Below are 282,891 nucleotides of genomic sequence, written 5' to 3'. Positions count from 1 at the left end.
GCTAGGATTCGGCGCTCTCACCGCCGCGGCCCGGGGTTGATTCCCGGGCAGGGAAGGACTCCTTACTTAATGAATAGTACAGGTCATTTATAAAAGCGAATATCATGAAGGTAGGTGCCAAAATGTATTACAATGAGAAGTTTTGTTTGATTATTGGTTAGGATTCGGCACTATCACCGTCACGGCTTAGATTTGATTCCCAATCAGGCGCAAAAGTTATTGTCTTCAGACTTTGAACATTCGTCAGAATATCTATTCAGTCAGTCTTTGTAGTAGGTTTGGTCTAAAACCATTTTCATGTTAACACAAAATTAATGCTTCTTTCTCTATAGTTACATTTCTATGTAAGTTCAAATCATTGTATTGGAATGGTCAGTAGTAAAATAACTGTATGTCCTTTTTGGCTAATTAACTTAAACCCATCAAAGCGTATATAAGGACTCCCATAGGAGTTCATCCAAGTACAGCTCTACACTGGTCTTACTAGATACATGATAACCAGCTCCCTGATGGTCTAGTGGCTAGGATTCGGCGCTCTCACCACCGCGGCCCGGGTTCGATTCCCGGTCAGGGAAGGACTCTTTAGTTACTGAATAGTACAGGTCATTAATAAAAGCCAATATCATGAAGGTAGGTGCCAAAATATGCTGAAATTGAGTGTGTCTTGATTCAAACAAAAGACAAAACTCAAAAAATGTCCCAAGCATCACTAAAAAGCCGATCCTGGCCATATTTACAATGAGAAGTTTTGTTTGATTATTGGTTAGGATTTGGCGGTATCACCACCGTGGCTTATGTTTGATTCCCAATCAGGCGGAAAATTTCATTGTGTCCATACTTTTAACATTCGTCAGAATATCTATTCAGTCAGTCTTTGTAGGAGGTTTTGTCTGTAACCATTTTCGTATGAACACAAAATGAATGCTTTTTCTCTATAGTTACATTTCTATGTAAGTTCAAATCATTGTATTGGAATGGTCAGCAGTAACATAACTGTATGTCCTTTTTTGTTAATTAACTTTTAACCCATCAAAGCGTATATAAGGACTCCCATAGGAGTTCATCCAAGTACAGCTCTACACTGTTCTTACTAGATATCAGCTCCCTGATGGTCTAGTGGCTAGGATTCGGCGCTCTCACCGCCGCGGCCCGGGTTCGATTCCCGGTCAGGGAAGGACCCTTTAGTTACTGAATAGTACAGGTCATTTATAAAAGCGAATATCATGAAGGTAGGTGCCAAAATATGCTGAAAGTGAGTGTCTTGATTTATGCAAAAGTCGAAATTCAACAAATGATCCTAGCATTACCAAAAAATCTATCCTGACCAAGTTTTGTTTGATTATTGGTTAGGATTTGGCGGTATCACCACCGTGGCTTATGTTTGATTCCCAATCAGGCGGAAAATTTCATTGTGTCCATACTTTTAACATTTGTCAGAATATCTATCCAGTCAGTCTTTGTAGGAGGTTTTGTCTGTAACCATTTTCGTATGAACACAAAATGAATGCTTTTTCTCTATAGTTACATTTCTACGTAAGTTCAAATCACTGTATTGGACTTGTCAGCAGTAACATAACTGTATGTCCTTTTTGTTAATTAACTTAAACCTAACAAAGTGTATATAAGGACTCCCATAGGAGTTCATCCAACTACAGTTCTACACTGGTCTAACTAGATATCAGCTCCCTGATGGTCTAGTGGCTAGGATTCGGCGCTCTCACCGCCGCGGCCCGGGTTCGATTCCCGGTCAGGGAACATCCCTTTACTTACTGAATAATATAAACCATGAATAAAAGCTTATTACATGCAGGTAGGTGCCAAAATATGCTGTAAGTGAGTTTTAATTTAAACAAAAGGCTAAATCCAAATAAAAGGTCACTAGCCTTACCAAAAAAATCTGTCCTGACCACATCTGCAATGACAAGTAAGGAATTTGTGAGAATGTTGGTTAGGATTTGGCACTCCCAGCACCATGGCCTGGTTCGATTTCCGGTCAATGAATATCTGCTTACTTACTGAATAATACAGGCCATGACTAAAAGCCTGTAATATATAACAAAAACTGTTCATAAATATTTATTATCAACTCCCTGGTGGTCTAGTGGTTAGGATTCGGCGCTCTCACCGCCACGGCCGGGGTTTGATTCTCCGTCAGGGAATCTCTTTTAGTAACCATAAACCCATGTTTTCTCAAATTCCCAAGAGATCATGCCATAGTCTTTGGCTAAAGCTCACAAACTGAGTGTGTGAATGTGTGTGTCCTGCCTCACCAAGACTGCAAGGGGCTCTTGTGCTCTCCCTCGGCAGCAAGCGCTCGTTTGTTCAGTCTGCAATGACCACCAATCTCACCCTTCTGAATGAAGTCCTCCATGTATCTGCAGAATAAAAATGGGTAGGTTCCAAGGCACATTCTCATCAGAATCAGGGTCATGCTTTTTTGAAGGATATTTGAATTGTATTGTAATTTGAATTGTACTGACCTCTCATGACTTCTGCGTGTCTTCCGCAAGTCCAGATAAAGGTTAGTTGCCTTACAGAATCTAGTGTGGCTACTGCATTTTAATGATGAGTCCCCCTGAAAAATATAAAAAATTTGAACTATTCAGTATTCAAGTACTATTAATAAACTAATAAACTAAAAAAACGGATCTTGGAGTTTGTGAGAGTGGTGTCTATATTATACGCTCTGTATACTACTGCTTTGAACTGAAAATCATGTCCTAAGAAAATCAGGCCTATTGTCTCCTTAACATTGTGTCTCTTTCTACCTGTTGTTTCTTCCTGTTGACTCAGTAGGCCGTGGGAACTAAGGAAATGAGCAGACTTACTGGCTTGCTGGCCTTGCAGAGTGTTTTGAGCTCAGAGAGACGCTCTTTGACATAGCCAAAATCAGCCTGCTTCCAGAAAAGCTCCTGGGCTGCCTCCAGTGAACGAGTCCTAACAGATCAGAGATTTACTGTAGGCAAATCAGCAAAGCCAAAACCAGAATGGCTCATCAATGATGCATGCTGTAAATGAGCACACTTTTAGTCTGGAAAGACAGTTGGAGACAGTGGTACAGTAAATTCAATACCCATGCATAAAAGAGCACTTTTATTTGTGATACTTAAGATTGCTGAGCATCTGACACATCACAGATGGCTGCAGTAAGAATGTGGGAAGTAAATTATGTAAACTGTATTGCATTATACCACTTAGGACAAAAGAGTGAGAACATGAAGTGTGTTAGAATGTGATATGAGGAGCAGTACCATCCAGAGTCAGCTTTGGTACACACTGGATAGCTAAAGCGCTTCCCTGGATCACAGTTCTTCTCGTAACCCCAACAGGCAAACAAATCCAGTGCATCCTGTTGTAAAAACAAGTGTGAAAATGTGTGTGTGTGTGGTGTGAGAGGGAGAGAGAGTGAGAGAGAACAAGCGAGACAAGAAGCTTTATATAGTGGTGTAACACAATCATAATCTAAATCTTATGGCACTTGACAGTAAAGTTTTTGGAGCTTTCCTTCACAACACAGCGAAACTCAAAGAAACTACTGTAACTAACATGCTGCCATTCTGCACTGAAAAAACATCTAAACAGTGAAAAGTTGACAGAGTGCATATCTTACTTTAAAAGGGCAGAGTGGGTCCAGACTACATTGCTTGGCGACCCTCTTGTTGTTGTAGAGGAAGTAGGGTATGTGCTCCGGCGGCAGGGAGATCCTGCTGAAGTTGAGGAGCGGTGCTGGTGGTTTGTGGTTGGTGTTTGCAGCCTTCTCAGTGGTGACCACAGTGGAAGAAAAAACTATGCCCAGTGCTACCAAGAGCAGCATAGTCAGAATTACATAGACATGTGAGATAGCTGCCTCTCTTCACAGCCCTCTGTGAGAAGGGGAGAGACAGAGATTCAGACTCAGACTAGCACTCTGTAATCTTGGTTAAAAGTCTAACACCACAGTATACAAGCATGTGGGCACAAGCAAGTGTGTGGGAGCATAGCTCCAAGCGGATCTGAGCTCCACATAAGGAGAGGTCCTGTTGCAGGAAGTATTACTGGCCCTTTTTCCGACTGTTGTCTGAGTAATCACAAATGAGATTGGAGGGGCACATGAAAAGTCCTGGGCTGTTAATAATGTGACCAACACAGCTCCAGGTGGCTAACTTGTTAAAGTCTCAAGCATGAATGTGCTTACAAAGCCTTTAGCCAAAGGCATTTTTCACTCACAAAAATCGATGACTGATGAACAGTGTGACTTTTGCTGATGCTCTAACCACAATGTGCTGTTTAATAATGGCTCCTGAACAGTTTCACATCTGAAGGAGCTGAGATTGATGTTTCTGGATTTACCAAAATTAGTAAACTGTCTATTTTGCAGATTTTGGTGACCAAAGCTGGCAAATGTATGGCCAGTCACTAATTACGCATTCTCGCGGAATTAACTTAAAGGGAGTTAAGTATCAGTGAAATTAGTCTAACAGTCGGCTGTGGACGTAAAAACTACCGTGCTGCATTAAACTGTCAAATCTCACGAATGTCTCCGAGGGAAAAGCTACGTGTGAATTTACGGCGCTGGCGATGTTCACAAAACTTTATGATGGCATTTGTTGGAACAGGTTTAATTTAAGTGTTAATATAAGACAGATGGTTGTTTCTGATTTTTTAAAAGCTCTAGAAAATGTGATTTTATATCCATGTCTTTCATCGCTAATGAGATCTCAAACAAGCAAACTTCATTTTAGCCAGCTAATTAGCTTAACTGTGTTATGAGACTATCAAACTTTTAGCTAGCTTAACATTATTTAGTTTAAGATAACGTTAACGTTGCAACCGACCAGAAACTCAGTGACTGCACAGGCACGTTAGATAAATGTTAAGACTGAGGAGCTGCAAAAGTAATGACGCATTACTTACTATTTTTTAACGGTATAAAGTATATGAAAATCAAATTATTGGAGGCTAATGTGTGAAATATTTACGTATTGGCTAACATGTAGCGTTAGTTCTTGACAAAGCCAAGACCCCTTAACAGTAATTTATGCAGTGGCGATGTGGAGCAGAAGAACTGGACAGGAAACAATATTCAACACTTTTGTGGTACTAAAATTTGCACTGGCAATAGTCGTCTATAAAAGACTCGTACGAGTTTGTGTGAGAGACGGGTTACCTGTACGCACAGCCTGCTACTCTCCAAACTGAAGCGATGATGTTACCGGTGGTCGCCATAACACCGGAAACCTTATACCGGCATGTCGTGTGCATTAACAGGCACAGGGTGGCGCTGTGTACCACACTCTAGCCTAAATACTGTGAACTAAAGGTTAACATCAAAACAAGAAACAGTAACTATTAATTAGATAATAGGCTGGAGTCTGAAAATGGAAGAAAAACTTACCATTAAATGGTAAAATCCAGTATCAAAAAGTTTTACATTTTTACAGATCTAAATGTGATTAAATGTCTCTCCTCAAAAGCACACCTGTTCTTCACAAGAGAGAGACAATAGGTTATGTAGTGTATGTTTCACAAACAGTATAAAATGTCAGTTTTAATAAAATGTATGTCTGGCTGACTGTGGGTCAAATATAAGATAAAGATTGGACAACTGTATGGAATTGTTCAGAACATGGAAATTCATTTGAGAAAGTATGTGTATGTAGCACTGAGATAATGTAGTATTTTGTGTGAATGCCATGAAGACGCTGACCTTCAATATGGGATTCCAAACAATTTAAAGTACGAATGACAGTAGTTTCACCACCCAAATAAATGTTTATTCATTTACATATTTATATAATTTAAAATCCCATTTTTGGGATTCCAATCACAGACTACTCTCAGGTCTACACCAAATTTTGTGATTTATAAGGAGTTAAGAATACATACATTTCTCTGTACAATTTTTTATATATTTCTTAAACCATTCTGAATATGCCTCAAGAAATAAACAAGGATGACTTTGTATAGTGCAAAAACCTTCAACCTCTCCTACAGTTATAAACTGTCTATACAATACTATGTCAAAGGTTCAATCATGAGAAATTTTGTCTAAAGCAAAGTTTGTACTAACGCCCAAAGATTTCAAATGGACACCTGAATCACAAACTGTGGCTATCCTTCATACTGATTCTGTAATAATGCAGTGTATGTTATGTGTAATCCCACCACCCCACTTAAATAGAGTATATTATAATTCATTAAAATAAAATAATAGATAAAGATAAATGAATTTTATTTTGACAAAGTGATTAAACTTAAATCTTATGTCCTATCTTTTCTGTGAATGTGTTTCTGGCTAAGATGTCCAAATGATTTGCTTGTGAGTGTCCCAGATGTAACACAGTGCAGTAAAAACGGTTTATTTCTGGTTCTGCAGCAGTTCATCAATCTGGGTTTTGTACATGTTCTTCACATCTTCAAGGTCCAATCTCAGCTCCTCCGCCTCTTCAGCCTTTTCTCCATACATCTGCAGGATGGTGTTGTGCCTTTGCTCCAGATCCTGATATGCACAATCACACATGTAAGTGGAAGAAACCTCTGCTGACACAGTGCTTCTGAAGAGTTTAATAGTTAGAATAAAACATCTTCTCTGATCTCTGAGACTACACCCAAGATTTATAGCTCTCACCTTGAGCTGAATTTTCAACTTGGGGATCTCCTTCACCTTCTCCTCCATCTCGTCATTTTGATTAGTCAGTCGAACCAGCTCCTCCGCCATCACAGAGCGACTCCTCTCCAGACTAGAGATTTCAAGCTGCAACAGCAGAAGGAAAGAAAAAGGGTTTTAAAAACCACCAGTACATACCATTACTGGCTTTGAGTACAGGAGATGACAATTTTTTTTCTATCATGTTTTAGAGTTGACACTTTTTTCACTTTTAAATTCTTTTTTTTTTTTTTTTTTTTTTTAATTGTGAGAAAACATAGTATATTTGTGCAGCTTTCTATCCGCAGGCAGATGTGGCTGACATGCAGCAGAACCATCAAACTTGTGAATACAGTTTTCAGTAGCTTTGTGCAACATTGTTCTGAATTGCTACCTGCAGCTGAGCTATCTCTCCTTCTCTTAGTTTGAGCTGAGACTGGAGGTTCTCTATGATGCTCGACCCCCCAGACAGCCTGGCAGCCTCGTACAGGTTGGTCCCACTCATCGACACAGACATGGTCATGGTGCCTAGTGAGTGGTCTAAAGAGTCATCCTGGGGAAGAATAAAACATGGAATAAAACCAAATAACCTACACAAATCCAAGTATGTACAAACTCAACTTCATTTCTCGAGTTTAACATTTCCAGAGTGTGTACCTGGGAAAGAATAGGGGTGTGCAGACCAGCATTGTCCACACCACTGATGGAGCTGGAGCGGGACAGGGAGGGTGTGGAAGACGCTGCGGGCTCTCCTACAGAGTGGGTCATAGCCTTCCGCTCCTGATAGGGAATCATTTCACAACTATTAGAAAACAAAATTAAAACATCTTCCCTGTTTAAATTGAGAACTGCTGACTAAATGAAATAGACTAAAGATAATAGTTGATGAGAATAATTTCTAAAGTCCTCCTAAACCTTTTCCTTGAGTGCCTCTTGTGCCAAGTAGCTTTTCTTCTTCTCTTGCTCCACCTTCATCTTCTCCATTTCTAGCTGATTGGTCAACAGCAGCTGGTAGAAGAAACAAAAATGTGCACATAAAGAAGATGTTTCATAGGGGATAACAACAACAGAAGGAGAGAGCATTATGATACCTTTTCCTTCTTGGCCTCGTCCAGCATTCGACTGTGTTCTCCTCGCAGATTTTCCAATTCAACATGCTCCCTACATTGAGATAAAAAGCAAGACATCACTGAAAACAATCAACAGCATTAAAGATTCAAAACTAACATAATACCTCTCTGACAGGCTTAATCAAATAAAAGCATAACAGTGTAAAATATAGAGCTAATTCTCTATTTTTTCCTCTGTGTCGCATGATGTCTGCACAGTGCACTATATGCAGACACCTATCATAATGAGATAAAAGTGCTCCGAGCCAGCCAGGAGTCGAACCTAGAATCTTCTGATCCGTAGTCAGACGCGTTATCCATTGCGCCACTGGCCCCATGACAACAGCTCACCTTCTCACAAAAGATACCGCTGTCACATACAGCCATGTGCGCATGCATGAGTAGTTCCCCTTGGAGGGGGGAGGGTGGCTCCACCAACCTCTGCTTCATACTCTGACTCACAAATGGCTTTGTTGTTAAACAAAAACACTCTCGAGGAGGCATTAGCATTACAAGAGGAGATGTAGTGAGTAGATGTTTCAGAGAACTTCCACAGTCTGAAAAACTCTGCCAGTGTTTTCTTCACGTGTCTAAAAACCCCCAGCCATAGCTGGTTGGTACAGGTCTAATGCAGTATTCTTTTGGGCCACAAGTCTTCTCTCACCCTTTCTCTTAACAAAGTAGTGGGACAACAATTGTGACTTTTAAATCCAGGATCACACATAATCAACAGACTGGTTTTGTGATCTAGATATGTTACTTTTTTACCACCAAAATTGAATCACTTCATCCTTGAGTCCAAGTAAATGTTTGTGCCAAATTTGAAGAAATTCCCTCAAGGCTTTACTGAGATGAGGCAGACAACGCAGAAACTGCAGGTGGTGGCATTAAAATTACACCAACTGCAGACAAGAACACCACTGTTTTAGAGAAAAACTTGAGAAGACGTCAATTCTTCTATTTTCATCATACAGCACTTACTCATACAGCATCCATCTCATCTACAATGCACTCTCAGTGGTATTGTGGTAAGGATTCAGCACTCTCACCACTGCAGTCTGAGTTCAATTCCCAGTCAGGGAAATGTGCTACTTGAAGCTTCTCTGATGCAGTTTGGGAAAACCTGTATTTATTAACCATCCAATGATGCTCTCATTCATCCATACATTGTACAAAATGACTGCAAAGCAAAAAAGGTCCTGACAGCAAAATTAAATGAATCTCTTGGCTTAAGCTGCTAAACAAGCAACACAACCCATCTATCCCACATTCCACAGTTGTACACATAAATACATAGAGAACAGAGAGTATATGTATTGGTGACTGGTTGATGGACGGATGTACACCATCACTAAACTCTGTAGGGCTGAGTTTTAAATTGTAATTCATTACCTGCTGCTCTCATCCTCCAGTTTCTCTCTCTTGTTCTTCTCAGCCTCCAGTTGTGCCAGGTGGCGGGCTTTCTCCTGGCGGAGCAAGGAATTCTGGGACTCCAGAGAAGCCAGCTGGGACTTGATGGACAACAGTTCCTCCGTTGCTGAACGCTCCTTCTCCACAGCAACAGCCAGCTGTGCCTGGGCATCAGCTGTTGAAAAGTAAAGGGGATTGAAGGGAGAATAAAAAGAGGTTAGGATTTTTACCTGCTTTGTACGGTACTGTCATGGCGATTGTTTTACACATACAGTTAAACTCCTGCCTCTTACCGAGCCTATCAGAGATGTTCTTCTCCAGTTTTTCCCAGGATGCTGTTTGTCCGCCCAATGAGGCCTGTAAGTTCTCGATCTGTCGCAGAAGGGGCCGTGTTGCCGAGGTAACACTCTGACTGAGCTCTTGGTTCCTTGTCTCTGCCTCCTGGAGCCTCTGTAGAAAATAAAAAATAAGTACATCAAACAATTCCTGCCCTGTCACAATTAGCTTGGCTGGACACAATAGATCAAGCATATGAAGTTACCTGCTGAAGTTCACTGATCTCCTCCCTCAAATAATCTTCTTTCCTTGCCTGCTGTTGCTCAGCCCTCTGCAGAGCCAGCCTCAGGTCAGCCACCTGTGGACAACATTAGAAAGAGTTGATGAGGTAATGTACAGTTAAACTTGGCAGTGAGGAGGTACTTGGCAAGTGCACAAAATTGAGAAATGGCAGAACAATTAATCCAGGTAGTACCAGCTTTGTTTCATTTATGTGTAAATGAAATAATTTATTAATATAAAATATTATTGAGAAATTAGTGTGCAAAAATAAAAAGAAACTTATGCATATGCTGTAAAAAATTCAACTAAGGATCCCTGAGGATGCAGTACCTTCAGCCTCACAGCAAGAAATCAGTTATAAATCATAGCTGCAGTAGTGACTCACATTGGGGATTGAGGTTTACTGACTCTAAACCAAAGCCTGCTGTACATGTTGCATGAACTTGTTCAGTATACAGTTTGCTGTGTCCCTCACACAGCACTAATCCAGCAAACAAACTGTTCCATGTTATGTTTCTACATCTTGAGCATGTCTTACCTGGTTGGCCAGGACCTCCTGTTGCATCCTGGCCTCCTCCTGGGCTTTCTCCAGAGCCAGACTCAGCTGCTCCTTGGCCTGCGTTTCCCTGCTCAGAGCTGCTTCTTCAGCCACGCTGGCTCTGCTGGCATTCGCCTTGTGGAGTTCTGCCAGCTCCCTGGCAACAGATGTTGAAGAAGACCATTAACATCATGACCCTATTACAGTGTAGTCAGCGAGTATATGAACTGTGAAGCATTCTTTACTGATTTGGCTCTGTACTCCAGCACACTGGATTTGAAATGAAACAATGACTACGGGGTATTTATATACAATATTATTTAAGAACATGTTAATTTATCCAACTACTTTCTGTTCCCTTATAACTGGGGAACTATGTATAACAATGTTAACAATTCCCACACTTCCTACACTACACCCAATGAACCCTCAAAATAAAGGTGGAAGCTAACAATTTAACTTCAGTTTCATTGTTTCCTTTCAAATCCAATAAACTGGAGTGCCACACAATGAATGTGTCACTTTCCAAACACTGTGCTGTATGTATACTCAACCATAGAAGAACATAATAGCCAGCTGGAGGGAATATATTTACAGTAAGAGCTGTAGTTCTCAGTATTCAGTATTAACAGCAGGGTGTGGCAGTGTTTACTTGTAAGAGTTGTCCAGAGCGGCCTGTAGGCTTCTGTTTTTCTCCTGCAGCTCCTCAGAGTCTGACTGCAGCCTGCTCAGCTCTTTCTCCTGCCGCTCCACCACAGCGTTCAGCTTCTTGATGTTTTCCCTGTGCTGTTTCTCCACCTCCTCCTTCCCATCCAGAACCTAAACATATAAAAAATGGGCAGAATGGTTGCCATAATTATACTAATTGCAGTCAATTACAATAATATTTTATCTAATCATAACAGTAATTGAGTCCAACTCTTTGAGGAAAAACAAGTCATGTTTTACACTGGTTCATATGATGAAAGAAAAAGAGAACACGGTAACAAACAGAGGTAAACAAATAATAAATATGTAGATATACAACATTTAAAGGCCATATATTCTTCAGCTTTCCTGTACTATATCTTTACTAACAAGTTGAGTATTATCAAGAGATGTTGTTTTTTGACACAGCTTGTGATACACTAAAAACCTTAACTAAATATGACATGATCCAGCCCACTACAGCCATCATTATGTTAAACCTGTAAGTCTGCCATAATTCTTCAAATGACCATCACTAGCAGCAATAACATGGTTCTGAGGTGTGTTAATGAGTGTGGTTCAAGTGGCCTATTCATTTCAAAGAGTGTAGCATAGGTGGCACTTTCAGATAGGCTTGCTCAAGGGAAAAGCTAGAAACAAGTCAAACAATGGAAATAAAACTTAAAAGCCAATTCAGTCTGAATTGAGAGTTCAAAAGAATAACCCTTTTACACTGGACTGAATTCTGACCTGCTGCAGGTGCCTGAGCTCTTCCTCCTGTTCCTTGATTTTCTTCTGCTGCTTGATGATTTTTGTGTCGCTTTCCTTCTCCTTCACACGCAGCTTCTTGATGATGTTGCTGTGCTGCAGCTGCTGCTTGGACAACTTTTCACCTTAAAGTGAGAGAAATAAACACCTACTTAGGTAAAGTTATAAACAGATGCTGAGACAAAACCCACCACGTCTGAGCAGTATTTCAGTGGTATAAAGGCTCCAGATATTATTTTAAACATCCACACTCTTCTACATCAAGACTGATGTATGCAGGATTTTTTGAGCCCAAGTAAATCATCTGCCATAACTTTGAAATTATGGTTTCCATCCATTAACTCCATTAATCACACATTTCCAGACAAATCTTCTAGGGCTGTCCCCCCATAAAATATACAGAAAACTGCAACCTTTTTGTGAAACAAAGCTATAAAATGCAAATTGTCCCGCATTTACCAAATAAAAAATAATAACCGAGGTATGCTAGGACACAGTTAATGTGGGCAAGCTTACATTTTGACAGGTTTATATCCAGGTGGTAAATGCATTTATATTTTTTTGGCAAGCACACTCTTCATTCAACACCTCTTGTGCTACTTGAGCAACTTTTTGTGAAGTTGGAGACAGTATAAGCAGCTGCAGTATTATTCAAGGTCGAGTCAACACCTGCCTCTATGTTCACATACTTTTTTTTGACTGTGCAGCCTTTTTAGACTGAACAGGTGGCGAGTGGGTTGGTGAGTAATAGTTTGCTCTGTGAATGTGTCTTACCCTCTTCCAGTAGACCCCTGATCTGCTCCTCTTTCTCTTTGATGATCTCCATTGTGTCACTGGAGTTCAGCCTTGTAGAGAGCTCTTCTCGCAAGCCCTTTATCTCCTGTAGCACAGAAAAATGTCTTTGACACAGAAACTTTGGACATGTTTGATTTTGGATTTGAATGTCAAAATATATGGATTTGGGTTTGGTGTATAGGAAAAATCTAAAACTGCTTTTGTAGCTCTTGGTTTATCAACTTGTCTAATATGAGAGTTACCTTCTTGGCTATATCTCTCTCTTTGCAGGCCAACTGAGCCTTTCTCTCTGCATCTGCTATGCGCTGGGTGAACTCATCCTTCAGGGACTGAACAGTGGAGCTCTCCTCCTTGAGGCTTATCACTTCACTGGAGGATGAACAGACTAATTAGTGAAAGAGCTCATAGTCAAAATATATACAGCCTCTAGGCCAAGACGACCTACACAAGTAGATTATTTTAAGCATTCAACAAGCAGAGCTACTTCAAGAAAACACCACAACATTTTGCCAGTATATCTATATTGTAGTTTTAATAATTACATAAGTACATAAAAGGTATTTAATATGACCATTTAAAGCTTTATAGTAGCTTAGCTGTTTGTTTTTCACATAAAACAAGAACAATAATCATTTTGAAAATGTTTAATCCACAGTGATCTTATGTTGGCAAAGCCTTGTCTGAAGTAAATATCAGCAAGAACATTGGTCAAAACGACTTCCTTATCAAGATCATTTAAAGTGCCTTTGTAAAGCAGCTGCGTGTGGCATATACTCACTCTTTGAGATTGTCACACTCCTCCTCCAGCCCGGCCTTGTCTTTGCTGACTGCTAGCAGCTGAGACTCTCTCTTCTCCAGGCGGCCTGACAGCTCATCAATCACCTGCAACATGTCCACAACATTCCTCATGTTTACAACAGCAGTTGCACAGAAAAGCCTGAAAATATTAAATTTACCCATGAGGAAAGCAGTGAACCAGTGTTTAAATACACTGTGTGATTTTTTACAATTGCCTTGTTCACATAGCCAAACAAATTCTGGGACTTTGCAGGGAATATTTGAGCAAACAAAAGTTCTGAATACACTATTTACTAGCAGATATTTTGAAATACATGCCTGTTGAATGGTCTTGGACAACATGGGAAAATTCAGATTAAAGACAATCTCCCTCTGCACAAGGCAAAATACTGAGTTGAGTTTGAAAGTATTTGTTGTTACATTTTAAATGTTTCTTTGTGATTACTACAGAGCTACAAATTATTAAGTCAATTATCAAGTAATTACTCTTGATCAGATAAACAGCTTTTCTTCAATCCCTCATATTTATTTACCAAAGTGCTGCAACGATATGTTCTGGAGGTAGGATGTTTTAGAGTTGAACAAAAAGCCTAGTGTATTCACTGTGATCCACACAGATACATAGAATTTGTAAACTTAAATTTTGCAGAATGTCACATCCCTATGACCAACTACTGCCCGTACTGAAAACACATAAAATGCATACAATATTTGCATAAAACAAATCTTTACAACTGATTAAACCAGATACATAGGAATTCAATGCAAGTTGTTACCTTTTGAAGCTCCAGTATCTGAACTGTTGAGACACTTTTCATCTCTTCTGTGATTGGAGGAGTGATCTGTTCTTCAGTGTTGGAGGAGGGATCAGATAATGTGACATTAGCCTCAGATTCCTGTTCCTGCTCTGTCAACTCTTCAGGCTGCTCACTATTCACAGGTGTCGCACTCCGCCCACTCTCCTCCATCTCATCCAGTGACTGCTCCCTCATTGTTTCAGTGAATGCCTCTTCTTCCTCCTCTTCCTCCTCTCCTACCTTCTCCACCACACTATCTTCCTGCTTCTGACATACAGCTGACGACACCGTTAGAGGAGCCGGACCTGCAGTGACAGACGCTAGTGTCCGACTGCCAGGGATCTCATCATCTGAGTTAACCTCACTGACACTCCGGCTATCCAGTGATTGCACACTGAATGAATCAATGCGTTCAAATGCATCTGAGGAGGAACCGCAGCTCTCCGTGAGTTTGGGGTAGTCCTCCAGGCGGGGGAAATCTCCACAGGTGGAGGCAGTGAGAAGCTGGAAAGAGCCCTGCATTAAGTGAAGGCCAGCCTTACCCTCACCTGTTTCTTGTCTGGAACTGGCTGAGCTCTCACTCAACACACTCTCATGGTCAAGCACTTCAATGTCACTGGTGGTAGAGGTTCCTGAGGAGAAAGCGCTTACTGGAGGGGAGGGGGTGTCATTTTGACGGTCCTCCACCTTTGAGTCTTTATGTTCTAGGAGTACTTCTTTAGAGGATGGTGAGGGTGCAGAATCAGAAGCGGTAGAGCTCTTCGGTTCAGATGTGACAGCAGAAGGTTCAGAGGAGTCAGTGGTATCCTGCTCAACCTGGTGTTCTGATGATGTCTGTGATTGCTCTGTTTTTGATTCTGAATTAACTGTTGAGCCAACATTTTTTTTTACGCTACTCAATTTGCTGTCAGGGTTACAATTCAGATCATTGGAAGAAGAAACAGGAGACACAGGATGCAAGAGGATAGTGTCTTGATAAGGTGCTGCCGGTGAAGGCTCAGACTCCACTGGCTGGCTCTCAGCAACTGTTTGATTCTCATGAATGTTATCAGCAGGTGCTGACTTTTGAGTCTCCACGTCTTTTAGGATCACAGCCTCTTTGTTTTTCTTCTCCTTCTCCTGAGGCCGCCTTTGGGACTTAGCAGGGGGTACAGACACTACCTGGCTTTGGGTGACACCTTGAACATCTACAGGTGACAGAAAGGCACTAAAAAAGTTTTCTGATTCATCCACAACAGTGCGGGTGACAGGGGTAGTGATGGCCTCTGAGGAGGGAGGAGGAGTGGTGGTCTTTTCCTCGGGGGGTGCTTCCCACTGCGTCATCCCCCATCCTCCACTTAATGACAGCTTTCCAGGTAATGTAACATCTGACAACAACAGACATTATTTTTAATCTATGAAGTGGTTGTAGCAGTGATCCAAAATAAGATTTATAACAGTGTACCACCCCATTACTTACCATCGTAGGGCATCACAGTTGTGTCACCCCATTGGTCCTCTTCTTTGATGTCCAGAACACGGTCGATTGACTTCTGAGCTGTCGTTAACGCTTGTTTAGCGAAGCTGGACAGGTGAGATGCGTTGAACCAACTCATTTTGACTAATAATTTAGCTAGCAACCACCAAATTCAGAAATCGTTACACGGTTCTTGCAAGGAAATTGGCGTTGTCACACAAAGCCCAGTCACTTTATCTGTCCTCTGACATTTTTCGTTGTCAACTTTAACCTGGTGTGAACAATATTTAGCTATTTCAAGTTTTGTTCTGTCCAGAAAAGCTCTGTTGACAGCTAGCGACCACCTACCTAGCTAGCAAAGCTGTAAGTTAGCCAACGCATAACGCTGGTGTACAGAGACAGCACCAATCCAGATACAGTTACAGTTCGCAAAACCATTTGGCACGTAAAAATCATATAATCTACGCAAGTCAGTCATATAGAAACAGAGACATCTCTTATTCCGCATCAAAAACGCTGCCAGTACTACCAAGGAAAATCCATTCCAAGCCTTTTTCGGCTCACTCGCTCGGCCGTCATCGTTTGTTTTGGTCGCGCTCAACTTGTAGCCCAGCTAGCATTAGCCTGCTCGCCACTTCCTTTCCACGTAGCACCATGACGTCATGATCCAGTATGACTGAGCCTGGAATGCTGGGGAAGTCTGGTCAGCGGAGGGAGATCCTCCAGAACCCCATACGCCTACGTTTTTAAGAGTTTAATTAAATAATAATAATAATAATAATGATAATAATAATAATAATAATAATAATATAAAACTATTCTTCACAACTGCAGTGCGTACATATTCAATATGTTATGCTTGAGGCTTTGCTTTTGTAAGTTAGCCCACACCTTGCAAATTAAATGCTCAGTCTGTGTTGATACATGTAACGGTTTCTAAGTGTATCTCATATAGAAAGGCCTCTCAGTCCATTTATACTGAATATTATTTCACTCTCACAATCACATGGCAGATAAAGAGAACAGAAACAGTGCTATGTAAGAAAAAAAAACATTTTATTCCAGTTCACACATCATTATCATTGTCTCTTCATTGCCACTTCAGTGGTTACTGCAACTAAAAAATGTGTTGGAATAAATAAATATTGAAAATATTGAAAACCAGAACAGAAGTACAGAATAATATTTTCCAAAGTAACCACTGGTTGTCTCTTTGTTTGCACAGAGCACACTTTAAGTTGTAGTGCAGATAACACATTAATGCAGAAATCCCTAACACCTGCAGATGCTGTACCACCAAAATATGACAAGGTGTGAACTATGATTTGGCTTTTCAGTGCAAAACATTAACTTTAGTCAATAAGTACATTAAAACAATAAAATTAGCTAATGTATTATCATTTATACTGTGACTGAATCCACTGTAAACTGCTCCAGTTTTTAGGCCATTTTCAACATTCTGCATCCAGTCATAGTTGGCCAAGAAACACGAATGACATCAGCTGGTCGTGGGAGTGCTTGAGTTCGTCCTATGAGGTAAAGCAAAGTCTGAACAACATGGTCTGTGGTGTGGTGACATCAGCTACAGCCAGCTCTTGTCCATCAGTCAGCCCCAGCTCTGGAAAAAAAATCTTCATTACATAACGGAGTCAGAATAGTCACAATGCATTCATTCATACATTCATTGTATTCTGACAACTTCAAAGTCTATGCTGTGCCATTTCTAGGAAACATTCAGTATAAATAAAGTACCTCACCTTTCAGAGTTTTGGAGAGATTTGGTCGAGTCCTCTGTTCAATAGAAGCGACAGACTGTAAAACAAAATACCAAATGAACTTAAGCTCAAACTAAAACTTGTAAGATTGTCTAATTTCATCAGGACACACTAATATTGTTCAATATTAATCGCTTAACCGTTAACCTACAATAAGAATGTTGACCTATCAGTCAAACAGTTAAAATATCCTGGGACATCAGTACCATCTGAGTGGGTTTTCACTGCTGAGGGTCTTGCAGTTAACAGACTGAGCACCAGACTAACTCCACAGCATGTTGACATGTTGCTATTGCTGAATAAAAAACAGCATACAGCTGTTCTCTATCCTCAAGAATGAGGTAGGCCTGGCCTGTTTATTTTATTTTGAGGTCTGAAAAATGCAACAGCAAGTTTTCGCTTTGTTAACCTGTTGGTTATTTCTAATTAATAATCAGAAGCAACAGACTGACACAGTAAGAGAGCGGAGAGGAGGAGGAGGTTTTCGTTACAGTGCTCTCGGCGCTGGAAGATTCAACATTCGTTTGTTATTCTGTTCATACATTAGAGAGTCTGCCTACTATTTGCCATTCGTCCTAAAAAGTTATTTAATATTTTCCTACACCGGAGAAGCTATTATGCTGGTTATACAGTGCATTCGGTGACGGAGGATTCAACATCTGTTTTGTTTACAAACACTCGTCACAGTTAACAGTTAATGGTCGGTTAATGAGCGTCAGCTATCTGTCAGGAAAAATAAATAAATTCAAAACGAGCATCCCTTGGACACACCTCACATTACCACGAGAACCTCAGATTTACACTTCAATGAGACTGAACTGAAAACACAAAACAGTGTGAAACCAGAGATTTATTACCTGTAAATATAATGTTTTGTTCTTTCCTTCCACTGTTGCTGTTATAGCAGGTGATTTCATTTGTCTGAAAAAAAATTATAATTGGTTGTGGAAGGCAATGTATAATACATACCTACAAATCAAACAGCAAGATAACACAGTATGACCGTAAGCAGAACTTGAGTATGTTAGTTATTCTGTAGTAATTGGTAATAAATTCTAATGAGGTAGGCAAACTTACAGGGAAGCCCTCTCAGTCAGGTAGTCAAGCACTTCCTGGAGTTTGGAAGATGGAGCAAAGTGCAAGTCCAGAGGTACTTGGCTGCAGGCTGAACAGTTTTCCTGCAACAAGAGTGAACATAAACATACTTTATCTAAATGCTGACGTGATCACTGCAGCAAACATGAACTGCCAAATGCATTTCAGGGGCAAACCTTCCGTTCTGCCTCAAAAGTGTACGTGTACAGGCCGTCAACATCATTGAAGACCATGTAGTTATTGAGAGGCATATAGGCACTGCAGATGGAAAAGGTAACATCATGAGAAATGGTGCAAGGCATGCGCAGTTCATACAAAAATTTGTTTTGAGCATATGGCTGCCAAGCAAAGCCAGCAAACTCACCTTGATGCTATTTTGAAAACCTCGGTTGCGCAAGCAGCTGGGTCAAATAAAGCAGAACCAAGTTTTAAAAGTTTTAAACAAAGTTTCTGTTAACAAGAAGTCAGTATGCTCAGTACTGTGTGGAAATAATTAACTCTTATATGGTAGGGCATGAAAATCTTTCACAAAGGTCCAGTCTCTACTAAAATACTAAAATAGTTTTTACTTTTAGTTACTTACCAGCAATAACAGCATTTGTAGAAGCTACAGCAGGGATTATCCTTTTAACAACACCTGCAACATTCAAACAGGATATAGAAAATATGCTTTACTTACTCAACTCTGCTGATTAGAGTGAACATCCATAAGAAATGTTGGTTGTAATTTTCTCCAACTTTTTTGCACAAAAAGAAAGAATGTTTTACAGACACAGACTAAAATATCAAGTTTCAAAAATAATTTAGACAGAAACAGCTTGCTGTGTTTTATGCAATGTACTCACCCTGGGTTAGTCTGTATGTGACTCCTGTTATGTTGAATTCTGCTGCCCTCTCAAGAGATCTCTGATACACCCACTGAATGTGTTCTGGGTCATCTCCATCCAGGGCCACACCGTCTAATGCACGCACGCACACACACACACACACACACACACACACACACACACACACACACACACACAAACAAAACTAATGACTTTTTTGTTCATAGGTCTTACAAGTCAGGGGGTACTTAATGTTGATTCTTGATATAACAAAGACCATTTAACAGAAATTATTGGAACCACAGGCTGATTTCATACCTCCAAAGGGTGTCTCTTTGGGCCACAGCAGCATCCGGACATACTCAATGCAATGTTCTGGCAAACGAGGCATGGAGGCTATTGTACACATGGGGAAGTTGATCTACAAAGACAGGTTTATTTTAGAAAACTGACCAGGGACTGTTTCTGTAAGGTGATTAAGCTGTGGTTGTAAACATTATTTTACAAAAAAATGTAATCTTACCTGAGGAGGATAAAGCTCAAGGGTGCAGTCGATGCAGGCAGTCATGCCAGGAAGGATGACTCTGGCATTGCCTTTAAAGCCTTCAGTCCCTCCATCAATTAAAGGAATGATGGAACCTGGATCCAAGACACCATCCTCATACACCAGTAAAGAAAGCTGCACAGAAAGACAAAGGGGTTGCACAAAACTTCCTTTTTTTGCACAACAACCAACAGCTTTACCATTGATTAATTACAAGCATTACTACATAAAATTCGGCAAATGTAACAAGAAAATTAGGACTGTAACAAAGATTGCAATGAAGAGGAATAGCTTACCAGCATACCATTCATCCACCTCCTGGCAACTACGGAGTCCAGTCCACAGACAATTATGTGGAATTCTAGATGAAAACAGAGAGGGGAATACATTCAAATCTAATGTCTGATAATGATGCAGTCCAACCGGAACGGGTTACACTGCATCACAAAAATCGTGTGGAACAATATTTCACAATATAAAATCATCAGCATCACAGACCTGAAAAAGGATTCCAATATAATTTAACACATATTGTCTAGCCAGGTGAGCAGTGCTGAGTGGGAATGTATCAGTCACTGTTCTTAAATATAACAGGCAAGTGAAGTCTCGTTAAATGCTGAAATGGCTTTTCAGTCTGTCTTTTAGTCTCAGGTTGTTTATTATAGTGAAAAGTATTGTCAGTGAATCAAACCTAGAGCCCTTTATTATGAACTGAACCAAAACATAAACTGTCTGTACTGTTACACCCCCACCAACCATTTCCAACAAGTAGGAAATTAAAAGTCATAAAAATACTTACGTCTGTAGAATGTTTCATCCAGGTCTTGGATTTTGTTAAAATGTCTGAACAAAGCATCAAGGAGAAGTTCACTCAGCAATTTTTTAAATAAAAGTTTAGGAATTTTCATAATGCTTCACATACTATGGCAGGGCTACATTGTTCTTTCCATTTGGACTATGAATTATTGATTTGGCATTTTGAACAACTCAATTTTTATCTAGCCTTTACAATCTTCATTGAACAACTGACACACAATGCATCAGTGTCAAAAGGATACGGTACAACACAGCATCCAGGTATTCGGCTGTTAATAAAATCAGCTGCAACATCCGCCTTGGGTCGACCTACATCTTTTGGTCTGGTCAAAATTACACAATAAAAGAAAAATAATTACTTGATTCAAACATGACATTACTTAATAATGCAGGTCATAAATTTTACACAGAATGCATAACAGTACTGACCTGAAAAGGAACTGGCGATTCAGATTGGAAACATCAATGGTGTCCATGTCGACAACATGGATGTTGCGAATGCCTGATAAAGCCTGTAACACAAGAGAAATGAAAACAAGAAAAGTACAGGTTGACCATTCATTAAAACTTACATAAAATTTTTTAAATATTTAAAATAATAGTGAGTATACCAGGTCTTTCAGCAGCTCACATCCAAGACCACCAGCACCAATCACCAGGATTCTGCAGGTTTCTAACATAAACTGCAGTGACTGTGGTGAGAGATGATGGACATTACATATTAGAGTAATACAAGATGTCACATGACAGATCAAATGATAAATACTAGAGCCCAACCAATTTATCAGCCAGCCGATTTTATCTGCCAATATCAGCCTATCACAGATATATCAGTATCGGCACATATATTCGCTAATATGAATACTTCTATTAAGAAGCAATAATGCAGTGGAAATGCACATGTTAAGTCAAGTTATATAGGCAGCAATTGATGTATATTTCATCCTTTGTTTTCATTCATGTTAAACAGAGATAAATATATATCATATATACATATTTGTTCTTATGTTTTTTATTCATGGCTATTTATTTTTATATTTATTTAATTCCCAGTGAAGTTTACCGTTTGAGTGCACTGATGTCATTTAGGTCATTAAAGTTTATTTTTAAACTGTAAAATATCCTGCTTTCATTACATATCTTTTTCACAAGTGTTTATCTTTATGTATATATATATATATATATATATAACAGTACTGATATATCGAATATTTTTACTCCCTAGTATTGGCATCAGCCCCAAAAATCCAATATCGGTCACACTCTAATAAATACACAATTTGCATCATGGAAGAAGTGTGAATGTAATTATTACCTCTGTGCTTGCTTCAAAGTCAGGATGCGTGAAAGGCCCTGATCTTTCCAGAAACTTTTTGATATGGTTCCATCGCCCATCCCACTCACAGCTGCCTCCATTGCCTCCATCCACCACCATCCTGAAGACAACAATATGTACATTTATGATGTGTCATCAGCAGCATCTCTGACAATCTCAGAGTATTTAATGGTAGATGGCATGCATAATACTGTATGGTTTGATGTTACACAAAGTCTACAGATAGCATGCAAAAAATTAAATCAGTCAAGACCTAAACTCAGTACTCTGATTAATGATTAATTTTCACATAGTAACGGTATTTACGGTTTACAGCAGAGCATGCAATAATTTATGAGGTTCAAGAATCTTGTGCTTTCATGCCTGCCCCGTGTAAGCGTCTGCTCTCTAACATATGTGACCCATATGATATAATACGTTTAATCTTTCAATGAAAATGTAGTAAAATTGCATATCTGACAAGTGGGCGTTTGGGACCCTATGACATTTAGGTTTCCAACTCTCTTGCCTGGACAGCTCCCAGTTGGTAGGCTAGGTGAATAGCTAACATGTCAACAGTGAGAACGTACAGTAAATACCTCTAACTTTGAATAGAGGTGAATGATACTATAAAACAATCACTGTACGGACGTGTTAGCAACTCACGCTCAACTAGCCAATAGTTTTGTCCGTAGACTAGCTACTTTAATGTTTTGTTTACAACCAGTATTAGGTTAGCTTCCTCAGCTAGCTAACGTTAACCTTCCTCCTGTCTAGTAACCTCAAACCTTCCGGCAGTTCTACCAATTCATCACTAACTTCTCAGTCAGCTCCACTACTCTCCTTCTTTTCTTCTCCCTAAAAAGAGAGAATAAAAGAAGGTTCATTCATGCTGTGCTTTCGTAGGTTAATGAGATTTGAAAGCATCTTTCGGGCAGTTAATGACTGTGTTTCTTGCTTGTTTCTTCAGCAGCTACTTACGGCTCATCCGTGTCCGCCATGTTTGGCTACTTATCTGCTTTCATTGTCGGAGTTAGCAGTAGTAAATTCAAATTCTCTTGGCCAGTAAAATCAAAATAGTACCCAGGACAAAGGTAGATTTGGGCACTGTTTTAACAACGGACCACCAGAGCTATTGCACCATACAGTCCCAGGTTACAGGGGATAAGGGGCATATAAACTACTTTAGCTAGCGCCTATACAGTTTAAATGGAGTTACAATATTTCCGAAAGTCATGAACGCAGCATTGTGAACAGTCCACTAAATAAACGGCGATTACACCAAAGATCCAACAGGTGGCAGCATTTAACTTTTGAGTGCTACGGCCCATGCGATGTAAAGTAGGCCATATACAGTATATCGCTCTGTTTACGTACTTTAGAGTATAACCTGTCAAACTGTATTTCTGACTCAAATATTCATGGTCAAACAGTGTCTTGGCATATTTGTCCAAATGTTGGTACTTTTTCATGCAAAATTAATCTGGCCTTTGTAAAAAATTTAGGAGGAGTTGATTCACCAATGGCAAATTTAAATAATTGATTCTGCAAGTAATTAGTCAATAATTGCTTTGCTCTGTATGGCTCAGTCCTATAACTTTAGCAATTATCTATAAAAGCAGTTAACAGTCAAGGAGAGACAGCAGGAGAGGAAATGGTCCATTTGAGTCGAATAAACTTTTTACAAGGACTGGATGAAATTGGCCTGATTGGCCTAGAAAAGAAAACAAACTTTGATTGGATCAATAATTCAATCTATCGATATATTTAGAGCTTTTATCTATGTGTTATTGTTATGGCCTTAATGACTTTACTGGTGAGGACTTCTCCCTCAAGTATCTGATTTACTGTGTCCAACGTGCAAATGAATCTCACTGTTTAATCTCTCATTATAGAATGATTAATAAAACTTGGACGGGCTTCTATGCATTTTAAGAGACATGCCTGTGGGCCCAAGATGTAATTAATCCATCTGTCCACACCCCCTCCAGTACAAAAGGAAATATGGAGGAGATGCCTTTTGCAGAGGTCACCAAAAAATCTGGCTAATGTATGTAGTGATAGCCTAGTGCAATCAAATTATTTGATGTCAATGTAATGTGTGTGTGTGTATGTGTGTGTGTGTGTGTGTGTGTGTGTGTGTGTGTGTGTGTGTGTGTCTGTGTGTGTGTGTGTGTGTGTGTGTGTGTGCAGCAGGACAAAGACACTTTTTTTTCTCAGAGTTTCTGTGATTTGAATGGGTTGATGGCGCAAGATTTTTTTTTCTGATTTTTAATGAGATGTTCCGAATGACAGCCTCTGAAAACTGATAACTAAAAATAACTGCTGCGACTATGTCCTTCATAGCTGACTGCCTGCCATCTCAGCCTTCCTCTCCCTCACTCTTTATTTGTTCTGTCTGTCCTGACCACTTTCATTTAACCTCAGCTATGTTCTCATGTTAAATAGCAGAATGACACTTGAAAATGGTTTGCATTATGAATGAGATACATTGCTGTGACAGTATTGCTCATGGGCATTTTAGTACATGACTGTACCCAGATCTTCAGGTTGATCCAATGCCTCCCCTATTAGTTTTACCTCCAGTATTATTTTGAGGGTCTTCACTTGATGTTGAATGTACTCTGGATCTAAAGTAGGGCAGCGTCGGACTAGAAGTCAAAACATCTTCCAGTGCTGACACATTTTTATAGATTCCATTAAAATGCCATCTGTCATTTTTCCACCTTAAGCAGGGACATTCTGAATGTCACTACCGTGCCTTTGAGGTGACCCAGCTCTCTGCCATCCATCACAGCCAAACACAGTTAACGTGTCCATGCAGAGATCGAAGAGTCCAGAGCTGAAAAGAATGTTACTTGAAATACTTGATCATAGCAGGCTATCAAAAGACTGACACCTTGCCTGGAAGAGGAACCTCAGAGGACCTGCTGATATTCTTCTCCTGACCACATCTCACTCTCCAGTTTTTCAGAAAACAGAGAAGAAAATCTAATTTTCTCCTTGTGCATTTCCTCTACAAACATTGACATGGGAATCAGGGTTTTTTCAGATTTATGGCCCCATATATCTCCATATCCATTTGCCATTTGATGGCTTTCTGTCAGTACATCCAAAGTGGTGTTGATTGTGCTAATGATAATGTGTCACAGCGATATGTCCCATGTTGGGTGCAGAGTGGGGCTGCCAGCCACAAGACAAGGAGACGCGATGAGCTGATGTTGTGTTGTGCTGTAGTAAGTGATTGATGACTCTCTCTGTTGTAGTGCTTTGATTAAGACTCCAGTGATTTATCACCACTGCTCACAATGTAATTAGACTCTATATATACACTCAACAAAACAGTGTTGTCTTGCTATCTGTGTGTGTGTGTGTGTGTGTGTGTGTGTGTGTGTGTGTGTGTGTGTGTATGTGTGTGTTCATACATTTTATATTGCAATAGTGCACATCTAAATCCTTCCTAAAGTCTGTCTGAATAGATTTCCAGGGAAACACAGCTCCATTCACTTTTTTTGTATTAAAGCAGGAAATGTGTTGCACGTGAGGTATTTTCCAATTATTTAAAATGTGATGGATGTGTTTACCTTTGACTGAAATTGCCTGGAGTGTATTCAATTCACAATTACCAAGAAGCTCTATAAAGAGATATTTGCTATGAAAATGCATCCATGCTGTGTTTGATGGTTCAGAGCTGTGGGTTTTGGTTTGGATTGGTCTCTGTAGTTTGACAGGAGATGAGGAAAGATAGATAATGGATGCCACAAGGGCAACAGATTCAATCTAAAACATTTCGTTACCCTGATAATGAGTGGAAAATCAGGACTTATTTGGCATTTTCCCAACTGAACACAATTAAAACCCCATTAAATATATATTTTTTACACTGTTACTTCCAGTGTATATCCAAATGAATGATTTTTGAAACTGGACTATCATGGCACTTACACCTGATGCTGGGTTACCGTTATCATTGTCAGAGGTTGTTGCAACATCACCAAGGTGTTCAGCAACATAATCCATCTTCCTAGTGTGAGGGGTGTGGCGTCATTGCTGGTTTGCACTTTGTTCTTCCTGTTTCTGATGGGCAGAGCCGCACAGACGATTTGTGCTCGGCACTTCCTGCCTACAGGGGTGGAGGACTTGCCGTGACCTTGTTGCACATGTTTTTTTCCCCAATGTTTGGTCCCTAAGAGCTTTTTTCTAAGAAGGAGGGAAAGCAGAAGATTTGGACCAAAAAATGTTGATCACATGGTGACTTTGAAGAACCTGTCCCACTACTCTATGAATGACATGTAGGCTAACTCCAATTGACAGATTAGTCTCACATGTTCACATCTAACCCAAACCCGATCATTGTATTTTAAATAAATACATTTTCATAACTCACTGACTCTTAACTTTAATGGCAATATATTTGACCATATATGTTCTCTAATTAACATTTACAAATGAGAAAACAATAGACTTTGGCATGTTTTCAGTTCATATTTGAACTCATGTTAGTTACAGTTTGTGACTTAAAATGAGCTAAGAGCAACTTTGGCAAATAATTTTAAAAAAACAATGATCAAAGGAGGGGACTAGCTCTTAAGAGACAGAAAGAAAGATATGGATGCATGCAGGGCTGAGTAAGAAAATATGATAAACTACAGTCAGATGCCACAACTGAGTTATAATCCCAACAAAGACTAATGGAAATACATATCTGATTTTAATTTCCATCATCTGTTGTCAAGATTAAAGTAATACTTCAATATTTTGTGAAATCCACTTATTCGCTGTCTTGGTTGAAGGAGTATCTGTATGGTAAGCAAGGAGCCACAGCCAGCAGGTAATTAGCTTAGCCTTGCATAAAGACTAATGCAGAGGGAAACATCTCACAAACATGACACACCATGCGAATTTGTGAGTTTTAAAGATTCTGATTTGCTGACATTTTTACATTTGGACACAGCCAGGCGAGTAAGTAAGTGAGAGAGTAAAGTTTATTTACATGGCACTTTTCACAGATATGAGTCACAAAGTGCTTTACAGAGCCAAAAAACCTTTAAGATCAGTGAAAATGTAAAAACATTGAACATAAGAACACATAAGAAAGAACTATAAGTCATATAAGGGCTTTGCAGAGTCATAAACAAAACTGCCAGCTGTTTCCACCTGCTGACAGTCTTTGGGCTAAGCTAAGCTAACTAAAGCTACTGGCTCCAGTGTATAGACATGAGAGTGATCTACCTTGCCATCTAACTATTTCTTGAAGTTTCATCACAGTTCATGACAGTTTGAGTTCTTGACAGCTACACCACTATAAGACTGTGACAGCTCTTAGTCACAGTCTCATACAGTGGCTCACAGTATGATAAGTGCTGATTTCCAATGGTTTTGGCACTAAGACTTGTTTACACATATTGCTCAGGTCAGTCAAATGCCACCAAACAAATAACTGCACATCCTCATGGGCCCATGTCTCCATTGAGCTGTGGTGTGTATCAGTGTAGTATTAATATCAACACTGATATATTCCTTCTATCAGCCTCATCTTTGAGAGAGGCGGGCTTTATGTGTCTCTCAAAGACGGCAGAGGAATGACTTGTGGGAGAACCTCAAGACAGTGGCACAGCAATTTCCCTCCGACTATTTCAACAGCGTTTATTCCTGCTTTGCGCTTCCTATTTCCTGTCCTCCTCAGCATACTTCCTGCTCTGCCATTTCTTCTGTTCCTCCATCACTATTGTCCCCTCCTTGCTGAGAAGAGACATTGTGCATTGTGAAGACAACATCCAGTCTGTCAGCAGTCACCCAAGAATTTCCTCACAAGAGTGACACACACCTAAGAATCGAGTGGCAAACAACAGAGATTTAGATTTTCCCATTTAAGTAGGATGAAGAATCTGACAGAGAAGGTGTATAAAAGAATAATAAGTGGGCTCCCTTTTTCCTAAAATGTATTGTGGTGTGTTTTATTAAGGGGCATCTGTTGACTTAAACAGTGTGCACAGTAGAAGTACAATGTCGAACAACCATAACTATAACCCTGTTAGTGTTCCTCTCTCATTCCTGCGCCTGCGTATGATAAAGTCTGTGGCACAGGGAGCGTGATTCCCCCCTTATTGATCTGGTAAATTTTTGGTGTGACAAAGCCAAGTAGTGACTCACTGCTGATCTCATTCAGTCAATGAAGGAATATTTCTTCAGGAATTTCCTGTTGCACCAGGTTTCATTTGCGCTTAATCAAATCAAATGCTGTAAATCCAACGATCGACACTGCAAAATCGAAGTCAAGCTCACCTGGGTTAAGGTGTGACACATTCCACACATCGCCATAGCATATAAACAGCCATGATTTATGATAGAGAAGCTACTGTGTTTTGTCTGTACTGTTCCCACCCTAAGATTTAACCCCCGGGGAGTTTCTTAGCCCTGCATTTTTATGTTCTCCTCTTTCCTCTGCAGAGCATGGGGCAGGGTGGAGCTCAAGGAAGTGGGGTATATCCTTCCTCTCCACTGAGAATGAGGGTTAGGTAAGAGATCGAGACTTGGATGACTGGCGACCTGATGCCACTAGCAACTTACAGCTTATCTCCTCTGTCATTACGCTGATTTTTTTTATGTCTACAAGTAATATTCATTTGAAACAGTCACAGGAGATAAGGTATCCTGAAATCTTTCACTTTGAAATGACACAGCAGAGCACCTAGCAGCATGGCAGCCCTTAAAGTTAAATTGCCTGTGAGATTAGCACTATTAAAGTGGCACCTAAAAGAAAAGATGCTCTTCTGTCAGCGTTGTGTATTAAAATGTGTTTTAATATTGTAGTTTTCTCTGGCTGGATTCATGTGATTTAGATTCCATCCACTGAAAGAATAAGTCATTTTTACATGCATTCATAATGGTATTTAAGATCTATTACGTTACATAATGGAAAGATTAGTTACATTCTCATTCATATTTCACTTAGATTTATACAAAGTGGCTTCTCATAATCATAACTGCAGAGACTGTGCACAATATTACTCATGTTGACATATCACACATTAATGAACGTGTGATAATACGTTTGTGTCTTTTTTTCTGGACTTTTAATCTTTATGACTGCGACACATCTGCTTGCAATCTGCCTCAGTCTTGATTCATAGTTTAATCCATGAATACAATTTATCACCACATTAATCAAGAACAATGACGATGTGATGTGATTGTATGCTTGTTAAACATCTCTGAGTGGTGGAGACACAGTGGTGTAGTCTGTTTGAACTCCCCCTCTCAAATGATTTGGCAAGAATAATACAGAATGCTCCTCTCTGTAAAAGATAATTCCATTATCACTGTTAATTTATCTCAAATAAAGTGGTTGAGATAATTTGGCTAAACAGTTGTCTTTTCTACAAAATATCTGATTATCTGACTCCTCGTGTTTCTGATTATGTATGACTTCATTGTACCGATGTCACCGTGTTCCCACACTCAGCGAGCACTTTTGTGATGTCAATGGGTGCCTAGAGGTCGGCACAAGGAAAGAAGTACAAGAAAAAGAAAGAAATTTCTGTAAAGGAATGACCTAGAAATAAATTACATCAAAAGTGCTTCTTTCTTAAACTCCTACCCTTGTGTTTGAAAAGAGAAGACTTTACTGCAGAGCTTCCAAATGTTACCATATGGCTGACATGTTATCCACATTTATTTAGCCTTATTCAGAGGCATCCAAGTTTATATCCAAGAAAATAAACAAAATATTAGATGTTTTACAGTCTGTTTTCTGTTGACACTTTGACATCTGTTTAACATTATGTTGGACATATTTCATTTTCTGTTACTGGAATAATGAATGCTACATCTTACGGTCTGCATACACAATATTTACTTTGTAATTGCATTGAAAAAAGGGGTGAACCAGGGACTGAACCAGGACCTGTTATTATTTTACTGCCCGCATACCTTGTAACTAGACAGTAAACAGAGTGAAAAAGGGTCAACCAGCCTGTATACCCAGAAATAGCACCCATTTTACCTGTAACCACAAACTTTAAATACAGTGAAAAAGGGGTGAACAGGCTGTATACACTGGACTTATATTGTAATAAGGGAGCTTTCGCTCAGATTTTAAATGCTTTGTCCTAATGTCACTAAAAAGTACTGGCCATTATCTCAGTCAGACTCATTCATGTATGAAAACGTGAGTAAGAACTTCCTTTTTACTTTGTACTGTAACTTACTTCCCTTGTCTCTGATTCAGCTCAGTTTGATGACATAACAGTGGATCCCCTAGTGCGGACGCAAGCAGCTTGCCAACTAGCATTAAGCTTCTCCCCAGTCCCCCATCATGAATTCATTAGAGCGCAACAAAAATTAGATCTTCATTAAAAACAACTTGGGTGCCAACTTATTTATGAAAGAGGTGGCCAAGTGGTGTTTATCAGCTCCCATGGGCCACTCAATGAAAGAATAGCTGTCACATGACTCAGTATGCAGCAATATATTTCAAACAGAAACCCAGGGACACCCACACATTCATATTTAATACTTGAGAGTGTATGTTGAACGCATCCCAACCAATTCTCAACCAAGGCCATGCAACTGGGGCCTCATCATCCCAAACAAAAGATTATTCTGTCTCTCTCTCTCTCGCTTCTGCCTGAAGTGATGACTCTGTCGTATGTCAGTGTCTCCCAGCATCACCCTGAGTGATTGCCAGTCCTGACTCCCGCCTGCTTGTACCACTAACCCACCCAAATGCCCAGGAAATGAAAAGCTCCGCCGAGGTAATAAAGAGAGTAAATCCTAGTTGTGTCCTCAGCCGACAGCCGGGGTGTTGTGGGGGCAGGTATTACCATATTAAGTCCAGACAGAGGGGATCACGGCCCAGCGCTCCCTCATTACACCTCATCTAGTGGGGATTTACTGCTTTTCCAAAAACAGGTTGCCCACAGCCGCAGTCCTAGCATGTGGTGTGTGGAGGGGCCGGGGGGGTGGGGGGTCATGTGCAGTTCATGTTGGGGTGCAAATATTCAGAGTCATAGTTTAGGGAAATACTTTCATGCATTTTATTGCAATTTGTTGAATTTGATGAAAGTCCTGCTACACATGGCATGTTTATCTGTAAGTGGATTTTGTGTGCATGGACAGAGAGTGTGGTCAAATCAAATGCATATTTACATAATTGAAGCTCAGCTGAAGTAGTATATGATGTGTCAAACAATTGTTTCTGTAGGATTTTGTATCTTTGACCAAAAGATCCAAAAATAGTTTCAGAACAGGCATCATACCTCTGTCTGTTCAGTAGTAGCGAGTGGGGGGAGCATGAACAGCTTGCACAGCGTCTGCAACAAACATGATAAAACCATCCATTTTGAACAGATTTTCCCTCCTGATTACAGCTGCGGAGGATCAGATTAATAATGAAGTAGAAAATGAGATTATGCTGAGTCATTAAGTTTATAACTCTCTGTAGAAGTAGATAATGGTTCTGCTAGTGATCATAAGTGTTGGCACAAAGTCACCAGAATGCTTGATTATAAATGAAGTCCTTGAAAATCTTCCACCACTGGGGGCTGGATAACTTTTTTTAGTGAAGTCTATTAAAAGGAAAGTAGTAAACAACACGAATAAAACTCAGGCAGAATCAGATATCTCAACTCTACCTTTAAAACAAGATGAGAACGAACTGATTTTATCATGAAAGCTGCTAAATGATTTGGAATCTATGATATCTTTTAAGTCCATCCTCTGAAAATTGAAACTGAAAATGAGACCCTGGCTCTGATTTTTTTTTTGTTGCCTACACACCCTGTCATGTACATTTCATGTGCACCCTACACATGAAATTGCCACTCTACAAAATGCTTTTTCAGCTCACTGAGTCTAAGACTGTTAAAGTCTCTACTCCATTTCCACTGCAAACTCTTTGTGTGCACAGGTATGTAGAACAGAACTGGCACTTTTTTTCACACACAAACACTTAGCAAACAGCCTGGGGCGGGCCCTCCGCTGGTTTGTGACAGTGTATCTATTTGCATTTTACACCTTCTTAAGTCGATCGACGTGGCTGTTTTCAGAGTGAAGCAATCTATTGCCACAGCAGGGGACAAATGGTTATCATTAGCATCAAGCTATATTATGGACAAATTAATTTACCTTGGAAGATGGGATTTCAGTTTAGGTCCTAACTGTCTGAAGAAATAATGAAAATGCACCATACGGCATACAACATATGATAGTATTGCAGGGCAGCAGCGACTAACAACAAACATCAGGGCAGGGATCCTTCCTCTAGGATGGAAACACCTGCAGCAGAAGTCATATGCACAGAGTAGACAGAGACAAACCACAAGAGTATATACAGTATATTTACACTGTGGAGAATCAGAATGACAATATATAGAGAACTGGGTAATAGAGTGCTGACTTCAAGGAGCTGCCAAACGCAGGTGGGAACCAGGCCATACAACCTCCTCTAGGACAGATTAGAGGGCAGACTACACAAGAGGAAAAAACACATGGATACCAGAGGAATTGCTGACAATTTGTACTTTATCACTGATTTCTCCATGAGCGGTTACACACAACCCACAGGCAAAAAAAACTGTTCAGTCACAGTTGTCAAGAAGGGGATTTAGCATGGGGGATGCTGATGGAGGATCAATACAGCTCCATCATGGCTAAGCCACCCTCTCCCCACTAATAAACACAAACAATTCACCACTTTATGATGTTCATGGACAAATCAAATCCAGCACAGCTGACAATCCATAAAGGGGTAAGAAGGGGTAAGGGGGGGGGGGCTTCTTGTGAATTTTTTTTCTGCTCAGTTTGCCAAAACATATCTCACCTGATACCTTGACTATAGATATTATTAACACCATATCAACGCCTTGAATTCAGTGAGTGTTGAACTAAAGCAACCACTGCTTCCATATGCCTCCAAGTTCCTATATTTCTATATATTTGTCATAATGTGATAATATAGGGTGGATATCTGCGAGCACAGACTATTGCTGAAACAACCTTAAGCTACTGTTTGATAAGAGCCCTATATTCGTCTAGGTTATGTACTTCCCATGGTGGTACTGCGGATGGAAAATCATACCATGTGTCACAGGGAAAGTGATAAAAATATAAATGGGGCAAAAATGAAAAGATCATTGTTTATTGTGGTTTTGGATTTTTCATATTACCTGGAACCAGAAACATAAACACAGAAATCCCTCAAGATTCCCGGGATAGTAAGTATATATGAAACATATATAAAGTCTGCTCTGATGGAGGCCGGTCCTGCGTGTTGGTCCAGTCTCAAGACAGGCTTTATGTAGTCGTCTGCTGATTCAAAGCCTACAGCAATATACTGCAGCTCCACTGCAACCCCACAAAAAAGCAGCAAAGCCTTTGTGTGCCGAGAGGAAACGGTGAGAGACAGAAAAAACTGTGGCAATTAAAAGAAGAGAAGAGGAGTAAAAGAGATAGTTGCCTATGGGGGCAGAACATAAATCAAACCCATGTATTTTTGAGAAAAAGGGGAAGTGAAAAGTGGTGTTGGAGGGAGGGGGCGCCATCTGTCTCTGTGGATAAAGTAGTAGTCAACACTTGCATTTAACCACACACTCGACTGATCACACATGCATTAGATCAGAAAGGCTGGTGGCTCACAGGAGGTGCTGGGATTTACACCCTGTGTGGGTGACTGCTGCTCTCCTCGCCGGTGGAAGATCCAATCAACAGGCTGTCAGGCAGATAGAGAACTGCTGTAATATGCTTTAAAACCTCACACTGACTCTGATTAGCTCAGAAATTATCATAGACCTGTTGTGAACCACATATGATTCCAATCCAACCATGAAATACAGGTTGTCCTGTGATCAGTGAATATATTCACATGACATTAATGTGATCAGACATAAAGGTAAGGAAACATATTCATCACTTATCATTTCATCATTTTGCTGCTAGTTAAACAGAATGTCATTTATACCATTTTTTTTGTTTTAGCCATGCTAGTGCCGTGGCTCTTGGTTTATGAGTAGGTTGATCCACCACTTTGGTCCAGACTGAAACATCTCAACAACTACTGGTTGATGCCACAAAATCTGGTTCAGGACTTCTGAGATGAATCTGGCTCTGGTAAATCCATGACCATGACGTTCACATCTGTGGTTTTAACTGAAATGTCTTGAAAACCAATGTATGGATTGTGATTAGATTTAGTACAGACATTCATGTTCCCTCCTCAGGATGGCTTGTTATAACTTTGGTGATCCCCTGACTTTTCATTTAGCTGCATCATCAGGTTACAATTTAAATTATTCCAATACTTAATACCAAAATAAAGTGGCTGCGAAACAGATGACGTTCCCCTCGGCCTTACCTGTACTACTTTGTACAAAAAGTGACAGTGAACATTAAACCTGTCAAGCACATGCCACTGTGCACTGTGAGCATGTTAGCATTTAGCTCAAAGCTCTGCTGCTGTGTCTCAGTAGAGCCTCACAGAGCTGCTTGCATAGCTGTAAACTCTTTGCCTTGTTTAGTTGCAGTTCTTCATGATTGGACTCCTCACAGCACATCCTTTCACATCTCATTATTCAAAGCACTGTTTTCACTATAGCATACAGTAGTTTGTCATCACAGTTGGGATCCCTGGGGTTTGTTTAATCTGAAATACAACTGGCCACTTTAAAGATTTCTGTACTCTGGTGAGATGGGTGTTATATGTGCTTCAGGTATCTAACATGTAAAATTGTGATTCTGGCTAATTACATTTGCTGACAAAGTGTAAACTAAACGTTGACATGATGTATTGTAGCCTGCCAAATTCCCCCACCTCCAACCCCATGCATCACAGTGATTGAATAGCTTTAGAGGTATCAACAACATTCACCAATCGCTTGTCTGCCAGGAGTGAAAGTCAATGACATTATGTCTATTTATGTGTTTTGATTAATTGTTGGGAATTGCCTTTTCAGTGCGCATCTCCCTGGCGCTTCGAGGGATAGCTGTTGGCAGTCATTACCATAATCATGTTAGTGTTTGGCTCTGCCCTTGTAGTGGCTGTGTCCCATTATAATTCCACACAGTAATGGATGCACATCGGAGATGAGATTGTGACAGCCTTGTCCTCTGCAGGTTAGGACGCTGGTCACAGCTGCACAAAACAAATACTGTTTTATAAATTTGCTTTAATCTTGTCAAATTTGATACCTCACATCTGAAAACCTCGCTGATGAAAACTTTTGTTTATGCACTCCCATTTGGCACAAAGTTTCTCAGGAATACAGCCCACAACTGAAAATGTGTCTGTCTTATAATCTACGTTGTGCTCCGCTGACGGTCTCTGCAGGGAGCTCAGTGGCTTGCTGTTAGCTTGCTGCTATCTATCTGACTGAGACATCTCCTGTTCCATCTCAGCGGCCACCACTAAAGCTTCATTTCCCTGCCTGTCACCGTCCGCCCCGCTCACTGTCTGCCGCAAGGACGCACAGTTTGATAAAAGCCACTCCGCCACATATTACATCTCATTTCACCAACACTGTGGTTGTGCACCTACGCTGTAAGACCTGTGCACACCTCACCCCTTGACCTCACCTTATGAGAGTAATGAAAAGTGCAGCTGTGGTTAAATGTAGGCCACCTCCCAGCACGCACACACACGTTCACACCTCCCAAAGGCAGGATGGGAAAAAATGCTGAAAGGTGTTGTTGCTAAAGGGAGCAGGGGTTTGTTTAGCACAATAAGCATGTGTCCATCCTGAGGAGAAGAGGAATCCAATAGTGAAGTTTACCCCGAGGATGATATCTCCCATTTTATGGCCTGTTTATGTCTATGTTAGCACAAACTTTGTAATGGAGCTCATAAAATGTGCATACTGCTAGAAGGTACAGATTTTCTCACAGTGGGGACCTATGGCTGCTACAATGGAAAGAGCACTGATGCTTGTACTTTGTGAATGTTACTTTTATTTCTTTCATCTTCATATACTCTGCAACACAACTGACAAAAATACAATCATTAGCTTTTACAGCTACACTTGGAAACAACATAATAAAAAACTGTCTATCGTTCTCTGCCTCGCAACATCGACACCCACACAACGTATGTCAAGGTTAAATCCCGTTAATGCAGGATACAGTCTGATGATGATAATGACAGTTGTGCTTCATGACAGTCTGCTGTCTAACTCAGTCCATTGACAGCGATGCCATTTGAATACATCCATTTAATCCAATCAGCCACATTTCATTAGTTTAGTCTGAATTGTTGCTTCTGCTGCAACATGTATTTCTCAATAACAGTCAGATATGTTTTGCCATGACTTTGGGTTGGATTTGGCTTCACTACAGGGGAGCGAAATTCAATTGAATAAAACATGACAAAAAAATGAATGCTCCAAATTATTTTGTCTGGTGGTCTGACTATGACCCCAGCTGTGTTTCACCTGCAGGTGCCATTTAACCACATTAGAGCTAAATGAAAAAAAAAAAACACACAAAATATATATCTGTGACCTATACACACACATAAACACACTCACATAAAATCTAAACAGATATTTCAACCTGTACACACATGACACTTAAAAAGACACTTTTTCTGCTGCAATATTTCTTTATTACAGACTTCAGCTTAAAGTGGCTCCATCACCTGACATTTAAATCTCAGTTATTGCACTGGCGCCACAGTGCTGAATTCATAAACCAATACGACACAGCAGAGCCAAGACCCCGCTCTAGAAAACGAGCGTGGGCATTACAGACAATGGCCGCTGGGTCAATGAGGGGTGAGTAAAGAAAGTGACTCCCAAGGGATGGAGCAAGAGGGATTTTCACTGCGCCAAATAATGACAACTCAGGCAATATCACCCTGCCAATGTGTTGTGACGACAGTAACGATCGGCTGTGGCGCATTGTATCAAATCTGACCCTTTTGACCTCCAGGTTGCCATGGAAACACATCTCGACGGGAGTGATAACTGCTGATTGACACCAGCTGACACAGTGTTGAGATTGACACCCATCACCTGGGGCAGATATTACTTATAGGTAATGTTATTTTAAGTGTCTTCTCCTTCATCTGTTTCCCACTGAAAAACAGATGAACGCACAAAAAGGTCACTACAGGTCAACGGCTTTTTCATTATCACCAGTCTAACCACACCACCAGACTGTAGCAATGTTGTGACCTATGCATTGTTGTCAAGATAAATCATGCGATCAAATATACGCACTGAGGCATATTCCACACTTTGATGGTTTTGCAGCTTCCTTAAATGAAAATTGACCGTGCTGTTTGTGCTGATGTTGGTAGAAAACCCTCCAGTTTGTATATGAAGCACCCCCACCCCCCCCAGCCCTCACCACACCCATCATCCCCTGAGGCTCAGTGTGCATGAGAATACACAAGAGCCCCGGCTAAAACCACCTCAGCAAAATATCGGACCAGAGACAGGACAGCTAGACCACTCATGTCCCTTGAGTGTGAAGCCATGAGAGAGAGATAAAAAGAGAAACAAAGGAAAAGAAAACACGAGTGTGAAAGAGGATGCCACTGATAATGAAAGAGAAAGATCGAGAAAATAAGGGAGAACAGATATTAGCAAAGTCAAATATATTTGAATAAGCCTCTATATCCTGACATAATAGCTTTCTATAACCTTGTGCTCACAGGACGGACATCAATGTTCTCCAGGGGAAAAAATTGTCCTGCCAACCGAAAATTCACCATGACCTGAAGTGATGTTGGCACAGCAGACATTCAGAAAGGACACAGTCACACAGAGCCCATGCATGTGGACAACAACATGAGTTGACGAGACTGACGTTGCAAATGGGAGGAGCTGAAATAAGATAGTATTTGTAATTGTTCAAGGATAGGTCTGATGATGTATATTTTTCTTACTGTCAGCAAATCCCATAAAAACTAAAAAAAAATCAATGAGTGTGTCCTACTAATAAGTATTGTCTTTATAGCATATGTGTGTTAATACACAGATGAAAATAGTCCTCGTACAAATGCCCTGTTTAAGTAACATTTGCAAAAAACAACATCGTTGAGCTTCATAGGAACAAACGGGCTGAGAGTCACAGACAGGTTGGGGAACTCGGACTAAAGTTTATCAGAGGATTTGGTGATATTACAAATAACAAAAATATAGAATATTTCTTGCCTTATCTTTTAAATATCTATTTGGATGGTTTTATCTCCAAAGTGTGAAAACACATGGATTGCATCTATATGGTCAAATGCACAGAAAAATAATTATCAGTATTTGCTGTGGCAAACTTCACGTACAGAACAGAGACACACAGTGTGAGTAAAATAAAAAAAAAAACAGAAGTACACAAAAATAGCACAATGATCGAGAATAGAAACCTATGGTTTGTGTCATTTTGAAAATATTCATTTAATGACTTTTAATGAGTCATTTTTTCTGATTTAAATTTCAAACGATTCTCAAATTTATGGTTCGACTGTCACTATGACAGCACATGTCTTGCATGACATGAACTGTAAGTCTCATCTGAGTACTAAACAAACACGACCAGTGAGTTAGAAGGACTGTTAGTGTACAAAGACTAATACAAACTTAATCTTATTTCAATGCAGATCTCTCATTTCCTGTCTGTCAGGGACCTGTCTTGATTAGAAAGGACTTAATTATTCCAAAACAAAAGCTTAGTGGAGACACAAAAGGGAGGTTGTGGCGCTGGCTGTTGATATTGTTCTATCAGACAGCTCGAAGGGAGGAAGTCCTCTGTCTGAGCTGCCAGGCCTGGCTGTTTTTTGGATGGGGGGGGTGAGGGGGTCCTGGGGATAAGAGCCCGCCCTGTTATCTTTGTGTAAAAGGTCACACAGGTCTGGCGGAAGAAGCAAAAGCAACAACCATCTGTGTTTTCCACACGGCTATCTAGCTCAATGAGAGCCAGGCTGAGTGAACACACACATGCACACAGACATCACATCGCTCACTCATATCTGTGCACACGGGCAGTATGATGAAAGATGCATTGTCAGAAGAAGTTGGAAAGCCCCCAGATATGTTTTCCTTGTTTGATGTTTAAGTTTGATTATCATTGTTTATGTAGCACAAACAATTTATGCACATACTGTTTCTCTGAATGAATAGCACTGATTTATCAAAGGTTTGACTTATGGCGCTGATGTTGTGCAGAATGCCATGTGTTTTTTATTCATGTTGCAAACCTTCAAAGACAAGGACACTGACATATCACAAAGCAATAAAAAGCAATAAATGCTTTAGCTCTACAGTCAATTCCCCACTAACTATTGACAGACACATTTAAGCCTCTCATACGGGCTCAAATGACACAGTTTTGTTGCATGCTGTTACATAAGTCATACAATGTGCTCACACCTTCACTTAGACTTGCGTGAGACTGTATAAAAGCTCTGCCAAAGACGTGTGTTTCACTAGCAGGAGTACCTGCATCCGCCCAGTCTCCTTTGGCTTAGAAATGTGAAAACACTCACAGGAAGAGTAAATTCTGGCTCGGGGTTTTTTTCATGATCCTATTGTTTTCCTTCTAGATCCTTTAGCGCCATACACAGTCAGAATGGAGCTTGTGGATAGCACACATACTTGTTTTACGGTGGCTCATATGTGGGCATGTACAGCACACACTCGCGTGAACACATGTAACACACACCTAACACGCTTGGAGCAGATCCCATGCAGAGAATTTGTTATATTGCCACATGGGACCTGAGTGTCCAGAGCTATTAAAATGATAAACAAAAACATACTGCAGAGATTGAGGAAATATACAATATAATGCAGCAACAGAGACTGCACAATCTCAACAGCTTCTCACAATGAAAAGCCTCTATAGTGCTCATTAATGTGACACCAGAAGCCAGCACATAATGTTTTGACTGAGCTATTGTGCTTTATTTGGAAAGGACATAAATGCTTCTTTCTTTTTTTTTTTACAGGGCTCCATGAGAATTTTATTTTGAACCAGTAAATCATTGTTTTTACAGTAGAGCTTGGAGGGTTGTCTGTGCAGCAATAGAGAAAAAGAATAACAAATTCATCTGTTATCAGAGTCTGACCTGCTCTCTGGGCTTCAGGCTAATTAACGGCAGTGTGACAGCTATTGTGCCGTAGCCATGGCCTTTTACTACTGAGGAATAAGACTTTGTTTTTTGGTAATGGAGTAGTGCTGCCACTTTATCTTAGAGTAGGCTAGACTTAATATAAACAGCACTGCTGAAATTACAACTTAAATGTGACCTAATGAGCCAGTGACACACCACCCAGCCACTATTTGGATAAGTTGAGTGTTATTTTTTATTTGTGCTTACACGTGGGAGAAACCCACATTGTGATGACTACAGCATAATAACAATAACATACTTCAAATATTTTTGAATGTAATATAATGTCTCTTTGTTATTCAAATGACAAAAATGATACAGGCCGGTTTCATTGATTTGCTGTGGAGCTCTGGCCCTGTGGGGAATTAAGCCCGTATTTGCTGCTTTTTTTGATGAAGTGCTGATTTCCATGGTGCACCTGTTTACTGTAAAGCTCTGCAGTGTGTGTGTGTGTGTGTGTGTGCGTGTGTGTGTGTGTGTGTGTGTGTGTGTGTGTGTGTGTGTGTGTGTGTGTGTGTGTGTGCGTGCAAAGGCAGTCACTTGGGAGTGGGGGTTGGGGGACCTGACTTTATATTGTTGGGAGAGTGGAGTACACACTGCTGACAATGGAGTTTTCTTATTTCACTCAGGTTACACAAAACTATTTTTATGCCAAAAGACACCTGAGTTTCTTGGGTACTAACGGATGATGCGGTTTTTGTTTAATAATGCATCATCTCTCTTGTCACAGTTCTTTGTCCCAAACAACCAAACTCCATTAATCCTAGAATAATCTCTGCACTCTTCAGGTTTTCTGACATTTTAATAAAGTGCATATCCTCGCTGCTCCAAAGTCTTTTAATCAGGATCTAAAGCTCAGGGCAAATATACATGTCTCAGAGGAGCGCTCCTTATTGGTTGTGCACAGCTGGCAATCAATACATCATGCCAATAATGATTCGATCCATTACAGCAGTCAAATGCTTTGCCATCCAATTACAAAGGTGTTTGGGTCACTTTAAAGAGTGAAAGACCTCTGCCTGATTGTACTTGAGTATTACATAAATCAATACCTGAACTTAATACACTACCGCTCATTTGCATACCGGTGTGATTAAGTGCCTTCTTTTCCTAGAAATGAATCCTGTAGCAAACCTGCCACTTGCATACAGTAATGTATCACACTGTGCCATAATGGGGCAAAAATCAAAACATGTGCTTTCCAGTAATCAGCTGCATGAAAGTGTGATGTCACATGGCTTTTAGTCTCAGAGGGGAATAAAAACACTCAGCACATCCATTCAGTTCAGTGTCCACTCTCTGGCAAAGCAGGTGTTATGGATTGTCTCAGCTCTGGGAACAAGTTGCTGACCCCTTCCCCTGATCCTTTTCCTGTTTGGCGTTCTGTGTGTGCAGTCGAGTGGAGGGGAGATGGAGTCAGTTTGTTCCCTGCTACTACGACATGTTTTTCCTAACATCTCCACCCCCACCCCCACCCGCCCTTTTTTTTTCGTCCAGTCAAGTCATGTTCCAGGTGGGGTGACAGAGCGCAGCACACAGCCAGAAGCGGTCCAGGAAATTTGTGTCCTCCGTCCAAAAACATGTTTTGACCGTCTGTGCCACATCTGGAGGGATATTTATTCCTAAAGCCATTCTTCTCTGCACTCACATGACACAATACTCTTGACAGGTTCTATTTGCACACCCTGCAAAGGCAAAACATATTTTTACTGAAATGAAAGCAAAAAAAAAAAAAGGTCATATGTTGCAATTGTGAGTGGAATACTCTTGAGAGAGGCACATTTGGCGCTGCCAAAAGACCAGAGCAGGGCTATCTTTAGTCATCCAATTCAAAAACAAAAGGTTGGGTTAATGGCAGCTATAAATGTGCTGTACTGACACATTAAAAAACTGTCTTGGCTTCAACACTTCATAATAGTCATTATAGTATCACATTGTAACATGTGGAAACAAAACAACTGAGTCACAGTGATCTAATTGTTTTGGTGGTGGTGTAGCATACTGCAAAATACATTACTCAGCATCCTATCTACACAAATAAACAGCTTAATTGCTGCAGCAAGCACAATAGTTGCGTCTTCAACAGAAATTATTGCATAATTAATACCCTCTTTAGTGACACCCTTAATAATTCATAAATGTATCATTCCATACACCAAAATGTTTTGTCTTTAATGAGATTAGCTTCATGCAAATGCAAAGACAACATAAGGTGATTTTGAAATGCACTCTCTAAGAGCTTTGCACCTGCAGCAGAGCCTAATCCTTCCTGCACCAAACCATCTGGAATGGGAGTTTTGCTGTGTGTGTAATGTATGGTTCTGTATGCCGCTGCAGCAGTCAGGACAAGAGCCCCGCGGCGATACAGCACAGCTGATTCTTTTATTGCGCTTCTCTACTCGATCACTATCCACTGCATCTCTCCTGTAAATATCCCTGAGGTCTGCTGCGGTGTTTGACCTTCAAGTGTGTAGAAGAGAGGGGGGGTGGGGGGGGGGGTATTCCCCTCCCAATGTGTGGGCGTTTAACCAGCACTGGAAGCTGTCAAATCAAAGACCCCAAGTGGGCGACGATCCCAGCCTCCCAGTGTGTTGTACAAGGTGTCTCTGTCCTTGAAAGCCCACCACGAGTCCCATGACTGGAGCTGGTCAAAGTTTGTCTGTTCCTCGAACCATCAGGCTGTGCACGGCACCAGTCACTCAGCTCTGATAGAGGTTACCGAAAGGGTTAACACCGCCAACCTTTCCCATCTGTTGCTAGGGAAGTGTTGCCTGTTGTGCAGGAAACAGGGAGAGCGGTTTCCTGTTATGAAGAAAGGTTTTTAAAGGGTTGCATTCATTCAGTCATGCAACAGATGCCGCGCCAGGAAGCCCGGCCAATAGCAAGAGCTTTGGTGTCCTAGAGAAACTGTTTTGGAAACTGCTTTTAGGAACCTTTCTATGCACTGTTCTGCTCCAGGAAAGAATCCATGAGCAAAACATGTCGGAGAGAAAACAGTGAGAAGAATCTCTGCTTGACTTCTGACTATAATCCTCTCCGCTCCAAGCATGAAAAGTATGTCATGACACAGTTCAAACGCTCATGTAATGATGAGGGTCTTAACTTTGCAACTGTTGTCATCTGTAGCTATGTCAGTGATGGGACATGTGTCATATACAGCAAAACATAGGCAGATATAATTTAAGACAATAAAAGCCTATTATTTGTACAGAAACATCAATGTGTTATATTGACACATCAGATGTAAGGCGCTGAAGAATGACTGAAGCATGGTTTATATTTGTAGTCCAAATGTCCCATACTGAGTGGGTTTGATCTAATTCAATTGTAGCCTAGCCCGCTGCCTGTAGAAGAGTCTGTGGCGCCGTTGCACATCTGTGGAGCAGTGCCCTGAAACAAAACACGACCAGATGTGAATGAAGAAGATGAAATGACCCACTAATGTTTTTTGTGCAAAACCGTCTTCAATAACTAAGATATAATGGTGTGCGCATTGCAATGATGAAACGAATAGAGAGTGAGTTCGTTTCCCGCTCCGTGTCCGCGCCGCGCTGTGTAGTCCTGCCTCAGGAAGCGCCAAGCAGCACCTCCCGTTTCCACACAGGAGCGCACCAGTTTACTGTAGCATCAGCACTGGAGATGCACGCCGGCTGAACGCTCAGCTGCTCACTCTGCCAACACGGGCGTCCACAAGTAGAATTCAGCTGGAGAAGAACCCAGATGAAGATGCTCCTCAACTCTTCCTCTGCGACTTGATTTTTCCCGCAATGTGTTTGTATTTGGATGAAGTTTCCACGTCATTTGGAGGGACGCCGTCGGTGCGGGGAAACATGAGGATAACGGTCGGATCCCGTGGATGATGATGTCCCACAATGAACGCAGGTTGTTTGTCTCTAATGTTTTTCATTTTTACGTTAAGAGTCCAGAAACCAAACTTTCAATGTGTTTTATAGTAAACAAAGTGGCACAAAGCGTGCGTGTGTGCTCGTCTGCGTTTATATTAGAGGTTGAGGGGGGTGGTGGTGCTGATCTATGAAATTGGTTCATTATGTCTGAAAACATTTCATCTGTTTATTTCCATCATGTTTAAAATGCAAATTCATATCTAATGCAACTTGATGCAGCCTGTTGTAGTGGTGGAAATTAGTTTGTGATAAAATCAAATATCAACACAACTGTAGCTGCTATTTCCCCTAACAACAATTGAATGAATAGATTAATAAAATGTACACAATTTTGAACTGGTTTAAATCCACAGCTCTGGATTAGCATGAGTCTCCGTAAAGTTGCTTTCAATGAAGGTCTCTACTGGAAAAATGTTCTGTTCTGGTATTGGGGTTAGATAGGATTATAATCTGTGACAGTAGACAGAGCCATTGTTCTATACAGTCCTGTATAGTGTCCAGTATATTAATTATTCTTCAAAAGTAAGGAGTTGAGAAATGGTTCTCTTATATGTGGTTTGTGTGTGATCAAACATTTTTTTTTAAAAAGTCGTTCTACAAATTAAATCTTGTTTTATTCTACAACCTTGTCACTTCAGATTTTGAGTAGGTTTAGACATATCCTGTAGATTTGGCACAGCCAAGGTCCCAGTGTCTATCTCTTCCTCTGTTTCAGAAACATTTGTTTTAATTGAATTCTTGTTGCATAATTCATATCCTGTTGTTTGCAGTTGGGTGCTTTGTCAGACCGGGACCCTTGTTTTCTCTCCCAGTTTTATTGTTCTTTGACGCACTCAAAAGACCTTTCCCCCCCAAAAAAAGTGTGTGTGTGTGTGTGTGTGTATCTATATATGCGCGCGTGTGTGTGTGTGCATCTGTGTGAGGCAGCGTGTGTATGTTTCGTGAGAATCGAGGAAGAATGACGAGAAGGAAGTCCATTTGTGTTGTGAAAATGTGTACTCCTGGAGAGGTTCATGGAGGAGTGATGAGGGGCCATGCTGTTAATGTCCTTCCCCCCATGGACATCCGGTGTGGAGTCCTGTGTGCAGGCTCTGCTGGAGTAAGAACCTGGAATTCTTAAAAGCAAGAGCATGGTGACATTCAAAATATATGTACACTTGCCAGAAAAAAAATCACATTCAGACTACTGGTCTTGAAAGAGAGAGAGAGTGAGAGAGAGAGAGAGAGAGAGAGGCAGACACATTGGCAGAAAGAAAGAGAGAAACACTCAGAGATAGCCAGAGTGCATACAGGGTTTAATAGGATGTGCGTCAGGGCAGGTACTAAATAACAGGATAAGACAAGGGGTGTACACACTTTGTTAAGTACGGGTGTGTTTCATGACAAAACTAAATTTCACAAGCAGTACTCTTTAATGACTTAACAGTTTTTAACATTTACCTAAACATGAAGTCTAAATTGAAAAGCAAGATGCAGTGTCAAAAAACTGTAACCATCCCTTATGTTGCCATTTCAATGTGCACAAGGGCATTTGTAGAATGAGTATGAAATCACTGGACAAATTATTTCTCAAATAATTGTTTATCCAATCCTGCTGTAAGCCACCAACCTGCATGTGTCATTTCCCAGACAGGGAGATGTTATTGTTCCTCCTGTAAGTACCCTGTGGCTCTGTTGTTTTTCCTGCTGATAATGTCCCTGCAGCATTCTGCATGTCACTGACTACTGCACAGGTCTGGGCTTCCCCTTGGCTCTCCTTACAGAAACAGGGTCTGGCACATGTTTACCCTTAGGTATTAAGTAAACAGTAAAAAGTAGTGAAGAATTGAAAATGTTCTTTGTGTTGTTTTAACAGCTTTTTAATTATCTTCCACTTTCGTTGTACAGATTTTCAAAATCCGCTGCAAGTCCCTCAGCCAAAGGTCCGCAGTCATCTGACCATAAAAGTACAGTCCAAGCTGATGTCCAGGCCGTGTCCCCGTGTCCGTGGTCCAAAACCTCCTGTTGCCCCCAAGCCAAGACCCCTGTATGAGTCTCACCCACAGGGGGAGCCCTGTCCCCAACAAAGCCTCAGTAACGGAGACCTGGCTCACTCTGATGGGGAGATTGAAGATCTCCATGAGATGGCTGAGGAGAATCAGGACCAAGAGGAGAAACAACATGAGGCTAATGACAATGGCACGGGAGACAATGACAAAGGGGACACAGTAGATGAAGAAACTGAGGAAGAAACAGATAAAGAAGTAGACATATTAGATAATGAGGGCGACATAGACAGCATTGGCTCTGAGGACACACTCAAAGGAGATGATGGTTCTGCTGTTGACACTACTGAAGATGAAAACACTGACAATGACTTGAACCAGCCTGAAGGTTGCAGTCACACTGATGATGAGAATACATCAACACCTTCTGTTCTTCTGACTGAAACAGAGGATGAAGCAGGAGACGAGGAAGAAGAGGAGCAACAGAGTTCTAGTAAAAAGACTGAAATACTCTGTGATTCTACAGGAATCTCTGAGGATCAAACAGAGTCACTCAGTCAGGGTGAAAAGGAGAATGATGTTGGACTTAATGAAGCAGACAGTGACCAGGCTGAGGACTGTTTGCACTCTGACTCTCTCACAGACAAGACTGAGCTGGAAGCTGGAGGATTTGCATTTGGATTCAGCGTGCTTCCAACTGTAACTGAGGAGTATCCCTACGATGTGATTGGCCCCACTGATGAATCTAGTGATACATGTGAGTCATGTGACCCAGCTGAAACAGAGGTATGGCAACCGGAACGGGCCACCAAGGACCTCTCCGGCTGTTTTCGATTCACATCCAGCACTGAGGATGTGTTTGGGCCTTACTCAGTCATAGAAGCTGTTCCGGGAGATATGAGCGGCACCGCTGACCCCGAGTGGAGTCAGGATGACACTGATGACAAACCTTCAAATGAACTGCAAACACCAGGTGCTTCTAATCAGGAACCTTACTATGTGTCATCAGATGATGTGGACAAGCTCGATGATAAGCAAGCCCTCTCAGACCAGGGTGAGACTGAGGAGGGCACCGAGCAGTCAGATCAGCACAAAGACAAAGCAAAGGACAGCGAGTCAGCAGATGAGTATGCAGATATTGATGATTCACTCTGTCCTAAAGATGACTTCGAGCAGTTGGAGTGTGTCTCATCAGAGGATTATGTCGAGATAGGTGATGAGGATGAAGAGGAAGAAACGGAAAAGAGACATATAAAAGGAAAAAGTGCAAAAGAGAGAACGGCGAAACGAGACCAGGCCTTCCACAGCCAGAGAAAAAGCTGTCAGCCTCGCCTCAGGCTGTGCAACATCACAGTGCCAACAGACCTAGACCTGGGTCGCACCCCGGAGCTCACCAACAGAGTGGTGTTCGCTCACACCACTGAGGCCTTTGAAGAAGACATCGAGGAACTGGACTGCCATATTGTGCCTTACTATGAGGACACAGACTCAGACAGTGAAGAGCATATTTACGAAGAGGCGGGGTTTGACTCGGAAGGGGAAAACTTTGTAACTCTTGATAGGAAGACTATTGTCACACGGTCACGCTCTTATTCTGGGAAAGTTCCAGGTTATGTCCCAGAAACTGTCCCAGAAGAGACAGGGACAGAGTACCAGACTCATGACTACTGTACAGTGGCCTTGGATAAGAACAGTGAACCACTCAGCCATTCACAGCAGCCTGGGGTCAACTGTTTGATCCCGTCTATGAAGTCTCGCCGCTTCTTATTGTACTCCCGGTCTGCAGAGAGTCCAGAATTGTCCTTGACCACTCCAACAGAGATCAGCCGATCTCTGAAGGATGAGATCAGGATGAAGAGGAAAGATGATAGCCTTTCCCTCCCATGTGTCATAACCTCTTCTGGAAGCTTCTCCCAGCGTAGCCATCAATCGTCCAGTGGTGTTTCCACGCCAACCTCTCTAGTGGACATCCCACCGCCCTTTGAGCTGGCATACATCACTAAAAGACCAGTCACCAAGAGTTCCCCATCCCTCCTGATCCAGCATGAACCCAGTGACATTCCGAAGAAGAAGAAGTCCTCGTTTAAACGCTTCCTGGCACTCAAGTTCAAGAGGAAGACTGATTGCAAGGGTTTCAGTGATGGAAGCGTCCGCTCTTCACGTTCTTCTTCCGAGTCCAGCCACCATGGCCCAGTAAGAGTCATAGAGCTTGATCGTAGGAGCACTGGCAGCTCTCCTCAGCCTCAGTCCCGCATGGTGAACCCCCAGCAGCGTCTTTCAGACTTGCCATCCACCTTTCTCCTCTACAATGACCACCAGAGGAGGAAAGGTGACCTCAAAGCTTACGGCAGGGGCGTCTCGAGAGGGGAGTCCTTTGAGGAGCGTCCTCGCCGCTCTGCCATGCCGCTGCCTTTGACCAAACCCCGCTCCATCTCCTTCCCCAGTGCAGACACCTCAGACTATGAAAACATCCCAGCCATGAGCTCAGACTATGAGAACATCCAGATCCCTGGCAGGCCCACCAGATCCCACACTGTGACTGAGTTTTTCGAGGATCCAAACCGCACAACAGTTGCCTGCAATGAGAATGATGGCTATGTGGATATGAACAGTTTCCCCGGGATTGACAGCAAACCCCAGACCTCAAAAGCAGACACTGAAAGGTATAGTAATCATTCATCTAAGTTGAAATGGTTTTGTATCATCGCAAACAAATGTTAAAGGGTTGATTCAGCCAAGTTACAAAGACACATTCAGTGTGTTGCCATACCAGTTGTATATAGCCATAATGACTGGTTTGGATCTATTTAACCAGAGATACCTGTGTCTGAAATATCTGCTTCCAACTCACAATGGGTGACTGAATATAAACATATAACTAGTGGTGGAGTTGAATGGCATTTTGTTTGTGGTGTTCAAAGCATTGAACATCACAGCATCTACTCTTGTTAAACTGCAGAGCTCATTTTGAATAGTTTTCACTAGAACTACTTTACACTGAAGAAATAGTCCCTGAGAACTGTGGACAGTGTTGTTGCAAAATTTTGATAAATATCTTTTTTTTCCAATACTACGACCACCCCATATGTAATTCCATCCACCTACGTTGTATTGTACTAGCCTTTCTTGCAAAAATACAAAGTATTCACCCATGATTAATAATAAGACATTCGTTAATTTCATTATTAATCAATTAATCAATTAGGTAGTCGTCAGATTTATATTTTGACAGTGGAACAATCACTGAAACCACTTTTTAAGTGAATGTACCAGATGTTCACTGGCACTGGCTCAGACTCATCAAATGCAAATATTTGCTGTTTTTTATTACTTGAAGAATTTGACTTTTTCACAATTTTCTGACATTTTATAAACAATTAATCAATAAAATAATTGGCTGATTAATAAATAATTAGACAGTTGTCAGTTGCAGGATAAGAGGTATAAAAAGTGTTTCTATTTATGATTACACAGTGTTTCAGAGAGTCTTCTCATACATGTCAGTGCTCAGTTCTGGAAACTAATCACAACCTGTAATTTCACCTTTCTAGTCCACAGAATAGGTGAGACTTTTTACCACTACATTTAAAGTATTCAGTTGAGCAGTTAGGCGTGGATCTGTATCTTCTATCTTTACCCCTGAACAGCTGACAGTGTATCACAGATGAGCAGGGGGCACCTGGCTGAGCAGAATTAGATCTCCCTCTTGTAGCTATGTGTTCAGTGAGAGATGAGCAGCCTGCTGTGTCAGGCACCGCTGGCTTTGGGAAGATGGACAATGCATGTGGGAGAGCTTACCCCTGTTTTTCATTTGGTAGATTTAGAGGTCGCATCTGGTGCCACTGCTGAGGTGATGGAACAGGTATGGGCAACGGAGTGTCTCACTAAGCGCAGGTTATTCACATTATAGAAAGTAATTATGGGCTGCAATTAAAGGTGAAAAAATGTGGGGGAGTTCTTTTAACACAAGGAAGCGAAGGAGGAGGAGGGAAAAGGTGAGAGAGCAAGGGGAGGGGATGTGTTAATAGAAGGAGCAGAAGAGTAAGAAAACAAAGAGTATGGCGATAAAGTACGGTAGAAGAGGGGGAGGGGGGAAACAGGAGAAAGGGAGCAAGAGCAGTTCTGGTGTAATTGCTCTCCTGTACCTGACACTTATGGTTAAGTTTAGGAGGGCTTTTATTAAAGTGGCTTTCTCTCAAGTGCTTCTCTTTCATTGGACCCTTGAGGGGCCGCAGGATTTACTGCAGGGTGTGATAGAGTGAGGAATCACTGTGGTCAGACTGTACCAAATTACCCTGTCCTGTGCCACAGCGTCAGCGACTGTGGGCCACAGTCTTCCCCCTGTCTTAATAAAATAGTTGTGTTTGATGACCTGTGTGAAGTCAAAGAGATGGGCCATTACCAAGAGCTCGCTTAAAGGCTCAAGATAATCTTGGGACAGAATGCTTTTGTCTCAGTTTGTTTTTATTTCCTTCGGTGTCCTTTGTTAATAATGTTTCATTCTGCAGATTCTCTCTTTTATAACAATTTAACCCATATAGAAACAGGCTCAGTTTGCAGGTTATATAAATTATATAAGTTTTCAAACACTTAAAGCTCCTAGTTACCTCTCCTCCAGACGTTCTGTGCAGCAGACGCTTTACCATGATGTCCCCTCTGTTTAGGTCCAGTGCACTTTAAAATTTATACTTTAAATCTCAACATTTGAAACCCTTCCATTTCCCAGACAATGGTCCCTCAGTGAGGGCTCTTTTTCTCCCAGTGATGTTATCGATGTGGCTCATTGTGTGGTGGATGCTCTCACACCGCTCACAGTGATGCAAAGAAGCTATCTGTCCTGTCACCTCGCCTTCACCGCATTCCCCCCGGAGATGCTTCTGTTGCCAGGGCCGCTCTTTGGAGTGTCTGTGTGAGCCTGGTTTATGTTTATTTGAGTGTCAGTGCATATTTGGGTGTGGGTGTGTGCCCACAGTACAACTCAATTGTTGTTAGCGTAGGTGCTTGTCCCCGTCTTTGTGTGTACATCTTGCACCTCATTGCCACCGTCCCAGGCCGCCTAGCTGATGATGGCAGTGATTTATTGAGAATGCATTCAACAGTCGACGTGTTTGTAGACCCACAGTGGATTTTTGTGGTGAGGAAAATGACTGAATGGCCCCAGAGCACTGCAAACAAAAGGACCATGCCTACAGTAGCAGACACGCATTTTAAAGAGAACTTACAAAGCTGCTGTGCCACAGGCTTGGATTAGTTCCACATGCGTGATTAATGTATAGCACCATTCAGACTCTACTTCAGCACAAGTATTCAGCCTAAGCAAAGATACATGTTCATTAGCAAGCTTCCATAGTGTAGAGTGGAAAAAGAAAAATCACACTAATGATTCATCCCAAGTCTAACCAAGGTGTTTGTTTGTAGGTGTGGGTGTGCATATACAGTACGTGCATGCACACTAAGTTACGACTCTCTGCTGCTTTATCAACAATGAAGCTCCTGCTAAGCATGCTGTCTCAGCACAACTGCCCTTGCCACGAGGCCGTGTAGCAACAAATGAGTGTTGAAAAAGGCGTTTTAGCAAAGAAAGCCCACGATTTGTGTTTGTGCCCAACCTAGAGACCATTAAGTGTTCCTTATGTCAACTTGAAGCAGCTCCAGGTAGACTTACAACCTTAATGCAGATGTGTTGTTTTCCCTATGCACATAGTAAACAGTTACTGTAGCGGTATGTTCAGTAAGGAACTGCTAATGTGTGCAAAATTGTGCATCTCTAGCTTACCCTTTGGCATCATTTTCACTTCAAACTGTTCAACATGAACCGCTACAGAGTGATGACAAAGCCCTGCCACTGCCTTTAAAACAGCTACACCACCCACTGTTATGTTAGTGTGAGTAGTGATGAGGGAGCCATCTTAAGTACATTGTTGTACTGGGTGTTGGCTGTGTGGCGAGGTGGTGGACAGGGCGTGTCGTTGGCTTGCCAGGCCTGGTGCCAGGCGCTCTGAGGTCATTGCCAGGTCATCCCCGGGGAGGAAGTGTCCAGCCTAGGAGCTTCCCACTAGCCTGTTTACAGGAAATGCAGGACGAGGGCGGGGCTCTGGTGGGAGGCAGGGAGGTGGAGACAGGGGAGGATAGATAGGATGAAGGTGGGAGAAGGGGGTCAGAGCGGCGGGGTGGAGGTTTTCCCAGACTCTCCCTTGAACAACAAGATGAGGTGTGGTCCCTTCAGGAATGCCAGGTCTGCTCTTTTTGTTGCTCAAGTTTGTCAGGAATGTCTCCTCTCGCTTCACGTCTGACTCTGTTGGTGCAGTGGCGCACAGGATAGATCAACTGAAAACAAGAGAGCAGAGGTTGTAAAACTGTTGCATAGGTGGCCCTGAATCACAGCCTGTCACATGATGGGGTTACCATTGTTATCCGAAGCCATCTCCTATCACATCACAGGTCAGGCAGCAGCAGCAGCAGTCAGAGCACCAGCGTCTTCACAAATCACCTCATCACACTCTGTCACAGCAGCAGCAGCAGCACGACAGCCATCGGCTACATGTAATCACCTTCATTAAAAGCAGCAGACAATTTAAAACTGCTCCCATTGTCTTAATCCCCCCTCCCCTCCCTCATTAGTATCCACATATAGTTAGCCAGCCGCTGAACATATTCATCTGCTCCTATTTGCCATAATAGTGCCATTACAATTGTAAAAAGGCCTGTCTGATTGCTCCTTATATTTTAATAGTCAATGTTTAGCTCAATTGAATTACATATTACAAGCATCATCAAATTCACAGGAGATTGGTGGTGTATAGGTCTTTTCACAGAGAGTCATTGTGTCCTCCGCTGAATTTGACACGGTAGATTTAACTCCACCATGTTATAAAAGACATTGCATTCAGCTGGTATAACGGCATTGCCTTAATGGTTTTGTGAAAGGGTTTCACGTATTCGCATGTTATAAAAACACTTACTCTCAGGTTTAATATGGTAATGTATATAAGCTGAATGAAGCTGTATAACAATCAATGTATATGGGATATGACTGTGAGCTATATTAGTAAAGAAATTATTCAAAATAATCAACAGAATCAGCTTTAAAAATGTATATGAGATGTAATTTAAAAAAGAAATGATTGCAGTTTAACCATTTAGAGCAATTGCTTTTTTAGTATGAAGTTCATTTATTAATTTCTGGGAGGTGTTATTATTAATTGGACACAACACTCCATTACAGCAGAAAACGTATGTTTTCAACGTAGTGCTGTTGGGTTGAAGGTGAAGGTGAGGCTCCTCGGCTCAGAGTTTCTCTTGGACAGAAAGAATACTCCTCATTCAGAAAATAAATCAGAGCCTACAGTTTATTAATCGTTTTCACACTTGTCTCAATACCATGGCCGCTTTTTCAAAACACTTCACACAGTGTGCTTTTGAAACACACACCTCAGCACACCAGTTAACCTTTGGTGCAAAATGCACTTCAACCACCCAAAAGTGACTCATGCTGCTGTAACTGTAACATATTCTCTCTCTCCCACTTTGTCACTCAGTGTACAATGAACTAAAAAACACAAACATTTACTGCAGAATACAGATATTATGTGTTTCCCTCTCCTCATTTTTTGCACCAACAAATATTTTAAGCCAAGCAGCTGAAGAAACTTTTCATCTGTTGGTTTGCCTCTCACAAGAGATGTGATGGCTGAGTGTGATAAATGTACAGTAAACAGTAAATGAATGAATGTTTCAATGTATCAGAAATGTCAAGCAATATATGACAAAGAAACAAATGACAAAAGTAACAGTATTCTTCAGTGGGCTTCACTGTACTCTCCCATTTGTTTTCACAGTGCAACAAGAATACATTACAATCAGTACCAATACCAAATAGCAATCCTTTCACTATATACAGTCATTTGCACATATATTGTCTGCCTATCAGTATCAGAGGTCTAGATTTTCATCAACATCACACCGAATGCTATTTCCTGCCATACACTGAGGAAAAATCTCTTCAGTGACAGCTACACCTATATTTCCCCTATACACATTTCAATGCACGTACGATCACTTTTGTATAGATGGCAATAAGGCTGCAAACATAAAAACTGAATAAACTTCCTGCTAAAATCTGAGTAATCAAGCATATAGTTACATTTGTCTGTCAAACTGCAGCATGTTTCCATCTGCAGTTATCTGAATTTTGGTTATTTTACTGTTTTGAACACAGTATCTAAATGTCTTCAACATTAGCTGTATATTTGTTCAGAATCTTGGAGGTGGTGAGCACTGACTGAGAGAGGTGTTCATGAATTATGGAAGAAGTGGTGATTGAACGCCTACTGTATCCAAGCAATGTAAAAGTATTCACAGTTTAGTTCCCACAGTCTACCGATACGGCGAATGTGTGAAGTGTTTTGAAAAAGTCGACATGAGACAAGTGTGAAAACGAATGTAAAAAAAAAAAACTGTGAGAATGAGTTCAAAGAAGAAACAGCCCTCCAGCTTTCTTTACTTCCCAACATCACCGAGGGGAGCCCACAGCAGGTTGACCTGTCTTCTCTGAGGTCAACCGTGAGTAATGAGCTGTAGGCGCTTTCTGCAGCCCACCCAATGGGGCTGACAGTACAGGTATGTCTGAATGGAGATGAAGTCCACACTCTAACTCTGTTAACCTTTGGTCTTCTAATAGCTGTCTACTGTCTGCACACACAGGGGGCTATTTACTGTAAGACATCAGGACAAACATTCATAATTAGGCGGATGTGTGTGTGTGTGTGTGTGTGTGTGTGTGTGTGTGTGTAAATGAATGTTTGTCTCTGTAAGTTCGCATTTGTTTTATCTTATTTTCATTTGCATTATTTGCATTTATCCCATTGTCTTCTTTGTAGATTTTAACGTTTCTTCAAAACAGAAAGTGACAGGAGTAGGGTTGCAATTTATACATGTCATTATCAATTAATCTGCCAATTACTTTATTGATTAGTTGAATTGTTGTTTAGACTGTAAAATGCCAGGAAAAAAAGGAAAACATCCTAAAGTTCAATGTAAGATTTGACCAAACCCCAAGGAAATTCAGTTTACTTTCACATATTATAAAGAAAAATAGCAAATCCTCACAACTGAAGAGCGGGAACCAGCATATGTTGGGCCAATCCCTGCTCGAAACAGGAACATCTGTGAGGTTGTTTGGCATCATAATTTAAAGTGAAAAAATGTGATTTTATTGTTTGGTGTATTCTTTGTATTCCTGTTGATAATCAGTCAAACATCAATGAAATGAGACATTATTTCACAGCATATATAACATAAGTACACAATGAAGTCTTTCCATTTGTGGTGACAACAGTCTCAGTGTTGTCCTATAGCAGCCTTATGTCTGCTTTTACAATACTTGGTGTCATCCAGTCATGGCAGTGTTGAACGCAGTCAAACATATTGAAGGGGTCTTAATGGGCCAGAGGATTAATAATTACTGCAGGTAACATTTAAAGGGATTACATGTGAAATGACCTACAGCGTGGCCCCCTCAGGTACAGCAGAGCACAAAAGGATTAGGAGTGTCCGTACACAACTGTGTCATCTGTGAGAGGAACGACTCATGAAAGGGATTACATTGTGCCACTGGAGGACTCCATGTGAGGACTGGAAATGTTCAGAGACACACACAGGAAAAGGGAAAACATATATTTACAGGGGACTTGGAATATTGCTCAGTGTTTTGAGAATATGCTACTGCAAAGATAATATAGGCTGCAATCACTGGCTTTTAACTGTGAATGTGCTATTTGTAGTATGAGTCCTCTGTGCTGCCTTACATTCCCAGTTGAAGATATTCTGTGTCTTTTTTTCTATGGTTAAACCAAAGCTATAGTGTATGTGTATGTACGTTGGTATATTATTAAGTATTCATATTCCAGTACCAGTGCTGTTTTGCTGTGTTCATTCAGTCTTTTCTCACCTTGGCAGTGCCTACACCGAGCCTTTCCCCATGAACCCCGTCTCTGCTGGGCTGTCAGGGGACGAGGACCACGGCCGCACCTCAGAGGAAGAGGAGGGGGTGGCAGACCAGAGTTATGACCGACAGGTGAGATATGGGATATGGAGACAAGTAATTAGTTAAAAGTAGTTCTCTGAGCTATAAACTGATCCAGCAAATTAACATGGTGAGCAAAAAAACCCTACAAGGCTCCTCTTAAATGTTTTATTGTATTGAAAGGCCTCGGGTTGGGATTTTAAGACCTGACAAACATGAACAAAAATGACATGACGCCATAAAATAAAAGGCTTGTACTGTGGGACACATACAGGTCCAGAGTGATCCATTCGACGCATATACACATGAACTTTTCCTTCCGATTCACTGTTGTGCTAGTTGTAATGTGTCACCTCAACACTTCTGAATAAAACGCAGCCATTTTGCAGTAGCTCAGATGTGGACCCCACCCGTCCTGGTGCTGCCACAATAATATCAGGCCCCTGCTTCCATCATGTGACACGCGTTTCCTTGTTTAATTCTTCTTCAAAGAAAAAAACACAATAAATTGAAGAAAACGCAGAGAGGAAGAGGACCAGAGAGACTTGAGCTGGCCTCAGGAACAGTTTCATTTAATGGAAGTGTGTTTTGGTTTTATTTCAAGGAAATGAGGATCAGTGTGCCTTTCATGGGGTATTTGTGAAATGCCCCACATAGGAAAAAATAACACTGACAAAGCACAGGAGCCTTGCCGGTAAACCCCCTAAATGGCTTCAATGTTATGTTTTGGCTCGGATGTTTTGAGACCCTGTGATTAGCCTCTAAATCAATGGGCAGCGTTGTTGTCACCACACACACAGCATCTCATACATAATGTATCTGAATTTAAAAGTCCCGTATTTGAGAGAGGCTTCATGTCTATGCTGACCTGTAATGAAATAATCTGTCTTATTTTGACAGCAGAAATCCAAAAAAAAAAAAAAGTGAATTTGCTTTTTCGCCAGTCTCCTTGGCTGCTGGCTGCTGCGTAGCTGTTCCTATTAATGTCTGAGAGGAGTAAGTGCCCACAGAGAGCCTTAGCATTAGCTGTGTTCATTCATCTCCCGCTGTTCTCCCTCCTTGTCACGCAGATTGATGGCCGATCCCGAGCGTTCTACGTCGCCAAAGAGCTCGTCGACTCTGAGAGACTGTGAGCATCTGCACTGGGGGAGTTCCCCCCATTTGCACTGTTGTCCTTGCATGTCATCACACACAATCACGCTGCATCCAGATCTGATGTTTTGCACTTTTGCGGCCATATTTCTGCTCTCCTGTTCCTTCCGGCTGTATCTCTACTGCTCCTAAGCTAATTCATCGAACTACCTCCAGACTGACTGACAGCCAATTACACAAGTGTCTGTTGTAACTTATTAAATACACCAGCCTTGTCCTTGCCCCTGCTACACACTTAGCCATTTTTCTGATGTAGTTTTCCTCATCATGCATAATTAAAATAATTTAATGAGTCTTGTAAGATTAATGTAGTTGTGTAGAAGATTGTAAATTCCTTTTAGCAGTTTCAGTAAATCAAACGTTTCTCTCTCCTTGTTTTGCAGACATGTCAGCGCCATCAAGTACCTTGAAGAGGTAAGAAAACCTTTTCTGCCACACCGTGTCACATTAGCTCTAAATGTCTCTCGCCTCAATGCCTATTAAAGCTTCTTGAAAAACCCACTGATAACATCGTATCCTGTGTGTCTGCTCCCCAGTCTCTGTCTCCTTCTTCTCCTCCTCGCCCCTGTTGTAAGGCTCTGCGCAGGTTTATCAATGTTGTTGCAGCGAGGTCTACTTCCTGGTCTTGACAAAGTTGACATGTACTCTGGTGTGGTCAGTTGTAAGATGACGCAGCGTCCGTACACCAGGCCCTCTCACTGATGCTTTCCTTGTGTCCTTGCTCGAGTGATACTGTATGTGTAGATACACGAGCAACTCGTCTGGCAATCTGCTACCTAAAGGTCATGAAAAGTCTGCTGGGGCCTTTTATATTGTTTATATTGGATGCACGATATGAGCTCCTTATGAGGAGGCTGGCCATAAAAGGGGAGAATTTCCCTCTCAATAGAGTAACGAATATAGTTCAGTCTTCAGTCAGGACAGAGGCTTTAAAGGTGAGCTGTGGTAAGCCTCTGGAGGTCAGTTATGCATCACAGCCAACTGTCGTCATCTATTTCCATCATTTCTCACTCCCTGCCTGTCAAAACAAGACCTCATCCCTGTGGAGTTAGGAACAAACAAGGACACTGAAACTGTTGAAACAACAATTTTACTTCGATCAGAAAGGAAAGTCTTGAAGGAGGAACGAGGTGGACGTCACCTTTTTAAAGAATAGTGTGTGAGAGTTGCTATTATGGCGATGGTTGCCAGTACAAATCTGACAGGTAGAGCCATTGAACCGAGAGAAGCCCATCAGTCAGCCTGTACCTTATAACCTTGAATAAGGTCATAACCTGAATTTCTTATGGGTGCCCTCTCGCCGTGATTTATGAAAGCGCGCTCTGAGTGCAAAAGCAGCTGCTTTGTGTAATGTGCAATTTGAGGCCATTAAACAGCAACTAATGCAAATATTATGCAACGGACTCCTCTAATAATAATAAATCTCCAATCTCATCGTGATGCTCAATTATACTAATTAGTATAGACAGAAACATATGCTGCAACTTGATGTGGGCATCAGTGCTTCAGAAGTGACAGTGTTTTGTAGCTTGAACTGTTTTTCAGTAGAATGTCTTGTTTTCACAAACGTCTCACTTTAACCATCCCTGAGTAGCCTTGGCTTGTGCTCCTCTTCAGTGTAACCATACCACCTGATTGAATCTCTTTGCCACCTCTCAGAGGTGACATTGAAGGCTTTTTCATCATACTGTTGCATAATGCATAGGTACAGTGTAAGACTCTTCTGATCTGTGGAGGTATTAGTTTCTGTTTGATGCAGACTGATGTCATAATTAGCATGAAACTGAGTAATTCAGCTGGGAAACACTCCAGCGGCACAACATGCACAAACACACAGTTTGGGGGGAAAAAAACAGGAGCAGTGTTAAGTGAGAGGCACACATGAGCTATTGTTCCATTGTTTGATAAGGAATAACAAGAATACAAAGAATTTCCAGACCCTGTCTCCACATAGGAAGGGAGGCCGTGCTCCTCTTCTAAAGGACTTTCCCTGTAACAGCTTCAACATGTGAGGCTCAGACTTTTTTTTTTTTTTTTTTCTTGTTTGTAACCCGTGACCTCTGAACAGATTCTCTGAGCTGAGTTATAACCGAACATGACTGGCTGTTCAGCCAACTGCTTAACGCTGCTTCTTGACCCGCCTTACGTGAGGAAAATAGGGATAAGGTGCAGAGTGGACCAGTGAAATGGAGAGTAAAACCCTTCTCATTCATGGGTCTGAGTGTGTGTGTGTGTGGGGGGGGGGGGTTTATGTAACCTGGGAGACAGAGTCAACCAGAGTCGTTAAAGTAGCTGTTCTTCTCCTCCAGCAGACGTGATGAATGTTAACTCATACTCGATCAATTGTGCATGATGTACGTCATGTTCTGAAGAGCCTGGTGTCACCACATTATTTGACGTCCAGCTGGGACGTCTCTATTTGTTTTATGTCTGTGCTTTTCTCAGAACAGGAAGAGATGGGCTCCAGACACTTATCCCTCACAGAGTCATCAAGGCTTTATATATGATGCTAGTTCCTTTGCCCACAGAGAGAACTGAGATTTTTTTCAGCATGTCGACACCTCCTCACATTTATTTTTTTGTCTTCATTTGCTGAGTAGATAAATAACCTCTCCTGTGGTTTTCCACTCCCGTGCGCCATAACTCCTCATATTAGTCTTAGTCACTGACACTGCTGCTATTAAGGCCGGTTGCACATGTTTTATGTCTGCTGAGTGGACTTCAATGGACTTATATTCACTGTATATTAGTGAATATCAGGTCCTTGTCTTCAAAGAGATGAAAAGTGGGGGGGGGGGTTATTGAGCACCAAGGTCATTATGCAACAACACCTGGTGTGAAGCTCTAGTGCAAGCAGTGCCGCCTTTCCTGAATGCCTGGACAGAGCCCAAAGTACTGAGGTGATATGAAGGGAGGGTGGCAGGAAGGATGTTTAGGAGGATCTGACCTTCCTTCCTTCCTTCCATTTTTCCCCCCTGTTCATTCCTCATTCCTCTATGCCTTTAATTCCTCCTGTTCGCCCTCCCTTCCTCCGTCCTTCCATCCTCACAACCATTTCCTCCATTCCTCTCTCTTTTTCTTCTGCCCCCACAACTTTATCTTCTAAAAAAAATCTGTCCTCATAAATCCTGTTTTCCCACTCTTGTGCAGGACTTCAGGTCAGCGGTGGCTGACGCGGTGGGTGAGAATGGGGAGCCGGTGCTGGAGGAGCAAAGGCTGGGAGAGATACTGGGCGTGCTCCCCCAGGTCTACACCCTCCACAGCAGCATCCTCACCGAGCTGGAGGAGCGCATAAGTCAGTGGTAAGAAACACCACATGCAATACTGATTATGGTGCCCTGGCCTATTCTGCTCTATTCTTCTCATATAATTTAATATAGAGGTGTATTTTCACTCATGAAATATTGAAACAAACAAATTAATTTACCACTGTGGTCACAATAATTACTCCACACTGTCCAAAATCTATCTGCTTTGAAATGCACAGCAGGATAGTTTAATCATTTTAAAGGGCCTTCTTCATCCAAAGGCATTGCATGGCAGCAAGCGCAACCACAGCTTAGATCGTAAGATCGTAGCAGATTGTGCAAAAACAAACTAATGGAGGTTTTAATCTAATTCAGCACCTAAAAACAATCCACTCTAGAGCATAGGTAATGTATTTTTCTCATTTTTTAAATTGGTCTCAATATTTTAAAGGAATAGTTCAACTGTTTTTCAACACCTTTTCATTTTCAGTAGATGAATACCACTCTCTTTAGGAAATATAAACTGGTTATTTTGTTTTAGCATAAAGACTGGGAACAGGGAAACAACTAGCCTGTCTCTGACCAAATGTAATAAAAAAATCTGCCTGCCAGCAAAAGCTCACTTGTTAAGACATTATATCTTATTTGCTTAATCCACACAAAACAAAAGAATAAAAATAAGGAGTTGTGGTTTTACAGAGAGTCATGTGCCAAACTATTTTTTAGCCAGCACAGTGAGTACCTTGTCACAGCTGGGTGCTTTGCAACCTCACATTGATGATACAACTCTGTGTTATTTAGTGAGCTTTAGAGAGACTTTGTTGCTTTTGAACAGAGCCAGGCTAGCAGTTTCCGAGCTGTTGTGACCCTCAACAACAGCTTCTTACTAGACTCAACATTTTGTATCAGTGTTCCACAATCATAATGGGATAAATGATAATCCCGTAGAATCCATAATGCAGTGCAGCCACAATGAATAAACAGCTTTCTAACAATTCAAATGGCTTATAGCTAAAAGCGAAATGTCCCCATCTGTTTGTTGAAGGTTGTCAAACATTATTCTAAGTAAATTTATAACTATACACAGGCAAGACAGGTCGGGGAAAAAGTGGTTACAACTAAAAAGTATTTTTCCTTTTAAATCACAAATATTAACTGTACTTCATCTTTTGATTTTCTTCCCTGTGAAGGGAGGAGAGCCAAAGGGTGGTAGATGTGATTCTGTCTCGTCGAGAGGACTTCGGTGTGTTTGACACCTACATCTCAGAGTATGATCGCAGCATGTCCTTACTGGAGGAGAGCTGCAGGAACAACCCAACCTTCGCCAGCATCGTCAAGAAATTTGAGGTAAAATGTTGGAAAGGTCTAGGACCTGTTGAATTGTGTCATTGTTGCTGTGTCTTCTTGCTAACAGACTTATATCGCTGTTTTCATTTGTTTACTTATTGTGTCAACTAAGTGCTGGTTTGGAGCTCTGCTTGTGAGGCCTTGTGATTGTTTTCACAGAGCAGAGATCGAACATGGTATTTCCCCTGATACTCTCAACTTATTTTTTTTGTCACCCAGCTTCCATGGGGAGATAATGACCTTTCTAAACCCTCTCTATCCCACTCCTCTCCATGGGACTGACCTTTCCACTGTCATGCTCGCATATTTTATATCCACTCAACACCAAATTCTTTGTCAAGCATGAATTTCTTCATCCTTGATACTCCCCAGAGAGCAGGGAAGTGGGATTTGGGCAAAAGGATCAAAATTCAGCCAAGGCTTTGTCTAATATCATCACAGTGGTCCATGAAATGTGTTCCTGGGTTACCTGATCAACACTTCATCTGTGTGTTTGAATAGGAATGTGTACAGTCTCTCTGTGGGTAACAATACAACTGGCTGTTTTTAACTGAAAGACAGGATATTAAGAGAGCCTATAGATAAGACCACCGAGATTCAGCAATAGATTTCTCATTTCCATGCAGCTCTGTGTCAATTGATTCATCACTTACAGGGTTAAAACTGCTGTGTAACAGCTCACAGGTCACCCTGAAAACAAATGAAAATTATTTACTTACCAGTCACAGCTGCTAACTAACTAACTGGCTGGTATTGCTTTCACTTAATGAGTCGTGGTTGTTAATGCAAACAAGTTTATATGCAAATTCTGTGGATTCATTTTTATGCTACAGATCATTTAAAGGCACAGCCCAGACTGCTGTGCTGTTTATGGTAAAGTTTGGGTTTCACAAAGTTGCATATTGAGCTCAGCACCTTTCTACCCAAATTTACGCTTTACCAGTCGCATGCTGTGCTGTGATTCGCTGTGAGTGGCTGACACAATGGTTCCAGGCGTTTTCTGGTTTGATAAGAAAAGTGAACGGACAAGGCACCAACTGTCTCCGCTCATGAATATTCAGCAGCAGCTGCTGGTCCTTCCCAGAAAGACTTTGGTTCTGCCAGACTTCAGTGGAACTAATGTAAATAGAAGGGAGTGGAGGTGAGAGATGAAGATGAAGAAACCGCCGTCACGTTTAGTAAACACTGACCTTTAGTATCTTAGAGCACGTTTTCACACTTGGCCTACGTCAGTCAGAAATTTAGTCCTTGATACCCTTGATCAAAGTCAATAATGGACCCCTTTTTAGCCACATGACTTTGACATCACGAGTTCCTTTTCTCACTTCATAAACCACCAATTGCTGTCTGCAGGAGCCATAAATTGGTTGATTTGCAACAAAAGATAAAAGCGTGAAATGATATCATGTTATCCAAGTACCTAAGTCAGTGGGTAAGAATTGGGTTTTGTATCCATGTGAAGCCTGTGATTCATCTTACACCTCTAAAATTAACACCCAGAGGCATATTCAACAACCTTTTCTCAGTCCACTGGCAGATTCACCACACCTGTCACTGCATATACACACTGCATATTGTATTTACGTTTCCCATACTGCACATAAGCCTGTAACCTGGGATCTGTCCTCCCCTCCCTTCCACACCAGCCCTGGCACCTGTCGTGTGTGTGTCGTGCTGTGTGATGTGTGTGTGTGTGTGTGTGTGTGTGTGTGTTGTGTGGTGTGTGTGTGTGTGTGGTGTGTGTGTGTGTGTGTTTGGTTGTGTGTGAAATTGTAATCTGTGAACTCCGAAACCCCGAAACATCTAATGTAGATATAACAATATCCACCCTCACCCAATAAGAACCAAACTGGTGCAAAACTACTAACCACCATAAAACAAAAAACAATTGTATTGATGCTATGCTGTATCAGATCACTGTCTTGGGAGTTGCATGGTGCGTGTGACCCTGCTGTAATGAGGGAGAAGGAGGGCCGAGAGAGAGCAAAGACGATTGTAAGGGGTCACAGGACTCAGTATAGATACTGCTGAGAGGGACAACAGCCATGTGTCTGTTGGCTGTGTGACATTACTTCAGTCATTATACTTCATAAGAACATTTGTGTCTCTGTTTTAAGACCCTCACTGCCCTCAACACCTCTCTCTCTCTATCCCCTCCACCCTCCTGCTCCACCACCATCATTGCTACAAGCCAAAGTCCAGCAGTATAAGTGGTAGTAATTTCATTGTGGATGTGGTGATGACAGTGATGAAGTAGCCACAGACCCTGATCAGATCAGAGCTAGACCCTTACGGGATTAAAGCCTCCTCTCCACAGCACAGTTGCTTGTTTACAGCTCCGTCTATGAACATTGGCCAACACAGTGTGATGTGTGCGTGTGTGTGTGTGTGTGTGTGTGTGTGTGTGTGTGTGTGTGTGTGTGTGTGTGTGTGGGGGGGGTTGTACATGTTCTCTATCTGTGAGCGTGTTTGCGCCTCAGTGTATTTGTGTCTGATTGTTTTTCAGAGGCATGTCCATACACAAATTGTGTGGATCTTGAGAATCCGCTTTTATGAAATCTCTTTTCAAAGCTCCTCAGTTTGGATTTATATTCATGTCATGGCCTGAGTTTGTGTATAGGCTCTGTGTTTTCTCTCATGCAAGAAGCCCAGGAGGAGAAGAGGAGGCTGTGCAGCAGGTGGACAGAGGGCGATAGAGGGAGAGAGCGATGGAGTGAATTCCTTGTAAAGGCAGCTGGGCAATGAGGCAGACAGAAGCTAATTAGAGAAGCAGCCTCCTTTACAACTCCCCAATTAGATCAGTTGTGTGTGTGTGCAGGCAGCAAATCAGCTGGGTCTGAAAGGTGTGTTTGTCCGTGCTTGTGCGTGTGTGTGTGTGTGTATGTATTTATCTCTCAGCACGAGGCATCACACGCTCCCTCTCCTCTCCTCCTCCATTTGGCTAGCTCACCCAAACAAACCACACGCTAATTACCATCTCTGGTAAGCCACTTCCTCTGAACAAGTGTCAATTGGAAGACAATTTACAAGCAACACTTGAGGAGAGAGGATGTTCTGAAGCCAGATGGGTTTAATAATGAAGAGCCTGTTATTATTGTACTCAATGCATCATGCAGTGATCAGGAGAAAGGAGGAATGGGAGGGAGGGAGGAAAGAGGGGAGACAAGAGAAGTGAGAGGAGAAAAGGATGAGGAGACACAAAAAGAAAGAGAAATAGAGACAAATACTAGGGAAGGCCTGCTCATTAAAAGATGCATCAGCTCTCTGTTTTACTCATGACTCCTGCGCTCCAGACTGTGATAATGAAGACAAAGAGTGGTGTGTAATAACTTGCATCCCGTCTCTCCTCTTTACAGGCCCAATCAGTGTTATCTTATCAGCAGCTCAAGGTCTGTGTGTGTGTGTGTGTGTGCGTGTGTGTGTGTGCATGTGTGTGGTGGTGTGTATCAATGGCATATTGTATGTGTGTGTGAATGTGTCTGAGATGAGGTGAGTGTGCGTCTGCATGGGTTCCTGTTTGTGTGTGTTCAGTGTAAATAAGATGAAGATGCTGTTTCCCGCAGGGTGCTATCTGTGCCTCTCTAATGAAGGGTAGGACTTCATTGGATTAGAAAAAGACTGTGTGTGTTTTTGTGTGTGTGTGTGTGTGTGTGTGTGTGTGTGTGTGTGTTCGTGCACACGCGCGTGTGTGTGCGTGCGCGTGTGTGTGCATGTGTGCGCCCAGTCCCCCGTTGCTCCTCTACCGCTCAGGGCATAAATACCTGTCAGAGACAATTAGGTCCTGATTGATTTTCTAAAGCTCTCTTTGATTGTGCCAATTTCTGTCCCCTTTCACCTGCAAATGACTGCTCCGAGAAGAAGAATGGAAGTTGCTCTGGGTTTTTTGTGTGGTGGGAAGATGTGTGAAGGTCAGCCTGCCCGACAGTGCTTCCTTGGTCACTTGTGACCTTGACTTGCGGCATTGAATTAGAGAGGTTACCTTTGTTTAGAAGACATAAAGCTATGGTTTAGTGGGTGCAGCTCAGGGACACAGGGGTTTGTTGTTGGGGATTTAATTTTGCTACAGTTTTATTCAGCAGAAATGATTAGATATCCATGGCGTACACAGTTAAACAACTCAGTTACTGAATACAAATAAAAGCCTTTACATATAAAATCCCTGGATCTAATGTGTGAGTGTTCGGGATCGTGATATTAAAAAAATCTACCCTGGTTTATTATATCAAATGTGACAAGTTCAGGCATATTCTTTGTGTGAATGTGACAAGTTCAAAGCATCTTTAATCTCGTGCAAACATTTTTGAGACCCGTGTAAAGTTGCAATATTATAAGTATATTTACCTCTCTACAATTCTAAGTATTGCTGTGGTGTGTGTGTGTGTGTGTGTGTGTGTGTGTGTGTGTGTGTGTGTGTGTGTGTGTGTGTGTGTGTGTGTGTGTGTGTGTGCGTGTGTGTGCGTGCGTGCGTGCGTGTGTGCTTGTATGTGTGCGTGCACAGACACGGGGCCCAGAAGAAGCTGAAGTCCCACTGAAACACCAGCTGCTACAGGTCATAGTGAGAGTACTTCAATATCGGATGCTACTCACAGGTAAGAGGCAAACATATGCGCGCACACTCATAAAAGCAAGCCCATGTAACAGGAAAATTAGCATAATTTCATGGATTCACCTCATGCACTGAATGAGGCCACCATTTTTCTTAGTAGGCGTTAAATTGTATTGAAATAATCAGTTTGAGTACTGTGTTTTCATGCCGGCACTATTTTTTCTCTGTTTTCTTCAGATTACCTGAACAACCTCTCTCCTGACTCCAAAGAATACGAGGACACACAAGGTAAACCTCATAACCTCAAGCATAACAGCAATGTTTTTTCAGTAGTTAAAGACACACACACGCACACTGCAGCTGCCCGACATGTATCAGGGCCTAGTTGTTAAGTCGCAGCAACTGACTGTCTTTATTGAAGTCAGTTGCACATAAATCTCTCTCTTTCTTTCTGTGTTTGTGTTGCAGCTGCCTTGGTGATCGTGTCCGAGGTGGCAGACCAGGCCAATGACAATCTGAAGCAGGGGGTGAGTTTTGTCTGGATACGCCCCACGTGTTTGCATTCAGCCCGTTAAGCTCCTGTCGAGTTTGACATATTCACGGTCCGGCTGTGCTGTTATTGAGACACGTCTTTATGAACTGCCTGGCAATGAAAGAGCAATTTTCAGATGGAGATCAAGTGTGAACTAGTTAGACCGCCGAGGTCTTCCTGCCTCTTCTAAATGACATGCTGGAGTGAAGGAGAGGTCTATCCGTCTTCGGCGCTGGCCTCCGCAGCTTGCCGATTAACACAAGGGGCGAGGAAAGATGATGTCAACAGAGAGTCCCAGGTGTATCATTACAAAGGGAGCAGTGTAAGGGTGGACATGGCCTACGCTCCCCCTCAAACATGAGCAGCCCATGGAGATATTTCACAAACCCTCCCCCCTCTGTGTCTCTTGCCTGTCACTGTCAAGCTCCCCTGTGCCTCACTTTGGCTTGCCTCCTCTGTTTATCACACAGTGTTTTTTTCTCCTCTGTGCACATGCACTGACACACACAGGCTGACAGACAGTGGAAACACAGGCTCCCTCTATCTCTGCCCCCCCCCCCCTCCTTAGTTTTTAGTATTGAGTCCATTTCCACATTCTCTCCCTTCCATTCACGCACAAACAGGGACAGTTTCATTCTCTGTCTCCTCTTCTGTCCATCGTGGGATAACCTCCCTCCATCTCTCTCTGCTCTCCTCCTCTCCCGCAGGAGAACTTGCTGCGTCTGGTCCACATAGAGTACAGTGTGAAAGGCAAGAGGGACCTCCTGAAGCCTGGAAGGGTGAGCACCATCAAGCTGCGTCAACGTTACTATTTCTCTCTCAAAACACAGCAGCACATTGTTCCGTAACCACATCTGAACACTGAAGACCTAAAAACACCTTTTTCTAATGCTTAAATGTTTGTTTCTTTTGGCAGATGTTTGTCAAAGAGGGCACACTCATGAAAGTCTCGAGGAAAAGCAGGCAGCCACGCCACCTGTTTCTGGTAATATTTCTTCTTTCCATATCACTCCAACGTCACAACGTCAGGCATAATATGAGAGAGTAAAGCTTGCGTTGAAGCCCGTAAAATAGTGTTTTAAAATAACAGTTTGACATTTTGAAATATGCCCAAAATTAGATGGCTCTGGCCAAAAATCCACCTCACTAAATAACAAAATCTTCATTTTGTAAAAAGTTGCTGGACCATTTCTTGTCTAGGAGCAGTGATGTCCTAGAGTCTCTGGTGGTTTTCTAGCAACCTCGTGATCACAGTTTTTGTAGGGACTAAACAAAGCAGATATAGTTTAACCATTTTTCCTAACTTAGGACAGTGCCAAGCCAACTGTTTCTCTGTCTCCAGAGTTTATGCTAAGCTAATTGCCTGCTGGTTGTAAGTTCATATTTAGCATAGAGACATGAGAGTGGTATCCTTCTCATCTAACTCTCGTCTAAATTTCCCAAAATATCAAATTTTAAATCATCTTATTGACAATGACAATATATATGGTAGCTTCCAAGTCTTCATTGAAACGATATGATGAACACTGAGTTACATATTCAAATCCTAGTCTCTATTTGAGTTCAAGTTCAAGTCTTCATATGTCTTGTGCGTCATTTTATACACATTTTGCCCAAAATTCTTCACATATTTGATATCGCTGGAAACTGTTTGCCATTGCTTGTTGCAGGGATTTAATCATTGTTACATCAATTAGATAACATTACACATGGTTCACTCCAGTAGAAAACACCTGCCATATTACTGAGGCAATGGTGAAAACAAAGCTAGCATGGTCTGTGAAAATATGGAGGAATGTTGGGCGTAGGTTGGTCTGCGAGATAGGTGAGGTTGGGAGTGGGGGGGCTCGAGGCCAAGGCTGTAAGACCTCCACTAAGCACCACACCCCATCCAGCAAGGGCCTCCCTCTCCGCTCTTCTCCTCTCCTCCCCTCTCAGGACTTGTTTTCCAGGGCCCCACTTCCTTACAGGATGTTTGGTGTGGGTCACTGGATGCCGGCTTCCTGTGTATTGGGAGGGGACTGACAGCAAAGTGAAGGCCAGACACCCTGTAGAATGCAGGGAGGAGGAGGTGGCGGAGGAGGGGTGGGGGTGCTACACAAACACATAACGTGAAATAGAGAAACCCACTCTATTGTTCCATGTGCAATCAGTGCTGTCTCATGTTATGAATTATACTTGAGCTATATATCTGCAGGAGCAGCATTTATGATTTTGGCCTATTCTAGCTGATTCAGATAGAATATAACGTGAAGATACTCTGTGGATTTAATAATCTTTTTCATTTTGTTCATTCTCCCAGTCCCATTAAATAGGATTGCAGTTGATCGATAGGTGAAAAGGTTTGGTGGTTGATACTTGTAGGCTATTAGAGTTATATAGCCATTCGCCTCCTTGAAGTGGACGGATTCAGTGGGTCACATGTTATTTATTGGCTTTTAAGGAAAGAAAATCCAAACAACAGTGAAGATGAAAGCAATCACTCTCCTCGGCGACAGGGAGAAGCTGCCACCATGGGAGAAGCCGGGGCTCAAAAAAGAAAAAGAAGCAGGTTGAATGAGTGAGGGAAGGGATTAGAAGATCTAGAGCGATGCCAGAGGACAGAGAATGAGTGAAAGAGGCAGGTGAAGGAGGTGAAGGGTGAGAGGATGAGATGAAATGCCACTACTGAAAAAATAAATGTCTAACGTGCCAAGGGGTCAAGTAGGTGCACGTTGTGTCCCATCTGTGAAAGTCGTTTGTGAGGACCGTTAACTTGGCATTCGGTTGGGTTTCTGTGGAAGGAATCTCAGAGTAAATGAGCAGCGCAGGGTGGAGCAGGCGAACTGCGGTGGCTGCAGCCCAGAGGTCGCAGGCAGGGCTCGGGCTTGGCTATCATGCACTGTTTTGTCTCCAGCCAGTCAACCAGTGAACCCGTAACTGCGGCTGTTTGTGTTGTTGTTGTTGTGGTGAAGGTGGCCGGTTCCACCCAGTCCTGGTTCTCAGTGAAGCCTGAGAAGACTGGGAGGGCGAGGGGCGGCCTGGAGCCCGGAGCAGGGTGGAGAATTCCTGGATGCTGCCTTTATGGCCCCAGCGGATGTTTAGAGCACACATTAGGTGTGACCAATGATGTAATTTCTTTTGTCTGGGAAGAAATGAAATGCTTCTCATAACACAATGGACTCTCAGTATGTTCAGGGGATCACAATGCTTTTAGTCTGACAAGCAAATAAATACTTTCTTTATGGTAATGCCTGATTTTTGTTGCGTGTGTACCTGCGAATTTTGTGTTCACTGTATGTCACAAACATGGTTGAGTGCTATGAAAGGAAACATAATGTAAATAGGATGAGCCCAGCAGGTTGCTTTCAAATAATAAAGAATAAACAATGAGGTGTAGGTTGCAATTTTAGATATTTCTCTCAGGATAACACCTCCACCTTGTGGTAATTATCAGGTATTTCATTCTGAATAGACGAGAATCAAAGTTTCACTCATTTTTCGGGACTCATAACTGATTATTTCATAGTCTCATTTATCTACTATGTTAGTCTTTTAAAAAGTATAATAAACAAATAACTGAAATCTGACATAATATAACTCTTATTTCCTCTTTCTGTGCTCTTCATCAGATGAACGATATAATGCTGTACACCTACCCTCAGCAGGATGGGAAATACAGGCTTAAGAATACACTATCTCTGTCTGGAATGAAGGTACAACTTTTCACTTTCAGTTTCAGCTCATCTGCAACATAATCTCTGTGCAGAAAGTGTTTTGACTGGACTGATGTGTTTTTGCCCCTCACACACACACACACACACACACACACACACAGGTGAGCAAACCCGTACTAGACAACGTGTTGAACTGTCTAAGAATTGAGGTGTCTGACATCACCATCACACTCTCTGCTAGGTGAGCATCTGAAAGCCAAAACAAAAAGTTCAACACTACTCAAGATGTTAAATCTCTGGCCTTTCAAAAGCACCAGGTGTGATTGTTAGTCTGTTTATCTCTTCAGTTCGGTTGGAGAGAGGGAGGACTGGTTCCACACACTAAGTCGAGCCATAGCGGACCATGCTGCAGGACTCTGTACATTTGGTGGACCCTGCAGTGAGGTAAGAAAAACAACTTTAATGCTACAACCATGACAACAGCAAAGGATCTGTATTGTGGAAGAAAACATTGATTTGATTTGATTTGCTCAGTACATCTGTTACAAGAAGACTCTATTTGCAGATGATGAACAATGCTTTTTTGAACAACTTAAAGGTACTTTACGTGAGAATGTGAAGCAATGTTCATCGCTTTTTATATTGCCAATGTCTGAACGAATTGTAATGTAACTTAAAAAAACTGAGACTGTGGACTGATTTCTGTGTAAATGATTTGGACCCAATTTTATGAGAAAATCCAAAGGATGTGATGTTGCTACTCACTCCATGAGCCTTGCCTCAATGCCTCTCTTCCGCTCCCCTACAGCACTAATGCTGTGTGACACTAGCTAACTTTCACATAGAAATAGAGTCCACTAATGTCAACAAACAACCGGCTCCCAGCACAACACAGACTCCAACATAAATTCCACGCGAGGATATACAGCAAAAAATGTTACACTGCCGCCAGTAAACATGCACTCGCCATTGCATTTCCATCAGGCTTTCGTATAGTCTCACTTAACGGCCACTGGTGTCATTCATAACAGAGGTTTTCTGAATGTTAGATGAAGAACAGTAATAATGCCTATCTATTTACTGTAGCTAACAATAACTGCAAAACAGTAATTCATATTGATTGTGGTAAAAATCCATGACATTATTGAAACTAAAGGTAATGGTTGAAAAATCCAGGTTTGTTCTAAGTGTCTTCAAATATCATACATTCTGGTTCCTACATTTGAGCATCATCCAACATTATCAAAACAGGCGCGTGAGAAGTTGTGGATGGCCTTGGGTGAAGCTGCTCCTGTACTGGTGCCAGTTTCTCATGTGATGATGTGCATGAACTGTACCTCTGACTTCAGCCTCACACTGAGACGACACCACTGCAATGCCTGTGGCAAGGTCAGATACAACACTGTGACTTGTCTGTGATGAGAACCTAAATGTGGCATGTTTGATCATTTTATCACCTTTTACTGCTGTTGAAAATGCTGATATCGTAAATCTTTAAATACGAGGAATGAATAAGGCTTCAAAATGAAGCTCACTGAAACTGGATTATGTCCATCTGTGGTTAGTCAATGTTCTTTGACTTCTGTCTCTCTGAGCAGGTGGTGTGCCGTGCTTGTTCCAGGAACAGATACCCACTGAAGTACCTCAAAGACAGAGTGGCCAAAGTGTGTGACCACTGCTATGCTGAGCTCAGGAAAAGAGGTCAATCTTTGCTTTCTATATGTAGAAGTGTCTCACTGGTGAGGGAGTACAGTGAACAGAAAATTATCTTGGTGTGTTTCTTCCTCTTTGACATGGTATTGACCGTATGTGTCTGCAGGTGGAAGTGTGCCGGGGGCATGTGGTAGCTCCAGCCCTCGGACTCATCGGGCCAGTCGTCCCCTCTCTGCTGTCTTCCAGAGCCTGCAGCCCCCGAGTTTGTGGAAGAGCAGGAAGAGCACATCCTCTCTCAATCAGGTGGACTACACTTCCCATATGCCATCTGTGCCTCTGTTTCAATTCTAATATGCAATTCACAAGTCTCAAAGTTTGGCATTTTACAGGCCTGATTTAATCACAATGTATCAATCTCATTATTCCTTACTTCTCATTGTAATCTTGCTCAGGGTAGCCATTTAGGTAAGGCTAGTGATATTTATTTTGTGTTAAGTATTTTGTTGGAATGAAGACACACTCACTTTCAGCACATCATGGCACCTAACAGCATGTTGTAGGCATTTATTCATGTCCAGTATTATTCAGTAAGTAAAATGTTGTTCCCTGACCGGGAATCGAACCCGGGCCGCGGCGGTGAGAGCGCCGAATCCTAACCACTAGACCACCAGGGAGCTGGCAAACTCTTAGTCAGTGGAGCGACAGTGAAAGCATTCTTGGATTAACTTTTATAACATTTCTCTAACATTTAACTTTTATAAGAGACCTCATACACTGTAATAGGTTTAAGTTAATTACCCAAAAAGGACATAGAGCTATGTTACTGCTGACCATTTTCCAGAGCATTGATTTGAATTTCCAAGAACTGTAACTACAGAGAAATAAGCATTCATTTAGTGATAACAAGAAAATAGTTACAGACTGAACCTCCAACAAAGACTGGCTGGATAGATATTCTGACAAATGTTCAAAGTATGGAGACAATGACTTTTTCACAAAATCTACAGGTTGAGAAATTCTGCAACACTGAGAAAAATGAGAAATGTAAAAATACTGAAACATAAAGGAATTAAAATAAACAGACAAACTTGAATAAATATTCCTTGACCGGGAATCGAACCGACGATGGTTAGAGCGCTGAATCCTAACCAATAATCTCACACACTCCTTACTTGCCATTGTAAACATGGTCAGGATAGGTTTTTTTAGTAAGGCTCGTGAGATTTTATTCGAGTTTAGTCTTTTGTTTGAATTAAGATACACTCACTTTATGCACGTTATTGCATCTGGATCTTATAGGTTTTTATTCATGTCTCTATATTAATCAGTAAGTAAAGAGATGTTCCCTGACCGGGAATCGAACCCGGGCCGCGGCGGTGAGAGCGCCGAATCCTAACCACTAGACCACCAGGGAGCTGGTCAAAGTGTTGGTTAATTAGCCAAAAACGACATAGAGCTGTGTTACTGCTGCCCATTCCAATGCAGTGATTTGAACTTACAAAGAACTGTAACTATAGAGGAATAAGAATTCATTTTGTGTTAACACGAAAATGGTTACAGACCATGTTTGTGACCTCACAAGATGATTACTGGTCCTTTACTTAATGAAGTGACACGTACGTCCATCAGTATAACATTTGTAAGGATGCACACTCCTTACTTCTGATTGTTAATATGGTCAGGATAGATGTTTAGTGGTAGTGACTTTTTTTTTTCTTTTTTGTGAGTTTAGTCTTTTGTTTGAATTAAGACACTTACTTTGAGCACGTTACCTGAATGTTATTAGCTTTTATTTATGGCCTGTATTATTCAGTAAGTAAAGAGATGTTCCCTGACCGGGAATCGAACCCGGGCCGCGGCGGTGAGAGCGCCGAATCCTAACCACTAGACCACCAGGGACTTGCATGCATGCATGGCGAGCTTGTGCAGTGGAATGTCAGGCATGTATGACAACTGAAGAGAAGTAGACACACTACACACACTTATGTGTAGTGCACAGCAGCTGCCAAAAGGGTTCACTATCTGCCTTCATACCCTTCTTAATATCCTCAGGTGCTGGACAAAATAACAGGAATGTAATGCCATCCTAGTCTGGCAATAAATACCAGATTTATGATTCTCGTGTTCAGGAGCTCCAGTTATATTATCCACACACCTGTGTTCTGTCTGTCTCTGTGTGTATAACATATGAATTTCATCAGGTGTCGCTTGGCGTGGAGGGCTCCACCATGAGCGGCAGCCTGCAGCGCCGGAAGAAGAGCAAGAGGAAGTGGAAGCGACTGTGGTTCCTCCTCAAAGACAAGGTGCTCTACACCTTCACAGCCTGTGAGGTGAGGGGGCACAGAGTCTCCCACACCAGCCCCAAGACACACACACTGTCATGATCACTCAATCACAGAGGCACTTCCTGACTACCTTTGTCTATTCTTCTTCTTCACCTCTGGCAGTATATAATGCAGGGCTATTTAACCCATGTTTCCAGTTCTACCTTTCCTCCTGGGCAGAACACTTCATATGTGACTAATGAAGGGATTCTCTGTGCTCTCTCCTTTTCTTTTGACAAGTTCACATCTGAGTGCTGCACTGCTTTGTTCTTCATTGAAGCATGAAATACTTGTTATTCACATATTGCTGCTGACAGCAACTTTGTTGTTTTTAACTGGTTTGTCTGTGTTGTCTTCACTCTGCTTTCCTCAGGATAAAGTGGCTTCAGAGAGTCTACCTCTGCAGGGTTTCACCGTCAAGCTGACTGAAAGACCAGAGGGAGAGGAAAGCAGCAACGTGTTCCACCTCTACCACAAGAAAACCCTCTACTATACCTTCAGGGCCGACGACCAACACACTGCACGCAGGTCAGCACTTGTGCCGTGTTAATGTAGTCATGGTTGTCATTCCTCTATTGGACCTATTAAAAGGTCATTCCCTGACCGGGAATCGAACCCGGGCCGCGGCGGTGAGAGCGCCGAATCCTAACCACTAGACCACCAGGGAGCTGTAATGTGCTTACTGGTTGGCATTTCTGGTATGTGTGACAGCAGGCTGAGGATTAGCTGTCCTGTGTACAGCGTTGTGCCTCCACAGAGCATTTTCCTTACCCTCCCCTATGACCTGTATATGTTAGGATGGCTGACTGCTCTGTTTTGATTCCATGGTCTCTTGCTCATATTTCCTTTTGTATTTTCTTATCATTTTGACTTGTTCATTTAATTTGTACATGTGCTCTATAATGCTTAGATGTTTTGGTAAAAAGTGTTCATCTCACAGCATTAAAGTCTGTATCTGTGAGAGATGACAACAGGCTAAGACATTGCACAATTTTGATGAATATGAATCCTATACTGCTGGTAACCAATCAAGTTGACAGACTGTGTTTAATAAAGGGCATTAGCTTTTATCTCTTCCAACTGAATCTTTGCTGTAGAGAAGGCACCAATTATCGTATTAGCTTTTTATTTGGATCAGCTTGTTACTTTCTATCAGTTTCTTTATCTCAGGTTTTTCCATGTAAAAAGAGCTCAGAAGAGTGTGGAGTGCATATTTGTATTCATATGTACAGTAGCAAGCAACAAGTAAATACAGTTGAGCCAGTAGAACAAGCTGATTTCTCATAAATCACTGAGTAAAACAGTTCTGAACAATGTGAGTTGTATGTTTTTAATGCTTTGTACCAGTTTTAAAGGAGCTATTTATAAGTTTTGCTATTGCTACATAGCTAACGTTAGCATTACCAGCTGTTTACTTACCAGTCTAGAAGAAACGTGAATTCCACCTCAAACTTCAATCCTTCACTCACCAAGAGCTGTCTCCAGCAATGAAACGCAAACTTCTTTTGCTTCTATTTCTATCATTTATTTTCTTCTACTGAAGTTAGCCCGCTAACTAGCTAGCTATTATTATTATAATTAATATAACTATTCAGCTTTTTTCATAGGGTAATTAGTGCTGTCTATGACTAGTAAAGTGATTTTGTTATTTAAAATTGTTGGAGTGTCCCTTTAAGTCTAATGTTCCTTCTCCTTGTGTTTCAGATGGGTAAACGCCATGGAGGAAGCTACTGTTTTATAGCACCTGCTCAAACACGAATGAGCCCTGCTGTCTGTGACTGCTAAAACTCCTCTGTGGAGCACAACATAGCTACCTGCTGCATCTGAACTAAGACCACCAGTAAAGATTCATCATGTCTGGCCTGTTGTGGAATATTACATGACAATATAATCACCAGGGGCATCTTAGACAAGGCTGCCACCCAGTGGAAGGGAGGTAAAAGTGGGGAGAGTCAGAAGGATGCTCCTATGTGGAAAGAAGTAGTGGAAACCTCTTGTTGGAGTATGATTTAACATATGAGAAGTCTTTTGTTCCCAGCGCTATGAGCCAGCAGAGTTCACAGGAGCAGCTTGGATACATCAGTTGCTTCACATAAGAGCCTGAGAAAGAACGTTCTATTCCCTCAGTTTCACCATTTTACAAGGGCCATCTCCGAAAATCTGCAACTTTTCAAGTTTTGCTGTGTTTGGTGTCTTTTCCCAGAGTTTACACTGGAATATTAAGCCACTCTTTTGGATTGCATCACATCTTTTGTTGTTATAAATGAGACAGTTTCAACATTGCTTTGCAAATAACAGACATTGCTCTATAGTAGTTTTCACAGCTCATGGAAGGGAAAAATTGAAAATCTATGGTATTCTGAATATATATTGTGAAGTATACGCTGCAGATACTGAAGTGAATTATATGATTTATTTGTATAGAAATGGTGTTACACAGTGTTCTGAGTAAGAGGTAATTTTAATCATCATCATAGTGTGTGTACATTATATTTCTCGTGTCGTTTTAACTGTCTTACTCTTGTATTGAATCTATAAAGCTATGGAATGACCCTCAGCATGACAACCACTCAACAGTACTTCTATATGGATGAAAATCTTTAAAGATACTTTGAATTTGAATCTGTAAGTTTTTAAATCCTCTCAGAATATTGTCATATAGTTCTGAAGTGCCAATTGATTTCTGACAGTTGAATGCAGTGCAATTTTCAATTGATGATGAATGTGCCTGAAATTAAATTGTACTCCTCGTTCGTCTTTATGTTATCACAGTACTGTACTACTGTCATGTCTGCCGAAGAGACCTTGATAACATGCTTTTTATCTAGTCTTATATACTTTAACTTTCTAGTATTTTGAACAGTTCAGTTACTATCCAGTAACATAAGAATATACTATTGTACCATTTTTATTGATGCCTTTTTCCGCTGTATATACACTGCTGGATGTAATTACAATTTAACCACTTGGACATAAAGGAAACTGCTGGAAAAGGCCACTGTTAAACTACCTATAAGCTTTCATTGTTAGAGTCATCTGAGCCGCTCATGTCCTCAGCAGTAGGAAAGGCACTGAAGTTTCACTCCTCTCTCTGTTCTAACATAATTACACATCCATATTTTCTCTTAAATAACCTACCTAAAGGCATTACCTGCTCCACTCAGAATGCAGCTGTACTACATGTCAACTTTCACCCGGTCAAACTGTATTATTTCTAAAGCACACAGTTGTTTGTCAAGTACTGTTCAGCTTTTCTACCTGTTTCTTATGGGCCATGCCTATAGTGTTATTATGGATTGTACCTCTTGCATATAGTGCATTGTAAATGTTTATGTATATAGATACATCTAAAAATAAACTCCTTTAAAAAGTTTACTTCATGTGGTTTCATAGTGTAGTGCACTGATGGTTTTTACACATTCATCATAAGTTATAAACCATGAACCGGTTAGAGACAATAACATGAACATCTGTATAATGATACCCCTTCCAATACTGTAGTCTATGTATAAATACTACCTTTGCAACGCACAGTGTTCCTTTTTGTTGAGAATATGTTCACGTGTGGTTTTAAATATTTTAAATTAATTTAAGTCCTTATACCCATATGCAATTTATTGAAAGCTTCATATTATTCTCATATTATTCTGTGTGAACCCTAATTCTGCTTGTATGCCCGGGGTGATTTAAATATCTAAAACATCTTAAAATATGAAGAAGTCTAGAACAACCACACATTTGAACCAACTCCTGTCTGGTTTGATCTCAGTAACAACAATTGTGAGCTTTACAAATGCAGTATTTATTGCTTATCCACTGTTGGTAAATAAAATAAAATAAAATATTTGTTTGTTAGTGCACTAAGGACATACCATGGCCAGCAGGGGGCAGCAGCACATCACACCAAACAGATCTCATTTTGAACCCAATCAGACATGCTGATGACTGGGAACCTGGGATTTCCTCATGAATGTCTTTTTGTTCAGCAGCATATAATTGATGTTTGAGTTAAAAAATATTAATAAGATACAACAAACAATTACAAAAGTTGACTTTACACCAGCATAGCAAATTTATTTGCGCATGGCACGTACTAGAAGTTCAGGGAAGTGTTGTTTTCTCATTTCTGTTCTTTATTAATAGAAAATGTATCTGTAAACACCAGTCTTGACCTGGAAACATGTATTGCTTTATGCAGAAAACAAAAACAGGAAAAACAGAGACATGAGTAAAATGTCATTATTTGCCATTTTTATGTTATTTATCATCTACCAGGGGCCCTCCCCCTTTATACTGCAGGTATAATAAGAATCTCTGCAGACATAATAGATTTAATAGATTAAGATAAGATAAGATAAGATAAGATAAGATAAGATAAGATAAGATAAGATAAGATAAGACAAGATAAGACAAGATAAGATAAGATAAGATAAGATAAGATAAGATTAAGATATTTTAGGTTGTTTCAGCGTCTATATATCTTATTTCAAATGACAATAATATCGCCACTAAAAACAAGAAATTGTTGTTTCAAGTACATCTGTCATACTAGATCAGAATTTGACAGTACTGTTGTCAATCAATTTTCAACACACTGATTTATCCCAAGGGAGACTCTAATTTAGGTCAAATTAAGGTGACATATTTGTCAAGCCTAGAGGGAATACCTATCACTATTGTTAACTGTGTCTTTGGGGTAGATATAATTTGGTCAGTAAAATACACATACCCATCCACTTCCAGTAAAGACTATCAGCACTTCTGTTTTCCCAGCTTTTCACTTCCCAACCACAGCCAGGCTGCAGGGTAATGCAAGCCCTCTCAGACAAGTTTATTAGTTACACCAAAGAATTTCACTGAGCTAAAGCAACTTAGTCAGACAGCAATGGACCACAACCAGGAAAATACTGGCTATTAATATTTAAAGAAAAAGAAAGAGCACAAAACATTTTGGCCTATTTCTTTTTCAACATCTGCAATATTAATGAGCGCAAGTTAATCAGAGCAGGCCCATGGTGAGAGCTTACTAAAGAAAAGAAAAGGGATGTGGCTTTAATTTATCAGCCAACACGACTCTTTGATAATTTAAAAATTGAATTTGATCATTTTAAAAGGTTGTCTATACAGATAATAAGGAAGGAAGGGAACAGGATGTGTTTGCTGAGAATGCTATTAATGGATACCAAGATCAAGACCAAAAGTTAATTTCCAATTAGATGAGTAAAGATGAAGTGATTGTATGCCAGTCAGAAAGTAGACAGAACAGAAAATAGGAAGATTGGGGTTGCTCTAGATAAATGATCCCAGGAGTACCACTGACCCAATACATACTTGAAGTAACAAAAGAGAGCGAGAGAGAAGTGAGAGAAACGCATTGAAAACACGGAAAGTTCTTCAATTCCTTCGAGCACCTGAAAGTTAAAGACACCTTGTTAAACTTCTAGTCCTGGGAGGTGGGAGCATGGATTCAGTCACATGGTCTCTCACACACATACAAACACATTCGCAAAAACCTATCCATCAGCAGCCAGGGAACCTGAGATGCAGAAAGTGATTAGGTAACTGCCTGCATGCTTGAATCAATAGCCTTCAGTTTCTGTAGACTCGGCAAACTGAAAGAAAAGGACCTCTAAAATTAGTAAAAGGACAGCTTCTCCTTGTACACACCATGACCATGTATTGCATTACCAAAACAGCAATCCTTGGCAGGCAAAAGGATTCAGAATCAGAGAAAAGTGCTAATCTGGGTAAAGCATCCTGAACTGCGTTACTCAACTGAAAAACTGGCCAATGTTGTAATTATGTTTACAATCAGACAGCAATCTATTGTCAATGACAATCTGAATAGCTTGCATTATAGTCAGGTTAGCAAATTTTACATGCTGTAATCTTAAAATCTTGTTCCAATGCAGTGCTATAGACACACCTGAGCAGACTCTGAGGTAAGGATTTTCTGAAGAGGAAGCGCTCCATTTGATCTTTGTTCTTGTGTAATGCTCTTATTCACAGGACTTTAATGTAGAATGTTACACAACAGAAGATAAGTATGAATGACAGTGTAAAATAAGCAGCTGAGTATGCAATGTATCAAAGCCCTGTTGATATTCAGGGTTTGTGTGTCATTTGCTGTTGTGACCAGAGACAACACAAACATTTGTAGATGTGCTTTTTAGTGTTATTATCACAGCTTGAGAGGAACGTCACTTCAGCAGTGGTCAAACAGGAAAGTAAGGTTACATAACCGAATATCTAACACCACGTTTTACCAACTCCATGTTACATTTTGCCATGTATGGGCTCAGACAAGCTTATTTTTGTCTAAAAACTGGTCTGGTTTACCACAAGGTCATTTGAATGAAGCAACAGTTGAACTTGTTTTTCGTCTACAAATGCACAGTTATCAACATTGAACACTGAAACATGAAAAGGGCCTAAAGCAAAGAAGAGGGGACAAGAGACTGTGTTAGGCAAAGAATTGAAAAAGCTGAAGAGAGTGACAGGGAGAAGGAAATGAGGACAGATAGAGTGAGGCAAATTTAGTCTGTGGCATGTCTCTTGATGAAAGGACCATTTCTCTCTTTTTTTAGGGATTGTTTTTTCATCCCTCCCTCCCTCTGTCTGTTCCTCTCATTACTCACATTCATGTTTGCCCTGGCACTGCTGGGATGGCAGAAATGGCCATCACAACAGGAAGTGTCTGGGTCCCCTGCCCAGATACAAGTCTATTCACACAGCAATATATGAAGCCTGTAGTTCCATATAGTATATACTGTGTCACATCATACTTTTAGTGTTCTTACAGTGAAATTGCATAACCCAGAGAGACTCAACAACAGCCAGGTTTCTCCCCTTGGAAGTGTACAAACAAAGACCTCAAGCTGCAATTCTTCCAGCAAACAATGGTGTCTCTAATTTAGAGCTGCAAAGGGTAACTTTGCACTCCTACAGCCCCAGGTGTTAGCAAGAAATTAGCTTTATGTCCATCACATAACTTTGCTAGCTCAGAAAATGAGGCATGCCTCCAACCTACATTTCTTCTGTCAGATGGTGGTGATGGTTAGAAAATATTTTTTGCTTGCTGGCGTTAAGGAGAAAATCTTGTTTCCTCAATTTGATGTAGTTCCTGTTGAACCAGAATGTTGGGCGGGACAAAACACAGAGAGGGGTTACTCAAGTCCACTGCATATCAGTTGGGAAAGCCAGAAGCAGGCTTTATCTAATAGGATCAAAAGTCTGTCATAATTTTACCTGGGTGGAATTTTTATTTACAACCACTGGTGCAGCATGAGGTCATCAATGAAGATAGATTGTCTTCCAGGGAGTGGAAGGAATGGAAAAAGTCAAATGACTTTTATTGGACTGTAATGGGAGTTTAAGTTTTTTTATGGTTGTGTAGAAGATTTCAGTGACTACACTGGACACCTGGCTATCATGATGAAACTTTGGAATCAATAAGGATGTAATACTTTTCTTTGTCAGAACCACAAATTATAGTTTAAGGAAAACTTAAAATTACGAAAAAGAATGGGCTTGGCCACAAACTTCTGTCCTGGTGCTAATGCTCTTTGTGTGGTGCAGAGATTTTTTTTGTATCAAAATCTATTGTCCTGTGCGCCAAATGTTTGTAGTGGCGATGAGCAACTCCAGACTTACTCAGTAATCTCTCAGCATTCACCACTGGTCTATACGTCATTGTTATATCCTTTTTAGAGCTAAAAATACCCCTTTAGGAGCTGAGACAGGCTGTCTAAATTTACCGGTCCATTTTCTCTTATACTCATACGGTATTGGTGGGTGGGGGCTGATGACTCAGCACCACGTGGATCTCTGTGCTTTGTGTAGGAGAGGAGGAGTGGGAGTGTGGACATGCTGTGGGCAGGGCCAGTATGGAAATTCATGGCTGTTTGGATCAGCCCACAAACTGCATTCTGTCTAAACCTGTGTGTGTGTGTGTGTGTGTGTGTGTGTGTGTGTGTGTGTGTGTGTGTGTGTGTGTGTGCAACAGAGACACATGGAAAGAGAGATAGACCAGACCAGTTGTGTATCTGAGCATACACATTGCTTTGATTTCCTGGTTTGTTGGTTCTCCTGCCAAATACACATTTTTCACTGGAGGGAAAAAATTGTTGGGGGACATTAACACTCAGCGTGTAACTGCAAAACTTTGCACTGCTTTCCTTTGTTTCGTTTTTCAACACTGATATGTTGTGTGATACACATTCAGTGTCAGGCTCAGGGCAAAGTGTTATAAAACAAACTGAATCCTGGGGAGACACAGCATCACTTGTGATAAGCTGGCTGAGAAAAGTCAATTTCCAATGTTAAAATCAGGTTTTGTGTGTTGTCAGCCGAGTTCTGCCAGTGCCAAAGCCTGAAGTGTACAGAGCATTTAACAATAACCCTTGACTCCATTGTATAACTGCATGATGTGTGTTTACTGCACATACTGCACAACCATGTAGTCTCACTTCACTTCTCTGTGTGTGTGTGTGTGTGTGTGTGTGTGTGTGTGTGTGTGTGTGTGTGTGTGTGTGTGTGTGTGTGTGTGTGTGTGTGTGTGTGTGTGTGTGTTCTTAAGTCCTGGTGGGGACTTAATCCTGAATACCTGAATACACGCTAAAACAAAGGGACTCATGCAGGGACAAAAATTGAGAAACTGCTTTCTGACGTTTGTGGCTTGATTTTAGTGTTAGGGTTAGAATTATGTTTTGGATAGGGTAAGGGTTGGGTTCAGGCATTCAGTTGTGGAGATCAAGGTGAGGGACTAGGGAATGCATTATGTCAATGAGTGTTTCCCACGGGGATGGTGAAACAAGTGTGTGTGTGTGTGTGTGTGTGTGTGTGTGTGTGTGTGTGTGTGTGTGTGTGTGTGTGTGTGTGTGTGTGTGTGTGTGTGTTGGGGAATTCACCTGGTTGACGTCACACATTCATTACTCTGCACCGCGCGCTGCCATAGAGCAGCACCATAGAGCCGGGCGGGCAGACAGTGAAACAGAGGAGACAGCTTGAACTGGGCAGCCGACTTGAACACTTCCTTAAACACCATTTAGGATTTTGAAGTGGAACTACCAGGAAAACCGTGGTTCTGACACAAAACCCGATACAAACTCGCTGCAAACAATACATTTTGCAGCTCAGCGGAAGAGGTAAGTCACAGTTTCATGTGAAAGTTGTTCGTGGTTGGAAAACTTGAGCTCGGTGTTTGAAAGTTGGGAGAAGAGCACTTGCTTGCTGTCTTGCAAGGTACCGGGTGTCAAGAGTCGCCTGTCTTTGCTTTGACCCCCTGGCTTTGGCTTGTGTTTCGTCTCACAGTGAAGCACAGCTCGACTGACTTCAGTAGCAGTAGTACAGAGACTGTCTGACTTTGGGAATGAGAGGAGCTGCTGTCGCCGAATGTCTCCTTCTCCCGCTCTGTTACACTTGTAGTTACGCAAGTGAAGTTGAGCCATGTTTTAGTGCCTTTAGGTCCAGTCAGTGTGAAAAAAAAACAAAAAAACTTTACATGTTTCCACTGATACTGGGGAAACAGCCTTCAGTACACCGGTAGACAAACATTCTTTGAGGGAAGTGTTGTATCCTATGGCAACAGAGGAGCCCTTTCCAGTCGTCTAGCTAGCTAGCTAAATTATAATGGAGCTAGGTTAAACGGTTTGTGTTTTATTTATATTTTTATGTATTGGAGTTAACGACCAGCAATATGACTAACAGCCAGATAAGCATTCAAGGCAATTTAAACCATTAAACGACGGTTTTCTCCTTATAGTAGTAAATTAGGGGATAAACTTTCTCTTAAAACACCTTAATTACCTCCTTAAAATGAGCATGATAACATAAGCAACATACATTTCAACATGTTACAGTTTTGTGTATTGAGGCTTAAAAGTTGTTTTATCCCATAGAGTGACTTATTTCAGTGCATTTTTAGTTCAGTACAGTTTAGCTTATTGTAGTTTAGTACAGTAAGGGGGTTCTCTTAGTGATATTGCAGCTAAATAGTTAATTAAAAACAGCCCTGACAGTAATATGGTCCATACACAGTCTTGAATTCTGCAGACAGCATACAGTCAGAATATATAGATATTATTATATTTAGTTTACATCATGATGATTCATTGTGTATCATCACAATATGTGGATATATACCCTGACTTCTTTAGTTTCATGGCTGGATAAGAGGGGTTTTACTGGACTGTACTTCCATTAAATCCCAGGTTTCTCTTTGGTTTCCGATCTGGTTTGACAGAAAGCTGCCAGTGTCACGGTCATTAAAAAGACAATACAGCAGATGAACAACATCACTTGGCTCACTGTGGTGTAACTCGTATTGCAGACAGTTTGTCCACAAGCCTGAAATAGCAAAGGTTCTTCCCTCATTGCATTCAGGTTTAGCAACTGTGGTTGCATTTAGTCATCATCCTAATAACATGTTACTTCATTTTGTTGCCACAAGTACATCATTCTCATTGTGTCTTACGTGTGGCCTGTTTCTCAATCATTGATTTCACCCAGAAAAGGTGATGAAGGATGGTAAGGGAGTTATGCTATGGCAGTGTTAAATTTAAGGGAAGTGTCTGTGTAAAGATTACCCTGAATTCTTGTGGCTGTAAACGACTCAGCCTTCTGTGTCCACAGTAGCTGACATGACTTGTCCGATCCCCAGGTACCTAAACACATTATCTTATTTTGAAATATTCCTTCCATTGCTTGTGAAAGTCTTGTGTCATACAATGCAATACAATTCTGCATTTGTGGCAAGACTCTGTATCCTGTTGGTTTCTTCTGGAGGCAGTGCAGCTTTGTGAGCGCAGGTAACACTATCTGACTGCAGTTATTGGTGTGTCAATATTGGCTTGTGGCATCATGAGCTGCTCGGAGGACATGGCTGGGACATCTGCTCAGTCAGGAGTTGCCCATGCAATACTGATTCCTCGATAGTACAGCACGAACATTAACCCATCACAGACTAAAATAGTTGAGACAGTGTTTAATATGATATCAAACTGTTTTTTTTTTTCAAATAAATTATTCATTTTGATTGGAGTCAGGTAAGCTTGAGTTTATATGGCAAATGAAAAGTCAAAAACCATCAACTAGTCACTTACAGTCTGAAACACTGAGCATCAGGACAGTAAAGTACTGAAAGTTGACACCAGTAATTAGTCCAGTTTATCTATTTTAATGAGATATGTTATGATTTAAATCTTCTTCGAAATGAGGAAACTCCAATGCAGTTGAGAAATCTGGTTTGTTTCATTAACTGAAACAATGTTTTGTACAGCGCATTCACACTCAACAAAATAATGTATTGTAAAAAGTAAAAGTTTTGTATCTCCATCAAACTCGGATATCATTGTGGCAATACTATTAAAAAATCTACAACACTGTTTAGTCCCAGTATCATCAAAACTGTGTGCACACTTTGTTTAAAGTACAATAGAATATGAAACAACCCCATACTTGCCGACAGGATACTTATTTTTCCCCATGAAGAGAACACCTGCTGTTATGTATTATGGACAAACATTTTAGGCACAAGTTTGCTAAATCAGCAGTGAGTATAGTTTGGCACAGTCTTGCCCTTGGTCTCTTGTCACTCTCTGCACTCCACACCATGATATCCTGCTTGGCTCCCCTCGCTCAGACTTTGTCTGACTTAACCAAGGCTTTGTGAACTGTGAGCAGGGCAGAAATGGACACCGCTCTTAATGCATGTAGAGACAATACACACACACACACACAGCGGCAGGATTCATTCCATGCTGGTATAGCAGGTTTTACGGCATGCCAAAGAGCTCAGTGATTCTCAGGAAAAAGGGAGAGAAGATCAGAAAAGGTTATCACTCCACAACAGTTAGACTGAAGTTCGTGTCCATGTGTAATGTCAGTCCTCGCACTTAATAACAGCTTGTATTAATTTGGCTATCGTTGGTGTGGATCTACCACAACACTCAGTCACCCGACTCTGACCTTGAACCAGCAACCTCAGCTCTGGTCTTGTCACTCACTTTTCTTTCCTGTCCTACTTTGACCTGATAGCGCATCTGTGTGTGTGTGTGTGTGTGTGTGTGTGTGTGTGTGTGTGTGTGTGTGTGTGTGTGTGTGTGTGTGTGTGTGTGTGTGTGTGAATGGGGTAAGGGGTGTTTGACATTAACCTTGGTTAGTGAAATAAATGAAGGCTTTGATTCTTTGAAGCCATTCTCCACTGAAATTCATTAAAGGCTGCTTTGTTCAAGGTTATTAGTGTGTGTGTGCAAGCGTGCGTGTGTGCATGCATGCGTGTGTGACCATAAGTACACTTGTGCTTTTGAGACAGGGTTAATGCGGTAATAATACATGCCATAATGCCTCAGAAAGAGTAGCAAGACTTGTGGATTAAGGAAAGTTATGTGAGGCTTGCACCATTTTGCATGAATTTGTCAGTCAAAACTGGGAGTAAAAAAGAAAATCAAGTGATTGATTGGGCTCAAACGTTCAACGTTCTCTCTAACTGGTTGCTGAATTCTCAGGTGCATGGGCAGTTTGACATAAATTGCTACAGTTCTCATAGGCATTGTACACTTCACTTGTAAAGCAGTTTTGAAAATGTGCACATCAGTTCCACTCCTGCAAAGTTAAGTTGCTAAAGCTCTAAAAATGTCATCATTTGAAATGATCAATGATCAAAAATCTGCATAATTATTTTTCATTTTGTATATTTGCATGCCGATCTAGATCCAGGTAAAGAAAGAAAACGTTCATTTGTACAGCAAATTTAGATGATTGCACAGACTTGACAGAGGTACAGTATGTAGCCTACTCTTGGAGCTCTTTCTAGTCAATGTGTGTAAAGCTAAGAAAACAATATTTCAGCAGTAGATGCCCACTGTACAATCAACAGTGATATTACAGTTAGGAAGAGAACAGCCTTTTTCCATGATCACTGTTTAATTTCCAATGTGGAGGGATTGTTTTTCTTTGAGCTATTGTAAAGAGCAGTTTCATGATGCAATGGATGTTTACACACACGACTGTAGACCAGGTTGTTAGCTTTAGGAGGGAGCGTGGCCTGCCCGACTCTGACCATGCTTGTTCAGGTTCATTATAATGATGTGAAGCATGTTTGTTCAGCTCTAATTTGCTAGGCCACCGACTGGCCGAGCTCCATCCAGCCATGCTGTTCTGGGTCTGTTGTGGTCCTTTGTGTCTTTCACTCAGCCTTAGCCCCCACTCCTTTTTATGCCTCCACACCAACGATAGCCAGAGCCGGAGGCATATTGTTTTCAGGTTGTCCGTGCGTACATACGTCCCATTCTCGTGGACAAGATATAGCAGAAACACAAATTTGGCACAAACATTCACTAGGACTCAAAGATGAACGTGGCGTAGTGACCTCACAAAACACCTTTGAAGGAACACCTTGAAGGAACACCTTGAAGGAACACCTTGAAAGAACTTCTTCAACTTTGGTACAAACGTTCACCTGGGCCAAGGCCAAACTGATTAGATTTTGGTAGCTAAAGGTCAAAGGCCAAGGTCATGGTGACCTCAGAAAACACACAAATTGTTAATAATAATATTTTATATGACTCTCGATAAATAGGGATGTAACCTGAAAGTAGTCTGAGTGGCGGAGGCATACAACCACGAGGCAGTAATTCTAGTTTTTCTCTGTCATTGTGTGTTGACAGCACAGTCTCTTGAAGTAACTGTAGAAGGAACAACACAAAGTCAGAGGACATTTCCTTAGTTTTATTCCTTCACATTTCTCCATATTTTCTGGTTTTGCTTACCAAATATATGATGGTATTCAGTAGAAAAATTTGTCAAAATACTTCCTGTTTTTACTTGACGGCTCCTTCAGGGCAACATCAAGCCAACCAGGAATCTCCAAACCTGATGTATTCTCACAGTGGCTTGTTTGATATCAACTGACAGTTCTATTGTAGTGATGCTAACCATGATAACCATGAAATTGTTATGACGTGTTTGATTAAGTTTTGCCAGACACTTGAGATCTTCTTCTGTCACTGAGGGAGACAGAACTGCCACGTACCACAAGAATTGACTTGATTGAAATTGAGCAACTTGAACGTAGCTTTTGAATAATAGGAATGTGGATGTGAATTTTCAATCTGAATCTGAGAACCCTAAAATAGATATGTACTAGAAGGAAAGTTTTTGAAATTGAGAATTTCACAAACTGAAATTCAGACCACATAAAGTCAGAAAGCTGGTCAAATATATACTATACATTTCAACACTAATTATTCAGTTTGAATTTAAAAACTTGGTCTTCAGTTGCTGAGGAGACTGGATGTGCTCCTGGTCTTGATAATGTTTCTCAACATTTGTCATCCAAGTGAGTTTAATTAATTCTACTAAAAGGTCTTTTCCACATCAGACATTTTGACTGGTCTTAGGAGCAAAGCACACATTGTTAGTGATAACAACAGCTCTGTCCAACTCTCAGTGAACCAGCATGCACAATGACAAGACAAATTTTATTTTATTTTTTTTAACATCTGTGCTTTTCCATCTGTGACTTGTTCAAATGTCTCCATGAAAAAAAGGTCTATTGGTGTGGAATCAGCAGAATTTAAACCTGATCATTTAAACCTAGCTATTAAAATCTAAGTTTAAATAGACCTTTTCAATTAAACACATTTTCAGTGGGCTTGAAGTCAGGTAACTGACTTCTATGTCAAGACAAGAACATTCGACTGTTTAACCATAAAAACGAATTGGTTGTCTTGTTTACATGTTTTAAGATCTGTGTTCTGCTGCATAGTACTAAAATTGTGGGACTATGTGGAGTAGAAAAACTTTTCATGGTTAAGTGAATATGAATGTAAACGTTCACAATGTATGTCCCTTTTTATTGTAAACCAATTTTCCTGTGTGGCAATCGGGTGGCTTAGTTTGAGTAAGGGTTAACCGTTTATCAGTGCTGTGTTGTCAAACAAATACTAAGAATTTCCCCACAGGGGTTAATAAAATTATCTCTTCCATCATTTTGCAGATGGCTATGATTCTTGTTTATCATGTGATGGAAACTCTGTTGTTGTGATTCTCTGCATAATTGTGCCTGTCTTTGTTCAGGCCTGCTGATGAAAGGCTGACACGCAAGAGCTCCCCAACCTGCTAGACCTGCCTGATCACTTCTTCCTCTAAATGTCTCCTCTAATTCAGTACATACCAAACCTTTGACTTGTGTTTGGTTAGATTAGAATGACTTCAATAATAGCCTGTCACCTGTAAACACTCAGTCATGTCTGTCTCCACTAGTGTTTTGCGCTTGATGCATGTAGTATAATGGAAGATTTGTTTTACAACATTACAACAAAAGGTTCATCAATTCAAGGTTCATTCTACGTTTTACTAGATAATTAGTGAATTGGGTTTTCTGCTGCCCTTATTATCACATGATTAAATGATTGAATGATTAAATGTTCCAGGAATTAATTTTTGTAATTGTTTTCATTAAACACTGGTTTTGAAATTAATTACACACAGGACACATAGCTATGCAAATAGGAGCACTCCTTAAACTTCCTCAGAGCTGATATGATATATAACTGGAATTTCCATGCCCATGTCAAGTGACATTTAATGACACTTCCAAGTCACTTGTATGTTTTTGTTGTCATGTTTCTGCATACTATGCCGTCTTCAAGTGAGTTTATAATTTATGATTTCTTTTTGTGTTGCACAAAGGCAGGGAGCCCAGCTTTACATTTACTGGCTCTTTGCAGACCTTTCAGTCAAGGACAAAAGCTAAAGACATACCTAAGAGTAACCAAATAGCTCCTTGAGGACACACACACACGTACACACGCATGAACACTTTTCATGTCACTGGAAGCTGACTTCTAGATCCAGTGAAGGCAAATCTGGTTCTGTCATTGAGTCTGATTTCTCCTCATGTCCACTGGCCTGCGTAGTTAGTTATCTTTTTTTCTTTCCCTCTCTCTTGCTCTTTTCCTCTACCCACCCCTTCCCCAATTGCATGTGCTCATTTTTTCCACTCTCTGGGGAAACAAGGCTCTCTTTTCTATGTAGCAGTGCATGTGTACATAAGAGAGTGTGTGTGTAAAGCAGAGAGAAAACTGGTAACAGGCTGTAAAACTATATATATAAACAGTATATAATGTATTTGTTAAACTCAGTGACATTGATTAATATTATTTTGTGTCTGTGTGTGGGCAGAGTTATGAGAGCTTGAACAGTTTCTCAACCCTCCTGGCCTCACTTAGAAACAGTGGTTTGTTTAGATCGTCTTTAGATACTGGACATGCCTGCAGGTTCACACAAAGCTTCCAGCAGCAACAACAGAGATGTGTTATTCTCAGCCCAGTGGAGACACTGGTGAGGAGGACAGCTGGAAATACATATCCAAAATATACCTAGCATGTAAAGATGTAAGAGATGTATAGATGTAGCTAACATGTATTTTCAGTTATTGAAGCTACATGGTGCATAACACATCTACATGCCTAGACACTTTTTGTAAATGTTTTCAGACATGCTGTTTTTATGTGAAAACAATGTCTTCACTCTAGCCTAATGATAACATGGTCCTCTTTGGTGCTGGTCTTTTTTTTTTTTTACTTTGCTGTAACTATGACTAAAGACAGCGGTAGCGATGCTATTTCTTGGCAAAGATTGTTTAAGTTTTTTTGTATCATCCCTCTCGATCCCACTTAAACCCAGGCAGGCATTTGTGATTTCAAAGTAATACAGGACAGGATGATAGCTCAGTGTTAAGAGTCATCAGATCACAGCTAGAAAGATTATTATTCTATTTTCTCATTCTGAAAGTGGCTTCACTAACTTAAGTGTACTTAGCTGCAGTCAAAAAGTTGGTCACATGCCAATTTGGTTTACATTTTTTTCTCAGCTGTGTGCTGGCTACTGAATAACTTCTGACTGTTGGAGGAGTTGATGGTTAAAAGTTTTGCTCAAATGGCACCTTAGTGATGGCTACCGAGACATTACTGTTTGTCATTCACTTCCCATCCCAGATTTTTCTTGCTTGTCTGGGATATCAAACCAGCAACTACCCACTACAGATCCTCAGTGAGTCAGTTTATCAAGAATTATGTACAGCTGCACAATTATACACATTAAAACATTCACACCTGAGACCTGCTCAGTGCAGGTACAGTAATGGGTTGTACTGCTAAGCAGCTTGCAATGGGGATTTAAGAAAAACATTGGATGTTAAAGAGGATATAAACTGCAGAAAGAAAATGCGTAAGCTAAAATTAGAGTGGTATTATTCAGCGGACAAACTAAAAGGTGATCTGGATCCAACCAAAGCTCAAAATAGCATAGTCTACCTTTATAGGCTGAGAGGAATACATGTACATACTGTATATCACACAAGTACTGGTTCAGTCACTCAGGACGTCATAATGCATGACAATCAGCACTGTGAAAAGCATGAAGAATCAAAAACACAAACAAAAATTGTCTCCTTATGAATGATTAATTATTTAAGCAGAAACAAGAAGCTACAGTACATTGCTGTCCAGGGGTTTCATGTACATATTCATTCAAGCTTAAGAGAAGAACGTGTCTCTGTGCATTTTGCTTATAGAGATTACTGCCCAGAAATGTAATTTCAAACATTATTGTGAGTTTAAAATAAAATGCTGTTTGCCTAAAACCACAGGCGTGCCATATCTCTGAAATGACTATTAAACCAAGATTATGTTAATGGAGCAAGAAACTAAAGCTTCAAGAGATCAAGTTAAGGAACTTAAAAGCTCACAAAAAGTGCTGTGTTCAAATTCTTGGAGGAATTCTGTGGGATTTTATTGCTGCTCTGGGAATTAGGTCGTAGGCTAATATGCCCTCTGGGCCCTTCTAGTCTGTGACGTAGCACTTGTGTGACTCTGGTGTGAAGCAGTCTGGATAACTTCAAAGGTTCAGAAAGTGTTTGTTAGTACAGTTCCTTTATACAACATGAAGCTTGACTGACTGCCCCCTAAGTTTAGAAAATTTCATCCTTTGTAATCTCTGTTATTACAAGGCCCCTTAAATGGAAATGCCACTAGTTTTAACTACTGTTTTCACAATATGACAGTTTGCTATTCAAGAACACAGATTTACTGAACACGGTGTACCAAAACTGAAAACACAGGACAAGTGTTTGTCCTCCTGGTACTGTGGTGGTGTGGTGTCCTACTGATACCGACTGCTCCTTCAGAAAACGTGTTTGTCTTCAACTGACTAAATCTTACATGATATATCGGGACCATTGTATATTTCCTGCATTAGATTTCCTACATTTCATTATTTTAAAGTTCACAGAAAAAGTTCAGCTGAAAAACAGGACTACCACTGTTTTCCCACCAGATTAGAAGTAGTCTACATTTGTCCACTCAATCACCAAGGAAGATGCTAGTGTTGACAGTTTTCTGATATAGTGCTGCAGAAGCCCTTCCAAGACACATATAAAATATCTACAGCCAACTAGTTGCATGGAAACTCCACTGCTTATCTGTTAACTTTTATTTGTCTTTTCCTTAACACTGGGGCTTTCTGTTTGTTTTAGAAATGTGATCTTTTTGACTTTCTGTCACTCTCTGTCTCAGTCTCTCATCCTGCTCTCTCAGTTCAGGATTACCACTCTGTTCCCTCTGTCCTCACTTCTGGCAGGTAGTTTCCAAAGTTGTGTCTTGAGTTGGAAACTTCTGCTTCTTCTGAGAACACTTGACTATTGCCACTGACTTTCTTCCTTCTTGTTTTAAGTAGAAGCCATGAGCAATCCAAATACAAGATGAATGTGTATGTTTGTATGTAAATGTAAATGTCAGTCTTTTTCTCCATTCTAGGAGGCTTAGGTGAGCCGTCACCATGGCACCCTTCCTGCGTATCAACCTCAATGCTTATGACGTGGGTGCTCTCCCTCCTCTTTCTGACCCTCCCATCTGTGCCATCAAGATGAAGGAGTCTGTCAACACAGGTATGTACAGATGCACACATACATGTGTGCAATCATAATTTCATTTAGACAGGGGAGTGGAACAGTGAATAGGGAGACAAGATGTCCCCAGTTTAATTGTCTTAACAGTCACCATCTGCTGGGCTCAAAAGTCCATAAGTCCACAAGCAAACTGGCTCTCTACCAACTCCTGGTACTTTGTGTTTAAGCCATTCCTCTACTATGAATTTCCTGAAAATGAAAACGTAAAAGACAAGCCTTTTCTTACAAAGGATGGTCCCTATGTTCTTTCACAGAGCGAGGAATGACCTTGGTCCAGAGGAAGCCCACCATGTATCCAGCCTGGAGGTCCACTTTTGATGCTCATATCTATGAAGGGCGTGTCCTAGAAGTGGTCCTCATGCAGAGCAGTGAGGAGCCTTTGGCCAAGGCCACGGTGGGCGTGTCTGTACTCGCAGAACGCTGTAAGAAATCCAAAAACAGTGGCCATACTGAGTTCTGGGTGGACCTTCATCCTTCGGGGAGGGTCCAGATGGCCGTACAGTTCTTCTTGGAGGACAGTGATGCAGGTAAAACTTCTACAAGGCCTCAGAATATTTGGTTTAAAATCTTAAAGTGTTTTTCTGTAATATTAAATATGTTGAAGTTCACAAAAAATATCCATGAATATTATTTACTAATAGTTGAACACTCAAAAAGATAATCTGCATAATCAGGACTGTGTGGGTGTGCTTTCATCAGATTTCATTGACAGTGGCCTAGAAACATAAGCAAGCAACCCCACAATTATCACTATGTTTAGATTCAAATATTGTCAAATCCTAATTGGTACTTTGAAGTATGTTCTTCCCCTTATTCCAACTGAACCCAGCCCATTTCAAATCAGTGAAAAGAGCACAGACAGAAATCTCTCATGTGAAACATCCAAAACATTTTCGTTTGGTAGTAAATTGTATGCCCTTGTCGGCCCCCAATACTTAAAGTAAGTTGGTCATTAAGAAAATATGTTTGCAGGGCTTCTTAAAAAGTTTTCCCTGACCGGGAATCGAACCCGGGCCGCGGCGGTGAGAGCGCCGAATCCTAACCACTAGACCACCAGGGACTGGTTCTCCTCTGTAAAGAAGACAGTCTGCTGACCCCCCCCCCCCCCCTTCTTTTTCCTTCCCCCCCAGAAAGTCACTCTACTGCTGTGCTGATATGTAATGCCCTCTACTGGCAGAAAGGATCCTGATCAGAGGTTAATTTTCCCCGCACTTTATACACACAACCACAGCCGAACATGTTAGTTACTATGAACCTCTCTGCGTTGAAATGTGGAATTATCCTCCAGGCCGACTGCCCTGTTATAAACCGTCTGCTTTAGGCTGTCAAGGGTTAATCTGCATGCTGGTGACATATCTCACATTGAGCTTGTCAGGTGGTTACAGGTGTGGCCATGTAGCTAATGTGCTGTAAAAATTCTTCAAGGTCATGTAGGATTTTGGCCTCAGGGCTGGCTTTACTTTGCCAAAGTAGCCGGTGGTAAATATTTGTACTTGGCTCAATATATAATGACAAACAGTGAAAGCATGCATTTTTGTTGATACAATATAGTAATAGGTTCACTAGGACGTGGGTTAAGCAAACATGTACAGTGTATAAGGTCTATTTTATCCTATGTTAACCTTTCAATGAAGAGTTTTAGATCTCTGTGGTGGGATTGGAATTTTTTCAGTAAAAATTCCGTGTAAACATATTGAATAGTAGCAAAACCATTGGTTGCACAAGTTCAAAATCTTACTGCTATCATTATTAGCCTCCATAAACCTATTTTAGTTTCATTTCAGCTGCCAGAAGCAGAAGTGAAGCAGTGCTGGCTGGCAAGTTCTGTATTCAGCCGTCAGCTTAGTAGCCCAGACAGGGAGCCCAGCCTAGAGAGGTTTACAAACTGGTTCTGTGTAGGGGGAGTTTTCTTACGTGGGAGTAACACAGTTGGGGTTCACTGTTCAGGGTTGGAGCGGGTCATGAGACGGAGGTGTGCCTCCTGTTATGAAAGAGCTCCTTACTCCATCAGCTCTCTCCTACACACTCCACAGGTTTCCTGAAAAGCAGCCCAGAGTATTTTTAGGCATGTGTGAACAGCCCTCAACACTGTCTGCCTTCTCTGTCTGTGCCTCTCTTGCCCTCTCTCTCACTCCCACTTTCTCAGCTCAGCTCACTGAAGCGCTGTCCAGACATAAACATCTGTCAGTAGAATGGCAGAAGGGAAATTAGTTTATCTCCCTCACCTCATCACTCTTCCCACTTTTCCTTGTCTATCAGTTGTCTCTTTGAGGCAACTCCTTTTTTTGAATTGTCCCTCTTTCTAACTCCTCCCTCCCTCCCTTCCTCCCTCCCATCCACCCACCTACTCTCCCTATCTCTTCCAGAGCTTCTGCTTTCTTTGTTTACCTCTCTCACGCTGTCTTCTCTGACTTTTGACCCTACCACATTGACTTGCATCAACTGGAGCTGCTTATCCAATAAGACATTTTTTGCCCTCCATTTACCAGCAGCGCCTGTGGCTTCTTTCCCCACTCAACAGAGATTTTTTACTGAATACGCCTCGGCTATTAGAACTGATGACTGATTTATGATAGTGCCCACTATGATGTCATTAAAAGACCATCAACAAAGGTAATCAGCTATGTAGATTGTAAAAAAAAATAGGATGGTTAATAAATAAAAAGACTCCCACCACACTGCATTTTATCACTATCATTTTTATTTGCCTTTGGAAATCAAAGTGGATTTGCATAACACTTCAATATAAAGCTGACAAACAGGTAAGCTATGTACTATTTGTCTGTAGACCTGAGCTGAAATGCAGTAATTTGGTTTGTAAATTTTTGTAAATCTCTTCCCTCAGCGGCATGTAAGCCATCAGTGAAGGTTTCTCCTGAGGATGGAGTCACAACCCTCAACAGGAGAAGAGGAGCTTTCAAGCAGCCCAAGGTTCACTTCATCAAGAACCATGAGTTTACTGCCACTTTCTTCGGCCAGCCCACCTTCTGCTCTGTCTGCAGAGAGTTCCTCTGGTGAGATGCTAGGTTCTGCCTTTGTTACATGACAGCTGTCGCTACTATGTCACTGTTATGTTTGTGTACTTTAGCTGGTTAGCATGCGCGGCATTTCTTTCACTTTGACCGTAAGTGTGATGGAAATGTGGAGACTCAGATGATGTCTTAACCAGAAGCATTTACTGAAGCTGGATAACTAAAGGGAAAGAGAAATGAGCAGTACAAGTTAACACTGACATCCTAACTCTGAAGGAAGGATCCTAGATAACCATGTTCAACCTTATGCCACATATTAATTGCTACGTGTACAAATAAGATTATTCTTCATGGAACCACATCACATTCATTCGTGTGTGAAGACTCTCGGTACTAAATTCTATACAAAGAATAACGTTTATCTAAGTCACATTGTGCGTAACTATTAAACATTCACAGCCTTCTTAGAGAAGAGGTGTGTAAATCATGACCATGAAGAGGTTATGGTTTTAGGGTGCTATGACTATTCATCGGTATCTCTGAGGGTCTGTGCTTGGTTGCTATGGTAACTGCCAATAGGGAATGTGCAGCTGAACACCCTCAGCTGTGCAAGAAATTAACATTGAACCATTGCTTAAAGTAAAAGAGCTGTGTGTGACCTGTGGAGAGACATGGCCTTACACCAGAGACCTGAAGACCTAATAATAAAGGCAAAATACCTAAAGAGCAAAAAAAATCCTTCACACTATATTTGCATTACAGTGAGAGACTATAGCAGTAATGCTACTCTGTTTGGACATGACTTATCCAGAAGCAGCTAATTTGCCTGTCAGTTTGTTGTGCTATTGCACCGGCAACAGTCTGGGCTGAAGTTTTCGGGTTGTCCATCTGTCCGTCTGTCTGATAGTCCAATTCTCATGAACGTATGATCTCAGTCACACCTTTAGGGAATTTGTTCAAACTTCGCACAAACATTCACTTGGACTCAAGGATGAACTGATTAAATTTTAGTGGTCAAAGGTCAAGGTCACTGTGACCTCACAAACACATTTCTCGCCATAACTCATGATCTTAATTATGACATGATTTAACACAAATGTCTAATAGATAATAATGTGTGATGATATTTTATATTCAAATGGTCAAAGGTCAACTTCACTGTGACATCATAATGTTCTGCAAAAACACTTCTTGCAATTATTCAAAACTGTAACTCAGGAAGGGGAGATTGTGAGGGAGGCATACAACAACGAGGCAGTAATTCTAGTTTTTCTACAGTATTATAATCAGCATTGTATTTTTATTAAGACTTTATTAATACACTGGCACAGCTTTAATAATTCCAGACCATATGTGCCGACACCTACTGTATATTCCTTGGGTACCAAATGGGAACAAAAACATCAGTTGTCCAATAAGAAAAGTCCAGCCCCCAAAGGGTATTTGTCAAAAGACCAATTAGTAGCGGTTCTAGTTTCCTAAATGGAGCAGTCCTGGGGGGTAAGTAATGGTAGAAACAACAGCAGGGCTGCTATTGTCAGAGTGAGTCACTGTCTAGGCAAATCCCACAAGGTTGTAATGTTGTGTTCCAACTATGTCAGCAGAACCTACTGTGAGTCAAACTCCTCCCCTGTCTCTCAAATTACAATGTTATCTATCCCCTTTACAGACGTGAGGAGATGTTTGTTTTAGTGACTCTGTGGCCATTACCACACTCATACAATAATAATCTCTTGATCTAAGATGTGAAAGATGTCTTCCAGTTTAGTGATAACAAATGTAAAACCCCTGGATAATTGTGCCAACTCCGACAAAAGGTCTTTCATGTTTGTCTCAGTTTGTTTTTCTTTTTTTTTACTTCCACAATACTTTGAAGAAAAGTTTGCAGACAGTTCAGAAGTAGTTTAGTAGCTGCTGCATATTATGCTGCTTATTATCTCCATGCTACAGTACATCATTGTCATCACAATCCTAGTAATGAAAATCATCCTGAGTATATTGCTCTGATATCAGCATCACACTTTTCCTTCTTCTTTTCTTGCTTTATGTCACACATTTAACTCCATTTCTTTTCTCCCACTTAGGGGGCTCAACAAGCAAGGTTACAAGTGCAGACGTGAGTGGTTATTCTTTGTTTAACTGCTATCTGCATTTTTATCACATTTTATCCTGTTGTGGTCTTCACAGTTATCGCAATATTTGGTCTTTTTATTCACCCAGAATGCAATGCCGCAATCCACAAGAAATGTATCGAAAAAATCATTGGCAGGTGCACTGGAACAGCAGCCAACAGTCGTGACACTGTGGTGAGCAAAATGAATGTTCTCCAGCATGCTAAATTTGCACCTTACACCTCAGATCTGACACTGACATGGAACTGTATTTTTGTTTTACAGTATTATCCTTTGTTACTTGTTCCTAGCTATAGTTCAAAGATAATTTTGTTTTTCTCTCACGCTTTATTATTTTATGACTTACTGAACGAGGCAGACCATTAATCATTAATTTAGTCACTGTTATTCCTAACATAAAGAATGCAGTGCTTTGGCCCAAGTGAATACAAATCCAACCAAACAGGGCCAAACCCAAATGTACAGACAGCATCGATATTAAATTCAGTATTAAAATCAATGGAGACGTGCTCAAATATTAACTGTGGGATTTTATTTTGACATTTACTTGCCAAACTACCAAAGTTTACTACATTCGTCAGCTTTAATTATCAGAGGGCAGTTATCCGTGGGTTTAATGGATTTCTGTGTGTTTGTAGTTCCAGAAAGAGCGCTTCAAGATTGATATGCCACATCGCTTCAAGTACTACAACTACAAGAGCCCCACTTTCTGCGACCACTGTGGCAGTCTGCTGTGGGGTCTCTACAGACAGGGCCTTAAATGTGAAGGTGACTCTAAAGTGTTCATTGTTGTTTTTTTTGTTTATTTTTGCTTTGTCTCCAATGTTTTATATGCTCTACATCTGAAATTGTATTCCCTTTCACCATTTGACATTTTTCCTTCTCTGATCAGACTGTGGCATGAACGTACATAGTTACTGTCAGACGAAAGTGGCCAATCTGTGTGGAATTAACCAGAAACTACTGGCAGAGGCTCTGTCTCAAGTCACACAGGTTAGCACAGTAACAGAACATGTCTTGTAGTTTGTGTTGACTATGTGTACATTTTATGCCAGTCGGGGTTAACACATTAAGAACAAATTATTCATTGTGGATGTACAATGTCATGAATGTTTCAGCATAACTTTTTTTCCTCCTTAGAAATCTATGAAGAAGTCTGATAACTCCAATGCAGAAAATATTGGGATCTATCAAGACATCCAAAGTGCAACAGTAGACCCTAGTGGTAAGATGTGCTCATTGTAGCACAAACTATAACTGTTTTTAAAATGTATTTAAATCAGGTGTTATCTTTAAGGGTAAATTATGTGGTATTGTTGCTGATAGTCTGTTTGACATAATCTATGTTATCAAATCATTTGCATTCAGATTTGCATATGTACTTACTATCTGTATACAAATGTGTATTTATAGCAGGTGGCAATGGCAAGGCGGGTGATGGCCTGAGCCCAGCCCCAGCAGCATCTATAGTCCCCCGGGTACACCTCACCACCAACCACCTGGTGTTCCACAAGGTGCTAGGTAAAGGCAGCTTTGGCAAGGTATGCCCCATGGTTCCCATCTCTAAACCCTTTCCTAAATTTAACATTAAATGATTGTTTGGACACAAAAATGGAAAATTCTGTAAACTTAAACCATTGCACAAACATGTGCATTCCAGTGTTATTATATATACATAGTAAGAACATCACACTCATCCTGAAATTGTCTACATGTATTAAACTTTGTAGATGAACACAACCTAACCAATATAACAAATGTGAAAAGAAGGAATAAAAAAGACAGAAAAGTTCCAAATCTGCATGTTTTAGGCAGTTTGAAATGGTTACAAGTGACATTACTGAGAAAAACAAGCATGTGGAGATGAATTCTAATACAGGTGGCCTCTGAAGGCCACACATCTTCAAGAGACAGATTCTCATCTGTCATCAAAGTCTGTCACTGTCTTTCCTTGAACCACATTTTTTAAAATTTATATTACCAACTCTCACCAGCTCTCAATTTTGATAGACTCGGCTAGATACCGTAGTAGATCAATACATCCCCCCACTGTCTGTTAAATTGCTTCCCTCGCACAATGGAGTGGGAGATGCTTTTCAGATGAGGAAAGAGCTTTGTGTCTCCATCACTATAGATCCCCGGCAACATTTGACAAATCATGTAGCCTTTAATGGTTGACATATTTGAGGAAAACATAGAAGCCAAGTATAGAAGGTTAATTTATATCCAGGCCCATTGTAGCCTGGTGGCAGTGCAGTGTCCTCACCGAGATAGAGCATGTAAGAAAACCAAAAAAAGGAAGAGATATAAATAACTTCATTTTGATTTGTTTGGCTATTATTGTACCCCATGAAACTCCTGTGATCACACTGATGAAGTACTCACTCTAAGTGACTCTGACACCCCAGGTGCTGCTGGCAGAGCTGAAGGGACAGGGTCAGTACTTCGCTGTGAAGGTTCTGAAGAAGGATGTAGTTCTCATGGATGACGATGTGGAGTGTACCATGGTGGAGAAGAGAGTCCTGGCCCTCGCTTGGGAGAGCCCCTTCCTCACACAACTCTACTCCACATTCCAGTCTAAAGTAAGCACACACATACTTAATATCTCAGCAGTAAAAGCTTAAAAAGCATGTTGTGTGATAGGGAGTCAATCTGGGCCACAGCGGTAAAAGCAACAACTCCCAGTTGTTGATAAGAACCCCCACTCCCAGCCCCCCTTATCTGAATCCACTCTCTCTCACACTCTCTTCGTGTCTCATTTGTCTGCAACAGTGAGCTGACAATAATGTGTTGTTTGCACAGGAGCACCTCTTCTTTGTAATGGAGTACCTGAATGGAGGCGACTTGATGTTCCACATTCAAGACAAAGGCCGCTTCGACCTCAACAGAGCCACGTGAGTACACTTGGGCCCTGTTCAGACCTGGCATGAACATGCGTCTTCAGTGATCCGATAACAAGTGGACAGCTCTAAGCACGTCCGATCACACCTGATGCTAGACTGCATCTCGACATGTGTCTCAAGTGACCACTTGTGATCAGATCTCACTTTCCCGCTCTATATGCAAATAAACATGAACACGTTGTTTTTAGTCAGTCAGACTATGACAAACAGGTCCATTGTCAATGTGTTGAATGTGTTAGAGAGAGAAAGAGAGAGAGAGAGAGAGAGAGAGAGACATCGGATGAGTGATCGGATCTCAAATGCTTCCACAATGGTTTTGGGTGCATTCACACCTGTATTAGGAGCTGACCACTTGTGATTGGATCACCTGATGTGCATGTTAATGCCAGGTCTGAGCAGGGCCTTGGATACCATGTAAAGAATTACGATTGATGAAGCAATTTTCACTTTCCACAATTGAGGATCTGTAATTGTAGCTCTTAATCACTGTAAAACTGTGTTTAATGATTGTTTTGTGCACATTTTAACCTTCAGATTCTATGCTGCTGAGATAATAGTGGGACTGCAGTTCCTCCATGCAAGAGGTATTATCTACAGGTAAGACCTAATAACCACTATATCACTGGTGTCTGCAATCTCCGTGTTACACGCTCAATCTCTTTTTTGGATTTTAGACTGCAGCATGTCAAACAGTACATACTGTAGCATAACTGGTTGTACATTGCATATATCTCTTTCTGTGACTTTCTGCAGAGATCTGAAGCTGGACAATGTGATGCTGGACAAGGATGGACACATAAAGATAGCGGACTTTGGCATGTGCAAAGAGAATGTGATCGGAGAGGCCAGAGCCACAACATTTTGTGGAACACCAGACTATATTGCACCAGAGGTCAGTTTTAAGACCTGGCTGATAGTACATTTTGTCATTTCATACACTACTTCACCATCCAAGTCTTTATATATTATTTGTATGTTTATATTTTCTGCAATTAGTATATATATATATATATATATATACAGTATATATATATACACACACACACACACACACGCACACCCACACACACATACATATATATATATATATATATATATATATATATGCCACCTTGTGGCCATTATGGGACATGGCAGTGTCTACAGATAAAATCACACCATAGTGATTCACAGTCTCCAAACATTCCTTTATGTCCTTATTCTCCTTATGCGCTTCTGATGCATTTTGTGAAACTCTCTTTTGTCATAGATCCTGTTGGGACAGAAGTACACCTTCTCAGTGGACTGGTGGTCTTTTGGTGTGCTAGTGTATGAGATGCTGATTGGTCAGTCACCTTTCCAAGGTGATGATGAGGACGAGTTGTTTGAATCCATCAGGTCGGACACCCCTCACTACCCTCGGTGGATCACCAAGGAAGCCAAGAACCTGCTTGAACTGGTGAATAACTAATATATGTCCCATATAGGCTAATGCAGCATTTAAATCATACATATGGATATCATAGCATGCAATTCTCTTTTTCACTATATAATATTACAGGGAGTAGTTTCTGTAATGAAGTTGTCTGCCTCTCGTCATTATTTCAGTTGTTTGAGCGAGATCCTAGTCGCAGATTGGGTGTGGTGGGAGACATCCGTGCACATGCATTCTTCAAAACCATCAACTGGCTAGCACTGGAGAAAAGAGAAGTGGATCCCCCTTTCAAGCCAAAAGTGGTATGAGCCTATGATATTGGTTCTGAGCAAACTATGTTTTTTATCATGAATCCATTTGTGTAACTATAATAGTGTACATCTAGGATACTGAGTACTTCAGTGTGCTTTGTTACATTAACCTAACTGAAATCCTTGACCTTCCACCCATAGAAATCCCCCAGTGACTGCAGCAACTTTGACCGAGAGTTCCTGAGTGAAAAGCCTCGCCTCTCACAGGCAGACAAGAACCTCATCGACTCCATGGACCAGGCAGCATTTGCTGGCTTTTCCTTCGTCAACCCTAGACTAGAAAAAATGATAAGCAAATGAAAAAACAAACTGGCTGTTCTGGGAATGCACTCTTAGCCCAGCACTCCAAAATAGACTCTTATCCTATTTTCTTTACCTTATCAACTGGATGGATAACAAGAACATGAAAAGATTTGGGTTTGACCCTAACTTATTTTGCTCCTCTATCAAAGTATGAGATAAAATAATAATAGGATGTTTGCTGGTGTCTAAAACAATAATCATGTCTCAGCTGTCAGATTATATAGGTGTATAAAAGAGTATAAAGCTCTAGGAAATTAAGGGAAATTCTGAAGAAACCAGTGTTACCATAATCAATGCTGGGGGGGATTGTCCAAGAACCATTGTGTTTTTTCTTACTTTCTGTCATTTTTCATGTGATCACGTCTTGAATCTGTACGAATCATCTAATGTACTGTATCTCAAAATTGAAATTCACAAGCACAAGCATAAGCATGAGCCCCTTATTTAGTAATACAAATATATACAGCCACCATCTCGCATGCAAGTCAGGAAAATTCAGTGGTACATACAGTATTCACTCTCACCCTGTGTGCTTTGCCTACTGTATGTCTCCTAGAACATCCCATCTGTGTGTGTTTGTGTGTTACCACATGCATACAAGTGTGTGGGTGTGCGCAGGTATTTTCTTAGATGCAAATGGTGCTACTGGACTTAACATTGTCTGTTGTTGAATGAACCCTTGAGTTATTGAGGCATCATAGAAAGAATTGTACCATAAAGATGGGAGGACTTTAAATCTGAAGTAAGGCTGTTGTGGAAGTGAGTAGCCCGCCCCCTCAATGACTGCACTCTGTCACATACCCTCTAAAGAGTTCATTTGTTTTTCTTTTTAATTTAGCACACATTTCTACATGGCAGTCTTCTTGTTTTTTGTGTGCCACTGATGTCAAACCTCATGCTGTACATCAAACTGAAGCGTAACACAAACCATTGTTCAGTACATCATGTTCATTTTCTGGGCTGTCAGCAGACATACTGGAAAGGGTTGCAGCAGTAGTGTGGTACTATACCTGTACATCTACAGTAGCTGTGTAGACAGATGAGGGGGAGAGGGGCCTTTCACTGGAAGCACAGGGTCATTGGAATGTGTTATATTACTTGAATATAGGAATTTTTAAAATGAAAATAATAGTGCTGTGTATGGAAATCTAATATGTATGTAACCATGAGCTGTCTCCGAGTTAAGGTTGTACTTTTTTTACTCTCCTCATCTTTTACATCTGATTATAAATAAATATACTATAAACTCAAAATGGCATTTATATTTATCACTGTAGACTTGTATGCTACAAAGCTTCATATATAAAAATGTATTTATTGTATCTTACAAAAACAGAAATCCTATTGTAAACAGAAATGCCATTGCTGTGGCATAGCGTCTGCACCACCTCACCACTGAATATGACAGGCCCTGTGTGAGGGCACCAAAACATCTCCAAGTGCCACAGGAATGGTGTTAGTGTGAGAGAAAGACCAGTCAGGCTTTACTGTCGTCTAGCGGTCAGGTGTTGTAATTACACCCTTCTGTTTAACGTGTGGACGAAAGGCATTCCTGCAGTGCGCACGGCTTATGACCTGTCCTCGTCCTCTGTCCCCAGCAGTAATCCACCGCCTGCTGCAGGATATGGACACTGAACAAATACCAAACATGAGGCAAGAAACGGCAGCCTGCACTAAGAGATAAACCTGCTTAAGTTGTTGAGAAATTTGCCTTTATGCAAACAGCCTTAACCCAGCATTCAAGTTATAGACCTTTTGAAAATGAAATGACTCCACACAATTGTCAGATTAAAAAGCATGGTCCGAAAACGAAAGAGCACAGTCAAACAAAAACAGACAGATTTTATTGTATTTGCTAAATCTAAATTCCTTACTCTAGTTTTATAGTCTTCTGTTAGAGAGCTTACAGAGGGAGAACCTCTACACTTAAATACAATGACTGAATGAATTTGGGAGTAAATGCCCCCCCCCCCCCCCCAGCTTGATTTATTCATGGCTCTCCGATTGTTTCGACTCTTCATGCAAGATCCGATCGCTTTTTGTAGCCCACATTTATTGTACTGTTTCCACCTCAACGAATACAAAACGCGGATATTTTTTTCTTTTGTTATAATAGGCATCCGAAGGGTTGGTCTATTGTGGAGGATTATGTGAGGCAGTAGCCTATATATGGTCCAAGTGAGCGGCAAAACCTGTTTCAGACAACGGATTAGGCTTGTGTGCCCCTAGAAAACGCTTTCCAAAACGAGAAATACACTTATTTCATGAAGAAAGCACATTTATAAAATAACACAGATGGACTTTGAGCATTGCACCCACAGTGTCAACGCATATTTCCAGCAGTTTCTCCCGCCCTGTCCTCCAAAAACCCGACTTGAGCTCCCTGTGCAGCAGAAGTACCGTACCAGCAGTGACACACAGAATTTCCATCCAGTCATTATGATGGGACGCTATGGTGATTTATTTAAAAAGTCGTGGTCCATTCAGCCTTTATGGTGCATAGTGGCGTATTTCATTTACTTAACAAATATTACACTGAAGAGAAATTAAGCAACTCGAGGTCATCTTCAATAACACAATATATGTGCAACTTCATTACTGAACGAATAGCTTTTTCATAGCAAAAAAACCACTCCACTTATCGAAAGTGGGTCGATTATATGTGCAATTAATTCCAGCTCAACCATTAACAAAGTGTTGATACTGCTGGGGATAAAACCCTTTAACGACTGATCAGTTTCACCCCATGTTTATAAGAATTAATGTAAGTAGAGGTCTGTCTGCTTTTTTTTTCTTTTCTTTTGTTCGTCTTACAGATATTAGTCTTGATTCTGGTTGTGTGATATTTTATTGTGTGTGTGAAGATGGAAGTCAGTGTGATGTAGCCGGGCTCAGAGGCATATAGGCGGCAGAACATGCGCAGTGGCCATTTGTGCCATATTGGAATGAGGTCGTGAACGAGAACTGCGTCAAGCTAGTGAGGCGCTGCTAGAGCGACACCGGAAGTATTGCGGTTTTATCCTCAACACGAAAAGCCCCGCTGTTGCCTCGACGACAGTTGGAACGTCCGCTCTTATAGCCGTTGTATTTTGAAACATCCAACCGGGGCTCCCGGTTTTTATTCGCAATAGCTTAACATTGCTGCCAGCAAGCAGGCGGAGAGGAACGGCATCTAAAAACCGACTTGGAAAAACTACTTAGCGGTAAGAGGCGAATTTTGCGACTAAATATTCACATACTCTGTGTTGTTTGTTACAAATTCCTAACGGTGTTTTGTATTGTGGTGGCGCATTCGCCTTTTTTCCCGTCTCTCAAAAAGATGAGTCGGGTTCGGTCGAGTGTAAGCGCCCTTATTGCTCGTCAGCCTGCTCTTATTGCTCAAGCCGTGACGTTCAGTAACTTGACTCGGACACAGGCGATTTTACCATGTGTCCGATGAGTCCCACACGACCGTTATGCATTTAGGACCGCATGTCTATTTATTAGACAGCAATTTGACCATTCTCTTAATCGCTATGTGTCATGTTCTCCTCAGTGTGAAAGTTAGACCGTCGGCGCTGTAGTGTCTCTCTGCAAAGCCGTTGCGTTAATGGCCCATCTCTGCTTCTGAATGCTGCGGTTAGTCTGTACAAGCAGTGCAATCTCAAGGTAGTTACACTTCAAGGTTTGTGTGGAAATTCCCAGTGATATGCCCTCGAATAACTCAGTATATTTATAATGTCGAAGTCTTATATAATGAAGGTTGCACGACCTCAGCCGATTTGTATTTCTGCGTAGCCCTCACCAAATGGGCTAAATAAACTCGTTTGTTTATTAAGGCTTTTCGTCTTAGTTTGCCTTTAAGGTCTCTTAAACAGGATGATGCACCGGTTGTCATTTTGTTGTCATATTCCACGTTGACTTATTGCAACCTATTTTTCTTCTGGCTCTTAACTTCCCTATTGTGCAACTTGAGTGATCCGCTGGCAGCGCTGCTCCAGTTGACGTGCCGCTATGCAATGGCAACCAGCAGCATTTTTGCAACTGAATGGAGCAGTTGAACGAAATAGTGTTGTTATTTATTCGTGCTGTGTGGAAGAAATGTGGGTTTCTTTCAGTGCAGCATCCTGTTTGGTCTCAAGTTGTAGTAGGGCAGGCAGAGCTCGTGGATTACCACTGAGCAGGCCAACTCTTATTTCTTGGGTTTCAGTGCTAATGTCCATATTAATGCATGTGAAGTTATTTAAATCACCTTGGCAGTTAAACATATCGGAGTACCCGATGGGAACCTCCTCTGTGCTGCACTATAATTTGATTCTCAATTCAATTCTATTTGCAGAAGTGACATGGAGTATAAAACCTACAGTCAGCTTTATTTACCAAATGTTGAGGTATCATTTCACCCAAATTACAAAAACAAAGCATATTTTCCCAGGGCCTTGTGCTATTGACCCTTCCTCCTGATGGCTTTGGTGTTATGGTGCCAAGTGTTCAGACATCCTTAAGTGAAATTTCTGCCCTCACTTGAATACAGTGGAGAAAAATAACATTTTGTTTGTACAGTGGTTGAAATGTTACATTTGAAAAATTCTACAGCAGCAGAAACAATGTTCATGTAAATCTTGCTAAACAGCAGACTTCACTGTGAACAGTTGTCATTGGAACTACTTTCTACTGAAGAAATAGTTCCTATGAAAACTGTTAACAACAACATCTGTTGATTATTTAGAGTTCCTCCTCTGTTGCGTTGTGGCAAAAGCAGAAATGTCAATGATTGATAGCTCAAAATCTGGAACCATCAAACCAAAGCTATACAGTATAGCTCATTAAAAAGTTACACTGGTACAGGTAAATGAGAAAGTATGGTTTGGTAATGTGGTTGCACTTTCTCTTTAAGCTTTTTAGTGCTACAAATTTACATCACACTTCGTGGTAACAGTTGAAATGATATCAATAAAAACAAATACGTCCTTTTCTGAAAACAGGTTTTGCATATATTAGAGTGTGGACACTAACAGGAGGACATACTGATTTTCTGCTACATTACTGCTTGTAATATAAAGTCATCTACTGGTGATCAGCAGAGAGCCATTAAATAGTGTTAGGGGAAATGTTTCAGTAGATAATTTCATTTTATTGAAAGCTGACTTTGATTTTATTTCATGTTAAAATGTGTGTGAATGTATATTTTATTTGACTGCATTTCCTGCCCAGAGACCACAGAGGTTCAGGAAGGCTTGTTTAGAAATGCTCAATCGCATACTAAGTGCTGATGAGAATATGATTCAGTTAGTGCTTGTATAGAGGGTGCAGCGTGGATTTCAGTTGTTTGTGAGTGCTTATTTATGTGTGTGTCTGTGTGTTTGTGTGGGAGTGTGCACATTTAGCCCTTTCTCTTTCAGGTTCAGTCAGAGTCTCGGGTGGTGCAGAAAGATTCAGGCAGACTGCTGATAGCTGTGGTCCATACAGACCACTTACTTTAGGCTATATGAAAGAGGGGAAGTTGCTTTTCTTCCTGTGCTGTTCTACGAAGTTAAGTGCTGCAGAAACCTACAGCATCGACAGCCAAATAAGTCAGAGCAAACCTTGAAAGCTTTTTTTTGTTAGTTCTTTTTGATAGTAGAAATTTTGCAATCAGTGTGTCACTAAGAGGCATTATTCAAACACAGACACTATTTTATGCTTTTGGAAAAGGACTGATTCACTTTCATTTTGTTTAAATTGCGTCAAAAATGTTCACAAACAGAAAGACCACGGAATTGATTGTTGAAGAAGGTCCCAGGAATTTAGAGGTTGAAATATCACAAATAGAAACAGAATCGACTTTACCTTGAATACATAAATGGTCTAATATGTAGAAATGTTGGCATCAGGTGTTGGAATATAGCTTCTTAACTTTAGCTCTTTTTTTTTTTTTCCTTCACTCTTATGCTAGGAGTGTGACCCCAGGGACAATGAGGCCCTCTGGTGTGTGTATGTATGTGTTGGAGGGAGGGGGAGAAAGACAGAGGGAGTCTGGGGCAGGGTCGAGGGGTGAAAGGCGGTGCTGATCCCAACAGAGCACGAGGGTCGCGGTGGCAGTCCGGTGGTCGGGAGGGGGTGGATTCTGATGGCGGCCCTCGTTTTAATAGAGACGTCAAGACATGACAAAGACGAGCCTGACAGGCCAGCTGAATGGAGCAGCCGTGACAGAGCAGCTATCTTCAGCATCCCATACACCGCTCTCTTCACTGTTGTCACGCCCAGCACTCCCTTCTCCCTCATTCATGCCATCTCTCTTGTTGCATTAACTTATTGCATCAGCTTTCCACAATGCTGCCGATCAGTTTGATGTGTCAGAGTTTGATGTGTGCGTCCACATTCATGTCAAGGCGCTGTTTGAATCTTTACATCGGGGCAGGAAAAGGTATTGGATTACGGTTTTTAAATAAGCCCTAATGAGTTTCACAAGTAGAGGTGAGGCTGGATGAAATTAGCATACTTTAATATATTTCCCGATCACATCTGGTGTGTTACTTAGGTGGTAGCCTGTGCTGCCCTAATGAATGGCAAATATGCAGCACGTAATTTGTGATTTTATTCACCACTTCTCCGGGTTTGTATTGACTGAGGCCAGGGCCAGATAGAAGCGCCTGAATATTGATGGTGTAACTTAACCAAAGATTTGGTATCTGAACAGCTCTATTATCTAGACAGTCATTGATTTTAGAATGACTGAGGAATTCAAACAAATGCAAATTCTTGTCATTTTGGCCTTGAAGCAGGGTTTTCAAGTTACAGCTGTTGGATTTTGTCATTCTTGAGTCGAGGGCTTGGCTTAAGGTTGTTGTTTCTCCTACTAGTTAGAGTCATGAATGCTGGTATATAAATTACTTTTAATGTGGACTTGTATTTTAGTTATCTCTAGCGACACATTTTTTGCTGATAGATGTCGTGTATCTTGAGTGGTGTACTTTGGGTATGATAGTCAGCTAGACTAAGTCTTGACCGTGATTTCCAGTTCTTTGTGTAACTTCTTGCTGATACAGTTTGGCTTGTGAAGTGCTGAGCGGGGTGTTACAAGCCAGCGGTATCACCTGTCTCATTAATCTTATAGTTTTTGAGGTTATTGATAAAAATAACTGTGAATAGGGTGGCTCAGTGCAATAGTTTAATTTCCATGTTTTCGTCTCTGTGTCACCACAGTTTTGGACCAGTGCTCATTCATTTACTCTCACAGGATAATAATAATCCTCCTCTGTTCCTCCTCAGAGCGCCTTGTCTTGGCCTTGAGGGGGCACCAGCATGAGTCAGGAGTCACTGGAGTCTGGTAAGAACTACTCTGTGAACAGCTGCGTGAAATGAGTAAGATAAAATGTTGGAAAGCAGTTTGGAAAGAAGCAATGTTTTGTGTGTGTGTGTGTGTTCCAGATGGAGACTCTGCTCAGGATGTGTGTGACTTCAACTGGGATGACTACCTGGAGGAGACTGGAACCGTATCTGTGCCCCATCACGCCTTCAAACATGTGGGTGCTGACATCCTAGCAACCCAGCTTACACACATCTCTGGATAAGCTTGTACCAGCTACTCATAATCTATTACTTAGCTTCTGTGTAAAGTGATTCAAGTAAATGGTAGTTAGTTTCAAACGATGAATTAAATCTGAACCATGACTCACATGCATAGAATGTGTCAGCGGGTCAAGCCCTTAGTAATGTGTAAAGTGGTTCCTAAGAAACACCTTCAGCAGCATCCAATCACAAAGCAAGTCATAGCATAAACACACAAGTCACTGTAGCATTACCAGTTGTAACAAAACAGGTGAAGGTGCTGTGAAAATATCCAAAAAGAGAAACTTTATTGACAATGCAACACCAAGCGGTCAGCTAGCTAGCAAGCTAGCAAGCTACAAGAGAGGAAAATGTCAAACACTGCACAATCATTGGTTGTTAGGAAGTCAATATATCATTGCACAGCCTCCCCAAGGACAGTAATATTAAAGGCGAGTGGGTAAGGTTAATTTTTCTGAAATACCAAAAGTTTTTAGTCAGAATTTGAATGTCTGTTCAGCTCATTTCAGTGGTAATTTTTACCAAGCTACAGTAGTAGGCAGCAATCCATTTCCTGTAGTTGGCTTGGCCCTGCGTCACTCAGAAAACAGTCAGCCAATCAGAAGAGGGCTCAGAGACAGACACAAAATGTCCTGATGTTGTTCAAGCTCCAAACAGAAGTGTTAGAGAAGAGATGTAACTATATCAATCACAACTTCAGATATAACTCTGGAAAAGTGTAAGTTTGCATAATACTTATGCAAACTGGCAGATTGGTTTGATTGGAATAAAAGTCATTATTAGCATAGAACAAAAGTAGTTTCTTTTATTTGTGCACTTTTGTTGGTGTTTTTTTTTTGTGTAAAGCTGAAATTGGTTTAAATGTAACTTTTCAATAAAATGAATGACTTCATGTTTCTCTATTCTTCTGTATCTTTCTCAGGTGGACCAGGGTCTACAGACCGGACTGACTCCAGGCATGAAGCTGGAGGTGTGTGTGCGCTCAGAGGCCGACAGCCCTTACTGGGTGGCCAACATCATAACTACATGTGGCCAGCTGCTGCTGCTACGCTATGAGGGATACCAGGATGACCGGCGTGCCGATTTCTGGTGTGACATCATGACGGCAGACCTCCATCCGCTGGGCTGGAGCCGCCAGCAGGGCAAGACCATGAGGGCCCCTGAGGGTGAGGCATGGCTGGGGTTGGCAGGGTCTGTTTTTTTGTTGTGAAAGGTATTCTTTAAGCTGTAATCCACCTATGGACACTCAAAGGTTGTAGAGTTGAGTGATTACATTAAAAGTGGCTGATATGCAGGGGATCAACAAACATCTGAGATGAAATGTTGCTCTGGTGCCAAATATTATTATTTAATTTTGTGCATTCGACAAATTGCAGATGTGAAGTTTATACATATTTCTGTAGATATTTTTGCTTTAGGATTTTTTGTCTTTTTTCTGAGTGCTTCGGGGACAGATGAGCAGTGGAGAAGTCACATGGTTTTTCATACCATGCACATGTTGTCAAAATACGGTTTGATGGTGGAACACATCTAAGTAATTGCACTTTTGTTCAGCATAAGGAGGAGTAATGAATATGTCTGTTCTCCCGATACAAAGCTGCCATAGCTGCTCACAGGTGAAAAAGCTTGTATTTCGCTTCTGATGTTTTGAGTTTCATGGCTGGAAAATGGGCAAGAGCTTCACAGTTTTTGATGCTAAGTGCTGTAGCAATTTTAGTGTTTTTACTATGTAAATCGTTAAGTTACGCTGCCCTATATTAACACTTTATTACTAGATATGTTAACTTGTTGAAACAGAAATATTATGAAATGAAATGCCAAAGCAGCCAAAATAAATCTTCCTTGTTCAGAACATGGTCGCTGACAATTAGATAACACAGATGCACATTGTTCACAGTATGAAGGTCCTATGATGGGATCATCTGTTGTGTATGATGACTTTCTGTGGTTTTTCTTATTTATTAGCTGATGCTGTGATTCAAGGTGGCTGAGTGAGAAAGGTCAGAGTGTTGTGTGTGTGATCCTGAGCCCACCTGGTTGTTTGGTGAATAAACTAAACACTGTATGCATATGATCCACCTCAGGTGTACGTGAGAAGCACCAGGACTGGGAAGCTCTGCTGGAAAAGGCCCTGGCGGAGGAGTGCAGCGTGCCTGCCAACCTGCTGGAATTGGTAAGGCATAGGAACGGAGCAGCTGTCCTTTCTTAAGAGTACAATCGCACCCAGGGTGCGGCATTAGCTTTTGTCTGTCTCTGTCTGAGCCACAAACAGTCTCCTCTATCTGTACTGATATGATTAATCTGACAACACATAATGCTGTAAATAAAACAGTTGAGATTGTAACAATGAAGTCAGACTTTCACCATTATTTTTTTAAGTGGGGAGGCAAGTTTGGTAAATACAGCTGACATAAGAAAAACACCAAGTTGACAGTTTTTACCCTCAGGTGATCAGATTCGTGATTCTGCAGTCTCTACACACACGCACACTGTACAGCTGTCATGTCTTGTTTTACTGTTGTTTGCTATGTCTTTTAGACTTAAATCTCCAAGCATGTAGAGTGTTTGTAATTCCCATTTTGAAATGGCAAAAAGACAGGGCAAAAACTTCACACTTAAAACGTCCATTGGAATAAATGTGAACTTTAACTGGGTACGATTTTATCTCTTATGAGGTCTGGCATGCATACCCAGCCTGAAGTCTACAAAACCCAAGGCTCTGAGCTTTTGTTTACAGCTCCATGGCTGTGCTGCTGAAAGCAAATTCGCTTTAGGAACAGCCTGTGAAATTCTTTAGAGCCATTAGTTTGCTTTCAGTGACCGTGCTTCAGTTCTGCCACTTAGTCATGCAGTGCATTCTCTCCCAGTACAAATTTGTCACCTTGCCTAGGTGTGTGTTCATTTGGGTTTGTCCCCCCACCCCCCACAGCCTCAACGTGGTAGAGACCCAGTGGAGCTCCTGTGTGCAGGCTGCTATGTGGAGCTCCAGGACAGTGCAGACTCGGAGCTGGCCTGGGCTGCTGAGGTGGAGGAGAATGTTGGAGGGCGACTGAAGCTGCGTCTCGTAGGCACCGAGGGCCTCCCAGACACACCCGCAACTGTCTGGCTCTTTTACCTCCACCCACGCCTCCACCCTCCCGGCTGGGCCAAAGAGCACGGCTGTACCCTCAGGCCTCCCTCAGGTCAGTGGCACTGACACGGGTCAGATGATATAATTAGAAACAAAAGGAAGAAAGGGAAAATTTTGTCTAGATCTTTACTGCCAAAGGAGGCACGAGTAATAGTTAGAAGGATACAAGACAAATTCACATTGCAATCATGGACAGGTTACATGTCCAATTATATAGTATAACTATATAATTGGACATGTGTGGACCCTATTATAACTTACACAGTGTAATTTATGTAGAGTCATATCTGATGTTTTATTACTAATTATTGAGAAAATCATAGAATGTCATGTTTACTCCTACTTGCTACTGCTACTGTAATTTTATTGCATGTATTCACAGTATGTGAGGTATAGTAACATTTTTCAATACTTTGACAAGTGCACAGTGAGAAAATACAAGACACTAATATTCAAAACCAAATGGTATCCCACTAGACCTTGAAATTGATTTTCCATGCAGGATTAGATAGATCATTGTTTTCAGGGCCACGATCTGCTAATACTCTTCAAGTGAATAAAGTTTGTTAATATGCAAGATGTAAGAAGCACTGCAGGCTGTATCTCTTTCCTGACACAGCTGATCCACCTTCTGCTACCACTGCAGCTAAAACCTTGTTGATATTTAATTCCAGGCCTTTATATTGCTAAAATGGTGGGGTGTTTTTCTATACCTGATACCCTGCTTTTGCAAGTTAATAACCAGATGTAGTGAGCAGTAAAAGTGATTTGAAAGAAATCATAATGTTTAAGGTAGACCTTCAGGTAAGCCATTTTATATTGCGTTTCCTCATAGCATAAAATAGTGGGGGAAATATTATGCATTTTTATATCCAACAAAATGTAACAACTGAAGTTCAGCCTTATTAATTCTGCATGTCATCTTGTTTATAAGGCCGCCTGGAACCTAGTGCCCTGTGATAAGAGGTTTGTGTGTTTTGTGGTTGTGAAATTGTGGAGGATTTAGTTTTTTGCTTGTTTAATTAATTGTGGGGTCCTTAGAGGGGTGGAGGGATAGATAAGAACAAGCTGACATGCAGATATAAACTCAGACATTCAGGTATAATTCAGAAAGTTCGCAAAGTAAAATTCAGATGGATGTTCTACCTTTTTTATTTAAATATGTAATTGATAATTAAATGATGCTGCAGTCACCAGGAAATCAGGTTTTGCTCTTCAGCAGCTGATTTGTGTGTTTGCTTGTGTCAGATCTGTTGGCACTGCGGACAGAGGAAGAGTGGGAGGAGGTGAAACAGAGGATCAGTGACCTGCCTCAGGATGAAGCTCTGACTGCAGAGTTCAGTAAGGTACTGCAAACCACGCTCTTATTTGTCCCTCCTGACGCACACAACTTTGTTTATTTGGTCGTTAAGATTTGATAATTAGGCATAAAGCAAGAGTTGTGACCTTCTCCTCCTCCTTCAAAATGACTGTGTTTGTATGTGTGTGTTGTTTGTCTCAGGATCAGCCTACCATCGCTGCTCATTGTTTCAAGGAAGGGATGAAACTGGAGGCTGTTGACCCTGCTGCTCCTATTTCCATCAGGCCTGCCACTGTCACCAAGGTAACAGACTTTCCTATCAAATCTGTCTCTGCTATGCTGCAATGTTAATCTCCTGTTCGCTATTTATTGCTCTTAAATTTTTATCCTTTCTGTCGTCATAGTTAGTAGTAGTTGTCGTTGTAGTTAAGAAATTATTCCCCAACATGCCTCAGCATGGCTGAAATGCTGTTGGTTGAAATTCAGAATTTAGCTATTTAAGACTTGTCCTAACAGATCTCCTTGACTTTGCAATCAGCTGGACACAGTCTGTTGTGTGACTCAGAGAAACAAAACAGATGGTGATTGTCAATTAAGAATGTCTGGAAGTGTCCCAAATTGACCTCGTCTCTTTTTCAGGTGTTCGATGAGCAGTACTTCCGAGTGACGATGGACGACCTTTGTGGTATTGAGGAGTCAGAGGCTGCAGGGCGGTCCTTCCTGTGTCACAGAGACAGTCCAGGGATCTTCCCTGCTCAGTGGAGCCTCAAAAATGGTCTCCCTCTGAACCCCCCACCAGGTCTGCTCTGACAAAAGTTTTCTCTTGATAACCACTTATTTTTATCAATTATCTGTGATATCAGAAAGTAAGGAATGACAGTGATCAGATCACTCAGGCTGTCTTTGCCTCTCTCTTCTTGACTTTATTTGGTTCCTTTATTTGCCCTTGCTTATCTCTTTCTGTCTGATCTTTCTTCCTCCTTTCTTTATTTCATGACGTGCAGGATACCAGGGTCCAGACTTCGACTGGGCAGATTATCTGAAACAGTGTGAGGCTGAGGCTGCTCCTCAGCACTGCTTCCCAACTGTAAGTCAACCTGCGTTTTAACCATTTCACAACAAGTTGTGCTCAGGCTTTAGTATACAAAACGTCATCATGTGCCCAACAATACAGAATCAGATCCTGGTTAGACTCTTATTTGTAACATGAGCCGTACAGTGAAGAAAAGCTATAGTGCATTTTGTGTTCTCCACCGGTCATTGTCAAGATGACAATTAAATGTGTTTTTTTTTGTACATTAATATTATTATATAATAATGTATATATATTCACACAACAGTAATATACTGCTGTTGTGTGAAAGCTGCAGTGCATGTTCCAAAAATGAATTTAATTTTTAATCACTATTAATAATCTATCATAATTAAAACCTTGTTACTTGGATTGCAAGTAAAAAATAAAAATAATTTTTTTAACAAAAACAAAAAAAATCTGCCTGTATGTGATATAATTCCAAAAAAGAGACGGAAAATCACATTTTTCCTCTAAAAGAACTGCAGCAGCCTTTAATTTTTTATGTCTACCATGTGCTGTTTCTTGTGTACACAGCTTGGCACATGCACATTGCAAATCACCAGGTTTGCTGCAGCAAGAGTTCAGGGCTGATCAGCATCATGTTGGGAAACACAGGTTGAGCACAGCTCAGTTCAGTGCTCTAAGTCATAGTTTTTCTACAGCAGATTTGTTCTTTTTGCAACCTTGAAGATTTATACAAGGAGAAAATATATGTTATATACTGCAATCAAAACATAGGAAGTTAGACTGCCTATTTGAATGACAGATAAATCAAATGCTTGTGATGAGATCATGTTTCTGCAGGGTGATGGTTTGTAAAGAGCTGGCCCACTGTGACTTTTCTCCCCTTTTATCAAAGAGCAAATATGTGGCGATTTCATAGTGGATCAAAATCACAGAACACACAAATATCCACTGCTGTGAAATAGCTCTCAGGTTTTTTCCTTTCTCTGTTTACCTGCCAGGAGCAGTGTGACCACATCTTCAAAGAGGCCATGAAACTGGAGGCTGTCAACCCGTTGTCACCTGAGAACATTCATGTGGCAACAGTCACCAGGGTCAAAGGGCAATACATTTGGCTCAGCCTGGAAGGTGAGATGGGACACTGAAAGAATGTGCTTATTTTAGTAGATTAAAATAGATAAAGATTAACACGTATAACTTCTGTGCAGTCCAATAGCACATTTCTGACAATGACATGTAGAGCATTAACCCATGTGGATCTAATCTAGTTGAGCAGATGATTTTCTCTCTTCAATGGAGAAGACAGGAATGTTAGAAACAGTGATTATTGCACATAACATCCAGTTCATACACACAGTCAATGTTTTGGAGATCATATAGTTTCATAAAGAGGCGCAAAGAAGTATCACACCCCTCAGACACAGCATTTTGATATTCACCTTCTCATTTCAAAGATGTAAAGACTTTAATAAGAGTAAAGTAGAATTTAAAACAAATGGTTTGTAAGAGTAGCAGTCAAAACCTTGATCAGGTATGACTGACAATTGCATCTCCCTGGCAACACACATTTCTTACACTTATAAGCTGATAAAGAAAATAGTTTTTTGGGGCGTTGAAAGTGTTGAAAACATTTTGGAAATATCACTGTAAAATTGATGTTCAAATTAATGTTTTCATGTGGAATTTGGTGTTTTGTCACAGGTGATCTTGCAATAGAAGCAAATAATTTTAAGTTAATTTTTTCCCTTATTACAAGACATTTTGATGTCTGTACACTTCATGTAATAATATGTAATAAAAAGTAAGAGTTTATGTTGTCTTCACACATTTAAAATATCATGTGCATGTGTGTATATATTCTTGCATTCATATAGGGAGAAATGATGCCACTTCTACTGGCTCTAGCTGAATTTTTGTCATCCACACCAGTAAGAATGTAGTCCGTGCCATTTCTACCGCTGCTCACTGTGTATCAAATGGGATTTCCTACAAGCTCTGTGTGTGTGTTTTTGTAGGACTAAAGCAGCCGATGCCTGAGCTGATAGTTCATGTGGACTCCCTTGACATCTTCCCTGTCAGCTGGTGTGAGACAAATGGCTATCCACTCATCTATCCCATCAAGCCTTCAGGTATACGTGTGGAATAAGTCACCATAGTGGACTCTCGTGGTCTTTACACATCTGCCATAACAAGACTGTTACTAATGCTGCAATAAACATAATGCAGTTGTTTTGCAGGGTTAGAGTTACCCTGACCACCATATTAGTGACATACTGTAATAGTGTGACTGGGCACTCATGAATCTTTCCTTGTTTTTCAGTTGAGAAAGAGAGGAAGATCGCTGTGGTGCAGCCAGAGAAACAGTAAGTACAAGAGGCAGGGTGGTTGACTGGTTTATTGGTTTGAATGGAGGGAGTCCAACCACCTTTCAACATCTAACTCAGTTTTCATCTCTTCACAGCAGAACTCCACCGAAGTCTTCGTCACCCGACACTGTCAAGCAGCAGATGGGCAACCAGTCAGAAACAGGTGAGTGGTATGACTCAGGTCTCAGACTGTGATATATTATATCTACTGACTGTGTGTGGTTGTTCCATCATTTGTATCTCATTTTGCATCCACGTGCAGGACAGGGGAACGGGAAATACTGCTGTCCCAAGATCTACTTTAACCATCGCTGTTTCTCAGGACCTTATCTTAACAAGGGACGCATCGCTGAGCTACCTCAGTTCATCGGCCCTGGAAACTGTGTTCTCGTGCTCAAAGAGGTGAGAAAGCTAATTTAGCTCTTTACTACAATGTAGAGACTAGTAATCTGCCAATCTACTGCAGTTTAATTTTTTTGGATCATGAATGTCTGCTCTCAAAATGTATATGGTGGGTTTTTGACATTAAAATGCTACACATAACATCATTAAAAAAACAGACCTAACCCTCCAACTTGTAGACAACCTATAAGTGTTGCATTTCTATGCATGTCTTGTATCAAGGTATTGACTCTGCTGATAAACTCGGCATACAAGCCCAGCCGTGTGCTGAGAGAGCTGCAGTTGGACCAGGAGAGCCGCTGGCAAGGCCATGGAGAGACACTCAAAGCCAAGTGAGTTGAAAAACCACTTAATCCTCAAATCAGAATTCTCCGCTCTTTAGAAAACCTGCAGGAATATCACAAGTGTTCACAGCCTGCCTATATTAGGACACATGATGGATTAAAAATGTACTTAAATACACAAATGTGAATAAATATCTGGACACTGGAACCTGGCACAAGTTCCTGATACTACATTAAAGCAGTCATTTAGCTGACACCATGTGGGTTACTTCTAAGAGAGAGCTTTTTGGTTTTAACAACCTTGTTTGATCAAACACAAACATAGTAGGAGCTTAAGTGAGTGGGAATTCATTCAGATACATTTTTACCTTTTTTGTTTTTGAAGGCCTGCCCATGATTTTTAACCTACTATTTTCTGGAAATATGAAAGACTTATCACAGTTGGTTCACTGTTCAACATTGCTTTTCTTCAAATATCAGGTACAAGGGAAAGAGTTACCGGGCCACTGTGGAAATCGTCCGCACTGCAGACCGTGTGGCAGACTTCTGCAGGAAAACCTGCATCAAGCTAGAGTGCTGCCCGAACCTGTTTGGACCACGCATGGTTCTAGAGCGCTGCTCAGAGAACTGCTCTGTCCTCACCAAAACCAAATACAGTAGGTGGTTTACACAAGTACAGACAGATTGTTGAGCCTGTAAATGATTTATCAGATTATCAGTGAAGACAGTGAACATAACAGCTGATGACTGACTATTAGGGGGTTAGAAGTATGAATACTTGCTTGTCAATTGTCACCTTAATTATGAACATTATTCAGACTTACTCTCAATCAACACAAAAGCTCTTTTTTCTTGTTCAGAAACATTCAGTTCTTTTCAGTTGTGTTAATCATGAATAGAAAAATGATCAATGGGCACATAAATGTTGAACAGAAATTCGGTGAAGCAGAGGGACAGAATTTGTCATTTAGAAATTGAAATAAACGTCCACAAGCAATGAATAAGCAGGTATGTGTGTGTCAGTATTGGCATCTTTCCTCTTTTTTGCCACCACAAAATTCTCAGATGTGTTGATGTTTACTGCAGCTGCACCACAGTTTTGGGGTTAAGAAACTGATGCAATTTGATAGCAACAACACAAATGACTACTGTTTCTCTTTTGTCTCTTATGTTTTCATATCAACCCAGACAGCACATACTCTCCATAGCACGACTTCAGCAGCCTACTTAACAATACTTTTCCCATAGAGAATAGGTGTATTAAAGAATACACATATTGAACTCAGATTGATCGATTCATTTGACCCCACTACAAAATTCCTGTCTCAATAATATGTTAAAACCATTCAGACATGTAAGATGCAACACAATAAGCCTGTTGTCTTCTCTGCAGCATATTACTATGGTAAGAAGAAGAGTAAACGCGTTGGCCGTCCACCCGGGGGCCACTCCAACCTAGAGGGTGGAGTGAAGAGAAGAGGGAGGAGGAGGAAGAGGAGGAAGCAGCTCTTTGTCCATAAGAAGAGACGCTCTTCAGCCTCCGTGGACAACACACCTGCTGGGTCTCCACAGGTAAGACACACACATATGTTGTTCATTAAGCATCACATCACAGGGTACATAAGTCATTGTTAAACTAACATTGTTCCCTTTTGGTTTTTACTTTAATCTGCGCTAATACATTTTTTTGTCCTTATCTTTGGCTTGCAGGGCAGTGGAGAGGAAGAGGATTTAGATGAAGATGACTCTCTGAGTGAAGACTCTGGCTCAGAGCTGCAGGATGATCTCCAGGATGATTCCGAACAATCTGTTGGGAAGTCTCAGCCCACCACGCCAACCCCCTCGCCACCAGCAACACCCAGGCCCACACGCAGACGCCGGAAACCCCGTTCACCCTCTTTCTCTGATGATGAGAACCGCCCTCCCTCACCAAAGGTAAGGAAAGTTAATGAAGAAAAAAATCCCTTTTGCAATATTCCATGCTCCAACAATAAATTCTTAAAATATTTCATCAACATTTAAAAATATTTATCTTCTGGTCTTTTTTATAGCCATTTTTCCAAACACTATACTTGTAATGAATACTTCAAAAAGTCCTGTTAGCAATAAATCAGTTTTTGCACTATGCCCCACTAAATATAACTCCTTGCTCAATAACATTTTGAATGATCTTTCCACCACATACTCTATCTCATTGTCCTGCTTCAAGGAAACAAAATGCTCTGTAACTGCTGTTTCACTGTGACCTGAACTCTTGGCTCTAAACAGCTTATATGCAAATCAACAAGACTCAAACGGCCAGTACTTCTTTTATGAAAGGTTTCAGTCTGAAAGCCCTCTTCTCAGAATCAGTTGTAATAGTTGAAATAAACTGTGAGCCTTTCCACTTCGGCTGGGAGATCTCCGAGTCTCTGTTTGACTCACCCCGTCTTGTGTGTTTATAGACCTCAAAGACTGAGCCTCCTCAGAAGTTGTGTTTGGACACCAGCCCCCTGGAGTGGAGCGTTACTGATGTGGTTCGCTTCATCAGGACCACTGACTGTGCACCTCTTGCAAGGATTTTCTTGGATCAGGTGAGAAATGTTCACAGACTTAATGGCCACTCAAGATGAGAGCTCACGCCACTCGACTGCAATAAGTGCAATTACACACTTGTATTGTATCCACGGTCACACATCAAAACATTTTACCAGCTGAAGAAAGTTGAGCTAAAAACAAACCATATATAGAAAATGCATTTCCTATAAACTTATATGTGTTTGTAGGAGATTGACGGACAGGCGCTGCTGCTGCTGAACCTCCCAACAGTGCAGGAGTGCATGGACCTGAAGCTGGGACCGGCCATTAAGCTGTGCCACCACATCGAGAGGGTCAAGCTGGCATTTTATCAACAGTTTGCTACGTAGCTGATGGGGAATGAAGTTTGGACATGACTACATCCTATTCTGTGTATTAATCCTGTGAAAACACTGTATTTTCCCATTTTGACTTTTCTTACACTGGACATCCTTTAGAATCCTGCATATACCACATTGTGTCAGCCAAGCATGGACATAAGAGGGATGAAGCAACAATTTCCTGGGCCTTGACAAAAAAAACAAACAAAAAAAAACAGCAAAGAAGAAGCGATGCATTGGTTGAGAAACAATTTAGGTGCTCTTTAGGAAAGCATAGCACAGAGAGGACTGAAAGAGAAGAATTCAAGGCACTCATATGCCATAGATAAATGTAAGAGCCTTAATTGAATCCAGCTAATTTTTCATTAATATAATCCATCATCATGGACATGCTTTTAAGCATGTAAGTTGGTTTTGAGGCATGTTTTAATAAGGCCCTTTTTACTTATTTTTAAATGTAATTGTATCTTCTGAGTGCCTTGGATTCGCCTCTTTTATTTCCTCTTTCTTTATGACAAAGAGTGACTTAGCGCCAGTGCTACAACTCCATTGGTCTATTGTATCCATTCATGACTTCCAGCCTGCCTTGCTGTCTCTAATAGGTGAACAGCACTGAATCATGGTTTTCACTTGTCACACTATGGCCCAGAATATTTGGTATCTGCTAGTCAACATCTGCTGTTGTCTGCTGGAGTCAGAAATTAGGTGATTCTGGTGATTTCACACTGAAGTCTAATTTTACTGAAAAGATAAGTTCAACATTTTTAGTGCAGGTGAGGTTACACACAGGATACGACAGCCCACTTACATTGAAGCACTTAAAACCAAATATTGTTTTTCACAAAATCTGTTAAACTGCAAAAGCTCCAACCTGCATCCTGAAGCACTGGGATCCTTATGGTTTCTAGTTTCAAGAAATCATTTGGCCTTTTAATTAAAAAAAAAGACAAAATTGTTTGTATACAGATAAAACTACAAGGTACATACAAGTAATACAGTTTGCAAGTTTCTCAAAAGCCAGAGATAATATTAAAGTACATGAACTGATTATAGTGGATTTCAAAGAAAAGTCAGTGAGGCAAGACAAGAAATTTGATTTTAGTGTGAACACTGGACACATACAGCACTGACACATCTGCATAAAGGGTCCTTTATCTCAAGAGATTAAATTGCTTTCTTGTTCAAGCCTCTATAAAAAGACCAGTTTACAGTGCAAGGATTCTGTAATGCAAGCACAAGCAAAACCATGTACTGTTAGGTGGTATGCAAATATGACAGTGCATGTTTGTATATATTGTATATACTCAAATATCTTCTAGTGCAACAGGGTGATTAGAAAGAAAATCTATTGAGCAAATAACGTTCTGCATAAGGAATGAGCTAATGCCCTAAATATACAGTATATTTGCACAGAATAAACCTGAACCGTCTCAAATGGGGAGTATGGTTAAAACAAATTCATGAGCCATATGAGCCATTTCATATCATTGAATAGTCGTTTTTTTTAATCAAATTAACTTAATAAAACGGGCGGTTTTAAAGCAAGAAGATACTCTCAAAAATGCTTTTGTAAATCAGTTCCTATTTTTACTTGTTCCTGTAGTGCGAATTATTGTAATGTGCTTCATTTTGTGTGAGAAAAACCTCTGTGGGTTCTTTGTTTACTCATTTGCTTGTAGTTACATCAGTACTTAAAGCAATGGAACATATTTTTATCTCATGTTTAAAGATTAATACTATTTAAAGAGAACACTGCAATAAAAACGGCGAACAACGGATTTTAGACGTCTCCTGGTGTTTGTCCTACAATTCCCAGCATGCAGTTTGTGGATACGCAGGTCACATGACCCAACGTCTGTCAACATGAGTGGGCACTGCTGGGCAGGGAAGCAGCTGGATGTACGCGAACCGTGACCTGCAATTATTTATCATATTCATTTTTTTTTAATGCAGAGGAGCTGTTTATACAGGCGTTAAAGTCACGAACGACCAGTGCACGGGCTGTTTATTTAATGCCCGAGAGAAAATATAAGTTTGCTAGCCTGGTATTAGCTTCATGTAACTGATGACTTAGCTTGAAGGCTAGCTAGGTAGGTGATGATAGCGGCGTCTCAGCTGCTGGATTTTTTTTGTTTATTAAATAGACGTTTGTCAATCGGCATTAATTAACTTCTGACTGGTTGACCCGCACTGAACGTCACATTTAAGATAAGTTGTTACCCTGCTATTGTCTTTTTGAGTAGTTATGCGGTATAGATGTAACTCGAGTGTCTGTCACTAATGTTAGCTCGCAGATTAGAAGATTCCGGGTCGAGCCAGGAAAGGTTTTCTCTGCGGCACGGACGCTCTAAACACAAAATATTGATTTTTAAATGTTGCAGCTCGGTTTTAAAGTGTTAAGAGGAGTCAGGCGGAGCTACATAGTACGTTATTGTAACTTCTTGTAACCCGTTTGAGCGACGGTTTACTTCTCTATGACATAAACAGCCATGTCTTCATGGGTGTCTGAAGCAGGAGAATGAGTGCTTGCTTGCGAAGGAGAGGATGCCACCGTCTTTCACTGAAGACTGTCCTGCTTAATATATCGATTAGCTGACCATCAACTGAGGGGAGGATTGGGAAGCCTACAGAGTCTCAGCGTGAGAAGCTAGCGCCCCCGGCTTTCTTAATTAGTCTCGATCAGCTCCTCTGTCCCATGGCTGCTGTTAGTGGGGTCAACATGCTGTCCCAGCTCGTAGACGTGGCAGGTCCAGGAGGAGCAGGGCTGCCCGCTGTGTCCTTAACCAACTCGTCGGTGCCCTCCAGCCCGACGCCAGGTACTGATAACCGGGGGTGCGAGAATGGCGCCTTGATGGACTCGTTTGGGATTTTCCTGCAAGGACTTCTCGCCGTGATGGCTTTCAGCACGCTCATGTGTGAGTATGACCAGAGGTCTGCTGTGTGTCAGATATCTGACACCAGCTGCTGATGTAACCGGGCAATTATCCAATAGCATCACTCGGTTAATCAAATACCATATTGATCACAGCTGGGAGGATCATGACTGTAGAACAGAGGTGGACTAACAAGAGTGAGGTAGAAATGCCTTCCCTCGCTTTTAAAACGTAATGCAGGGGTTTTAGTTCAATATGACACTACACCTGGTAACTTCCTCTATTGCTGATGAGGGGTAATGAAAGCTGCCTACTCTCTACACTTCCTGCCACATGACCTTTCCTGATACATAATATATATTTTGCCCCTCATGTTAAAACTCATACAGAGTGTTGCAAACATCGATAATGTGTGTTGGAAGGACATTCAAATTGTGATAACTGCCTACAGCTCCTATTTACTTGTGCAATACTGATTTGCATGCAAAGTACAGTACCAGTAGAAGGTACACTACCTCGGGTGATGGTTGTTCAATATCCCCTGCAGCTGTTTGACAGTAAAAGACATTTCTCTTTACTGAGTGTTTTAAAGGAACTATATATGTGCATTTTAAAAAGACACTGTTAAAACTGTATTTGAACAACTGTTGCCCTCTAAGCTCATTCTTGTTTAATTTCTCCCTGTGAATCATCTTCATATGTTCTTTCAATCTCTGGGTTAGGTAACTTTACATTAGAGCTGGCAGCCAAAATTATATTTAGGTACACAGGGAAACACTGACATGGAAAAGAAAATCATTCTGAAGATTTTGCTGTGGTGCCATTCACTCAGTGTCTGGCACTGCACAGACAGCTGTGTGACCTAATGAGAGCAGCCTCAGTTTTGTGTGTCCCAGCAGCCTCAGTGCAGTGAGGAATGTTCAGCATTTCTTTGTTTAGTTTTTTTTGTTTTGTTTTTTTTTTTTGCTCGAGGCAGCTCTCTGAGTCGAAGGAGTAGGGGCTGAGGCCTCCGCCTGTGTTCACATCACATCCAGCTGCATGCAGGGTGTGTTCAGTCTGAAGTCACACTTGCATTCAGAGAAGGAACTGAGGTCATAACTTGCATTAACTTGCACACATGAAAACACAAAAAGCCCTCAGTAAATGTTTGGGCAACACTACAGCATTTAGTGCAAGTTTAGAGAGCTCAGATTGTTTGATGAAGAAGGTCCCTGTCCAGTTTAGGTATCTCAGCTTCGAACAATGCATTTAATGGAAGAGTCCGTCTCTGACAGTAGAAAAGTCATGTCAAAACACTGATGCTCCCCTGTCATCATGCTGCTCTGTGTCATAGTAGTTTAAAGAAGACGGTGGTGGGGGTGTCATGGAAAACAAGCCACTATTGTGAAGAACAGCAAGAGCTTTATTTGTGTTGGACATTTCACTGCTTTCAGTGATGAGCGTTCTTGCATAAATCCCTCAGACTCCTTTACACACAGTGATTAATTAAAGTGACGACTTCTTAAAAGCCCATAATGTAAACACCCCATACATACTTATACACATAAACTGAATACAGTAGTTGCAGAGTCTGTACCCGGGGAACAATGGTTGCACACACTAGCATACTTTAAACCTCTTCCATGCAATGTAACACAAACTGTCTTATTTCTTTTCAGTCTGATTCTGGACAAACAGTTTAATCTTCATCACTTTATTACAACCATGTCTCTTAAAACCGTCATGCTATATGTACAATTTTGATTACCAAACACAAGCTTGATCCACTTCTCCCATTGCTGCAACATTTTTTTATTTCCTGTTAACTGTTGTCTGAAAAAATAAGGAAATCGGATTAATCATTTCACAGCTGCTCTACATGATATTAGGTCAGTATTTAAATTATGATCCGGGCCACTAGTTCTGCTTCCTCTGTGACCAACAACATATTGCCCTTGCTCAATCCTCTGTCCTTGTATCCATACAGTCTGTCTCACTTCAGCTTAAATAGCTACTATTACGTTTCCTGTAGACTAGATGAGCAACTTTCTAAAGTTTCACTCGTGAACTTGCTTGTGTGATAGTTTAACTGCCCTAAAAGGACACATAAACCTACATTCCCAAATTAAAACATGTTAGTAAAAGACTAGATTTTCAGCTGGACTAAGTAAATATTCTACTATAAAACCCATGAAATGCTCACTGGTCATTTGACAGCTCAAAGGAGACCTGTGAGGATATGTTTGATTGATTCTGGGAACCTCTGTGTTTGTGTGTGTTATCTGTAGTAAAATCCTACAATCTGTGTGGTGCCCTCTTTCCTCCACAGTGAAACGCTTCAGGGAGCCCAAACATGAGAGGAGACCCTGGAGGATCTGGTAAGACAGCTGAGCCAGCTTAAATTCATTTCTCTGCAAAGGTATCAAATGGAGTGCCTCAGAAGCATATCGACTGTCCTGTGTCTCTGCAGGTTCCTGGATACCTCAAAGCAGGCCATAGGGATGTTGTTCATCCACTTTGCTAATGTCTACTTGTCTGACCTCACAGAGGAAGATCCCTGCTCACTGTGAGTCAATCCTGTGTTTGACTGTTCTCCTCATCACACTTACCTGTTCGTGATTCTGCATGTTACAGATATGTCACTAAGAAACTGTTCAAATTAGGATTATTTAGCTTTGTAGACATGAAGTGTTGAATCCTTAGGAAAACTCTAACTGACAGACACACTTTTCTTTCTCTCCCAGATACCTCATTAACTTCCTGTTAGATGCTTCTCTGGGCATGTTGCTGATCTACGCTGGGGTGAGAGCTGTCAGTGCTATTGTAGAGTGGAGGCAGTGGGATTCTCTGCGTTTTGGAGAATATGGTGAGAACCATACGTCTGAGTGGTAAAGTGGAAGCTCCAGCATATTCCTAAAATGCCTGTAATGCCCAATGGAGGGCAGTAGCTGCCCTTAGTACTGCAATGCTGCAATGTCATGTCTTACTCTGCCAGTGCTTTCTTTTTCTCCATGTACATGTGTATCACTGAAGCAGTGAAATCTAATAATGGTCTGTGCTACATTACTTTATACTTAAGCAAAAACGTTGACAGTAGTCTGTTGTTCTTTCCTTTGTGTGTGTGTATAGGAGAACCAGTGCAGTGCACAGCATGGTTGGGCCAGTGTATCCTCTACATCCTCATCATGATGTTTGAGAAAGTCCTTATCATGCTGGTCCTCCTCATTCCCCAGTGGAAAAAGGTCAGAAAAAAAGCCATAATGATTAGAAAAGATAGCAGGTGAAATAAGTGAAATTCATAATTCATAATTTTCTTTTTCAATAGAGACAAATTCTCAATATTTAAAAGGGCAGCAGGGCTCTCCAGAGCTATTATTAACCCTTTTTAATCTGACAGGTTGAAAAGTCTAGGAAAAATAACCTCAATTGTTCTTAACACAACAACTCTTAGAATACTGCTTAGCATGGTCTCATCTCTTGTCTTGTTTGCTTCACTTGAAAATATTTGTTAGCTTATTAAAGATGCAGATTATTCTGACAGATTTCATTAACAAGGAAAACAGCATGAGTGCTTTTCTAAATACTATCGAGTCCGTTCAATGATTTAAAGTCCTACAGGAGAAGAAATAGCAAGAGTTATCAGGGCAGACTGATTACTGAAACACTTGATGAATTCATCCACACTCACTTGCAGAACTAACACACACGTTTGGTGCTTAATTTCACAGAGAGCAGGTGTCATGTGTGCATGTATATATATATATATATATATGTACTCATCACACAGGAAAGTAAAAGCGACAATCGCAGTCACACGTTGCGATACTCCAGTGAGTTTACTGACTGAAGTATCTGATTTGAGACACTATGTGTAATACATCATATTTAAGACACATAAAGAGGTGTTCCCTGACCGGGAATCGAACCCGGGCCGCGGCGGTGAGAGCGCCGAATCCTAACCACTAGACCACCAGGGACGTCTGTCAGTGTGTAGAAGACATGTCTGGAATCTCCAGTCTTTAAATAGGACAGTGGTTGAAGTACCACAACCCGCCACTAGTGGTGTTAGTGGTGCAGTTTAACCATGAATGTGATAGTATAGTTGTTACTATGAACCTTGACAGTAGATCATTGTTGTCCAGTGCAGCACCTACAAGGATCCTTCTGGTTACTTGATTGTGAAGCAAAAAAATGCTCTGTGTATCGTTTAGATTTTCTGGAGGAAAATTAATCGTTTAGATTAATTGACTAATTGGCAAAATAGTCAATAGATTAATCGATAGAAAAATTGTCTTTAGTGGCAGCCCTACTCCTCAGCCAATCATTGTGACGGGGGTCAGTGAGTGAGATACACACACGTGTTGAGACAAGAGACATTCGGAGAGATAAGTCGGAGAGCATATGACAGCTCGCAGTAGTAAGCTGCAACTGTTTTAAATTCTTCTTCCAAATGTTGTCAAGTATGAAAAGACCCAACACTGTAAGCAGACTACTTGATCACTATAAGCAAATTATTCAAATAGCATTTGTATGGAGGAAGGATTCTTTCCCGAGCCTTTTGAACCATATAAGCGGTTGATCACTGTAACTGTGATCACTATTAGCAGTTTCCACTGTAAAAAAAAAAGAAAAGAAAAAAAAGACTCTGGCACTCATGTATTTGTTCATGTTTTACAAAGAGTTTAACCTGAGCCATGCCATACAACTATGACAGCAATCATATGACAGCCATACAGGGTTAGTAGTATACAGCTGATACAGCTGTTAAATTTTTCTTAATGCACTGATATCAGATTGTTACTCGGTATCGGCTGATAAATACGTTCTGGTACTGGAATGGGTATCGGTAATGGAAAAGGTTTTCAACCTCTAGTAGTGCTATGGAGCTGTTTTGCTATAAGTGGGTCCCCGTTTTGCAAAAGTGCAATACACAGACTTACCAATAATTCAACTCTATTCCACTGATCTAGAGATGGTGGTAACATTACAAGAAATGCTGCAATGCACTGGCAAAGGCAGGGAAGAAGACCACAAGTTAGTACAAATGGATGTAAACAATGTTGGATTTAAAATAACATAAATATCAGTTTTGCAAATGTTTTATGAGGAAAGAAATGCATTAGATATGTTTATTAGAACTCAAGTGTACAGAGTAGGTTTTGTTGAGTGACACTGAATGTAAACATTTGTTTCTTTTTGACTGTAAAGTCAAATGTTCTGAAAGAGACAAAAAGATGTTCCCTGACCAGGAATCGAACCCGGGCCGCGGCGGTGAGAGCGCCGAATCCTAATCACTAGACCACCAGGGATGGCTGTTGTGACGAGTCCCTGTAATTACTGTGCTGTAGTGTGTCATTTTGTCTGTCTTTTGACAGCAAACAGTTATTATAGGGCTACAACCTGCCTGTAGAAGTGATAGTGGTCCACAGAAACATAAGAGGGAACACTACCACTAACTATGAGTGTGGTATTACTGTTGTCATTCTTATCTTGATACAATGTCAAAACTCAAATACAGCACCTACAAGCCTCTTATAAAAATGTTTGCTATTTGAGGTGAATAAACAAAGAAAAGCAAAGGGTTTCACGCCCATGTAGCTTGCAGTGCAGATTCATTCTGAACCAAATATCATTTGCTGCAAATTATCACGTATGGTAAACACTCCTTTAGCTTACTTACTGATGATGTTTGGTAGTTTCTCACAAATGCACGTTGTGCTGTTTGCTCCAGTGAACTCTCCTTCCATTTAAATAGATAGGGACTGCCCCTATTGATATTTGGACTTTGAAATGCCAGGTGTGCTGTCTGTGTTGCTGTGTATGCTTATGTCTTGTATATTTGTTATGTATGTTTATGCGTGTCGCAGCTGGCTCTCCTCAACCCCATAGAGAATCCTGATCTGGAACTGGCCATCGTCATGCTCATCGTTCCATTCTTCGTCAACGTAAGTTTTGTTTTTCTCGCAACACCCATACTACATGTGTTTTGTGCAAGTTCATGGTTCGTAACCTAAATTGTGCCTGTTTGTTCATATCATGGCAGTCGTCTTGTTTGTGTATGAATATAATGAAAGCTTTACAATTTTGGTGAATAATCTAAAAATCACTTCTGTTGATTCCACAATATTCTCTGTGCTTCCTTTAGGCCCTCATGTTCTGGGTGGTAGATAATTTTCTAATGAAGAAGCACAGGACAAAAGCAAAGCTGGAAGAGAGAGAGGAGGATTCGCGGGGAAACAGCAAGGTGCGCTACAGACGAGCTCTATCCCATGATGACTCGGAGTCAGAGGTAAGTCTCACTGTATTAATGTAGGTGTAGGACTCAACAGGCAAGAGAAAATATCAGAACCTAGACATCAGTTTTTATTAACAAAACATGCTTAGTTGAAGATGTGCGAATGCCCTTTGGCACAAAAGTTGCACACAGCCTCTCCCCTTTCTTTCTTCAGCCCTCTTCTGAGTTTCTGAAGCTCGCTCAGTATGACATAGTCTCTTGACCGTCAGTTGTTCCTGGTTTACAGTACTGATTGGCACCCTGTTATGGATGAACTTACTTGGTAGTAATTCAGTACACCCTCAGTTTAAAGAGGAGCAAGCCATTGAGCTGTTATTTTTGCCTAGATCATGGTTCCCAGTCACTTTAAAAGCTTGTAAAGCAAATGAGCCCAACGCAGCATTCTGCTCACACACCTTTTATACACCCACACCTCATGAAGTCATAACACCAGTCTGGTATAAGCACATTTTCAAGAACATTTACCAGCAAATGCACTTCAAGAGACAGGTGTCTAATTTCTGACTGGAATCGGGTTTGTTGTGCAAACAAACACATCCCTTGCAGTCAAATAAACTGTGATCCAGCTTTCTTGACACAAAATAAATCGTTCCCTGACCGGGAATCGAACCCGGGCCGCGGCGGTGAGAGCGCCGAATCCTAACCACTAGACCACCAGGGACGTCTGTCAGTGTGTAGAAGACATGTCTGGAATCTCCAGTCTTTAAATAGGACAGTGGTTGAAGTACCACAACCCGCCACTAGTGGTGTTAGTGGTGCAGTTTAACCATGAATGTGATAGTATAGTTGTTACTATGAACCTTGACAGTAGATCATTGTTGTCCAGTGCAGCACCTACAAGGATCCTTCTGGTTACTTGATTGTGAAGCAAAAAAATCTAATTACTGTTTTATTATTCAGTGAATGTTTGAACACATTTGTGTGAGTTGTCATTCATTTGTGGGAAACTTTCAAAATAGTGATGCTGTGGAGAAAAAATATGATTGTGATTGTTGATTACTTTTTTATTTCTTCTATGTATTATTACCTCCACCGAGGAGGTTATGTTTTCACCTGTGTCCTTCGGTCGGTCGGTTGATTGTCAGAAGGAATATGCACAAACCAGGGTCACGGAGACGAGAGCGCCGAATCCTGACCACTAGACCACCAGGGATGATTATCATTGCTTCAGAAGCTACTTGTACATTATCCTGTTGGTACATAGCCAACATTAGCATTGACAGGTTTTTACTTATCAGTCTTGCCAAGATTGTATTGTGTTTACAATACAAGAGGTTATAATATGCCCTCTGAGCAGTTCTACCTCTTTATGGCACTGGCTAGCATGCTAACTTCAATAGAAGAAAAGAGACAGGTAGTTTGATACAGAATTTGCAACATTCCCTCTAGACTGTTAAGTAAACAACTGCTAATGCCCACGTTAGCCATGTGGCAATAGCACAACTTACAAAAGCTCCTTTAAGAAAGCATGTGGTGTGCAATCTCTGAATTATCCCTGCCTACTTCTAATAGTGGTAGTAGTAACTAGTTTGTTATAAAAGGTGTTCCCTGACCGGGAATCGAACCCGGGCCGCGGCGGTGAGAGCGCCGAATCCTAACCACTAGACCACCAGGGAGCTGATTGTGTAGGCATTTGCTGGAGATCCAGCACTAATTGAATGAGCTATAATTTGACAGGAAAGGTGAGAGGCTTTATATGAGACACATGAATGCACACTTAAAATAATAATGGTGAAGTGGTGTGTCTAACCCAGTAGAGTATTTTTGCTATTATACTGCTTGACCAAATCTGAGAATGAAAAAATTGATTCTTTGACTTCTTTATGCACTCAAGCAGTCAGCTTCAGCCAGGCTTTTTATCATAACAGTTTGAGCTTACTTATGTAAGAGCTGGCAACTTTAATGAAAATCAGAGCTCAGGCTTCCTAGAAATTTTGAATGGCTGAAGGAGATGTGGTGATAAAATGAATTATTACCAGCCACAACATCAGGGCTACCATTAGTACTGAGTAGTCATGTAATGATGTAGTAATAACTACTGCATACTCATGGGTCAGAACATCAACATGTTGACGGGTGTCGCAGTTGGTCCCTCGATGTATTTTATTTTCTGCATTAGGATTAGATGAAATTTGACTTGAATGGCTTGAAAAGTCTCTTTTATTAAGATTTTAACTCGCAGCATGGTAACTTCGTAGAAGAAAAGAAGTGATAGAAATGGAAGCAAAAGCAGAGAATTGCTTTCCACCACTGGAGACAGGTCTTGGTGAGTGAAGAAATTAAGTTTGATGCTGAACTTTCAACGTTTCCTCTAGACTAGTGAACGCTTGCTATTTGCCAATAGCAAAACTAGAAAAGAGTACAATTTGAAAAATACTCACTGATCAGAGTTGGCAGCAACTAGGAATTAATTATCTACTCATTTGTTACAAGTGATGATTTACAACTCAAACATGGTTCACTTCCCAACTGCTATTGAACAGGCTATTAATCATGTGATATTTTTCTTCCTGTGGTTAGATAATGAGGCAGGGAAGTATAGGTCAGATAGAAGTCAAGAGGTAGTAATCAGGTATGCAAGTTTTTGGCTCGTGACGTGTAATTTTTTGTCTTGGCACCATCGGGCCAGTGGCGCAATGGATAACGCGTCTGACTACGGATCAGAAGATTCTAGGTTCGACTCCTGGCTGGCTCGTGTGACTATCTTTTGATATTTTTGTGTTCATTCATTGATTTATTCAGATTCCCCCGCAAACACAGGTTTAGCCTGCATCACTGTGTTGATCGGAAGTGCGTATAGCAGACAAAGGTTAAACATCGCCCACCACCAGATCGGTACTAAATTATTTCACTTGGCAGAGTTCAGAGTGGTCAAGTGAATGCTAGAATCAAAACCAGATAACAGCCTTAAGTCCTGTTGCCACAGTCTATCCTTAAAAAGTGGATTTTACATCTTCTGTTTTGGTCACTTTCAGTTTTTATGGGCAAACAATGTCAAGACTAGTTTGTGCCAAAGGTTGTGGAAACACAAGTGCAGTAACTCCCCATCCTAGGAGGAACAGAAACACAGCACAAAGTGGCCTCTAAGTCATTTTCACACATTTCTTTATTTATGAGGGTCTTAAAAAAAACTCATGAAGTTCAACATCACATTGGGGGAAGTGGAAACTCATGTTCAATTTTCATTTTGCAACAGACAACTTGTATCAAAGAATATCTAAGTGCTGTTTTGACTTTATCTCTGAAAGCAGGTACTGCTCAAATTACTTGAACAAGAGTGTTCATTCTGTTATATACACTAATTGTATTTTGTCAGTGGGCCACATATTACTATGTTTTTAGATCACAATAAGAAATGTAAAGCTGGTTTTCAAGGCATTTTAACATCTCAATGATCAAAGCCGTGTAAACAAAAGCCAGCTTCATGGTTTGTTTCACTTGCTATCTGTGGCAGCAGCTGCCGTGACAGTGCATGCCTTCAGCAGACTGCTGAGTGGTGGGGGATGGGCTGAGCTGTGCAGAAACACACGTATTGGTTTCAGCAGCTGTGACTGTGCACAGCGGGCCAGTGGCGCAATGGATAACGCGTCTGACTACGGATCAGAAGATTCTAGGTTCGACTCCTGGCTGGCTCGTTTCTTTTTCTAGTCTCACCATATTCATGGAGGAATGAGGGATATCTGTTGATTATGAAAACTAAAATGCTTAGAGTGAATAACATGTTTTGGTTAGAGAACGACAGGCATACTGGCAAGTTACTTTCACTTACTGACTTGCATGGTACAGTCAAAGCATTTCCATCTGCACAGAGACACACAGTCCAGTAGATACTATAGACACAGCAGCTCAAGGGAATGTAGACAAACATCAGAGAAAAACTTTTCCGTAAATACCCAAGCATAAGTAAAAAATAAAACAAAATAGGATACAATAAAGATAAATCTATATATAGACATGTGCAATGTTCATATATATATATATACATAAATGCAATGATCGTGTTTACATACATGTGCAATTTTAATGTGTTGTGCAGTGGCGATCCTAGACTCTGAGGCTCCTTTATGAAAACCCCACACATCCCACACACAGGCTCTTCATGACATGTGACATTAAAGAGAGTGCTGGGACATCCTTTCTTGGGCACAGGGACTATGCTCCACACACCCCTGCCTGATGCTCCACACACACCTAAAGCACCCTCAGGTTGTTGTTGTCAGGCCGACTGGTCTTGTTAATCCAGGTACTGGTGAGTAGCTGTCTCACCTGGCTCATTGTGATGACTGGGGTGGTTGTGAATATGTTGGAGGTAGGACTGTCCAAATGGGTGTGTGGTGGGCAGAAAGGGATATGAGAGGGGGGTTAGGGTTCGGAGGCGAGGGAAGGAATAGGGAGGAAAGGGAGGGAGCAGAGCAGAGGGGAGGGATGGAGGGAGGGAGGGAGGGAGAAAGTGGGTGGTGTGGACACAGGGAGAGGAAGGGAGGGGTTGGATGCCACAGGGAGGCATGCTGAGGAGGGGGTAGCTGAGATGTGAACAGGGACATTAGAGGAGGTGGGGGCAGGTTTGGCCTGCGTTGGTGAGTCAAACCTGTTGAAAAAACTGGTTTAACTCGTTAGTGTGTCCCTTTGTGCCCTCTACTGCTCCTTCTGACCTTTTCATGCCAGAAATTCTCCTTAGGGCTGTGATGTCCTTGTTGTTCCAAGTTTTGTTGTTAGGGAAGCAGAGACCTTCTTGGCGGGAACAACACTCTCCTCACAGAACCTGATGTAGTTGGTGACATACCGAGTGAAACCCTCAAGCTACATCCACACTATTACTTTTTAGATTTAAAAAGTATTACTTTTGCGATGTTTTCGCCTGCTGTCCACACTACTCGTGTTTTTGAGCGCCCAAAACGGAGACATTTGAAAACTCCGGGGTTGTGTTCTAGTCTGGAGTCTCTGGACAAGCAAAAACGGAGACCATAGGAAACGATGACTTACACATCCACAATGGGTCCCTGATTGGGTCTTTTCAGCCTCGACTACCAGTGGTGAAAGCAACATTGATAACGAATGACAAGCGTTACGACCTTTGCTGTTACCCTTGTGTAGTATTTTCTGGAACTATTTAACTGCAGAGTAGACAGTCTGCTTCCTGTTTACACTGGGTTGCACATGCCCCAGTGTAGCATGTAAAACCTACACAGCCTACTCCAAATTTTTTACAATTACCAATATGTCCAAGAGCTGTAAGTTGACATCTATGTCTGCCCTCAGTCCCTTCTCTTCTTTCAGCACTCACCAATGAGGATAAGCCACACCAATGATAATCTGTGTTTTCCACCATAGGTTGTGGAAACACAAGTGCAGTAACTCCCCATCCTAGGAGGAACAGAAACACAGCACAAAGTGGCCTCTAAGTCATTTTCACACATTTCTTTATTTATGAGGGTCTTAAAAAAAACTCATGAAGTTCAACATCACATTGGGGGAAGTGGAAACTCATGTTCAATTTTCATTTTGCAACAGACAACTTGTATCAAAGAATATCTAAGTGCTGTTTTGACTTTATCTCTGAAAGCAGGTACTGCTCAAATTACTTGAGTGTTCATTCTGTTATATACACTAATTGTATTTTGTCAGTGGGCCACATATTACTATGTTTTTAGATCACAATAAGAAATGTAAAGCTGGTTTTCAAGGCATTTTAACATCTCAATGATCAAAGCCGTGTAAACAAAAGCCAGCTTCATGGTTTGTTTCACTTCCTATTTGTGACAGTGCATGCCTTCAGCAGACTGCTGAGTGGTGGGGGATGGGCTGAGCTGTGCTGAAACATACGTAATGCTTTCAGCAGCTGTGACTGTGCGCAGCGGGCCAGTGGCGCAATGGATAACGCGTCTGACTACGGATCAGAAGATTCTAGGTTCGACTCCTGGCTGGCTCGTTTCTTTTTCTAGTCTCACTGTATTTATGGAGGAATGACAGTCATTTATGTTGTTTTTTTTCTTTTTGGCTCAAATGCAGCAATAGCTGTCATTGATTATTCAAGCTGAAATTGCCACTCTGAAAAGCATGTTTTGGTGAGAGGAAGACAGACTTACTGACAGGTTAATTTCACTTGCTGACTTGCATGGTACAGTTAAAACATTTCATTGTGATCAGATACAGTTCAACAGATACTATGGAATTTAAGCATACACATTTTGCATTTATGAAGTGTATTTTCATGTTACACATTTCATGCATTTGAGGATTAGTCATGGAATATCGCTGAAGTATAACTGAACGGAGTTAAACTATCTATGACATTTCAGTTTCCTTGATACTAACTTGTGTAACACACTTTGGTTACATTTCTCACTGGTTATCACAGGCTTTTACATAAGTTTGGTTATTGTCCATAGCAGGCTCATAAATAAACAAATACATTTCCAATGGCCAAGATTGCTGAAAATACTACAGAAATAATATGAACATTATTTTGCTTGTAGTTACAATATGCAAAGGCAATCATGGCTTTTATTTTGCTTTTAATTTTTATTTACTTAAAAGGAACACTTCACCAATTTTACAAATGAAGTTCAGTTTAGTTGTACTACTCAGTTGCATAATATCTTCTGTGCCTGTGGAAGAGCTTTCTAAAGTCTGAGAAAATAACCCTGATGTCTTCAGTTCTTTAACGGAAAGATTGCATCTCCAAGTGGTGGTGTGGGGTGTGAAAGCAGTGGGAATTAACCAGGCAAGGAGTTCTAATGAAGGGTGCTATCTAGCTGTGTTATGGGAAAAGTACTGTAAATGATCCAGTGTTTTTGGAGCTTCATCAATACTAGGGATTAAAGAACAGGATACCCCAACTTCTGCTGCCTCAATATTTTACTGTTCTTTTTTAATTTGTCTCTTATGTGAAATTCGTGATTGCTAGACCCATTTATTAGTATTGGCAAAGTCCTGGAGTTTTACATCTTATCCTCAGAGAAAATTGATAAAAAATCAGGCAATGTAAAGTCTGAGAATTTAGGATGTACCTATGATTCATGTTACAACATTCAGCCAAGCTAAATATTTTACTATCCACCCAGAACGTTGCCAAGGTGGGGCAGATTTTAATTCAGTTGTAAGAGACTGCAATGTGCCCTTATAATGTCACAATGATCTCCCAATAAGCCATTTAGTCCTAATATTTCTGTCCCTTTCCTGTTCCTTAGATCCTTTTCTCAGCAGATGACGAAATGGATGAGTCAGATGAAGATGATGTTCGTCGGTTAACTGGCCTGAAGACGGTGAAGAAGAAAAAACTTCGCATGGGGATCCCTGTTTGACCTGTGTGCCTCGCTAAAGTGCTACATTCGAATTTCCTCTGGTAGCTGTTCACCACACAGGCCCACACGTACATTCCCCGTTCCTCCACAGGTTCTGATATCAACCTCTTTTCAAACATAGGATGCTCTCTGGTGGCAGAAGACTTTACGGTTATTGGAATCCGTTCACTGTTGACTCCTGGAGGACTCCTGCATAAACTGTTAAACCTGGGATTTAATTTAACAAGCTGGGAGACATTTTTGCAGTTAACCTGGTACTTTGGATCACTGTTGCATTTTGGCACTCCTGTAGCACGTGTTGAGTTTAAAGATGTTTGGGGAAAAGAAATTCTACCATGAGCATATTGATGTTAAATCTTAAATGTGAGTCAAGTAGGAAAAAGGTAACACTGGTTTAATACTGTTTGGATTTCAGTGGCAGTGTGTATGATATTGTGTCCAGGACCAGGTTAGTTGGACAAATCTAAATGGCCACAACAGAACCAGACATAATGCAAACAAATCTGTTGACGCAGTTGATTACATTTTATACTGTAACATGTCCCCTAAAGTGATTGTATTCCTGATGTAGATTCCATGTAAACGTTGTGCTTTGTTTTCTCATGTGGACACACCACCATGGCCTGTGATGTGTGTTTGCGCGTGTGCGTGCGTGTGTGTGTGCGTGCGTGTCTGTGTGTGTGTCTGTGTGTGTGTGTGAGAGAGAGAGTGAGAGAGAGAGAGGGCGTGCGCAGTTGGACACGCCTCAAATTTAGAGGGAGCATTATGTCAGAGTGTTTGAATCACTGTATTCATGTGACTAACACTTTTGAGCACAATTACACACTTTACTACTGTATACCTTGTATGTAATGTTACTCATGTCAGAGGGAGCACATTAATGCTTGCAGCAACCTTCCATTTTTACTGTATCTTCTGGTAGGGTCCCTTCAACTGTTAAACCTATAGGACTGCAAGTGCCACACTACAACATCCTAATATCAACTCAGTCAGTCATCTGTCTGTAGACACAAAGACTGCACGTTGTTTGTTTATTTGTGTCTTTGTTTGTGTTACTGATGTTTTCTGACTGTGTGTTCTTTGTCTCGTTTTCAGTTGTTGGGTTTTTTTATATAAGTTTTAAGTGTTGTTTTTGGGCCAAAAAGGTGACTATGCTTGTTCCAAAAGTGTTCTTTATTCCTTCACTCCAACAGGGAGAGTAGATATGGGAACCATTTCTTGCACAATTTCCCATTTATCATAGCTTTCATCTTTCCTTTTGTGTTTTGTGTGGTTTTTAAGTTTTTTGTTACAATAATGTGCCTGAGTCAAACTACCAGCGGGTGTTTTGTTTGTTTTTTGTTTGTTAGATTTTTTTTTTTTCTTTCTTTTCATGGTTTTTTCCAGAGCTTCAGATCTTCAGGCATGAAGCAGCATTCAGCAGGCTCTGATGTTAAGAATGTGACATGCATAGACCTCTAAACTGTTAAGTGACTGTGGACCAGACGGACCAGAGAAAGTGTGTGTGTGTGTGTGTGTGTGTGTGTGTGTGTGTGTGTGTGTGTGTGTGTGTGTGTGTGTGTGTATATATTTGCATTTGCGCGCGCGTGTGAGTGTTTTTGTATGTGCATGCCAGTATATATACACAGTATACCTGTATGCACTGGCTTGTGCTGGATGCATGTGTGCATAGTTGGTGTGACTGGTGGTTCTCTTTAAAGTTAATGGAGAGTGACATAAACTGTGACTGTGATGACTACGTTGCTGGTGATGATTTCATTATGATGTTTTTGGCATGTTGGCAAGGAATAAATGAGTGTGAATTTTAAAGGAAGAAAGTACAGCATCTTGCAGCAGCTGGTAAATCAATTCAGCTCAAACAGGACAAAGAGGACATTTAGTATTTTTCAAAGTGAAACTACTAGATGAGTAAAAAGGCAGGTGATGGGGGTAAATTATCATTTTAACTGCTTTTCCAATAAAGTATGCGATACACTATGTTGAGCCAATGTTTTATTTCTGCTGTAGGTGAATCTTGAGTTCACATGAAAAAAAAAAAAAAACGTGTTCCCTGACCGGGAATCGAACCCGGGCCGCGGCGGTGAGAGCGCCGAATCCTAACCACTAGACCACCAGGGATGATGTCGAGATGATGTAATTCATCACAATATAAACAAACTAACGACACCTGACTGTGGTGTCATTTTTGGAGAGGAGCATGTGAGCAAAATTAAGCGCGGGTTTTGCTTGTGGTTCACCACTAGATGTAGCGCCTTGACACATGCGGACCAGACCAGATCTAGGCAGAGACTTAGTCGTAATCGGAGCCGGCGGACCTGCAGTCATGATTGTGTATCCAGAAATAGATCTAGTTAGTACTTATAGCTTATTACAAATGCTTGAGGAAATACACAGGCACATATTTTGCGCCGGGAGTCACGGTTATCCGTCAGAAGCACTTAAAGAAATGTGTAACATCCTGGCTCATCGGCCTCACTTAAGGACACAAACGTCAGTTTTTCATGTATCACTTTCACTGTGCACTGTGTGCTGATTTCACCCACCCCTGTCTGACACAAGCATATCATTTGTTGTGTTTGTTGTTTTTTGCTTTTCCTCCATCTCAAGAATCATGGTTTTAAAAGCCACCGTAGAGCTCCAACTGTGGGCTGTAATTCAATAGTTTAAGAAAGAGCCCACTTAAATGGACAGTAAACACGTATTTGCAAAGAGATGCTCATTACCTTAAACCTTCCACTCGGAAAGGCCTAATAAACACCTGCATAAACATGTAGTTTATTATGACAAATACAGGAGAAGGCTAATATAATAACTCTGACTTGACCTTGACTTCACTGGTTATCTTGGTGATGTGATGTTCAGTGTACAAGGTTTTTATATCTGGATTCTCTCTGTGTCTGAGTTTGTCATTTTAACATAGTGAGTCAGTTTGTCCATCATCTTCCTAACTGTAGGATATACCTACTGTACACCTCAGTTTCAGATTATGATGTCAAGCCCTCTGACAACTATTACCTTAACAGTTTGCTCGCTTCTTTCAGCCTAAAATATACGTTGTCATCACAAGGATCCAGTAAATGAAAAGCCTAGAAAATGTTAACAAAAGAACATCTGAAATGAATTAAACCTCAAAAATATGATCTATTTATCAAAAATGATTCCCCTTCTTTGTTCACCTACACGGGGATTTGGTTTACTTTGGATTTCAGCAGTAAGAAATTGTTGTACGTGATAAATAGCTTGATTGAACACCTGATTATTACTGCTGGAGCTGTATGTTTACAGGTAAAGATGTAATTGTGATGTAAATATTATAGCTGCCTTACCCAGTAATAGAGGAACTTGCATGGGTTCAGATTTGACCTGAAGACTGCTTGTTGCCTTTTACTCACATCAGAAAAGCACCAAAGGCTTTTCTGAGTCTGAAAAGTTGGATATTTTATCTTCGTTCTCCTCTTGGTTCAGCCCTCATTTCATTGGCTCATATGTTAACTGTCTGGAAACGCTTTTTACAAGACCCAAAAAGACATTCCCTCAGGCTTAAATCAAGTTGTAGCAATGGACAGGCAGAGTCCCAACCCCTGGAGATGCAGGGAGGTGTTGCCGGGTGGTGGTCACTCTCAGTACTGTTTTTATTGCCAAGACCCACACCAACGTTTAAAAAAAGAGGGTGTCTCTGCCAGGTTGGACAGGGGAGGCGGAGGCAGACAGCCACTTGTGTTGTGAGCTGAATTATCAGCTGTTGGCCTGTAAGCTTATCGTAAAAGATGGGAGACCCATTCCAGCTGTACCATCCCTCACGTCACACCTAATAATACACACTGACAACAGGCAGAGTGGGGTAGAGGGTAGCAAGTATGACTGACTCACTGGGTCTGGACCAGGACTATATATAATGGCAGGCTTGCTACGAGACAAAGACACACAAGAAAAATAGCAGCGGCTCTGGCAAACTGGAGAGAGTGTCTGTTGGATCAAAACATCAACTTTAATCACCATGTCACAGGTAAGCCAAGTCACATCAAATGTGCTGTTTTGATTTTTGATTTTTTTTATTAAAACATTTCTTTCTCTCTGCCCTGAACATTCATAATCTTTCCCTCTTTCTTTACTTAACTCCAGCCAGTCGAGGTGAAGAAGAAGAAGCGTCCCCCAATGAAGGAGGAGGACCTGAAAGGAGCCCGCAGTAAACTGGGACTAAAGGGCGAGGTCAAGAGTAAGACCTATGAGGTCATGGTAGAGTGTGGTGAGTAAAGCCTTTTTTATTCATGTTGCTTCGTCTGACACAGAAACACACAACAAGTGACATAACACCTTGTCAGATGTCAACGCTAACATCTGTCAAGATGTTTTGCCTTTCTGTTTCTTTCAAATGTAATATTTCCCCACTGAGAATTTATTTGTTTTTATTCCTGCTTGACTTGTTGCTATACAGTATATAATCAATTTAATATCTGATTTAACAACTGAAAATTGATTATTGTGACATGGTAGATATGTCACTCATTCCGAATGCAGTATTGTTTGGCCTCTTCTATAGACAACAAAAAACACTTATTCATGAGTGAATAAATACATAAATGAATGCTGAAATAAATACAAAAAATTATAAATATTTGAATAAATAAATAAAATGACAATAGATGCATCAAAGCTGAAATGAATACATACATAAATAATCAAATATATATATATATATATATATATATATATATATATAAATGATGAATACATTAATACATGTTGGAAATTATTATAAATGTGTAAGTTAATGAAAGTAGAATGGATGTAAATGTGTAGACAAATAATTCTTAAAATTAATTACATTTATTTATTTTCTAATTGGTTACCAATATTTATTTATATAATTAATGATTTAATTACACATGTATGTATTTATTTCAACATTTATTTATACATTTCTCGTTTTCATTAATGATTACAATATTTATTTATTTATTTTCAGTGTTTATACTGAATAAGTAATAATTAATACTCTACAGTCTGCTGATGCAAAACCTGCCTGTTTAGTTTCCGAAGACAGTAACCATGTTGTTCAAACATTACCATTTCTTTAGAGAAGAGCGTCCTCAGTCACAGACGCTTTTATAAAAACGTGTTCCCTGACCGGGAATCGAACCCGGGCCGCGGCGGTGAGAGCGCCGAATCCTAACCACTAGACCACCAGGGACAGCTGGACGACCAAAAAGACGCGTTTCTCTAAAAAGAAAAAGCACGCACACCTACACGCAAGAATTTAACATACTACATTTAAGTGAACTAAGTTAACACACAGACATAAATAAACCACTGATGTCTGTCGAGGTGAGCTGTTCTTATTTATCTTACTTTTAGACTTCAGAGTGTGTTGTAGTGGACTTTTACATACTGATCTGACTCCTCCTCCACCAACACTATGCCCGAGCCATGTCACCCCAAACCCCTCACAATCAGGATCAGTCTGTCTAAATAATATAATGTGATTCAAATTTGATTTTGTGTGCAAAATAGGTGCAAAACAGTACATTTGTAACATTATTCACATATTCCAAATTATGGTTTTATTGCAGCTTAGGCATCAGTCTGTTGTTGAATGATTATATTATGTCTAGTGGGATTTTATGTTGCTGTGTTCACACTGTAATGCCTGTTGTGGGTTCACACCAAGCATTTTCCACACACAACCAAAATACTATTCACCAGCAGACAAGTTAATTCATGCCCGTATTCTAATATTTCATCCACTTTTAATTAACTTTGGGCTTATTTTATAAATGCTGAGTATGCTGCAGCTGCCTTTGAATATTTGCTCGTTTGCAGTAACTAACACACACACACACACACACACACACACACACACAGACACACACACACCAGTTGCACTTGCGTAACTCCCACCCACTGTTTGTCAGTGTAAACATCTTGCCCCCGGGTTTGCTTTTATGCCCTTTCAACTTTACTTACACACACAAATATTGGCTCACTGATTTTAGGTCTATGTTTGTGTATGTGGTAAGTATCAAAGTAAAAAGCTAACTTTCACTGTCTGCTAATCACGAAGTGAAGTTGGGAGAATGTGATTTTATATGATCACATGTGTATACTTTTTCCAACTTAAGAGATGACTCACAAAATGTAAAAAACATTAGTCAACTGAATGATTAAAAGTGATTAAAGGAGCTGGAATCGAGAGGCACTGTTTGCCAGAAAGACATGAAAATCCAAATTCTTCTTCTGGGAATCAGGCTAGAGCCAGTTGTTGAGTGTGCTGAATACTAAACACAAGACCAGCACAGACATGAGATGAAACAGAAACAGCTGTTGATATTATGGTCCTCACATACTTCCCTCACAGACACCCAGGTGTAATTCTTATTACTTGATGATGAGAAGTCACCTGGTTAAAGGATCTGTGTCTCTGTCTGTGTTCAGAACGTATGGGCAAAGTGGCTCCGTCTGTCTTCAGCGGTGTGAGGACGGGAGGAGAGACGTCCCTGGACAAGCCTGCTGCTGCTAAAGCTCCTGGAGCCAGTGTGTTCAGCAAGTAGACACACTGCAGGACAAAAGGGAAACACTGAAGAAACACACGTTGTAGTCTTTAAGTTTTAGAATCAATGGTGTTACTGCTTAATTACGAATCACAGTGTGTTTTTTTCTGTCATATAATAATATAAATCAGTAGGTAGTGGAATTTGGGAGAAATAATGGATTTGTTTTGTGCTCGTTGAGTGTGTTGACATTACTGCTATGTAAGCAGTTGCTGTTCTTTGCAGTTTGAACAGTGCATCAGACTTGGAGAATGGCTTATGTTTTTAATGTGGCTGATGAGCTGTAAATGTGTTGTAACAGTTTTTAAATTTATCAGTGTTGACAAAGACTTTTTTTTCTTAAAGTGCTATTTTGTTTAATTTCTTACCTTTACTTAAGACATTATTTTCCTTTGTATTGAAATTTAACTTTTTTTTCATTTAAAGGTCCCATATTTTACACTTCTGCAGTGTAGTTTTGATATCCACAAGAAGATATATTTGTGGTTTTAAGAACCAAAAACAATCTCAGTGTAGTTTTACATCTCCTCTCTCAGGCTTCTCTCTGGAGCTCTACTAACAGCAGGTTGGTGTCTGTTTTCTTAATGTCTGTTTTCTTAGTGATCAAATAAAAATATAGCAGATTTCAGGTAAATACTCCAAGAAACCAAATCCTACAAGGCTGGATGGTGGTCTGGGTGGGCTTGGGGCACGACTGGGGTGGGGACTTTGTTGTGACATCACAAAGCTACAGAAGGCCTGACGGCTGGTTTTAAAGCTCAGTTTCTGAATATAGGCTGTGTGCATTTCTCTGTGGACTGAGCGCTTTGATACTTTTACAGCATTTAAATAGCAGCTAGACCTGCTTTATAATCAAAAAAGACATGGAAACCTGACTTATTCAAAAAGAGGATAAAGTATTTAGGGCTTGAAATGAACACAAATCATCAATTGCAGGTATACTTTGTGTGCAGCATTTGTACTTGTATAAATTTGTTGATTCATTGATTTATTATTGTCTTATTGGTAGTTTGGTGGTTTGTCTCTCAATGTGATTTATTGTTCAAGTCAGTACCTCTAAATGATTCAGAAGTTTTCACAGTTTTCAGGTGTTTTAGTCGAGATGAAAGTGTTAAAAAGAGAGTATTGATCAGATTATTATTCACTGTACTTACTTTTACAGTGGCCTAATTATACACGTATCTCTGTCTTTATAGTGTGATAATTCTGCTTGTCATTATAAATCAATATTTATCAAGTCTTCATTAAATAAAGAAAATGTTGTCAACATTTGATTATTTTTGAGACCAAGGCTGGATTACTATTCAGGCAAAGAAGGCAACAACTCCTAGGCCCCAGGCCCTCAGGGGCACAAAGACTTCAGGTTCACTATATCAATCTCTATGTTACATGGTAATTTAAAGCTGGACTTTAAATCTGTGACAGGGCTGACTGGTACTGACAAACCAAAAGAGAATGATCACTTTACACTCCAGTTTCCCTTCGCTCAAGAGAGTGAGGGAGCACAAGGGGAAAAGTTTGCATCGTTTTCTGTCTGAACACACCTTTAGACAGGTGATCAGAAACACAACTCTAAATGAATACCAATGTTGCTCCAGTTCTCCTAAATGTGGAAATAGGCAACTAACAAGATTACTTTGTCAACTTTAAAGGTGATAATAAGTTAGTGTTGTGTTATCAGCTTGTTTCTATTGCCCTGAAATGGCCAAACATTTTGTTATTGCAGGTTTAAGTAACAGCAAATTTGTTTGTTATTACTACATGCACAGATTGTCTACAGGCCTCGTCTTATTGAACTAGGAACTAGGAACTAACTAATACATGCACAATACACAGATAAATTGGGGCGCCACAAAATGATCGGGTTGTTTTTGCACAGCGCTGATTTCATAGCCCTTTAACCAACTGATGACCATGACCCACCAAATGCAGTGCAGAGTACAGCCCAGTTTATCCAAGTAGGAAAATAGTGACAACACTTCAAATACACAGGCAAAAAGTTAAGTCCATATTTTTCATTTTTTGAGCTGCTGAGTCTAGTCACCATGTTTTTTGTATGTAATTATGGACAAATCTACTTTCAAAGACACCTTGTAGTCAAGTTTATTTGTGTAGCCTAGTATCATGTCCCCATTTTGACAATTTCCCTAAAAAACACATACAAGAGAGTCTTTCTGATTTTCTTACAGTAGTCCACTGTTTGCTCCTAAAGGGGAAATGATGTAAACACACACATCAAGTGAAGCAGCACAAGCTGTTGAGTAAGAGAGTCCAGCAGGAGGAGGAAGAAATCTCTGATTGATGGGCGAGCTAAGAAACATTCAAGGCAATGGAAATGGAAGTAGTTTGGGTATGTGATCTGAAGTGAGCAGGTCAACATCACCCATCCATTTAAATATACAGACACTGTATGTGGTAGATGCAACATGAGCTGACATAATGAACTTATCTCTTACACTAAATAATCATTTTGGTGTTATTAATTTGTGCTTTTATGATATTTTCTTTTACATCGGACTTGAGGCGCTGGGTGTCACATTGGCAACATCTAATTAGGTGTAAGTTTGGTGTCAGTCCACACACTTGGAGCTTGAGCACAGACATTTTCTTTAAGTTTTACAAGCATCAGCGTTTTTGGCACAAGGCCTCCTTCCCATTGAGCTCAGGTCTGTTGGTCAATACTGCAGGACAACACACACATACACACACAGAAACATTTTGTCCCTCCCCCCTGGGCTGAGAGCTTTTTTCTCAGCAGTGAAATCAGCCAGTGTTCAGTGGAAGTTTGGTCATGTCTGGACTGTTGGGTGTTCGACTGCTGCTGCTGTGGGGCTGCGCCTGCCTCTGGCTGCCCGGCCTGGCCCGGGGGGCTCTGGTCATCTCCAAGGACCATGAAGCTCCACAGGTAAACTCACACACTGAGCTTTTTATGCTCTGATTTTAATTTGCCAGTGTTCATTTTATCTGGTCGTTCTGATTTAGCCAAGTCTCTTATGAATAATCTCTTTGACACAAACAGTGCTCACTAGTTTGCACCTTAAACCTTAAATCCTGTTTTTACAGTCATTTTGTTCCCCAACTTCTCCTGGTTGTATATGTGTGTGTGACACATATGTTTTCCTTAAGAGTCACTGTTGGTGTTGGTTAACACTGCTGTATTTGTATTTCAGGAGTCAAGAGGAGCTGCCAGATCACTGCAGGTATTTGGCAGAAACTATTCACAGACGGACAGACTCTTCATGTAACAGTGAAAATTACATTTTGTGAATTTTCATCTTTCTGTTTATACATGTTCAATAAAGTTTTGGTCCTTGTTCAATCTCAGTATTAGGCACCGAATCATAAATACATGGCTTAAAGCTCAACCTAAAATAAATGACAATTTTTTCAAAGAGGCACTGCACATAGATAATCCATATGATTAAACAGCAAAAAGCAACAGTCACCGTTTTTCTTAAATCATCTCCTTTTTTTTGTTGTTTTGTTTTGTTACAGAAAAGAAGCACAAATGAGGTCAAGGTAAGAAAATAATCAGTTTTTATGATGAGAACTTCATTTATTTTGGAACGGCTATTGTATGCAGCAGCTTGTCACCCAGATCAACAGGTACACACACAACAGATAGCATAACAACTCAAATTTATTTTATTTTAAATAATATTTGTGGAATTGGTAATAAATACATAGATAAATACATATAGAATTATAAGAAAATAATTTAGAGGTAGGTCATGAGGCTGTACAAAAACATATAATTTTGGCACGGGGAATAAAGGGCTTACAGTGACAATTACAGGCAGAGAGAGAATAGTAATGTCCTGAAGGAAGCAATGAGACTTCACACAATATGTGCTCAAGAAAGTTCAATATGTTTATTGATTTCCTTGTGTCACAAAAACAATCTCTGATCCCACTGACTCCAGTCCTCCTTGAACAGATCAAAACAGCACTATTCAGACTGTTATGAGTCTTTCACTGAAAGTCTGTGCAACCAGCAAATAAAGGAAAAGGTCAACAGGCTCAAAAGATTATTGAGAATAACTGAAGTGACTGAAAAAATTTGCTTTTTAAATATTTACATTATCCCTGCTAGCAGCACCCAAATTTGACTCACCCAAATAGCCTCATTACAACACTCCCAAAATGGAACCAGTGACATAATGTCTTTTTTCTTTTCTGTTTTCAAGTTGTTATAATTTTCTTTGGCACCAATCACAGCAGCACACTGTGGGCTGGACTCAGCTGGAAAAAAATAATTCAGTTTAAAATGACATAAAATGAGCAGATCCTACAGTAATAAACATGCTATATGTGCTTGTGATAGGCTTCCCATATTCATTAGCGTTATCTCTTCCTCTCTTTCTGTCTCAGGTGGAGGTGTACAGTGTGACAGTGGACTGCACAGTGACGTCTCGTTTCGCTCACACCGTCATGACCTCCAAGGCCCTGAACACAGCAAACTCCTCCCAGGAAATCTTCTTCGAAGTGGAGCTGCCCAAGACCGCCTTCATCACCAACTTCAGCATGTCAGTCTTTCTCCACTCCCATTTTCACTCTGACGGCATTCCTGCATGTGTTATGACCATCTGTGTATGAGACAATGTTTATCCCCGCTTCCTTTCAAAGTTCTGCTCTAAAACAGATTTTTCTCAATAATACAGAATATTTTTTACTTGGCTTGTGTTGCATCATGTCGTCCTCCATCTTTGTGCCTCACATCACAGGGAAATCGAAGGTCAGGTGTATGCTGGGGAGGTGAAGGAGAAAGAAAAAGCTAAGAAACAATATGAGAAGGCTGTTTCCTCTGGACAGACGGCTGGACTGGTCAAGTGAGTCAGTCAAAATGAAAAATACATAAACCCACTATTGCAAACATGAAACTAAATGTTCAAAGCAACATCTACATTTTTATGCCTAACTAAAGATCCTAAATTGATCATTTTAGCATTAGAAGCTGTCAGTTATATCTGTGTTTTATTACAGGGCCTCTGGGAGGAAGATGGAGAAGTTTTCAGTGTCTGTCAACATTGCAGCCAAAAGTAACGTGACTTTCATTCTGACATACGAGGAGCTCCTTCAGAGGAAACTGGGCCAATATGAGATTTTAACCCGAGTTAAACCCAAGACACCCGTCCAGAAGTTTGAGGTGAATACACTTTTGATTAAATTATGCTTTATGTTGATTTCATTAATCCTAAACTGTGTCTATGTTTGTGTGTGGAGACAGATTGTGGCAAACATCTATGAGCCTCAGGGCATTACTTTTGCTGATGCCCATGCAACCTTCCTGTCCAATGACCTGCTCCCCCTGGTGGAAAAAACTGTCACAGACAAAAAGGTACATGGTGCAATGAGCCTTCAAAATTCACAGTGATCAATAGATAAATAATAAATACATTTATGAACAAGAATTAAGAATAAGCTTAAGTGAATGTATTTATCCCCTGGTCAGGCACACATCTCTTTCTCACCAACTATGGAGCAGCAGAGGAAGTGTCCAGGCTGCGATGGCACCCTCATCGATGGAGATTTTATCATCAATTATGATGTAAACCGAGCACAGGGCCTCGGTGACATTCAGGTCAGCTGTCAACAGTTACTGTATTCAGTATCTGCTGAGCACACATTTATATTAAGCTTCAAATCTAAAACTATACACAGTCACTTTAACGTTCTTTGTGCAGATGATATGTTGTGAAAGAGAAAACTGATGAATCTGTAGTTGGATTGTGTCATACTGTGTCATTCATGCATATTACTGTTATTTGTGATTCTCTTCTCTTCAGATTGTGAATGGATACTTTGTGCACTTCTTCGCTCCCACCGACCTGCAGAGAGTCCCAAAGAATGTGGTGTTTGTGATTGACAGGAGCGGATCAATGAGTGGAGGAAAGATGAGACAGGTGAGAGACGGCTGATCTGGTTCTAATGTATTGACACACACAAAATGTACGGGGAAAATTTAGACCTCTGACCTTGTAACTCTTTGTAGACACGAGAGGCATTGCTGGAAATCCTCAAAGACATCCACGAGGAGGACTACTTTGCCCTCATCCAGTTTGATCACGACATCAGTTCCTGGAAGGAATCACTTAGCAAAGCAACCAAGGAAAATGTGGCTGAAGCCATGGCCTACGTGAGACGGATAACGAGCAATGGAGGTAAATAGAAAAACAGCGGAGAAAAACTAGCTTATAGGCCAAATATTGTCTTTACTCCTTCAGTGATAGAAATGCATTCTGATCCTACAAATTTTACCGCACACTTTTTCTTCTAGGAACCAATATCAACGACGCAGTGTTGAGAGGTGTTAACATGCTGGTCGAAGACAGGCGAGCGAAGAGGCTCCCTGAGAGGAGCATTGATATGATTATTTTACTCACTGATGGAAATCCAAATATGGGTGAGCATCTAGAGTGTGTATGTACTGTAGGATATATATTGTATATATTTGTGTGAATGCACAACTTGACCAATGTACTGTATATGTAGCATTAAATTTGTGCATGTTGTATCTGTGGGTTTGAAGGAGAGTCTAGCCTCCCGAGGATCCAGGAGAATGTGCGTTCTGCTATTGGAGGAAACATGTCTCTGTTCTGTCTGGGATTTGGAAATGATGTGGATTACTCCTTCCTGGATGTGATGAGCACACAAAACAAGGGACTGGCCCGCAGGATATATGAAGCTTCAGATGCAACACTTCAACTCAAGGTGGCGGGTTAAGGCTATGAATACACTTCTGAGCCAATAGTTATATTTATGTAAACTTAAATGAAAATAAATACTAGCTATGTCACTTTCATTTCCACAATTATGTGATATTTTTTTTGACAATTTTCTGATAAAATAATTTAATAAAAGCTATTTTTATAGCACATTCTGTACAAATACATAAAGCACAGAGTGTGCATGCATTTATTTCAGGGTTTCTATAATGAAGTGGCCAGCCCTCTGCTCTCGGAGGTGGACCTGCATTACCCTGACAATGCAGTGGACTTCGTTACCACCAACCACTTCAGCCAGTTGTTTAATGGCTCAGAGATCGTGGTGGCTGGTCGGCTGACTGACAACGACCTGGACAACTTCCTGGTGGAGGTGTTAGGGCAGGGGGTAAGGAGAAGGAAATGGCAGAAATGTAGAGATAATGCTGAGGTGAAGAGAAGACTCGTTACTCTATTAATCTGTTCATCACACAGCATTTCCTCTTATTTCCTCTTCCTTGTAGTTTGAGGATGACTTCAAAGTGCAGGGCCAGGCCAGTGCTATTGACTGGGATGTCATGTACCCAGACGAGGAGTACATCTTTGGGGATTTCACCGAGCGTCTCTGGGCCTATCTCACCATCCAGCAGCTACTGGAGAAGAGGTCAGTTTGAGTCATTTCACTCAAACTGAGACCTGAATTGCTTTGGCTTGAAAATATTAATTTCCCATTTCATGAAAATCTTTTTTAATGATACTCATTGGTGATCACCAGAGAGCCCATAATAAAAACTGTAATATCCATTTAGAGATTCCTTTGTGGTTTTCTGAATGCCATTTTCATATGTGGCAACTTAAGTATATTTTTCGTCTTGCAGCAAGAGTGGTTCCCCAGACGAGAAAGGCAACGCCACAGCCAAGGCGCTGGACATGTCTCTGCAATACAGCTTCGTCACCCCGCTCACCTCCATGGTCGTCACCAAGCCTGAAACTGAGGATGGAACAGACAGCCCTCTCATTGCGGATAAGCTGACTGAGGGTAAGGAAAGAAAGACAGGGTTTAAAAAGTGATGCTGGATAGTCCTAATTTCTATTTACTCAACAACACCAGCAGAGGCTGGTGCTCTAGTTTAAACCATGGAACGTACCAAGTTGTTCTTGTCAATCTGTTTTTTTAACAGAGCAAAGACAACAGGCAGAAAGAGTGGGTAAGACTTCTTTTTTACCATATAGGATAAAAATAGAGTTGTTGGTTTAAGTCGATTCAGTGTATTGATTGATTTGGATGTTATTGTTCCTGTTTCTAGCACATCGAATGCCAACTCCTGCAGTGTTCTCACATTACCAGCCACCACCCACATATTTTGGTAAGTTCATTTTTAGCAATGCCAGCTGCACAGCTGTAATGATGACAATGTCAGTTTGTTGCTCTGTCAGTCCATCACAACAACTATTAGATAACTTGCTTAGAACTTTTGTACAGATATTCATGGTCCTCAGAGGATGAGGCCTCATGACTTTACAGATCCCCTGACTTTTCATTTAGCAACACCACCAGGTCAAAATCTTTACCTACATCTTGATACAAATTTTTGTTCAGATATTCATGGTCCTCGGATGATGAACCCAACTGACTTTATCCTCTGACTTTTCCTGTAGCGCTACAATGAGGTTCACAGCTTTGGTTTTGCCTGAAGTGTCTCAACATTTTACAGTACATACACTCATGTCCCTACAAGGATGAATTGTAAACACTTTGGCAATCCCTTAACTTTGAATAAGGGTTTTACTCTAATCAACAAATGGTAGGTTATTTAAATGCTTAACTAAAATTGTGAACATGATAAACATTACATGCTAAACATCAGCATATTAGCATTGTCATCCTTACCGTGTTAGTATGCTGGTGTTAGCATTTAGCTAAATCACAGCTGTACCAAAGTGCCGCCCCACAGAGCTCCTTCCATGGCTGTGGACTCTCAGGCTTGTTGACATGTTTTTATCAGCATCAGCCAAAACTATATCCGAAACAAAATCATATTAATTTCTTTCTATTACTGTCATTATACTCTGGCATCACCTGCAGTGGACGGAGATCCTCATTTCATGATAGAGCTGCCAGACAGAGATGACGCTCTGTGCTTCAACATCAACGACAAACCAGGAACCATTTTCACTCTGGTCAGAGACCCAGAATCAGGTCAGCCCTGAGTCCCGATCATCATCATGACTTTCTTACCAGTTGACAAGTACAAAATTGCTGTCCCTGGTATCCTTATAAACCAACATGTAAATCAAGTGTTGATATTTTTTCTGTCGTCATACAACTTATGTGCTAGTTAAACAGGGAATGACTGAATCCCACATTGTTTCCTCAGGTATTTTGGTCAATGGCCAGATAATTGGAGACAAGAAAATTCCCCCCAATGGCAAAATTAACACCTACTTCTGGCGGTTTGGCATCGTCCACCAGACTCTGGGCGTGAGGCTGGAGGTGAGCACTCATGACATCTCAGTGTTCCAGGACGGCCAAAGGGTCAAGCTGCTGTGGTCTGATACAGCCTCTCTCAAAGGACCCAAGTGAGTGGCTGCACCATCACATTGTTATCTTCTTCAGTGAAAGAATATGAGTAATATGAAATGTAAAGTCCAGTTTAGACTGAATAATTATCATCTTTCTCCTCCTCCAGTGTGGATCTTCACGTGACCAAGGATCGCAGCCTAATGGTAGCTCTAAAGGATTCAGTCAAGTTTATGATCCTGCTACACAAAGTGTGGCAGAAGCATCCATACCACCGGGACTACTTGGGTTTCTACACCCTCGACAGCCACCTTCTCTCCCCTTCTGTTCACGGCCTGCTAGGTACCACATGACACACTTACCAGGAAGTAGTTAGCATGGTTTATAGCAGGTGAAGGAAAGTGATATGATTTTCTTTTCTTTTCTTTTCTTTTCTTCATAGCAGACAAAAAAAAAGATAATTATAATGATTTTACTTCAGTTGGCAAGGTGGAAAACTACACATGCAGACTGATTATGTTATAAAATAATATTTACTGTAAATGTCGGGTCATCCTCCAGGTCAGTTCTACCATGGGATTGAATATGAAGTGACAGACCTGCGCCCAGGAGAAGTCCCAGAGAAACCAGACGCCACCATGTTTGTGAAAGGACAGGAGCTCAATGTGACCAGGTATACTACATGCCTCAGATAAGCGTGTCCCATCTCAATGTGAAAGTATTTGCATTTAATGTTTGTTCCAAATGAATGAATGGCTCCCGCTTTGTGTGTGCTCTTAAAATTTTATTTGGTCTACATGACGTTTCTGTCTGGGCCCACAGAGGCTGGCAGAGAGACTTCAGGCGGGACGTGAAGAACGGAGAAAACGTTCCCTGCTGGTTCATTCACGGAAGCGGATCAGGCCTCATCGACGGAGATGAAAGGGATTACATCGTGTCAGGACTTTTTAAAACTGTTTGAAGACAGGTTATATATCAGTGTCCACCACAGAAAAATCACCACAATCACAGAAAAATATTAAAATCTGACTGCACTTACACCATGAATAATCTAACATCACATACCCAAAGGCAAACAGGCCTCTTCATGAGCGCATTTCCTGGAATCATAAGAATAACCCAATATAGTGAGAAGTCCTCGGAGACAGACTCAACTGTATTTTGTATTGGAATAAATGGACACAGATCTTAAAGATAGACTCAAGATAGATTTATTCATTTTATTTCAGTTTTTCATTGTTTCCAATGTTGTTTATTACGACAGAAAAGGCTGTTTAGTGTTAGTGTCACATCTTTACTTTGGTCATTCCTCTGTTTTCCCTAAACCCATGTTTGACTTTGAGAATTTTTATAACAATATTTTGTTAATGTCTGGAGCTGACAGGATGTACAATGGGATTTAAACTGTTTCCAAGCAGCTGCAACGCTGATGAACAGTTCATGTAAAGTCTACTGTAGGATTCCTAAACAACATGATACCTAATAAATTTTATCTTGGTGGTAACAAATTGGTGAAACATTTCTTCATGGTCAGATAGAAAGAAAAAGTCCTCTATGTACCAAATGATTAATGAATATTCTTTCACTACAGGAAATATCCATACTTAACAGTCTTTAATATTGGTTGAAAATCATGTGATTTCTAGAACCTTAAAAGCTGAACTCTTGCATGCAGTAAACAAGGAGTGTCCCTCCTCTTGCTGGACAGTGTGGGCGGAGTAGAACTTTTACAGGAAGATTTGATTCCCACATGCCTTGAATTCCTTCCACACTTGTTTTCAACCATGCCAGAGGAGAGGCCGCTTTGTTTCCCAAGCATGACAGCGGCGTGGAGAGTCCTGCTGCTGGGGGCTTGTGTCTGCATCTGGCTTCCAGCTCAGGCCCGAGGAGCTCTGGTCATTTCCAGGAGAGATGCTCTGACACAGGTATTTAACAGAAGCCATTTGTGTGCAGCAGATGCATGTACACAAATGCATTATTATATTCTATGTCAGCAGGTATGTCATTGGTGATGAGTTTAAACACTTTTTATGAAAGCCTGTATCTGCAGTTGTAAGAGCACATCTTTCCCATGAAGAATCCTCAGGCATGCAGGAAGTGATGTGCTTTTTAATGTTTTTTTTGTTTGTTTTCTAATAAAAGAATAAAAGAAGATCTGTTTAGAGGGCACAATTACCAAGACTATGCAGAAAAACAGAAGGGCATCACAGAAAATCAAATAAATAAGTTGCACAAGCCGTAGCGACTCATCTCAGGGAACACTAGAGCATTGACAGCTTACAGGAAAAATCCTTTAAAACTATTTTCCTTTAAAACAGCTAGATATCAGGAGTGTGGGTTGCTTTTGAAGCCAACATTGCTGTTTGCTGGTGTGACTTAACGTTTTACTAGTATTTACAATGGAGCTTCATAGAAAAAAAAACTCAGCAGACTGAAACATTAGATGTAGGTTAGGGTGCAAGCGGAACTTTTAAAAAAATTTTTTTTGATGTACAACCAAGTCAAGTCTCAAGTCTGTTAATGTATGCCCAAAGGTCAAGTGCAAGTCAAGATTCAAGTCTTTCAGCACGCTGACCATTCAAATGATGCAGAATCCTTTTCATTTTCCTCCCAAAGCTTGATTATAAGCAATTTAAACATATACAACCTTAATAGTTTAAGGTGCAAACTGTACAAGGTATGTTCTATTGCTGTCTTATTTACTTTTTGCCATTTTTTCAAGATTTTCCCAAGGTCACACCTTGAGACTTCTCAGTGGAAGTCTCCGCTGTTAACGGGTTAATGTCTAAAGAGTTCTCCATGTTTTTGTCATGATTGTTTGGTTGATTGGTTCGGGACAGGTGAAAAATTACACTGTACAGTAGTCCAAGTCTCATGTCTATAGCTCTGTTTGTCTCAAAATCAAATCAATAAGTCCAAACTTCTACTGAACACACTCATTTGCACAGTAACACATGAGGCAGAGACTGTTTTTCTATTGCCCTTAGGTTCAATCAACCAAGTTGGACATTTGCCATTATGATGACGGCTCTGTCCTCCTCTGTCCTCTTCTCTTGCTGTTTCCAACTCATCAATGCAATAGTTTGTTTAACTAACCATGTTCTATCATTTCAGCCATTTCATGCTTCACCTGTCCACAAGTTGTCCCCTTTGAGGTTTTCTGCACATCCCCACCCAACCACCTATGCACATACACTGTATCTGCTCCCTCCAGTTTGCTAGGTTGTGTAAGACGCCAACCTGTCAGCATGCTGCTGCTTGTCTAGTCTCGCCCGCCTGTTAATTATGTGACCTTTACATCCACAAATCTTTTCCCACACTTATTTTCAGTCCTTTATTGGATTCTGGGTCCACACCTTGCTTCACAGAAATGCTAATCCAAAACTGTCTCTCAGACACTTTGAGGAACACAGAGGAGGCACCTTTAGTACATGTGATGACGAGTATCTAAGCATGGATACTTCAAATAGAGATTACGTATAGTTTAGAAATCAGCATTTTCTGAGGCAGAATGTAACTGATGGAAAACATTCAGGAAAACTTCAAGCTTAGTGATGTCAAATAGTCATACATTTAGTGCACATCCCTTTCCACACCTGCTTTTCCTTTCTCCATAACCATGCAGTCATTTTATGTTCTGTTCCAGGAGACTGAAGAAGCTATGGGCACCAGGTCAATAAAGGTATCCAGCTTAAAATACTGCAAACTAAGAGAAGTTTAGACTACCATTTACTGAACTTTCTGTCTTCCCTGCTGCAAAACTGAAAAAAGACAGTGTTGATTGTGGAAATATTTTTTGTCTCTTTTTCTCCTGCAGAAAAGAAGCACAAACTCTGCAAATGTAAGGGACTATTTTTGGTATTGATATCAAAAAATCTATAAAACACAGGGATGTGACCTTTCCTAATAACAAAACATTTATATATGTTGATGTATCATTGACAAATGAACTCAAATCTGAATATGATAATTCAGTACACATGAGGCCGTGGTCAAGATAACTGGTAGTGTCTATCTCACAGTAGTGGTATTGTTACTGGTTGCGAAATGAAGTCCATATTTCCCATAAACCACATTACTTCCAGATGCCACTTCCCTCCGTGGTGTCCACTGGCATGCATATATTTTCTCTTTGCTTTACTGGAGACAATAAACACGCTGGAAGTGATTTGTCCATCTGGGTTTTATTCCCTTACGCATTTGCGAGTATGAGAAACTCTAAGTTTCATCTTACATTGTGTTTACAGAAAAGTGACTTGTCTCAGTTTTGTGACATGTCTCCTCACATCTGAGACAGACTCCAGTAGAGAGACTGCCAGTCGTCTTAGCCTCTGGTCTTGCTTGTTTGCAGTAATATGGCATGATCTTGTATAATTTGTGTGGTTATGATTTATTGACACTGAACCCCTACGGACAAACTTTTTACTCTATAAGCATCCTTTCAGATGGTGGAGGTGAACAGCGTCAGAGTCAGCTGCACGGTGACGTCTCGTTTCGCTCACACCGTCATGACCTCCAAGGCCCTGAACACAGCAAACTCCTCCCAGGAAATCTTCTTCGAAGTGGAGCTGCCCAAGACCGCCTTCATCACCAACTTCAGCATGTCAGTCAAAACTCAAGACGTTTGACAGTGAGCATATTCTATGTGTTTCTATACCTTTGACAAAAGTCCTTGTGCCTCACAGGGAAATCGAAGGTCAGGTGTATGCTGGGGAGGTGAAGGAGAAAGAAAAAGCTAAGAAACAATATGAGAAGGCTGTTTCCTCTGGACAGACGGCTGGACTGGTCAAGTGAGTCAGTCAAAATGAAAAATACATAAACCCACTATTGCAAACATGAAAATACACGTTCAAAGCAACATCTACAATTTTATGGACTTCTTGTAAAGATCCTAAATTGATCATTTTAGCATTAGAAGCTGTCAGTTATATCTGTGTTTTATTACAGGGCCTCTGGGAGGAAGATGGAGAAGTTTTCAGTGTCTGTCAACATTGCAGCCAAAAGTAACGTGACTTTCATTCTGACATACGAGGAGCTCCTTCAGAGGAAACTGGGCCAATATGAGATTTTAACCCGAGTTAAACCCAAACAACTGGTGCAGGAGTTTCAGGTTCTACTCACTCTCCTCTTTTATTTTTCTAAGCAATGACACGCAGTTCAAGAGACGCTTCCTCAGTGAGCGCAGAGTGTGACAAATTTGTGTCAACATTAAAGAGTGCACTGCCTCAGTGATTGTGATTGTGTGTGTGTGTGTGTGTGTGTGTGTGTGGAGACAGATTGTGGCAGACATCTATGAGCCTCAGGGCATTGACTGTGTTGATGCCACTGCAACTTTCCTCACGAATGATCTGCTCCCCCTGGTGGAGAAAACTGTCACAGACACAGAGGTAAAGGGTTACAAAGATTTCCATGCTTCTGTTTATAGACTTCTCAGTTTTTTGTCCAGTAATCTCAACCGAAATGAATCTCTCTGTCTCTCAGGCACACATCTCTTTCTCACCAACAGTGGAGCAGCAGAGGAAGTGTCCAGGATGTGAAGGCACCATAATTGATGGTGATTTCATCATCAAGTACGATGTGAAACGAGAAGAGGGCGCGGGGGAAGTTCAGGTCAGCTGCCAACAAAGTCTTTGCAGCAGCACATAAGAATCACACTTTAGTCTCAATCAAATTCTTTACATCCCTTCAGGTTGTGAATGGATACTTTGTGCACTTCTTCGCTCCCCCTGGCCTGCCCAGAGTCCCAAAGAATGTGGTGTTTGTGATTGACAGGAGCGGATCAATGAGTGGAAAAAAGATTGCACAGGTAAAAGACTTGTGTGGGTAAGCTCCTTACCGCATGCAATGATGTATGTACATCTTCATATGTTAAACTGTGAACCTTTGCAGACCCGGGACGCATTGGTTGCCATTCTGAAAGAACTCCATGAGGAGGACCACTTTGCTCTCATCCTGTTTGATTCCAGTATTGTCACCTGGAAGGACGTTCTCTCCAAAGCAACTCAGGAAAATGTGGCCAAAGCCATTGCCTACGTCAGGAAAATAAAAGACAACGGAGGTGCAACTTTAGTTCTAAATGTTTTGTTCACTTCCTTATTCAGATGACCAGAAATAGAGTTCAAATGTATACATTTATTTATAGTGGTGAAGAGAGATGTCAACAGAGTAGATTATAGAAGAATAGAGAGTAAATCACAAAGGTTCAGGGCCTAAGAGACACAGATGAGAAGAATTAACCACTCTTTAATCTGTCTGTTCAAAGTGAAGCTTCGGAGACTTCATTAAGTTAGCGCTGGTCAGCACTGATCAACAAGTGACCCACGCTCATAACCCCACATAAAATTGCAAATTCTTATTTTTACACTTAGGTTTTTGTACAGATCAAACAAATGAGGTATGTGTTAGAGCTACATGGTGGATTTTTCAACACTTGGACAGTCTAGCTGATTTCCTCTGCTTCCAGTCTTTATGTCAAGCTACGCTAAACTAAGCTAAGCTAACTGCCTGCTAGCTGTAGATTCATACTTTGTGGACAAGAATGAGAGGGGTGTATTTTTCAAAATGTTGATCTATTACTTTAAAGAACATGGGCTACTGAGAAATTGCAACTTAATTTTCTCTATAAAAAATGTTATCTTAGGATATTTTTGTGTTAATCTGCTCATTGTGTCGTTGCCTTTCAGGCACAGATATCAATAGCGCTGTGCTGAGGGCAGTGAGCATGCTGGGGAGAGAAAGAGGAGATAAGAGGCTCCCAGAGAGGAGTGTGGATATGATTATTTTACTGACTGATGGGATGCCAAACCACGGTGAGATGTCTTCATTTGGAGGATGATAATATTTTATTCTGGATGGTCAGAGGTCATTGAAAGTTTTAAAAGGTTGACAAGTACTTCACAAATCTTATAAGTATGTTAAGTCTCTTATAAGAACAACAAGGCTTTCATTGCATGCTCATACATAATGTGTACATTAATATACATGTGTGCGTGCATGTATGCGTACAGGGGTGTCAAACCTCCCAACAATCCAGGAGAATGTGCGTTCTGCTATTGGAGGAAACATGTCTCTGTTCTGTCTCGGCTTTGGAAATGATGTGGATTACTCCTTCCTGGATGTGATGTGCAGACAAAACAAGGGGCTGGCCCGCAGAATATATGAAGCTTCAGATGCAGCTGTTCAACTCAAGGTGAGGCAAAACAAGAAAACACTGATTTACAACAAAGGGAAAGTCCATTCAAGTTTGGCAGTGTTTATTGTATTTATAGTGTGTTTTGCACCTCCAGGGGATTTTGGTAAACAGATGATGCATGATTTGGAGTGTGTGTCTCTCCTCCAGGGTTTCTATAATGAAGTGTCCAGCCCTCTGCTCTCGGAGGTGGATCTGCGTTATCCTGACAATGCAGTGAACTTTGTGACCAAAAAACACTTCAGCCAGTTGTTTAATGGCTCAGAGATCGTGGTGGCTGGACGGCTGAGAGACAGTGATCTGGACAGCTTCTTGGTGGAAGTGTTTGCCCAGGGGGTGAGAAATGGACAACAGAATATGAATTATGCTATGAATAGACCTTATATCTTGTCATGGTGGTGAACAGACAATATGTGTGCTTTTTCTCACATGTGGCTGAATATTGAATGCAAAGAGTGATACTGTGAATGAAACAAACTTAGGTGGATTGTTTTAGTCTTTAGAGATACTTCTTCCAGACATTCTCAGGGCTTCAGTAAGGGTCAAGTCATCATGCCTTGATGTTCCTATTTTTATTTTTTATAACGATGGTCAGTTGGACACTTTGGTCCAGACTCCAGACTAAAAAATCTCAACAACTATGAGGTGGATTGTACAGAATCACGGTCTCCTCAGGATAGATCCTACTGATGATACCTTAACTTTTCATCAAGCTTCATACATTTAATTTTCCATTTGGTTTACTTATGACATTCCTATCAACCTGCAGCCTTACAGAGCTGCTAGTGTGGCTGTCGACTCTGTCTTTATTATACTGTTAATATCCTCTCCTGCCATCGCTCATTGAATCTCTCCTATTTCTGTAGTCGGACAATGACTTCCAAGTGCACAGAAGGGCCAGCGTGGTAAACTGGGGGGTGATCTACCCAGAACTGGAGTACATCTTTGGGAATTTCACTGAGCGTTTGTGGGCCTACCTCACCATCCAGCAGCTACTGGAGGATAGGTTTGTTCATCAAAGATTTGAGAAAGTTTCTCTGTGAACTGTGATGGATTACTCAAAGAAACTGCTCTGATCAGAGTTGTTATTGCTCGTCATGTGCATCATATATCACTATTAAACAACCAGCTAATCTCCTCTTTCTTTTTTATCTCACAGTGACATTGGTACTCAGCAAGACAAAGACATTATGACAGTCAAGGCATTGGACATGTCTCTACGGTACAGCTTCGTCACCCCTCTCACCTCCATGGTGGTTACCAAGCCTGAAACTGAGGACGGACCAGACAGCCCTCTCATTGCTGACAAGCTGACTGAGGGTAAAGGATATGTGGCCAGTGTTTGATTTTAATTTTGTTTAATTTGTTGTCAGCAGATTTTTTATTTTTATTTGTACGAACGGAAAAAAAACGATTTAGTACAGGCTATCTGATAAACTGACAAGTGAATCAGCATATTCTTTCTTTGCAAATTACATTACATTCTTTGATTATTAGAAATCTGTTGAATCAGTATGTGTGAGTAGGACTTCCTGAAGGCATCCAACTTTGAGTTTTATGTTTTCTAACTGTTGCCCTGTTTTACAGACCAGCGACAGAAAGCAGAGAGACACCGTGGTACGACAATCTCTTTTAACTTCATTATATGACAAACTTTACCAACCTTATTCTGGCTGAACAACTTTGGCGATGTATGATTTTATTATTTTTGATAACAGGCCCTGCAGCCGATGCTCGAGGTTCCCATGGCCTATCAGATGGTAAGCTTCTCATACAGCAGTAGTTTCACTATCACATAATTTTTATCATGTCTATGCTGTCATTATTGCTGCCAATTTTACTTATATCTTCTATTAAAAGCTTTTATTATCAAACACAGACATGATTCACCACATATGTATCAATAATTTAATACTGAAGAAATCAGTTCCAGCTCTTCACTGCTGCACTATAGGATGCAACTGTTAGCTGTTATAGCTTTCTGCCTGACATTATACTTTGATGATGCTTTTGCAGTGGACGGAGATCCTCATTTCATGATAGAGCTGCCAGACAGAGATGACGCTCTGTGCTTCAACATCAACAACAAACCAGGAACCATTTTCACTCTGGTCAGAGACCCAGGATCAGGTCAGCCCTGAGTCTTGATCACTCAATTGTTCTCAAAGGAAGCAAAAGGCATGATAAAACAAATCTTTCATCATTTTCAGGCTTTGTGGTGAATGGCCAAATTATTGGCAAGAAGAAAGTTGTTGCTGATGGTAACGTCAACACCTACTTTGGACGTTTTGGTATCAGCCACAAGAAGCTGGGAGTGAGGCTGGAGGTGAGCACTCAGGACATCTCAGTCCTCCACAATGGCAGACAGGTCAAGCTGCTGTGGTCTGATACAGCCTCTATCAAAGAAACCAAGTGAGTAATCCTGCTTTGCAAATATTATCTTGAGTTACTTGACAGCAACATGTTTTAAACTGAAATGATAAAATAATGCAAACATTTATGTTGTCATTATGTCAGGTAAAAGTGCTTTTAAAAGTCAATGTAAAGACATTTCTCACAATGATTTTTAATTTTTGTTTATCACACAGTAAATACCTGAAGTTCAATTGTCATACCTTAAAGATACCATTCCTACAATCTATACCACAATTAATCAAAATATGAGTGTCATCTAAATGAAAATTAAACAATAAATTGGATCAGTAAAAACTACAAAACCAAGTGTAAACTATGACATCCTCACTGAAAATTGACTTAAGCTATACTTGACACTGACAAATAAAGAAGCTCCACGTGGCTCCTGTGAGTCACAAAGAAACAACTTTGCTATCTTACTGTCAGCCAGTTGGTCAAATGAAATTGTTGTTCTCTCTCCTCCAGTATGGACCTCAAGTTAACAAAGAACTGCAGCTTAACAGTGACACTGAGACACTCCATTAAATTTATGGTCATCAAACACACAAAGGTGTGGAAGAGACGCCACGATCAGCAAGACTACCTAGGTTTCTACACCCTGGACAGCCACCACCTGTCTGCTTCAGCTCATGGCCTGCTAGGTGGGAACAGAAGAGGCTGAGAGGAAATTTCCCATATTATGATGCACTGTTTTTTTTACAGCTATTTTCTTATTCCTAACTTTAAATAAAGCAATAGATATTAAGTAAGCTTTTTTTGCTCCAGGTCAGTTCTACCATGGGGTTGAGTTTGAGGTGACAGACCCACGTCCAGGTGAAGTTCAGGAGAAGTTAGATGCCACCATGTATGTGAAGGGACAAAAAATCAACGTGACCAGGTGCACACACACACACACACACACACAGAATGCATGTGAGGGTAAAGTGTGTGCTCATATACACATCTCATCATCAGTTTTCTCTCCCTCACAGACACTGGCAGAAGGACTTCAGCAGGAACGTGAAGAATGGAGAGAATATTCCCTGCTGGTTTGTCAACAATGATGGAACAGGCCTCATTGATGGAAGAGCCTCAGACTACATTGTGTCAGGGCTTTTTAAGACAACTTGAATCCTGAAAACTAACTTTAAAAAAATAAAAATAACTGTTTTGACATGGGTTCTTTGTGTGCCTTAAATAAATAAATAAATAAATGAATAAATAATTAAAGGGTGTGTTTGTGAAGAGATTCATCAAGCAGGGTGTGGAATAGGTAACTTGTCTGAGGCCTACTTGCTGGTAATTCAGACATTCAGGGCAAGAGGCATGAAGCCTGAACACACAGTCCCGCCTCTCTTTCTGGATACCAGTAACCTACATCTCTCTTTCTCAGACATTATGGTAGTTGCCAGATGTCTTTTCTCGGAGCTGTGGAGCAGCAGAGGGACTGAGCACTGGGACTGAGGTTGAGTTTGGAGATGGTCCATTGTGAAAACATCCAGTCGGTGAGCCTGTTGTCACTGCTGGGATGTTGGACAGGCCCAAACACAGCTATCACTTAATTTCCTCAACATCATTATCACTGTTCATTAGAACATAATAAGGATGGAGCGTGTGTTTGTCAGATAACACTGATGTATGTTAGCATGTTTTAAATGTAGTAATTTTACTGTAATTGAATATGTTTACATTGCTTCAGCTGTACATGCTTAGAGTTAATTAACTTTTCCATGTGGTTAATGTAATGACAGCAGGTGTAAAGAGGAACATGTTCGGTTTTTTGACCACAGGGGGCAGCAGTGAGTTCACTGCGGTTTGTTGCGCTGACAACCCGAGGTAAAGACGCTTTCGTCGAAAAATAATTTCACATGCCAAACAAATCTAAGATTTATGCTTTATTGTTATTATTTTTCAAATCGTATGTTTCACCTTTACAAGTGAGATCACTATCAGGAGGGAGACACAAGCAAACGTCCTCACCTCCAAGAAAGAGCAGCGTGAAGCAAAACTAACCCGAACCAGCGTTAGCTAACTTAACGTCAATCCCGCACAAGCTAGCAAGCTACACAAACGAACTTATGTTGAAGTTTGACCACAAAAAAACAGGGCCGAATTATTAAAAAAGTTAGAGTTAGCTTGACACATTATGATTGTATTATTATATTGTTTATCTGTATGCCATCACTGCTGTACGGGTAGCCCAATGTAGGCGTCCTCATGGGTCAGTAAACTGTTTGTTTACAGGATACCGCCCACTGAACCAGAGCCACCCGGTCCTCACCTGAGGGAGGAGGACCAGAAGCAGGTGAAACGGAGCCAATGCAGTTTTAAAGTCAGTCGAATAAACGCGTGGACGGAGGTATGTCTATTTTTCCCAAGTGCTGACGCTGTGATTACCATAAACTCAGGAGCATAAATATACAGTACAGCATATATACAGTACAGTAGTAGTACAGGACTGCAGCATCATTTGCAGCAAGTTTAATAATTTTTCGTGCCCTTGTCAATGAAGATGGAAAAATCATTATTGAGAGATTATCCAAAATTAAGTCATGTATCCAACTAATTACCCATCAGTCATAAAGATACCAGTTACTTGTTCTCTTTCAATAAATGCCATCTGGGTGCTGTGCCTCAAAAAAAATTTCTCAAATGAGGTTAGGATAGAAAGAAAGCAACAAACTGTACTTATGGTCTTTTTATTCTCAGCAGTAAGTCTGCTGATGTGTTTTAATATAAAGCCTTTATTAAAAACCTGAACACCCATGGCACACCCTCACAGGTGATTTCACTTGACTGGCCGATTATATGTCCTCCCTGGACTCTGTTGGCTCTGTTGGCCTTCACAGACATTTTTCACAGCAGGCATTTCAAATTGTCATAGTAAGAAATTCACCTGTGATACTAATAACATTGATGATGGCTCTGTCCTATTCAAGTATCCCAGTAAATCATGACAGTAAGCCAGCATGAACTATACCAAGACACTGAAACTGAAGCAGCTAAATGGACTTAAGCCATTGTTCATTTTTGTATTTATTTACACCTGAGTTTTCTCTACTGTGACATGCCAAAATGTCTTCAGTGAAAAAATGCATATTGATACTTCCCCACTCTTCTCATTTGCTTTGTTTGACCTGGATGGTGAAAGAAATGCACCTTTATCATTCTTTCATTAGTATAAAGAGCATGGTGTCATAATATAATTCACTTCATAGCTCCATGAAACTTCAAGCTGAGCCGAGGTCTAATTAGCCAGACACTTAATAAAATTAAAGATCAGCTAATATTCAACACATACACATTTATAAATTATAGGCTCATCAGACCATAATAATAAAAGTGTAAAAAAAAAATGACAATAACATATAATCACTACAAAAGATCAACACATGGGTTGACCTTTTTATTGTTGGATTGCTACCTTTTTTCTTAATTCCTTTCATGGCATAATGCAGTTGTTAAATTCACAGAAGGATGCCCAATTAAGTATGTAATTGCCAGATATGGCATTTGGAGTCTCTTTTTTGTTTTTATTTCACTCTTTCTGTTGAAGTTTATCGATGCATTTTGTGGTGTTTGCTTTTCCTCTTGTTTTCTATTGTGCAAAGCTTCATTGTTAAGTAGAAGAGCACAAGTCAAAGTTTAAACCCTAGACATAACCTGCCTTTGTAAAATTTGGAGCTCTACCTTTTGAGCTGTAAGAACGTTGAGTCCGTGGTATAGTCACTATGAATGTGGTCAGTGACTGGTATGATATGTTCTTCATATTATTAACAGACAATAGAACACATAGTTTCATTTTCTCTGCCCTCATTTGAATGTGTGTTTATGTATGCATGGGTGGTTATGTGTTGTATTTGCCCATATGCAGTGAACCTAAAATGTATGGTGTGTGTGTGTGAGAACTCCTTGTACTGTAACAACTCACCAGCTCTTATTACACAGCTTTGGCATGTGTACTAATAGATCCAGGGCAAGAGTGTTGACCCCAGTCATGTCGGAAGTTCAGGAGTTGAGAGGGATTTTCTTAAGGGGATCTTTGCAGAAGTGTGTGTCTGTCTCTTTGTATGTGTGTGTATGGTGTGTTTGTGTAAGCTTTGATGATTAACACCAGATGTGCGCGGCTCAGGGTGTCGGCAGCAGCTTGAGAGGGCCCCACTGTACTCCATTCGGCCCTGCTTGTAGAAAATGCTCAAGCGACTTCTTCACACATGGCTGAGAGTAATATCTCTGCTGTTCATTCCCCAGAGCCCCACAAGGTTTGAAACATCAGGTCAGTCTAAGCCAAAGGAAGTTTAATAAGGAGTTTGTGCAGCTAGAGCAGGGACTTAATGTAGGTCTCCTTCTTCTCCACCAGAGGGCGGGAGAGAGCTGTAAAACATCTGCAAGTGCTCAGGTCCCACAGTCAGGATTGACTACTGTAGGTTAATAGATTTTTTCCGAGGATCTTTTCAATTTTTCCAGTTCATATAAAGCACAGAAACATTGTATTTTTGTCCTGTATTACACTGTTGAAATTAAATTTTAAAGGGAAATATTTTACCTAAAAAGTTCCACATAGAAAATACTGCAATATTTTGAGGAAGTGACTGAATTAAAGTTGTGACTAGTGCTGGACCTAAGTAGTAATTTCATTATTGTTTATTGATATTCTTTTATTTGAATATGCTGTGATTAATGTATTTGTGTTTTATTTACATAATGTCAGAAATAGTGAGAAACACCCAAGTTTCAAGAGCCTAAAGTGACACTGTGAACTCATTACTCATCACAGAGAACAAATCCGTCTAAACTCAGTCCAACCCAGTCAGTGATTCAATTTGCAATAATGCAAAAGAGAAAGGAGCAGCAAATAATCATATTTGAGAAGCTAGAATCTTTTCTTTATGTGCAACTTAAACAATTATTCATTCATGAAAAATGGTAACGATTAATTTACCATAGGTCAACTAATCAATTGATTGTTTCTGCTCTAGTTATGATTCTTGCAATAGATTAGATGAAAGTAAAATTAGCTGTAAATTCTTCTGAGAAAGGCTGTTTATGGCCAATTACGTTTTTCTGATTATACAATATTTTGACAGTTTTTCATCAAAGCAAATCTCAAAATTAATGTTGCATTTTGAAACAGCCGGGCACGATGATTCTCTCCTGCTCAGATTCCTGCTCTCAGTCAGCTGTGCAGTGAGACTTGTGTTTGAACTCTCAAGTTTGTCAAAAGTTATAATTTCATTTCACTCCTTCCATTACAGCCCCACTTTATTTGAACCCTTTCCTCTGTCCTCACCTCCCAGGTCTCCCCCCTCCCCCGCCCGTCTCTCTACCTTTTGTCCCTGTGTGAATATTTCACATTGCTGTTGCCGCTGGTGCGTGATGCGGGGGACTGAGCGCTCATTGTGTGTACGCAGTGTGGGTGCTGCGGTATGTGGCTGCTCGGCGTGTGGTGTGTCGTGACAGGCGTGTGGCCGCTGACGCCAGCCGGCCGCCTGCCTGTCTGTCTTTCTGTCTGTTCAGTTACACCTGACCAACGCTGACATCGCCATGCCCACACACTCAAACATACACACACACACATATAAATATGCACACACACACAGACAAGTATAGACTGCACCACTAAACATGGTACCCAATGTCAAATTAAGGGTCACCAACTCCCTGCCACTGTGGTCTCCCCACTCGTCCCCTCACTGCAGTAGGTTGGCATGAGGCTCTCGTGTTACCTTTGATGTTCTGCTTACTTGCTGTGAATTCATGAGTGTTACTGAATTTAAGTAATCTGACTGAAAAAATGCAACCTGCATAAATTTTTAATTACCGCTGTTGCACATGTTCCATATTCATAATAATATTAAGGCACATTTATGCCATGGCTTATCCAGCACATGCACTCATATTTTCTGTCGAATTTATACCAAGTGTGTCTAACTCTATGGCAACAGACACATTGTTGTGGCATTTACTTTATATTAAAAGTGCATTATTGAATTTTGTGGTTTTGAAGTGTAGGTCTGTTCTGAAATGCAGTGGGAGGCTATGAGATATTGCGGCGCACCGTGGTGTAATCCTTGGTATTTAGTGTGTTCTCTCAGGCTGCTGAGGTGAAAAGTTGAACCTGGTGTTGACCTTCTCTTGAGAGTGGGCTTAGCTCTAAAGTCAGGCACAGGCCAAAGTCAGAAGGAGGATGTTCTCAAGTTCCTCTTTCCCTCCCTCACGTGAACCGCTCCTCCCCTCAGCCACCCTCCCCTCCCACACGGAAACAATTAACATCTGTGATAAGATGTTGTGCATATTTCCATCATTTTATCTTGTTGTTATTGTTTGTTTGTTTTTCCATCATGACGAAAGTCTTGTGTCCTCTTGTCACGGCGCTGTTAATCACAATTACATCTCATCTAGGTGCAAGGAGTTGGAGAGAGAAAGAAGGAGAAAGAGACTGAGAGGGGCCTAATGTTTATCACAGCAGGGAGTTGAATTCCAGATGGGGAGATAATGAAAAAAACAAGCAAACAATTATACAAAAATAGACAAAGTGGGGAAAAAAGAGAGAGCAGACTGACAGACGACAGGAATGATATTTGGGGCAAACTGGACAAGTTTTTATTTGTACTCCCAAAAGGCCAGATTTAGACAGGTCTGCGTAGAATAAGAGTAGAGTTTTGTATTGTGTTGATACAAAAGTAAGACTAGGTCAGAATGTAGTATATGGCTGTATTTTAACTGTCGAATTTCCAATAAAGCTTATTTACATCTTTTTCTGTTTCTGTTATCGGACAAAGGAACAAGTATGAAATAGTGACTGCAACATGGCCTGTTAAGACTACATGTTAACCACCAGTCACTTCCAAGCCATTTCTAGCTGCTGCTCTGCACTACTAAAATCCTGATTTTATATCTACGACGTCGTCTGACAAAATAACCAAACACATAAGTTAGCACATGAGAAGCTCACTCACATCAGTTGCCGTGTGGCCAGCATAGAGAGGTGTGTCTGCGGAGGGAAAGCCCGACCTCCACATGTGAGGCAATACTGGCGACTATGTTCTACGGAAAGTAGCTCAGGTTTGTTTAAAAAGTTACTAAATTTGTTGTTGGGTGCTTCTTTTTTTTTTTTTTTAAGTCACTATAGGAGTGTAAAAAGTTGGTTAATCTAGCAACAAAGGTGCTGAGTTGGCAACACTGCTTGTTTGCACCAAATCGTTTAGAAAGAGCAAAGGCCTAAGGGGATCTCAAATACTTAGCCACAGACCAAGGGTGTAACATCATCACTCAGTCAGTTAGTGACTCAGTCGAACATTTGAATAGGTTGGTGTGTGGGCTTTATTTAGCATCTTTTTTTTGTTTCTATGTCACATTTAGCCCCTTAAGGGACAGAGAGCTTTAACCCCTGTGTAAGATTTACACATCTTATCATGTGTCGCATCATGCGCCTCGGAGTCGCTGATCCACACACTATTTTGTTAAAGCAACATGACCCAGAATTCAAAACCAAAACTAAGTCTGACATTCTTCCAGTCCAGTGGAGCAGGAGAATACATGGCCTAAAGATATGGGTCCAACAGTAGATGTTGAGTCGTGCTGCACTCCACTCTCCATCTGTTTTAGTTTTGGAGTGGTTGTGATAACCTCAGCCTGACCCCTGATTGGTCTAATCTCACCCTCATCTTCTCTCGCTGGTCAGCTGACAGAAGGCCACGCTGCAATTGGAGGCTGCGCCGCTAAGGAAGAGGAATTTGTTTAGCATTGTGTTGGAGTAACAGTTAGCCAGTGAGAAGTTTAGTCTACTGTTTAAACCATAGCAAAGCCTCAGAGCACAGAAGCAGAAGGAATGTTTATGGTGGAAATTCAAAGAGCCAAACAAGTTGGCTGTCCCAGGCAGTCGCCTTAGAAGAATCCTCATACTGTTCCCTTCCCCTGTGCACAAGCATGACTGGATGTCAGTAAATGTATATAACATATATATTCATGGCTTACAGTGATAGTGTCCTGTGTCTTCATCCAGTCTTTAGAAGTCAGGGCTTAGGTCGAAGCAGAGAATATTGCAACTAACCCCCAGTGTCTCCATTGAATTCATATGAATGAATTTCATCCGACTGTACTTGTTAACTCACAATGGATAGATACTGTAAAATGCAGTTATTGTAGTTACAGTGCTTCAAATTTTTTTTTGAGGGAAAAGGAAAAGCCGCCATTGAGTGTAGTAGCTGCTTCAAGCGGTCTGTTTGGAGGGCTTTAGTCCAGGCAGATTAGATCAGAGGGCCACTCTGTTTGTTTGTTTTGATTTGGGAGGGGCCAAGCTCCTGAGGGATACCCCCCCCCCCTTCTCTCTCAACTACCACTCTACTATCCCTCCCCAGGATTCCCCCTCAGGGCACAGTCAACTGGAGCCCCCCTGACCTCTCTGTCACCCCTTCCAAACCCACGTTAGCCAAGGCATCCTGGGAACAAAAGAGAAAACGAAGGAAGAGTTTTCTGTGTCTTAGCATCCACTGAACCAAATCACAACCAGACCGCTTCATCTGGGGGTGTAGGCAGTGCCACCCAGGCAGGCAGCCCCTCTAGCTCTGGTCAGCCCTAAAGGAGGTTCATTCCAGCAGGTTGACCTCTCTTTCATCTGCTTGTGGGTCTGAGGTGTTCTCTCACACCCAGTAGTGCTGCAAGGCCAAGGTATTAGCTAGGTGAAGAGGTTGCCTGACAGCTGTTGCAACTGCAGTCTTGTTCTTTTTGCATTTTGTTATATAATTGTCTTAACTACTTTTTAAGTTGCTGTAAAAGTATTGTGTCAAAATATGCTTTGCTTTAAATTTTAGGATGTACCGGTGTGGATGGAATCCAAATTGGATTCAGATTAGTTTTACTACTGTGCATCTGTCAGTGGCCTGAGAATAGAGCCAAATATATCCTGTAAAATCCTGTAGCCAATTTGGCATCTTTTTCACATGATTTTCTGCTACTGTTTGCGCTCTCTGTTGTGTATTCTTCAGGGTCTCATGACTGCAATACACTCGTCTCTCTTTCCACCTATTCCCATGTCTTTCCATAGATACACTTTTCCCATTCCTCTGCCTTACCATGTATCCGTCTGTTAAGGCTGATGAACAGTATCAGCCAAGGGCGTAGACCTTCATATGAACACACACACATACACACACACACACACACACACACACACACACACACACACACACAAGACTCACTCACTCACAGAGACCCCCCCACCCCCACCCCCCTCTACTGACCTCTTCTTCATCTCCCACAAGGCCTTGGGGTGAGGCAGCCTGGCACCAGACAGTTATTCAAACCCTCAGGCAGCTTCACAACAGGTCAGAGACAGAAACAGAGAAAGCTGAAGAGAGAGGTAGTGAAAGAGACGCAGAGAGAGAGAGCAGCTGATTATTTACTGATTAACTACCGTCTTAACTTCAGATTGTGGGATGTGGGCTACTGCTTTTGAATAGAAAGAACTGAGACTTTGTGAAGTCTTTTTGGATAATATTCAGTGATTGTTGGGCATTGTTTGCTGGATTTGCATCAAAAAAATTCCTTTAAAAAACACAAAATACATTTTAAAGTCTAAGAAACTAATTTAGTCCTTTGACTACTATTATTTCCTTTGTAGATTCCCTCTCAGTCTTTAAACCCATCCCTTTAAAACAGAAAAATAAGTTATTCAGCCATAAATTAATTTAGCTTTTTATTATGTTTTATTTCATTTTAATCCCATGAAACAGGAAATAAAAGCACGGGGATGCTGTGGTTGGATTAAAAGTCGTCTTTGTAAACATTGTGACCCATGTCTTTGACATGCTTCCTTTCTCCTCTTGAAGAAAGTCTCTTCATAACAGGAACGGCAAGAGATGAAGGTCTCTTTTTAAAAGAGGACATGGGATTGGGAGGCAGACTTTGGAGTCTTTGTGAGGCATGTGGGTCTGTATTTTGTGTCTGTTTTGTTCTTCCAAATCCTCCTTGGTTTGTGTTTGTTTCCGAGCTCTGCTTTGAGCGATTAGGGACGAGGGTTTGAACAGCTCGGTTAAATGAAGACATAATTTCAGCCCTTTATTGTAGCTTTGAATAGTTGTACTTTATATCAATAAATGACACTGGTTTGCATATTAGATGTATTGAAGGTTTGTTCTTTAAAGAGAAAAAGTGTTTGAAAAATGTTTTTTGTCACGTTAGACTTGTGGCTGGTTTGCTCTTTATGGGATGTGAGTATATTGTATTGGACAACTGATGTCAGTAAACCATGCCACCAGAGATGAGCCATATCACAAGAGGCATCACTAGAAATCTGAGTTGTGCCATTAGACAGAGAGAAAGGCAGTATCTTGAGAGAGAGAGAGAGAGAGAAAGGGGAGAGACACAGAACGGATTGTTCCACAACAGACTGACGGACCTTTTAGCCTTATCTTCCTGAGCTACTCTTACAGAAAACCAAGGAGAGAAGGGAAAAGAATGCCCTGCTCTTTCTCTCTCTCCTTTTTCCCATTCTCTCATTTCTCCTGTCTGTCTCTCCCCTCCTTCTTCATTTCTTCTTCTGCTTTTGTCCATCAGTCTTAACCCAGCATTTCTTAAAAATCCTCTTAACCCTTGCACTCCTTCCATTGTCCCCTCTCCTCAGTATCTTACCTTGATGTTTTAATATCTTGTTTCTCTCCTCACCCACCACTATCTTATCCGTATTCAGCTCTTTGGAGCACTCTCAGAGCTCATTGCCCCTACAGATTGTTAAAAGGTTGATTTGTAAGCCACCTCAGAGTCTAAGCTGCAGTTGGCTGTTAGCGTTACACTCTGTAAAATAGATCCCTCTCTCCATCTCAGGCTCACACTGTATGCATGACAGCTTTTCAGGAGGGGTGCCATACAAACGTGGGCCCAGTTGCCTTTGCAAGAACATCTTATTTGCATTTGTTTACATGTGCCACTCTCTGCACATTTGGATGTGCTGCATGTCATGATGTTTTGGAGCAGCCCCTTGCCCAGATCCTGATACACATAGACACGCACACACGCAAGAGTATTTGCTTGCGATGACACTGTGAGTCGTCCCTCTCCTCCCTCTCTGACAGAATGAAACGGATGGATAATTAGATATCAAAGGGAGGCAGGCAGGGTGTGGCGAGGCGCGCGGGCCCCTGCAATGGTAAAGCACTTATTAATGAGATAGGGCTTATCTGCTCTCCTCCCAGGAATTCTGCCTTTGATCGGCCCGACTCCGGACTTAATACATTTTTGATTGATAGGCTGAGATGACAGAGAGAGGCGGCGTGGATGGGGTAGGTGGGTGGAGGGGCGTGTGTACGTGTGCATAGAAAGGGGGGGGGGGGCAATACTCAGATGCAACTGTAACGATGCCCTTCACATGATTAAATAACTTATGACAATAGTGTTTCACCTTATGGGATATAATACATTAAGATGAGCATACACAACTTGTTTGCATGTTAAATAAATCTCAGTTATGCAGACATGCACATACTGTATAAATGAGCACACATACATCCTCACATTCCTCTGCCCATACAGACATAGATTATCAAAGACAACCCAAACAGACAGGCGTATTCAGTCCCCTTAACCCCAACCATAACTCACACACCGGGGCACCAGAAAATCTTTTCCCTAAGACAGAGCAGGCGAGGGGCAGGCCTGTGGAGGGGGACTGAGATAAGGCCCTTTCCCCATCTGGAGATGAGTTATAGCCCACCCAGGAGGATGTGGCTAGAAACGATCCACCCGGACACGCTGCTCGGCTCCCTGGGATTGGTAGGGCTGGTGTACTCCCGTTAGTGAGGCAGCGGGCGACCTCATGGACAGAGATAACAGTCCCACTCTCAATAACACCTTGACCAGAGGGAGGAGAGGCAACATCAAATCAGTGAGCCTGTACACACACACACACACACACACACACACACACACACACCCACACACACACACACCCACCCACCCCAAAATCCACACATATCATACAGCTCCACCCCCACTCCCTCTCCCCGCCCGACAAGAGGTGACTGAGCGTAACCATTATAGCACCGTGTCACCTTGTTATGAGTCTCTGTCAGTGTGAGACGTTGGGTAAATTAAAGAAGCCATAACTGCTGCTCCGTCAACAGCCCGTCACCCCTCATTTATTACCATGCCAACGGGCGGAGGGATAAAGCCCCCCCAATCAAGCGGACAGATCGATCAATGTGACAGGCGCATTTCAGGTCTCCAAATCAATCACACTAACAAAGGCAGGTGAAAGAAGAGGTGTTTGTTGATTTTTATTTATTTATTTATTTATTTATTTTTGTAGGACTACAGCTGTTCCCGGATGAGTCAGGGGAAAAGGCCTGAACATACCCTCTGTCGCCCTGAACCAAAGACTCAAACTTTATCTGACTTCCAGTACGGTGGGCCGGTGTATGCATCACTGTCTCATTATTTGGTTTGACTGTAGTGTCTCTATTGTTCTGGCAAATGTTGCTGTTTCTTGATCACACAATAGTTTTGGAGTTTTAATTCAGATGGTATGTGGACTCAGATAATTCACTGTGGAAGGTGCTGTGTCAGTGGTCAAAGAAGAACCATAGGCAGATTTTAAACTCGCACATGAAAGTTTTGATTTAACATACAGACCAGGCTCTAATGCTGGACACAGCGTGAGAGTATGGCTGCATGGGAAACATGATGAAACGGAGGCAGCGCTGAACAGAGATGGGGAGGAAAGCGAGACAGCGCAAGGAGGGGGTTAGATGATAAGAGTGGGAAGAACTGATAGAGTGGAAGAAACCGTGTAGAGAAAGAAAATGATTAAAAACAGCAATCATCCGTCGGAGACTGATAAACCAACCAGTCGTTAATTGGAAGCGTGCAACTCGTGGGGATATGGTTGGATTAGGTTCACTTCTTCCCTCTGCTCTGTCTCTTCTTCCCCTCCTCTCTTTCTTGTCTTTCCTCCTCCGTGGACATAAATGTCTGGGAGACACGTTCCATTATCAACAGTTGAAATTATTACAATTAATGTAATATTTATTTTTCCACATCCACATTTTGTCCAACCAGTGGAGAGAAGTTGACAATTTTATAGCTCTTCTTTTCCTACTGTACAGCTGAAACAAACTTGGGGAGACAAAATGCCATTTGTAAGAGAGGAAAATGAAAAAGGAAGAGATTCAGAGATGGAGGGACAAAGAGCGGTGAAGTAGTAGCTATTTTTGAGTGATCTACGCTTTTGGGGCATATAGGAGATGGGAGATGGGTGGTGGTCCATAAACAAAGGGCTGACAGCCCACCCATCACCCCGGCAGGTCTGGCTTGTGCTGCCTAGATAAAGCAGGGCTGCTGCCTCCTGTATCAACACCATCCATCATCCATCTTTGCCTGCCTGCACGCTCATTCGCCCTCACATCGGCCCTCTCACTCACTACACCTGCCCCTCTGCCAGCCGTGTGCCCAGTTACTATCAGACCTTTCACAAAACTTTGAATTGAAAAAACATCAACAATCTGCATTTCTGTTTCTCCAGTGTCCCTCTTTATATATTGGCCTATGGTTTGTGAAGTTTTCCAGTTAACCATGAACATAGGTGCTTTTGATGTAGCTGTAGTTTCTTGGACTGTGAACTTTGTTTGTCCACTCTTTTGATGTGGCATGGGGGTTGTTTCTCGTAAGCAAATGATGCATCTCAAACTCAACTTTGTGAGGATGAACATTAATCATCGATATGTCCACCGTCCTCTGCATTTATCTGTTGCTGCTCATTTTTGGCTCACAGCGACACAAGTAAAATGAAAGGCATTGTTTTGTTTTTTTTCTTTTTTGATTATGTGAGAACTATTCGAATTGAATGTAGTTTGCTCATCAAATCAGACAAAGCAGAGGTCTGACTGAGCTTTGGCAAAATAGTGTTTTCCAAAACTGGCCTGACAAAATATTAAATGATGATTTAGGAAATTTAAGCCCCCCCTCAAAATGACCCTTCAGGCCACCATTGTTCCCTCGTCAATTCGGGTTTTGTATGAGTATCTCGTCCCTTTCTTTGTTGCTCGTGCGGAATGGAAATTATGCAAATGGAGATGGGCAGACTGAAGGAAAAATGTTGACATCTCCCATCCTTGCTGCCCCCTAAATACACACACATCATGCACACACCATTCAGAGAGCTCTCTTTTGGCCCAGTTTGGTGGGTCTGTCTCTTTTGGCTGTCTCTCAAGCATACTTTAACAATTGCAGCCATATTGCCTGTGTCCCATTCTTTCTTCTATCCATTCTGGCCCATTTGAGTCAGACTGGACAGGTGCTGAGACAGGAAGACAGAATGCTGTCAGCCATTGTAACAAACAATATTGGGTTATCTAACTTCAGAAGAAAGAGAGCAGAGGAGGTAAAAGTTGTCCTGAGTTTGAATAAAAACATGCTTTGATTAGCCGCCTTCATCAATGCCACCTCTCCATATGCATGCATTTTTAACATTATCTTGTCGCAGTACAGAATGAATACGATTTTTTGCTTCAAAGACACAGACATTTTAGTGGAGGAAACTTTGTCGATGCAGTTTTTTAATTCCTGTGTGCTTCTCAGTGCTTCATTCAGTTCCACCAAACAGAGGGGAATTAAGAGATAGAGTAGAGACCTGGAGACTGAGCAGAGCAGGACAGCTGGGGAAATGGCTCAACCAGAGGATGAATTAAAATGAATAAAAGCCAAGAAATGGGAAAATAGCCTATCACTTGTGCACCATAATGTACAAAGTGCAGATATCACTGTCCTTCTGTGCCGGGGGGCTGGAGGCTCCATGTTCTCACACTAGTGGAACAAATGAGAGTAAACGGAGCCAGAAAGCATAATGATTGTCCATTAGTCTGTCCCTAAACTCAGCTTCCTGTCGTAGCTTTAGGGAAGCAGAGTTTCTGAGCTGTGGGAACCCATCACGTGACCTCAGTCCACCCTTTGAATACCCCCAGTCTGCCCTAATGGGCCGACACACAACTCCCAGTGTATCCGCTGAGAGTTGAACACTGAGTCGGGGTTCACTGAGAGGTTCAAAGGCTTTCTGCGTGTCTGGGATCAGACTAAAATGCAACGTGGTTGAGATAATAAGAACCAACCGAAGTCACATGTTGACAGAAATAGATGATAAATAAACAAAGATTATTCATAGATGAATTACTCCGATCTAATGTAAGATAGTACGTCATCAAAGGTAGTGTGATAGAAGACTACAATGTTACTCTACTTTTTTGTTAGAAACAAAACTTTTGTCAGTTTTTCTTTCCCATATGTTGCTGTGACTGTATTATATTTGTTGTGATATTGAAATTATTTGCATTTATACACTTTTATTGAATTTTTTTTTTAATTAATTTAAGTTGTTAAAATTTTATTTCTATCTATTCTATTTCTAAACAGGGTAGCAACTAAACATTAATTAAATAATTATCCATTAATCTGCAGATTATTTTCTCCATTCTCAATAAAGCAATGAATGATTTTGTCTACAAAATGTAATAATAAGAGTTATCTATTACAGCCTTTATGTCTGACCCACAGTTCAAAAACACAGAAATATTAACTTTACTATGTAATAAAAGAGAGAATACAGTAAATCGTCACGTCAGAGGAGCTGCATTCACTGATTGGCTTGTGGCTTATTATTATAGCTGGGCAGTTTCGATGGCAATAATGGATTCACAGCATTTGAAGTGTGAAGCATGTGCAGTGTGAAGAAGTACCTTGAAGTACCTTGTTTTGTCAGATGTATTTCATGGAATGAGCTTAAAGCGAACATATGTTTTATCTCTAAACAAATTTTCAGTTGAATTTCCAGAAAATGTCCCACTGTATATCATAATGTAGAAAACTTTTATGATATAAAATTACATATAACTTGACAGAAGATTTTACACATATCGTGCATACTCAGAGTAGAAGAGCAAACTACTTTTTTCTACCTTTGAAGGAAAAAAGCATCCTCTGTATAAACACAGAATATCGACAACAACCTGATGTATTTCACAGCCTGACACTTTTCTAGAGTGAATGAGTTATTTCTCTTCATAGACATGACAAATGAGCATCATCATCTCTTCATGATGAGCTCATAGCTGCATCTCATCAGCTCTAATGATGATGATCTTCAGTCACGCGTGGCTGAAGAAAGAGCGCACTGCATTTAAGACTCTCTGTGCTCACCATCGTCTCCATTAACCCCCATGACTCAGCTGTTGACACTAACCCCACCCCAGTCTAATGTTCACACATCAAACAGCCACAAGCGACACTCTCTGTCTATGTGGTTGGACTGACATGATCGGATGTGATGTAAGCAGACTGTGAGTGGGCAAGTGTGGTATGTCAGTGTGACTATGAGAAAGAGATGGAAAGGAAGAGGGCTTCATGATATTAATGCTGAGGAATGTGTTGTGTTGGAGGTCATGTGAAACACCACTGGCACTCTGAACAACCTTCAGGAAGGCTATCGCGACATGACCCGGAAGAAGTCAGGTCATGTGTCAGGGCAAAAGGCTCGTCTCTGTTGACAGCACCCTTTCCAATCTATACACAACTCTCACTCCACAACCTCCTGGGAACCGCACTCCTTGGCTGCTCAGTTTAAAGCGCTCTATCCACACAGGAAGAGACACGTTGACATGACTGACCAAAGCATAGAGAGCCATTGTTGGCAGTTAGAATATCAAGGAGCTTTTCTCTAGGGGTGCGAGCTGAGGGGAAAACTTCCCCCAGGAAGTGCTGTGGTGGACTAATCGAAACCACATCTTGATGTACCTCACTGATTAAACCCCCTTAGGTTTACAATTTTAATCCCAGACAGGGAAAGGTGTCCCTGGCTTGAACCACGTGGACCAGGCTGATCAATGTCTGGGGATCTAAGAATAGAGAGGGATGGAGAAGGTGGGGGCGACGGGTGGAGGAAGGGTTGACATAAAAGTCACAGAGTTCAAGTTGCATGTTAAACAAACAGAAGTGCCTTTTGAATGGCTGGAGCCTGAAGTTGGCGCAAGTTAAGTAAATTAGTGTAAATTTGCAGAAGTAACCTAATTTTCAGAGAAAACAAATGGTGGAATTTTAATTGAACACAATAGTGGTCAACTCAGCAGGCAGAATGGGGAAAATGAAGCGAGAATGATGGAAAGACTAATGGCTTGTGTAGTCTGCTGCCTCAGGAATTATCACCGCCCTTTACTTTGTAAATAATGTGCGGTAGTATATAGGGCTCTCAACGAATAATAACGAAAAAAAAAACAAAACGACATTCAATCGTTAAAAAAAGAAAAAGCAGCACTCCTGCGGCTGGCTGTCCTGCGACTTCTTGCTTGAACCTGAGTTGCTGCACTGACGTCACTGCATGACGGACAGGGGTCACACCTCACTTTCATTGATTGAAAATGATAGAAAATGAAATGTAGTTAGTCAAGCTAAGACGAGCGAAAGATTCAACAACCATGTGATAATGGTGACAGAGACTTCACAACCCAACTCGGTAGCAAAGAGAGTGGTTGGCACACGCCCCATTTGAACATATCTTGGATTTTGGTCAGTAGATGGTAAGATTGTGGAGCATCGAGATAAAGTTGTGTGCAAACTATGTAAGTCTACCATTCCAACACTAGCAACTTTAGGACACGTCTCGAAAATATGCACCCAAATTAGCACCTATACAAGGAGTTACGTCTCGTTTTGTTTTTTCCTCTTATGAATATAAAGTGCAGAAATACATTTTCGAATGGTTTGAACTTACGGGTTTTTTACTTGGAATTATCAGTTTTGACAGTGCTGGTGGTATAATCAAATAAATATGCAAAATATTATAAAAGGTCTAACGATGGCACAGGGCTGCTCTTTGCCTTGAGGGCACATTGAGTAGTGTACGTCCTGAATGGGACAGATTCTTTAACTTAATGTGTAAATTAGATTGTAATTATGGAGGCCATGTACAAGCTTCATCAAGCTTCATCAAGCTTCTTCAGTGGACAGCAGTTGCAGCATGGCATTTGTCCAGACCTTGGCTGAATCTGTTGAACTACTTTGTAAAAATGACATCGATGATGGATATATATATACAGTATATGTACATATGTACAGTTTGTGAGACCATTTATTGCTGAAACAATCTAAAAGTTGATAAACTGATCAGTAAATCAGCAGGAAATAATCTATATATTAATGATCAAATTGTAAAGATTTTATATGATTAATCAGTGATGGAAATAGTTGTCAGTTGCAGTCTCTCTCCTGTTGCTACATTAATTGTTTGGATTGTTTATTAAGAGACACATAAATCATCATTAGTATTCAGCTGACCTGAGTAGGTGCTTTTGTAATTGTAATAACAGTTAATTTGCTGTCTCTCTTATCTTGTCATTTTAATTGTAAAGTTACATCATGCCCACATTGATAACAGCATTCTCATTTACAAGAAAGTTAAATGTTAGGTAGTGTAATTTTATTCTTTCTAAAATAAATGAGTAAATCAGTTAACTTGAAACCATTAATTTTCACATGAAAGCTTAATAAATCATGTTATTAATGTGTATGTCATGTAACCACAAATAACTTAAATGTGTGTGTGTTTAGTGTACTCCTTTTTGTTTCCTTGATAATATAAAAGTACAAGCCTTATTTAAACAAATCCACTGCAAGTCAGTTGCAAAGCTTTTTAGTTAGGTCAGAACAGCTCAACTTGTCAGTGTGTGCACATCTGTGTGCAGCATGTGTATGTGTGTGCATGCACTCTAATGTGTGTTTTAATGTTTTAACATATGCAACCCCTTATAAACAGTGTTTTATGCAAACAGTGGCAGCGCTCCCATCAGATAAGGCTCCAGAACAGGAGAAGGAGACTGTCTTGTGAGGCAGAGAGGGGTGGAGGAGAGACAGAATGAGTGAGGGGGTGAAAGCGGAGGCAATGTGAGAAATGAGCACAAAACATCGTGGCCAAGAAAATGTCTCTTTTGAATGTTTTGAGACAGCTAAATAAATAGCCACACATTTGTTTGAGGAGCATTTTTATTTGACCTTTTTTAGCAACATTTTAGCATAAAATTTCTGTTACTTTATACCAGTATTTTAGCTACAACTAGCGACATTTACAACAACAAGAAACATGTCAACACGATTTACAATTTTTTGCCTTACGGAAAGAGAACCATGTAGCTGCAGCCCTTCACACTGTTTTTTATTTTGGTGAGATCACACATTTTCCCTGCATGCTGAGCTCCAGAGGTGATATCAGCTGTCCACTGCAGTCCGGAGTGTAGCTGGGTTTTAGGTGTTTTTTTGACATAATCTGCTGTGTTGTGTGTGTGTATCTGATGGTAAGAGACGGCGTGGCATTGGTCACTTTATCATTGCTAATGTAATCTCTCGCTGCCCTCTACTTCCTCTACCAACACAACATAAATAAAAGACCACTGCTGGATAGAGAAAAATATAACACAACAACTTGGCCTAGTCTTTCGAGCCATCTATCTCCCTATCTTCTATCTCTCTATCTGTCTTTAACTTACTCTCTTTTACTTCTCAGCAGAGGAAAGAAAAATATTTCCAGTCCCCTCCGAGTTTTGATGTGCGTCTCGTCTTCCATTTTAACTTTCTCAGCATTTCTCCTTTCTGTATTATGATTTTCCTCTGTTTTTGAAGATTGAGGAAGCACTGTGGTGTTGACTGAACTACTACTCTGCCCTAGATCAGCTAAATCTCTCATTTTGAACACCCCCCGCCAATTTCTGTCACTCCGGGAGACAAATGTGCATCACTGAGTTCATTCCCCCCTCTCCCTGTGCCCACTGGCTCCCTGAAACTCAGTTCCTTTCGCCTTTGAAGTGCTGCGTGCAGAATGAAGATTCTTTGCATGGTAAATTCGCCCAGTTGCCCGCAGCGTATCCATTACACAAGTTTAAAGAATGCTTCAGAGTCGTTTTGGAAGGGCCCTTTTTTCTCACTTCACAACCAATTTCTCTGTGTTTTGAACTTCGGTAGTCATGAGCCATGTAATCTGTAAATTGGGCCCTTTCTTCCAAGCTTGCGCTCCACCATCGAGCAGCGTTTGATGTGCAATTATTTTGCTCATTACAAGTTAATTTTATTGTTATAGTTTGCAAATGTTTCTTGGGGTCATGATGTTAAAAGTTTCTGAAGAAGTGAGAAAGAGGGAGAATTAGCGAGTCGAGCGTATGTCACAGCGGCGTGGAGAGCTCATTTGAGATGCCAGAGCTGGCTATCTCTCTGCTCACTTTCAAGCCTTTTAGAAACAACCTGCTGGGTGGTTTGAATAGCTAAGGAGAAGATGATCTGGGATTTAGTGTGGAAAAGGGATCCAAGGCCCTTTATCTGCTGTAAAAGGTTGGGAAAATGGAGATTTGTCGTGTTTGTTAGAACGGAGCCATAATCTCTTCCACAGAGAAATCTTAGCAGTATGGGAATCATACGTCCCATTTATTTAGCCTTTTGTCCCCATTCACTTCTCCACACACGTCTTGGCAACCTGGTGTTATTACGTATGTTTGCAGACACACTGTTGATATGAGAAGGGAGCGATGGCGAGGAAGAAAATCTGTCATTTTTTCAGAAATACCGGATTTGAGTGTCTTGCTAATTTCATATAGAAGAGGATCAACACATTAATTATGTCTGGCTCTTGAACAAAGCAATTTTTTGGAGCTGCTAAATGTCATTGTTAGAGCTTGGCAGTACAAGCCTGAACATCATATAACCATGCCGCTAAGCATTAAATTCATGTTACTGAATTATGCTGTTATGCTTTGTTTATTTTATTTCAGTGGCTGCTAAATCCATTGATGGAAATAAGATTGTTTTTTACAGTGACATTTTACTTGTGAATTATTTCATTTTATGATATCCCAAATCATTTGGTAAAAAAAAACTGTTATTGTTTTCTCTCTCTTGCCTTAAATAAAGACAGCTGGTTTAATTTTATTGCTGTTTTATGTTTGATCCAGTCACCCTCACTCAAATAAATGTATAATTAGCCTTTAGCTGTGGGACAGAATAACACACACGTGCCCAAATTGTTTGTAGACTCTCCTTTTCATCTGAGTAGGAGATAGTGCTCCGTACGCTTTCTTTTACTTCTCTTTCATTTCTCCCTGTCTCATGGCAAAGGCAAATTCTGTGGGACTCTGCTCTTTAATAGCATCAACGCTACATAAACTTTGTTGACAACAATAGCTACTGGCAAAGCGCCTCCACAAACAAAGGAGAGCCAACAGGTTCAAAGGCAATGCATCACTCTGCTTCTGACTCTTCATTATTCATCCCTCTGTCTTTACTTTTCATCCCCCATTCTCCTCTATGCTTGTGTGTGTATGTGTGTTTTCTTTGTGGCTCTTTGTCTGTTAAACTGCTACATGGTCTGGATTCTGAGGCTTATTAGCTGTTGAGTTTAATTAAAAAAGGCCATTCATATGAAAATGGGAGTCTGATAGCGATTGCTGTCCCCAGCAGCTTCCTCCTGTTACTTTTAATTAGACACCCACTTGATTGACATCAAGCCTACTGGCTGGCTGAAGCCTAGTGTGTGTATGAAAGTGTGAGAGAGAGAGTGCTCATTCATGAGTGTCTGTGTACGTGTGCAGGCATTTTCTACACAAACATATACACAGACGTGCACAAATACCAGCTCTAAGGTCATTAAGGCATTACAGCAGGAGACTGTACATCAAAGTTCACTTTGTCGTCATGAGGTAATTAACCGCACAGTAGCACAGAGCCCGGCTGCCCACCTTGTCACTCATGTCCGCCAGGTCACGTTGAACAAAGAACAGTAACCTTGTGATTATGAACAGGGTGCGCAGTGTTACTGTGTTCAGTCACACCAGCACCACTCGCCCATGCTGATGGAAAAGGTGATGAGCTACTTTTCTCTTTCTATTTGTCCTCTCTTTCCTCGTCCGCTCTGTCTCTCCCTCTGTCTCTGGAGAGAAGTGACTCTCTTCATCTGTTTTCAGTGCACGCTCCAGCTCGCGCTACCTTATTATTATACTGTCAGTGGCACGTGCCTGGCTGATAGATGTTCCTCTCAACTGTTTACTACAAGCAGATGATTTAACTAAGGCTCTCTGTTCAACTTGACCTCTCCTCTTTTCTTCTTCTAAAACAAGATGACTTCATCTGTTGTTTACGACGACTCCATTTTATGGGAGCAGGCAGAGGAATAAGCTAGCTGTATTGCTGATGGGATTGGGCGTGTGCGTGTTTTAAGATGAAGGTGTTCGTGTGTGTGTCTGTGTGTTACAGTGGAAATTTAGGACGTCCATGTATATGTGCATTTTTTTCCCCTCACATTGCTGTTATCACAGGGCAGATTGCGTGCAGTGCAGATTCCTTTTGTGCAGCTTTTATTTCCTAACACAACAGCTCATGTGTGTTGGAGTAACAGTGCACCAATACACCGATACAGTGCACCTTCGCTGGCTCTAGCAGAATGTAGCCCAGAGTAACAGCCTGTTTCATGTTAGGGGCTGAGTAAGGCCCACCTCCATGCAGACTGGAGTCTCCAGCAGAAATGGCCCATCAGAAGTCACTGCTCTGTAAAGTTGTATTCCTTTCCCCCGTGTTTTGTTTTGATTTACCGGACGTTTGGGAATGATTTGGGAGAAGGGCCTGATGGCGGCAGGGATACCAGAGCGAGACATGCACAGTGGACCTGAAATGTTGTTCCAATTACCGCCTTCATTATGGGTTTGTCATCCGCTGTTTAGACGCACAGCGGCCCGCATTTCATGCTGGTGCAGGAGAGGCCGCTTGTTGTTTTTTTTTTTTTTATGTAGTCTGATATCCGCAGGAGGCAAATGCAGCTCAGTGTGGAAACGGCAACCAACAGGGGGCACTCCAGTTAAAAATGAATGAAAAGAAAGTAGAGAGGGACACAATGAAATGGTTTTGACATTTCATTTATGTTGTTTTGATGTTGTTTTTGGTCTGCCCACAGTATTTGAAATCTTAGGCCTTTGTTATCATCATGTTTTAGATGAAAATTTAATATGCTTAATGTTCGCCTTTTATTTCATGCATCTTTGAAAGAAAAAATTACTAAATTACCAGGTTGTTTTGTTTTGCCTCAGATGAGCTCCATTTAAAGGCCCACAAGCCGCTCTGTTTTGTTACTCTGTTACACTGTGTTCTCTCCTTCCTCTCAGACAGATTAAATCACTTGTGTGACTCGGAAATGCTCCAAGCAATAAGGCAGGATGGAGCACGTACAAAAGAACCTAACATGGTTTGAAAGAGCAAGACAGAGAGTGAGACGGAGGGGAGTGTGTTGATGTAATATATCATTGTGGCAACTCTCCTGAGTTAACACCATTAGCCAATCAGTGCAAGAGTCCAGCTGTCTCCCTGAGCCGTGGAGGTGAGTTACCTGGGCTGACTTACCTGGCCTCCCAATGCCCCGCAGGATACAGTGTTTCAGCCAGGCCCTGTGTCCTCCCCTCTCCACAGCACTTAGCAGTGATTAACCCCGGATTCGGCCGGCCCACCTGCCATCTGACTACCATTACAGTCCTGCTTATCTGCCTCTCCATCTCCCTACAATAGGGCCGGTGCCTGGGCTAGGCTGGGGGATCAGGCTGGGGAGGGCTGCCTGCTCTGTTTAATAATAAATCATTAGCTAAATACTTTTGTCCATTTGTGTCATGTTACATGTACTTCAATTTTCTGCTCTGTCTCTGACCATCACCCCCCTCCCGCTCTTTTCCTTCCCTTCTCATCACCGCCGCCGTCTCCTGCCACGGTTCGTCCACAGTCGCTGCCAGTGTCTGTCCACCAGGCTTCTCCTTGCTGTGTTTTTTATCCTCTTTCTCTCTCTGTCTCAGAGAGTCCTGACTGACGTCTAACTGATTCATATCAAAGCAAAAGTTGATAATCTTTCTTCACATAAGCAGCCACATAATTTTATGTATCCTATTCTTTGACCTAGTGGAAAAAAAGCTACATTTCTAAGGCTTTGGAGATCTTAGGGAAAAAAAGCTAAATTGATTTTCCACCTTGGGTTGATCATTCCATTTATTTGAATGTTAATCCAAACGGACGCACCGCTTCATGTCTTTGAGCCTGTTTCTGAGAATAGCTACATTCTGAATGGCACCATCTGAATTTCCCTGTTTTGGCTGCTACTATGTCAAAACCACCCATTCAAACATATCACTAACATTTGTGCTCCACTGTACACTTTTTTTGTTCAGTTCACCGTAAAAAGACACCACGGAGGTACGATGACTGCAGAGGATTTGTGTCAGAGAGGTTTCACAACACACACATACGCTTGACACCAGCAGCATACGCAATCTGGACAGCGAGAAAGAGATAAGTCTTTTTGTTCATCTAACTTGTATAAAGTGATTATGGACATACTGAGCCCTCCATATTTAGACTTCTTGACGCCCCCTCCTCAGTCACCCCCCTGGTCCGACTGTTGTAATCTAATTTTCCGCTGACAGAGGCCGTGGAGATCCTTGGGTCATGGTGCGAGTCCCTCCAGCCCGCCCACCCCCCCCTCCATCCTACCCTGTGCCCTCACGCTGTAACTAAGAAGTCGCCATGCAGCAGACAGCACACATTAGATCTGTCTACCAGTACGCCGGCTAACCCACCCAGTCCATAACCCTGCACTGCCTCGGTAATCAGAGAGAGAGATTAGAGAAGGAGACGGCAGAAAGGAATTGCATTTATCCTCGTATCCGCTTTTTGTTGTTCCTATCATTGCTCAGCACCTTACAATACCTGTCAGAGTCCCTGTCAGAGTGAAAGATGAACTGTATATTGCATATAATTTTAAACTGTCAGAGATCATTTAGGAGGATAAAAAGAGGGATGAAGAAAGTGTAGAAGGGTGCCTGAGCCTGTGTTAGAGCTGAGAGAGGAGGCCACACCTGGAGGGGTCACGCTCCTTGTTGATCTCTGGTGTGTCACCGACCTGACTCTCCCTTAGTTTCACTATACATCACTCTGCCTGTCAACACTTGCATATGGCCTCCGCTGCTACCGTTATCTGCAGTGTGTAACATGCCAGAGGGATAGTTTTGTCAGTGGAGAGCATTTGGGCTCTTTAACTTGATTCGCCCGTTGAGGGATTTATCGCAATCGTTTGAGTGTCATAGTAAAACGCTGTTGTCAATATTTCGCATACACAACTAGCAGGAAATGTTTATTTCCTGTGAGTGGTCTTAACCTGATACGGTCTTCAGAATTTTAGGCTGGTGTCTTTTTTTTTTTTTTTCGTTTTTGTTTCTGTCTTTAGTGAGCAATTACTTTTTAAAGATTTCCATGTTGATGTTGACTATATTTTCATTAAGCATTTTGTATTGTAGCCCTCTGTTTCCCTCTGTCTTTCTCTCTCTCTCTCTCTCTCTCTCTCCCTCTTTATATCACTCGCTCCCTCCCTCTCTCCTTCAGGCCGTAGCATAGCCAGTAGCTGATAGGCATCTCCTCTGGAGTCTGCTGTAGTCTGCCCCGGCTTCAGACAAAGTGCCTCCATCAGACCAGTGAGGCTCCCTGGGAACCTAGCAGCAGACCCCCTGGCCCCACCACCAGTCTGTGTGTGTGTGTGTGTGTGTGTGTGTGTGTGTGTGTGTGTGTGTGTGTGTGTGTGTGTGTTTGGATGGATGACGAGAGCTCAGACTGGAACCTTTGTGTTCCAGTCCCTGTGTTGTAAATGGGTTTTGTAAACTGGGAGATGTGGAGATGTGTAGCGTCCATGATATGTGGGCCACAGCATGAATGTCTGGTTTATTCTCAATGTTCATTTGGAAGCGGCGCACCATACTGTTACTGACTATTCATCATATATGTTTTTATTCATGCGGTTGTGTTGTAGTCCATGTCAAGCAGCCATATCAAGATTGACTGTTTCTCAAACCCTGAGACATTGAAGCACACTCATACAGCACACTCATACGTACAATACACACACATCATAAGTCATGCTCCCTCTTCAAATCTGCACTCGGCATCAGGGAACACTTGGGAACGCTTGGCTTTTTGACTTTCATCATAACTAGAAAGAGAGGGACCAAATGGACAAAAACAAAAACCAAAGGAGGAAATCAGAAGAACTGCTTTTATCAGGGGCCCAGTGTTCAGGGCCTGACACACTCATGTACACTCAGACAGACACACGCACATACTCTTCCTGTACCTGACCCCCATGTGACCCCCATAACTTTCCAACATTTAAAAATGCAGTCAAGGAGCCTATTCTCCCATTGGAGTTTATCCCACTGTGTGTGCATGCACACGTGTGTATGTATGTGTGTGTGTGTGTGTGTGTGTGTGTGTGTGTGTGTGTGTGTGTGTGTGTGTGTGTGTGTGTGTGTGTGTGTGTGTGCGTGCATTCCTCCTGTGCTATCGCCACCATCACTTGACAAGAATTATATAATTGCAGCCTGTGATCTCATTTTCCTCAAAGAGCATTTTGAAGTTTCCTTTCCTCTTTTGCTCTTTTTGTTTCCTCTGTCTCCCACTTGTTTTAATGTTAAAATGACTCGCATTAAATCACCCGGGTCTCCCCCACTCCGTAATGCCATTCTGCAACACATTAGCTCTCTGCTCACTGTTTGTGGAAACTTTTATAGGTAAAGAGAGTATGTTTAAATTTCTATTTCAATTGTGGAGATAGGCTTGTGCGTGTAAGTAAATAACATAATGTCAGTGATAGTAGAGAAACAGATACAGAAAGTCATGAACAGTCAACAAAAATGCAGGGGCTGATAGTGCACTTAAATATTTTGGTCCAGTATTCTTTTCGGCTACATGAAATTGAATCGACCCAATTAAAAATTTCATTGTAATTCCTGGAAGGTTTTAGAATTGCAATTTTAAATTTGTGATAAATTGACACAGCATCTCAACAAATTTGTATTTTATTTTATTTTAATTATTACAGTATTATTATCATCATCATCATCATCATTGTTATTATTATTATTATCAAAATTATTTTAATCTCTGTCTGAAAGTTTTCATTTCTTTGGAGGTAGTTCGTTATATTTTTAATATGGAAATCTTAAATTCAAACAATGGTGATGTGAGAGTTTATCTCATATGCTCTAATTTCTAATAATAGACCTAAATGCTTTAGTCATAGTTATGACTCAGAGAATGTTCTCTTTCTGTTCCTGTTTTACCATTGTCCCATTACCAGTCGTCCATTACTAATTAAACAGCTAATGACTTTGTATTTGGACTCAGTGAATACTCTACTCTACTATACAGCCACACCAAATGTTAAGTTAATTTTTACGTCTTGTTTAATTCCATCCTGTAACTCCATATCTCTGCAGCTGCAGTCCCATTCATAGTCAATAGAGGGCAGAAGTGATCTACAGAGGCTTGTCTGCATATGAAGGGAGACAGCCATTCAGAGACTGTTTATGGGAGTATAAATGTGAGTGTGTGTGAGTGTGTGTGTGTGTGCATGCACGACCATGTCAGTGTGAATGTATGCTCAACTGCCTGTGTGTTTAGGTTTTGATATGTTTGCTTGTTTGATTAATGTCTGTATATCACTGGTCCAGCTATTTGCACTGGACAGTTAAGTTTGATCATAGACATAGACATAATAGAAGCGATATTAGTCCATGATGATTTACAAGTAGAACAGCAAAACATATAGAAAATAAGTATTAAGATCATATGGGGCTATAGTTAGAATTATTGTGTCACTGTCAGAGATTTAACCACGACAAGGGCCTCATGAACTAATTATGAAATACTCCAAAAAAAAAGTATTACAGTGATTTTAATTAAAGTTTACTATTACTATTCTCCATGACATGCACAGTGTGTTTTTCCTCTGAAATCTAAGCTACGTTAAAGTTAACACTTCTGCCCAGCACAGTGACTGTCCTCATCATGTCTTTCTTTTCTTTAACAGTTTAATGGAAAAGAAAATGGCCGTCTTTCTTTCTGTTCCCATAAATCAAATCAAATAGCTTCGAATGTATGGGAGAGTTAAAGAGCAGTGCACCCCCCCCCCCCCCCCCTCCCGGGTTTGGTGGCTTTATTGTCACACAGGCCTTATCTCCGATTGACACCTCTGGAAACGTCCCAGGAGAGGGACAGATTTGCTGCAGGATTAAACTAATTTACCAGATGATTGAATGTGAGTCCAAAGCCACTCTTTTGGAAAAAATGCAAAAGGGGCTCATGGCCACCCCTCCACAAGACATGATACATGAATGACTTGGCAATCATGCTTACTGTGTGTACATGTGAGTGTGTGTTGTATGTAAATCTGCAGTATGTCTTCCCTCATAGGATGAACTGATTTGAAGGTATATTCCAACATATTGTAGTTCTGCAGTCTTGGGTGCATGTTTTAACAGTACTTTAAAATGCTTTTGCACTGTTAGCGTTTTGGAGATGTTCAGTTAAAAGCAGGCAGCCTGACACCCAACCCAACCACCATCTCTGGATTTGCAGCATTAGCAGCAGACGTGAATCATCGTTGGGATATAGAGCAGATGGAGACGGGGAGAGATGGCTTTGGGAATGACAGTTGGGGAGAAGGAGGCTACTCTGTAAGACTCAACAGGAACTAAACATCTTTTTCAACACTTGTACGGCATGTAAACTCTGCATTTTGTTCACGTTCTTCATGTTCTCCCAAATATGTAAAAATATGGGAACATTTTCAGTGTGTCCAAACCAATTTGTGCCTGAGGGATGTTTCTTAATTGGAACACATTCAAGAGAACACTTACACGCTCCCGAGTGGTGTACAAAATATTACATTAATTAACATGCAAAACAGTCCCGCTTGGCTCATGCACACACACACACACACTCACAATGCAGGCATGCAAAAAGATTGCAGCGACAGCACAAAACAGACATAGGCCATGAGGAAATAAGGGCAAAGAATAGGAAGGAAATTTGCTCGAAAATTTAGCTGTAAGCCTGCTGAAGATCTTATTACATAGGCTGAAGATAGAGATCTCAGCTGGAATAATACTTAGCACATGCTGCCCTTTTAATTAAGCAGTAATATCTGCAGAGAGGGGTGGAGAGCAAACTCTCTCTGTTTCTGTCTTCATCTTCCTCGCTCGCTCTCTTCCATATCACGGTTCCCCATCTTTACCCTCTGCTCCTCTCTCTCTCCCAATAATCTCCTATGAAAGGGATGGGCTGAGGTGTGGAATGGGGGGAGGAGCAGGGGACACACTCCTCTGTGAAGTCAGTGTCTTCTTTAAGGCCTTACACATGTTTCTGTGTTTCTGCCTCACTGGGGCTGTCTGAGCACCCCGCCGATGGCCCTGGGGCTCTTACTTTGAGGTGCCTTAAATGCGTATATGTGCAGGAGCGAGCCAACATGCATGTATCCACTGTTTATGCACACAGATTCTGCTCCTCTGTGTAGGTGAAGCCCACCTCTAAAAGCTGGTGGGTGGTACTTGGGCACCTCTCTTACCAGTGTGTTAGCACTGAGGCCCGGCCCCGGTGTGCCCTCGGGCTGCGGGGCTGTCCTCCTGTGGCCGTGATGCCTCTTGTGACTGCAGGATAGGAACCAGTTGTCCAAACAGGGTCGTCCAGTCTGGCGGGGTCTGAATATCAGGATCTCTCACCATGGGGCAGCTGTCAGGGACAGACCCTCGGCGTCAGGACCCCGGATCTCATTAAGTTTAGCCACCAAAGTGTTTGATGTCAAACTCAACAATATTAAAGTGTTCTTTGTTTAACCTACTGTGACACAATAACTGTTGGGTAATACAAGTTTTTGTGTTTGTTAAGTTGTGTAAAGAAGAAAAGTGCGAATTCACTGCGTCATGAACTCTTTATTATTTTAGTAATATGACTCATACTAAATACAGTAGGTGAGCTGAATGTGTGGTTGTTACTGTTCTTGGGTGTAAAGCCTGTAATCCTCTGAGTATGCTATTAAACCTAGTGGCTGAGTGACGCCTCTGTGCACTTCCTATTGTACGACATGTAGCACATAAAGCCTTTATTCAGATGTGTTAACCATTGCTCTCTGTTCCATACAAGTGCAAATCGAGTTAACACTCTCTGTTAGCCAGTGTCTACACACCCTGTGCCTGTGTCATTACTCTGCTCACACTGGCAGAGGAGCTCATTCTGTTATTCTGCACTGACACACACACACACACACACACACACACACACACACACACACACGGGGGAGCTCCAAAAGGCCACATGTTAATCAGCTGTGAGTTAAACTTGCAGTACAGAAAAGACAACAGATCAGCTCAATTAACACAAAAAAGAAAGTGCTCACTAGACACACACAGCCTTAGCGACTGCACCTGCAGCTGAAGGGGCATTGTTCCAAGAGCCCCCTCCTCACTCTCTCTCCCTCTGTGTGTGTGTGTGTGTGTCTCTCTCTCTCTCTCTCTCTCTCTCTCTCTCTGGAGGAAAGCTGTTTTGTGGCTGCTCCTTTCTCTTCTCTCTGGGCCTTGGCCTTTCCACAGAGCACCCCTCCTTTTTCCCATTTCACTGGGTCGCTACTCTCTTTCGGAGGTGCAGGGCGCCCCTCGCCTGCCTCACTGCAAACACAGCTGACAGAGGGCTGCTCACGTGCCGCTCCACAGGGCCCCAAAATCCCTTTGAGTGTGTGAGTGTTGAAGAGAAAGTGGGGGTTTGTGTGTTTGAGAAGGATCCGTGCTATTCATCCTATTTCTCTTGATGCTGCGGATGTCTGTTCATTTTCAATTGTGTGGCTGGATTGTTTGCTAAACTGAAAACCTATCATGTAATCTAATCTTATCTTTGTAAAATGAGATATATTAAGTAGCGCGAGTTAAAGTAGGTCTTTCTGTTGCAACCAGTGTTTTAGCTCATATTCTTTGACTTCTAACTTTATTATGTTGTAAGCCGTCCATGCAGGAAAACAGTAGCAAGCACCTGTGCTGCTGAATTTCAGTTTCAGTGTTAAACAGCACCTCATAGATGACTTGAAACTGAAAAATATGAAATAGAAAAAATGACTAAATGACTGATATCAGGAGGTTATTATTGACCTGTTTGTTCTAAGAAGGTATGCTTCATTTCCACTCCTCCTGGAAAATAATTCTGTCCTTGGCTCTGAAGCCGTTTTGCATTGCTCTCCTCTTTGGCTCTCTGTCCCATTTGTCACCGCAGCCCGTGTTGCTCATTCTCACTGATCATCCTATCACAGTGCTATTTTTCATATTTCTCATATCCGCTCCCCTTATCTCTCTTCCAGCGCCTGGGCCAGGCACACAAAGCTAATACAGGCTCCCAATACGTGCACAGAATTCAGTGAATAAAGATCACAGCAGTATGAAATACATATAGATTTCATACGTTATTCTGTGTTTGCTTGTAATAGAATCGGGCTTATCCCATTTCCAATAACTCAGGAGATAACATGAAAGTACACATCAATGTTGATCAATGAGAAAGTGGAATTCCTAACAAGCCCTCAGACATGAATTTACTCAACCCTCACAAATTAGGACAGTGGTGGAAATGGCAAACGTTACAATTATTTGCAGAATCAGTTACTCACTGAACACTTGACAGTCAATTTGTGCAGCTACTTTCTAACGCACAGAAAAACACAGACACGTGCGCAGAGATTATAGGGTTGTGTACGTGCGTGTCTCCGAGGCACATGCGCATATGCAAGTCTATGTTTGTGTCGAGGCTGTGATGGATGAGCCGCTGTAACTGTTGGTTGAGTGGTGGAGCTGGTATTCTAACCATGCTGCCTATGTGTTTTACTGCCCTGCTGGGGTGCTCTTTCATAAAGATCCTGCCTGGCTGCATCTATCTCCCCAGGTTAAAACAAACACAAACGCCCACCACCACTGTTCAGCCTCCCACCCCGGCCTGCTTGGCCTGCCCTCCTCCTTCCGTGGCTCCAACAGCCCTGTCCAGGGGGCAATAAACTCGTTATCTACCCGTCTCAGATCCTAATCTGACGGCCCGCCGCCCTGCACGCTGCCAGGTGACCTGGGGTGGGGTAGGGTGGAGGGAGGTATAGAAGCTCCCTCTCCAGCTCTTACAGACCCAACTCCAGCTCCCCTCTGCTCGCCTTTTAAATCCCTTCAGCTTTCCCTGCCTGTCAGCACCATCTTAACCCCCACCTTCTAAAACCCTCCCCTGCCTGGGGCTGTGACGACCTCCTACCTCCTCCTTCTCCTTGCTCTCCTCCTCCTCCTCCCCCCGCCTTTTCAGTAATTAATCCAGCTATTGATCACAGTGAAACTCTAAAGGCTGGGAGGCTGCAGGCTGACTGGTTAAGGTCTATTCAGACCGATGGCTGCACGAGGCCACACTGATGAAGCCAGAGCATCACGGCCTTGCTGTTCATTTTTGTGGTTTTTTCTTTGTTATATTTTATTTAAAATTCTGACTTAAATGTCTTTCTTAACAATATTGCAAATGTAAGCCTCTACGGGTCTTTATAGATAAATCTCCTAAATTGAAAACTTCCTGGAGAAAAGGAGAATCAAATATTGTTTTTCACTTCCATCACTTTCATGTGTGAGACCTGAGGGCTGAGTTTGCTGTATTGCAGTACAGTTGCTCTATGTATCAGTGAGGGCACGGGGCTTTTGACAGAGGGGAAGATTTTGGCAGAATTCCAGTTAGTCTTCAAGTCTTTTGAGGAATGTTTCAAGATACTGCTCCTCACTTTGCTTATTGTTCTTTGCAGGGTCAAGAGAGGCCCCCCAACATTTATAGTAAAGTAAAACCAGACAGATACACACAGACATGCTGTAGATATGCTGTGACACTCCTTTGGCGTGCACCACTTTAAAATACATTCATGTTGTTGACATAACCTGACTACAGTTAGTGTAGCTCAGACATCGTCCAGGGACTAGTTCATAAGCCAGACCACCGCCAGTGATAGCTGCTCAGGAACAATACTAATGTATGTAAGGTCTGTGTGACTGCTCAAGGTCTAGCTAATGGAAAATCCCCCCCACAATTCACACACTTCCTTTATGACTCATTGTGCAGGTCTATTTATTAAAGTCTGTTTGATAACGGCGTGTTTGTCTTCTAATGTGCATGTGCAGTAAGTGTGCTTCCATGTATGCGAGTGTGAGTTGAATTCTTTGAATCTCCCTCACTTTATCCCCAGAAGTGATTGTAAAAATGTCAGGGGGGTTTCCACGGTGACCACAACTGCATTGGCGAAGCACTGTGCTTTTCCCTGGCTGGTGACACAGTTGGCCTCTGTGCTGAGGCTGTAGTCTGGGTCCAGGTCTTTGATGTAAGGAGCGAGGCGAGATGTTTGGGTGTTTGGGCAGGAGCTGGGACAGATGGGGGCAGAGTGTGATGGAGTGATTACTCTCCTCGCTGCTCTCCTGTCTGCCCTGGCATGAATGCCCCTCTTCATCCACCCTAAAAGGCACATTATTGGCCTGAGGAGAGTGGGATATCCTGGCCACTGACCCCAGAGTAGGGGTCAAGGGGAACAGGGGGGCAGATGAAAGGGAGCGTAATTATGGGCAAAAGACAAAAAGAAACCTTGTCTCCAAATAACTATTTTGGTGGGAGGGGTGGGGGGGGGTGGTTGGGTTGAAGGGGATACAATTGAGATCAAGACGTTTTCCCTGGCAAGTTATGTCCTTATCGAGTTCCCTCTGCCCTCATGTGAAGCTGAGGACCAGCTCTGATTGGCAGAGTCCTGGCTCTTATCTGATGACGATTGGCTGAGGCCCGCGGGCACAGGAAGTGACAGCGTGGTTCCCACACACCCACCCCTGTGAGAAACAGACTCTGATCAACTGGGGGAATGATGACATCGGCTGGTGTGTACATGTGCGTGCGTAAGGTATCCATGTCCCCACGTTATTAGAAACCCATGTTACTCAGGCTGCATTTTCACTATATGTGGGAGTGTTTTCCTGCACACCACTGAGACTCTCATGCTTTAGCCTCTGACATTGTCGCAGCCTCGGGGCTCTGTGTTTGTCTGACCTAACATGTTCTAACTGGCCAAATGACCATCTGACTGTGTTTTTAAATATATGCTCCGGGGAACCATTCTTTCTTGAAAGCATCCTGTCAGGTCATGAGATATGTGGGGTTTTACAGTATAACTTATAACTGGTATCACAGTTTTGTGAAGTGAGGGGGTCTTTCAGAGCCTTTGAATCAGGGAAGTTCCCAGTTTTTGAAGAGTGACCAAGCGTGTTGTTGTGAGAGATCTGGTGCGATTCATTGAGAATTGTCTAATTTTATGTTACAGCGATAAGTTACAGATGTTATGACAGCAGATACAAATGCTCTCTCACAGGCTGCAGGATTTTAAAACATATTTTGCCAGCAAAGCCTCAATTAATGATCATCGTCAGTGTGAGAGTTGCTCACCCCTGCTTCTCACGGTGAATCCACTGATACATACAGTTTCATTAAACCTTTTATAACATACGACAGTAATGACAGGATGTTGGGACGTTTAAATCCTACTTGCTCACATGCTGTATGTGAAGTGTTTTGCTGATTTATTCATTTATTTATCCACATAGTTGGCATGAATGAAAATGAAAATATAGGGAGAGACCATGCATCACATTATTCCTGTGGTTGTACAAGGAGCCGTGCTGTGAAGGGAAAAATAGTTTTTATAGACGGATGTGATCTGAGAAAAATCTCAACAAGCTGAATTAAACAGTGTTTATTTTCTTTAAGCATAAGAGATTAAGATTATGATAATATGTTTATTACATTGCTTTTAGAAGGTAGTAATGTTGCAAGATGCCCCTTTAATCTCTCTCACTCTGCACGCTTCATCTTGTCTGCCTTAATCTGACAACAGTCAATTTCAGACAATTCCTGTTAAAAGGGAGTTTTTCCTCTCTCATGTCGCCAAGTGCTTGCTCTTTGTGGGAACAGTTGGGTTTCTCTCTATAGTAAGAGTCAGGGAACTGCCAATGAAGTAGCGTCTCTAAGAGTGCATCCACACCTTCGTGAAAAATTTCCTCTTCCTCTTTTGTCTATCAGCAACCTGCATGTGTGTGCATCACAGCCCACATCTGGTAAGTGCATAGATGCAACACAGTTACTCTGTTGAATCTCAGCTGGTTATAGCTTCTCTCTGTCCCCTTCCGCTCTCCATAATTACATACAGTGTGTTTTAACACCAGCTGTATTTGCATTGAACTTGTTCTCATTCACGTTTGTCTTTTGGCAGACAAGTTTGATAGTAACTCCTAAATGCTACCTGAAATTCAGGAGCAAAGTAACTCCTGTGCTCATGATCACAGAGTTTGTAAGACAGAAACAGAAAGTTGTCTTGTTAGCTTAACTGGCACATGGGCCTGGACCAAGCTTACACGATCGTTTTCCAAAAGCCGATATACACTCTTGTGCACTTTTTCTCAGTGACACAAAATTTAAGAAGATTACAAGGAACGCAAAGTGTGTTGATTTTAATAGAAAGACTGTAGCACTATACATTGGATTCAGACACTGTTTATGACAAATACTAAGAAAGAGTTTTCAGAACTTTGAATTCAGCGAACCCTCATCGGATTGTGGTTTTCTATGATTTACATGTTGAGATAATCTGGGGACCCGTTTCAGTTCCGCAAGACTTACCTGTGGGCGCTTACCCAGATCCCCTATCTCTCAACCAAAAGATACTGCTTCTGCATGCAGAGGCATGCCTGGGCATCTCAGGTCAAGAGCCAGAACTTTTTGTGCTAAATGTCAGTCTTTTTCTTGCTAGATGAGATAATTCTCATGCTGCTCTTGTGATCATCTTCCGGTTTTCCTAAATTAATGGCAGCCTTACCTGTTCACGAATATAAATGAGGAGTAGAGAAAGGATTTGTAAGTGATAAGTCAGGGGTTGGATAGTTTACCACTTGACAGCATTATCTAACAGTTGACTGATTAGATGGTTGTGGGCTGTATGCTTGGAGCTGTAAGTGCATGTTTTGACACCTGTGGGCCTTGAACAAGTTAGATGCTGCTCAGTGAGTCGGGTTTGTGTGCGTGTGAGTGTGTGTGTGTGTTTATGTGGTTTGTAGTGTGTGTGAAGGCTGGTGCAGCAGGCTGGCAGATGGATTAAGGATCCAGTCAGTGAGCAGAGGCGAGTACTCCCCCCTGGCTGATGGATGGAGGTCAGGGAGGTGTGGGGTTCTCCTGCCCATCGAGGGATGACTTTATTGGGGATAGGAGTGCTGCCACAGGCTGCTTTACCAGCACAGGACTCAGATTCCTGGCCAAGATTCATGATCGGCCTTTACAGGAATGTGGTCAGGCAGTGGAACTCTGTGTGTGTGTGTGTGTGTGTGTGTGTGTGTGTGTGTGTGTGTGTGTGTGTGTGTGCTGTGTGTGTGTGTTCTGTTAGAGGTGCGTTTGTGTGTAGGGCTATGCACATGAGTACATTCTGAATTTATATTTGTGTTCATAATGTTTGTTGCAACACTCGAGGATGTATATGAGTGTGGATCTCCCAGTACTCTTAAACCTGGATTGAGAGCTGACACTTGAGGGTGACTTAGTGGGACCATTGAAAGGCAGTCAGGGCTTGTCTTGTAAAACGTACAAATTTGTGATGAGGGAGAGACGAACCAGCATTAGGAAGGAACATAGGCCTGAGCAGCTTTATTACTGCCAGAGATTTACGCTCTTCTTTATTCCCAACTGTCACTCGTAAAACTAAAGGAGAGGAGAGGAGAGGAGAGGAGAGGGAGGGGAGTGTATACTAGCGTGGCCCTATATGATAATCAAACCAAAACAGGAAATCGGTCGTAGGACTTGGCAGGGAGAAGGATGTCATCGTGCAGCTGGATGCTCTGATGGGGAACGATATTTCTGTTATTTCTCATTTAACCTTCACTCAATCTGTCCCTGAGCCCTGTTACCAACTACACCTTTCTCTCTTTCAGTCTTTCACAAGGGGAAAGCAATAAAACACCTAATAATAATGATACTGACTGTGTTATGCAATACCATAATTGCTGTATCAATATTAATTCCTTTCTAACATAAACACCCTCTGTCACAGACACACACGACAGTGTCATCTTCAGGGGATATATCCTTGGGTGATCTTGCTAGGAAAAAAAAAAGAAGAAATGCTTTGATGACTTGAGGAGGAATTTTAAGAACTGTCCCGAGGAGTGTTTCTGAGAAAACAGATAAGATAAAGCGATGGAGGAGTTCAATGAGGTATTCAGAGAGATCAACCCCACTGATAAACTAAAGGAGGAAAGGGGAGAGATAGTACAGGTATGTGTGAGGTAGTCAGATTTAGGAGATGCAGTTGGCAGGTTTTGTGTACAAGATTGTTGTTAGATTACGGTATCTTATTTGAGCAAGCTAGATACACGGAGGTGGTAAGAGTCACTTATAGGCAGTGGTTGAGCATGTGGAAGGGCCTATGTGCTGTTGTTTAGCCACGCTTGGCTATACGGGCCCCTCTCTCGGACTGCATTGTAAAATCACATTGATCTGGCCTGACAAGGCGTTGAGTCTTATCCCCGCAGCGCAAGCTTAGGGGTTGACGCCACCGGCTGAGGAGGATAGCAGCAGCGGATAAGATGAGGGAGAGGCGAAGATCCTCTGCCTCATCGGCCGCATTAAGAGATGGGAGGAATCTAAAGTGTAAAATCGGCCTCTTTTGCGATCAGTTGGGATTTAGCGCTGGTTTGTGGCAGTCGGCGCCGGCGCTGAGTTTTCCCTCCTGACAGGGTAATCGCCCAGGGGCTTAGCGCCACAGGAAGAACAATACCTCCCACTTCCTCTCATCTCATCTCACGGATGATCTGGACAAAGTACACGTCCACATCGACCATATCTGCCGCAGTGAAGCAGCCGGGGAGAGACAGGAGGATGACAGGCCAAGGCCTCAGAGAACGCTTAGAAGTCCAACGTGCTGTCAGTGAGGGCAGGGATGAAGGAATGTTTGTGTTTGTCTTAAGTGTGTGTGTTGTTGTGTGTCTCCATCCGAGCATCTCTAAATATACTGTGTGTTTGTGTTTGAGCGTCACCTTGTGAGTTAGCACTCTTCTCAGTACGGTGTTTGTGTGCATGCAGCGTTATTAGATTATGTGTTTTTGTGCACTTTACTCATGCTTATGTGTGTGTGTGTATTTTCAGTATTATAGGATGTGAGTGTGCACCTGCACACATAGATAATATTCTCATAAATGTATGTGAAGAAACAGAATGTGAGATCCAGGGGGGTCAGTGCTAATCTGCTTCAGGTTTTAGTATCTAGAATCCCTCCTGTTCCCATTAATAAGCGCCCTAAATAAAGCTGTATCTCTGACACATGCAAATGAACCGACGCAGCAGTAAAAAAGATCAAAAGATGAGAAAGGCTGCTATTACAGTAATCTACCTCGGCGGAGATGAGAGGCTTTTATCTGGCCTAAATTAACTGGCTGATCCGCAGTCCATCATCAGCCACAGGATCAGAAGGCGTCAGGTAGCGCAGCGCTGCGCAAATGTGTTTCCAACATAAAACACTAAAAAACAGCCGGTGGTCTGCTTTTATCAGCTTGCAGAGTTACGCAGGAGTAAACTCATTTTAAATCTTTCCATCTACATCTACTTTTTTGAGGCATATGGCATATGTTCCCAAAAGCTACTAAAGGGGCTCATTTGACTAAACTGTGGAACTGCTGAAGTTGTTGAATGCAAAGGGATCATTGAAATGATCTGAATCAAAAAAAACAAAAAAAAAAAAAACAGCTCAGGTCAGTCTGCCTTCTTTCTAAAAATGTTACCACTGGTGACCTGGCGAGGTTTTTCTGTATCCTCTGTATTTAGGCTGGGCTGGCTGCACCGTAACCTGAGATACGGCTCTCCTCCCATTTTTCACTCTGTCCAGGTGCTGGGCTTCACTGACCGTCTAAATCTGTTAAGTACAGTCTCACTCCTCTCTGTCTAGCTCCGTGATAAGGAGCAGAGTTTCCAGTCTCTACCTCACACATGCATTCTCATATAACCCAGCCATTACTTTGCATCATTGAGGTTTATTTTACCTGATAAGCACACTGAGGGACCATTCTCTGTGCTGCGACTCCTGTTTAGGAGAGGCTGCCCTGAAAGTGGGTTTAGCTATCTGAGGTATGGCAACCATTTTTATGACACTGCCTGTTGCACTTAGCAGCTTGTTGCCAGGTTCTCATGTCAGGCACACACACAGCGAAAAAAGTACCCCATTGTGTACATAAAAACAATCAGGCGTAATTATATGACCGTAAAAGGCTGGTCCTCAAAGCAGGGGAGCCATTAGAGGGAGAGAGTCGTTTTTACATGCATAAATCACACACACAAACAACCATACACACATCTGTACACACACAGGCACATACCGTAGCCTTGGGGGTATGACCTCTGCCCTGAAGGAGCTGCTAATACACCCAAATGACTGCCGAACATCAAGTGGCTGACTGCTCAACAATAATCACATCTGCCTCAGACCATCCAATTAGCACCACAAATGGCTGCAAGAGGTGCTGCCTTTATGTGTCAGTGTGTATGTGTGTGTGATGCCAAATCGTTTTCTTACCATTTTTTTATTTATTTTTTTTGCAAACTTGAGATTATACCTGTTATTGTCTGTGAGCTTCGATTATATTTTAACTCTGGTAAATGTAATCTTTGCTCTGTGTGTGTGTGTGTGTGTGTGTGTGTGTGTGTGTGTGTGTGTGTTACCTGCCTCTTTTGGCTGGAAACTGTCACTGTCTCTGTCTAATCGGATTGGGAGAACACCAGCGGCTAATGCAGCCTGCTGCCATCAAGTCGTCCATTTAAAGCAGCGCTGATCTGATTGCGGGAGTTTATTGGAAAATGGAAAAATGGAGCGAGCAGGGGCAGGGCCGAGCTCCCCCGCGTCCCCTTCACTGCAGCTTTTTTCATTGAGCGAACACTGGGAAGTGCTTCAGCCTTTACCTAGTTAGCACCCTTATCAGTCACTGTGAGTTTGGGGTCACTTTGGACAAGGACCTAAAGGGAGATGTTTAATGTAATTTCATTGACAGGAAATGGGACTTTGGATGCGATTAGGTACTTGCGGGACAGGTAGGGGAGGAGAGAAGTGGTGTTTGGAGTTTGTTTAAAAGCCATATGAATGTGCAGCTTGTAGCCCTGGTATCATTCATGGAATCAGACTGAAAGCACAGCATTTGCTGCAAATTCAAAGTTGCATAGGTCACTTAACATCAACCTCTCTGTGGGATTAACAGGCTGCGCCGCTACATCCGTTTGTTTCTATTTTGACTCTCCCAGAAGATGGGGGAAGAGTCAAAGGTGCTCTGTTGTCACTCAGTACGAATGTTCAGGACACATTCTCATTCAGAAAACAAACAGAACGTGATTGTTTGGTTTTGAGTGAGTGAAAACTGGTGCCATTTTTACATGCCACAACAGAAAGACAAAGATTACACAGACTGAAAATGGAAATGTTTGGGTGAAAAAATAGCACTCCCCAGTGAATTGCATTCAAGTGCATGAATGTGTGTGCAAACCTCTTACTAAAGCCCACCTTCCCCCTTTTTCTATGACTTCCTATGACCCCCCCCCCACCGCTTCCACCCCCTCCTGCTCGCGGCCACCACTCTCCTAGTCTCTGTCGCCCCGCGATCTTATCACACCTCTTCTGATTTCATTTGACCGTCGCCAGCTAATCAGAGGCCAACATCTGGATGGTTCCCATGGCAACCGGCAGAACCAAATATTCCAGGCCTTAAAAGGTGGGTCGAGGTCTGGGGGGGTGGGGGGGAGAAGTAATGAGACATGCCTGAAGATTGACAGCTTTGATGGACAGAGGAGAACAGAGCCTGAATGGTGCTACACTGCCACTGTGTTTTCTATGTGTCTGTGTGTGTATGGGTGTGGGTGTGTTACCTCATTTCCCCTGAGCCCACTGCCCATCCCATGGACCCAGTGGGAAAGGGTGGAGCAGAGGGCTGTTTGTTTGTGAGTCTCTGTGTATGTGTGAGGCAAAGAAAGTGCAGGGGTATAGATGGAGCTATTTTCTAACTGTACCAAAGGGCTCCAAGCAGTGGCAGCGGCTGCAGCTTATAAATACATTCATACGCACAATAGTGTTCTAGCAGTAGTGGGAGAGAGGAAGTGCACTGACCAGTGTATAGACCCCTGCTGCCTCCATGTAGAGTCACTAAGAGCTTTACAGCATTATAACAGCCTTATTTAACTTATTTAATGTCATGGCTGCCACTAGACATTAAACATTTGTTTGTTACTCGTCCTTAAGATGCAGTTTTGTCAATGATTATCAGAGAGAGATAGATTTGTATTTGATTGATCAGTGGACTGACTGATTACTTCACCTGTTAATTACTGTCACTGTCCTTCCTTTGCTGATACGAGCAGCCTTCCGTGCACTGGTCTGCCTCTTCTTTATGTATTCATTTGAAAGGGTCCATTAAAGTTGGGCTCCCCAGGGCAAGTAAAAACCTCATTTAGTACAGCCTGTTCAGCCAAGACGGGAAACGCCAGACCCTCTCAGCCCTAACTGGATTAGGAACCAGCCGACGGATGGGCCGCAGGACAGAACCCCCTGGTACAACCACTTTAGACCACACCACACCAAACCAAACAGACCCGGGATGAATGTGAGGAAACCAGTAGGCAGTAGACGTTTACATAAAAGAAAGTGAATCAATTTTGTACCATGAGTCATCACCAACTCATACATCACCCTGGAGTTCATAGAAATATTGGGTATCTTCTGGGACTTTTGGTAAAATTCCTCTCGCACAAAGTCAAAGCTGCTATATTATTTTGTTGTTCTCTATTTAAATTTTTTTGTTTTCCTTCTTCCTTATTTTTAATTTGAATCTGCAGAGACATCTTGTGTGTTATTGTGCACCAAGTAAATACTGACAAACACAGGGGGGAACTTAAATGATCTGAAAACTTGGTCTCAATTGAGTGTTTCTCTTTAACATAAAATTGTCATGACTAAATGAACGAAAATCAAAGGTTAAGTTAGAGAAAAATAATCCTTTTTAATTATAATTTATTTAGAGTTTAATACGCAATAAATCCGGACTGTGTGGGTGTGGCTTGATAAGATTTGATTGACAGCATTAGCAACATAAACAATCTCACAACTGTGGAGAGTATCAGATTCTAATTCAAATGATAAATCCTAAATCCTGATTGGTGCACAGAAGAATGTGACATAATTCCAACTGAGCCACACCCACTTCAAACCAGCCACAAGAGCTCAGAAAAAATAGGCCCACACAAATCTTTAACATGAAATAATCAATTCTCCTCATAATCCAGCAGGACATGAACATTCATGTACGACAACCGTTACCCATTTAAGATAAAGATTGAGCCTTTGAAAAAACTTTTTTTTTTTTTTCTTTTTTGATGTACTCATCTGCTGACTGAACAAAAGTAAGTAGCACCAGCAACTAAGACAGACACAAGAGTTGTGATATTACTGGACAAACTGATTTAATGGCACTTGATTTCTGGGAAGTGCAGTGCAATAACCGCACAGAAATGAACACCTGGCCCACATTGTTCTTCCTCAATGACAAAACAATAACAAAGTTATGACAAAATTTATAGTCATTTCAACTTAGATGATAACATTTGTAGATATAAAACATACAAGTTTATTTTGAAATGTAAAAAGAATAATCAGCCTTGTACTTTACTAAACAGTGGTCACATTTCAGTGTGATCTTGATATTTCTTAATTTAGTTAATTTGTAATTTAGTTATTCTGCGTGTGATGAAAATCATAGTAATACTTTAGGACTTTTAGTTATTACAAGGACTTTATTATTTAGTACCAGCAGAATCATACATTTTCCACAAGAATAAAAAAAGTGTCAGGTTAAGTGTTTGAATGATCACTGTCATAAACAGCGTGGTATGTAAGCACTCCTCTCATTGTCCCAGCCCTCCCTCCCTGCTTTGCTTATCTGGCTCTCTCTTGTGTCAGATTTTAAGACTATTCTCTGATGATTTACATGTCTTTTCTAAACAGGCAGACAAAGACCACAGATCTACCCGGCACAACCCCTAACACCATTATCTCCCTGTTAGATATTAGTCACATGGGACATTAATGTGTTTTATTACATGGAAAGAAACTTGGTTTGTTTTTATCCACAATGATTCATTTGTTATTGCTCTTAGTCATCTGAATTTGTGCTATTGGTTTCATAAGCAGAGCAAATTTAAACTATCAGGCTTTTTTTCTCTAAGTGTACCTGATGTTTTCCTTTTTGCTGAGTTAGCTACACACAGTAAAAACACTGCGTTGCTCCTATGATTTGCCTTTTTAAAGAACGAGGGGACGGGAGTTAACACAAGGTCATTGCAGTGCAGAAATTTAAGAATAAATTTAAGTTGAAGGCAAAGTTTTGAGGAGGTAAAGGTGGGGTTAAGAGACTGAGACAGAGACAGGGTGGGACGTTCCTCAGAGATCACAGCATACCAAGAGAGAGCAAGACAGGGATGGAGGGAGGGAGAAGGAAGACACGTTTTGGTCCTACACTAACAGAAATGTTGTTTGATCTGTCAGATGCAGTAATTCACAACAATAAAATTAAACACTGTTTCATCTCCGTTGCTTTTAGCTTGAGCCCTAAATCAATCTCCCCACTTCCTTGTTGAGCTCCAACGTTCTTTTAGAGGTCAACAGCCTGTAAATTTATGTACAGTATAGTCCCAGAATGTCTCTGTGAGGACAATCTGTGGTTAGCACTGTCCACTCACAGCAACAAGTTTCTGGGTCCAAACCTGCCGGCCGGCTGGAGCCTTTCTGTGTGGAGTTTTCATGTTCTCCTCGTGCTTGCGTGGGTTTCTTGCGGGTACTCTGGTTTCCTCCCATAGTCAAAAGACATTCAGCTTTATTGATGACAATAAAGTTGCCCATAGACGTGAATGTGAGTGTGAATTGTTGGTTGTCTCTATAAATTAGCCCTATCATAGACTGGAACCCAGTGTCAGCTTGGATTGGCTCCAGCGCCCCTGCGACCCTCAAAAGGATAAGCGGTATAGCTAATGGAGGGATGGATTATTAAACTCACTTATCTTGCATTTACATGATTTTTTTTAATATAAATATATATAAATAATATGGGTGATATTCTTGTGCAATCTGAATTGCTCTATTCTTTTATATGAATTCAGTTATCTAATGTTGTTAATTTAATACCATGTAAAAGCAACATGACGCTTCACTTGACAATTGTGGGTGTTTCCTTATTGTTGTCATGCACTATTGGTTAATTTGAATTATTTTAAAAGATAACATCATTGCACACCAAAATACATCAGCCATGTCAACACCAGACTGGCCTTACAAACACTGCCGTTAGAGATAATACCCCAGGGATCCCAGAGGACAGAGAGGCAGAGGGCAGGAGAAAAAATGGGAAAAGAAGGGGGGAAATGGGGAGAATAGGATGGGTTAAAAAAAAAGGGAGAGAAAGTCATTGAGTATCAGGGGAGTTGTATGGATCCGTTATGGTGTAGTTGTAATTAAGAGGAACAAACAGAATGTGTAGAGGGAATATGGCAGGGTGTAAATGCATTAGGGCCTGCAAACCACAGCCTGCTGGGATCAATAAGTCTCCATTCACATCAGGCTGGACAGGAGCTGTCCAGCTCTCTGAGTGCTGAGCCTCAGTTTCTGCTGCATTAAATCTGACTCTGACTCAGACTGAGACACCAGGGAGTTGGTAAAAATGAGTAAAGTAGTGTATACTGCGATATATAATACACTGTACAAGCCGCTCTCTGAAGGAATCTCATGTCAGACACCTGTTGAAGGCAGTAAAGAGTAGATTAGAACAAGAAAAGACAAAGGAACCAGCTGGGAAAGATAATAAAATAAAAGTGATCACAAGAGCAAAGGAAAGCGGGAGCCCACATTGAGAAGATGATGACAGGCAGAGGGAGGAGCACTGATAACCTTGCTGACTTAAAAGCTTCCTCCGGAGCCTAATCAGGCGTCCCAATTACACAGACAAGCTCCCAATGTCCCCCCTCCCCCAAGCGTCTGATGTCCCCCCGATAAACGGCATTATTAATTAAAAGGCTCCAATTGAATCTGTGTCTGATGGACGAGCCTCGGGACGATTAGCTACAAGACCTGGCAGAGCTCGTTTGTGCATGATGGAATCTGTCGATAAAGGGAAGGAGACAATCAACACACAAATACATTGTCATAAACACAGAGAGGGAGACAAACACACTGACAAAGCACTCTTAGGTGAATGCTTAGTTCTAATGGTACTTGTGATATCATGAAGACTGTCAGTATCATAAGAAAATCTTTTTATGAGGAAATAAAGAAGTATCTATTTTCACTTGTCACCTCAGAGGTCCGTACCATTTATAGACCAGTACTTTTGTTTTTATTTTAAAGATAATTTTTTTGTGCATTCTTGCCTTTGTTTGATAGCTGAAGAAAGACAAGAAATGCGTGGAGAGAAAGCACTCTGGTTCAAGATATACATCATCCAAATATCTCAAATCTGTATAACAAACACATCTGTATAACACGTAATTTCATGGATTCCTTATTGAATTAGCATGGGCTATAAATGCTGTGGTTTGTGGCATTGGTTCATGCTATTTACTTAAAAATACAGTGCAAGCGAATATAACCTACATGCAGTCAACATGAACAGAAGTCGAGGGTCGGTTGTTTCATCCAATGCGGAAATTACATCGCCATTGGTGCTGACGACGTGTCCCCCTAGTGCAGTGAACGTTTGCCATACTTCTCAATATGTTCTGTGTGAGATCTCCAAAACAGCTACTACTTGTGGTGAGATTTTTTTTCTCAAAGTGTACCTTGTGACTGATGGCTAGTAACGAAAATATGAATTCCCTTTCAAATCCAAGCTGTCATGTCTTGATAATTTAACCAATCTGAAGTCACTGATTCAAGTGTCAGAATGATTGAATGTTTGTTTTTTTTATCATCAGCCTCTTACACTGTCAAAAAGAAAAAAAATAACTGTTATTTTTACCATTGAAAACTAGATTTTCACTTTTGAAGCACAGCTACAATAAACGTAAGTCATGTAGGTACAGTCTGTACCAGTTTCCAGTTGTTTCCTAAGTTCTACTCACATTATCACCACAATGGAAATAGGTCCAGGATGTTATCGTTCTCACCTTCATCTAGACTAGATGTCTACTCGCCTTTACTTCAGATATTTTGATTGATTAAACAACACAACGACATGTAAAGTAGCTAAAACTGGCTCCACCTTGAGCAGCTGCAAAATTGAAATGCGGCTTACATGTAAGTGTTGGCGGACTGACCGGAAGATCCGGTTCAGTGAACCAGGTCACTTCTGTGTGGCATCAGAAAAGGAGTCGGTTATTGTCAAATTTATATTGTTTTCTGTCATCGTCTATGGCGCATACGAAAAATACATAACCTAAGCCTGGTAAAGTCTTGCTGGCGTTATAGCCTATAATGAGTGTAACTCTCAAAACACTCTATGCAGCGAACCGTGTGAACCATGAGACCACAACAGCCGTCCACAATGGTCAGGGCCGACAGCGACACTTGGTGACAAGTAGCTCACCAGCTGAAATGCTGATATCGGCAGGTTTTGAGCAGATCCCATTAGGCATTACAATGTTTTATTACATCGAGAAGATTCTGCCCATAAAAGGCTGTGGCCCACAGATAGACTGGACCAAATCAATAACCTTGTTGTTACGGCCTACACTGATCCAGTACACCACACTGAACTGGAAATTCCATCACTATTACATGTTCATGCATCAATTATAATAATCTAATATTAACAAGGGAATTCTTTCCACTTAAAAGATTTTAGGATTTAAATACTTCTTCCACTACTGTGTTTTTTTTCTTCTTTTCTCTTCATGGTATAAACAATCCTAAAACAGGTGTATTATGTTAATTTATGGTTAATAGACAACTTGCTAATGGATAATAGATTTTTACCCTCATTCAAATGCAATTTACACATCTCTTCTATTAAAAAATATATTCTCACCACAGTTACGTTGCATCTACTGGGTTAAAGTTTGGCTGTAGCTGTTCATGGGGAGGTATGTAGACATGGCTTGGCTTGGCTTGGCTTGGCTGGGACGCCCCACCACCTCTACCCCTCCATCCTCCAGGGAGCTCTGAGGGATCAGATAAGACTGGGTTCCCAGATCAGGGTCAGATTGACAGTTGAGTGCCTGAGGAAGAGTGATGGGCTTGGGATTGAGATTGGGAGGAGGATCCCTTACTCTGGAGGTCCCTTATGGGCCCTCCAGAGCCAACAAAATATGTTGACCCTAATGATACTGATTACTTGATTAGGCAGAAATCGCTCTGGTGATGATTCAACTGGATTTTGGACTGGATTGTGGAGCTGAACTATAGGCTCTTGTTTGCTAATTAGTTTGATTGTATCCAACTGGCTCAAGCTTGTGCATGAGGAATAAGATATTTGTAGCTGATGAGATTGGAACTTGACAAGAAAACTGATTGTAATTAAGGTCTCCTGGGACCCCTCTTCCTCCTCCTCCTGTTCCATGATAGAACAAGATAGTTTAATAATGAGAGCTTTAGTTGTGGTTGATTCCCACATATACACCAACCATGGCTACACCAACATGTCAAGGGTCAAAGGGTAGTTGCAAGGATTTTATCTAGAGAAAACCACCCCATGTGAGAAGTGACAATCTCCCCCAGGGAAAAAACAAGATGGCTGAATTATCTTTTTTAAAAACACTGTAATTGTAGATTTTGATCAGCAATGGGTAATTTAGCACTTTGTCTTAAGTAAACCTAAGCAATCTATTTCCTGGTTATAAATTGTGGCTTTGTAATTAACTGCTTGTGTTTGGTAATTAGCTCATAGTTAAAATGAACTGTTTTACATATTAAATATTTTTGAAATTAAAGGGGCGAAGTAGCTTTCACCAACTTGCAAATTTCGTATGTATCTCTTCTGAGAGGGGATTGTATTCTGTGTTATATTTAAAAAAAAAAAAAGAAAAAAGGATATTCAGGGTTGCGGAAAAAAAGGCAATGCCCTCTCAAGGCCATTGAGGACTCCTCCAGGGCTACCGACTTAACCAGAGAAATAATGTTGCTGCAGACACAGACTGCATTATTGTCCTTAGCCTGCAGACAACCTTTCACATTTTTTCCCTTTTGGTTGATGGAGCTTTGAGACTTCATGTCTCTGCTAGACACACAGACACAGTCACACACACACACACACACACACACACACACACGCACCCTCAGTTATATACACATGCTCATGCCCCTTATAACCGTGAACTGACCTATTAACCCAGTACACAGCACCATTTACATTCACTCACACACACTCACATATGATTACACACTCATGTATTGCACTGTGTACACAGACAACGTTATGGACGTGCACATACACTCACTGGCTCTTTCCGTCTGGCACGCACACAAGTAAAAACGCACACGGTGTTGGTCAGACAGACTAACTGGCTCTCTGGCTAATTGAGTAGAGTGTGTGGCCCTGTGTGGCCCCGGTCTGACCCCTCTGTAGCCAGGGACACCACTGAGCCTCCGCTTTGATACATTTGATACGGTTTAAGTGAGGAATGAAGACCTAAGCCTGTTTACATTTGAACTGGATTAGTGTTGGGATGACAGTGCAGTAACGAGAGAGAGAGTGACTGAAAGTAAGAGTCAGGCAAAGCAGAAGTATTGGAGGACATGAAAAGAGGAATCTGGACTTCCGGTTGAGCAACGTACTTCTAAAGTCGTTAAATGTGGTAGCTGCGCTATTTCTCTTGAACATAGAATTAAATTACGATTAAACCCATAGTACTCAAACCTCTTTAAGAACACCAATGTCTCTTGTAATCTGCAAATCCGATCTAAAAATTAGCCCGAAAATTTAAAATAAAGAAAGACCTTACTAAAGAAGTGGACCCGCACGAAGCCCTGGTATCACCTGGAAATTCACTCCCACAGGCAGACACACAGACTTGGTCCTACAAGCCATCGGGTCGCTCCACGTAGAGCTTTACAAGACGAGGCAAGAAAATTCTTGATTCGTAATTTAAAGAAGTTACGATCACTTAGAGATAGACTTAAACCTGAACCTTAAACCTGAACGTGGAAGCAACTCTGGCGACTTCCTTGGCCAACACTGTGGCTGTATCATAGCTCATATTAACAGTAGCAGCTAACGAGTTTGAAAACAAGCATCTCTCAACTTTATTCTCAATATCTCAGATGAATGTCTAGTTTTGGAAGGTTGTTCGAAGGGACAGGATTTACGGATTGCGGGGGTCAACGAGGGGAAAGAACACAGCCAAAACACTCTGGACTATGTGGCTAACTGAAGATCGACATAGCACACCTTGCACTGCAGTCACGTCCAGGGAACAAAGGAACACCATGGCATGGTAGCTAGATACCTCAGAGTGAAAAAACTATATATTCACACTTGCCCAACTTGGCCACTTCTGAACCAGATAAAATGGATCTTTGTGTAAAGTCTATTTCTACCACTAAAGACATCATGTCTTCCTTATTTGATAGACTATAAAGTCTGAAGGGGGTTTCCGTGGAAAAATTAAGCTACAGAATTGTATGAATTTAGGATTTTGACAGTACTTCAAAAAATGACAATTACATTTTTAAAGACTGTGAACATATTTTTAGTTTCGTACGTATGCATGCTTATACATTTGCAAGTCCTACCAACAGTACACAGTGTTCACAGTGCGGTGACCCTTTTGGTCAGTGATTTAGTTTACTCGTTATTATGGGGGATCATTCCAGTATGTATTAGTGAAATAGGTCCCTACACATTATTCTAGTGGAGTGACTGAAAACAGGAGAAATCTGATATATCTCTCTGATTCTGTGTCTCTTGTTCTTACTCTTGTCTTTTCCTCTTTCTTTACCGCTCCACCCCCCACGCATGGCTCTCTCCCTTTTCCTGAAGTAATGATTTGATGTTGCTAATGGCTTCCTAAATTTTGTAGAAAGGGCAGAACCAGCGCCGTCTAGAGTTTCAGACATTGGAGGTCTGCCAGACAAGGAGAGAAAGTGAGGAGGGGGGATTCGAGGGAGCCGAGGCTTGGTTGGACACTGTAGGTAAGGAGGGCGAGTAATGAGTATAGGGATCAACAGGGTGTTATCCTCATAATGGCTTCTTTTCAAGATATCAATATTTCCTGTTGTTGTAACATCCATACATCACAAAATTGAGAAATCCCCCAAATAAATTAAAACGCTTGAAGCCTGAACTGTCTTCTTTCTCAGAAATATTAATGGCAACGGAGTCGTCAAGGACAAACCATATAAATACTTTGGAAACACTGATTCATAACCAGCGTAAATTAACTTGTCACATAAAAAAACAAGTAACAAATCCTAGATTTGGCAAGGCTGTAACTACAGTAAGTAACTGATAACATTTTGCCTCAAGGTGTGTCTGGCCACTGCTGGGACTAACACACATGGACACAGCCTCGATGCTGACAGTAGAATGGATTCTATTGTTGGAGCGCTCTACTGCTCATTCAAGTTCGCCCACATGAAAGAAGTCAATGGAAGGGAGAATGACGAATGTGTTGGTGCTTCTAGTTTACATGCTTACATGTCTGCTGCTGTGTGTGTGTGTGCGTGCCTGTGTGCGTGTGCACATGGCATCGTGTTTGTGTGTGTTTGCTTGTTTGTCACATGATGTCCTGTGGCAATCCCTAACTAACCGTACAGGCGCCAGTAGAAGGTGGGGGTGTGGGGGTAAGAGACGGGCATGAGAAGACGCAGATGTCACGGTTCTCAGAAAAGGGACCCAAGAGCACGACTCAGAAGGCAGATGTAAAAGTAAAGAGTCTTTACTTATGAAAAAAACAAGGATACAAACATCCAACCAGGCAAACAAAGTACAAAGGATCGGTCTGAGGCAATATCCAAAAAACACAGACAAGGTCAAAAACACAATGAGGATCAAAACAGGCAGGCAAAGAACAGAGTTGTGGACAGCTATGGAACAAAGACAATCTGGCACAGAGCAAGAGGAAATGGACCAGTTAATATACCACGGAGCTAATGAGGGAATGGGGAACAGGTGAGCAGGTGAGCGGGAAGCAGGAGCGGGTCATGTGATTCTCCTGGCAGGAAAGGCAGGAGAGGTGTGAGTGGCAGGGTCTGAAATGACGGCAGAGTTAGAATTGAGCACAAACAACTGGACTGAATGAATCAAAGGATGAATAAGCAGACTGAAATTCAAAACCATGACAGTAGAGGAGGGAAGAGGAGCTATGGAGCCGTGGAGGGGGGCACTCTGGCTGACTGCTGTCACATGATGGGCATATAATGAAGCCAAACTACATTCGAACTGTTGAATAACTGCACAAATGACTCATGACCTGAATTATCCTTGTGTAAACATGGGGCTTCTGTTCAGTCTTCTGCTATAACTGCCGTATCAGAGGATACACTTCTGTCAGCATGGAGAGCGGAATTAATTTGTGAGTTTCACATTTACACCATGAAAAATCTAATGCCCACTGGGAACCATGGACTTGAGATTTTTGGACTTGCTAATGTTATCACTGTCCTTTGATACTGTGCATGTGTCCTCAAAACTTGGATCTGTTGCCAGTATTCAGTATGGAGCCTGTAAAGTATAATGGAGGTATTAAAAATACTTTACCGAGGCAGAGCATTTCATCACTATCAAATTAAAAAACGAAAAAATTATGCCAAGGTAGTATTTCGGAGCAAAATGTCCTAGCTGGCTTGACAAGAGTCCAGAGTCAGTGGACAAAGGATGGACACAAGCAATGGACCCAAAACCGGCTGAAAGAAAACAGAGTGGCTGTGTGTGGCTCTTTATCACAGAGGCTTAGTAATGCTGTCATATCTAATGCTCACACTCCATTAATCACAGCCTGTATGTGAGGTTGCGTGTTGGATGGCACTCTGGGAGAGTGTGTGAGACTCCATGTGGACGAGGTGGTAATGTTTACCCAGTGCATAAGCAGTGGTTGGCCGCAGGCCGGGTACACCAGGCCATGATAGGCCACTGTGAAATGTGGCTGACAGGCAGCCCGTTGCCCGCTGCACTGTAATTTTGTGTGTGTGTATGTGTGTGTAGTCTGCTGTGTCTGTGATTGAGCGTGCATGTTTGTATGTCAATTAATTGTTGTTTTTATTGAATTTACTGCTTAGTTGCGATGTACTGACTGCTTGTGTCTTCAGTGTACAGATCATTATGTGTGAATATACAGAGAGCAACCACTCACCTTCATTTTATTCATTCCATGGAGCCACAAAGATGGCCTTTAAATACTGAAGCGGACAGCAGGCATGTAGCTAATGGGTGTGCAGAAGACAGTGGGAGAGAGAATGGTAATAGGGTGGGAAAGGGGAAATGAATCAATGGAAGGCCCTGCCATCCTGGCTTATTCAGAAGGCCTCTCTCCCCTCGTCTGTCGTCTATTTTTTCCCCCCTCTTCTCGTTCTTGAGCTCTTGATCACTTCTCTTTCCCCTCTCCACTGCATTCCGCACAGTTTTGTCATCCTGCCAAGGAAACGAATCAGAGAGCCCTCTCTCAGCCACCACACTTTTCCTTTGTCTCACTTTGCCTTTCTCAGCCTCTGTCCGCTCGTAGTTCGGTCTGCACCCTACTGTCTCAGCACACTTCACTTTGACCTGTGCAGCCTATGATGTCACACCAGAAGCAAGGGCTGTTGGGAAGTGACCTGCGGTCGTTCGAGCTTGTGTCCAGTGACCATTTTCTGATGTTTGAAAGGGTGTCGTAAAATGCTCATTCTTTCCTTTCAGGAGAGTGCTTCCCTTGTTTGGAGAAAGTATCTCCTGTTTCAAGAAGTCTGTCCTGCCCTTTTAAAGAGTTTCAAAGTGGCTCCCTGATTACCTATTTTTCTTCTGAGCTAATTTGATGTGTCTGTACGTGCCAGTTATCATGCTACAAAGCTTGTTATTTGCACCAATATTGAATGAAGCCGTTTACACCACTGACTTTTAATTAATTTTCATGTGTTGTTTTCATTCTTTTGAGATGATCTCCAGTGAACCATGGCAGTGGTGACATGTTTTAATCAGACGGGTAAATGGAATAATTCTATCAGTCAATTTGGTCTTGTCTTTATTTTTACATGGGTGATTAACCATGTTACCAGTTGTTCAACTGGCAGGGTGGATTAGCTGGATTAGATGCCCTGTATTTGTGTGTGCATGCATCAGTGCGTGTGTGTGTGTATATATTGAGTATGTGTGTGTGTGTGTGTGTGTGTGTGTGTGTGTGTGTGTGTGTGTGTGTGTGTGTGTGTGTGTGTGTGTGTGTGTGTGTTTGTGTGATGCCAATTAATGATGGTTTGGCAAGCTAAAAGTCAATCAGTGGCATAGACGTAGCACAGGGAAAGACACTCGACTCGGGCAAGATTATACCGACACACATGACCTTTGGCCCCTTTAACAACCTGACCCAGCAGGATGACGAGGTGGGGTGTATTAGATGTTTGAGAGAATCACTTTCAGCATTATTTTGTTGTTTGCCCGCACATGCACTTGTATACATGGCTCGATACGGGTGTGTTTGTGTCAGTAGCAGTGTACAAGTATAGAGAAGTTGTCTATGACCCTTTTACTACTGACTCTGTTTATATTTTTTTATATATAGCAGCTTGGTGGTGAACGTGTCCCTCTGCTGTCTTTCTCCCAGCTCTTATCAGGCCAGATAGCCCTCAGATAGACACTCATACCCGCACAGTCAGAGGCTCAGCTAGCCACAGCAGCTGATGGAGCTGATGCAAGGCCGCTATGACGACAAGAGGACAGGGCCTTATCTGTCGTCATGGTGATGGCCACGATGGAATGATGACAATCTGTTCTTGGCTTCGTGTTTTCTTACAGGACGGCACGACTGCCAAAATGTACACCTGTGCAGGCATGTAAGCACAGTCAGTCATCAGGTGTAGTACGATATCCAAATGCATGAAAACTGTGAATACAAGTGCTTAATATCATGTATCCGTAACTGTGTTGGATGTGTTTGTGTTGAGCGTCTTCTCAACCAGGGAGTCATCGCAGACAAGAAATGATCGCGATCATGCAGAAACCGCAGGGAAGTGAGTTTATGTCACTGGCCCGTTTTTTTGACTCATCATGCTCTCACCGTGGTGTCTTTCTTTCCGACAAATATGACAGATGCATATCAAGCTGTGCAGTCTGCTCAGGGGAGATAAGGACCAGTTAGGTGCTGGGGTTGCAACATCCCACTGAGCCAATGAGTGAGCACAACGCCTTTTCATACCGATCCTCAACAGATAGGCCTGTAGTGCATGTGTGAGTTTGTGCGTGTGTGATGCCGCTGATAATTTCTGTCTCCACTGACTTCTGGCATCTACTGTGTAATGGTTACAGGTCTGCACACATCTATCCAGAAACTGGTTTAAAGTAAAACAAAAGTTGAGTAAGGAGAGACAGTTGAAGAGCAAGTTGTCTGCCCAATCTGCGGATGTTAAGGTTATGGAGGTAAAACACACTACAAACTAAAGTCTTATTGACAGTGCCAATCAAAAATAAGAGGTGTCAATTACAAAGTGCTGAACTTCAGTTTATTCCTAGAAAAGAATAAAGCATTGGTGCAGTGATAAATATCAAAACTTTCTTTCTTCTTGTTTTATCAGCTGTTTGGATCTACTAAACTCTGAACGCATCCACAATTTTGCCCCTTAGAAATAACACTTTCATCTTTTTCATCTCTCTCCGAAATGTCCCTGTGGTCCTTTAATGGTTTAATCATATCATGCTTTTTTAAAACGAAGCACACTGTGTTTCATTGATCATTCACTCATAAAACTGACCTGTTTATTTGACTGTGTGTGTTTGTGTCGTCCTATCAGTATTAACCAGACAAGTATTGGGTGAAAACAAAACCAGAGATACAACAAAATCTTGTACTGAAGAGAAGCAATGAAAAAAAATAATTGAGGAATGCCCTCACATCGTGCACTGTTTGTGCATGAGAGCCAAGATGAGCCGGGCTGACATGAGGCCTAGCCGACCGACTTCTCCTGTGAGATTGAGCAATCATGTCTGCATTTCTCTGGTGTACCTCTGCATACAGGCAAACTCGTCTTCAGCACAAGTGTATTATTCAAGCGGGCAATCTAGAAACACCTGAATACCTCAGTACATGAGCTACGCTGTGTTGTGAGGACAGATCGGTCCATGAGAAGGAAGTAGGCTTTAAAGTGAATTCAGATCAGCCACAGAGCAGCTCTGTCACTTAATCCACCACACAAGCAACCATCGTTAGTCCACAATAGCAAACTGAACAGCTTGGGAGTCTGAGCAGGCGGGGGAGGTCTCTGTGGGCTTCTACTGTCCTCCACTGTCCTCCCATTCTCTGTCTGGTCATCAGTCCCTGTGGGAGTGTCCAGAGGATCCATCCAGGGGTAGGCACCTGGGTCCCTTCCTCTCACTCCTGGCCATCAGCCAAGGTGCCCTCAGCTCCCCTACTCATGCCTTTCTCCAGTTACCTGCCAGTGAAAGCAAAAACGCGAGTGGAGCGGGGGCGAGGGCTGGGAATGGCGAGGGACATTATATGGGTGCGGAAGAGGATGGCAGGTCCAGACGCCCACTCCCCTGAGCCCTCCTAGGCATTAGTACTGTACTTGCCCCCCTGTTTGTCAATGGGAGCCTCCAGATGAATGGGCTCATTTGTCCTCAGACAGTGGGGATGAATTTGTCTGTCGGAGCAAGCGAGCAGGATGGCCTCAGCGCAGCAGAATACGGCATGAATGAGACCTGAACACTACCTGTCCCAGGTGAACATCCTGAATGCTCCCTGTCCCAGGTGAGAGGAGACTGACCTCATTTTCAGGGTGAGTCGTGGGAGGGGTGCTCTGCATGTCCACACCCTACCTCTGACAGCTACTTTTTTTTTTTACACTTGACTGCCGCAGAAAAAAATGTGTGAAGCAGCAGATGCCAATTCATAAATGTTGTAGTTTCAGTTGCAGCAAGTTCATGTGGTTAGAGGAACTGAATGGGGCCAGGATTTTGTATCAAGCCTCATTTCAGCAGGGATTGTGAGCAAACAGAAGAACCCTTGCACATTAGCATGACAGCAACATCCCCGACAGCAGAGGGAGGCAAGGGGATACAGAGTTAGAGAGGGGATAATCATTGAGAAATGCAACATAGCAGCCACAAAGACCTGTGACTCTATTACCTACTCATGAAGCCCTCTCAGTGTGCTTTATTCAGAAACCTTTTTAAAACCACAAACTATGGCAATAAGGTACCTCCAGCCGCCGACGAATGATATGAAACACTCTCCCTCTTTCTTTCTGTCTTTCACTTCTCTACTTTCATATTAACAAGCTATCCCACCGATGCTGGTAAAAAGCTGATACAGTAGTCTTTCGGAGGGTAAACATATTCACATGAATTCTACATTTTATTGGACAATTAACGTTTTTTAAAGTTTGACTATTAGATGGTAAAAAAAAATGTGTTTGATGCTCCAAATACATAACAGTTACAGGCACAAAACTCTCATCTCGAGCGAGCGTAATAAAGGTTAGCACTGTCAAAGGGTTAGCTCTTGTGTCCTAGCATAGTCTGTGAGGAAAACTGTTTAATAGGCCAAATAATTCAACAGATAATTAACAAATATAGCCAGATATAGACTGATTTTAGTCATGGGTGCTCATACTGCGCACAGAACGTTAAACTGGAGGATAAAAATTTGGCAGAGAATTACAAAACCAGTGCCCCTCATAAACAGTCTCTTTTTACTGTCTCTGTCAGACCTCTATGGTCTTAATTGGTCCTAATAGTACAACATAAGTATTTCCTGTTTGAACTTCTCACTTCCTGTTTTTCTTTTTTTTCCTCTTCTTTGAAAAGTCATGCTCGGTATGCAGCTGTAAGTAGCTGGCAGCCATTAAATTTTGGGCCTGAAGTGGGAAAAAAATGTATGACAGGCAATGGAGGTCATGGAGGTGACAAAAATGATGCAAGATCAAAACAGTTTTGAATTTTTATGACTAATTACTGACATTTGGAGAGATTCTCTGTGAGATTTGATGTTCTGGCAGGTCAGGATGCGGTTGTTTCCTGTCAACAGAGGTCATCAGTGATTATCTGCTGTCAGCTCTGTTCCTCTGCAAATGACAGTTACTCCTGTCAAAGCTTTGCCGATCACATCATCGCTATATGGTATGGTTGATGAATTTTAGAAGTGTTCAAGTGTCAAATGGTGTGTCTGTTCAGGTTTCCATGAATAGTGTTCACCAGGTGTTTCACCGAACGCACCCACCTTTTTCCTGTCAGGCTCTGTCAGAGGGGGTATTTCTATGAATTTCTGTTGATCCGTGAAAAGAGGAAGTTCACATGTAGGTCTCCTCATAGCACAATCACTATGACTTGGTAGCAATTACATGTAAGGTTAGGAGCTTAGTTAATGCTTCATCATAGCAAAGCATAACTTCTCTTTTTGCTCAAGGACAACAAACAAGTCCTACTCACTTAGGAAACTTTATGACAAATAAAGGCAGGAATACATGTCCCATGTTTGTATTATCTAAATACTGTCCCGTCTTGAAGCCTTAATATCCTTCTAGGGGTTTGAGGAAGGAGGGATGCTTTTTTAGTTAGGCCCAGGCAAAGGTCAACCCCCACTGCAACACACACACTAAGAGACCTGCATCTGAACTGCGGTCCACTTCCTTTCATCTTCTACGTGTCTCTCTCCCTAACTCAACTTTGTGAGGGGATGGTCGGGATACCTTTTGATTCTGCTAATTCAATTTGATGGAAAAACAAATACACTGGGGGAGTGGGAGACAAGAAGAGAGTGGGAGTAGTAGTGGGGGTGGGGGGCTGGAGAGGGGGAAAAGGGAAGAGATGGAGCTCTGAGAGGGACTGAGCAGTGGTGGAGGTGGAGATAGTGGGGGAGGACGAACGGAAGAGCGGAGGGGAGAAAGAAAAGGAGGTAGGGAGTCGAGATGAGTTGAAACATCCAGTTCCAGGTTGAAGTCGTAAACTTCTCTGTGCTCTGATCTAGGTGGTCACGACGTTCACCCCGCCAACGCATCTGAGATCTCCCCTCTTCATCTCGTCCATGCAACGCCACTCTGATAGTGAAGATAAGTAACATCCTGTTTTATGGCTCTTTTCGCGTCACATAATTCATGATGTGAGTTAGGAGGGGACGTCTTGTTCAGTGTAGCCGTTGGTGAGTAAGAAGAATACAAAACCCTCACATTGCAGAGTCTGCATGAATTTAATGTTGCAGAAAATGGAGAGACGGTGGCACATGATGTCGACCAAAACACTTAGCCAAGCATTCATTACAAGAGCAAGTGTGCATGTCATGTGCCTGCTACTCAATGTCTTCTCAGGCCTAGGAGTTGAAATGTGGCCCGGCTCCCCACGAACACAAACACTGCATCTGAGTCCGAGGCCTTGTCACACACCGTCCTTGTATGTATGTTCACATACGTGTTCGTGTCAGTGTGTGTGTGTGGATATGTGTGTTCAAGCGAGGGCAGCTCTGGGAGTCGCTGGCCTGGCAGACTGCTGTATTATTTTTGGGAGGGCTGCTCCTTCCCTCTGGAGGGCCTCATTGAAGAGTGCTGGCTCTCTCCGTCTCCCCCTCTCAGGCTCCGGGACTGTGGCCAAGCCCGGCCGAGCAGGCTCGCCGGCTGCAGCAGCACACAACTCGCTGGAGCCGTGGCCTGTACACGGCCCAGCACCCACAGCACTGCGCTGCACGCAGATGGCTAGACTGCTTATTGGCAGTCAGGCATTACATTTTCACTGATGTTCAGCAAGTGGATCAGGGGGATCCCACCCCCGCTCTGAAAATAGACACCCAGACTCCAGTCCTGTATCCATGTGTGTACAGCCAGTCAGTGTTGTGGGTGCTGTGATGTAGCATAAGCTGACAACTGACTGCTCCAGCAACACTGGATAACAAAACAGCACCTACATGATAAATATTATTTCCAATTTGACCTGATCAAACCGCCGGGGGAAACCCCAGCGGATCAACGTTCACAGCAGTCCAGCAGATGTGAGCAGGGCGGAGGGTTCAGGGAGGGGTAGTAGTCCACTTTTAGCCCTGGACTGTTTAATCGGATGGTTTGTGCTGTGGGTGTGTGAGGGCATGCTGAACTCAGTGATGATGACCTGAAATTGGCCCTAATCGAGCAGACTCATTAGTGGCTGGCTCTGTTCAAAGTTTCTTCAACCCTTTTATTTTACTGTAATCGTCCAAATGGGAGGGAAAGACAGAATAACTTACATAGAAAGAGAGAGTAAAGGAGAGTAAAGGACAAACAGAATAAATGGGAGAGCAAAAAGAGAGAGAATGAAAAAAGATAAACAAAACAAAGAGAAAGAAAAAGAGGACGAGATAAGGGAGAAACCGAGTCGACGCCTGCTTCCTGGCAGCCTCAGCTGCGTGCACATCTGTGTGCAAAGGGTTTAAGCAGACCCCCACGTGTTTGCTCAGGTCGCCTGATTGCCTTTCCTTCCTCTTCTCTCTCCCACTAAAGACCCGCTGTCCTTCCTCTCACTCCAATCACTGCAGCCAAGAGAGAGGGCCACTCCGACAGACACAGGGAGCGAGAACGGCTCCCACTGAACCAGACTCATGACTCAGTATTTGTCACATACGAATTTGGAAAAAAACTGACTGCTGGAGCTAAATAAGAGACCTTGCATAAGTTATTTGGTCAAACAAGGGTGTGAATTAGGGTTTGTGTTTGTTTTTTTTTTTTTTCTATGTGTGTGCGTGAGCATGTGATAATGTGCATATGTATGACTGTGTGTGACTCCGGAGCCCTTCGCTGGAGCCTGCTGTCTGGGTACAATGGTCCAGCCTGGGGCCTCAGCTCCACAAAGAGGCCTTCTCTTAACAACGCGCCATCACAGATAGAGGAGGAGCCTGACCAAAGCATTACCACGCTTAAGGGATCACAGAGCTTTCCTTGATACATCTGATATCACTTATGATTTTAATAATCAAGCACTCTTCATTAAAAGGAGAGTTTAGGTTAATGCTGTATGTTTGTGTATATGTATATAAGAGTGACAGAGACAGACTAAACTGAAGAGGCAGTACTTCCGTATTAAACTTTATTTCCTTTACTTTTGTGAGATGGAAAAATGATAAAAACATACAGCTCAGGGACTTTTTATCTAAGATAGGTCAGTGTTTTTCTTTACGTAATAACCATGAAATTAAAATCATAAAAGTTTCCATGTGTCTTTGACGAAAGCTTAAAGAGTGAAAATAAATTATCGTAGCAATAATTATAACATCAAATATAACAACAATAATAGCAATTAAGCATTTATAAACACTTTATTTACTGTGTCTTTTTTCCATAAAAGTCCATTATTAAAAACAGGTGAGCGTTGTGGTGGTGTACAATCCAGCATGTGAGGAGAGCACTGGTTTATGGGTATTGTAGTCTGGGCCTGACTGGTTGATAACAGGCGTACGGGTGTTGTAGCTGTCAGCCAGTCTTTAGACCTCCAGCACTGAAGAGTCTGTCCGTCCACAGCAGTTGCGGACGACAGCCTGGGGATGGACGGGGTGCACGTATCTCAGTTATATAATGAGATGGTCGTGAGGTGGAAACAGCGGTTCTTTTTAAGACCTCTCGTGAGTCTCCTGTTACAGGGTCATGGAGAGGTGGGTACCAAAGTGACTTAGTAAAAATAAGCAAAAAGAATGACAAGCATCTCCATTCACTCCATTCCTTTAAGCCTCAGTCACCCAGGGACTTAAGAGCCCCTCGTCACATTAGCTCTTCACAGAGTCCGCTAAAGTCCTGCTCTCTGCAGCGTCCCATCAGTGAGGTCAGGCATGACGTGACCTTCAGTCATTAAGTCCAACTGAAAGTCCTTCCCCTCCAACCACTGTACATGACGCAACAAGTCTGCTCAGCTTTCGACGTGATGTGAAGGCCATTTAGTGTTGATGGCGATGTGGTGGTGGCTCCTACAGGCAGAGGAGTTCTGGGTCTGGAGGGGCCTCAGTGAGGCTCGGCCCAGACCGGCGAGCGATTGGAATGGTGGGGGTGACCGAATGAAGGGTGAATGGGTGTGGGAGTAGGCAGCATGTGTCCCGAGTGGCTGAACGGGGGCAGGTGACCCATGTGGGCCATGTGACTGGTGAGGCCGGGTGCGCTGCCGAAGGGAGAGGCCTTGTCGTGCATGCACTTGGACAGCTCGTCAAAGCCATCCCCTGCTCGTTTGTTCCTCTTAGACTTGCTAGACATCTTGCGGTTGCGTGTCTGGATCCCTTCTTTCTTCATGGTCAGGGGTCTGTTAACCTGTGGAGAGCAGCACGTTAGCTCAAGGCAAACCAGACAAAAGCTGCACTGATAGTGTGAGTGCTACACTATAGTGGTTGTTTTACTACATTATGAGCTTGTTTATCAGCTCATAATTTAAAATGTTACCAGGAATATGTCACATATTGCATTGCATATTAGGATTTACATGCATTTCTTTCATGGTAGCCTAATATTATGTGTTACACCAGTGTGAAATAGATGCTGTAAATAATGAGCAGCTGTTTTGCATACATAGCTCCATTATCGGGCGAGTCAGGGGCGTTTTTTGGCTTTTGTCTAATTTAAAACCAAACAGAACCGTCCTGGTCAATATGAATACATGGGGATGAGGACGGGGCTTGGGCTGAAAAGAGCAGCCTCAGACAAATCCTCATCAGTGTAACCGACGCCGTTACACTGAATGACAGTCCCACCCTGCAGCCTCTCCTGGGAGTAACGCCCCCCATTGAAACAACGATGGATTAATAAAAAAAGACGACCGGTGGGTTCTGCTCGACAGGGTGAGCAGGCTTCGCCTCCACACTCTCACAGTTTCTCTGCTCCTAAATCGATACAAACTGTCCGCCCACTTGACCAGTTAACGACCAGCTCCCCCTCTTACCCTCCTCCTCCCCCCATAACCCGCACTTGAGTTCAGTTTCTTCTTTTTTTTTTCCAGACTACTTACATTGTGCAGTTTAAAGTAAAGGCCGCAGGCGTTACACACCGGGTCTCCGTTCCCGTTGCGCCTCCACAGGGTGGTGGTGGTGGTCTGGCAGTTTGCACAGCAGGTGCCTGCACGTCGAGCAGCGGACTGAAGGAAGCAGAGAAAACACATCATGAATAATGAGCCATTCACATGTTGTAGTGGTCCTACAGAGGTCAGCGCGGACACCGAGCTGCACAAAACCACTGAATATCACGGTTCTTTAGACACCTATAGAAGGCTTATCATTTATCAATTCTCCTATTAAAGCCACAGCAGTGACATCGCATGCAACGAATTTGTGATTTCTGCCTCAGCACAAAATCAATAAGAGACAGAAAGTTTTTCTTAAGTTAAACGGCGGCACGTGGACTTTCGTGAGGTTTCAACTTTAACCGCAGAACCATGTGCAGAAAAGCATCAAAAGAAGCGACACTCAGACTGGAAAAAATACTTAATCCTCTATTTAAAAAAATTGCATGTATGCAGACCGCTGCAACCATGATCAAATTTTCTAATTTGCGCAATAAGATATGGAGACATTTTTCTAGAGAATGCCTTATTCTGTACACGCCTGTCGGTAATTATCATATTTATGGAATTAAAAATAAGTATGCTGGTATTAACAGGTTATAATAGAGGCCTTGTGTAAACCCTCTCTTTATTCCTGATCCAGGGAAACTGGGCTACAAGTCGTGTAAGACCCGGTGTCCTGTCTGGCAATGTGCTCCTGCGTCCATTGCGGATCAATTCTTCACACATAATAAGAAACATTAGCTTTACACGCAAGAACCCTGCGGCACTTTGCTTCACGAGCAGCATCCAGGGTTTTCTTTTAATTAATTTCAGGTGGACTCTTTGCTATTGACCTGGAGAGCAACAATAACTCTGGTCATTTCATACGAAATGAAATATGTAACCTATATTTAAAAAAAAAAATTAAAAAAAAAGCCGCTGCGCAATAAGACTGTTCACTGCCCACTGAGAAAGACAAACAAGAGACGGACATAAATCCATTTATTTTCCAATCCCCGCCCCTCACGGTCTGTCTCTTCACACATAAGCGGCTCCTCCAGTGTTGTGATAATCTCTTTACAGTATATGTCAGTCTGGCCATAGAGAATGCAGCGCGCTGGTTGAGGGCGGAAACAGCCGGGAGCCTGACTTCCTTATCTGGGCCGGGCAGATATCCGGATAGGAAACAACTGGATGCCCCTTTGAACACAACTCTGAAAAACACTTGAGCTGAAAATGCAAAAGCTACAGCCACATGGGCCGACCCAGTGGAAAATGTAATGGACTTTTCACGAGGAGGAACGAAGTGGAGGTGGTCAAGGAACAACACGAAAAAATATAATAATAAAAAAAAAACTCTGTTTTTTTCATCGAAATATCTTTACCGATCGATTGATAGCGGCCAATTTACTGACAAGTGGAATGACCAGCTAATGTTAATGAAGACCATTAGACCCAGGCTACAGCCTCCGCAATAATAATTGCCTGGGTAGATGAAAAAGCCCAGATCTCTTTTTAATTAAAGTTAAAAGGTTAAACCAGTGCTAAACTTTATATTATTTAATTTTTCTAACATTGATTTACATTATTTCCCCATTGTTGTTGTCATTTTGATCATTATTATTATTAGAACTAGTATTTACTGTGTACCTATCTAATTTTTTCCATCACTAATATTTATTAATTTATTAATAGGTGGTATACTTATCTTTATTTCTACTAACCAAATAACAGAGGAAATAGTCTTCATTCATAAAAAAACGTATTGTTGTTTGTGGCGTTTTCTGATTTTCTAGACAACAAAGTGGCTGGATTTGTTTGTTTGTTGACAAAACAACACTTCCGTAAAAACATAAAAATAAAAATATTTTTTCTGCTGAGCAATAAAGGACTCAGTTACTGTGAACCTTCCACCTTTAAAATGATCAAAATTAGAGGCTATAAAACGATTAGATAGATAGATAGATAGATAGATAGATAGATAGATAGATAGATAGATAGATAGATAGATAGATTAATAAAAAATAATTAAAATATGTGGATTTCAGAACAGTTTGGAAACCATAAAATATATAAATCATGTCACATAGAAATGTATCCAGCTTCAGTAAGTGGTTAATGCCAGAAGTGGATGTGCAGCTGTGGAGCAGTGGTACATCAACAACAAGAACGTTCTGTGTCCATGCTGCTTTTCATTTACTCGAGCATGGTGTTAACTAAAGCAGCATGGGCATTGGTATCAGTAACAGTATCAGAAGTACCAGCAATAATGATAGCAGGAACAATGGCAATAGTAGCAGTATTGTAACAGGCCATGAAGGCGGATCATCGGGGGGTGAGAGGGACACACAATTCCAGGAAGATCATAGGGAAAATATAACTTTCCTGGAATTGTGCTGCCGGCATCTGCTTTGTGCTCATATTTGGGTGCCTTCTCTCAGAGTGAAGCAGTGGAGTGAGAACTTACCAGTCTACGTTTGGGCTTGATAAGTGGTCGGTTCTGGCCGTTCATCTTGTGGTACAGTCCACAGGCGTTGCACAGGTAGTGGCCGGTACCATCCCGTCGCCACAGAGGGGTGGAGGTGGCACCACAGTTTACACATTCACGGCCCTCTGCATATAGTTCAAGAGAAAGAGACAAAAAGAAAATTTATATAATTAAAAAATTCACCCTCTGTCAGAAGCAACAGCTGTCCAGCCCAACCGGGCAACTGTACAGCGCCGAATGACCCTAGATGGCCCTGTAATATGAAGTCCAAATCTGTCTCATGACGGTGACGATGTTCATATGAGCGTGGAGCTGTACCAAGTGTGCATGGCTGTCATGGACACAGACACTTCTATGTAAACCGATCCAGAGTGGGGAGGTCACAGACAGCCAGAACATGTCCAGAGGTGTCCAACAAGAAGAATGAGACACACCATCAAATTAGGACTACATTATTCATCAGCTCAGTGGGCACCCATGAGTGGAAACATAAGTGTGTGGAGGTGGTATTAAATGTGCCGGACAGTGTTGCAGTCTTTAATGAAAAGCTTGCATGCCAATTGTTTGCAATTAATAATATAGAAATGGGGTTCAGTCCAACATCGTTTTGGTGAAGTTTGTATTATTCTCAAACTGTGACTGGATCAGAAATAGACCTCCTGTGCATTCCTCCATAGAAAACCCTGCTTTTTTAGTTATTCCCACATGTTCTCCTCTCCCATACAGGTTTGACTGACTTCAAACAGCCTGTTGCTAAAGAGACCGATTCATTTAATTCAAGTATCCCTCTCTCCCTAGAGCATCCTCTCATTATTCTTGTTATAATGCTAGCGACACCCAAAGTCCCACCCTCGCTCGACAATGGAATCTGACCTTAGCAAAAAGCTATGTTCCTTTTGAAATGCATCTCGGTGCTTTTTTGTACCTCCCTTTTCTTCCTCTTAAGTGTTTCGTAAGTCCAACGACCACATTAAAGCGGGATCATTAATGCTTAAAAAATTCACCAGCAATGACTGATCTATTATGTCTTATGCAATGTATAGTGTTGAAATAAGACCAAAAAAAGGAAGATGAAAGCTACATAAGAAAAGTTAAGGTGGAGAGGAGGGGTAGTTTGAGTCTGAGGCTAGTTCAACAGGAAGCCACACTACTGTAAGGTGTATGTGCTGACAGCTGAAATGTCATTGTGGCATTTTGCACAACAGTCAATCACCATTACTGGCACTGGACATCGACTTTGATAGATAAGAGTCTTTTTAATGCCGTGGCTGATATGTTTGTGTTACTGATTCAGGCACAGTCTGGCCAACTTCTTTTAAATGTCACAGTATAACATTTCTCTGCAACAACAGCTCACATTCACTCGGATTAACAGCCAGTGAGCATTCCCCAGGTGTATTAAAAAGCACGGGGACAATGGATGACAATATTGATAATTACACAACTACATTTAGAGCAACTTGTCAACAGTCTAAGATGTCTGTTGTTACTTTTTGTCCATTAATCCAAAGTACAACAGCTGGAACAATGTAGGGAAATTACAGAGCCATTACCAGACTGAGTTGTTTTTCAAATGTCTGCACATTAATGTCAGGCATAAAGTCTAAATATTACTCCCAACACATGCAGTATATTGAATCAGGTGCTTGTCCAGACAGTCAGAAAATAGGCTGTGTTTTATTATAAACAATTCCACTGGCTTTGAGGATTTTAGGTAAGAGGAACACCAATTATGTGCATGCTTAATCAGGATTACTCAATGCACTGATCTCCAGACCTACAGTGACAGTGTTATTAAATATGCTCTCATCTACACATAAAAGCAGATCAACTGTGGACTTGGTTGCCTGCACTTTGTGTCAGTGCACTGGGCCAAGGCCATGCTTAAAAACACAAACAGCAGGGCTCTGTCGCCTGTGCTTTGTTAGTACTGGGGAGAGCGGTGGGCGGGGTGGAGGTCGTGATTTGTTCACTTGGAGGTATACAGGATATGGCAGGAGCCAGGGCGTCGTGACTACTTCATTTTCTAAGTGCAATAAACGCTACATTTAAAAGAAAACAAGCCAACAGCACGATGAAGAGGCCATTTGACTGTCAAGTCAGAGTATAATTGAATAAGTTGATGTAAAGTTCTTGTGAAATGTAAAAAAAAAAAAAGTAATTTTCCCCTTGTGTTGGTCTTTAATCTCTGTTTAAACACAAATATTACGTTTATTTTGTCATCAGACCAACATATTTAGCATAAATGAATTAATCTAATTAGGTACAGTCCCACTTTCTTTCCTTTCAAGCGACCTTCGTACTCCAGAAACCTTTAATCGTGCGCGTAATGACCTTAACTGGACATTTAGTAAACAGTTGACCTCGGTTAGTCTGAGGTGTTTCATCTATGGTTAATTCTTCCCAAAAGGGAACCTGTGTCAGTGGACGGATGGGATAACGATAAGATTGTGCAGGGCAGGTTTTCAGTGGAGAGAATGTTCAAAATGGAAATGATCTCTATCTTTGATCATTGAACTACGAGAGCAACAATGCACAAGTGGCGTCAGCATAAGTGCAAGAAAGAACTGACAACTACAAAAATAAATAACATTTAAAACCAATACTGGGGTGAATTCCTGCCTGACAATGCCCACACACTTATACAAACAAAATATATGACCGTAGCAGGCTGTAATAATATTACTACACGGTGACAAATAACACATTCATCTCCTGATGATTGATAGAGAGTGTAACGCTTCAGCTCTCAGCAGAATAAACCATAACCAATTAATAAGGCCTTATCTGTTTGATCTTTCATCTGAGGTGAGGGGGAAACTCAAACACACGTGAGACTCACCTGAGCTCGATCTGGCTTTGCTTTTGCATTTGGGCGTAAAGCTGGAGGAGGACCCGCCGAGCAGGCTGCCGGGGTGGAAGAGACTGCCGCTGTACTCGTGAGGTGTATGCAGAGGGTAGGCCGGGTAGGTTGGGATGGGGTGATGCGTGGCCGCAGCCTGGCTGTTCATCGAGGCCAGGCCGCTGCGGAGGGGACTACAGCTCTCCATTTTCATGCCGTCCGTCAGCGGCACCTGGTACTTGATCGACTCCTTCTCGTCCATCCTGGTCGAGGTAGAGGTCGGAGAGGTAGGGCCGGGGTCCGGGGACACGTCTTTCGGAGGGGTAGGGGGGAAACTATAGAGGTGCGGGCTGGAGTGGGACGCTGGAGTGAGCGACGACACCGGAGCCGTACCAGTGTTGCTGCTGCAGGGGTAGCCGGAGCTGGTGGGATGCAGGCCGGGTTTGCTGAAGTGGCTGACCGCCCATGCGTTATGGTGGTGGGCGGCGGACAGGGCTGCTTTCCCGGGGTCCAGCCAGGGAATACCGGGACTGTGGATGAGGTGTGGTCGGCAAACCTGGTTCCCAGTGAGACGAGCTGAAATCCAAAAGAGCCTATTTAATGTTGCCTAAGTTTTTATTTTAATGCCTCTGTAACACACCAATCTTGCTATTAGTTTGCAAAGCACAACAGAAAGCTCTCACCTGATAAATATTCACAATTACTCAAGTCCGACATTTAGTTTCAGTTGTAGATAAAATACTGATTGATTAGATAATTAAAAATTAAAGATTTTTCTCACGACCGGTCAATTATCCAAAATATTTTCCGTTAGATGACAGTCAGATACTCATCTCGCCTATTAAAGATAGAGGCAATAAAGGCCTGCTGACTGCAGAAAAACACAGTAAAAGTGTGTCCTGTTCAGGACACTATCTTTTCATCGGCTGCAGCGCGCGGACTAAAGATTGTTATAAGTAAATTTGCGGTTTTTATTTTATATCCGGGAAGTGCTTTTCTCTCTCTCTCTCTCTCTCTCTCTCACTCCAGAACCCCTGCCCCAACAGAGAGGGGTTAAATGACATACTTCCCTTTCCTCTCGCTGTCATTCGCTAGAAATTCCTTTTATGTTGGTGAATCGGCCCAGAAATGCCAAGAAAGACTTTTTAAGCAAATAACTGGACACTGCATGAATTGTTAAGCTCACATTTACTGTACTAAATGAATAGACAATTTCCACAGACACACACACACATATAGCCTACATAATATAGAGCAAGCTGTGTTTGGTCACTGATATATATATATACATATATATATTTTTTATATATACATATATATATATATATATATATACACACACACACACACACACACAGAAAACTTCAACAATGCTTCAATAGAATATGTTATTTTTTTCAAGCATGTTTCTGATTTTTCTCATCATACCCAAACACCCCGTCAGATTTAATGTTCACTGTGAACTCCAGCGCATCTTACCGTGTGCTTGGCTGTAGGTGACCCTTGCCCGGGAGTTGGTGTAGTAGGGGTTCCCTTGAGAGTCCAAGTGGTTCAGAAACATGTCAACTTCGTCCTGGGGCAGTAAAGGCGCCATGGGCTCCATGTAGTTGTGGCTCAGACTGTGATGGTGAGAGTCCGGGTGCTGGCCGTTCAGCACCGCGTGATGGTGCGCCATCCACCGAGACTGATCGGCCGCTGCGACCTCCATGGCTGAGCTGGCCGTTTCCTCTCCTCTGAATGCGTCTCTGTGTGTTGGGCTACTTTTAGGCTATGTTTGCCTCCAAGTGGAAGTTAAATCCTCCTTACAATATAGTTCCTGAGCTGTGAAAGTCTCGGCTGTGTTTCTGTGTTTATTTACTTCAGAAATAGAATCCTTAAATAACCCGGTCTCCTTCTTTCTCCTCAGGGATAGCCTACCTGCAATGAGACGAAAACAAAATGTTAATTCATAGACACACGATGGCCGCTCCACTTCTTCCCCCTTGCAAAGAATAAGCTTACTTATATGTTTTATCTAACCATAGCGGTTAACAAGTGAAATAAACTTTGCACACTGAAGGGTCCTTGTGATTACAGGTCGAAAACAAAGTGAGTGTCGAAGCAATTCATCCCGTCTCCGCACACAGAAAAAAAGACATGTTTCCTCTGGATACCTGTTGCAATTTCGATCAGCTGACGGAAAATACAGCTTGGATGTGTAAACCTCCTGATCCGTGCAATGCTCAGGCTCATTAATGAGATGTGGCGCAGACTGATGGGGCTGGCGCCAGTAAATTCCCATATCAAGCCCCATGAGGCGGGGCCTCGGTTTGAGCCAATCACAGTCAACCCTGCCACAATTGGCTCGCTGCATCCCTGCTCTCCTTCTTTCAATTTCCATTTCCCTACACCGAAAAACTAAAAGACTTATCAATCAGCGGTGTAATTTCTCGGGGGTCTTTTTCTCTCATGAAGATCACACTGAATGCACAATCGGCCCCTGATAATCTGCTTTTTTAGCGGCAGTTATAGGCATAAAGACAGACACTTAACATGGGGGGAAATTCATTTTGCACAATGTACGACTTACTGTTATAATGATTTGAAATGTAATCATGTAGTAGGTCGCCTCCACCTGTATGAGCTCTGCAAAATGACCACGAAGGTATAAACTATCAGATAATTTTTATGGCTTTGAAATGATTTTTAATTCTCGCTCCCAGTTCAACATTGTTTTTTTCTTTTAACATTTAAAGTCGCTGGTGGAGGTTCACATCACTAACAATAATTGTAAGTGTTGTTTTTCGCATACTGCTGTTATGTAAATAAACAGCGTTTTCAGCACCTCTAAAACCAACAGAGGAGGAGTCGATTTATGACCCCGAAGATGGCCCCATTGTTGGGAGAGCCTAATTGTCTTTAATTAGTAGCAAAGCATTCCTCCTGTGAAAACAGAGGTTTTGTCTCGGGGGCCGGGCAGTTTGCATACTAACGGCGCCTTTTTCTCTAATGGTGGCACCAGGGACAGGCGCGAGGCCTAACCTATGAAAAGCAATTGGTGATCATCAAAGTGGCCGTTAACGCCCTCATTCAAACCTCACAATGCAAATCAAAACAGAAATCAAAACCATTAATATAGGCGTATTAATTTACTCAATTTTTGTTATCATTACCATTATTTGCTGTAAGGACATAGCCACATTTTTAAATTAAAGGCTATGCTCATACGCCTGCGTGCATCGTTTTTGTTACTGTTATTGTTTTGTGTGTGTGTGTGTGTGTGTGTGTGTGTGTGTGTGTGTGTGTGTGTGTGTGTGTGTGTGTTAGTGCGTGTGCGTGTGTGTGTGATTGACAGGGAATAATTGGAGGGTGCTCGGGGCCTAGACTGGCCGCCACGCCGACGCCGAGAACTGACGTCACAGAATCACAGTGGGTGGTAGTTTGCAGGGGTCCTCACGTGAGGCTTCTGATACCTGGACAAATTCTCCAGGTAAAAAACTTCATAACTCCACCTTGCAGGTTATCAGGGCGACAATTCACGCTCCGATCCGGTGTAACTACAGAGTGAATGTGTGTGCATCTCTGTGCCTGTGTGTGTCAGTCATAAGTCATTAAATCACTGGCGTGTTGCCAGGGGGTGAGTTGATGAGCTGAGCCCTTTGAGCTTGTCAACTCCTTAAATCAACAAATTAGTGCATGTGGGGCAGCAGAGGGCTGGATACCTGAATAACTGACATTCCAGTGGAACTGCAGTGGGCAGGTGGAGAGAGAACATGCTTACCTTAATATAGTATTAATATGCTACTCATGGCCCTTTAATAACTATTGTATAATAACTCACAATCATCAATAATACACAATATGTCTAATAAAAACATGCAATTTTATGCTACAGAATAATTGCTGTCACACATACTTGAACCTGAAGCAACAACGACTCCCTCTGTTTGAGCTTGAATGGATTACCAGTGATGCTCTTGATCTTGAGGCTAGTATTGAAAGGGCTTTTTTTTTCTTAGCACTGTAACATGTCACTGTAGCCCACAGTGGTCAGCCTGTGTTGCATTCTGTGTTAACCATTGGGCCTCAGAGAGTGGGTCAGGCTCTGGCTAGCTGCTGCAGCATGCCCATTGTTGTTTGCATGTTTGCCAAATGGATTACTCAGCATGATTTAGCCCTCTGTAATTTATACCTTCATTAATCCCATTTGTATCTGCACTGGAACAAAAGATGGGAAAGGGTCTCGGAGGGTTAGTGGAGAGGCTTTTGTGGGGGGGTGCTGTTGCATTCCCTCTGTCTTTCTCAAGGACACAGCAGTATTGTTTCACACAGGGATGCTTTCCTGGACTGGAGAACACTATCCCTCTCACAACACCTCCTGTACCGGGTGAGAACTGTGTGCTACAACCGCATCGCTGTGCAGCCACAGTGGCTAATGAACAACAAGATTATCATTCCGATCCATGCTGTTATTAAATGGGATTGGCTTTATCTACCTGTTTGTTCCCATTGGGCACGGTCATCCATCATTATCCAGAGTGGAGGTGTGTGGCTATGTGAATGTGTGTGCGTGCTTGACTCTGTGTTTGTGTGTGTGTGTGTGTGTGTGTGTGTGTGTGTGTGTGTGTGTGTGTGTGTGTGTGTGTGTGTGTGTGCTTGTCTGTGTGTGTGTGTGTGTGTGTGTGTGTGTGTGTGTGTGCGTGTTTGTCTCTGTGTGTGTGTGTGTGTGTGTGTGTGTGTGTTTGGGGGGGAGTGTGAAGAGCCACAGTGGGGCTTGTGAAGATAAGCAGAGCCAGAGAGAAGAGAATGACACAAACCAGCTGAAGCATTATTGTCCCCTTTACTCACGGCTAATTAGTTCAAGTCAGGGCACCGGGGGGCTTTATAGACACAAGCACCCAGACACAAAACCATATAACTGCTCAGAGAGGGGCCTGGATGCTGCTATGAGAGCAGCACTCACTCCCATTTAAGCAGTTAGAGCTCAGAATAATAACATTTCAGAATAGGGCAGGACATAACACATGGTCTGCACACTCAACAAAAGAGATTATGGTGCATAAGATGATTCTTAGGTTCATAGCCTTAACCCCTTTCTGTGCTATAAATACAGAACATTTATGGAGGAGTTCTCTACAGTACAATGCTATGACGGTTCTACACAGAAACTGTTTGATGAAAACTGTCAGATGCATCAACAGCTCTTCAACAGCAGTGTTAAAATTAATTCATCAATTCACTATTTAATTTATTAATAAATAAATATTATTTAAATATGGCTTTGAGTTGCTCATGTGCTCATAGCTTCAACCTAAAGCTGTCTGTTGGCTGCACCCTCCTGTCAGTCACAGAGCTCCACACCATCACTTGAATCATGTACATAGTCCATAAAGGCTCGTGCAGGGGACAGCACAGGTAAGCGAGAGAAGTTGGTATAAAAAGGTGCCATATATTGACTCCAGCTCCTTCATGCCTGTGGAGACCCCAGCCCGCCCCTGTCTGTGCTCCACCATTGTGGTGATGTGATTGCTCTTTCTGCAGATGAAAGAGGATTGCTCCAGTCATTATGCATTTTAAAGCCGTGACAATTGAATACTTTTGTCGTCACTAATATCATGCTGATGATACACTAATCCATTTCGTGATCGAGGGTTTATTCCAGGAATACAGCACCTTGCCCACGGCAACATAAAGTGGGCCACATAAAAACTGATTGTAGATAGTATTTACGTGACCGCGTGAAAATCTTTTAAAAGAGCTACTCTACATCTGGTGGGCGCAGATTATCGTTATTAGTTGGTGCATTAATTCTTCATTTTGGACTCATTTTTATTTTTGACATTTAGAAAATAATGTAAGCTACTAATCTAAAAACATAAAAAGAAGAGCAGACTGTGTTAGTAAATATAACAAAAGTAGCATAGCCTAATACTGTCTGTTTACAATGGATAAGACTGGTTACTGATGTGCTTCACGCCGTTTATTCAATATTGTGCCGCTATACAGATGCTATGGAGTTTAGACAGTTAATATCCGCAGAACATGAAGGGAACTATTATTAACAACGCGTAAAACCAACGTATTTCCTTAACATTCATGGGAACAATATATAAGTAATGTTACAGAAAAATAAAAATATCAATCGTTTGTTTGTTGTTGCTACAATAATGTTGATAATGAGGAGCTATAAAAAAAAACAATTATTATCGCCCTACGTCCTTAGCTTTGAGTGTAAGTAGATTTTTTAAATTTTAAACGTCAAAAATATTTTCTACATAAGATTTTAAAATGACAAACGCGTAAAAAACAAACAAAAAAATGACTGACCTGCTCCGGTCTTACATGTGAGAAGAGTGGCTGCGCTTTCAGAGTCAAACCGGTGAAAGTGGATCCATTTGACTCACTGCGCAGGTTAGGCTCTTCTCTCCAAAATAACGGCGCAAAAATAAAGGACCGATGCGGAAAATGTGTCCAGACAGACGAGACTTGCGTTTTAAAGACACTGTGGAGGCAACATGAAACAGCCGGTGGCTCTCAGTGTCATCACCTGGCAGGGAGCGGAGTGTGTCTGCGCTCAGTCTCTGTCTCCCCTCTCGCTGTATCCGAACCTCCCTGAATATGAGCAAAAACTTCTGTGGCCGTATGAGAGGCTGCAGCCGCACAGCAACGTAATGGCACGTCAGCCAGCAGCAGCCTGTCTTCCGGGTCCCGGTTAAATAGACAGAAACTGGGCAGCAATACCTGTTCCCAAGAGGTGATCAATAGAGTTTCACTTGCCCCTCACAAGGGGTCCCGGTATTTTATCGTGTTTCTTTTTTTTCTCTTTTCTTTTTTCTTTTTTCTTTTTTCATTTTTTTTTTTTTTGGATCAAGGTCCCTCACGTCTACTTTCAGCTGCACAACCATCTGACAGACTTTCTGGTGTTGATTATTATTTAATGCAAAATTGTAGCCTAGGCCATACACGTTAATGGTGGTGGCATAAAAAGAACTTAACTAATTTTTTTTTCTTCTTCAGGCAGTAAACTAATATAGAAGCTGAATATTTTAAAGTCCACTTGGTCCCTGCTTGTCTTAGGTGCATGATAACACACGCTCAATCAATATGGACTTACTTTATATTATTAGCCTGGTAAATGGGTAAATGCGCATTTGTAGACAATGCTATTTGTCCACTCCCTCGTGTGTAGGTGAAATGGACCATATAGGCTGCGCTGTATTTTATCTTTTTAAATATTTCTTTTTTTCTGTCTCACTTTTGTTTGTAAAATTTGGGAAAGACTGACGGACTCGGTCCTAATTGACTTACCGGGGTTTTGCCCCACCCCCGTTCTTGTGCTTTATATCCCACACAGCAACAACAACTTTGTAAAACATGCAAAGCCCCTGAAATCTCCTGCACGCGACCTGGGCTCGTGCGCGGCGCAGGATCCAGGCAGGTGCAAGAGGCGCGAGGACCTCTGCAACTCGGGGCTCGTGCTCCCCAGAGTGCACACGCACACAAAAAGAAGAGAAAGAAAAGAGAAAAAGAAAAAGAAACGTGAAGTCTGACTGAATTAATACCATTTGTTTCAGTGTTTGAAATCACCAGAGCAAAGATGTGAGAGCTCCAAATCTGATATTTGGCACAAAATAGTCGTCCACGGAAATATAGATTAACTTTGTTTAGTGGACATAAGGAATAACATATAGGCTAAATACTAAGTTATGCTAAAAACATTTTGACTCATACAGCCTACAGTTAGAGATTTTTTTAGATAAAAATCTCTTCTTCTTCTTCTTTTTTTGGGGAGGGGGGGGGGGTTGTTTGTTTGTCCAGGCTGTAATTTTATTGTCTGGACGGTGAAAGAAATGTAGGCCTATTCTTCGAAAAACAGCATCAGCCTATTATTAGTCTGACTTTTGAATATTATCATTCACACTAGTGTATGTAACAGTATTAAAATAATTAGGCTATGCAAGCAAAATGCATTTGAGTCAAGATTTATGCCGTTTAAAATTAGTCGTTAACAAGAATATAATTAGTTGAGAATTATGACAATGTGGTCTTTGTGATCTGTCTGTCAAATATGACATCATCTCCAGATTATATTATTACTCAGGTTAAAAGCAGATGGTCAAATAAATAAATAAATAATACAAAATTTGTAAAATAGTTTTAACATTTTTAACAGGGAATAATTATTGAAATGACAACCACTTAGGCTATTATTATTATTATTGTTATTATTATTATTGTTATTATTATTATGTTAAAATTGATGAATCAATCAATGAATCAAATTCACAACGGTGTAGCTTAATGTTATATTTGTGTCCACTTGCACTTGTTTTGTTAATCAATTTTCTATATGTTCTGCACGAGACTGTGTGTGTGCGTGTGTGTGTGCACGGTTTTCGTCAGGGACGATATTATATGCACACTGCATTAGATGCCAGGGCCCTTCTCCTTCTGATTATTACCAGGGGTAATATTTCATCGGCACCACGCAATCTTTGTTCTCTGTGAAGATAATAAATGGCCTAATCGTTATCAGCAAACTGCTGGGGGTGTCAGCACCGACCGAGGCTGGAAGCGGGGTCCAAAGTGCTGCTGAATAAATTGGTGTTCCTTATCTCTCACTCCCAGATTATCGCCGCCTTTTCAAACTTGCACAACAAATACATTCAATGCATCTAATGCATCATTTGTGGGGGGAGTGGAGGGGGGAGATCCCGCAGGTTGATAGAGACAGATAGGCGCAGGGAATGAGAAATATTTACACGTTTTACGCGCTGCAGCGGTGCAGCCAATATAGGCTCTATTTGGCACTGGAGGGAGTCTACTGGCCAGACCACTGGTACACACACTTTACATATCAATACAAGCTATATTAAACATATATCACTGTGATGTGATGCCTATCTGTCTGATTAGTCCTCTTTACTGCTTTAGGATAGATGAAGCCAGTTTTAAATTTAGGCCGCCTTTTGGGAACTCGTGTGTTGTGATATATAAGATAAAGACACTGCACTGTCACCCATTTACAAACTTGTAAAACTTTCAGTTGGTTTGGAGATGATTTTTTCTAGTATGATTTTAATAATTTTAGGTTATCTCTATCTTAACGGCGTAAAATGCAGATAACGAGATAAGCTCAATTTCCAGCTATAATTGTACATGTGAAAGTGTTTCCCTCCTAATAAATACATCGAAACATGATACCATTATCTTCAGTTTTTCAACAGGATAAACCGCTTAACATGCACCGTTAGTTTTCTCTGATTTCGTTTTGTCTGGTCAGTATAGGCCCGCAGGACTTCCCTCAAGACCAAACAGGCCTCACGCTATAGGCCCGTGTTATCATTAGAACAGACTGCTGTGGCATTTGGTCTAATGGTCTATGTCAGCTATAATTTAGTACATGGAGCAGCTACTAAATTTTATAATTGATGTCAGGCCAGTGCAGTTTAATTTAACGAATAAGCCGAGCGAACGAGCATGACACCCTCATTCACCTTTCTCTTAACTGACCTTTTCCTGTGTCTTCAAAATGGAATTTATAAATTCAACAGGCCCAAAAAGGTAATGATGCTGCGGGACAAACGTGGCAGAAAAACGGCTGTACGTCCATAATCGAGCATGAGATATAATGCAGTATATATGAGTGACACTTATGACAAAAAAGAAAACATTTTCCAATACACACACACGCGCGCACACACACACACACACACACGCACGCACGCACACGCACACGCTGTGTGTGTGTACCTCCCCTTTTAATACCGTGGCATCTCCACCGGCCCCGGTGCTCTGATGGTCTCCTAGACAACCGAGATAACGGTGCAGCAGTTTTCCATATCGGTCCCGGAGTCTATTATAGCTCGGGATTAGCTCTCTTTCCGAAAAGGTCATATACAAAGTCACCAAACCTGCTTTTTTCCACTCCACCCCTCCACCCCCTACCCATGAAGGCAGATCATAAACATGCATGCGCTGTTTCATTTAATGCCATTAGACTAATAGCACTCTGCATTTTCCTGCGCAAAAAACTAGTAATATAAACGAGCGCCTTCTGACGATTTAGAGGAGCCCAGTATCCCCAGGACTGAGAGAGAGTTTCACACTGCAGGATAGCCGCATTCAAGAAAATCTGCTGTTATGTAGCGACCCCTGGCGAGGAGGAGATGCAGTAGCACTACAAGAGCAGTCCTGTTGTGTGTGAGTGTGTATGTGTGTGTGCATGATATCTTTGCACGAGGGTCTCTTAAGGATTCAGTAACTAAGAAACTGTAATAATCAAGCAGCTCAGAGAGGGAGGGAGACTAAGTGCACAGCTGGAATGTTCCAGCTGGGATTCCCAGTGGCTGGACAGGAAGTTAGAGGAGCTCTGACAGGAAGTGTGTCCTCGGCGAGGGCCAGCATCGGGTGGAGAGAGAGAGGGAGATGTTTCCTGTTGGCCCTCTACACATGTTTAGACGCCTCGATTATTCTGACTGCCCCCCCTCTTTCTCCTTTCACGTCACACCCAACTCGAGCACATACCAGTTTACAAATGCTTTTTGCAGCATCCGCCTGTGCTCACAGTATCAAATTATAGGAATGCTATTAGAGGACAGTGGTAAGCCAAGACAGTAGATCGTGTACACAGGGCAGGATTTTGTCACAGGATGCAGATGTCACCACATAAAGTGAAACTTCCTGCCCATCAAAGCAGTCAGTGCCACTTTAATGGACTCACCATCTGCAGCCCACAACAGAAAGTGAGTATGGGTTCATGGAAATAAGGCAAGAAAATTCAAGAGGGAGAGATGGTAGAGGAGAGAGGGAGAAGAGAGGGAGATTGTAGGTAGAGATGTGATTTAGCGATATGTGGATTGCAGGAGGAAAAATCTCTTTGTCTCTCCTGAGCTCAGTGGACAATCAAAGTTTCCTATCAGCTCTGGAGTAGGGGAAATTGGCTGCCCTGGGAAGGAGAGGGCCACTCTCACAGCCAATGGGAAGTGCCCCTGTCACTCTAATCAGGTCCGACAGAGAAAGTAGGAAACGTGTGTGTGTGTGTGTGTGTGTGTGTGTGTGTGTGTGTGTACGCTCAGAGGAGAGTGCTTTTTAACAGAGAGCAGCTTTGTTTCACTCGCCTTCATGTGATCCAAGATGATACAAAGTCTAAAGTAGTGTTAGACCTTCATCTGCTGCTTATCCTCTGCACTGAGGGACATATATGAGCCACGCGGGCGCGTTTTTTGGCAAAACTTGCCCTGAGAGGCATGACCATCGGTGCTTTGATGGAGCGCCATGTGGCAGAGATCAGTGGGTCTTAGTGGGAGCTGTGGACAGTTGCACACAAGAGCGGCAAGGGAAGAGGATTACTGTCTCATCGATACAAATCCATACAGAGAGGGAGGTTGACATCAATATGCACAGATATAGGCAGAGCACAGAGGCTTCGAGCAAGAGTGTGTGTGATGTAAACATCCACACAACACGAGCATGACAGTGGACTTTGATGCTCGCCTTCTTTTATGCCATCCGTCTTTCCTGCTCTCCCTCCATCCCCACCTCCTCCATGCCAGACAAGAATGCGTCTCTCTGCACCCAGGGCCCACTCCCCTGTTTGAAGTCCCATCAGCATCTCTGCTCTCCCTACACCGTCCTTCCCTTCCTCCATCTGTCCGTCTGTCTGACTGTCTTATCTGTCAGCCCCGCTCCTCTCCGCCTCCTGCAGCTGCAGCAAGGGCCACAGACGCCTTCATTGTCCTCTTCTTCCTCACCCTCACGCGCCTGCACCCGGCCAGATCACACCTGCCACCTGCACAGGACGGAGGGTCCCGGGACCTGAGCCTCGGGGCTTTCATCCACCCCTCACCTCGCCCCTTCAGAGCCTCTCATCCCGGCACCCTGTCATTGAGGAATGGCTGGTGCAGAGGGCTGGGGCAGAGAGGGACACAGAGCTGCTGTTGTAGAGATATGTGTTTTAAGCAGAGCCAGAGGGAATCAGTGCAGGTGAGGTTTGTGTTTGAGGGCGAGTTTTGAGTTTAGATTCGCCTCATATTTCTTCTTTTCGATGACAACCTTTTATGGCTGGGTAGCAGGATTGACTGAATTGAATGAATGTATGTTGTGAGGAACGTGGACCTGAGTTTGTGTGTCTGTGTGTGTGTGTGTGTGTGTGTGTGTGTGTGCGCATAATAACATGCTGACAGTGAGGGTGGTGGCTCTGTCTCAGTGATTTATGAGAGTGTGCTGTGAAGGGTCTTCTGAGCAGGATATTGTTCCCTGACTGGTGACTTCTGCCTCTCTCTTTGTGTGTGTGTGTGTGTATTTTAGAGCGAGAAAGATTAAGAGGAAGAGCGCTGCAGGTGAGCCCTCAATGTAATCAATCACCACCACGTCACAGGGCCCAGGGCTTGTGGATTACCCCTTCAACTGATACCTAGTTTGACTCCACATTTTTTTGCATATTCATTATTTTTCTGGCAGATAAAGAAAGAACACCCTCTGCATCATAACTATACTTCAGGAAAGGAAGATAATAATCAACTTCATGCCTTAGGGAGGGGGGGGGTACCATGACAGCATAACCACATGGCTCAACCAGTCCAACACCCTGCACATACCCCACCATCCACCTCAAGCACACACACACGGTTCGCCACATCAGGATACAGTGCTGCACATGAATTCCGGTTTAAACAGTATTCTGCTCGGCTTACACCAACAGATAAACCGCAGTTCTTCTGCGACCGGTAATCACATCCTGGGCCAGAGGGCAGGGCTGGAACTGAAAAGACTGAAAGGCCTCCAATACCACACAAGACAATGTCCTCGCAGTGAAACAGCAGCCACATAGGGAAACATATGCATCAACAAACTAATGAGGGATGACACAACCGGTAAGGTCCAGCCATATTCATTGATGTCTCCTTATGATGCAGGTGATAGTCCTGCAGTGTGATACTTGCTAACAAACATACACTCACCGAGAACTTTACTAAAAACACCAGCTTATTCATGCAGTTAATCAATCAGCCAATCATGTGGCAGCACTGCAGTGCATAAAATCATGAAGATACAGGTCAGGGGCTTCAGTTAATGTTCACATCAAACCTCAGAATGGGGGGAAAAAAATGTGATTTTCACACACAGCAGTCTGTAGAGTTCACCCAGAAAAGCCAAAAAAAAACCATCCAGTGAGTGACTTTTCTGTGGATGGAAACGGCTTGTTGATGACAGAGGTCAGAGGAGAATGACCAGACTGGTTGGAGCTGACACAAAGGCTACAACAACAAAGATAACCACTCTTTACAACTGTGGGGAGCAGAAAAGCATCTCAGAATGAACAACATGCAGCAGAAGGCTACGTCAGATTCCTTTCATGTCAGCCATGAACAGAAATCTGAGGCTGCAGTGGACACAAGCTCAGGCTGGAAAAATGTAGCCAGGTCTGATTAATCTGGATTTCTGCTGAGGCAGCATATGGTAGATGGTCCACAGATTCATGCTGTTGACCATAAACTCTGAGCGAGTTTGGGGTCAACAGCATGAATCCGTGAACCCACCCTTGTGTCAACAGGCCAGGCTGCTGGTGGTGTAATGGTGTAGGCAATGTTTTCTTGGCACACTTACGATTCAGTCATTGTTTGAATGCCACAGCCTATCTGAGTATTGTTGCTGACCACGTGCATCCCTTTACGGCCACAATTTACCATCCTCTACGTCAAGCATGATAATGCACCGTCTGCTCGGTCAACAGATCTGAATCCAGTGCAACTCCTTTCGGATTGTGGTAGAACAGGAGATTGGCAGCATGAATGGGCAGAAATTAAATGATGTAATCATGTCAACATGGAGCAGAGTCTCAAAGGAAAGTTTCCAACATCTTGTGGAATCTATGACATTAAGAACTGAGGCTGTTGTGAGAACAAAGGAAGGCCCTGCCCAGTATTAGTAAGGTGTTCCTAATAACGTGCTCTATGACTCTATTAGCATTTTAAAGGCTTCATGAAGTGTAACGGGTCAAATGTGTCCTATTTTGGGGTGAGTCTTGACATTGGCATATCAAAGGCTCAAGGAATTAGACATAAAAGTACTCTAAACTAAAAACTCTTCTCTGGAAGTTAAGAATAAGACACATTAGTTAAGCGATGTATTCCTACTTACAGATGATGATCCCATGATTAATCACATCCCCCTGAGCAGGAGTACCCAATCTCAGAGGCAGCAGCCTTATACAGTGCTGCACAAAGCCAAAACACAATAACAACATGCAGTTGAAGTCAGACGTTTATATACATTTAAGTTGAGGTCGTCAAAACTAATTTTTTAACCACTCCACAGATGATCATGTTATCAAACTATAGTTTTGGCGAGTCGGTAAGGTTATCTGTTTTGTGACACAATTGTTTACCGATAGATTTGTTGATGATGTTTCGCTTGTAGTTCACTTTATCAATTCCAGTGGGTCAGAAATTTACATTCACTAAGTTGACTGTTTGGAAAATTCCAGCAAATTAAGTCACAGCTTTAGAAGCTTCTGATAAAAAAATGTCCTGTGAAATGTCCTGTGGTCTGATGCAACAAAAATGTAACTGTTTGGCCATAATGACTATTGTATGTTTGGAGAAGGATTAGGATTGTAAGCTGAAGAACACCTTCCCATGAAGCACAGGGGTGGTGCTGGAGGAACTGGTGCACTTTGAAAATTAGATGGCGTCACGTGGAAAGAAATTATATGGATATGTTGAAGCAATATCTCAACACATCGGCCATGAAGTTGATGCTTGACTGCAAATGGGTTTTCCAAATGGACAATGACCCCAACATACTTCCAAAGTTGTGGCTAAATGGCATTTGCGAGCAAGGAGGCCGACAAACCTGACTCAGCGACAGCAGTTTGGTCAGGAGGAAGGATTCCAGCAACTTATTGTGAGAAGTTTGTGGAAGGCGGAGACGGAAACGTTTAACCTGAGTTAAACAATTGAAAGGCAATGCTACCAAATACTAACAGTGAATGTAAACGTCTGACACATCGGGAACGCAATGAAAGAAATAAAAACTGAAATAAATAACTCTCTACTATTATTCTGATATTTCATATTCTTAAAAATGAAGTAGTGATCCTAACATTGAATTGTGCAAAACTGAGTTTAAATGTATTTTGCCTCTGACTTCAGCTGTATTTGGTTAAAACTGAGTTAAGACCAGAATCAGACTTTTTGACATCTGTTATACCATATAAACAAAATCATTTTAAAACTGCTGCTGTATTATCATGAACCTCCATCACAGAGTTTTTACCCTGAAATGGAGAGCAGGCCGGAGAGCTGAAGCTTACTGACAAAATGCAGGTTCAAGAAAAAGTATTTCCAAGTGCATCAATTTATTTCCAAAAACCTTTAAAGGTCTGATTCAATTTGATCAAATCCACTAATTTAATCTTTCTATCTTGCCGGTCTAATATTGAAACTCGCAGAGCGGAGAGCAGTCGTGAGCTCAGTGGTTTGCTCGACACAGTCAGTGGCGATGAGGTGGATGTGTGCGGGCAGCAGCAGTCCGCCCGCTGTGCCCCACTGTGAGAATGAGACTCGGCGGCTCTCCACTGCTCCAAGTCTCCTCAAGTACAAACACACAAACAAAAAAAGTCATTGTGTGGCCTTTCGGCAGCATTGAGCATCAGCGCTAACAGACATTGTCTTTGCTTTCCCCCTGCTGTGTATTTTCAGAATGATTATTGTATGGTACATACAATATGTTAACATTATCATTGTGAGGGGAACGAGGCCTGTTATTATGGAGCAGGAAATGACCTGCCAGGACCCCTGGTGACCTCAGAGGGAAAGCGATGACCTCAGCCTGACCCATATGTTTGTCCTGGGCTCAGACTGTAATCGAGGCAGGTCGGCTGGTGATAGGTGGGGTTACTCTGAAACAAGGCAGGCAACAATGTGCTGGAAATTCCCTGTGAGGTGCCAGTTTTAAAAGGGACACCAGTCACAACGCACATGTGGCTTATTTTTATTTCCGGATGTTAGGATGACATATACAAAATTTTTTATCTGTGTGTCAGCAAAGTATTCAATGGCATTGACAAAGAGTCCAAATGCAGGGTAGCATTGTTAATGGGGGGGGGGGGCTCCAATATAATTAAGTGGTGTTTTTTTGACACGTGCGCCCTCTTTTGACTAACCAAGGGTACTGCTTCTCTAAACTAAATAATACACCAGTCAAAGGCCAGACACAAAACTCCATCATCAATCTTTATACACCGGCTGTATGATCTGAATAACCATTAAAAACCATGAGTTTCTCCACATTTTATTTCAAATTTGACAGCTTTCCATATCATTGCCCATTTCACAAACATTTGTGTCCCATTTCTCATGTCTTTTCTCACATATAACCTAATCTCATGTATTCACTAATCTCATGGTGTAAAAAAAAATACCACTTACAAAACAAAGTGATACAAAATATAGAAAATATGACCGAGGGACATCAAAAACAAGCATTTGGGATGACACAGAATCAGAGCTTCAACTTTTTTCAATATAAACATCAGTCAGGGGCGAGTAGAAAAAAAGTAAGTGCAAGAGAGCTAAGATTGGAAAAGACTATCACCTTCATTCTTAAGAGCTAAAAATTATTCAATCTTAGAATACGGCATATCTGAGTAAAGACATGAGACTGCAAACACTTGGGCCCCTCAGCTATTCATAGAAATAAAAATAAAAATCCCTTAACCGCACATACTTAGGAATGAAAAAAAAAAATTGAGTCCAGATTTGAAAATGAAGAGTCAAGTCTGAGCAAAGTGTGACAAAGTGTAGCTCATCAAAATCAAAAACAGAAACAAAAAAGCCAAACGTTGTGATGTAGCTGCTGTAGAGCTGAACATGCAGTGACCTCAAGTTTATCACAAGGCACAAAGGCACAAGTGTTTGGATAAACCCTTCACTACTGTAAGATGAGATGTTAATAGTCCATGTCTGGGAACAATGATGGTAAAAAAAAAAAAATGTTTAAGAATTGTGTCACATTTCTTTTAATTCTCATACATACAGACAGTCGGTTGTATGTTGTAGCAGGGGTGCTGAATGTGTGTGTTTTTGTGTGCTAGTGTGGCAGGAGTAGTTTAGAGGGCATCCAGCAGACTGTCGATGCGGCTGACAAGCTCCTGTCTCCTGCTGGTCAGAGTCTTCTCACTCTCGATGTAAGCCTCCTTCTTGACCTTACCCGCCACCAGACGCTCCGCCTCCAGGCAAGAACGACACACCAGCTCCTTCACCTGGCCGTCCAGCTTCTGCACCTCCCCGACCTGAGGAGACAGAAGAGGGGGGTAAACCTCACTGCACACATACATTTTATTTAAGTTACAATACTTCAGACGCTCATGTCACTCACCTTATCAGCCAAGTCAGAGCCCTCAGCTTTGAGGCGGGCCTGAAGGGAGCTGATTTCATTGGTCAGAGTGCGGTGGTCAGCCTCAAGCGTCTTCCGGCCACTGTTGAGCGCACCAGTGTCCCGGGACTGCTTGTAGCGGTTGACCACCTCGTCCATGTGTCTGTACAGACCCAGACGTTTGTTAACCAGAGTCAGGACCTGTTCTGTGATGGAGGCCACTTTCATACGAACCTCAGCAGCAGGGTCCTGAGCAAAGAAGACAAACATAACAGATTTAAAACTGACTGAAAACTCATTTGAGGGAAGTGAAAAGAACCGAGTTAAGATAGAAATATACAGTATAGCAGCCGGGAAAGGGAGCACGAAGATAAACATGCCAACAGAAAACAGGCTTTGTAGAAACATGAACGCTGTCCTACCTTTGTGATGGCAAAGTCAAGACGAACATAGATGATGACAGTGAAGAAAAGAATGTAGAAGGCCCCTACAACCAACAGAGGCTCCTGCAGCATCAGGATCTTATTGAAGTTATAATGAACCTGAATACAAGAGGAGGAGGACATTAATTTAGGTGTGACAACTTTTTTCACAGTTCATATTAAATTCACACACATGTAAAGTGAATTTAGTGAGGCTGACATTTGTTTTTTGTCATTTTTCAAATCACCTTAGGTTGAAGAAAAAAAACAAAAAAACAGAAACATACACTGTGACAGCATTTTGAGACAGCTTGATAACCAACTTTCTAGTGCTGAAACAAATTGTTCCTTATCTGAATCAAAGCTCTAAGGATGTAGGGATTGGCTGTATGCTGTACAAATTTGTAAAGCCCTTCAGGCACATTTTTTGAATAAAATTGAGTTGTAGAAACTGAAACTGACTTTCATCAAGTAGGAAAAAAAAACAAAATATTGTTGGTTGCAGCTGGTTGAAGCTTATCAAATGTGAGGAGTGGGCTACATTTTACTATGAGAGTACAGTCTAGCCATGTAGGTAATCCTAACATTAACAGCATCAGAATTCCTATGAGCCGCCCGTGCCTGTACTTCTGCTGTTGACAGAGGCCTCCCTGAGCCCTGTTCCACAAAGCAGGTCTACTGATTTATCTGGACATCTTTTCAGAGTAAAACCCAGAGACCCCGCAGTTCTGTGGCTGATGTTAAAGGACCTGCTCTTAATGCCTGGACGTGTTGTTAATAACCCTGCACACAAGTGAGCTTTGTCAGAGCACATCTGCCACATTTTGCAAACTTAGGTTAAAAAAATCTTTCTGCACAGAATTCACATGCATTGTGTATCATTCGCCTTACCACAACATCCTGAATGTGCTGCTCAACCAGGTTGTTCTTGGTGGCGACCAGCACAGGTCGGCCAAAGGTATCCAGATATGTGTAGTGCAGCTGGTTTGGCATACGATCAATTTTGTACGGTGTGTCCACATGGATGTGTCTGAGTGGAAAAGGCAGAAGAAATTGGGAGGAATTAGTATCAACTACATAAAAAATGTACTACTCAACCTGATATAGCTCTCTTTACAAACACTGACCTGGCCCCCTCTGGCAGGATAATTTTCACAGTCAAGGAGTCAATGACCTGGTCATCATACACATGGTCAACTAGTCTCATCTTCAGTGCATATTGGTCACCTAGGAGATAAAATGAATTAACACATTAGCAACACACTCTGGGATTCAGTGGTTAGGAGGGATGTGTTGGTTCAAATCATGATGTTGTCAAGCGTCTGCCCTGCAGAGGTATCTCTGCCGTGAGACACCAGAAAATGTAACCTAACCCTCACCCAGGAACAAAGTTTTCTCCTTTGTTTGGGTTATTTAGGGTTATTAGCCATCGACTCACCCAGGGTGTAGAGGTACTCGTAGCTGGGCAGATTGTAGCCAATGATGTAGTGGGTCTTCCAGCCTCCAAACAAGGGGAAGCGGGGCCTGACTTCCACCTCCACTGAGTCATCCAGGATCTGAAGGTGGGAGGTGGAGATGTTCCCGATCTCATCTCTGTAGTAGACATCCTGGGCTGAGGCAGGAAGGATAGTCTGTTGAGGAGAAAAGACATAAATTCAGCATCAGCATCTTATCACCAAAAACATGTCGGACAACATGGTTTGTGTTTTATAGCACACCTTGAAGGATTTGACAGATGAGATGCCGCTGTCTGACTGACGCTGGTAATCGTAACGTGAAAAGGGGCCCTTAAGGATGGCTCCCGTGTGCCTCAGGTCGATGGTCTCTTCCACAGCAATGTTGCCCCAGTGAGACACCTCAATGGTGCGAGTGATGCTACTGATGGTGAGGAAGGGTGTGTTGTTTTCATAATGGATCTTCATTGTGTCCTGAACAGTAGAGAACACAAACAACATAGAATATTTCAGCAACTTCCTCACGATTTCATCTGAAGCTCATGAAATCTGGTCAGAGCTGTACCTCACTGAATGGGGCCACGTCACGGAAGGGTCCGTACTCAATGATCTCATCTGCCTTGGTGGGGTTGCCCAGCTTGGTGTAGCTCTCAACAGTCTTGGAGGCCAGGCGGACACGTGTGGTCTGGCTGCGGGTCGGGTATGGTGAGTACAGGTAGTGGTTTCCCTGAAATACCACCAGCTGGCGCTCGGCCTGGGTGATGTGTGTGGGGAATGGCTTCAGGACGTGGCTGAAAGTCATCTCCACCTTCGCTTTCAGCTGAGCACCAGCTGCCAGACTGGAGGGCAGCTGCACTTTATAAAAGTCCCCACTGTATGAGAACAGATGACAGGAGCGTGGATTAGATACATTTGCAATTTTATCTTAAGTCTTAAGAAAAGGAGTGGTTCTAGCACTAAAACATTATTAACGTTTATATCAATAATTATTAATAAGTTGGTTTTGTCATCAAAAAAGTTGTAATTTTACAGTCAAATCGATTTGTTTTTATATTAAAAGTCACTGGACTGATAGAAAGCAGTTTGACAGGAAGATTTCTGTTGTGAGATTTGATCGGTGAAGAAAGGAACCGTGGGACAACAATGTGTACTTTTATAAAAGTATGATTTTGTGTATCCCAGGCTAAAGGCAATAGGAGAGGGAACACTCATCAAAAATATGATTCAACTTGATTGATAATACACATAGTTTTCATCAGTTTAGTCATGAATCTGGTTAGATGACTATTTAAGAGTGATCTCTTACCTTTGGCCCGGGATTGTTGTCTGTTGGAGTTCAAGTGTGCCATCCTCCTCCTCCTCGCCCTTCACCTGTGAAAATATGTTTATTAGAGCGTTATGTCTTTGAAATGAATTTACTCATGATGTTGGCGCTCGGCCTGCATCATTAGAAGTGAAAATACAGGAAATTTGAGTGCTTTGTAATGCAATGCATAACAGACCGTTTATGTAAGAATACGTAGCTCAATATTCTGTCTGCAAACAGATCATTGCTACAGTTTCATTCATAAAGGAAGGGGGCAGGTCTGCGCAGTCACACAAGGAAGTGAGCTGCCCAGCGCATACGTGTCATTCAGCCACTGAGAGAGCGTGGAGCGCTGCGGAAGTTAACGTTTTCTTACCTACATCCTCAGCGATTCAAATGAATTTCTCTCATCTGAGCTTTTCGGTACATGCATTTCTTCTCACAACACCTGAGACGATGTAAAAGCATTGCACTTAACAATAAACGCCCCGAGACAGCAGCTACCGTTGCTTAACTGTAGCCTTTTTGCTTTCAGAGTTCACTCACTGTCCGCAGTGTCACACTGAATCACACTTCAAGTACCTGTGATTTAATGCCTTCACCAAGCACGTTGTCACATCGTATGGTAGCGTACTTATATTAACCTGAGCACCATTGCTGTTGTCACTTAAATGCAAAACAAATAAACGTGAAAGCTGCAGGATTTAGCAAAGCTAAGGTACGTGTAGCCTGCTATAGAGTAGCTAACAGGCTACAGCTGGCTAGCCGGCTACAACCTGAAGTGCTGGCGTTGTTTCATTCACTGATGTTTAGCTCACCGAGGCTCCAATGTAAGCCAGGTTTGGGGCCAGATCAGCCTCTACCGCGAGTATGAAGCTCTGGACGGCAGAGTGTCCCTGGTTGGACAACACGATCTCCGCGGTGATTTTAGCCAGATGAGTGCTCAGGTCCACTGTCCTCTTCACCTCCTCGTTCACCAAACCGTCCGCTGAAACCTTCGAGCCCAGAGCAGCTACAAGGAGCAGGAAAGCTGCGAGAAGTGGCGCCTTCAGAGCCATGGTTCAAGAAATTAAGAGCTGAAATACCGGGATAAGGGCGGAAAAACTGGGGGAAATGTAGAGCAGCAAAGAAAGGCCGCCGTGCCGCTCTACATCAGAAAGGATGACGCTTCATTCAGTCCTACGCGATTACGTCACGGCGCGCTCCTTACAACGTGCTGTGCGTCTGAAACGACTGTAAAATCAGACAGAAAAACAATCACTAGAGAGTTTTTTTCGATAGACAAAACTATTTGAAATAATATCCCATTAAACGTTTTATATCTGTGTTTTGGTCCATATTGGACCGGCTTACCGTGAAGTGTCTGTGAAAGTGACCTTTGATGGCCTGCTGATGGCACCCGTGTCAGTTTACCGTCGATAATAATATACAACCGTTATATTGACCAGTTCACTTGTCTTACACCAGGCTTCTGAGAAACTATAAATAAGATGTTGTGTGATGATTTTGACAGGGCATCCAGCCGAAATAGCTCAGTTGGGAGAGCGTTAGACTGAAGATCTAAAGGTCCCTGGTTCGATCCCGGGTTTCGGCAGTGGTCCTTCGCTTTTAAGCCTTCACGAGTGTTTTTATATCCGGATTATATTATAATCGCAGGGGTTTTATACTCAGTTGATTGTCCACCATGACTTTTTTGCCAAAATCACATTACTAAATCACCTATGGCAAAAATTAATTGTCCAAGTCATATTTGAAAACCAAAGCTCACAGTCAATAAATCAAGATGTAGCCAAGGGGTCTCCAACCTTTTTTTTTTACTCTGAGAGCTACTTTGACAGAATAAATTGGGCTGAGAGCTACTCATTTCTTGTATTATTGGTTACATTTATTCAAATACTGTATCAAAACACTCAAACTGATCTCCAAAACAAATCAGATGAATAAGATAATTTAACATCATCAAATAACAATATACCAAAAACATATGAAACTCAGACATCACACCAGAATCATGGTTCAGTAAAACCTGAACACACACATGATAACACCATGTAAATGAATATCCATAAATCTGCTTAGAAATCAGAGAAGAAATTAATTTCTTAGTCATTAATGTGATAGTTAACAGTACATCCAATGGTACACAACAAACAGGAATTTATAAAAAGCTAATTCGGTACACCTAATTTTCCAATATGTAGACAAACATGAGCTGAAAAAAAAACAAAAGAGAAGTTGCTACCACTGCATGTCACTTATTGCATGTCTGATGTAAACAAACTTGACATGGAAACTCATCTGATTGACAACTGACAAATAATTATTTGGTGTTGGGGGGGGTGTCTGTGTATTTAATTTAGTTGCATTTGGAGTAGATTTACTGAGTGAAGTTGTGTTGCTTAAAATTTGTACTATGCATCCATGGTTTGTACATACATTATCAGAACCTTTTGGTGAGCTACTCTAAAACAGGGTGAGCTGCTGGTAGCTCGTGAGCCACATGTTGTAGACCCCTGATCTAGCCCATAGGCGTTCCCAAAAAACATTGACTTTCAGGTGCTTTAAAGGATCCCTGAATGTTAATTTTTCTGAAGGTTCCCTCATGTTATTTTAAGGGAACCTTCAGAGAAGATTCCCTGAAGGTCCCCTGAATTTTAGATGTTTTGCAAACTTTAAAAAAAAATTCCAGGAATGTTAAGAAAACTTTCCTGAATTACCATAGGGGAAAGTTAAGTACGGGGGTCCAGCAGACGTTCCTGATAAATAATACTTTGCTGGGTATGGCTGCAATCAGTGATACTGATCATGCATTATAGGTCGAGTAAACAATTCTGATCTGCACCCTGAATAACAGGCACACAGAGAGGGAAGGTAAAGACACTGACAGGGCCAGTAAAAACTTCAAAAACTTTATGGATGTTTTGATGGTCCACCGGCCGACTGCTACAGTGGCCAACCAGAATTTGTCCCAGTATGTGCCCAAGGCTAATTCGACTATAGTGGAGGTACCTCAGAGAATTGAAAGACATGCAGAGGGTGCTCTGTTTCTGCTTTACAGGTGGGTAACATTAGTTGCTATGTTTCACAAAGACAGTTGTTCAGTATTGTTTTGTTCCGTTTGCTAATGTTTTTAATTGCTAATCTAAACAGGTTAGTTAGCACGCAGGTACTATAGTCACAAATTGTCTGGTAACGTTGAATTGCTTGCCCACAGATGTTAAGCTTACTTTCTAGTTTACTTGTGTTTACTTTCTAGTTTTCTAGTGGTTCTACCTTCCTTGTTAGCTTAGCTACCTATGGTTTTCTCTTCTGTCACTGTAGATTTGTAAAAACTCTAAAGAACTAACTCACTAGTTTTTACTCTGTTGTGTTTTGGATATTTGTGTACAAGTCGTTTGTTTGATTATGTTACATTTATAAGGTTTACTTCGCTTCAGCTATGAGAAAGAGTATCCATTTCCATGCCATATAAGATGCTCAGGATTCCACCATGGGGTTGTTGCCTTTGGGGGAGCGGAACTTCTAATGGAGCAGTGAGGGAAGGGGTGTATTTCTTTTGCTGTTGAGTCAAAATATCAACAGTCTTTCTCCAGCATCTCATACACCTTTTATTAGCTGTCACCCATAGCAGTGAGTGGGTACAGTACTTCATAAAAGGGGGCAGGAACTTGATTTTTAGGTGATAGATTTGCATTTTATTTGCAGTAAAATAGAAATGTGATTACCTGAGATGTGGCTGACAATCAGATGTAAATGAAATGTGATACAGAACAAAAAAACATTCAGTGTCAGAATACAGTCTGGGTCCAGAGGATGTAGTTTAGAACATAATTTAATAAATTAGGTAATTATGAGAAGTAGTTGAAAAAAATCTGTAAAATGCCTTGAATGTAACAGGATTTCCATAAAAACCACAAGGAGGCATGAAAGGTTTTCAGCATCAAATTACCTACATAGAATAAAATAAAAATGGAAAAATTCATTTTGATAGAAAGATCAAAATCAATTTTATCAATAATTTTGCCACAATGGTCATCATCAAATACCCAACTAGTATTATAAACTGACAAAAGAGGACATGAAAGATGCTGATACACCCCTGGATACCTGAGTAAACTGGCTCTTTGAGATCAGCTGCTAATAGAATACCACAGCTGCAGACCAGACATGCAGTGCGAAATGAGAGCAAGAGGAGGTGCCATGGCAAGCCAACACCTCTCCTTGGGTGGCACCACTGGCACTGGCAGACAGCAAATATGGCTGACATAAGGATATTCTAATAGTGATTGTAAAAGTGTAGAGTGAAGGACAGCAGTGACGCACCAATCACAGCAGCAAGTGGGAGCAAGTCACATTATGCTGGCCAACCACACAATGCTCACACATTTTACTTGCAACAGGCCTGGATCTATCAATTTGATGATTACATTATATAATGTGATTATCAAATTGATAGATTTTATTTCTAAATTATAGCAGTATTGTTGTTGATTGTAGAGCAATAATTACAAAAAATAACAGATAATACAAAGTGGAACTGAGAGCTGTATGTACATACTGTTATACCATGTATATAATCTGCTATAAAGAGAAATGTTAACGTTTAATTGGTGACAGTTGTGTTTGTGTGACTTCTCAGGTCCTGTGCAGCCAGGCGTGCCCTGCGCGTGACGTCAGTGCTCACCAACAGAGCTTGTTTTGGAGGAAGTGGACAGAGCTCGGCTAGCTGTTAGCACGGTAGCTTAACGGAAAAAGCGAGCGTCAACGGTAACAGGGCGACACAGACCGTTGTACGGAATCGCCTCTGTTACACAAAGGGAGATACACGTCGACAGTGGCAGTGTTGATTTTGATAAGCAGAGTTAGCTGCGAGGCTAGCTGTCTGAGATAATTTAGCTGTCGACGCTTGAAACGTGTTTTGTTAACGGCAGACATTTATAGGAGCTGTTAGCCTGGTAGCTAGCCTGCGCGTTAGCTAACGCTCCCAACCAAGACAGAGGAAAAGTCCACTTTTGAGATTTTTTACCACAGGATCATCGCCCAGGTTGGTTTGTGGTGACTTTACGTTGTTGGTTTTTACTAACGATATATGTTAATGATATAGTTGTCGTTAACGGAGTTTCACATTTGTTAATACACCCTGCTTAGCTAAATGTTAGCTTAAATTAAGAAGTGCCATTGTATATAGTGAGTGTTAGTAGGCACGGTATTTATAACGATGGTTTTTAAAAGATTTTGTATTTAACAATGATACTGTTTACCCCAACTATCTTCCACTGTTTTCTGGTTTTTGCTTACCACCTATCTTAGCATTGATCTCCAGATGTAATGCTCATTCTCCTTTGCTAACCCTTTGCGAGTGTTTTTGATGTCTATATGGTCGTTGGGTAAACTGTTGAGACAGGACTCTCTATACATCATTTTGTCGACCTATACATTTTGTAGTTCGACAAATTGATCCCAACTATGGATTATACCGGTATGTGTGTTGAATCCAACTATTGTGGTCGCTGTGCTAATCATGCTTGCCAAGTCATGGTTCCGTTAGTCCTGTGTTTTTAAACCATGTGATCGGTCCCTGACACAGTGTCATGGGGTGCAGATTATGAGAGCCGCACCAATAGCCCTATGCCTCATAATAATACTGATACGTTTTCAAGCTGTGGCTTTTTGTTCACATTAGAGGTTGTACACTTTTAAGTGATGAGTGGATAAGACTGTTTTTTTGTTCTTTTTTCAGTAATGCTTTCTCTGAGGTCTAACCTGATTGGAATGATGATTTAGAGCTCTTCAGTTATAGAGTTTGGACTTTGGTCATTACAGCTGTATGAGGTGGTTTATTATTACAAAGTTCACTCAGCTAAAGTCAGAAATGCTTAGTGATGTCTTGAGCAGGCGCAAAGATGCGAGTGTTTGATCAGCCATGGATTTTTGGCCAAAAAAATTCTGTGCAGTGATAATTAATTTACAAAATGTGATTTCAGTTTCAACTGGTTTGCATTGATGAGCAAAGACACATTTCTGCATGGCATTCTGTGAAAACACAATCGAAAAGTTGGGGGGGGGGCTTAATTTTTAGATATTTATTAGGGATATTTTATATTAAGGACTTAGAATTAGTCAAGTGGGGGAAGTAGATATTAAATTTGCAGAGGAAGAGTTGAGGATAGCTAAGGTCTATAATGAGAGCATCCAGTATTCCACATTTAACAAATAAGATGTTGCAGCTGTTTATTTGTAGTTTTACTAAAAATCTGTAAGTCTATGTAAATGATTAAAGTGCAACCCCTGCCTGTTTGATAGGACAAATACAGATCTCAGAGGGTAAATCATCATGATGCATTACCATATAGATTTGTAATCATTAACACAATCCACGGGTCAATTCTGTATGTTATAGAATAAGTTGGTGTGTGTTCCATTTTATAATCTACTGTTGTTCATCTTTATAGATCTACAAGAACTGCAACTTGGTAATGAAAGAATATAGTTTCAACTATGTCAGAAGCATGAATATCACCAAATCAGTGCTTTACAGTAAAACAAAGCAACCAGCTGGTGTGGCAAAAATAGCAGACGCCATATTAGTTCAGCAGCCCCAGCGATGCATTGTTCCACATATTTTGAAAAATAAAGTCATGCATTGTTTGCCTCAAGAATTGTATTTAGTGTGTCATGGTACAATGCAATGCAGCATATTGTTAAAACCCAGTTACTGTATTTTTTTTTTTTGTTTTAGAAGTTAAGGAGACTTTTAAAATTGCAGAATTGGCATATTCCCAAAATTTGCCCATTTATTTGGAGTGTATTTTGAGATGCTCACAGACCTCATCATCTGTCAGTGACAGCTGTTGATCCATATCAAAAGAGTCAAAATCAGGGCAAGGCTTTACCTGTTCCCATCTTCTTTGAGCAATTCCAGCGTTAGTGTGCTTCTATCAGGAGTTTTTGTATCCCTTCTAATCTACGTTTTTTTGTTTTCCAGCTGTGGCACAATGACGTCAAGGAAGAAAGTACTACTCAAAGTTATCATCCTTGGAGACTCTGGGTGAGTGATCAAAGCTAAATGGGTGAGATAACAAGAAGTGATGCCTGGTTGCTCATTTTAAAGAAGATACCTTAGTTAGGGTATTGAATCTTGTCTGATAGTAATATGCTTACTCTAATACAGCAAGCCAGGAACCTTTGCTGGGCGTCACCAATCAATTCATCACAGTGACATTTTCTGTTTCGCTTGTTTCTGCCCAGTGAATATTCTGAATATTGTCTTGTGATTTTTTTTTTTCTTTTAGAGTTGGGAAGACCTCATTGATGAACCAGTATGTGAATAAGAAGTTCAGTAACCAGTACAAAGCCACAATAGGTGCAGATTTCCTGACAAAAGAAGTCATGGTTGATGACAGACTTGTCACAATGCAGGTACTGAGGAAACAATTCTCTCAACACTATTATATTGTTATTCTTATCTAAAACATTCACACTGTGCAAAGAGAGGATAATAAAATTGTGTGATACCTAAAAAAGATGTATATTTTCATAACCTCAGTCGTTATGTAATCACAGATGTATTTAACTCAATCAGAGGTATGGAGGATAGCAAGTCTGTCAATGCATTTACATTCATACTGTAATCATGTAAATGCTGGAGAAGTTGAGTGAAGGTCAAAATCAGTGAAGTGTATGTTGATTAACTGATCTGGATAAGTCATCAGTCTTTATAGTATTACTTTGGCTTACAAATAGAGTTTTTTTTACTGTACACATAGAGCACTAAGATGACAGAATGAGTGGCTGCTAAAATGGGTTGTTTTTCTATTCTTCCTGAAAACAGCACCATTACCAGTGATGTCAGATAAGAAATGATATAAAAAATGCAACAAAACTCACCCAGTGGTAAATTAACTGTTCACTCCACACACATAACTTCAGGCTCCAAATCAAGTGGTGTAAACGTGGTTAATGAGGAAAATGTGGTTAATGTGAGGCATGTAAGCACTGAAGTCAAAGGTGATTAGATTATTTTGTGCATGTAAACGTAGCATGTCTTCCTTACTGCTTACTTTTCTCCAATCTGTCTCTTTCTCTATTTGCATCTTAGATTTGGGACACAGCAGGTCAGGAGAGATTCCAGTCCTTAGGTGTTGCGTTCTATCGTGGAGCAGACTGCTGCGTCCTGGTGTTTGATGTGACAGCACCCAACACCTTCAAGACTCTAGACAGCTGGAGGGACGAGTTCTTGATCCAGGCCAGCCCTCGAGACCCTGAGAATTTCCCCTTTGTGGTGCTGGGAAACAAGATTGACTTGGAGAACAGACAGGTGGGTCCGGATGATCAGTTTTACGTTTATTTGCACCATTTGATTTTTCTTGGAAATGTATGGTTTTTGTAAGCAATTCTTCAGGCTTTAAAAAATTAGTTTAGATTTTATAATGAAACAATTCTAAAATTAGCTAGATTTAAAACACCTATTCTCATCTGTCTCATGTTTCTAAGTGTAACGTCAGCTCTTTTGTGTTCCAGGTAACAACCAAGCGAGCACAGGCTTGGTGTCAGAGCAAGAACAACATCCCATATTTCGAAACCAGCGCCAAGGAGGCAATCAATGTGGAGCAGGCCTTCCAGACTATTGCACGCAACGCTCTTAAACAGGTAACAGGGGGCCAACAAGAAAATGACAGGCAGTCTGACCAATTCTCCTTAGTGTTGAGAAATAACATTTTTTAACATCTGTTGTCATGGAAGCTGGGCGGTGCTGAGTCAGGCACTCACTCAACTATATTGTCTGATTTCAGGAGACTGAAGTGGAGTTGTACAACGAGTTCCCTGAGCCGATAAAACTGGACAGGAACGAGCGAGCCAAGCTCGTTCCTGCAGAGACCTGCAGCTGCTGAGGACTCTGAGGATCATCCGGGGGGAACGGGGGGTGGGGGGGACACAATCCTGTCTTGCCTTGTCTATATATCCCTAAAACCCCTTTCCCATGGCCCACTGTGTTAATCCCTGATGCCCAATAAACAAGCAGCACCCCACTCATAGAGTATACTACTACACACACAAACATGCTGCGCTCACCTCTTTATGTATACAAAACACACACATTTTCTATAAAATATGAGTCTGCTAGCCCAAAGAACACCTGAAGGAAACATGGCATTTACTTGTATGATGCTTATTACTTCCCAGTGTTTCTCCATGTACTTTTTCATAGCGGTGGTGGTTTGGGCTTATCTCATTTTCGGTTTCATGTATAATCGCTGCTTTCACACCCAGTTTTGCTTTTATTTGGATACTTTAAGTGGTAAATCAAAGCATTATCTCTATACATGTTTGTGTTTGAGTAAAGTTGGACAAACTTTTTCTTTTTTTTTTTTAATCAGTTTCTTAAGCAGTGGTGGTTGTTTTCTTTCTGTCACAGCCCGCCACTGCTGCATGAAAAGAGGAAACACTGCTCCCCCATTTTACTACTTTGTGTTGAGCTTAAATTTGTAAACTTGTACCCTGGTTTCCCTTTACCTCATGCAACCTTAAAAATAAATTCTGATACATAAACAGGGAGTCAGAGGTTAAATAGTGAAGGATCAGAATGTGTGAAGGTGCATGTGTGGATCACATTAATATGCTGCCTGCTGGTTCTCCTTAATTGGCATAGAACTGAAAACCCATTTCAATGAAAAGGCCACCAGAGAGTGTACAGATTTTTTGTTTTTTTTGTTTTTGGAAAAATAACAACTTGCTCAGACATCTCATTTTGGAGCCACAATAAATGCAGTTGTAGCTCAGGTTGAGGACATCATATGAATCCAGACTCAGCTCCTTGATATAAGTGCTGTCCCTAGCATATTGATTCCTGTTCCTATATTGGAGAAATGGAGGCTTGTCTTGTATTCCATTACTCTTGGTACAACAGTTGACATGGGATTTTCTCAAGTATAAATATCACTCAGAACCGAGTACTATTAGCTAGTACATTTCTTTTTACTGTCAACTATTGCAAGGCATTTGCAAACCTCTCAATCATTGTGTGGGGAAGGCAAAAAGTTGTGTTGTAAATCTCCATATCTGACTGCCAGTTGCTCGTGTTGGCAAACAGTTTAAGTGCTTGACATTTCTTTTAATCGATCAGATTTTTAACTGTCTGTTCGTATTATGTTAAATCTTTGAAATGCATTATAGATTACAAGATAGCATACATACTGTAACTTTGAAAAGAGAAAAAAAAATGTGGGGGGTGGGAGTATTGGCATTCATCATTATTATATTATTAATATGATAAATGCATAGCATCTACATTGTTTCAAAATGTCTGCGTTTCAAGTAATAAGGGTAATAAAAATCTTGAATAAAGCATACTGTGTTTATTTCTGACATTTATTAATGACATCTGGAAGTATTACGTCGTATCTGTGAGAAATATTTCTATTACATTTCAGACATTTACTAATGCAATCAAAAACATGAACATACAGTGTTTGTCTCATGTCAATAAAAACAGTTATGTAGGAAAAAATAAGGCCTAAATGGTTTTCAAAACTAGTTTTAAGTCCATATATTCATATCTTCACTTGGTTCTTTGTTTCTTATTGGCTACCTGAAGCCACTGCTGAAGAGCTCCTGTAGACTTGCGCTTAGTCTCTGCCTTGATTTCTTGCTCTTCTTTACTCTTGCATGGGTTGGACTCTTTCCTCTTTGAAGGTGAGCTGCTCGTCAGCCAGTTCATCATCTTCTTACTGCTGGCTGTGGGCTTGGGCTCCTAGGGGTCAAGTATCAGATTTGTCAGCTGCAACATTTCTACTTGCCAAACAACTGTGGAGCTAGATGTTCCAACCAGAATGAGTGAAGAAAAACAAAAAAACACAGTTAATCTAATACCTTTTTACTGCCAAGATCCACTGGCTGAAGGCACTCTGGAGAATTGTTGCGTGAGTTGTTGACGAGTGAAGAAACAGGATGAAAAGTCAAAATGTTTTTAGACTGGAGCAGTTTCAGGGCATCTAGAGACTTCACCTCCCCAAAGTCAAGCCATCTTCTCACTTCTTCCTCTCCATCCAGGACTGCTGGCATCCTAAAAAAAACACAAGCACAAAAAGTTATGATTTCACACACAAATGAAATCAGTGTGTTTTCCCATCAATTGAACTTACCTATTATGGATGTCTTGCAGGTTTTGGGAAGCATTCACAGTGATTACACTGTAAGTGTAAAGGGGCTCTCCACCGTCTGGAGGTGTCCAACAGTCAAACACTCCAGCCATAGTCAGCAACCTCCATCCAGTCCATTCACCTGGTGCTTCACCTTCCTGGCCAACACACCGCAAAGAGCAAAAGAGTCATATTAATGTTCAATGGTAAAAGTTAGCAGATTTTGTGAAAATACTGCTGGTAACAAAATTGTCATTTTATGATTTTCCAGTCAACAACCTGACACTGACATTAAAATGAAACCAGGCACTGGTATATTGCATAAGATTTTTAATGCTAAAGGCACACCTGGTGGACACATGCACATTTTTGCCTGGGCTCCTCTCCTACACAGGAAATTTTCAGCCATGGTAATTTCCGCCATAGCTGCATTCTCTCTAGTTTTGTTCTGAATGAAATGATGATATTGTTATAGAAAACTCAGTATGAACCTCTGTCAAGTCAAGGGAGGCCTCCTCTGCAGGGCACGCCGTCTCTGAATTTACCTTATTGCGAGCTGAGGTCGTGGGGTCATCATGATCCTCTGTTTTCTGCTGACTGGATCCTTTAGTCTGCGGGAAGTAGATGAAGAAAGGCTGCTTGTTTTTCTCCTGCCTCCTCCACTCATAAAAACCATCAGCCAGGATAACGCAGCGCTGTCCTTTTGTCAGGGGATACTTTGGGGAGAAAATAGAGTGATCAGAGACCACAATACATAATGCATGCTGATAAGAGGTAAGCAGATTGTCACCCTGCAGTGTCTCAACCTGTGCGCACCTTGTATGATTTCTTCTCCAAAATATTCTCACTGCGGCAGTTGTTGGTGCTGTAGTGCATCTTGCTTGGATCATTCTCCTTAAACCAAGCAGGTACAAGACCCCAACGCATCGAGGCCAACACACACTCATCCACAGGAGCATTCTGAGGACACATACAAGGAGTGGACACAATAACATAAGCATCTACACTATATAATGCAATCCAAACCATGTTCCATATGTCTGTGGTTAATTATTTTAGCTGTGGTGTTGTTGTACCAAATAGTACTGTATATTGTTATATGTCCGTATTGAAGTTTACTGAAAGAGAATTAACAAAATTAACATAATTTTTCACTGTTCACTGTGAAAACAGAATATTTCTGGGTGCCTTTACAGGTTGATAATATCCATTAGTATCTCTTATTTCTACAAAAGTTTTTTCAGATGTGTCTCTGGACGTAACAGTGTGAAATTAAATACATAACACATAATGTCTGTCTCTTTAGTGTCAGTTTATGAATATCACTCATACACGGGAAGATCCAGTTCTTCTTACCTCATCGAAATGCCTCTGCGACAGCAAGACAGGACTCATTGACTGGGGGCTCTTGTTGTAAGAGGGCCGGTACTTGTCCGCATCGCCATCCCTCCAGCGGGGCTGTCTCCGCTGCCCTGTTCGGTCTCTGTAGGTGCAGGCTCGGCTCACCTCGTTAGGAGCAAGGGTACAAGCTGTTCTTCCGCACATTTTACGACTTAAACGTAACTTTTCAGACACCTGACAAAAGGGTTCAGCAGAGGTTAGCTAAACGAAGTTTTACAGATTTAGCATGTTAGCTTAAAGTAAGAAACAAACGTTATTTCTTCGCTGGCTGCAAAGGCATCGTTTAAAACATTGCTAGGGTTACCTGTTTTCGAGTGCTGTGACATCTATATCGTGAAGGTGCGCTATTATGTGTACGTATGTTCTATGTGCATATGTATATGTTGAGTTACGTGTGTTTTGACTGTTGAGCTGGGATTTGCCTGGGCAGAGCCAGAGGAGCTCAACACGTGACCCCGTGACGTAAGCAGACCCCCCCCCCCCCCCCCCCGCGTGTGCGTTCTGAGCCAAGATGGCGACAGAGCTGAGGGAAATCAAAAAACATAAAATGAAAATAACATTTTCAAATGAGAGGTACGTATTTAGATATTTTATGCCTCAGTGAAAATATCAATACCACAATTTACAGTTAAAATCCCACATTCAAAAATATAATTCAGTGGCCCACCAGAATTTAGTCAAAACAATCTAATTAAAAAAAAACATCTTATGCAGAATACCCAGCAACTCACGTATTCCACAAAATAACGTGATAAACTTAAAAAAGGGAGTCGAATATTTCCTCAGACACACTCCTCAGGATAAAGATAAAAAGTCTGCTTAATATGTATGGTAATGATAAATCATGTATAAAATTTTATATACTATAACCTTGGTATCTACACAAACCTTGAAAACAATCTCTTAGTGTTAGCATCGGGAGCTACCCTGAGGTTGCCATGGCAACTCTAAACAGGTCGAGAGTGGGGCCACCGTACATTCCTCTGGTGAAACTCAACCGGCAACACACCTCTGGGCTTCAGCAGGTAAGGGGAACACACACTAATCCATAATCTAAAAGATCTGCTTAAAATGGGGTAGATTTACTGTAATGTATAATGTTACAGTAGATGAGACCGTTAGGTGCTGTTGGCTACTCTGCCAGTTAACTAAAAACACTGTGGCAGTGGTTTGTTTTGAAGAGTCAGTGATGCTAGTTAACCTGTTAGAAAAGTGACCTGTAACTTGTGGTGGCCTTATAGAAAAAATATTATTGATAAAAAAAATGTATGTGTGCCGTGCTAATGTGAGTTATTGGGAAATAGAAGATACGATTTTGTATGATTTCTAGTGAAAATTTATGTTGTTGAGGTAACAGGGCTCAGCAGGTAACAAAAGGAAATCAGACAGAGTATCACACCCTGCCTGGAGTGTTGGGCACAAACCTGACAGGTGTAGCCAAGCTGTCTCCTGCACACCAACTTGACCTACTTTATAGTCCACTGCACTTGGAGAGAGACGCCTGAAGCTGTTTACAGAGTTTTAATTGCTATTTATGGATACATTTGTGTAACATTTGTGCACACTTTTATCCTATATGATTGTTTCCCCATAAATGCTACTGTGTCCTCTACAGTGGCTTGTGTCTGACCAAACCTTGAAGCAGGGCAAAAGGAAAGGTTCCCCTGAAGAATAAGAGCTGATGCTAGTATGGAGGCCACTGGTGTCAGAAAGTCTGTCCAACTGTGCCGGGAAAGACACCAGGTTACTGATGAATGCTGCACACCATGCCCAGACCGTGGTGAGAGACAGAAAGCAACAAAGAAAACATTGTCCCTGTCTGAACATCTCAAGGACCAAACAAATAATGCTGAAAATCACAAAAATTTATTTTTTTCTTCAAATGTTAATCAAAAGGTGGCCCCCTCACAATGATTCATAACCCAGGATTGGAATCATCTACAACTCCTAAATTCATTGGACGTTCTTGTATAGGTAACACTGGTCTATGTTTTCAGTTCTAACCAGATGAGAAACCCACTAAATGCTCACTTATTTGTCAAACTCTTTTTTTTACAACTTCATGTTGTCAAAAAAAATTATGAATTGAGCCTTTGTTGTGACTTGCTGCTGGTGGATGCATTTATGAGCTGAAATGTAAAAGGTCACTACTGTGTGAGTTGGCTTTTGTATTCATAGAGTTGGCTTATAGATCACAGATGCTGAATTAATCATGAAGTCACACTCAGGACAGGTGGCCAAATGTTTGAACTCAGAAGCCATACATTAAAGTTTCATGACTTTGCTCTTTTTGGCTCTGAGCTGAATATGTCAAGTCTTAAGATTTAGTTACATTGTCTTTGTGATTACCACAGGGTGCATATCATGTATACATATATTTGGTTTATGTTTTATGCATTTAGCTGTAGTTCTTATTAATGAGCCAATTTGTGGACTATTATTTGTAGTAGATATATTTCAGCAAATGCTATGTTTGAAGAAACTTTATTCGGATGTTTGTGAATGTTCTCCTGCCTCTCCTCCTTCATGCACTTAACTGCTCACTGAAGAAGGTTATGAATGTGATGCCAAGCTTACAACAATTCTTTCTTATTTACATGAGCCATTGTACTAATATATTGTATTTATGACAACAATCCTGATGTTGCTATTGCTGCAGGAGGATTTGGAGGCCCATCCAAGGATCAGAAAGTCACAGCTGTGGTCCAGAAACGCAACCAAGATGAAGCCAAAAGCCTGCAAACAAGTAGGTATATCCTGCAAGTCAATAACCAACATGCTTAATGAGGTTACTCATTCTCTTGGTATAGAGCTACATGAACAACATGAACAATATCATCATTAATAAGCATTAGAACAGACAGTATATTTTCATTTACTTTATGTGTGTGTATGTCAGCTGCAACTCCTGAGGGCAAAGTTCGCCACAGTTTTGTCAGCTTGCCTGTTATCGACTCGGTGAAACTGAAGACAGCCAAGGCCCTTGCGGAAAAAGCTGTCAAGGTCAATTAGCATGACTGGATGAACACAAAACATTTGTGGTCCCATACATTTCTGATTGTTCCATGAAGTTATCCATTGTTGTGGCATCTGCTTTTATTCTTCTCAGATGCATAGGGTATTCTCTGTCCAGGGCCATTACCCTGTCATCAGGGAGGCACTGAGGGCCAGAGGCTGGGTTGAGCAGCGCACGCACCGCCCCAACCAACATGCACAGCGTGGTGACAGCAGAGCCAGCCCTAATGATGCTGGTGACAGCGACAATGATGCCAGTGAGCTAGACCAAAGTTTGACTGTTTCAGAAATCATATGTCTTTTTTCCTCTGAATATGTTTATTTTTCTTCATTGATTAACATTGTCCCTTCTTCTCAGACGATGTCAGAAAATATCAGGATCCAGATGAAGTATATGATCTCATGGTAGGCATGTAGGCTAATATGAGGCTAAGTGCTAACCTTGATTACAGTGCTCATAATGCTTGAAATTTAAGGTTTGTGATAGCAAAATTAAACAGTTTCCCAGATTTCATTTTAGCTCTCATACTTTCCCTCTTCTCATTCCATAGTCTCGCCTGGTGCGAAATGCAATGGTTTATTTTTATTGGACAAACCGTAGAGATGCCATTGACACCAACAGCTTGCGGAAAGAACAGATTACCAACCATTTCACAAAGGCCGGCAGCTTCACCACCAAGGTACATTTATATGCTATTACCATTTCTTACAGCAAAAAACAACTGTTCAGTGTCACATCCACCATCATTACTCCTTGTTCCTCCGACAGGTCGGGTTGTGTGTGAACCTAAGCAACCTGCACTGGTTTGACTCAGCTGACCCAGACACCTTCTTCCCTCGCTGTTATAGACTAGGAGCCCAGGACGAGAAGCAGGCTTTCATTGGTCAGATCCTTTCACTTAAGCAGCTTCTCCCTTATTTCTGGCACTGCTTAGCTCTCTGTCTCTGTCCTCTCTGTAGAAGACTACAGGAGAACAGCCTGCACCAGTCTTTTGAAGTACATTGTGGAGAGGGAACAGGGTGTTTCAGAAGAGGGAATGAGCTGCAACATTTGGCCTGTTCGGGGTATGACCATTTCTCACAAGAGTACGCAGTGTACTTTCTCAAGGTATCTAAATAAAGAGCGACATGATTTTGTTTCTCCACCTTCAGATAAGAGCAGACGCAACAAACGGCAATTTAGACCCATGGTCCTTTCCCAAATGATTGACAGCGCGCTCAAAGTATGTCAGGAGTTCCTGGACATTATGGAGCACAACGACATAGACATGAGCTTGGGAACACCACAAACACTGACAAATGAGGAATGGGAGCAGTTTATTGACAGTTATTACCTTGTTGTTCAGTGAGTACCATGTATGTGTGTGACGGAGATAAAACCAAAGTGCTCTTCAGCATCTCACTAAGCTATTACTCTCTCTACTTCCTCGCTCAGTGGTGGAGCAGAGGTAGAGAACAGTGATCATTTTGTCAAATGCTGCGAAGCCATGCTGCAGAGGCTGGGGGAGGTCAGGCCACAGCTGGACATAGATGGCATACACAACATCTGGATCATCAAACCTGGAGCAAAGTCCAGGGGTAGAGGTGAGAAGTCAGACACCAAAAGACAGTTCACATAATATCTAACAAAGTCCTGGCTGACCTGTTTCGTCTGCCTTCTAGGTATCAAATGTGTCAAACGTCTGGATGAGATCCTCAGGCTGGTGAAGGTTAATCCAACCCTAATCAAGGAAAGCAAGTGGGTGGTGCAGAAGTACCTGGAACGCCCCTTGCTGGTCCATGGCACCAAGTTTGACATGCGCCAGTGGTTTCTGGTCACCGACTGGAACCCTCTGACTGTGTGGTTCTATAAAAAGTGCTATTTGCGTTTTTCTACGCAGCCTTACTCACTAGATAAACTGGACAGGTAAGACAGTCATACTGATAAAGGGATGTGAAACCAAACGAACATTGAAATAAAAAAAGGAGAAGTGAGAGACAAAAAAAGGCTAGATAGGTTACGATTTTGCTGTGACTAAGCTATATATTTTGGCGGGAGATCTAATTTTATGTGCATGCATGACCTGAAAACGGCTGTTAGGTATCTCCTCTGGGTATATTTAAATTTGTGTGTATTTGGTGTTTTTGACATCTGCCAAGCAGACTTTAAATCAGTTCTAAAACTGCAAGCTGCTTCCCCGCCTATTAAGAAGAATGTTTATCCTGCCACCTGGGCTGAACGATTGATCTAATGTTCTGTTGAAAAAAACACCTACGTGTGAGGTTTAAGCTATTTTCCTGTGCAAGTGACTGTTAAAAGTGAAAGGTTATATGAGTCATGTGAGGAGGGATTAAGTTGCTCTAACTAGGCTGCAATTCGGGGTATTGTGGTTACATGAAAATCATAAGCAAATATCCAGGTGGGCTTCACAAAAGAAAAACTGTCCAGCGTTTCTTATTTTCATGTGGTGCAGCAACACAAATACAGTGGCAAAAGGCAACAACTATTAGTAATTAACAGATTTGGGGCTATGTTGTTATATACACTTACATTTATTCAAGTCTGTACACAGAGTGGCTGTTATCATTTCTCATGTCTGTACTGGTTGTGAAGAGATCCCTTTCTAATTACATTCCAATAGAAGTGATAGAGGATAAAATCAGCAGTTCTTGTTCCATGAAAGAACACATGTAAAAAGTCAGCAAAAGCTAACATATAGCATGAGGCTTCTGCAGTCTGAATTAAACAAATCGAGTGTCTGCCAATGTTATTTTGTAAAAAAAAAAAAAAATCCCCTCTTTCTGTTGCTACAGAGTTTTTGTTACTTTATTGTAAAGATTAAATCTGGGAGATTCACAGATATGTGATTTGACTAACTCAGGCTGAAGAAGCTTCATATTAGTTTTCACTGAAATGCATATTTGAACAGAACAAGGATTATCCCCTTTTACACTGGATTTGTAATCCAAGGAATGAGTAAGGAATCTCTCCACAGCCAGTATGGGCAGGAGACACGATTACTTAGACCAACAACTCTTTAAGGGTATGCATGGACACATGAGTACTCTATTAAAATAGATTTAGGTTTCTTCTGAAAAGAATTTACAACATAAAAGAAGAGCAATTTTAAGTTTATTTGGGCTTTAATGGTATTTATCTAAGAATATAATTTAATGGGCTGTGGAGGACAGCCTAGAAGAATAAGAAGCTATCATAGTTGTTACAAATAATAAGCAAAAATTAGACATATACCACTTTAATCAGATATTGAAATTAAACAGTTTGATAGCTTCTAAAAGCAGTTTTCCTACTCACCTGATATTTTAGTAATGATAATATCTTCACAACCTCCATATTTGATTTTGAAAATCATAATCTGATTTCTGAATATCTGCACTTGTCACCATATCACGTCTTCTAACCCTCTGTCAATTAGCTGCCACCCATATTCTCTCATTTTCTTACCTAATCTTGATTTCTCTGTCCCCTGTCGTCTCAGCTCTGTCCACCTGTGCAATAACTCCATCCAGAAGCACCTGAGGCCTTCCAAACAACGACATCGAGGCATCCCAGCAGACAACATGTGGTCAGATGACCAGTTCAGGACCTTTCTGTCCAGCCAGGGCCGGGAAGCTCAGTGGCAGGCTGTGGTAGTCCCGGGGATGAAGAAGGCTATCATACACGCATTACAGACAACACAGGATCTGATGGAGTCACGCAAAAACACCTTTGAGCTCTACGGCGCTGACTTCATGTTAGGTAGAATGAGCTCACTGTCAATGGCACGCTACATTTTACAGTATGTTATACTGTATGCTTCAACACACAGTATTTCATATTTTAAAATAGTTTTTCAGGAGCTGCAAAATGATATGTGCTAATAGAATAAACACAAAATTCAAATCTAATTCAAATTATATTTTCTATGTAACTTTACTCTGAAAAAAGAAAAACCATCATCAGTTAGATATTTTGGTTTGTGTTACTCAGGACGTGACCTGCGTCCATGGCTGATCGAAATCAATGCTAGTCCCACAATGGCTCCCTCCACCCGTATCACAGCCCGACTCTGTAGTGCTGTTCAGCAGGACACATTACGAGTCATCCTGGACCGGAGAGTTGACCGCACCGCAAACACGGGAGACTTTCAGCTCATATATAGGCAGGTAAGGAAGAGTGTTCCCTCCTCTTCAGGTTATAGTGTACATTTAAGTGGATCAAATCGTGAGGGTGGCATACAGTACTTTAGATGTCACCTCTGGTCTCTAGGCAGCAGTAGAAGTGCCACAGTATGTCGGACTCAACCTACTTGTTGAGGGCTTCAAGATCCAGAGCCCTTGCCCTCTTCCTCCACTGAGGCCCTCCAACCTTTCAGCATCAAAACGTCATGGTCCTGTCAAGGAGAAGAAGCCTGTAGAAGAAAAAGTAAAGCCTCTGTCTAAGATGCTGCTGAACAGTACAGAGACTCAGCTCAGAAACACCAGCAGTAGGGTTTTACCACCTCCTCCTCTTCCTCCTGAGCCACCTGTGCCCATCCCTACTGAAACCGTCACACTTCACCTGCCAATGACTGTAAACAAGTCCATCCACCTGCCCATTAGTGACCAGTCTCACTCTGTATTTTTGTGTACGAGGGGACCAGAAGTATCAAAAGTTTGCTCAGACAAAGTCCAACCCTATACCACAGAGAAGCACCAAGGTCCGTCTTTGCCTTTGGAAATGACCCTTTCAAAACAGTCCCAGCAAGCAGCCACCAGCACCTTGAGTGCCTAAAAAAGCTTTCATGAGAAGGTAATTAATGCACGTGCTCCTTTGTTTTGCAGGGTTTTTCGCCTACCTCATAATAAATTAACACTTTAACAAGATTTTCATGTCTTGTTTTTCTTTCACTGCTTTTGTTTACAATTTTTTTGACTGAATAATTCACTTTAATGCAACACTGTCCTTGTTATTTTGGATAATCCACAGAACAGGTTGTCAATAACAGTGCTGCAGTGTGTACAGTATGTGTGGAGCAAAGTGAAAAATTTCAAATCTGGTTAAAGGCTAAAGTGAAGAGAGAAGGTTTTTGCTTTCTTTCAAAAATACCTAGCGAGCTGACTTCTCTGATATCTATAGGTAGTGTGTTCCATCGGTTTGGGCTGTAATTGACAAGGCTGCATCACCAATTTTCCTACGACTGTTACTGGGAACCTTTAATAAACTAGTAGTAGATGAGATAGATTGCAGTGCTCTTGGAGGTATATAGTTAATCAATGAGTTAGCAATATATATAAGGAGGAGGACCTCAAATCAACCTCTAAATGTAACAGGAAGCCAGTGCAGGGCAGCTAAAACTGGACTAATGTGTTTTCTCCTCTTGGTTCTGGATAATAGTTGAGCTGCAGAGTTTTGAATGAGCAGAAGTCTCTCAGTGTTTTTAGGGGGGGTTTTCTTTCGGGAGGTCAGTAAAAAGTGCATTACAGTAATCAAGGCATGAATCAGTCTTTCAGCAGCTTTTGATTTATGAATGCTGGACTTGAAAAAAATATGTTTTCATCACCTTGTTGATGTAGGATTTCAATCTTAAATCTCAGTCTAAAATAACACAAAAATTTGTAACTTCAGTTTTAATCCAGGGAGTTAATTTCCCCAGATTATTGAACAGCATTTCTCTTTTTGTTTTAGGGGCGACTGGTAGGATTTCAGTTTTGTCCTCATTTAATTTTGAGAAATTATTGCTCATCCATGTATTTTATTGCTAGAAGACAAGTAGTAATGGAGTTTATAACTGCAGCATCATTTGGTCAACAATTTATATAGGGACGATTTCTCTCATATAAAGTAGTTCCATTGTTTGTTCATGGCAAAGTGTGGATTTCCCAGGTTAAGAGGGAAACTGTTGCTGTTGAATTTCTTAAATGCCACTTTCAGTGCTGTGAGTATCACAGACAAAACTCCATTCACCTCCAATGTACTTTGGTGGAGTCAAAAACTAACTGTGTGGCATGGAGCAAGTGAGACAGTAGGTTTGACTGGGGGTGGACCAACCCTTTATTACAGTCATTCTCTAAAGCACCCATGATGCTGAATTCATCATGGGTGCCTTGGAGAATTGTTGTAAAAAAAATTTTTTTTAAAAGTAAAAAAAAAACTGATGTCTTTTCTTAAGGAGCTTTCAGTATTTATACACTGACATTGTTTACACTGTAGTGTAAATCACCATGGTAGTAATGTCAGGTTTCGGACTGTCTGTTGTAGAAATAAGAGGACTGACTTATCTCAACTGAGATACAGAGAAGAGCCAGTCAAATGCAGCAAGAAATTAGATATGTGTAAACACCAAATAACTGAAGTTTTAGTGATTATATCAGAGTGGAAGTAATAATGACATGGCATTGTGGTTCAAGCACTAGAGACATGAGGAAAACCCAACATGTTTATATGTGAGTCTGTCCAGCAGTCATTTGATTTAGTATAATGCACAGGTAGAAATGATGAGAGCAGAGTTTGTGGGTCATGAATGCAGAAGTGAGGTGGTGTCAATGTCAAATGCAAGCCTTAGGTTAGGTGCTACCCTGTGCCAAATATTTCTACTCTTGTTTTGCATATGAATGGATCAACAAGAGTGAGTTTAAAGACATATAGTCTGATTTACAGTAGACCCCAATGGGCCTCCCATTACCTGAGGACTTCGTTCAACTTATTTCATCAGCAAGATACACTTCAAGAATATGCATTGGGAGCATGACTGGGTTCAAATGAAGTATCCCATCACGTAAAGGAAATAAGATTTTTTTTTCTATCATATAGCAAGAAGAACAGAAAAGTGCATGTTGATGCAGGACATTGCAAAAATGATGAAGTTGAAGAAAACATTGCCAAGCTCCATAACCCAACAAACAGGAGGGAAAGACACAAGAACCCATTATATTACATGAGAATATATAATATTGAACTGCATATATTGTTTATCTGAATAATTACTCCAATGGGAGCAAACTCCTCAACAAAAAGCACAAACCTCTCCCTCAACAACGCGTAATGAACAGCTGGTGGCGATAATACACAAGTGAAGAGGGGATGAACATTTTCACCGGACGGCGAAGAAGAGACTCTCCCTGCTTTCTGTAACCACTGAAAAATGGCGGCGTCCGTGTGCCGAGTTGGGAGCACCGTGGGTCGAGCCCTTGCCAAATCCCGCAGTGTAAGTATAGATTTAAAAGGCTACGAAGAAAAGTTTTGTTTAGTATGGAATTGAAAGCGGCTCAACGCTCGCTAACTGCTAGCTGAGTTGTCCGCAGTACAAAACGGAAAGGGGCTAGCTAACCGGTTAGCACTAGCTAGCTAGCAGTAAATGCAAGGTCACCTGACAAATGAGGCAGAACCTGTTGTTACAATCACTTTATGTGAACCGTCCACTTTATGTGTGTTATTGAGATCAGCCTGTCATCGTTTCAGTCGTATTTGTTCATTCACAAGGTCAGCAGCTGTAACTTTTGTGACTTGTCCTCACTTGCCCCCCCACAGCCAAGCTTCCTGGCTAACGGCTTTAGCACGGTGACTTTGGAATGACAGATGCTGACAATGACAGTCTGTACTCTTATAGATTGTCAAAATGTTTGATTGGTGAAGAAGTACTTTATAGCAAGTGGGAAAGTAACGTGAAAGCTGGACAGTGACACTAATACTAGATGATGTTTGACACTGGGCTGAGCAACGCCTGCTTTTTACATTTTCTTGGACAGTTTTTTGGGGTTTTGTAATAATCACAACGTGTTCTTGAAATTTGAAATAAACATTCAATATCACCTTAGATTTTTCTCATAAATTATTCGGAACCTTGAAAATATCACCTGTTAATGAAAATAGCTCCATAATGCCGTCCCTTTACCTTATAGTGCAAGTTGATGGACCTAAAATAGACTTTTTTACATGCCGTATAGAAACAGGTAGAATATATACTGATATTGTCTTCAGGTATGGTCTATCATTAGTTATTTCATTTGGTAGATATATAGGTGGTGGTGGTGTCAATGTCAGCTGCCAGCCTTAAGGTTAAGTGCTGTCCTGTGCCAAATATTTCTACTATTACTTTTCATGTGAATATATCAACATGAGTGGGTTTAAAGTAATGTAGTCTGACTCACAGTGGACCCCAAACATGAGCTTCCTATTACCCAATTACTGCTTTCATTTCATTCATCATTTGTTTTATCAGCAAGATACAGTTTATTTTAAAAACTTTGAAACTTGCACAAGGCAGGTTATAACTCAGGTGAAAGTTTTTTTTCACTAACATTTCTAAAGCCTTCGTATTTTGTAGTACAAGACAACATGTGAGTGGTTCTCCCAGGAGCTAAATGTGTACAGAAAGTTCTGCTATTTTAACAGGATTTTTAAATGACTCTTGTTGCCTCTATGTGTCTCTACGATTGTAGCCCATCCTGCTGTCTTTGAGGCGTGGGCAGGCCTCAGTCAGCTATGCTCAGAGCCTGGTGGGAGCCCCTGAGACCCGCCTCACTGCCCTGGACAATGGTTTGAGGGTTGCATCTGAGGAGACTGGACATGCCACATGCACCGTAAGAACGCAGCAACAGGGGTCTATTTACAACCATTTAAGGGGTTGTTATCTCATTTTAATTAAATGGTACATGATCAGTGAGAGTTTGTAGATGAACATGTCCCCCATTCTCCACGTATCTCCTCTCTGTCACAGGTTGGACTGTGGATCAGTGCTGGCAGTCGCTATGAGAATGAGAAGAACAACGGAGCAGGCTTCTTCCTGGAGCACATGGCTTTCAAGGTAAACATTAGTAAACATTAGTAAACTTCATGACCTTGTCCTACATGAACTATATGTTAATCAATCATTGCCATTACACAGTTCCTTTTATTCACCTTTCTGTTCTCCTCCCAGGGGACGAAAAAGCACCCTCAGACAGCCCTAGAGCAACAGGTGGAGTCAATGGGTGCTCACCTGAGCGCCTACACCTCTCGGGAGCATACTGCATACTACATGAAGACCCTGGCCAAAGATCTCCCCAAAGGTGACTTGACCTGTGTACAAGCAGCAAAATAAAATAATTCTCTAGTTTTGACAATAACCCGATCTCAAGGCTTCCTTGTAAAATAAAACATATTCTTGTTTGGAAGATGAAGGCATTAAGAATGATCATTTTTTTATCTGTGTTTACCAGCCGTGGAGTTGCTGTCAGAGGTGGTGCAGAGCTGCTCGCTGAATGAGGCAGAGCTTGAGCAGCAGAGGGGCGTGGTGCTGCGCGAGCTAGAGGAAGTTGAGGGCAACCTGCAGGAAGTTTGCCTGGACCTGCTGCATGCCACGGCCTTCCAGGGCACTCCTCTGGGACACAGTGTGCTGGGACCTTCTGGCAATGCCAGGTAGGCGGAACTGCATGTTCTAACATACACACACATTCATACAAACATACATACACACTGTACAATTTACACATTAGTCACCATCTCAGAATAATTCAGAATTGTTTTCATCAAAAGCACATTTCTGTTAAAACACTTCAGTGTTAAAATGAATGGGCTCAGAAGTTGCACATCCACTACCAAAACACATAATATTCATGTAATATTTTATTCTACACCACTGTGTAAATTAATGGCGATGCTCATGTTGTTCAATTCTTCCAGGACTCTGACCCGCCAGGACCTGGTGGATTATATCAACAGCCACTACAAGGCTCCTCGCATGGTGCTGGCTGCTGCAGGAGGTAGGTCCTCTTCCTCCTAACACACACTGTGAGGAGGTGCTCTGGTAGCCTGGGAGTTTCTACTTTCACTGGAATGACTTGGTGTTCATCCGTTGTGCTTCCTTTTTTTAAGGTGTGAACCATGATGAGCTGGTCACTCTGGCCAAGTCTCACTTCAGTGGAGTGTCTTTTGAGTACGAGGGCGATGCCGTCCCTCTGTTGTCACCATGCCGATTTACAGGCAGCGAGGTGAGATGTGTTGATATTGTTACTAAATTTTTTCACGACTGTTTCGTCACGTTTATTACCTTTATTATCCTACTGGGATTTTCACCATAACCTTAACTGTTATTTTAATACATTACATCAGGAACACCAGGTTATTAAAATAACAAGCTTATAACAGTTGGCCTATCACTGGAACTGGAGCATGGATTGGGGTATTCCATTTACTGTCATGGTCATTTGTTTTGTTGATCTGTTCCTTTCCTGCCTCTCCTCAGATCAGTATGCGAGATGATGCTTTGCCTCTGGCACACATTGCCATTGCTGTGGAGGGTGCCAGTGCTGCCAGCCCGGACATCGTGCCTCTCATGGTGGCCAACTCCATCATCGGCAGCTATGACCTCACCTTCGGTGGCGGAAAGGTTGGTGTGATATGTACTAATACAGGCGTGTTAGTTTATGCAGGTTAGGAAAGACAACACTGATGAACCCTAACACCTCCTGAAGTAAATTCATCTCATTGCAGGGTTTTTCCTGGCCGAAAATTACACGGGGCCGGTACTAACCGATATTTATATTGTCATTATCATTATCTCTTCAGCCACTGCAAGTCAAAGCCACTCACTCACTCGCTTTTGAGAACATCTAGAAAGATTAATAAAAACTGATGTTAAAATCTTGTAAACGTCGGCTTTAATACAATCGTTAATATACGCCTAAAGACTCGCCTTGACTCCTCTCTAGCGCTCTGATCCTCTCCTCCACCAGCACCTTCCACTTGTGGCTGAGAACTAGGCCTACTCTCAGTCATGACACATTAACCGTATCTTGTCAGTAACATGAATTAACATTTTTTCCCACATTAGAAGAACTAATGATGTCTGCACTCTGCACTGTTTCACTTGTCCTTGCGATTCTCCTCCTAGCAAACTCTCTTTTTAAAATAATGTGATTTGAGACATTTCTGCTAAAAAAAAGCATACACGATGGGATGTAATGTTAATTTGGGAAAACTTTTCAAGAAGCTGGGTGTGCTTGGGTGTAAAAGAGATTATATTCACTTGTTTGAATAGCAGCAAAATCAGGTCGCCGCCTCCTTCCGCAGGCAGAAAATCCATTCGTATTCTTCTTTGGCAATTTCGGATGGCTTTGCCTGATGCACGGATTACGATACAGCGCCACTACATTTCCATTCCCATTCCATTACTGTTACAAACGTCAAATCCACTGATTACCGAGAAAAACAAGTACTAGAATTTTGTCGGGAGGCGGAGACGGCACGAAATTTGACGGAGGCAGCCACCTCCCAATTCTCTATGCAGGAAAAACCTTGCATTGGTTCAGCACCGGTCCCCTTTAAGCTTTGCCCACTTGAGGTTGATGATATCTTAAGTGGCCATTATGGAGGGGTAGATCATAGTCCTCTCTCAAAACCTGGGTCAGGGGTCTCACCCCTGCCTCTGGACCTGTCGGGAGGGACAACACCTAAAATGCATAGCAGGAAAAATTGGTTTACTCATGGAGCACCCATCTGTGGGTGGAATAGCAGCTTATCACGTTGTAAAGTTTGTTTAATTTACTCAGGTCTTAAATGCACTTTTGTATTCCATTGTTCTTGATGAAGTATGATAAAACACTATAATTGGAACATACTTGCTGTTCCGCCATCCTTGTCACAGTTTTATGAGACGTTGTGCGGAATGTAACCTATTTTAGGTCTAAATCCAGAGATTAGGATTTTTCCGGGACAGTTTTGACATATTTTTAATTGTTAACACTGTCACTGTACCATCAGTTCCAACTAGCTGATGCTCAAATTATTCAACCAAACAACACAAATATTTTCGAGCTACTACCTGACCATAGTGTTATAAAATGCCACTCTGATTATGAAGCACATCTTTAAGAACAGTAGAATATCTGCATCTATTCTTCCCTCTCACATGCAGCATCTGAGCAGCCGTCTGGCTCGCCTGGCAGTGGAGGAGAACCTGTGTCACAGCTTCCAGGCCTTCCACTCCTCCTACAGCGACACCGGCCTGCTGGGCATTTACTTTGTGACTGATAAAAACCACATCGAGGACATGATGCATTGGTCCCAGAATGCTTGGTCAGTAATGACTGTATAATGAATGTGATGACGACACATACTCTCACACAGACACAGAACACCAACTGTATTATAGCACTTTAGCAATTACAGCAATTGAGCAATTACACAACTTTGTGGAGGGCTGTCAATATGAAGTGAAGGATACAGGAAGTGGAGACACGTCCATGCATCCACGCACACACTCAATCTGGTGAGATGTCTGCGCCTGACGAGAGGGAGAGAAGAGAAACAAGATTGAAAAGACATACAGGTTCACTAAGTTCTGACGCTAATAATCATTAGCAAAACATTCAGCTGCAGCCTCTCTTCTCAGCCAGTGCTGAGCATTGCTTCAGGTCGTTGAAATGACAAAGGGCGCCGGAGGTACGTCGTATCAGCTGTCACTAATTAATGTTGATACTCTCAGTAACTTGATGTCAGGCCTAAATTAAACTTAGCTGTTGTCGGTCTGTGCGCTCTCTACATGTCGTTAGCACTTCTCAGAGACAAGTTTGTGAGGGAAGAAGCTCCGCTCTGTAACACCACTGTACAACCACAAATCTTTCTTTAGTTCATACAGAGTGAGACATCGTCTTTCCCACCATATCACTTTGTCATATCAGTAGTTTACCTTAGTAGTGACCTTCAGTTTTTGTTCAGTATCAACATGGTGATTACTGTCATAATTACATAATTATTAAATAAATGGAGAAAGAAATAATTTATAATAATTTGGCTTTTGCTAATTTTGCGTTTGCCCTCGCTGCTGAAAAAAATCCTAGAGGAAACACTGTTTAGTTTATAGGACAATGCCCATATTTAGTTTTATCTTCTCCCCGCCTTGCAGGATGAACCTGTGCACCACAGTGACAGAGAGTGATGTAGCCAGAGGCAAGAACGCTCTGAAGGCCAGCCTGGTTGGACAGCTCAATGGTACATAATGTGTCTGTCTTGCATTTACACACCCACAAGCTTATTGGAATCACAAATTAACATACCTGTTTGTTGGTTAGGAACAACACCAATTTGTGATGACATCGGCAGACACATCCTGAACTACGGCCGGCGTATTCCTCTGGCCGAGTGGGACGCTCGGATCGATGTGAGTCGACACTTCTGACCTGGACTGGTGTACAGTTGAAGGAAGAAAATGATTTTGTGATGCAGTGCCTTTTTAAAAACTGGCTAAAATTGTGAGGTGTTTCAGTCTGTCTCCAGGATAAGAGTTCTGACTTCCTCCCCATTTCTCCTCTCAGGCCGTGAACCCCGGGATGGTTCGTGACGTCTGCTCCAAATATATTTACGATAAGTGTCCTGCTGTGGCAGCTGTCGGTGAGTTCTGCTGTGGTTTTAATCCTTTCACAGCGAAGCTAGAGGTCATACTGTAATGATTTTCTCTAAACTGTCTCTCCCGTCTCTCTTCCAGGCCCCGTTGAGCAGCTACCCGACTACAACAGAATTCGCAGTGCCATGTACTGGCTCAGGTTTTAAAATCCGTTGTGTTGCTCCAATTGTCCCATGTTTGCTATTCATCTTCCTCCTCAATTTCACCCTGCTTTCCTCCTGTCAACGCTGCGAGAGTGAACACTTGAGAATTGTCCACACGTTGGCTTTACGGCACAGGCAGCCATCCATCCTCTTTCCCCTCCCTGCCTCCCTCTCTTATCCCGCCCACTGATCACACTTAGTTAGCCATGAGGGGGGTAGTCAGCCTGCACATGGTACATGTGATTTACCTCTTGATTTTACAGCACAGGTCCTCATCCCCCAGGTACCAACTTGCAGAGGGGAGGGGAAAGAGGGCGGACTTCAATACAAAATATCTACAGGACACATCACAGTTGGTACTGAATACAGTCAGTTTGGAGCAAGAGTATATTTATAATTTCTGTAACATTTGTTTCTGTCCTCTATTGTACATAACAGAAGCTCTCATTCCGATGAAAATAAAATGCTGTAAAACAATGATCTGAACTCTGTTTTCTGTACAGGAGAATGCAGCGTAGTCATCAAGTACACAACACATCTCATGTTGAATTTATACACATTTTTTTAGCATTTAAGTGTCATTTTCAGCTGCAATGATGGTTTTATTTGTTGTTGCTTAATTGGGAAAGGATTTGTTAATTATTAAACTCCAAACTGACACATACAAGACCACAAGTAAAAGAAAACAAAATACAGTGTAAGCATAATGACATTGCTGTTTTTTTAATGTTAAGTTGCTCCTGGCTGATTCAGTTTTCTATACTTCAATGCATGATCAGTCACACTACATGGTTAAATGAATGTCAGTGACTTCCTGAATGTTAAACACTGACACTACATTGACATGGGCTGAAATCCACGTCAAAGAATTTCACATTCACTGTTGGATAGTTTCAGGAAAGACAAAGCCTCACTAAATAACCGTGATGAGCCCTTTTTTTTTTATTGCAGCGCACTTGCATTTTCCCTGTGTTCAGTTTTCTGAATATATTTGGGGTTAATCAGTGATAAATAGTTTGAGGTGCAATTTTAGATTGTGGGTTACCTATTTGTTTTTCACCATTTGTAGTCTCTCTATTTCTTGCTATTACATGATCATTTCCTTTTTTCAGTAGAATTAAACCATATTGAGAATTTAAATGGACAACATGGTTAGGTTGACGTCACTGCTCAGATGAGATGGTGAGATGCTCCCTGATAGGCCTACATTAAGTTTATTGTATACAGAACATACGTCAGTAGGCTACATGAGAGATAAACCAGGACCTGCTGTGATATATATGTTGTATCTTGAATCACAGAGATGACATCATCTCACATTCATATGTTATCCTGCGTCATGATGTTACTGTGACAATAATGCTACTGGTACGACTCAGGACATCTATTTGCTGCTGAATGACATTTGTGTGACCCATGTTTGTTTATCTGAGGGTAACTCAGACGGCTCATAATCCTGAAGGCCCCCGAGGGCCCAACTATCACAATCAGGCTGTACTTGTAATATTCAAATCATTAGTCAGATGAGGATAAATCCGTTGATGGGCTGGACTGGAGGTGACTCAGGAAACGAGGTAGGCTTTGTCTTGGTGAGTTTCCCTCCTGAGCCTGACAGCCTCTTCCTCCTTAGTTGCTCTCCAGAGGGCTTTCTCTATCATTGCTCCTCTGTGTAACCCCCAACACTCCCCTCTTCTGCTCCTCTGTGTTCTGTAAATAGACAGATTGTGTACTCATACAATATGTTCCATTAGGTGGCAACAATGCACAGTGTCTGAAATGTCATACCTTTGCAAGCATTTC

The 282,891-nt window shown here is 41.6% G+C and overlaps 16 protein-coding genes and 20 non-coding genes across 45 annotated transcripts in view; 18 read left to right on the top strand and 18 right to left on the bottom strand.

The window, feature by feature from the left end:
• The window catches only part of eogt (EGF domain specific O-linked N-acetylglucosamine transferase), a 35,552-nt gene extending 30,357 nt beyond the window's left edge, over positions 1-5,195 (bottom strand). The window contains exons 1-6 of the mRNA XM_022745315.1: positions 5,147-5,195; positions 3,611-3,863; positions 3,252-3,349; positions 2,829-2,937; positions 2,481-2,575; positions 2,271-2,375 (exon numbers count right to left, since the gene is read on the bottom strand). Of these exons, the coding sequence (XP_022601036.1) occupies positions 2,271-2,375; positions 2,481-2,575; positions 2,829-2,937; positions 3,252-3,349; positions 3,611-3,814 (611 nt within the window). The 5' untranslated portion in view covers positions 3,815-3,863; positions 5,147-5,195. The remainder of the gene's footprint in view (positions 1-2,270; positions 2,376-2,480; positions 2,576-2,828; positions 2,938-3,251; positions 3,350-3,610; positions 3,864-5,146) is intronic.
• On the top strand, positions 504-575 carry trnae-cuc. Its single transcript has one exon. It is a non-coding gene; the product is annotated as a tRNA-Glu (tRNA).
• Positions 1,103-1,174, top strand: trnae-cuc. The gene has a single exon. It is a non-coding gene; the product is annotated as a tRNA-Glu (tRNA).
• trnae-cuc lies at positions 1,684-1,755 on the top strand. The gene has a single exon. It is a non-coding gene; the product is annotated as a tRNA-Glu (tRNA).
• On the top strand, positions 2,088-2,159 carry trnae-cuc. The gene has a single exon. It is a non-coding gene; the product is annotated as a tRNA-Glu (tRNA).
• Positions 5,196-5,745: 550 nt separating the features above from the next.
• On the bottom strand, positions 5,746-16,131 carry tmf1 (TATA element modulatory factor 1). Its single transcript, XM_022745571.1, has 17 exons — positions 15,545-16,131; positions 14,065-15,452; positions 13,269-13,372; positions 12,733-12,859; positions 12,470-12,575; positions 11,678-11,820; positions 10,893-11,059; positions 10,241-10,397; positions 9,686-9,778; positions 9,438-9,594; positions 9,127-9,319; positions 7,717-7,786; positions 7,541-7,633; positions 7,283-7,405; positions 7,020-7,178; positions 6,608-6,733; positions 5,746-6,478 (listed from the first exon to the last, which is right to left on the bottom strand). Exons 1-17 carry the CDS (start codon positions 15,678-15,680, stop codon positions 6,338-6,340), a joined length of 3,483 nt encoding a protein of 1,160 aa, XP_022601292.1. The 5' UTR covers positions 15,681-16,131; the 3' UTR covers positions 5,746-6,337.
• Positions 7,997-8,069, bottom strand: trnar-acg. The gene has a single exon. It is a non-coding gene; the product is annotated as a tRNA-Arg (tRNA).
• A 462-nt stretch (positions 16,132-16,593) lies between the features above and the next one.
• Positions 16,594-22,914, bottom strand: LOC111221754 (NEDD8-activating enzyme E1 catalytic subunit). 3 transcript variants are annotated; one of them, XM_022745297.1, is made up of 18 exons: positions 22,895-22,914; positions 22,733-22,771; positions 21,914-22,034; positions 21,210-21,290; positions 21,028-21,110; positions 20,841-20,921; positions 20,582-20,625; positions 20,079-20,143; positions 19,762-19,917; positions 19,557-19,659; positions 19,257-19,370; positions 18,995-19,048; positions 18,776-18,812; positions 18,588-18,669; positions 18,394-18,494; positions 18,174-18,237; positions 17,299-17,353; positions 16,594-17,159 (listed from the first exon to the last, which is right to left on the bottom strand). In XM_022745297.1, exons 1-18 carry the CDS (start codon positions 22,912-22,914, stop codon positions 17,071-17,073), a joined length of 1,389 nt encoding a protein of 462 aa, XP_022601018.1. In that variant the 3' UTR covers positions 16,594-17,070. The 3 variants fall into 3 exon arrangements, with proteins under 3 accessions (XP_022601018.1, XP_022601019.1, XP_022601017.1); XM_022745298.1 differs by lacking the exon at positions 22,733-22,771; XM_022745296.1 differs by lacking the exon at positions 22,895-22,914 and having other exon boundaries at positions 22,733-22,815.
• A 20,739-nt stretch (positions 22,915-43,653) lies between these two features.
• LOC111221783 (FYVE, RhoGEF and PH domain-containing protein 5-like) lies at positions 43,654-77,738 on the top strand. Of its 3 annotated transcripts, none has more exons than XM_022745341.1 (21): positions 43,654-43,895; positions 45,806-48,566; positions 55,861-55,978; positions 56,998-57,056; positions 57,463-57,493; positions 60,230-60,381; positions 61,518-61,674; positions 66,173-66,263; positions 66,458-66,508; positions 66,689-66,747; positions 67,460-67,531; positions 67,669-67,737; positions 70,364-70,447; positions 70,570-70,649; positions 70,756-70,852; positions 71,660-71,797; positions 72,007-72,109; positions 72,228-72,364; positions 74,263-74,391; positions 74,759-74,913; positions 76,090-77,738. In XM_022745341.1, exons 1-21 carry the CDS (start codon positions 43,886-43,888, stop codon positions 76,124-76,126), a joined length of 4,590 nt encoding a protein of 1,529 aa, XP_022601062.1. In that variant the 5' UTR covers positions 43,654-43,885; the 3' UTR covers positions 76,127-77,738. The 3 variants fall into 3 exon arrangements, with proteins under 3 accessions (XP_022601062.1, XP_022601063.1, XP_022601061.1); XM_022745342.1 differs by having other exon boundaries at positions 43,654-43,898; positions 74,263-74,364; XM_022745340.1 differs by having other exon boundaries at positions 43,654-43,898.
• Positions 72,664-72,735, bottom strand: trnae-cuc. The gene has a single exon. It is a non-coding gene; the product is annotated as a tRNA-Glu (tRNA).
• Positions 73,404-73,475, bottom strand: trnae-cuc. Its single transcript has one exon. It is a non-coding gene; the product is annotated as a tRNA-Glu (tRNA).
• trnae-cuc lies at positions 73,889-73,960 on the bottom strand. The gene has a single exon. It is a non-coding gene; the product is annotated as a tRNA-Glu (tRNA).
• trnae-cuc lies at positions 74,981-75,052 on the bottom strand. Its single transcript has one exon. It is a non-coding gene; the product is annotated as a tRNA-Glu (tRNA).
• A 5,598-nt stretch (positions 77,739-83,336) lies between the features above and the next one.
• On the top strand, positions 83,337-104,643 carry LOC111221709 (protein kinase C delta type-like). Its single transcript, XM_022745223.1, has 17 exons — positions 83,337-83,531; positions 93,204-93,334; positions 93,610-93,882; positions 96,201-96,369; positions 98,412-98,443; positions 98,548-98,633; positions 99,098-99,227; positions 99,352-99,452; positions 99,600-99,684; positions 99,873-100,000; positions 100,868-101,041; positions 101,262-101,353; positions 101,897-101,959; positions 102,116-102,254; positions 102,612-102,800; positions 102,950-103,078; positions 103,229-104,643. The coding sequence occupies exons 2-17, from the start codon at positions 93,226-93,228 to the stop codon at positions 103,385-103,387; spliced, it is 2,058 nt and encodes a 685-aa protein (XP_022600944.1). The 5' UTR covers positions 83,337-83,531; positions 93,204-93,225; the 3' UTR covers positions 103,388-104,643.
• Positions 94,344-94,415, bottom strand: trnae-cuc. The gene has a single exon. It is a non-coding gene; the product is annotated as a tRNA-Glu (tRNA).
• A 1,877-nt stretch (positions 104,644-106,520) lies between the features above and the next one.
• On the top strand, positions 106,521-124,116 carry sfmbt1 (Scm like with four mbt domains 1). Its single transcript, XM_022745597.1, has 21 exons — positions 106,521-106,593; positions 110,621-110,678; positions 110,780-110,874; positions 111,843-112,086; positions 113,005-113,093; positions 113,850-114,102; positions 115,299-115,396; positions 115,552-115,653; positions 115,990-116,149; positions 116,355-116,437; positions 117,391-117,517; positions 118,405-118,518; positions 118,710-118,752; positions 118,851-118,918; positions 119,018-119,157; positions 119,380-119,489; positions 119,922-120,097; positions 120,835-121,013; positions 121,152-121,376; positions 121,886-122,014; positions 122,207-124,116. Exons 2-21 carry the CDS (start codon positions 110,654-110,656, stop codon positions 122,345-122,347), a joined length of 2,601 nt encoding a protein of 866 aa, XP_022601318.1. The 5' UTR covers positions 106,521-106,593; positions 110,621-110,653; the 3' UTR covers positions 122,348-124,116.
• Positions 124,117-124,237: 121 nt separating this feature from the next.
• tmem110 (transmembrane protein 110) lies at positions 124,238-140,292 on the top strand. Of its 2 annotated transcripts, XM_022745409.1 has the most exons (9): positions 124,238-125,253; positions 127,520-127,568; positions 127,661-127,756; positions 127,935-128,056; positions 128,320-128,432; positions 131,058-131,135; positions 131,336-131,479; positions 138,676-138,830; positions 138,911-140,292. In XM_022745409.1, the coding sequence occupies exons 1-8, from the start codon at positions 125,034-125,036 to the stop codon at positions 138,787-138,789; spliced, it is 936 nt and encodes a 311-aa protein (XP_022601130.1). In that variant the 5' UTR covers positions 124,238-125,033; the 3' UTR covers positions 138,790-138,830; positions 138,911-140,292. The 2 variants fall into 2 exon arrangements, with proteins under 2 accessions (XP_022601130.1, XP_022601129.1); XM_022745408.1 differs by having other exon boundaries at positions 138,676-140,292.
• Positions 129,096-129,167, bottom strand: trnae-cuc. The gene has a single exon. It is a non-coding gene; the product is annotated as a tRNA-Glu (tRNA).
• Positions 130,428-130,499, bottom strand: trnae-cuc. The gene has a single exon. It is a non-coding gene; the product is annotated as a tRNA-Glu (tRNA).
• On the bottom strand, positions 132,075-132,146 carry trnae-cuc. Its single transcript has one exon. It is a non-coding gene; the product is annotated as a tRNA-Glu (tRNA).
• trnae-cuc lies at positions 133,030-133,101 on the bottom strand. Its single transcript has one exon. It is a non-coding gene; the product is annotated as a tRNA-Glu (tRNA).
• trnar-acg lies at positions 134,108-134,180 on the top strand. Its single transcript has one exon. It is a non-coding gene; the product is annotated as a tRNA-Arg (tRNA).
• On the top strand, positions 135,048-135,120 carry trnar-acg. Its single transcript has one exon. It is a non-coding gene; the product is annotated as a tRNA-Arg (tRNA).
• Positions 137,342-137,414, top strand: trnar-acg. Its single transcript has one exon. It is a non-coding gene; the product is annotated as a tRNA-Arg (tRNA).
• A 543-nt stretch (positions 140,293-140,835) lies between the features above and the next one.
• trnae-cuc lies at positions 140,836-140,907 on the bottom strand. Its single transcript has one exon. It is a non-coding gene; the product is annotated as a tRNA-Glu (tRNA).
• A 1,752-nt stretch (positions 140,908-142,659) lies between these two features.
• Positions 142,660-146,113, top strand: LOC111221833 (musculoskeletal embryonic nuclear protein 1-like). The gene is made up of 3 exons (XM_022745410.1): positions 142,660-142,795; positions 142,912-143,035; positions 145,222-146,113. The coding sequence occupies exons 1-3, from the start codon at positions 142,787-142,789 to the stop codon at positions 145,335-145,337; spliced, it is 249 nt and encodes an 82-aa protein (XP_022601131.1). The 5' UTR covers positions 142,660-142,786; the 3' UTR covers positions 145,338-146,113.
• On the bottom strand, positions 143,909-143,980 carry trnae-cuc. The gene has a single exon. It is a non-coding gene; the product is annotated as a tRNA-Glu (tRNA).
• Positions 146,114-148,105: 1,992 nt separating the features above from the next.
• Positions 148,106-156,067, top strand: LOC111221726 (inter-alpha-trypsin inhibitor heavy chain H3-like). The gene is made up of 22 exons (XM_022745249.1): positions 148,106-148,242; positions 148,508-148,537; positions 148,833-148,856; positions 149,709-149,863; positions 150,062-150,166; positions 150,321-150,483; positions 150,565-150,675; positions 150,790-150,918; positions 151,124-151,240; positions 151,330-151,498; positions 151,615-151,740; positions 151,867-152,048; positions 152,262-152,447; positions 152,563-152,702; positions 152,917-153,077; positions 153,220-153,246; positions 153,346-153,405; positions 154,125-154,238; positions 154,417-154,618; positions 154,729-154,901; positions 155,121-155,232; positions 155,382-156,067. The coding sequence occupies exons 1-22, from the start codon at positions 148,129-148,131 to the stop codon at positions 155,518-155,520; spliced, it is 2,739 nt and encodes a 912-aa protein (XP_022600970.1). The 5' UTR covers positions 148,106-148,128; the 3' UTR covers positions 155,521-156,067.
• A 296-nt stretch (positions 156,068-156,363) lies between these two features.
• LOC111221738 (inter-alpha-trypsin inhibitor heavy chain H3-like) lies at positions 156,364-165,316 on the top strand. Its single transcript, XM_022745273.1, has 22 exons — positions 156,364-156,484; positions 158,206-158,241; positions 158,377-158,400; positions 159,005-159,162; positions 159,245-159,349; positions 159,507-159,669; positions 159,836-159,946; positions 160,041-160,169; positions 160,249-160,365; positions 160,449-160,617; positions 161,243-161,368; positions 161,567-161,748; positions 161,899-162,084; positions 162,615-162,754; positions 162,908-163,068; positions 163,336-163,365; positions 163,467-163,508; positions 163,765-163,878; positions 163,959-164,160; positions 164,629-164,804; positions 164,929-165,040; positions 165,135-165,316. Exons 1-22 carry the CDS (start codon positions 156,377-156,379, stop codon positions 165,271-165,273), a joined length of 2,730 nt encoding a protein of 909 aa, XP_022600994.1. The 5' UTR covers positions 156,364-156,376; the 3' UTR covers positions 165,274-165,316.
• Positions 165,317-224,244: 58,928 nt separating this feature from the next.
• On the bottom strand, positions 224,245-238,089 carry LOC111221899 (GATA-binding factor 2-like). Of its 4 annotated transcripts, none has more exons than XM_022745492.1 (6): positions 237,818-238,089; positions 232,991-233,428; positions 231,512-232,087; positions 228,649-228,806; positions 226,149-226,274; positions 224,245-225,457 (listed from the first exon to the last, which is right to left on the bottom strand). In XM_022745492.1, exons 2-6 carry the CDS (start codon positions 233,217-233,219, stop codon positions 225,158-225,160), a joined length of 1,389 nt encoding a protein of 462 aa, XP_022601213.1. In that variant the 5' UTR covers positions 233,220-233,428; positions 237,818-238,089; the 3' UTR covers positions 224,245-225,157. The 4 variants fall into 4 exon arrangements, with proteins under 4 accessions (XP_022601213.1, XP_022601212.1, XP_022601214.1 ...); XM_022745491.1 differs by lacking the exon at positions 237,818-238,089 and adding an exon at positions 233,665-233,750; XM_022745493.1 differs by lacking the exon at positions 237,818-238,089 and adding an exon at positions 233,665-233,750 and having other exon boundaries at positions 228,649-228,794.
• A 9,681-nt stretch (positions 238,090-247,770) lies between these two features.
• rpn1 (ribophorin I) lies at positions 247,771-253,224 on the bottom strand. Its single transcript, XM_022745309.1, has 10 exons — positions 252,870-253,224; positions 252,052-252,116; positions 251,311-251,617; positions 251,010-251,219; positions 250,730-250,922; positions 250,419-250,518; positions 250,183-250,321; positions 249,292-249,411; positions 248,873-249,118; positions 247,771-248,786 (listed from the first exon to the last, which is right to left on the bottom strand). Exons 1-10 carry the CDS (start codon positions 253,107-253,109, stop codon positions 248,604-248,606), a joined length of 1,803 nt encoding a protein of 600 aa, XP_022601030.1. The 5' UTR covers positions 253,110-253,224; the 3' UTR covers positions 247,771-248,603.
• Positions 253,225-253,572: 348 nt separating this feature from the next.
• trnaf-gaa lies at positions 253,573-253,645 on the top strand. Its single transcript has one exon. It is a non-coding gene; the product is annotated as a tRNA-Phe (tRNA).
• A 3,107-nt stretch (positions 253,646-256,752) lies between these two features.
• LOC111221645 (ras-related protein rab7-like) lies at positions 256,753-261,850 on the top strand. 2 transcript variants are annotated; one of them, XM_022745112.1, is made up of 7 exons: positions 256,753-257,095; positions 258,504-258,524; positions 259,037-259,099; positions 259,344-259,470; positions 260,150-260,368; positions 260,572-260,700; positions 260,844-261,850. In XM_022745112.1, exons 3-7 carry the CDS (start codon positions 259,047-259,049, stop codon positions 260,940-260,942), a joined length of 627 nt encoding a protein of 208 aa, XP_022600833.1. In that variant the 5' UTR covers positions 256,753-257,095; positions 258,504-258,524; positions 259,037-259,046; the 3' UTR covers positions 260,943-261,850. The 2 variants fall into 2 exon arrangements, with proteins under 2 accessions (XP_022600833.1, XP_022600832.1); XM_022745111.1 differs by lacking the exon at positions 258,504-258,524.
• Positions 261,851-262,391: 541 nt separating this feature from the next.
• Positions 262,392-265,032, bottom strand: hmces (5-hydroxymethylcytosine (hmC) binding, ES cell-specific). Its single transcript, XM_022745110.1, has 7 exons — positions 264,895-265,032; positions 264,546-264,764; positions 264,006-264,149; positions 263,735-263,905; positions 263,193-263,347; positions 262,921-263,113; positions 262,392-262,801 (listed from the first exon to the last, which is right to left on the bottom strand). The coding sequence occupies exons 2-7, from the start codon at positions 264,732-264,734 to the stop codon at positions 262,610-262,612; spliced, it is 1,044 nt and encodes a 347-aa protein (XP_022600831.1). The 5' UTR covers positions 264,735-264,764; positions 264,895-265,032; the 3' UTR covers positions 262,392-262,609.
• Positions 265,033-265,528: 496 nt separating this feature from the next.
• LOC111221593 (tubulin monoglycylase TTLL3-like) lies at positions 265,529-272,358 on the top strand. The gene is made up of 15 exons (XM_022745046.1): positions 265,529-265,615; positions 265,948-265,957; positions 267,250-267,336; positions 267,490-267,593; positions 267,700-267,877; positions 267,964-268,010; positions 268,157-268,285; positions 268,375-268,489; positions 268,566-268,646; positions 268,728-268,950; positions 269,041-269,189; positions 269,268-269,511; positions 271,085-271,344; positions 271,576-271,751; positions 271,855-272,358. Exons 1-15 carry the CDS (start codon positions 265,529-265,531, stop codon positions 272,356-272,358), a joined length of 2,394 nt encoding a protein of 797 aa, XP_022600767.1.
• A 2,304-nt stretch (positions 272,359-274,662) lies between these two features.
• Positions 274,663-281,568, top strand: LOC111221977 (cytochrome b-c1 complex subunit 1, mitochondrial-like). The gene is made up of 13 exons (XM_022745593.1): positions 274,663-274,771; positions 276,006-276,146; positions 276,284-276,370; positions 276,485-276,614; positions 276,765-276,963; positions 277,228-277,307; positions 277,420-277,535; positions 277,790-277,933; positions 279,461-279,621; positions 280,451-280,536; positions 280,617-280,705; positions 280,860-280,935; positions 281,030-281,568. Exons 1-13 carry the CDS (start codon positions 274,709-274,711, stop codon positions 281,092-281,094), a joined length of 1,437 nt encoding a protein of 478 aa, XP_022601314.1. The 5' UTR covers positions 274,663-274,708; the 3' UTR covers positions 281,095-281,568.
• The last annotated feature ends 1,323 nt before the right edge of the window (positions 281,569-282,891 follow it).

This window comes from Seriola dumerili, unplaced genomic scaffold (genome assembly GCF_002260705.1).
Source record: "Seriola dumerili isolate Sdu_G_001 unplaced genomic scaffold, Sdu_1.0 BDQW01000088.1, whole genome shotgun sequence".
In the NCBI taxonomy this organism is placed as follows: Eukaryota; Metazoa; Chordata; class Actinopteri; order Carangiformes; family Carangidae; genus Seriola; species Seriola dumerili.
The sequence above is the reverse complement of the archived record's forward strand: the minus strand, read 5'-3'. Positions and strand labels throughout refer to the sequence as shown.

Coding starts and splice junctions, on each gene's coding strand:
- LOC111221899 (XM_022745492.1), bottom strand. CDS start 233,219: ATGGAGGTCGCAGCGGCCGATCAGTCTCGGTGGATGGCGCACCATCAC. Junction 226,275..228,648: donor TCAAGCCCAAACGTAGACTG/GTAAGTTCTCAC, acceptor TGCTTCCTTCAG/TCCGCTGCTCGACGTGCAGG. Junction 225,458..226,148: donor TTTACTTTAAACTGCACAAT/GTAAGTAGTCTG, acceptor TGCTCTCCACAG/GTTAACAGACCCCTGACCAT.
- LOC111221738 (XM_022745273.1), top strand. CDS start 156,377: ATGACAGCGGCGTGGAGAGTCCTGCTGCTGGGGGCTTGTGTCTGCATC. Junction 160,170..160,248: donor AGGGCGCGGGGGAAGTTCAG/GTCAGCTGCCAA, acceptor ACATCCCTTCAG/GTTGTGAATGGATACTTTGT. Junction 163,366..163,466: donor GAAAGCAGAGAGACACCGTG/GTACGACAATCT, acceptor TTTTGATAACAG/GCCCTGCAGCCGATGCTCGA.
- sfmbt1 (XM_022745597.1), top strand. CDS start 110,654: ATGAGTCAGGAGTCACTGGAGTCTG. Junction 118,753..118,850: donor GTGGTGCAGCCAGAGAAACA/GTAAGTACAAGA, acceptor ATCTCTTCACAG/CAGAACTCCACCGAAGTCTT. Junction 120,098..120,834: donor CCTCACCAAAACCAAATACA/GTAGGTGGTTTA, acceptor TCTTCTCTGCAG/CATATTACTATGGTAAGAAG.
- LOC111221783 (XM_022745340.1), top strand. Junction 57,057..57,462: donor CTCGTCGACTCTGAGAGACT/GTGAGCATCTGC, acceptor CTTGTTTTGCAG/ACATGTCAGCGCCATCAAGT. Junction 71,798..72,006: donor ACTGCAATGCCTGTGGCAAG/GTCAGATACAAC, acceptor CTCTCTGAGCAG/GTGGTGTGCCGTGCTTGTTC.
- LOC111221977 (XM_022745593.1), top strand. CDS start 274,709: ATGGCGGCGTCCGTGTGCCGAGTTGGGAGCACCGTGGGTCGAGCCCTT. Junction 276,147..276,283: donor CTGGACATGCCACATGCACC/GTAAGAACGCAG, acceptor TCTCTGTCACAG/GTTGGACTGTGGATCAGTGC. Junction 279,622..280,450: donor CATTGGTCCCAGAATGCTTG/GTCAGTAATGAC, acceptor CCCGCCTTGCAG/GATGAACCTGTGCACCACAG.
- LOC111221709 (XM_022745223.1), top strand. CDS start 93,226: ATGGCACCCTTCCTGCGTATCAACCTCAATGCTTATGACGTGGGTGCT. Junction 99,685..99,872: donor TGCAACAGTAGACCCTAGTG/GTAAGATGTGCT, acceptor GTGTATTTATAG/CAGGTGGCAATGGCAAGGCG. Junction 101,960..102,115: donor GCAAGAGGTATTATCTACAG/GTAAGACCTAAT, acceptor GACTTTCTGCAG/AGATCTGAAGCTGGACAATG.
- tmem110 (XM_022745409.1), top strand. CDS start 125,034: ATGGCTGCTGTTAGTGGGGTCAACATGCTGTCCCAGCTCGTAGACGTG. Junction 127,569..127,660: donor AGGAGACCCTGGAGGATCTG/GTAAGACAGCTG, acceptor GTGTCTCTGCAG/GTTCCTGGATACCTCAAAGC. Junction 128,057..128,319: donor TCTGCGTTTTGGAGAATATG/GTGAGAACCATA, acceptor GTGTGTGTATAG/GAGAACCAGTGCAGTGCACA.
- LOC111221645 (XM_022745111.1), top strand. CDS start 259,047: ATGACGTCAAGGAAGAAAGTACTACTCAAAGTTATCATCCTTGGAGAC. Junction 259,100..259,343: donor ATCATCCTTGGAGACTCTGG/GTGAGTGATCAA, acceptor TTTTTCTTTTAG/AGTTGGGAAGACCTCATTGA. Junction 259,471..260,149: donor ACAGACTTGTCACAATGCAG/GTACTGAGGAAA, acceptor TTTGCATCTTAG/ATTTGGGACACAGCAGGTCA.
- LOC111221593 (XM_022745046.1), top strand. CDS start 265,529: ATGGCAACTCTAAACAGGTCGAGAGTGGGGCCACCGTACATTCCTCTG. Junction 267,878..267,963: donor TGCCAGTGAGCTAGACCAAA/GTTTGACTGTTT, acceptor CCTTCTTCTCAG/ACGATGTCAGAAAATATCAG. Junction 271,345..271,575: donor CGGCGCTGACTTCATGTTAG/GTAGAATGAGCT, acceptor TGTGTTACTCAG/GACGTGACCTGCGTCCATGG.
- rpn1 (XM_022745309.1), bottom strand. CDS start 253,109: ATGGCTCTGAAGGCGCCACTTCTCGCAGCTTTCCTGCTCCTTGTAGCT. Junction 250,923..251,009: donor CATCTGTCAAATCCTTCAAG/GTGTGCTATAAA, acceptor TCTCCTCAACAG/ACTATCCTTCCTGCCTCAGC. Junction 250,519..250,729: donor CGAGTACCTCTACACCCTGG/GTGAGTCGATGG, acceptor TTTATCTCCTAG/GTGACCAATATGCACTGAAG.
- hmces (XM_022745110.1), bottom strand. CDS start 264,734: ATGTGCGGAAGAACAGCTTGTACCCTTGCTCCTAACGAGGTGAGCCGA. Junction 263,906..264,005: donor TGGAGAAGAAATCATACAAG/GTGCGCACAGGT, acceptor TTCTCCCCAAAG/TATCCCCTGACAAAAGGACA. Junction 263,114..263,192: donor CTGCAAGACATCCATAATAG/GTAAGTTCAATT, acceptor TGTTTTTTTTAG/GATGCCAGCAGTCCTGGATG.
- LOC111221754 (XM_022745296.1), bottom strand. CDS start 22,800: ATGAACCTTCTTTTATTCTCTCTTTTTAGGGAGAAGAAAAGAAGGAGA. Junction 18,495..18,587: donor CTTTTGAGGCAGAACGGAAG/GTTTGCCCCTGA, acceptor CTCTTGTTGCAG/GAAAACTGTTCAGCCTGCAG. Junction 17,160..17,298: donor TCTCTCCAAAACTCTGAAAG/GTGAGGTACTTT, acceptor TTTTTTTTCCAG/AGCTGGGGCTGACTGATGGA.
- LOC111221833 (XM_022745410.1), top strand. Junction 143,036..145,221: donor TGAGGTCATGGTAGAGTGTG/GTGAGTAAAGCC, acceptor GTCTGTGTTCAG/AACGTATGGGCAAAGTGGCT.
- LOC111221726 (XM_022745249.1), top strand. CDS start 148,129: ATGTCTGGACTGTTGGGTGTTCGACTGCTGCTGCTGTGGGGCTGCGCC. Junction 150,484..150,564: donor CACCCGTCCAGAAGTTTGAG/GTGAATACACTT, acceptor GTGTGGAGACAG/ATTGTGGCAAACATCTATGA. Junction 151,741..151,866: donor TGATGGAAATCCAAATATGG/GTGAGCATCTAG, acceptor GTGGGTTTGAAG/GAGAGTCTAGCCTCCCGAGG.
- tmf1 (XM_022745571.1), bottom strand. CDS start 15,680: ATGAGTTGGTTCAACGCATCTCACCTGTCCAGCTTCGCTAAACAAGCG. Junction 7,787..9,126: donor CTGGAGGATGAGAGCAGCAG/GTAATGAATTAC, acceptor ATCTCAATGTAG/GGAGCATGTTGAATTGGAAA. Junction 7,634..7,716: donor ACGAGGCCAAGAAGGAAAAG/GTATCATAATGC, acceptor TTCTTCTACCAG/CTGCTGTTGACCAATCAGCT.